At 49.9% G+C, this 281103-nt stretch overlaps 6 protein-coding genes and 2 pseudogenes across 25 annotated transcripts; 4 read left to right on the forward strand and 4 right to left on the reverse strand.

The window, feature by feature from the left end:
* Positions 1–4438: 4438 nt before the first annotated feature.
* LOC101696686 (protein sprouty homolog 4-like) lies at positions 4439–5351 on the reverse strand (annotated as a pseudogene).
* A 7659-nt stretch (positions 5352–13010) lies between these two features.
* Positions 13011–13602, forward strand: LOC101697048 (lipid droplet-associated hydrolase-like; annotated as a pseudogene).
* Positions 13603–16743: 3141 nt separating this feature from the next.
* Positions 16744–119356, forward strand: Gna12 (G protein subunit alpha 12). Its single transcript, XM_004840412.3, has 4 exons — positions 16744–17136; positions 59330–59545; positions 114293–114343; positions 116244–119356. The coding sequence occupies exons 1-4, from the start codon at positions 16843–16845 to the stop codon at positions 116811–116813; spliced, it is 1131 nt and encodes a 376-aa protein (XP_004840469.1). The 5' UTR covers positions 16744–16842; the 3' UTR covers positions 116814–119356.
* Positions 119357–122494: 3138 nt separating this feature from the next.
* Amz1 (archaelysin family metallopeptidase 1) lies at positions 122495–135459 on the reverse strand. Of its 3 annotated transcripts, XM_021254699.2 has the most exons (7): positions 135156–135459; positions 133954–134121; positions 130338–130466; positions 129967–130136; positions 129448–129624; positions 128585–128608; positions 122495–128225 (listed from the first exon to the last, which is right to left on the reverse strand). In XM_021254699.2, the coding sequence occupies exons 1-7, from the start codon at positions 135457–135459 to the stop codon at positions 127677–127679; spliced, it is 1521 nt and encodes a 506-aa protein (XP_021110358.1). In that variant the 3' UTR covers positions 122495–127676. The 3 variants fall into 3 exon arrangements, with proteins under 3 accessions (XP_021110358.1, XP_021110360.1, XP_087052627.1); XM_021254701.2 differs by lacking the exon at positions 128585–128608; XM_087196501.1 differs by lacking the exons at positions 128585–128608; positions 129967–130136 and having other exon boundaries at positions 127934–128225.
* A 78-nt stretch (positions 135460–135537) lies between these two features.
* Brat1 (BRCA1 associated ATM activator 1) lies at positions 135538–170782 on the reverse strand. Of its 8 annotated transcripts, none has more exons than XM_087196496.1 (16): positions 170669–170724; positions 170111–170497; positions 169653–169796; positions 166428–166588; positions 163954–164101; positions 163177–163549; positions 162770–162889; positions 161614–161705; positions 161324–161445; positions 161064–161250; positions 160820–160893; positions 160185–160287; positions 159971–160069; positions 159695–159870; positions 159215–159367; positions 135538–135669 (listed from the first exon to the last, which is right to left on the reverse strand). In XM_087196496.1, the coding sequence occupies exons 2-16, from the start codon at positions 170328–170330 to the stop codon at positions 135538–135540; spliced, it is 2304 nt and encodes a 767-aa protein (XP_087052622.1). In that variant the 5' UTR covers positions 170331–170497; positions 170669–170724. The 8 variants fall into 8 exon arrangements, 7 of the variants coding, with proteins under 7 accessions (XP_087052622.1, XP_087052623.1, XP_012926067.2 ...); XM_087196497.1 differs by lacking the exon at positions 135538–135669 and adding an exon at positions 149589–149607 and having other exon boundaries at positions 170669–170722; XR_015445508.1 differs by lacking the exon at positions 135538–135669 and adding an exon at positions 156826–157176 and having other exon boundaries at positions 158307–159367; positions 170669–170722.
* Positions 170783–171090: 308 nt separating this feature from the next.
* Positions 171091–222575, forward strand: Iqce (IQ motif containing E). Of its 8 annotated transcripts, XM_021254704.2 has the most exons (22): positions 171091–173453; positions 173544–173667; positions 181780–181827; positions 182970–183015; positions 185955–186086; positions 187617–187687; positions 191953–192066; positions 192165–192215; positions 194354–194424; positions 195663–195735; positions 195979–196043; positions 197806–197972; positions 199122–199177; positions 200203–200390; positions 202896–203000; positions 204454–204553; positions 209263–209427; positions 211734–211757; positions 217528–217649; positions 218038–218123; positions 219084–219164; positions 220740–222575. In XM_021254704.2, exons 5-22 carry the CDS (start codon positions 186023–186025, stop codon positions 220865–220867), a joined length of 1731 nt encoding a protein of 576 aa, XP_021110363.1. In that variant the 5' UTR covers positions 171091–173453; positions 173544–173667; positions 181780–181827; positions 182970–183015; positions 185955–186022; the 3' UTR covers positions 220868–222575. The 8 variants fall into 8 exon arrangements, 6 of the variants coding, with proteins under 6 accessions (XP_021110363.1, XP_012926069.1, XP_012926070.1 ...); XR_002393356.2 differs by lacking the exon at positions 173544–173667 and having other exon boundaries at positions 219084–219233; positions 220743–222575; XM_013070615.3 differs by lacking the exon at positions 173544–173667.
* An 11886-nt stretch (positions 222576–234461) lies between these two features.
* Positions 234462–263717, forward strand: Ttyh3 (tweety family member 3). 3 transcript variants are annotated; one of them, XM_004840418.4, is made up of 14 exons: positions 234462–234781; positions 249649–249818; positions 249918–250029; positions 250116–250336; positions 250632–250727; positions 251948–252020; positions 252281–252356; positions 253043–253098; positions 253807–253899; positions 255416–255508; positions 255809–255945; positions 257799–257972; positions 258480–258555; positions 260820–263717. In XM_004840418.4, the coding sequence occupies exons 1-14, from the start codon at positions 234659–234661 to the stop codon at positions 260892–260894; spliced, it is 1575 nt and encodes a 524-aa protein (XP_004840475.1). In that variant the 5' UTR covers positions 234462–234658; the 3' UTR covers positions 260895–263717. The 3 variants fall into 3 exon arrangements, with proteins under 3 accessions (XP_004840475.1, XP_021110365.1, XP_004840474.1); XM_021254706.2 differs by lacking the exon at positions 260820–263717 and adding an exon at positions 260720–260817; XM_004840417.4 differs by lacking the exon at positions 260820–263717 and adding an exon at positions 259248–259516.
* A 2543-nt stretch (positions 263718–266260) lies between these two features.
* On the reverse strand, positions 266261–277916 carry Lfng (LFNG O-fucosylpeptide 3-beta-N-acetylglucosaminyltransferase). 2 transcript variants are annotated; one of them, XM_021254708.2, is made up of 8 exons: positions 277451–277916; positions 273145–273193; positions 272682–272781; positions 272450–272603; positions 272275–272360; positions 271720–271885; positions 270990–271075; positions 266261–267735 (listed from the first exon to the last, which is right to left on the reverse strand). In XM_021254708.2, the coding sequence occupies exons 1-8, from the start codon at positions 277862–277864 to the stop codon at positions 267645–267647; spliced, it is 1146 nt and encodes a 381-aa protein (XP_021110367.1). In that variant the 5' UTR covers positions 277865–277916; the 3' UTR covers positions 266261–267644. The 2 variants fall into 2 exon arrangements, with proteins under 2 accessions (XP_021110367.1, XP_004840477.1); XM_004840420.3 differs by lacking the exon at positions 266261–267735 and adding an exon at positions 269755–270827.
* Between the last annotated feature and the right edge of the window lie 3187 nt (positions 277917–281103).

Here is a 281103-nt window from a genome sequence, read left to right on the forward strand (position 1 = left end):
GGCCTGAAGAGGAAGAGTGGACCTCTAGGCAAGTCATGTTTACTTTCTTTCTTTTTCTGCTAAGGAGCCAGAGAAAAACTGCTGAGGAACTGCTATACAACAGAGCTGGGAGGAGAAGGACGCTTCCTTCACCGCTTCCCTTTTCTGCTAAGCACACAAGGCACCAAGCAGAACTCCATGAGAAAGTTCTGCAGATATCCGTCTAGCAGGTTAAATGCAGCCAGAAGAGGGAGGAGAGGAAAAATGAAAAAAGAAAACCAAAACCCACAAAAAAAAATCTGTGTTTACGGCTATGTACACAACAGTCAGGGTTCAGAAGGCCATTTCCCAGGAAACAGGGTCTATGTTGGTTGAGGATGTGTGTGTGTGTATGTGTGTGTGTACATATGTGCACAGTTATGCACAGCTTTCCACAGGATGGGGGTGTAGACCAGGATCACCAAAGTGCAACTGGTCACTGCATCAAGCTTCCCATGGAGATTTCAGGCCGGTGCCCTGGAAAGAGTCCCAAGGCCTCACAAAGAGAGTACACGTGTGCACTATTGTTTTGGGGCCACTTCTGCATACCTCATCCGAGAAAATCACCTCCAGCTCCTTCAGCACACTTCTGATACATTCAATTAGTGCAAGTGGTTGGCTGCATGTGTTCATTTTCTACCATTCCCTCCACTGTGCAAGAACCATACCTCTGTCACACGTGGTAAGGGCAGATATATGAATTAGCCATAGAGAATGAAGATACAGTGCTTTGTGCTCACCTTTCTTAAGCCAGCAAATGTTACATAAATAAGGCAGAAAATAATAAGACCCTCCCTTCCTCCAATCAATGAATACCTATGGTTACAATGAACTTATTCTAAATCATAAGATGTTACTACTTTTTCCCAGGAAAGTGGGGGTGCCTTGGAAGCGTTATGTACAATGCCACTCACGGCTGTCTGCCACCTCATCTGCTTTCTGGAGGCAGCTGTTTCCACTAAACAAGCTGAAAACTCTCAGATGCTCTGCCTAATGCTCTTCCCAAGTCACCTGGGGCTTTTCTTCTGTCCCAGGCTACTTCCTGTCATGGAGGGAGGAGGAGACAAAATACCACACTGAGCAAAAACCCTGAACAGCTGGGGTCGGGGAGGACCAGACACACTACAGCTTTTTCATGTTTGACGTACTATCCACCCACTGGATGTGCTGTACTTTCTGAGTCCTTTAGCACCTTGAAAGAGTGGCTACATCTTTGGGGGCTGTCGGAAGAGGGGTGCACTGTGCACAAAAGCGCGAGTCAATACTAGTGGGCCCCTGGAGAATTTCTCTACCATCTCTGAGTTCTTCTGACTCCCTGCTTGGGCTTCCTAACCCTAAAATAGGCTCTCTTTTCACCACCTATTTAAATACAGCTACAGAGCATCGCATATTATACACAAAAGGCTATGTTTTGGGGGGATTTTTGCTTAAATTCTTTTATTGGTTCATTTTAGGTATACAATACGGTTACATTTATCATTGGGTGCTTGTACCTGTACATGATGTATCTTGGTTCTTATTTTTTCCCCATTACCTGTGCGCCCTTCACCTCTCCTCCCTTCCCTATTTACATAGACTTCATTTCCATTTTGTTTTCTTTTCTCATAATTTTTCTTTTCCATTCTTTCCTTTCCCCATCTCCTTCCACCACCCCTACCCCTTTAGACCTTTTCTTATTTAAAGTATCAATTATTAGTTATTAATCCTTTTAATCCTTATTTATACTTTCAGTTTCTCACACTAGAGAAACTATTTGGTATTTACACATGTGTGTCCTATTTATTTCACTTAAGAGTATGGCCTCAATGTGCGTCCACTTAGCTATAAATGTCTCTAGTTTCTCATTATTTACGGCTGGGTAGTACTCCATTTTATTAAAAAACCACATCTTCTTTATCCAGTTTCCAGTTGATGGGCACTTGGGCTGTTTCCAAGTTTTAGCTATTACAAACTGTGCCGCTATAAACATGGGTGCACATATATCACTGTGGTATGATTCTTTTAATTCTTTGGGGAAAATACCCAGCAGGGAAATAGCTGGGTCAAATGGGACTTCCAGTCCTAGTTCTTTGAGGTCTCTCCATACTGATTTCCACAGTGGTTGCACCAGTCTACACTCCCACCAGCAGTGGAGCAGGGTTCCTTTCTCCCCACACCCCCACCAGCATTTGTTATTGGTTGATTTCTTGATAGCAGCCATTCTTTGTGGGGTGAGGTGGAATCTCAGTGTTGTTTTCATCTGCATCTCTCGAATGACCAGTGATGTTGAACATTTTTTCATGTTTATTTGCTGCTTTTACTTCTTTAAGAAATGTCTGTTGATTTCAGATGCCCATTTTTAAATTGGGTCTTTGAATTTGGGGGTCTGATTTTTTTCAGTTCTTTATATATTCTAGATAGTAGCCCTTTGTCTGAGTTATAGCTGCTAAAAAATTTTTTCCTACATTGTAGGCTGTCTCTTAGCTGTGTTGGTAGTTTCTCTTGCAGTGCAGAAGCTTTTTAATAAGATGAGATCCCAGTTGTTGATTCTTTGTGTTAGTTCCCATGCTATTGAGGTTTTGTTCATGAAGTCTTTTCCTATGCTAATACCTTCAAGAGTTCTACCTAACTTATCTTCCAGCAAGTTTAGTGTTTCTGTCTTAATATTTAGATCTTTAATCCACTTCAATCTTAGTTTACTGCACGGTGATAGGTATGGGTCTAGTTTTAATCTCTGGCAGGTTGAAATCCAGTTTTTCCAACACCATTTATTAAATAGGCTATCTTTCCTCCAATGAGGGTGGTTGGCTCCTCTGTCAAAGATGAGGTGGCTGAGTGTGTCTGGAGTTGTTTCTGCATCTTCTAATCTGTTCCACTGATCCTCGGGTCTGTTTCTTTGCCAGTACCATGGTGTTTTTATCACAGTAGCTTTGTAGTATAGTTGCAGGTTGGGGATTGTGATACCCCTATCCATGTCTCTGTTGCCAAGAATTGCTTTTGCTATTCTAAATCTCTTCAGGTTCCAAATGAATTTTTGAATTTTTTTCTCTAGTTCTGTGAAGTATATTGTTGGAATTTCAATCAGCATTGCATTAAATCTATATAGCAGTTTTGGAAGTATGGCCATTTTCACTATATTGGTTCTTCCTACCCAGGAACAAGGGATGTCTTTCCATTTTCTTATATCCTCCTTGATCTCCTTTTTCAGGGTGCTGTAGTTTTCAGTGTAGAGGTCTTTTGCTTCCCAAAAGGCTATGTTAACAAGCAGCAGAATCTAAGGAGAGGAAACCCAACCCCAGGGAGGCTCAACTGTCATTCTGCCAATGGAAGGTGCTGCCTCTTCTCCTCTGTTAAAATCCTCATCTTGGTGGGCAGGGGAATTGTGCTCCTTGAGGGTGCTCACCCTAGATTTTGTTTTGTTTTGTTTTGTTTCGTTTTGCTTTGGTACCGGGGATCAAACTCAGGTCCTTGAGCTTGTGTACCAGGCGGCAAAACCACTGAGTTAAATCCCCGGCCCACCTTAGATTTTGAAACCAGACCTTCCTGGGGGTGGCCCAAAAGGAAGCAAATAGTTTTATTATTGTCTTATAAAACACCATTAGCATCTGGTTTAATTCTTCTATAAAATAATAAAATTATTAATAAGATAATTAAAATAATGATTCATCACGGCTGGATAGAGACCACAGCCTCAGACTCATTGGCGAAATATCTGGTCCCATACGCACTGCCCCAGGCTTCTCTACACGTCATGATTCTGAAAAGAATCTGAGGACACATAGCAGGCCGGTAAGTCCGTGACAGGAAAGAACCAGAGGACAGTGCAGGATGAGTGGGCAAGGCCGGGAGAGAGGAATAGGCTGTTCAGCGGCTCCTAAATCCGTCCTTCAGCTCCAAGAGGCTTCGGCTCCTTGGCTATCCTCTGTTCTCAGCAACTCCCAGGTAGCTACAGGGAGGATCCTAAAATGTTCTCCATCTTCCCTAAGGTGCTGGGGCAAACTGCCGTGGGGACAAAGGGGAAGAGAAGAAAGCAGAAGGCAGGTCTCCAAGGGTCCTCCCAGTTAAAAATTCCTCCCAGGCAGCCAGCTCCCAGGAGAGCCAGAGACAATGGCCAAGTGGGAGGCAGAGAGCAGGAGGAAGAGCGACCTGGAAAGCCACCAAGCAGGTGCAGCTTCTATATATGTGTCCACGTCTGTGGTCTGTCTTCCAGAAAAGAACCGCCCCCAGCCACACCCTGCCCATCTGCTTGACAAAAAGTCCCTGAATACCCCCAAAGTGTTTTTCCTCCTTTTGGGGAGTAGAGGGTGAACAGTGATGAACTATCTCTACCTGTTACTTCCTAATCTAGGGGAAGGGAGATGACAGACAAGCAAGATCAGCCTCAGGAGGCTGTCGGGGCCGCCCACATTTCTAGGGACAGCTCTGGGTCTTCAAGTCAGTGTCAGAAAGGCTTGTCGGGTCTGCTGCCTTTGGCGCCCCCAGTGGCTGCCTTGCAGATGACGTTCATGTGCTTGCTCTGGAAACCTGGACTGTGTAGCTGGTTGTAGCCACACTGGGCCAGATTCATGCAGCTGGTGTAGACAGGTAGTAAAGCAGGCAGGGCAGTGCCACGGAGAGGATGCCTGGGAAGGACCAGCGGGGGCAGCAGCTGGAACAGAAGCAGTGGTGGTCAGCAAAGGAGCCCCCATCGTCCTCGGTGCAGTGGTAGAAGACGCCCTGCACCTGGCACATGCATGTGCTGTAGTTGCCCAGGGTCTGGCCTGAGTAGAAGCACTCCTGGTTGCGGAGTCAGTAAGAGGACAATGTCCAGGGAACTCAACATCCCTTGCATTTGCATTTCTCCCACAGGCCTCACACAGCAAGAAGTCTTGTTCAGCTCTGGGGCCCTTGAGGTCCAGCAGCTTACAGTGGACCAGCTTAGGCTGGAGGCACACAGCCCTGGGTGAGGCCTGTGTGGCCACAGGCAGCGGGGCCATGTGACCCAGGAGCCAGTAGTCAGGAGGTGCTGTTGCTGCTGCTCACAGAGCTGGGGTGCCCACTAAAGAAGATCCAGTAGTGGGTGACGTCCTGGTCATAGTGGGCAGGTGTCAGGGCCAGATCTGGAGCCCTACCGGGAGCCACTTGGGGCCAGTGGGGGGCACCAGACCAGGGTGTTCTATATAGTCATTCTCCACGTGGCTGGTCTTCATCTGGCCGATGGGCAGGATGGAGGGTCGGTGCTGGAGCCAGCTGTGGAGCATCCAGCTGTCCAGAAGGGGCTGCACCCTGATGGATCTGGGAGTCAAAGGGGTGCTCTGTGGGAGTGGGGACTCCATGGGGCTGGAAGTCCTGGACTGCTCTGAGAAACAGGCTTCTAGGGGCCTCTGAGGAGCTGCAGAGTCACCACATTGCTCCTAGTCTGTGTAAATTCCTGAAACAGAGAGTCAGTCGCCATTGTATCGCAGACACCAGCCAGAGAAACTCGCAGGGTCCCCAGCATCCTCCAGCACCAACTAACTCCATGCTGTCAGCTCCGCTTGCTGCTTTGGCAGCAGTGTTGCAACCTGGGAACAGAGCTTTGACAAATGGGAAAGAGACCAAGGGTTGGAAGAAGCAGGGAATGACAGCGTCACTGGAGAACTCACACCCCACTCACTGGGAGCTCTGGGTGTTCATGTTAGGCAACAATGAATGCCTTCTTCTTTCTTAAGATTTATTTTGTGATCTTTAACTCTTTATTTTGGGTCTTTGCTCTGTTTTTATTAGTGTTCTTGTAACTTCCATTTCTTCATACATTTCCCCTGGGTTTTGAGATCTTTCTTTTACTTTATCATCTAGGTTTCTCTTTTTGTTTTAAACAGTTCTCAGTGGTTTCCAATCTGTTGTCTATTAATTTTTCTAATAATGATTTGCTGTTGCCCCGTACTGTCACCAGACAGGGTCCTAGGAGGTCCCCTTAAAGAGGGAGATGGGGACCTCAACTCAGTCTGGGCAAGTTCTTGACATTGTCACTGAAAAGCATTTCAGGATGAATCAGTGGGGCCAGGGATTTAGCTCATTGGTTCCGCCGCCTGCCTCGAAAGCACAAGGTCCCAAGTTTGATCCCCAGTACCAAAAAACACCAGGATGCATCAGTGAGAGGCAGAGGCTGATTTATTAGGCAGCGTTAAAGAGTAAGAGGAAATCAGGGAGGGACTTCAGCTTGAGGAGCTGGTGGGGATGCAGCTCTGAGGGAGATCAGGGTTGCCCATCAACAGAGGAATTAGACCAGTTTTTATGGGTTTCTCGGGTGGACTGGACTGCCTGATCATGAGCTCAGTTCTGGTTTTACAGGATGGCTTGGAAGGAATCCTTATTGCTTAATCCTGTCTCCACAAATGAGTGTTTCTGCTGGGAGCTGTCTCACTCTTCCTGAGGTTCTGCCGGAATCCAGGGTGGCCACAGGTTTACCACAACGACTGAAGCCTTCCGGGTCCTCACTGGTATTTGAACGTGCCTGTAAATCTCTTATCTTTGTATCCTGAGTTGTGAAATAGGGTGGAGGTAGGTCATGTAAGTTGGTGAGGACTAATCAACTTTCTTTTTCTAGCTTTTAGATAGATACTTTCTAAATGATTGCCATGCCTGTACACAGAGCTAACAGGGATCTGACACAAAGCTTCAAGGCAGTAGAGGAGACAGATGCCGAATAAAGGTCACGCTTTGTTTTTCTCCCCTCTCTCCATACTAGGGATTGAATTTAGGGCCTTTGTACTGACATGCATTCCCCAGCCCTTTTTATTTTGAGCCAGGGTCTTGTTAAGTCATTAAGCTGTTCAGGCAGGGCTCCAACTTGCCATCCTCCTGCCTCAGCCTTCCAGAGTGCTGGGATCACAGGAGTGCACCACCTCCCCCAGCTCTGTGTTTAGTTATTCTTTGGATATCTATAGGCCCAAGTGAACGGTCCCTATTTCTCTTGTTGTTGATGATGATGTTGTTGTTGTTGTCTTAGCAAAAACAGCTTGAAAGTCCCTGACTGCGTCAGAACAAAACACAAATCATGCTTTTAATGAGTAACAGGTTGAGGGCCTAGGAGTTTGTCTGTCCTCTGTCTCTGCGGTGGTGTCTGTCTGTGGAAGAACAGTGTCATTTTCTGCCATGAACACCCCCTGGTAAAATGGTGGTGGCAGTGCAGACCATGGTGACCATGGTGACAGTGGCCCTGACAGTGGTGGCAATGGGGAAAGGGTGTGAATTTTCCTTCTATTCACCACTATTTATCTTCTCTCTGGCACCTGAGTCCCCTTAAGTCTATTTTGATTTGGTTACTCATTACTCTTTGGCTTTCAGGGAAAATCTTTGAGGTCGAGAAAATCTTATGTAGTAGAGAAAGACACGGTAACTGACAAGTTGCCCCTCTGATGAAAACCAAGAGGGACCTCCTGGCCTTCGCAGTGGAGAAAATCTCCCCTCCCCCCAGGAAGCACTCACCTCTCCCCAGCCCAGGGAACCCTACTGGGCCCTCACTAGGAGGAGGAGGAGTGCGCGTGACCGCAGGGGACCACAGTCCACTGGAGAAACCCATATCCCAAGGATCTGAGCTCTGAGGCACTCCCTCTCACCCTGCTGGATGGACAGAGAATCCTATGGCTGCTCCCCTCTCTAGAGATTTCCAATGGACTCTCTATTTCTCAGGTCAGCTGCAGGCCCTGCTGTGGAACTCTTCCTCCTGGCTGTTTCTTAGCTTGTGTTCTCATTAAGAACACAAGTTGGGAGGAGCATTCAGGGCACCCCTCTTACCCCTACCAATTTTTAAATACACAGTGGCCTGAAGAGATCTTCTTGCCTCAGCCTCCCAAGTAGCTGGGACTACAGACTCCTGCCATTATGCCAGGCTCATTTTGTTTTTGGTTTTTGGTGCTAGCGATTGAACCCAGGGCCTTACGCGTGCTGCACAAGCTCTACCACTGAGCTACAACCCACAGCCTCCTGGGTTTTTAATTTCTAACATCATACAACGTATTGTCCTTGTAAATTATTTATCTTTATGCGTAATTATTAGTCTAAATTTGCAGTACTTGATTCCCAAAACTCCATGATAATAAAAAAAACCTTGTTACAAATTACTGAGTGCCTATTATGTGCCAGGCCTTGAGCTAGGGTATATCTGTCAGCTTATTTAATACTTACCAAGGCCCTATTTTTTTAATCCTGATTTTACAGATAAGGAAATTACGTCTCAGAGAAGTTAAGTGACTCATTCAACAGCACTAGTGGGTGGAGCCAAGTTTCCAGGCTTTCGAGCTTTCCCCCACCCCACACCATCCATGGAGAATACACAAGGTCAGGCTTCCTGTCCCGGGTATGCCGTTTTCCACCCACACTCCCCCCGATGAGCAGCATTAGCTACCTGGGACTCAGATTCTTCTGTTTCAGTCACCTTTGCCTCCCTCCTTCCCAGCACTGTAGAAAGGACAGATGGGATAACGTATGGGGAAGCACTTTAAAAATTATAACATGCTATATAAGTGTAAGAGATTATTATTGAGTGCACAGATAAGCTTGTTTATTTCAAGCACTTTTAGCCCCTTGACAAATGGGAAGGATGTGTCCAGAGACCTCATCAAATTCCCAAATTAGATACCGCTGACACCATATAATTTCTCCCATAAAATGCCATAATGTGTCACTAAAAAATGTAAGTGACCCTTTAAAATATTTAATGATTATATAAACACAGGCATCAGGCTATTTATAAAGTTATTTGTAAATGTTGTCTTGAGCACTTACTGAAACTGTTATGTGAATTATTTCTTAATTTTTTTTAACTGACTAAGGGACAAGCTCTGCTCTAAATTCTACGGTTTTCTCTTTATTTTAATTTCCCTATTTTCTGTCTTAGAAGCATCGCCTTCTTACACCTCTCCAATTTCTCTTCACTTCTGTCATAAAGGCTTTCTGTGGGAGGCCATTTTCACAAAGAAACAGACTTTCTTTTTAATCATTTGTCAAAGATTGTAAAGTACTGGATAATAAGTTGACTCAAAATGCTGCAAATTTGAGGAGAAAGAAAATATCAGAATGGTGATCGGTAGCAAAATTTAGCTTCTCTGAGATCTAGAATCCAGACAGTGGAAAGTAACAACTTGTTGAAGAAAAAAAAGAGAAGCATATTGCCAGGAATCAGGAAGGAAACTGACAGGAAAAACTAGAAGCTACAGAGGAGTCAGAAAGATGGTCCACAACACAAAGAAAAGAAGGAAACTTTTTTTTTTTACTTTCTCCCCAGCTCTTGTGACTCCTGGGGAGGGGAATCAGGTCCCCCAGAAGCAAGGTAAGCCCCCACGCCTGTGAGATCCCAAGAGAAAACACAGCAGAGCCTACTGCCTTTGTGAACTACAAAAATAGGGCAGGGGCTTTATTCTGAGGCTACTCCTTCCATACAGAGGGCAACAGCCAGAGAGGGATTCAAGCGTGGGCGCCTGCCATATTGCCAGAGAGTGCTTGGTCAGGTGACATTTCGGGAAGGGGTTGATTATTTAAATCTTGGACTCAGAACAACTAACAGACAACTTCACTTAGGGGGTTCCTAGTGTCACCCTCCCACAGTGACCGGATTAAGGACAGACATGGACAGGGAGTGGGCTAGAAAGAGATCCCTGAGAAGTTTAAACAGTCCAGGTAGGACACGGGCCCCATACCTTGCAGTGAGAAGCCAAGTCCAGGCTGAGTTGCACTCAAAAGCAGCTGGGTTTGAAAGTGCCTGCTGGCATTAAGGACTTAAGCCTATGCCCTGCTGCCAACATCCAATACAGATCTGAGGTCTGGCTGTGTTCCCTGTCCATCAACTTGAGCAAGGACACATCTCAGCGTGAACATTGCCACAGCTCTCACAAACCTACAGGCTGTTTATGACAAACCAATGGCCAACATCATATTAAATAGGAGAAAGTTGAAAGCTTTTCCTCTAAAATCAACAAGACAAAGATGTCCACTATCACCACTCCTGTTCAATATAGTTCTGGAAATATCAGCCAGAGCAATCAGGCAAGAGAAAGAAATAAAAGGGATATGTATAGGAAAGGGAGAATTCAGATTATCATTATTTGCTGATAACATGATCCGTTACATAGAAGACCCAAAAAATTTCACCAAAAGATTCCTAGAATTTATAACCAGATTCAGTAGCATAGCAGGATACAAAGTCAACCCATAAATATCAAGAGTGCTCCTGCACATGAATAATAAACTCACCAAGCAAGAAATTAGGGAAATAGTACCTTTCACAATGGCATCAAGGGCCAGGGATTTAGCTCAGTGGTTCCACCGCCTGCCTCTACAATGCAAGGTCCTGAGTTCCATCCCCAGTACCAAAAAGACAAAAACAAAACAAACAAACAAAAAACCACAATGGCATCAAGAAAAATTAAATACCTAGGAACGAACCTAACCAAGGAATGAAAGATGTCTACAACAAAAACTACAATACTCTGAAAAAGGAGATAAAAGAGGACTTCAGAAAATGGAAAGATACCCTCTATTCCTAGATAGACACAACCAATACAGTCAAAATGGTCATGTTAAAAATCTGATATACAGATTTAACACTGCCCCAATCAAAACACCAAAAGCATTCCTCATAGAACTAGAGAAAATAATTTTAAAATTCATATGGAACCAGAAGAGACCAAGAATAGCAAAAGCAATCTTGGGCAACAGGGCAAGGGAGGGGAAATCACAATTCTGGACTTCAAGTTATACTATGAAGTTACAGTGATTGAAAAAAAACAGCATGGTTTGGCAAACAAGCAAATAAAAAACAGACAATTCGATCAACAGAACAAAAGAGAGGATGTACAAACAACTGTAAGCACATTCAGCTACCTGATCTTTGACAAAGGGGCCAAAAACATACATTCTTTAACAAATGTACGGGGAAAACTGGCTATCCACATGCAGAAGAATGAATCTGGACCCATATCTCTCACCGTGCACCAAACCAAAATCAAAATGGGTCAAAGATCTAAATAATAAAAGAGAAACACTTTATTTATTTATTTATTTTTGGTACAGGGGATCGAACTTGGGTCCTTGCGCTTGCGCAGCAGGCGGCAAAACCACTGAGCTAAATCCCTGGCCCTAAAAGAAAAACACTTTATCTGCTAGAAGATAAAATAGGTAAAACTCTCAAAGACCTAGGCATAGGCGAGGACTTTTGAACAGAACACTAATTATACAAGAGATAACACCAAGAATCAACAAATGTGACCATATCAAATTTTAAAAACTTCCACCCACCAAAGGAAACAACCAACAGAGTGAAGAAACAACCTACAGAATGGGGAAAAAATAGCCAGGTATTCCTCAGATGGAGAACTAACATCTAGAATATATAAAGAACTTAGAAAATAGATCCCCCCCAAATAAAAGACTCCCCAATGGACAACTGAAATGAACAGACACTTCTCAGAAGAAGAAATACAAAGGGCCAATATATACATGAAAAAATGTTTAACATTTCTGGCCATTAGAGAAATGCAATTGAAAACAACATTGAGATTTCATCTTTTTCCAGAAAGAATGGCCATCATCAGGAAATCAGATAACAATAAATACTAGCAAGGCTTCAGGGAGTGGGGGAAAGACCTGTTCATTGTTGGTGGGAACGTACAACCACTATGGAAATCAGTATGGAGATGCCTCAAAAAAATTAAAACAAGAAATACCATTCAACTCAGGTATTCCTCTCCTAGGTATCGTCCCAAAAGAGTTAAAAGCATAATATTACATTGGTACATGCATAGCCATGTTTATAGCAGCACAATTCGCAATAGCTAAATCTTGAAAATAGCCTATATTTCCATCAGCAGATGAAAGGATAAAGAAAAGGTGGTATTTACATGCAGTATGACTCTGCCATAAAGAAGAATAAACTTGAGTCATCAGTGGAAAAATGGATGCACCTTGAGACCGTAATGTTAAGTGAAATAATACAAAAGCTCAAATACCACATGGTTTCTCTTATATGACAAACCCTATTTTATCTTCTAAACCCAAAATACAAATAGAGAGCAAAATAAAAGTGAGATAATGGGGGGGGGGAAGATGGAAGGAGGGGAAGGAGGGAAGGGGAAAATCCAGATGGAAGGGGAAGGAGGGAAAGGGGACATAAAAAGAAAAATTTTAAAAAACGTATGGAACACCTCAAATGTCCATCGACAACAGAAAAGGTAAATATATTCATACAATGGACACTGAGACTCAGCACTACAAAAAAACAAATCAATGACATAGCTGACAACCTGATAATTCTCACAACTATATTGAGTGCAATAAATCAGATGCAATGTTTCAAATTCATGCCATAATTGTAGCAAATATCAAATGCAACAAATCATGGGCATGCAACATGATTGTTGGGGAGTTTAGATCTCTGACTTAAATCCTTGAATTCTAGCCTGGGTGGTGGTATACACCTGTAATCTCAGCACTCTGAGATGCTGAGGTAGGTGGATTGCAAGCTCAAGCCTAGCCTGGGCAACTTAGTGAGAGACACTGTCTCAAAGTAAAATATAAAAAGACCTGAGGATGTAACTTGCTGTGAAGGCCCTGCGTTTCATCCCCAGTACTGAAAAGAAAAGAAAAAAAAATCCTTGACTATCACGGTTCTCTGATAGAAAATAAGGACTCCTTTAGTCTCTACTCCACCTGTGATTTGAGCAGTCTAGCTTCCTGTGGATGAATAAGCTTCTTAATGTGAAGCCTGAATCTTTCATACAGTATCTCCAGATTCCTCTCCAGAACTCCCCACTGCTGGTTGTTTTTGAGATTATTTAAACGTTGTTTATAGAGTTTAATAGAATCACTTCCACTAATTTTTTTTCTATTGACCATATCTCTCTCTAACTAGAAGCAGGATATAGTTAGTAAAAGAATAGAATTCCAGAATGCTAACAAATGAGGTCAACTGAGAGTCAACTTTCCTATGTGTGTAAGGAAGGGAATGGATGCAGCGCGTGGTGGAGGCAGGGAAGCCAGGCAGAGGAAGGGAAGAAATGGACTCAAAAATTGAGGAAGAAATTCTTGTTTATGAGAAATTCTTGCAGTGTGGTGGAGTTGAAACACAGGTTGTAAAGTGTGGTCCCTGGACTGACCTCTTTAATGATCAAAATGTCAACAGGCCTAAGATGCTTATTTTCATCATTACTGATCCAGATGCTCAAGAAATGAAGGACATCTAGGGACTGCGTGGTCAAATAGAACACAAAATAGCTTTTCTGAGAAGTCAGGTGCCAAAGGACATGAAGCTCATCCTTGTTGGCCATTCAGTAGGCAGCTATATGGTTCTTCAGATCTTGGAGTATGCCCCCGAGCTCCCAGTCATTCATACTTTTCTCCTGTTCCCAACAATTGAGCGAATGGCTGAGACACCCAAAGGCAGGATTGCCACTCCACTTTTGTGCTGGTTTCAATATGCTGTCTATGTTACTGACTACTTACTGCTTACACTGTGTCCTGACATTGTCAAGTCCTGGTTAGTCAGCATTGTCCTTTGAGTGATAAACCTTAAGACTGAGTCAACGCTGATGAATGTAATACAACTGTTCTGCCTCGCTAATGCTGCCTAACTTGGGGCCCAAGAAATGATGACCACTGTGAAGAAAGATTATGATATTATAAAGGAACATTTATCTAAGCTTACATTTTACTATGGAACTTCAGACTCTTGGTGTCCAGCAACACACTATGAGGACATAAAGAAAGATTTTCCAGGAGATATTCGACTCTGTGAGAAAAATATACCTCATGCCTTTGTCCTCCATTTTAGCCAAGACATCGATGACATGATGGCTACCTGGGTAAAAGATAACCTGTCTAAAATATAAATACTGATGCAGGAAACAAGCACCTGCAGCCAGTACCTGGGTCAGTAGGTGTACTGTGTTTAGTAGGTAACTTTAATTTTGATATTAGAAAAGAAAAATTGGGCCAGGGATTTAGCTCAGTGGTTCTGCCACCTGCCTCGCAAGCTCAAGGACCAGAGTTCGATCCCCGGTACCCGCTCCCCCCGCAAAAAAAACAGAAACGAAAAATTAAAAATCACTTGGCTAAAAAACTACCAGCTCCCCATGCTACAGGCTGCAATGAACAATTGGTGAACAATTGCATTTGTGATCTGAATAAAGACCTCTCCACAAGAAGCCCAGTGACACCATGCAGTGTGAGTTAGTCGGCAGGATCCTTGCACACAAAAGAAAATCGAAGTGATTTTAATTGAGGCTCCCTGGGGGATATGATGAAGTACTTACTAAAACATGTAAAAGAGATCGGTGAGTGTGAGGTGTGTGAGATCGCAACAAGGACACACTCATCGCCCAGGAGCAGGAAGTGATAAGTGGTGGGTATTGGTGGTGGACCTGAGTTTCCTTCGAGGATGAAAGATCAAAATCGTCCCAGACCAGCGCTGCACAGTCATGGCTGAGACCATCAGTGCGACTCTGTGACCTGCCTGCATTAGACCAAAAGTAAAGTTCTCCAGATGGCACTTGCCCACTCCCAGGGACAGAGTCACTGAGGACCCTGGTCTGCCCCTTGCCACAGGGTAGCAGCAGGCTGTGTGCAGACTGTAGCCTGCAGGCAGTGGGCTCCCTGCAAGCGCCTTTCCTCCAGTGCTAGCAAGGAGAGGCCCCAGCTGTCCCGGCTCAGATGGGACAGCATGCAATTGCTCCTTCTGACTCTTGCAGTGAACTCTTGAAGGATGGCTGTGAGCTAAGTACTACGCCAGCCATTGATGATAGTAATATTCTTAGCTACTTGTGATTCTTCTGAAAGTCTCTAGTAAATAATTTTGGAAAAGGTGTTTTAAGTTGCCAAGTAGAATATAAACATAATTTTTTCCTCCACTTGCCTTACCTTTATTTGTTGGAAAGAAATTATTTTGCCAATGCACCCAAGTGAGCCATGAGATCATGTGAATTTTCCTTCCCTGGACACATGGAGCCCTGTGAAGAGGCAGCACCTTCTCTGGCTAAGAGTGGGCTGGCAGTGCAGCTGCCTGCCCAGAACTGACTCAATCTTGAAATCTTAGGGGCCGGTAAGTCCCACCAGCTGCAGTGACGGTTGAGAATGCGTTGAAGCATTCCATTTTCTCCTACACGAGAGCCCCTGGATATTATCATTCCTCAGGGACAGTGCAGTGCTGCCCTTCCTCTCAGGGCCTAAAGCCCCTGATGGAAGATTCACCTCTGGTGTGCTGCCCTTTGGCGATGACCTCTCAAAGGTGAAAGGCTGAGCTCCAGAGGAGAAGTGCTGTCAGTCCACAGGGAAGGACCAGGCCAGAGGGACGGGGCTGCATGTGGTCCGGTGGACATCTGCATGGCGAGGCCTTCTGGAGAGCTGGCATTCGAACGAAGCCAGACTCGCGCTCTTCTGCTCGCATGGAGGAGCTGCCACCAGCACACAATTAGGCACAGAAGCGAGTACTGGTAAAATCACACCTACTGGAAGAAAGAATAACCCCCACAGCTGGTTTTTTTAGATGTTATTTTATAACATTCCTCTGTATTTAAAAAATCTGTATGTGGGAAAGTTTGTTTTTTAGAGTTTAAAAATGATACTAGCTCTTAGTTCCTGTCATCTAAACACCAAGTGAATTTTCGAAATGAAAAAAAAAAGAATAGAATTCCATCCCATCCTTTTATGACATTGGGTCAGTGGTTTTTCTGCTAGTCTTCATCATATTCACCTGTACCTGGGAGAAGGCGGGTCAGGGACTAGATAATCTTTTAAAACCTTGGTTCCCAAATCTAACCAATCTCCTGAAGATCTTGAGACACCCAAGCTCCTAGTTTTCTGATTCAATGGACTTATGAGGAGTTAAGAACTTCATAAAACCAGCTGACACTTATCAAGAATTTATTTTCGGCAAGGCACTGTGCTAAGTGTTTTACAAGTTCATGTTCTCAGTTTATATCTTCACAACCATGAGAGGTAATCACTAAAACGGGGTTAGGGCTTAAATTATGCAACCAGTACAACTAGTAACTTGTTGAGTGAAGAATTTAACTCAGCCCCAGCAACTCTAGACCCCATTCTCTCAATCGCAACGCTATGTAGAATTTTTCAGGGAGCTTCTAGTGATTTTGATGATTAACCAGATTTTATGAAAACCACCGGGAGGCCACGCAACTCTAAAAAGTACATTTGTTTGAAATGTATGGCCCATCCCCCCATTGTTTCTGGAAGGTAAATGGTTTAGGAACAGCTTTCTTCCTACATATAACAAGAGTAGTTGGACCTCTTATTGGTATTTCCAAAACTTTCTGGCCACGTCCCACTTTGGTCCGGGAGGCTGCCAGTCTTATTGGCTGACCCAACCTGGGAACTTAAGGGAGACTCTTTCTGTACACCTGGCACTTCTAGCCACGCCCCATCCCGCGAAACCCCCAATTCCAAGCCCTTCCACCATGATTGACATGTCCTTAGAGCAATTATAATCGGCAGTGGCCGGCGGCAGCTCCGCCTCCTCGCCGACCCCGCCTCCCTTTCATTCTGAAAGAAAGAACCTCGCCCCCGAGTCCAATGACAAACGCCGCCACCCCAAAAATCCCGCCTCTTTTGACGCCGACTCCGCCCCGAGAGCGCTAGGAGCGCCCGCCCCTCCGCCGCGATCTGAGCCAATAGAAGGGTTCTTTCGGCTTGATGGACGGACAGTAGTCCAATCTATGAAGCCTCGCGCGGTGCCGCTCCCCGCCCCTCCGCCGGCGAAGCTATTGCCCGGCGAGTGCGGACCTCGGGCGGCGGCGGTGGACGCGGACCGAGGGAGCGGCAGGCCGAGCGTCCATGGCGCGCGGGCCCCGGCGGGGCGCGGCTGCGGCCTGAGGGGCCATGTCCGGGGTGGTGCGGACCCTCAGCCGCTGCCTGCTGCCGGCTGAGGCCGGGGCCCGCGAGCGCAGGGCGGGCGACGCGGAGCGCGAGGCCCGGCGTCGCAGCCGAGACATCGACGCGCTGCTGGCCCGCGAGCGGCGCGCGGTCCGGCGCCTCGTCAAGATCCTGCTGCTAGGCGCGGGCGAGAGCGGCAAGTCCACCTTTCTCAAGCAGATGCGCATCATCCACGGCCGCGAGTTCGACCAGAAGGCGCTGCTAGAGTTCCGCGACACCATCTTCGACAACATCCTCAAGGTGATGCGGGGCCCCGCCCACCCGCCACACACCTGTGCCCAGGTGGGGCGCAGGTAGCAGGCCCCCGGCCGCCTTGTCCCCCCGGGTGACTGCGGCGCTGGCCTGGTTCGCCCCGTTGTCCCTTGCCTGGCGGCGGCCAGATGTCTATCCCCAGCGCAGTATCTAGGGGACAGCTTCAGGGTCACCTGGGATCCCCCGCCCCTGCACATCTTCTTTAGTCCCCCCCAAGGGCCTGGGGGCTTTGCCCTTTCTCGGACCCCTGAGGACATAGCTACTGGAAGCTGGCCAACTTCTGGGGACTTGGGGACTGAGGGAGGGGTTCTTGGTGCGAGAGAAGCCCCTCCCCCCCTGCTGGCTGGCATCCCCCGTTTCCCCTGCAGCTTCCTAGGGTGAGGACTCTGAACTTCCCCTGCCCACCATCAGGCTTTTAAGAACTCTGTAGGCTAGGGGGAACCAGCTGCCAGTCTTAATTTTTTTTGCTTTTTAGTAGGCAAATTTTAAACATACAAAAGTAGAAAAGATAGTGGGAAGAACTGTAAGGAACCCGTTTCCCAGCTTCACCACTAATCGATCAATTCTGTGCCAGTCTCCTCACCTATGCCCCGCCCCCTCAATCTTGGAGTAAACCCCAGATGTTGTATAGATGCTTTAGAAAACATTTTAGTATGTATTTCTAAAAGACAAGGCCTTATTTTACAAACATGACCACGGTACCACGAGCAACCTTAAAAAATAGTAATAACTCCTTAATGTCACCGAATATCTAGTCAGTGTCCAGATTTCCTCCATTGTTGCACAGTTGTTTTATGTGTTTGAACCGGATACAGATAATATCCTTACATTGTGACGAAGCTCCAGGTTCTGTTTCTTGTTCCTTTTATAGTCTTTGCCGTATTTGTGAAAGAAACACTGCAGTTGACAGAGTCTGGGGTCCTGACTCTTACCTCTGAGAGTTGTGGAAAGGGCTTCAAAGGAAATCTGAAGAAAACTGACGTAGGAAAAGGAGAGTCTGCCCTGCACCTAGATTGCATCATTTCCTCTTTGAGTTTCTTATCTCTACCCTTTTCTTACCCCCTCCTCACTTTTATGCCAGCCCATTTTGGGGAAGCCAACTTCCAGGCAGATCTGAGCAAAGCTGTATCAAAGCAGAGGTGGAGAGAAGTTTGACATACCAAAAAACCAGCCTAGAGACTAACTTATATGGTGCCTGAGGGATTTTAAATTTAGCAAAAGGGCCCTAGAAACCCATCTGGGAAATTTTCTTTCACTTTGTGGTGGTGGGGGGAGCGGGCAGGCCCTCTAGGCCTGGCCTTAGTGCTGAGATCCTGGGCTTTAACCTTCCAGGCCAGTATTCTCACTTTACATTTTTGTTTCTGAAATACTTCATTTTGATAAAAATACCTCGGTTGGGATTGTGATGGGAAGAAAATAATTTGAATGATAAGACATCCCTTTCCTTTTCACCTCTTTCAGAAGCCTCTCAGTGAGTGAAGTCTCTGGTCAAATACTTCATCAACTGTAAAGGGGAGGTGCCCAGTGCAGCTCACTAGAGATCTGCTGTGTGTTTCAGAATTCCCCCCATCTTCCGGGGTGAAGTGTGCCGATTGTCTCTCTGGGCCTGCTGTCTAATTTCTCTGTCAAAGAGCCTGATTTTATTTTCGTTGCCTTCCTAAACCTCAGAACTAGGCAGATTTGGCTGGCTATCTTCCAGTTTAAATTCTGGTTTCTTTCAACTTGGGAGGCAGAGAAAATATTTAGAAACAGATCTCGAATCTAAATTGGTATATTAAGTACATTAAAAAATGCAGTCTTTTTTCCTGATGCATATAAAACATTAACTTTTCTTGGCTTCCTTATCAACAGAAATAAGATATGTTAACTAATATTCTATTTTCCTTCCCAAATTTTACTAAGTGTAGTTCCTTATTAAACTCATTTTCTCCATTGTGAGCATTTTAATTAGAAATTCATCTTTCCATTTAAAACCAATTTTTTTTCTTTTTTTACACCTCCGTTTTTATTTGGCCAGATTACTTTGAAAAGGGACTTTCTTGTAGTGGCTTTAGTTATGGATTTGAATGATACTGTTCAGATTAATATTTACATAGAGATTTCATATTAACAGGCTTCTTTTAAAGTACTACGTGCTATGCATATTGGGTCAGAGACTTCCATATGTGGCATTTAATTTTTATAAGGCCCCAAGTGGTGGTGTCCCAGTTATTTAGTAAATGAAGGAATTGAGGATAAAGAATTTTCTACTCAAGATCAGTTGCCTGATTATCAGGTGGCAGAGCTGAGAACCAAACCTAGTCTTTTGTCTTTTTTTTAATTAAAATTTTAATTTTGAGATAATTGTAGAGTCCTGTGTGATTGTAAGAATAACACAGAGATCCTGTGTATGCTCTACCCACTTGTACTCTATGATAATATCTTGGAAAATTATAGTACAACTTATAAGCAGGATATTGACATTGATATATTGACAAGTTACAGAACAGTTCCGTCACTGAAAGAATCCTTCCATGTTGCCCTTTGATAGTCATTCCTTCCTCCTTCCCCTCCCTGACCCTGGTGGTGACTAATTTGTTCCCTAATTCTATAGTGTTATCATTTCAAGAATATCATATAAACAGAACCATAGAGAATGTGACCTCTTAGAATTGGCCTTTACCACTCAGCATAATTCCCTGGAGATTCACATCCAGGGGACTGTGAATATCAATAGTTCTTGCTTTTCCTTTGCTGAGTAGCATACCATTTAACCATTCACCTGTTGAAGGATGTCTTGATTGTTTCTAGTTTCTACCCATTATGAAATCTTCTTTAAACATTCATATACATGCTTTTATGTGTACCTAAGTTTTCATACATCTGGGATAAAGGTCCAAGAGTACACCTATTGTCTCATATGGTAGTTGCATGTTTAGTTTTATAAGAAATTGACAGACTGTTTGCCGAGGGGTGTGCCATTGTACATTGCCACCAGCAATGTATGAGAGATCCAGTTTCTCTGCATCCTTGCCAGCATTTGGTGGTGTCGCTATTTTTTTTTATTTCAGCCTTTCTGATAGATGAGTAATGATAATCTTCTTATGGTTTTAATTTCTATTTCCCTCATGCCTAATGATGTTAAACATATTTTTATGTGTTTATTTGCCATCCATTTACCCTCTTCAGTAAAATATTTATTTTTTTATAATATTCTTACAAGGTTGCTTGTTTTTTATTATTGAGTTTTGGGAATTCTTTATGTATTCTAGATACTAGTCCTTTGTCATGTTGGTTTGCACAGATTTTCTTTCAGTCTGTAGTTTGTAATACCATCCTCTTAACAGTATCTTTCACAGCAAAAGTTTTTAATTTCAGTGAGATCCAGTTTTAATTTTTCCTGCTATGGATGATTGCTTTTGGTATTAAGTCTGAGAATTCTGCTTAGCCTTAGATTCCACAGATTTTCTATTATTTTTTTTCTAAAAGTTTTATAGTTTTACATTCAAGTGCATGATCTATTTTTAGTTAATTTTCACAGTTGGGGTTTTTTTTGTGTTTTTTTTTTCTGTGACTATTCAGTTGTTCCAGTACCATTTGTTGAAAAGGCCATCCTGCCATTGAATTGCTTCTGTATGTCTGTCAATCAGTTGGGCATATTTGGTCTGTTTCTGAGTTCTCTACTCAGTTCCATTGATTTGTATGTCTGTCCTTGTGCTGATACTATTACAGTGTGTTGGTTACTGTAGCTGTATAAGTGAGTGTTAATATCAGATAGGGTGATTTCTCCCGCCATGTGTTTTTCAAGATTGCTTTAGTTATTCCAAGGCCTGTGCCTTTTTTCCACATAAATTTTAGAAATTGTCTTATTTATGCCTATATTTAAAAAAAAACTTGTAGGGATGTTGATAGTAATTGCATTAGATCTCTAGATCAAATTGGAAAAAATTAACATCTTTACTATGTTGAGTCAGCCAGTTAATGAACACACTTTATCTTCATTCATTTAAATCTTTGATCCATCTCTGCCTTTTCCACTTTTCAGGATGTTTTAAGTTTACCCCTAATTATTTACTTTTCTTTTAAAGCAGTTGTAAAAGATTTTGTGCCTTTACTTTCAGTTTTCACATGCCCACTTTTAGTGAAACAACATGATTCAGTTTTGCATCTGGTTTTGCTTCCTGTGACCCTTCTGAACACAGTGGTTGAGAGAGCTTTCCTGAGGATTCCTTGTGATATTCTACACAGATCAGCATGTTATCTACAAGTAGAGACAGTTCTGTTTTCTCTTTCCCAATAGGTATGTCTTCTATTTCTTTTTCTTGCCTCACTGCAGTGGCTGGAACTTCCAGTGTTATGCTGAGTAAGAGTAGGGAGAGTTTCGATGTCTTGTTATTTCCTGACATTGGTGATTTATGTCTTCTCTCTCCATTTTTTTGTCAGTCTTCCTAGAGGCTTACAAGTTTTATTAACTGTTTTTCCTAATCAAAACAACCAGCATTTTAATACCATTGATTTATTTTTCCCCATCTATAGTTTTACTGTTTTTATTTCTCTTCTTTACTATTTTTGTCCCATTTACTTTGGGTTTATTTTGTTCTTTTTTTTTTTTTTTCTTAGTTGCTTAGGTAGAGACTTGTATTACTAAGATTTTGGCTCTTTTCTAATATAAACAGTTTAAGAACTATAAATTTCCCTCTCTGCACTGCTTTAGCTGTGTCCATATATTTGGATATGTTGTACTTTCATTTGTATTCAGTTTTGTGTGCATTTTATTTCTTTTGAAATGTCTTCTTTGACTCGTGCATTATTTATAAGTATGTTGTGGTTTCCAAATGCTTAGAGATTTTCTTGTTTTTGTTATTGAATTCTAGTTTTGTTTTTTTGTTTTGTTTTGTTTTTGGTACCTGGGATTGAACTTGGGACGTTGCGCTTGCAAGGCAAGCGCCAGAACCACTGAACTAAATCCCCAGCCCCTATTGAATTCTAGTTTGACTCCATTATGGCTAGAGAACACACTTTGTATGGTTTTAGTTCTGTAAAATTTGTGTAGGTTTGCTTTATGGCCTAGTTTATATGGTCTGTTTGGTGTATGTTTTGTGGTCCTGTGTTGGTAGGTGTTCCGTAGACACTTCCAGAAGGTGTGTATTCTGTTGCTTGCTGGAGTGTTCTACCTTGCTAGTGGATGATCTTGGTTCACAGTGGTGTTGAACTCTGTATCCTTGCTGAGTTTCTGTTTAGAAATTTGGTCATTTGATGAGACTGGAGTATTGAATTCCCCAACTATAATTATGAATTTGTCTTATTTCTCCTTTAGCTGTCAGTTTTTGTTTCATGTATTTGGAGGTCCAGTTGTGTAGTACATAAACATATAGGATTATTATATCCACCTAGTAGACTGACCTTTTGTCGTTATGTAATGTCCCTCCTTGTCTTTATAGATGCACCTTAACTTACAGTGGGATAACTTCCTAGTAAACTCATCACAAGTTGAAAATATTGTAAGTCAAAAATGCATTTCATTTACACCTAACCTAACAAACACCCTTTCTGAGCAACACTGGAGGTGTAGAGGAGCAGTTTTTATCCTCATGATTGTGTGCAGCTGGGATCCTCAGCTCACTGCTACTGCCCATGATCAAAAAAGTATCTTAGTGCATTTCACTAGCCCTGGAAAAGACCAACATTCAGAATTTGAAATAGATTTCTACTGGGTATGTGTGGCTTTTGTACTTTGTAAAGTTGAAAAATCGTAACTTGAATCTTAGTCAGGGAGCTTTCTCTAGTAGTTTTCTTTATGCTGAAGTCTACTCTATCAGATATTTTAATGTAATCTGTTCTGTTTTCATTAATGCTGTCATGGTATCTGGTTTTTCCCATCCTTTACCTGTAACCTACCCATGAGGCTTAGAAGTGAGTTTCGCACAGACACATTGTTACCCACTGTGGCAATCTCAATTAATTTATATATTTAGATCATTTACATTTAAGATAAGTTCATTATTAATGTGTCAGGGCACATAATTTGTCCCTCCCCTTTTCTGGTTCTGTTCTTCCTTTTTTCTGGATTATTTAAAGCTGTTTTAGGATTGCATCTTATCAGTTGATTTTTTTTTCCAGTACTGAGGCTCGAACTCAGGACCTTGTGCTTGGAGGCAAGCACAGTGCCACTGAGCCAAATCCCCAGCCCCTTATCAGTTGATTTTGAAGTATAGCATTCTGAACCATTTCCTTGGTAGTTGTTCCAGGGTTACAGTATCCATGTGCAACTCATCCCAGTCTGCTGACATTGGTGTTTTACAACTTTTAAGTGAAGAGTAAAAGCTTTACTTCCATTCAGGTCACTTTGCTGTCTTAATTTTTTAAATACAAATGTCTTAGTAGTTCCTATTAGACTTTGAATGCTAGCTACATCAGGTTTTACTTCCGTCATGAAATATGACTTAAGAAACACATAAGAAGTAGGATATTCTATTTCTGTCCTCTTCTTACCTGTTACTGTGCCTCTGCCCCTCTTCTTACCCACCTGACCATCCTCTCTCTGAGGTGGGACTTGTGTTGTCACTGTTTTCTGTTTAGAGATTTCTAACCATTAAGAGTGGGTCTGCTTGCAACTCTTAGCTGTCTTTCATCAAAGAATGTCTTTATTTATCCTTCATTCTTGTAGGATATCTTTGCCAGCTATAGAATTCATAGTCAGCAGTTCTTTTAGTACTAGAAAAGTGTGTCACATTCTTATGGCCCCCATGGTTTCAGGTTGAGAAATTGAGGTTCCTCTATAAACTAATGTTTTATTTTTCTCAGCCTGCTTTTAAGACTTTTTCTTTGTCTTTATTTTCCAGAAGTTTAATTATTTGATTTATCTCTATGTATGTTTCCTTCAGGTTTTTTTTTTTACATTTGGGGTTTATTTGCGTTCTTGAATCTGTATATTTGTGTCTTTTGCCAAATTTGGGAAGTCTTTAGGCATGATTTATGTAAATACTTTGCATTCTCACTCACTCTCTGCTCTTCTCCTGGAGCTCTGACAACAGAGCTGTTTGCTTTTCAGCTATAAGACCTCCAGGTCCCTGAGCCTGTTGGTTTGTTGAGTGTGTTTGTAACAGCCCACTCTGGGCCTGGCTAGTCCCAGGAATGAGAGGAGGCAGTAGAGTGACAACCAGCTGGCCTCCCCTTTCCTCTGTGTCTGTGGTCCTGGCTGAGGTTGGAGGCTCAGTTTCCCTGCTGGGCCTGTAGACTCTCTTCAGTGAGGGAACTGGAGCATCCCCCACTGATTCAAGGCAGAGAGAGGGTGAGAGCTTAGATCCCTGCTTGGCCCTGCCACCTCTGCCTACTGGGTCACTTGGGACACCACCTGGTTCCTCAGGTCAGGAAGGAGTTGGGAAATCAGCTTCCCTCAACCTCAGCAGATGGCATATGTGGTTTTCTCTTGAAATTTGGCTGGAGGAGAATGGCATTGCTGCAAGGGTCTTCTACCTGAGTCCTTCTGGGTCTGTGGCCAGGAACAGTCCCATATTGAGCTCTTTTCATCTGTGCCTCTTGGTGTTTCAGCTTGGCTTCTGCAGTGGCGGGCAGGAAGCAGAGGTCACCCACAGTATTCACTTCCTTGTCCTTGCTCAAGTTATGAAGTCACTGGGACTTCTGCCTTCCTTCCACTTTGTTTTTCATGCTTGTTGTATTGTGTCCAAAGTTTGTTGTTTTTTTTTAAGAAATGGAGCTGCTCCATCTTGGTAGTCAGGAGTCTATCACTCTGGTCTTTTGGTTCCTGGTGCAGAGTGCTTCTTTCAGGTCACAGGTGAGCCTGGATTTGAACATAGGAATTTGACTTCTTTACTTCCAGTTATCCTCTTCAATTGATTGTTTGAATGTCCTAGTTGCATGTGCTTTGGCATGCTATAAATAATATTAGGAGGACTATGTGGTCTCTCTCTCTGTCTCTCTCCCCCTCTCTCCCTCCTTCTCCCCCACCCCTTTAACCCAGGGCCTTTGCTTTCCATTACATCCCCAGCCCTTTTTAAATTTGAGACAGCATCACACTAAGTTGCTCAGGCTGGGCTCAAATGTGGCGATCCTCCTGCCTTAGCCTCCCAGAGTGTTAGGACTACAGGTATACACCACCACACCTGGCTTCTTTTTATTTTTGTAATCTTAAAGGGATATTCTCTGACTTCCAGAGTGGGTTCTCCTTAAAGCTCGTGGATTTGGTGTTTTGGAAATTGTGTAATAATGCCTGTGATGACAGTGTACGCCTCGGCCTGGTGGACGCTCAGCCAAGCTTGGATTTGTCTCACAGAGGTTCCGCTCCCTGATCTGTATGTGATGCATTACATTGCAAGAACATTTTTAAATACTGAATTTCACATCCAGTTAGAAGGAAGCTGAAGGTTTTTTGCTACATGGATGGGAAATCATAACACCATGTATATACAATAATTGCATTCATATTTATTTAATCACTCCATTATAGACTGCTTTATGTGTAGATGTATTGCTGATTTTAGGAATATCTTGAAGAATTAGATTATTATACTGTGTGGTCTTTTATTGACACTGAAATAAAAGACTTAAAGTTCAACAAAATATGTAAGGCTTTGTGCTGGGTGCTGGTGAGGGAAGGGATAGTGAATACCCCCTATTCTCAACCCTTCCGGCATTCTTGAAGCTGGGAAGACAGTTGCACAAGCAACTGCAGTGGCAAGTAGGAACAGATGCCGTGTTAAAGGCCCCTGTGAAGGTACAAAGGTGTCTCGGGGAAGTTTACTTCTGGCTGGGGCATTAGAAGAGGCCTTGTCCAGGAAGTAGATTTGAGCTAGCCTTTGAAAGCTCTGTCAGATTTCAGCAGGTGCCGAGGATTTAGCTCAGTGTTGCCGCCTCCTGCCTCGAAAGTGCCAGGTCCTGAGTTCAATCCCCAGTACCAAAAAAAAAATAAAATTGAGTTCAGCATGTGAAGAAGAGCACACAAATGAGACCGTGTTGGGGCTCTACATTTGTCTGCCAACTAAGAAAATTCTAGTAGGGACAGATATTAAAAAGAATCAGCATCGTCCAAAGGAGTGATAGGGATGTGGTAGCTTGCTATAGAGACTATTATGGTCACAGCACTCTGGATAAAAGTGGTGGGCTTTTTCCCCAGGAAATTCATATACGTGTGTGTAGTTTCAAGGAGTTCCCTGGATGGAAAGAAGCACCACTCCTGTGCTATAGTGGGTTTGCGTGAGAGTAGAAGCATAAATCAGCTTCTGGGTTCTGGAGCACAGTTGGATTTTTATTGCCTTGTTGGCAAATTGCATTTAAGTAAGCAAATTTACTTTTACACTTGAACACACATGGTTGATCCTTTTATAATGCCCCCCCCCCAAAAAAGCATCATTCCATCAGTTGAAAGAAAATCCAGAGAGACTCCTTTAGCCATTTCTGGGGATGCAGAGCCATAAATAATGGGTCTTGCCCTCCAGCTTCAAGTTTACATGTTGGTTATTGCAACCAGATCTCGTAAGAGGAGCAGTCTTTGACCTCCCATCATCTGTCATGTGAGATTGGGAATACAGCTGTGCTTGATGCCAGGTAGTGCTCTGTTGACAGCTCATAATTTTTTTGTTATTACATACTTGAGAGTGGGTCCATGGATCATATCTTTTTTAAATGGAGCTGCACATTTAAACTTAAGGCTTATCTAGAGATGTAATTATAGGGTGGTCTTCAAGCCAAAGAAGCTAATGCTGTCTAATGGACCTGGTGTGTCACTTGCTTTCCCTGAAGGGCAATGCCACCTCCTAACAACAAGTGAGTTCATTTCATACTATAAGGATTATGGTTTGTGTTTAAACCAAAGAGGGGTCAGAGATGTAGCTCACCAGCACTGCACCTACCTGATAAGCATAAGGTCCTGAATTTGATCCCCAATTCAGGGGGTGGGGAGCACCCAAAGAATTGGATTCTTCAAATCACTGTGGGAAGGGCTGGAATCCCAGCACTCCAGAAGGTTGAGGGAGGATAGTCAGGTCCAGCCCACTGTGGGGAACTTAGTGACTTAGTGAGACCCTGTCTCAAAATTTAAAACAAAATTTTTTTAAAGGGCTGAGGAAGTAACTTGATGCAGAGAACCTGAGTTCAATCCCCGGTACCACAAGGGGAGGAGCCAGGACCGGAAAAGCCTCTACTTGACATCACCAAGTGTCCTTTTAGGAGTGAGCAGAGTGTGAATGATAGTTGCTGACTTGTGTGATAGTCTTTCTTTATGTTTCATTTGCCAATTAAGATCCTTGTCTTGGAGCTAGGGGTGTGGCTCAGGAGTAGAACAGGCATTTAGCATGTGCCAGGCCCGGGGTTCCATCCCCAGCATCACAAAAAAGAAAAAAAAAACCTAAATTATCTGCATCTACATTAGGATAAGTGTCCAGGCATGTCCAGGCTCATTGATATTATGGAAGAGAAGCTGATGCCTCTGTGGAGGTTCCATAGACCTACTATTTGGAACTTGAGCTTTGGGTGTGCAGTGTCCATAGGACAGTAAGAGGATGGTCCTTACCCTTGGGAGGGTTTGTGAGCAGATAGAAGTAGTCCGAGGGAATACAGATGATTGTTCCAGGTGTCCCGGTAAGATACTACTCCTGACTCCTGCCTTTCTACAGCAGCAGGCCTGCTTGGTTGTTCAGAGCAGGCACTTTGTGCCTTGCTATGGATACAGCTTGGGTGGAAGAGATGCAGTCCTTGTCTCATGGAGCTGTCTGCTATCAATGACGTATGTGATGAAATTTGTCCAGACCAAGTGAGCAGTGTGCTGGGGCTGTGACTCTGACTACTGAGGAATTTCTTATTAGGGTTTGGTGGTTAGCGTTGGTCACAGTGAGCACACCATCCCAGTCACTGACAAAGTATGAAGAGATGCAAATTGCATTGATCTTCAAGGTAGAATTGTTTGTCTTTGCAGACAAGACACACGGTGTGCCAAAAGAAGACTTGACATTAACTGAGAAAGGAAAGATAGTCATTATTTAAAGTCTCACCTTACTTATAACTGTCATCACAGGTACAGGGACCAGCCACTTCAGACATTTGTGTTTAGAGTTTCTATACTTGTTAACAAGACTTTAATCTGTGTTTTCCACTCATACTGTTTTAGGTTTCGTTTTCATTTTTTTGTTTTTAGAGACTGGGTCTCGCTATGTAATTCAGCCTGGCCTTGAACTCATTATGTAGCCCAGGCTGCCCTTGAATTTGTGGTGATCCTCCTGCCTCAGTCTCTCCAGTGCTGGGACTACAGGTGTGCGCCACCACGTCCAGCTCCTGCTCATACTGTTTTATATCTACAGTTCTTGGCACACACATGACTAATAACTTTATATTTTTGTGGACGCTTAACTTTTTTCAAGGAAATAAAGATCCCATAACTTCAGCTTTAGAATGGGGAGAGCAAATATTTTTCCCCAGGGTTCCAATGACTTGATGAGATAGATATAGGTCAAAAACTCTGTTAAAAGTGTGGAATGATACGGGCCAGCAGGAGAGGCTCCCGGGGAGATTAGCTGGCCAGAATTGAGAAACAGAACACTGGTCATTTACCTTCTTATCAGTACATATTTGGTACAACTATAATGAGATTGTTTTTAAACAAACATACCAGGGCTACCAGAACATACTAGTTAGAGCAGATGTCTCATTAAAAGAAATCATCTTGGGAAGCCAAGTCAGCAAGTACCTATGAAGTGCCTCTGCTCGGTGCTGCCAAAACTCCAAAGAAGAGCCAGCCAGCCAGCCCAGCACGGAAACCTCCTAGGTGTGGGGAGCGTCTAGCTTGGGGACACCTTCTCTGTGAGGGTGTTTGCTCCTTGAGCAACCCTGTCAGGGAAGGTTGGGGGTCCTCCAAGGACTAGGATCTCTACTTTCCCAGCTGGTATTCCCTGGTAGAGGGGTTGGCCCCTAATCATGGAGGAGGAGTGACTTGCTAGACTGGCCAGTCCAGGAAGGAGTGAGCAGCCCAATCATCACCCTCGCTGTGGAGCCACCTGTGCACAGGAGTGTGTGTTCTTCCTTCATGCCCCCAGGCGTAGGGCCCCCTTCCCCCTGTTTGTCCAGCTGTGCAAGGGAGAACAGGCCAACTTGGCTGCAAAGCTAAACCAAGCTCTTTAGCAAAAAAGCCAGGAGTTTGATCTCCATCTTTCTGACTCCTGTTTTAACTATCAAATTGGTTCTAATCTTGGGAGCAAAAGACAACAAATTGAATCTGATGCCATTCTGAACACCACAGCCAAGGCCAGAAAGGGAGGATTCTAGGGCTGGGTAGCACATCTCTTGAGCTCAGTCTGAATAGTCTCCTTAATGCCCTCCACCCTGGGAAATAGCAGGCCCAGGGATCTGGAACATAAAGCTCAGGGAAAGGGCAGGGGACTTCAAACCCAGAGGACCATGGCAGAGGCAGAAAATGTGCTGAACTCAAGCTCAGAGGCCTGCAGAGTGGGCTGGAGGTCTAGAACACCACTAGGATTTCAGAAGAAAACCCACTCAGTCCAGACCAGTTTTGAGCTTTACTCACCTCCTTCCTCAGACGTGGACTGAAAGTAGAGTCTGCTCTGACCTGAGAAGACAAGTAGTTGGAAATGGTGTCAGGGAAATGGGCCAGCATGCTTCTGAGGGAGTGGGCTGGCAGAGAGCTAAGCATGGGAAAGTTAAAAAGAAATTACCTGGGGCCCGATGTAGCTCAGTGGTGCCACCGCCTGCCTTGCAAGCACAAGATCCTGAGTTCGATCCCGGTACCAAAAAAAAAATGACCTGGCAGCTCTTAAGTACTAGAGCCAAAAGAGGGCGAAGGCGAAGGCAGGATAGCATGCAGAGGACAGATGGAAAACTCTATCTGGGAAAAAGGCAAACTGGAATAGAAGTAGATTGCCTGAGAGTGCTTTCTATCATACAAGAATAACAAACATATAGATAAGTCACAAACAGGAAGGAGCGAAAAGATACAGCCGAAGAGTAAATGAATGTGGAGAGAGGGGTGCATGTCCCGATTCCACTCACCACCCATGTCCACACAGTTGCAGAGTTAGGCATTTCTGGACACCTGCAACAGAAACCTCACTTCTGTCCAAAGAAGGCTTGGTACAGTCTTCCTTGGCAGAGGGAAATAGGGGTGTCTGCCAGTTCCAAGGCTACTTTCTCCTTCTCTTTCTGGAAATAAACTGCCCAAGGCAGCAATGTGGTTGTCAGGGCCAGAGGTGGTAGGTGGTGCCCTAGCCCATCTCTGCTGGCACTGCCGTGAATCCTCTGTACTTCATTGCAGAGAGCAGGCCATTCTGATGTGGGTGTGTCCACTAAAAAGGAGCCTATTCAAACAGAGGGAAGTTGATTTTGTTGGCCAGCTGCTAAACTGAGGGCCTCTAAAAGCAGGAGTGATGTGATCAGTTTTCTTTCCCTGCTGTTTATCCAGGTACCCACATGTAATGGGAGCGGAAGGCAACTCTGGTGGCACCAGCAACAGATTGGGTCAGCTGCTCTGGCCCTTCTCCTCCCTGCCTCCTCAGCACCTTGTTACAGTACTGAATAAGTTCCCATGTCTGGCTTCACAGTGTCCAACCCCCTTTTCATGTAATCCCTTGTTTGTTAACTGTAGCAGCCCCACAGTGACAGGGAGAGGCGAGGCAAGGGTCATGTTTCAGATGAGAAAATGGAGCTGGCAGCCCTTTGTAACACGTGACTGCCTTTTGGGAAGTTAGTGGCAGTGGGCGGTCAGGCCACTTGGGCTCAGTCTCCCTGAAATATGGGTGTTGCAGAGAGGATGATGGGGGCAGGAGTAGTTGTAGTTTCCCTGTTCTGTGAGGTAGTGGTAGCTGCAGGAACTCTAACATGGTGTGATTATTGCTACAAGTGAACACAGCACAGCTGTATCTCATAGAGGACAGTGCAGAACTCCAGGGGAATCACATGCAGTACAGTTGCTCACTCTCACCCATCACCCTAACACACACTCGCACATGCACACTCTCACATGACACTCATGCCTGCAGTACACCATAGGACAGTTCAAGTACTACAGTCCTGTAGTAAAGATGTATGTAACCATACGTAGAAAAGAAGCCTTTATTTCTGTGATACAATTATGGACTTGTCAATTCAAAAATATATTTTCTACAGTAAACAGTATTTTAGAAGCTGCATTGATAATAGCAGTTTTAAAACACGAATCCCTAGGAATAAGATTTAACTGTCCACTGGTGATTAAAGCCTTTTCTACCCATGTTAATTCCTCTGCAGTTACCCAGAAATTTTCATTTTGAATTGTAGGTGTTGTAACTTAATTTCTGGTTTGAATCTTCCTTTAGAATTTCTGTAATGTTGAATATTTTCAGAATGTGTAAATATTTGCCAAGCAGATCACAACATCTTCAACATTTTTTAAAATTGGAAACTTGTCTGAATTCTTGGTTGCCTGAGACTTGCCTGAGCTCACACACACACACACACACACCCCATCCCTCCCCTGCCCTATGTTTTCCCTATTAGTAACATCTTGCCTTTCATGTGATTTTTTTAATAAGTGTTAAACCAGTATTGATACATTATTACTAACTGAAGTTCCTAGTATACATTAGGATTTGCTCTTTGTGTCATGTATTTCTGTGGGGTTGTGTTTTGGTTTTGAGGGGGTTGTCTTTCTGTTTTTTTGAGACAGGATCTTGCTGTGTAGTTCAAGCTGACCTCATGGCAGTCTTCCTGCCTCAGCCTCTCAAGTGCTAGGATTACAGGTGTGAACCACCTGGCTTGTTCTGTAGCTTTTGACAAATGTGTCCATCGTTACAGTGTTCTGCAGATGTCTTCAAGCCACCATTCTGCTGATGCTTCACCTCTGCCCACTGCTCCGTGGGTGTCCTGAACACACCTGCTGTCCTCAGAAGCTTTCTCAGAACCCCATCCCCACCCCACCCCCAAGTACTGGTGATTGAACTGAGGGCCTTTGCGCTGACCTACTTCCCTGGCTCTTTTTTTCTTCTTTTTTTTTTTTTTAATTCTGAGACAGGCTCTTGCTAAGTAAGTTGCCTGCTCTGGGCTCAGACTTACTATCCTGCTGTCTCAGCCCCCCAGAGTGCTGGTATTAATGCACCACAGTGCCCAACTCTAAGACATTCTTCATAAAGCTGTTTTCCTGCTTGTGAAATTACAGTGGGCCCTAATCTCCCATCAGCTCAACTAATTTCTTTTCCTGTTTTTGTGTATCTTTTGTATATTGGGGCCTGTTATGGTTTAGATCCGAAATGGCCCACAAAGCTTCATGTGTCTGGAAGGTGATAGGATTATAGGGTGTTATGACTGACTGGCTGTTAGGAGATGGGGTCTGGCCATAAGGAGTGGGTCACTGTTGTCATGACGCAGAAGGGTTTATCTCCCTGCCCTTCTCCTCCCTTGACTCTGCTTCCTGGATGCCATGAGGTGAGCAGCTGTCCACTGCCAAACCCTTCCACCATGCCACTTCTACCTGGAGCAGGCTGTTCATGCAAGGACTGAAACTTCTAAAATGTAAGCCAAAGTAAACCTCTCCTCCTCTAAGGTGTCAGGTATTTTGTTCCAGCAGTGAGGAAAGTGACTAAGACATGCCCTTTCGCCATCAAATCACATGCTTTTGTATATCTTAGGGGTATAATGCTTATTGGACTAGAACTAGAAAAATTATCTTTGATGACATTAGGAATCCATCTGCAAACTCCACAGTCCTCATGCAGCCAGGAAGCAGAGAGCCAGGTCTAGTCATCTCTAAGCCAGAAATAACCACAGTTGCTGTACTGTCTGTCCTCTCAAGTGTGTTCCTCTCTAAGATAGCTCCTACTCACCAGTGCCTTCTTCCCTACGGTACACATTCTTCGCACCTTGGCTTCTTCGTGTTATCAGAGGAAAAGAGCTTCCTGCCACACTTCTGGGAGGATATAGAGAGCTGCTCTCTGCCCTGGAGCCTCACCTGGTAGATGACAGCAGCAAGTTTCTGCTTTCTGGCTGCTGTGTTGACCGGGGGACTCTGGCAAGAGATGAAGAAGAAGAGAGAAGTTTCTTTCAGCACTATTTCTTGTGGTCTCCCCTCTCTGTATTTCACTAATTTGAGTGTGGTGTTTCCTGTTGGGCACCACGTGATTTAGAGTGTGTAAACTGGCATAACCTCTCTTCTGAGGGCAATAGGAAGATCAATGGTGATTCCCAAGGCTGTTCTAGGATGAGGCCAGCCAAGCATCTGTCCCAGCAGATGGATGGCCAGAGAATAGGAGGAGCCTCCTTGTTGCACCTTAGTCCAGTCCTACAGCTTGACTGCTCCTGTGCATGTGTTCACCTGGCAGTCTTATTAAAATACAAATTCTAATTGTGCAATTGTGCAGGGCTGGGATGGGCCTGGGGTTTGGCATTTCTTTAAGCTTGAAGGTGGTGTCTTTGCTGCTGGACTACACTGAGTAGCAGGGAGGTTCACAATACTAAAACCCTGAAACAACCTGACTGCCGATAGCCGAAGAGACATGAGGTATGTGGCTGTTACTAAGGTGTTTAATCGCCTGATGTTTAGTGAGTACCTGCTCTCTGTCAGGTGCTTAGGATGCGTCACAGGAAAGAAACAAAAACAAACTGTTGCCTCAGAGTGCTTACATTCTTGTGCAGGACACAGACAGCACGATAAATAGGTAAATCTTGAAAATGTTAGAAAGTGAAGAGTGCCCCGAGCAAAAGAAAGAGCCAGGCCAGGGAGGGGTGACACTGGGGCAGGCAGGGAGGAAGAAGTGGGGAGGCACATGCGTGAGGAGAGTGCAGCTGAGTCCACGGCTGGGCAGGAGGGATCTGCAGGAACCAGCCTGGCCGGCATGGGAGGGGCAGAGACAGCTGTGGGTCATTGGAACGGCTTGGGCTCCTGCTTTGAGATGCATGGGAGCCCTTTGGAAGGTTCAGCAGCCAGGTGACACTCAGAGGGTGACTCTGGCTGCTGGCACTGCAGGGAAGCAGGGGTGGCACAAGGGCAGACATGGGAGGTGGTAGTCATGATCCAGGAGACCAGAGTGGAGGTAGGGAGAGGTCGTCAGGAGCCTGGAAGTGTTTGGAGGGTGGTGTTGAAAATCAGCTTTTTGAGACATGGAAACATGGTTGTGATAATTAACTAGAAAAGGAGTAAACTCTTGCATGTTAAAAAAAAAAAAGATTGCCAGATGCTGTGGCTCATACCTGTAATCCCAGCAGGTTCAAAAGTTCAAGACCAGCTTGGGAATGTAGTGACTTAAGACCCTGTCTCAAAAAAGAATTTAAAAAGAAAGTTGTAATGTACTTCAGTGCAAAGGCCCTGGGTTCAATTTCTAGTAGTGCAAAAAAAAAAAAAAAAAGTGTGATGGGTAGGGTATAATGACATTGAACAAAACAAGGAGTATTTGTCTCTAAAGGGGAATTATTTTTATTTTGGCTTTATTTTCTAGAAAGCACATTATTTTAGAAAATTTAAACTTTAGACTTCTATTTCTTTGCGTAATTTACTGCATGTTCTTTATGCCAAGATTATTCATTTGCATTGCATCTCATAGCTATCAGTATGGAGTTTGTGCTTCATTATGTCTACAGTATACCTTCTAAGTTTTGTTCAGTAGTCGTATTTGTCTAGCCAGCTAGAGTGCCAGCTCCTTTGAAGCTCAGAGTTGCATTCGACTTCTTTCTCCCGCTTGTGGCAGATCCTTCCTGAATGCTTTTTGAATTAATTGTTCTGATTTCATGTCATGCCTGGCCTCTTCCAAAACAGTTTTGTTTTTCTAAATCTGCAGTTATTATTAGCATAGCTGGAAGACCAAAGATGCTTGTCTTCATTTGGGGCCTCATTTTCTCCCCCTGTAAGTGCTGTTCTTACCATCTGGCCCAAGGGCTCTCCCACACACCATCCAAAATTATTAATTTGAAGCCAGTGTAGTGGCACAGGCCTCAAATCCCAGCACTGTAGGAGGCAGAGGCAGGAAGATCTCAAGTTTAAACCCAGCCTATATAATTTAGAAGCTTATGAGACCTTGACTCAAAATTTTTAAAAAAAAGTCTAGGTTACCTCAGTGTGAAAGTCCTGGATTTAATCCCCAGTACTGTTAAAACACAAACACACACACACACACACACCCCTACCTTAATTTGAGCTTCTAGAAGCTAGAGTGTCAGTGCATACCTTTTCCCTACTCTCTTTCAGTTAGATAAGTCCCTTTTCTATATAAACTTCCCTCTTATTTCTGCAGTTTAGAAAATGGGTCCCTTGGGCTTGTTTGTATATTGTGTGAAGTGGGGAGAAATGCACATCAGGACCAGGCAGCTCTGCCTGGCACCCAAAATGTGGAAAAGGTTCCTTCAACAAAGCCTGCCACACATGGCTCAGGCCCAACTTTTTTTGTTACAAATAATATCTGAATAGTTCCTGAGCATAACAGCTACTTTCCCAAGGCCATAATGGTGCCTCAACGTTCCTGAAAGACCTATTGTCTCTAATCTCTCAAACCACATTGAATTCCAGTCAGTGGGAGGTCACGGATGGACAGAGAAACTTCAATGACAAATCGTGGAGCATCTTTGCTGTTCATGTTCTGAGGAGTGGTTTTAGCAGACTGTGTTGGGATTGGAGGCTCGAGAAAGTTTATTTTGTTTGACTCCTTTGCAAGTCTGTCTTTGATCTTTATTAGGGTTTGAGAAAGGGCCTCACTTAAGTTACAGCTCAGACTCAGCTCATAAAAGGATGCCAAATTCCCACTCTTCGTTACTGGATAGTGTACAGATACTAGTTCCAACAGGTGGATTTTTGAATTCTGAAGAAATGGTTCCAGTGAAACCTGGGAGGTGAAACAGAAAAACCTGCAAAGGGAGCATTTTAAAGGAAGAAAAGCTTCCAGTAGTAGCTTCAAGATTGGCAGGTTTAAGTAAAAAGGTAAATTTTGTTTGTTCATTCGTTGCAGTGCTGGGGCTGGAACCCAGGCCTTCTTCATGCTAGTCAAGTGTACCCTGACCTGCACCCCTGGCACAGTAAAGTGGGAAGGCTGAATAAATACATCCCAGCATTTCTAGCTAGCTTTGTCAAGAAATGTTAGTGTTACTTCAAATCCTCTTTGTTTGTGTGCGTACTGTTTTACATTGCCCAAGGCAGTGCTGCCCTGAATCGAACTGTGTGACTTTATGGTGGCAGTGCATCCAGCATGTCAGTCCTGGGCCATCATGTGTAGGGCCTAGTCTGGGTCCCCTATATACCTGAGCCTGGTGCAGTGCTGGCACATAGCAGGCATTCAGATATTCATTGCACATCTAAATAAATATTTAGGGACTTTTTTCTGAGGGGACTTGGAAACTAAATTTTAATATTGACAGTCTTGTAAACAAAACTTTTGCCACATTTTAGTAACATAAGGGTCAGGATTCTCTGGGCAGGAATATGATGTAGCCTTGTATTTCCTGGCAGCTAGCCCTTTGCTGGCCAGCTTACCAAAGGAAGAAAATACCTGGTAGTATGTATTGCTCTTTTGCTGAAGTAGAGGGGACAATGGAGCAGAGTTGAGAGAATAGAATAACTGGAGGAATTTCTATTGTCCATTGGGAAAATTGTTCAGGGATGAATTGTCTTGTCTGGGGCCACCCAGTGAGTTGGGAGTTGCAGGCCCTGTTTCCTTATATAGCGTCATTCATAGAGTCTGGGCATTGCATGAGCAGAGGATAAAAGCCATCCTCTGCTCATTATTCTCTGGAATTTACAACACGTGGGTACAATTTCTCTGCCATCAGCTGGGGCCGACATCCATTTTCTCACACTCCCTATTTACACTGAAGAGAGTGCTGGTTGGTTCGTTCATTCCCATGGTCTTTCTGCAGGGCACCAAGAAGGGAACTGAGCCATGGAGGGCAGCCTGTCCCCAGTACTGAGAGAAGAGGGAGTTGTCTTAGGAAATCCAAGCCAGAGCAATTGTATTTCTCAGCTGGCTTTATAGAACAACTGTAATCTTAAGTGTTGTCACAAAAATTCCTAAGCCTAGAATAAGCAGTATATTAATTAGAAAGTCATCCATTAGCACCTCTCACTGAGCATTTGAGTAGAGTGGAGTGACGCTTTTAGCACTTTATCCGTGTTGATTAGAATGTGGTAGCAGTTTATAAGGTTATAAGGCACAGGCCACGTGGCTGATTGACTGAGAGACCCTAACGGAGTGATGAGAATGGCTCAGGAAACATGTAGCTTTCAGATTCTGGCATTTCCACACTCTGCTCCACATCACTGGGGGGACTGCAAGTTCAAGCCCAGCTTGGGCAACTTAGCAAGACCCTGTCTCAAAATAAAAAGACCCTGGGTTCAATTCCCAGTACTGCCAAAAAAACAAAAAGGTGCATATACCATACTGTTTATTCATTTCAAATCTACAGTTCAGTAGATTTTAGTGTATGACCATCACTACAGTCAATTTTAGGGCATTTTTATCACCCCAGAAAGAAATCCTGTACCACTGACACCCACCCCCTCCAGATTCCTTCCCTTCCCACAGGCAACCTACCTTTCTGTCTCCACTGATTGCTTTTTCTGCACATTTTAGGTAAGTGGAGCTACACCATATGTGGTCTTTTGTGATTGACTCCCTAGCATGATTCTCTTGAAGCTCTTCCACATTGTAGAATGATATCTTCATCCTTTTATATGGCCCAGTGGTTTTCCATTTTGATACTCTACATTTTGTTTATCCATTCCTCGGGCCATGGACATTTGGGTTGCTGCTTTATTCTAGAGATTGGGCTGTTTTGACTGTTGTGCATCTTACTTTCTACCATGTACACCTCCATGGCTGGGTCGTAACAGATTACCACAGACTTCGAGCCTTAACAGCACATGCTTGTTAGCTCATAGTTTCCTGGGTCAGAAGTGTGGGCACAGTGCGGCTCCATCACTCGCTCTGGGTCTCAGGGCCCTGGAATGAAAGTGTCAGCTGGACTGTGCTCCTTTATGCAGGCTCTGGGGAAGACTCAGCCTCCAAGTACATTCAGGCTGTGGCAGGTTTCAGTTCCTTGTGGTTGAGGACTGAGGTCCCCTCCTGCTGGCTGCGGGCCTGGGCCTCCCTCTGGTCTTGCGCACAGCCCCTGAATCTCAGCGTTCCCATTGCTAGGTGAATCTGGCCACCTTAGAATCTGTTTGACTTCATCCTCTTAGCTTATAAGGGTTCATGTGATGACATCAGGCCAGGAGATAATCCAGGGTAATTCCCTAGTTTTAGATCACCCCGTGGGCACCCTTAATTACATCTGCAAAATCCTTTCACCTCAATAGATGGCATTTGCTTGGATAACAAAGGTCATCTTTAAATTCCACCTACCCCAATATCTTGTGGCCACATGTGCCACTGTTGGTGAGGGGGCAGAATAAACAGCTGTGGACTGTTCAGAGAGAACACCCAGGCACCGAGAAAATAAAACTACAAGTGGTACTCGTGGAACATGTTTATAATCCCAACTACTTTGGAGACTGAGGCAAGATGATCACAAGTTTAAGCCCAGCCCGAGCAACCTGGCAAGACCCTTGCCTCAAAATAAAAATGTGGTTGATAATGTGGCCCAGTGGTAAAGCACTTGACAACCATGAGTTTGATCTCCAGTACAGGGGTGGGCAGGGGGTAGGGTGGAGCACAAGCGAGGTTGGTTTGATATACTTCTATTTTTTTGTTTTTGTTTTTGAATGAATGTTTTCCTTTTTTTTTTTTTTGAGATTAGGATCTCACTGTATAGCCCCAGCTGGCCTAGAAGTCATGATCTTCCTGCCTCCTGAGTGCTAGGATTTCAGGCATGTTTTTCTCATTAGAAACTACAGTCAATTTGTCTAGTCACTTGACCAGTGGTTCTCAATTGGGGAGTTCTGCACCCTGGGGAGCACTTGCCAATATCTGCAGACATTTTTGGTTGTGGGTGCTACCAGCATCCAGTGGGTAAAGCTGCTGCCAAATGTCCTACAAGCCCCCCCCCCCCCCCCCCCCCCCGCTCCAATCATCCAGCCCTAAGGCCAGTGGTACCTAGGGGAGAAGCCTTGCTCTGTGACATGAGCTGTTGTTAAATAACAGGATTTCTCTGTATATAAATAATTTTTTTTTCCCACCACTGGGGATTGAATCAAGACCTTCACACTGAGATGCATCCTAGCCTTTTTATAAATTTTGAGACATGTTCTTGCTAAGTTGCCCACACTGGGGCTCAAACTTGTGATCCTACTGCCTCAGCCTCCCCGAGTGCTGGTTTTATAGGGATGTGCCACCACTCCTGGCTGTAAATAATATTCTTAATGTGACTCCCCCAGAACCTGCCAAACCCTGACACTTCCTTTAGGGCATTTCAGTCATTCCATGCTCAGTGAATTGACTTATTACACTGAATTTTAGTGCCATTTGAATTGTTACGGGTAATTTCCTGGTGTTCTAGGGCATTTTAAACTTGTAACTCATGTAGTACACTTACAGAGACTTAAAAATGAAACTACCCAAAAAGGAAGGAAGAGAGAGAGATGCAGGGAAGGAAAGAGAAAAGGAAGAGGGGGGAAGGGAGGGAGGGAATGTCATAAATACTCCGAGTATTCGTTATCCACAATTTGTCATATTTACTGTAGATGTTTCTTCCCCTCTATTTGCTTCTGACATTTCTCTGTACTCCTTTCTCCTCCTGACTCCTGGTCCTGGCACCAGACTGCTTGAGCTGGAATTTTGACTTCACCCTCTGCAAGCTCTGTGGCCTCAGATGAGTGGCTTCATTCATTCGTCCCACCATTGCTGAGTGCACTGGGAAGACAGCAGTGGCCCAAATAGAGTCCTTGCTGTCATTGTACCTATGTCCTTGGGATGGGCAGGCTAGGGACAAAGAATTGTTAAATGTTAATATCAGGTGATAAGTGGTCTCAGGGAAAATAAGGCAAGCCAAGGGGAGTAAAAATTGTTTAGAGTGGGTGTGGTTTGTGCTGCTTTGGCAGGCTGGCTTCTGGCTCAGTGATACAGGAGCAAAGACGTCAGCCATGCTAACCATGTGGGTTGAGAGAGTTCCAGGCAGGGAGACAGGACTGAGACACCCCAGAGGCAGCCGTGAGAGGCCAGCATGGTGAAGAAGGGGCAGAGAGCTGGCCTGAGGCACGGGGAAGGGTGCAGGCCATGGTAAGAACTTTTATTTAAAGTGGAATATGACTAGAAGCCTTCAGCAAGCGTACGGAGAGAAATGCAATGATTTGACTTGTGCTTTCTAAAGGAGCACTTTGTTCAGGAGGCTGTGGGAGTGTGGCTGAGGGGGAAAGAGAGTCCATCCCTGAGAAGACACCAAGGTCCACACTCATCCTTGCTTGTCAGCCAGGTAGGAGCAGCATTCATGGTAAGTCACTAGCAGGCACCTCAGCTTCCACCCTTTCCCAAGCCTGGGTCTTGTCATTTGGGATCCAGGGATAATGGTGTTGCTCCCTCATGGTTGTCCTTGGAATAGAGTTAGTGCCTGTGGACTAGTGCCTGGCACAGCAAGGATCTGAGTATGTTGGCATCATTGTTATTCTTGCAACTGCTGCCATCCTTCCCAGCACCAGCCACTGTCACAAATTTGCTATTTGTTCAACCCATGTTCTTACACTTCTGTTGCCTGTATGTGTCTGTAATAAGTATGTGTTATTTTCTTTAAGAGTGTATACACATGGTATCTTGTTGAATATGCTGCTTGGGAACTGGTTTGTCCAACCTTCTCTTCAAGGCCATCCCTGGCAGCACGATGGACCCTCTCTGCACCTCCAGCCTCGATTTGCGTGCTGTGATGTGTGATCCAGTCCCCTGCTAATGCTCAGTTAGCTTGTTTGCCCTTTTCTCTGCAACAACAGTGCAGCACTGTATCCTCATCCATGGCCCTCAGTGCCCTGTGGCCAGGGTTTCTCTGGAACGTGGGCTTAGATGTGGGCCTGCGGGTCAGAGCTGTGGGCAGGCCCGCCACACCAGTCGCAGCCAGCAGTGCTGCTCCAGGAGTCTCGTTAACGCAACTATTCACTCACCTGGGAAACCACTTTACTTATTTTAGATTAATGAAAAATGCATTAGGTAGATTACTGAGACTTAGTAAATACATGTGCTACTGCAAGGGAGAGAGGAGCGTCATTTTACTCTGGGGTGGTGAGACTGACAGTCATGAAGATGACTGCAGTGGAAGAGATTATACTCACTGACCCCTGAAACAGGAGGGACACCACTCAGGCCTCCTGAGGAGGAGCTAGGGTGGGTGAGTCAGAGGCCAAGGGAACAGGGAAGCCATGGGCATGAAGACAGAGGCAGGGCCGGGCAAGCAGTTAGGAGACTGGGCAGTGTGCACCTTGGGAGTGGGCTTTGGGGTGACCCTGGTTTGGAGGTGAGTGCAGCAGAGTACCATCACCTCCTGCGGCACACAAGGCAGGAGGAGGAGGCAGCTCTGAGTGCAGGCTCCCCATTGGCTGATCCTGAACAGTTTCTCACAGAGGAGCTCTTCCTGTCCCTGGGGGGCCAGTGTCTCCAGGATTAGCAAGGCCCCAATAACAAAGCCCTGTAAGTGCAGAAAGTAGAAAACATGATGACTACAAGAAGGGATTCGAAGAGAAGCATTCTATGGACCTGGAACACTGAGAGAGACATGAGGTCAGTTTCTCCTCTGCTAGCCAGGTAGGTTTGGGGACAGCTCCTGGGGGCCTCAGAAGTGCTCAGCTTGGGCTCCAGCCTCACTGACCCTGATTCAATAGGTCTGGGGTACAGCCTAGAGGCAGGCAATTCTGAGGTACCACAAAGGCTGAGAAGCCTGAGCTGGAAAGGGGTCTGCCAACCTGCTTAGGTTTCTAGCAGAGGTGACTCACCTTGAGGGAAGAAGCCAAAGCCTGGGAGTCATCATTCTATCTCTGAAAAGGCCAGATAATGAAAATCACAGCCTTGCAGGCCAAGAGGAAATATCAAGGATACTATGTGTTATCTACGTGACAAGAGAGAAAACAAATTCCACAAATTCTCATTGATGAAATTCAAAATGTAGGGCCGGGGATTTAGTTCAGTGGTTTTGCCACCTGCTGCGCAAGCTCAAGGACCTGAGTTCAATCCCAGTACCAAAAAAAAAAAAAAAAGAAATTCAAAGTGTAATGATGACGATAGAGTACAGCTTTGTATAATACAAGTATTCCACTGAGACGCATGGGACTTCTTGGGGTTTTAGTTAATTAGAATGCAAAGTTGTTCCTAACCTTAAAGTCAGGTGCAAATATTCTTTTGTAAAAGCCTTTCCTAGCTCTTGGGCAAGACAAAAATAGAGATGCCAGGGGTAATGTTGAATGCCTGTAATCCTAACACTCAGGAGGCTGAGGCAGGATTGTGGAGAATTCGGGCAGTGTGGGCTATATAGTGAGTTCAAGGCCAGCGTGGAATACTTAGTGCAACTCTGTCTCATAGTAACAATACTACAAAGTGACAGGGTGGGTTTGTCCTGTCTGTCCCCTGGAGATAAGCCTAGGACAAGTGCCTGTCTTATGCTGGACTCAGGTCCAAGTCAACCCCCTTTCCCTCCCTCCCTGGCAGTTCTTGGCTGAGGGCAATATTGGATAGGGGGAAACTTTAATTCTATTCTTTGGTTTTGTGGTATTATAATAAAGACCCACTCATAAATCACTGAGGTTGATGTTTTCATCCTGAGTTTCAAACTGAATTATAGACTTTATAACGAAGTTCAGGTCTGAAGAAGACAGTCTCACGTGACCTCAGAGGGAAGGTAAAGACTAGGGCAGTGGATCTGTGGGTCAACATAAAAAAATGTCTTCAAGTCTTGACTCTCCTTAGATCTGCTGTGTGGTGACGACATGTGCAAGTAGACCCCTCCACTGTGTCACTGTCTGACCAACTGGGCCCCTCTAGGTGTCCCTTTCTTTGTCTTTCACACCTAGATGAACAAATAACCGAAAATGCTGAGCTCCCACACGGGCAGCTTCTGAGGCTACTTGGGCAAACTTTTAAAGATTTTTTTGATAAAATGACACTTTGACATTAAATTTACCCTATCCAAAAATCTTCTGTATTATTTTCAAACAGTAGTGAAGGAAAAATCAGAAAGACCCACATGGATCCTGGGTGCCACTCCACCCCACACTCTACTGCCTTGAGAATCTGCCCACCACTTGCATATCTTTAGTTTCAAAAATGCTAGGCTCAGGACCCTTGCCCATGGGGTGCCTCTTTCTAGGAAAGCTCCTGGTGCCAATGCCACCTTAGTGCTCTGAGAGAGCTAGACTACAGCTCCTGGGCTCCTTCCCTCAGTGGCCTGGCTCCCTGCAGAGCAGCCCTGGGCTGGGCCACACCTGTTGTTCACTGTGGCCTAGGTTCTGCCCCAGTGTGGGCATACACTTACTTCAGGGGTAAACCAAGTTGGATGGAAGGGGGTGCCTCAGGATAAGAGCAGTTCTTTGTCATCTACGTCCCCTACAGCATACCGGCTGTTACACACTACAAGATGATCCACGTGTCACAGGTACCGTAAGAGTGCAGCCAAGCAGATCAAATTGGAGGCCGCTTCAGACTTCAGCTGCTAGGCGGGGTGGGGCAGGCCACACGGGATTGTGTAAGGCTTGCGGGTGATTCGGGGCTCTTTCCAGAAAGTGTCAGGCACAAGCTGACACATTTTACAAGGCTGTTATATACAAGGAGATTACATCTTGAGGGAGGTGTGATGCAGTACTTTCTGGAGTTCCTTCCAAGCTCTGCTCTTCTATGAGATCTGTGCCATGAAAAATAAAATCAAACAGAAAAAGAAAACAAGGAGTTTTGTGGTGGCAGCTGTGGTTTTAAATAGGATGGTCAGGTAAGGCCCCTCTGAGAAGGCCTTTTGAGTAAACACTCATGGGTGAGAAAGAAATCTCCTAATAGTCTTGGTTTGTGACTTAGACTTTGAACGGAATCGAGAGGGGGATTTGTTCTGATGTATTTAATTGTCTCTGCTCCGTGTTGTTGGAACTCTTAAGATAAACACTGGCTCACGCTGCTCACAAACCTACCCTATGGAACATGGAATGGAAAGCACTGCACTTGGGGCACTCAAGTCCCGCACTGGCCCAGGTGGAGTCCCCTCAACTCCCAGACAGGGCATTGCTCTCACATCAGCCAGGCTTCTCCAGAGAAACAGCCAGGAGGATGTGTAGAGAACTGAAAGGAGATTTTGTATAAGCATTGGCTCTGTGATCACAGAGGCCAAGACATCCCAGGGTCTGTATCTGAGCTGGAGACTCAGGGAGGCTGGCCAGTCCAGAGGCCTGAGAGCCCAGGGAGCCCATGGTGGGGTTCTCAGCTGAGGGGAAAATTCTCAAGGTGCCCCAGCTCAGGCTGTGAGGCAAAAAAGTGGTGAATCCCTCCTCCCTCCTTACTCCATCCTTTAGTCTGTTCATCCTGTCAAGGGGACAGGGGCTGCTGACCCACATCTGGGGGCTACCTGCTTTACTGAGCCCAGGGATAAAGCCTGGAGCTAATCTCACCCCGGGACACCCAGAAACAACATGGCCCAGTCACGTGACCGAGCAGTGTTTCCTGCCTCTCCGTTCCCACCACCACCTCGAGCTGGGTGCTGCCTCATCTCCCACCTTATTTCTCTCATGGACCCCCACACACACACCAGGGTGTAAGGATGTCATAGTTTGCTTCCCTTGGGTGTCCCTCACTCCAGGGACAGTGATGTTGTTCCTCTGGGGAGGACCTGTTGAGAGGGAGGCTTCCCTGGACACCTCCGTGGGCCTTGTGAAATCTGTGCTATGGGCATGTGTTCATCCACTTTTTAAAGTAAACACAGCACTCTATTGAGAAAAGGCATTGTTTCATCAAAGCTTATAAAACTTTGTTTCATCCCAGGGCTAGAAAACAAGTTTAGCTTATTACTGAGGTAATGTGATTACATCTAAAAGATTACTGAGTTCCTTCAATTTTACATATTTTATATATGTATTTACCCTTAAACCCATCAAAAACTATACTGTGTTTGCCAGCTTTATTATTAGTTAGAGGTTGTTTTTCTGGACATTGAGACAGACTCTGAGGTTAGATGAAAGTCTTAAGCATTTGTCTGTGCATTGTTGGGCACAGTTATGGAAAGGGTCTCTGCCCAAGCAGGAGCATAAAGTCACCAGTGTCAGCAAGCCGCCAGGGTCTGTGGGCTCTGCCAGTGTCTTAGTAGCTTTAGGAGGAAAAGAAAGTAGGCTAAGAACAACATAGTCTAAATGATTTGTCATGATTTTGAGGAAAAGCAAATGAGAGTCCTTAAGGGAAGAATTCTTCCTTCCTTGAAGACTGAAATTAGTTTTCTCATAGAATTAATACCACAGCGATTCACTTGCTCACTTCTGCTTTTCTGGGGAAGAGTTGTTCTGGGTAGCACTGATGTCGAGTGCCTTCAGAAATTGGGGTGCAGCCTCTCAGGGCAGCTTGTAGGAACAGCACCTCTGCTTCTTTACCTAGTGCCTTGTGTGTCAATAACTGATGTCCTTCCACTTCACATGGAGGAGATCAGCACCTCTTGCCTGCCCAACCTGCCCTTAGTGTAAGGTGCATGCTGAGAAGTGGGCGCTGGTGACCAGTGTCGGCAGCTGACCAGTTTTCTGGGAGCCAGCAGAATCCCCATGGAGGGAGCCTGATCTCAACAGCGCTTGTGCCGCTGAGGTTGGGCTTCATTGCTGGGCACCACAGCCATGCTTGTCAGCTGGCTGGGCTCTAGGTCACGTTCTGTGCTAGCAATGTGCCCTCTCCATGGGGCCCACATCACTCTTTTTCAGTGCTTATTACCGCACTATCACCTAATTCAGTTGACCAGTGCATGCTCAGGTAAATTGATGTTACTCTTTGGTCTTGTGCAGGTGATTTTTTTTAGTCTACGTAGTAGACTAAATATTGAAGCTGGGCATGGTGGTTCATACCTGTAATCCCAGCTATCTGGAAGACTGAGGCAGGAGGATTACAAATTTGAGCCTAGCCTGGGCAACTTAACAAGACCTTATGTCCAAAACCAAAAAATTATTGAAAGTTATTTTAGTTGTTGTGACATATAAAATTTATCAGAGTAGCCAGGCATTGGTACATGTTATAGCCCCAGCCATTCAGGAGGCTGAAGTTATAGGACCACTTAAGTCCAGGAGTTCGAGGTCAGCCAGGGAACATAGTGAGATACTGTTTCTTAACAGAGGAAAAAAAAAAAGTCAACTGTGGAGTACAAAGAAGCAGATGTGTATTCCTGCACCTTGGGAGCCTGTTAGCACTTCTAGTTGTCCTGTGCTTTCTCTGGCAGTGCTGAGTTGCTCTGACCTCCTGGAAGTTGGTGTGACAATAGCCTGCTCACTTTCTGACTACAGCACGGGTAACATGCTCTGGGCCTGGTCATGGGCAGAGAGCCAGGTATGAGGAGATGCAGTGAGAAGCTAGCATTGCCTCTTTGAAGGCTGGGCCTTCTTCCTGGGTCTGAAGCAGCCGATGCCTAGCCAGGGTTCCTGTAAGCCTGTAAGTTTTCTTTCAGATTCTGATCTTTTGCTGTTAGAAAGTGAAATCCCCTCACTGCCTTCTCAAGAAACATCTGTTTCTTCGATTTCCCGGAAGTCCTGCCGAGTTGGAACTGTCGAGGGGGCTTACTTCCACACCTCTGTCATTGCCTGGATACCAGGACTGCTGGGATCCAACTTAGTATTGTAATCACCCAGAGCTGAGTTGCTCCTAAGGGGGGTCACACGGTTAGTAGCAGTAGTACTACTAATGCTACTCTCATCCTTTACCCATTTGTGGTGCAGTGGTCTGAATGTGTACCCCCCAAATTCATATGTTGACATTTTAACCCCAAGGTGACTATTAAAATATATGGGCCTTTGCCGGCGGGGGAGGGGGGCGGGGGTAGGTCATTCACCACTACCACCCCATAAGGAACCAGCAAGAACAACCATTGGTGACCCAGGGACCAGCACTTCTGAGTCGGCTTTAACCTTGGGTTTCCTGCCTCCAGAACTGAGAAATAAGCTTCTGTGGTTTATAAGCCACTCAGTCTACAGTGCTTTGCTGTAACAGCCCAAATGGACTAAGATGTGCAGTGAACCCTGGAAAAGCAAGCTAGATGTTCATAAAAGATCCCTGGCAGGACTGACCTCTTTCTAGGGTCCAGCCATTTCCTGCAAGCAGGAGCTGTGCATGTAGTGTGTGACAGCTGGGAGAAGCCAGCAGATAGCCAGGTTCGGTAATGCTGCTGAGGGAGGGTCTGCAGCTTATTAATCATTAAAGGCACCTGCACACTCTGAACAGAAGTAAAACCCAGATGTGAGGAAATAGCATCTCTGTAAATGCCATCAGTCACTTTGCAGTTTTAATATACCCACAGCAGTAAATTAAGCTGTCATCTCTCTAGTTGAACATTTCCTGTCAATTGGCTTTTTTCTTTTATCTTTGACATATGAAAAAGAGATATTTATAAAAGGAATTTACAGACCCATTATACAACAAAATTGTTTTTCAACTACAGGATAGGCCAGTGTCCATTTATTAAGCTAAGTCATGAGCTCATGTGATGGGATGTGCAGTGGGAAGTGAAGTGACTAGTGGTGTTTGGTTTGTGTCTTGTCGATCAGTGTTGGTACAAGGAAGATCAAGCTAATGTAAATAAAGCGTCACAGGCTCAGCTGCCCTCACTTGGTCCCTGTCCCCCAGGTGAGGAACCTTTCTTCCTCCCCATGCAGGTCATCTACTGGGTGTAGCAGGCCCTGGAACACAGGAGGGAACAGAACAGAGTCCTGTTCTCGTGGGGCGGACTTTTCAGGGAGGGCAGAGATAATGAACAAGAGTAAACTACGTGGGCCGGGGATTTAGCTCAGTGGTTCCCCCGCCTGCCTCACAAACGCAAGGTCCCAAGTTCGATCCCTGGTACCAAAAAAAAAAAAAAAAGTGCACTATGACATGTGTCACCTGAAGAGGAAAACAGTGCAGGAAGGTGTTGGGGAAGATGGGCATGGTGTGGGTGAAGGCTGTACCTTGGTATGCAGCGCAGGCAGGCCTTGCTGAGAAGCTGATACTCACAGGAAGTCTGAGGAGTGAGCCCCATGGGGGTGGGGGCAGATGGGCTCCTGTTGTCAGGAATGAGAAGTGCAAAGGCCCCGTCAGAGACAAGGAGGCAGAGGCAGGGTGCAGTAGAGGGAGTGGAGAGGAAGTAGCGGGCCAGGTCCTTCAGACCTTCCGGGGCCCTGTGAGGCTAGGCTTGTGCTCTGAGTGAGGTGGGGACTGGCGAGTTTTGAGAAAAGTGTCCTGGTTTGACAGACTGGCCTGCCCACTGGTGTGGAGAAAAGACTGGTGGAGGCGAGTGTACAAGCAAGGAGACCAGTTAGAAGGCTTGCCATATTCTAGGGCAAGAGGGTGCTGGCTGAGCCACAGCAACCTTGTGGGAGTGGTGGGAAGTAGATGTCAGCATCGCTGCCACGCAGATGCAAGGCAGGTGGGCACATCACTCCTGGGAGAGGCCTGCGGGAGCAGGAGCCTCCCCTGTCCAGGACAGGCCCTGACCCCCGATTCCAGGCCTGCAGTGGTATAATCTTGGTGTGCTGGGCACTGTCCTGCTGCTGCCAGGGAACAGCCCCCCTGGGAGGGCACATGGGGTCTCTTGCCCTGTGCCCTTAGCGATCTGCAGAGGCTTCTGAGGGAACTTATCCAGAGACACAGTGAGGGCAGGGCCCTGGACTGCCAGATCCAGCTCTGCCTAAGCCAGGTTAACCACCGACCTGGACTGCCGTCTGTAGTGTTGGAAGTCGCTGTACACAACAGTCACTCTATTTAAGGAAGGGAGTGGGATATGAGTGAGGAGAAAATATATTAACAGGTTCCTGAAATAGATACTGAAAATTGCAGAGACCAGCTCTGCTTTTTTGTAAGTGCTAATTAAGTGTAATTTAGATTTAGCTATCTAAACTGTTACCTACCTAGCCCATGGGGACAGATGCCCTCATCCTAGAATGAAGGGAACAGCCAACTGCTTTCACCTAATCCTTTACCCTAGTCTTTCCACCGGGCAGAGGAGTGGTCTGTCATGTTCCTAACAAGTTCCTCCCACCCCTTACTCGGTACTGGGAATTGAGCCCAGAGCCTTCACACAGAGCAACACTCCCAGTCCTTTTTAAAATCTTTTATTTTGAGACAAGGTCTCACTAAGCTTGCCCAGGCCGTCCTCTAAATTGTGATCCTCTTGCCTCAGCCTCCTGAGTCCCTGGGATTAGAGGCATACGCCTCCATATCTGGCCCTAGGTCTGAGGTTTGGTTTCATTTGGTTTGGTTTGCTTTTTAACACGTTTGGTAGCTGTTTTCTCTTGAGTCTGTGCCTAAGACTTGCCCCTTAATTGAAATTCCTCAGTGTGACAGTTGGGTGCTACTCTGCATAATGCTGATACTTCATTATTGACTCGTCTGAATGCATTTTTGGTACTGTTTATGTTAACCATTGAGTTTATTTTGTACAATGGTAATTTTACCTTCTTTAAACTTTTCTCCAGTTGGTCTTGTCAGCTTCAAAATTTCCCCCAGATAGGTTTGTGTGTGTGAGTGTGCAGTTGGTCAGTTGGTTTGTTTTGCAGTGCTGGGGCGGGCGGGACCTAAGGGCCTCAGGCTCTGCCTGAGCCGCACCCCAGCCCCCACCTAGTTCGTACTTGGAGAAAAGGAACAGATCAGTAAGCAAGCCGTCTTGTCACTTTGGCTGATTCCTTCTAACACTTTATTTTAATGCATCATTATATCAAAGGGATTTCTGTTCATATAGATAATAATTAATGGTAATTATCCCACCAAATTCAAGGCACTCCTGATTTTGAAACATCAAAGATCTTAGGCTAAATGTTTTAAATTAGCCTTTGCCTTGATATAAAAATTTTATTAGACGTGTAGACTGAGCTTAGTTCTGGAATTGGAAGCAGGAGACCTTAGAAATCTAACATGCTTGTGAAATTAAGCACTTTGAGGACTAAGTAGTAACTTTATTATTTTATCCTTTATTAAATGATTTTTATTAATAATAGGAATTAGAAGAAATGTATATAAAAGCTTATTTGAAGTATAGAAACCAGTATCTATTGTTTCTGGGTTGTTTTTATTTTAGGTTGTTGAAATACATTTGCTAAACTTGGGGCTGGGATTTAGCTCAGTGGCACCGCTCCTGCCTCAATCCCCAGTACCAAAAGAAAAAAGGAAAAAGAAACATTTGCTAAACTTACCGCATTTTCATTTCAATTAGTGTGATTACTCTCAGCTACAATTTGAGGCTGCGTGGATGTTACTGGAGGGAGGACAAGTTTCGTGAAGTGAATAGATCAATTAAACAATTTAAGGGAAGCTAAAGGAAAATGAAAAGTTAAAAGTGTAAGTGTGTGAGTTGGTACAGCCTTTCTGGAGAGCAGCTTAGAGCTGTGCATCAAAAGCCTCACAAGCATGTGCATACTTCTGATGCACCAAGTCCGTAATTCAACCTCTGTTAGTTTAGGATAGGTGTGCAGATATAGTACATCTAACCAAGGAGTTCTTACATGATTGTTTGTACTTTCCATTTGTGGAAATGAGTGCTGTTTAAAAGAAGAGGGTTTGTGTAAGTAACTACAGTATGGCCCACATGTTGACCTACTGTGCAGCAGTTTGAAATGTTCAGTGACACAGGATAATGGTGGTGATATTTTGCTAGAAATACTCTTCAAGGACTGTAAAATGTTTATGTATATTCACAAAGACAAAAACAGAGTTTCTGTGCAGCATGAGACCATGAACATCCCAAGATGTGAATAAGTTATTTCTAAGCAGCGATGTTTTTGATGGCTCAGGTTTCTTCTTTCTGCATTTCTGTACTTCTTCTACTTTCTATACTAAAAATGTCATTTGCATAATCAGAAAGAGATAGATTGCATTTGCAGAAATGTTCGCACAGAGCAGTGTTGTCCAATAAAAAATGTCAACCACAAACATGAACTACACGTGCCCTTTAACACATTCCTGCCGGCCTGAGCCACTGGCGGCACAGGCATGACTGTCCATTCAAGTGACCTGAACCACCAGTGGGTAGACATTTAACATCAAATGATGGAATTCAAATAAGAGCCACCTGGCAGTAAGACATAACGAATTACGGCCTCATCGTGAACATGTTTTCTACTTGCCACATCAAGAAGAAACAGATAAAAATTGATTTTAATAATGTATTTTACTTAAATTAGAATATGCAAAATACTACAATTCCAACATGTAATCATATTAACAAAAAGATGTTTCATTTATTTTTCATGCTGTCATTTGAAACCCAACATGTATCTGTAATGTGTCTCAGTTCAGACTGGTCACTTTCCACCAGTCAGCATCCACTGTGGTTAGGACAGAGCTGCCATGGGATATTCCAGCTCTGTGCTGCTGAGTATGGTGGAGATGCAGGTCATTTCCTATGGTTTGGAGAGTAGATGAAACTTATATCTGAACTCATGGAATGTTCTGCTTTAGCCAGGCCTACAGCATGTCTCAGTTACTTTTCTCTCATTGCTGAGACAAAAATACCCAACACCTACAAGTTAAAGGAAGAAACATTTATTTGGCTCACAATTCGTAGAGGTTTCAGTCCATAGTCAGCTGGCTCCAAGGCAGGGTAGCATGGCAGAGGGGCATCACAGAGGAGAAATAGTCCATGGCAAGCAGGCCAGCAAGAGCACATTAGCCCTCTTTCTGTCCCTTATATTCTACACAGGCTACCTGCCCTAGGGCAGGTGTAGCACTCACACCCTTAATCCTAGTTTAAACTGTGCCAAACCAACCAGTGGACTGATTTAGTAATCACACACCCTTGATCCCAGGCACCTCTGAAAAGCCATGACTGTATGAGACTTTGGGGGGGACATCTAGACATAAGCCATAGCACATAGCACAGCATATCCCATACTTTAGATTTTAATTACTGTCTCATAAAAACTAGTCTGGAGAATACTAGAAATGTTGGGTCAGCCAAGGTCAACTTGGCTCTGGTTCTAGTCTTGGCGCCTGCTGGTAGCTGTGTAAGATCAGGAGGCCAGCAGGACACCTTCTGCCATCTGCCGCTTTCTGTGCCCATGTCCTCAGATGTACCCATCACAGCATGGAATATAGCTTTTAAGATTCTAGCTTGAAATCACTGAATCATGCTTCTTGGCTGTATGGCTTTGAGTTTCAGTTTTCTCATCTGTAAAGTGAGCATAACACTGTTCTCACAGAGTTGTAAAGAACCAACAAACCAATGAATTTTCTGCACGTCATGCAGTGTGGTCCCCATAGCAAGTACTGGGTGTCACAAAGGTCCTGTGTCTCTACAGCTTCTCTGAAGCAGCCTTTTCATTGTCAGACTAACGTGAGTTTACATCTGCATCTGCTTGTGCCTTTGACATCTCTGTCAGTATTTAAAGGCTTTATGGGAAAGCTTTTCAGTCACTTTTGATCCCAGGTGCCTGAATTTACTACAAGTAGGCCCAGACTGCAAGCTTCGTCAGGTCTGCATAAATCACAGGCTGTCTCTCCACAGGGAGTGTAGACTGTTCACCTTCTGTGCCTTCAGTGGCAGAGAGGGTATGGTGGCACTGTGGGGCCAGACCTCACCTTACAGTCCAGCATGACCCTGACAATGGGAACACAATTGGGTTCTCTCAAAACCAGCCTTGTAGTGCTGCCCCCAGAGGACTGAGATTTCACAATTTCTCACACCTCCTTACACAGCTTCTTTCTACTCTGTTGTCAGTTTGTCACAAAACCCAGCTCACTGGGTTGGGACTTTTGACTCTCGGACAGTACTGTTCAATTTGAAGCAAGAGGCAGGAAAAAAGGCCAGGCTCAAAGCGGGTTCAACTACAAGGGTCTGGCCCAGTAGCTGTCAGGCTTCTCTGCACACAAAAAAATCACATTTCGGAACCCAGTATATTCCTGTGTGAGAGCACATAGACACATGTACCTGCTCATCCAGATTTAGTTCTCCTTATATATAGATATCTCTTTTACCTAAAACAAAAATCCTATGAGGCACCTACCTATACTATTTATAATTTATTTAGGATTTACATTTATACTTTATTTTTTTAAATACCTACTAGATTATTCACATTGTACTTCCTGACTTGAATCTGAAAACACTGAATTGGCACTTTAAGCTATATTACCCACCTTTGCAGGTTCCCCCCACAACCACCTTTGAGTGATATTTAGTATTCTCAGACTTCTCTAGTGTTTTGTGTACTTTACAGGAAGGCTTCCTTTCCCCTCATACCAATGTTTGTCTATTTTTTATTTCTCTTTCTTTATTTTTTCTTTTTTTTTTCCTGTGAAATATTTAAGGCTTCTAGCCTGCTACCTGGAAGAACAGAAGAGCAGAAGACGTGGCCAGCATGTGGCTCCAGGAGGCAACCCCAGAGGTCTTCAGCTCTCAGGTTCTGAGATACAGCAAGGCTTCTCCACATTCCAGCTCTGGAGAGCTAAGGAAATCTGAGCTGGTGCCGAGTTCTTTTTCTTTCATCCTTTGACTCTCAGGAAAACCTTTCCTAGGCAGCCTGAAAAGGCTAACGGTGACAGCTTGTTTCTCATGTACACTTCCTAAACCAGAATGTTTCTCGCAGTTTCATCGATTTCCTGGGATTTTTACCTGGGATTTCCCACTGTCCCATTAAATTAAGTTTGTCAAACGCTCACCAATATAAGGGTCACCCTCCCCAGCCCCACCACCTCTGGATTAGCCCTGAGGCCTGCTGGTTGTCAGCTGCTCCCTGTCGTGCATGGCTGGTACATTAGGTCCTCTGGATTTGACCTCTTGGCGCCCCGGGTGTGGGCACGTGGTGTCCTTCTGTGGCTGTCCCACTTTAGGGGGCCCCTTCCTCTTGGGCCCTGCACGAGTCACCCCTCAGAGGCAGAGCTCTGACTTGCTTTACCCCTTTTCCACACACTGTCCTGGTTCTTCAGGAGAAGTTCAGATTTCTTAGCTCGCCCCAGTCTGTCTTTAACCAGCTCCTCTTAGCAGCTGTGATATTTCTGGGCTTCCCTGGCATTGCTCTGGCCTTCCACTGTGGCCTCTGTCTCTGGAGTCCATAGCTGATGCGCCTGTGGCACATCTGCTGGGCTCTGTCCCAACGCTGAGAACAGGAGCCATGCTTACCACCTCTTGGATTTTTTTCCTATTACTTGGTACTTTCCTTTGCCCCCAGCCAGGCCCTTGGTGTAGCTGCCGGTAAAACTCTGTGGGTGGCTTTCCTAGTAAAATAATATGTATGCCTGTTCTATACAACGATGTGTTTGTCTAAAACACCCACGGAGAGTTATGGAGGGCTCAGGAGACTGTTCCAGGACCCTGTCCAGCTTCCCACTGTAACTGGTGGGACCTTGGGGACAGGCTCGTCTGCCTCCCCTTGCTTTCTCACTGTCTGACCTTTGGATGAGGAGGTACCCTGCACTTCAAGTGCAAAGAGAAGCTAAGAGGGGCTGTCTGTCTTTGCTTGCTGGATTCATTAATTTAAAGAAATGTATCCTGTTTACATTTCTGGCAACATTTCTTTGATTTGGATGGTGGCCAAAGGCCAACAATTTGGCTGAGTGGGTTTTTTAAAAACAGCCTTCCAAATACACATGTGTTGTATGAGTGCACATTCAAAACCAGAAAGTGTCTTCCATCTAACTGTTTCATCCTGTAGGAAAGCTAATCCTATTTACTAGCGTTTATGTCTAATTTAGCTTTAGTATTTACTATGGAAAGGTTTTAGTGAGGAATGACTGCTTTAAAAAGATTTGGTTTGATCAGGGCATAAACTGACAAAGTCTCTTTGGAAATGAGAAAACAGGAGTTGCAGTTTTTGGTCTTCATCCAGTAAAACAAAAAAAACCCCCAGATCTACATCCCCAGCAGGCAGGGAATCTAGCCCTTGACTCAACGTTTAAATTGCTAGATTAATAAATCGTCTTTAAAAAGCTCCTTGAACAGTTTAAAGTGTTACATTGTGTTGAGATGAAGTCATCAAACTGCTTCAGACTGTAGCTATTTATATTTGCACAACCGAATAAAATGTATGGTTATCAAAAAATTAAGCCTTCTGTAACACTGCCAGCAAGGAAACGTCAGTTGTCTTCTGGCCATTTTTCCCCCTTTTAGGTGTATATGAATTTCAGGATTTTCTCGGCTTTCATATTTTAGGAAATTGGCCTTTTATTAGAAAAGATAGGGTAAGATGTCTTACTATGCTACACCTCCTATGCTGATATCTTACTTCTCAGACTCTAGCAGCTCTCATTAGTTCTGTAGAAGTAAACACAGTGTTGCCAGTGACCTTAAGCTGCAGAGTGAGCTCACATCTCTCTCTAAAAAGGAAGAAAAGTGGACTTGGAACTTCAATGGATATCACAAAGTAGAAAACTTACCTGAAACTCAGTTTCAGATTGCCAGGACAAAATTGGTAAGGAGCAGTTTTTGACTTGAATAATTTAAATGGGCAAAAGAGAAACATCTTTTTGTCGCTCTTGATCCCTTTTTCTTGCAAATGAAGAGGAAGATACTGACCACGGGCCCCTGCTAACTGTTTTAATTCAGAGTTGATCTCAGTTTTGCCAACTGCCTTGGATTTGGGAAAAGAGAACAAGAAGTCTTTTCCTTGTGGCTGGACCCATGAGTTGGGACCCCTCCAGCTTGCTGGGTGGCGCTGTGCAGAGGGAGGCAAGGCCAGCTGCTGTCGGGCAGGCTAGCTTTGTGCGTGTGTGCATTCGTGTGTGTGTGTGTGTGTGTGTGTGTGTGTATGTGTGTGTGTGCTTTAAGCCAAACTCAGGTTCATCCCCAGTCACTGGGGAAGGCCTGGTGTGTGCACTGTTGGAAACAGTCTCACTAAATGACCTTCAGGCTTCTGAGTCTGGTTTGGCCCCTTGCCTTTGTCTCTGATATATAAAAATTATACTCCTCAGGGGTCGTGGGTTTAACTGGGGTGAGGTCACACTCCTCGTGAAGCTAAACTCTTTAGTGTTTAAATATGGCACCTAAAAAGGTACCTTGTGGGTCAGAGGCCATTTTCTACATTGAGTTGCAGGCCTGGCAGATAGGTTGGTTATCTGGACAAAGCAGACCTGCTTGCCACCCAGCAAGGCCTTCTCCTTCCCCTAACACTCTCTTCCTCAGGCTGTTTCTCCATCCCCTTGACCTTGGTTGGAGGCTGGAGTCCTGCCCCAGCTCCCTCACCACGCTTGGGGCTGGATACCCAGATGACAGGGACTCTTCTGATGGGGACAAAAAGGCCAAGACTCTCTGAGACCTCCCCAAGCACATCTGTGCTACCTTCTACGTGTCCCGATGATCTTTGCTGTGCAGCATGTGGAGAATAGGAATCATCTTTGTGACCTTGGGTTCTCAAACCTTTGGCCTTTCATTCTTTGGGAAGGCAGGAGATTGCAGTAAAATCTAAGAGAATGGGAGATGGGAAAGCCAGAGGCAGCGGTGAGAGTGAGGAGCAGGGAGGAGAACGTGGAGGACATGTCTGCAGTCCTCGGGACAGGTTCTGACCCACTGTTCTTGCTCATTCACACGAACGCGCACTGGCAGGAGGTTAGCCAGAGAGCCAGCTCCTCTTGGGATCCCAGCAAGCCTCACCTTTTCCCACTTTCTCTTTCCTTTGACATCTGATGCCCCTCCATTTCCAAGCCGTATAGTGGGAACACGTTGCCACGATTGTTAGGTAACTTTTTGAAAGCTTTTTATTTTGAAATAATTATAGGTTAATAAGAAGTTGCAAAGATAGCATGGAGAGGGGCCACCCAGTTTTCCCAGTTGTTATGATATGCACAGTTGGAGTATGACATCAAAGCCAGGAAATGACATTGATGCAGTACATGTGGTAGGACAGTGCTGTCTCCTCTGTCTGGTTTGTGTGACCATCACAGTCAAAACCACAGACATGTCCTCCAGCCCCTTTCAGTCAGTCCCACTTCTTTCCGTCACTGACCCCTAGCAACTGCTGATCTGCTGTCCATCTCTATAATAATGTCATTTTGAGAATATTATAAACAGAATCATAGGTTGTCACCTTTTGAGGTTGATTTCTTTCATTTAGCCCAGTGTCCTCCAGGTCTATCCAGGTTGCTGCGTGTCAGTAGTTCATTCATTTTTTTTTTTTTTTTTTTTTGTAACTACTGAACTACACCTCCAGCCTCATTTGCCCCTTTTATTGTAGAGCAGTATTTTATGGTATGAATATACTACCGTTTGTTCCCCAGCTTGGGGCTCTTTGCATCTAGCTGTTGTGGACATCACTAGAGAGGTTGTGTATAGACTTTGGTTATCATTTCTTTTTTTCTTTTCTTTTTTTTTTTTTTTTTTTTGGTACCGGGGATCAAACTCAGGACCTTGCACTTTCGAGGCAGGTGGCGGCACCACTGAGCTAAATCCCCAGCCCTGGTTATCATTTCTTTGAAACAAGTGCCTGGGAGTGAAGTTGCCTGCTTGTATGGTGAGTGTACATTTAGCTCTGCACAAGTTTCCACCACCACCAGCAATGTGTGAAAGCCTCAGCTTCCCTGTATCCTCACTGCCTCTCAGGGATGCTGTGGTCTTTTCTTCCAGTGTGTGTGAGACCATCCTTTACCTGCTGATCTGTTTTTGTGTAGGTCCTCCAGTGACATTCTCAGCATGTCCACGGGCCATTTTCTATCTGGATTGCTTGTTTTTTGTAACTGTTGAATTTAGAGTGTTCTTCACATATTCAGTACATGAGTCCTTTGTCAGATATGAGGTTGGCAAATACTTTCTTCCATTGTGTGTGGATTCACAGAAGCGGACATGGTCACCGAGCCCTGCAGCGGGCACTCTGAGGAGCACCTTTATCCAGACAGGCACTGTGGTTCAAGGAGCAGGCCACACTGACACATCTGCTCTGCCCCAGTCATTGGCAGCAAAGCCTTTTAGAATAAGTGTCAATTGAAAGCATCAGACTGTCCACTTTACAGGGGTGAATTGGCTGGTATGGGAGCTATCTTATAGTAAGGCCAATATTAAAAGAAAGAAAGGAGGGGTGAAAAAGAATTAAGATGTGTTATGCACATGTACCAATTCCACACAAGGAATGTAATCATTATGTACTGCAAACGTGTACCAATAAAAATAAAATATTTATTAGGAAAAAGAGCTGGGCATGGTGGCACATGCTTCTAGTCCCAACACTTGGGAGGCTGAGGCAGGAGGATCGCTGTGAGTTTGAGGCCAACCTGAGCTATCTAGCAAGACCTCGTCTCCAAAAAAAAAGAGTAAGTACCAGGTGGGAGTGATGGCTCTGGAGGACCGGCCTGCTAGGGTACCCCGAGGCAGGGGCTTTCCTTGCACGCACCTCACTGCCTCCTCCCACCTCCACTGCTCTATGAGTGCTGAGCAAGCGGGGGCCCAGTGACCCTGGAGGACTCAGGTGCCTTCAGAGACACTTTGGTTACTTTGAAAGCACTGCTAGCATAGGACAAAGTAGACCTGCTTGCTGCCTGGCAAGGCAGTTTCCTTTCCCTAACACTTATTTAGGCAGTTTCTCCATCCTTTCGACCTGTCTGTGAGGTTAGAAAAGGGGGGATGCCAACTTTATTTTTAACAGTGAGGAAAGAAGCAAAAGAAAGGAAAATGGTTTCTCATGCCACAGACAGTGGCAGCATTAGGCTGAGGACAGGCTCCCTTGCCATGTGGGCTAGCTTGACTCCTGTCCCGTTTCTGTCTGGTCCTGTCTTGTGGCTGTGATGCCTGTGCACACATTTTCCCATGTATTTTAAGTGGGCACAATCAGCTGTGTCCTCTAGGAGCTACAAGGTTCAGGGGCGATGGCAGAAACAGTGCTAGTCATTGTTGTAAATGTTCTCAGACCATTGTCCTTTTTACAGTGCGGCTGATTTTCCAATGAAACTTGCTGTTTTGTGCTTCCTCCCCCCTCAGCTGGCCTCTTTCCAGTGCTTTTTATACAAGGAGAGGGAAAGGCCAGCCTCTGTGCATGTGTGCGTGTGTGTATGCGTGTGTGTGTCTGTCTGTCTGTCTGTCTGTCTCCATAAGAGCTTGGTCCTAGGAGTTTAGACATTCGTGCCATGACAAAACAAACCATGAGATGAGCTCTGGTTGCAAACTTGACAGTTTGAGAGTGTTCTGCTTTATGACACCCAGGGCTCGTATGGAGGTTCTCGTTCAAGATTTAGTCTCAGAGCACAATTAAATCTTTTTCCCTTCTCTTATTTCCTAGGGCTCCAGGGTGCTTGTTGATGCACGAGACAAGCTTGGCATTCCTTGGCAGCACTCTGAAAATGAAAAGCATGGGATGTTCCTGATGGCCTTCGAGAACAAAGCAGGGCTTCCCGTGGAACCCGCCACCTTCCAGCTCTACGTGCCGGCTCTGAGCGCGCTCTGGGGGGACTCTGGGATCCGGGAGGCTTTCAGCCGAAGGAGCGAGTTCCAGCTGGTGAGTGAGTTCCTGCTTTTACCTCTATTTTTTTTTTTTTTTTGAGACAGGCTCTCACTAAGTTGCCCAGGCTTGGCTCAAACTTACCTCCACCTCCCACAGTACAACCTGAGATTATAGATGTGCAACCATGCCCAGCTTACCTGATATTTTACGTGTTAGTAGAATTTCCTTAAAAATTGTAAAACCATCGGCAAGCTGTACATTGCTATAGATCCTAATATTCAACAACAAAAACACACAAGGAACCCAATTAAGCTATCTGAATGGTTCAAGAGGAAACAGTTCACTCTAGCCAAACGCTTTTGTTCAAGGAAAAAGAAAAGTTTTTAAAATATGAAAGATTGGTGCAACTGGGAATCTCGTCCATAGCAGGAAATGAGTTTCTCCTGCACACAGCTCTCCACCTGGGGGTGTGGGGACAGCAGACCCTGAGCATTTCCTGGTCAAGCTTGGAAGCATCTGGCCCTTTGCTACTCTGTTCCCTTCAGATCTGATTCTCCTGCTTTAAGGTCTGAAGTTGTGAAAGGGCTAGCTAGTCATTTTAGTCATCTAGACCGGGTTAGCATAAGTATTATCAGAAAGTGTGAGTGTTTTGCCTGTCTGCCTTTTGGTTTTGCCTGACTACTTTTAGCATGGACAGAGTGCCGAGAGATGTACTGATCTTCCCCTGACCAGATCAGGTGTGCACGGCTGACCCTTGTGCACACCCAGTGTATTTGGGCTCCGGAAGCACTGCTGGGGCCTCTTCATGTCTTTGTCCTAAGTGCCCAGATCCCAAATCTCACATCATTTGTCCCTGGCTTTCCCTTTCTGGTTTTACTGTAATATATATTTATTTTTAAGCAACAGAGCCTTGCTTTTTACAGATTTTCACACTCTAAGTGAATGGTTTCCTCCTGTACCTAGTCTTCTGGGCTTGCCTTTGTCACTTGGCAATTTTAGATTTACTCACCTGGTTTTCCGTTTTCCCTGCTACCTAATGTTCCATCCTGTGAATACGCTGGGTCTGCTCGCTCCCACTGGCACAGTCCTAGAGTGTTTCCTGTTTTGCTGTTGCAGATAAACTCCTACAATCTTTGTCTTCTCCAGATGTACTTGATCAAGGGTTCCTGTAGGAAGTACACTGTGGAATATAATTGCCAGGTTACAAGCATGTTTATCTCCAAATAGACACAATATAACCAACTTCCCAAAATGGCAGTACCAGTTACACCCCACCAGCATGGGAATTCCAGTTGTTCCACATACAGGCCAATATTTCATGTTAACAGACTTGAATTTTTAATTGTATCTCATTATGGTTTCGTGGAAGTTGCCCTGAGTTTACTAGCTCTACATGTTTTCCCTTCTGGGATACCTGCTGTGTCCTTCACCCATTTTTTCCCTCCTGAGTTGGTTTTATTTTCTTGAGCACCCATGAGGCTCTGCAGATAGTCTGCTGATCACCCTCTCAGTTCAGTTTCCACATATGCATCAGCTCATTTCCTGCAATGCTAACATCTTACCAACCTCAGTACCGTGATCAGAACAAGGAAATTACAGGCACTGTGCAATTAATCAACTATAGACTTTATTTAAACTTAACTTGTTTTTCCTCTGATGTCCCTCTTTCACCCAGGGAGCAGCCCTGAATTCCCCACTGTGGTGGGTGTCTGTCCCCTTGGTCCCTTCGATTTGTGACAGCTCCTTGGTCTCTCCTTGGCTTTTCTGACCTGGACATATACAGACCACTTGCCAGTTATCTTGCAGATGTCCTTGTCTAGATCTTTCTGGTGTTTTCTCATCACTAGAGTGAGGCAATACATTCTTTGGCAAGAAAAGCACAGAAGTGACACTGTCCCAAATCCAGAGCACCCCGTCAGGTCTACATGGTGTGGACAAGTCCAGCTACTGTGAAGTGAGCCTCAGTGGTCAAGGCAGCACCTGCCAGCCATCTCCCCTGGAAAGCTGTTATTTTTCCCTATATAATGGTCGAAGTTTTGAGATACTTTGACACTATGCCTGTATCCTGTTTCTCCTTAAGATTTTGCCCACTGATTTTATTTTTACTGCATTTTTTGTTTTTGTTTTTGTTTTTGTTTGTTACCGGGGATTGAACTTGGGTCCTTGCGCTTGCACAGCAGGCGGCCAAACCACTGAGCTAAATCCCTAGCCCTTTTTACTGCATTTTTATTGGTACATTTTAGATACATAATGATCACATTCATCATGGGGAATTTGTACCTGTGCATGATATATCTTGCTGCTTCTTTTTTCCCCATCTCCTCCCCTCCTTTCAACCCCCTCTTCCCTTCCTTCTTTATAAAAGCTTTGCTTCCATTTTTTCCTTCTATTTGGGTTTTTTTTCTTCTCCCTTCCTTCCTTTCTCCCTTCTTCGTCCCCCCTCCCTTGTTCCACTTCTCATTTGAATATTTTCTTCCCAATATCTATTATACATTTTGATCCTTATTTCCACTTTTGGTTTCTCACATCAGAGACAATGTGGTATTTAAACATGTGTCTGATTTATTTCACTTAGGAGTAAGGTCTCGAGGTCCATCCATTTGGCTAGAAATGTCTCAAGTTTATCCTTCTTTATGGCATAGTAGTACTCCATTGTATAAAAAACACATCTTCTTTATCCACTCACTGAATGATGGAAATTTGAGCTGTTTCCAAGAGTTAGCTGTTATACACTGTGCTGCTATAAACGTGGGTGTGCATATATTGCTATGATATGATGCTTTTAATTCTTTCGGGAAGAAAAGGAAAATAGTCTGGGTTAAGTGGGACCTCTAGTTTTAGGGGATTTTTTTTTTTTGTACCAGGGATCAAACTCAGGACCTTAGGCTTGCAAGGCAGGTGAAGCACCACTGAGCTAAATGCCCAGCCCTAGTTTTAGGGGATTTTTTATGTTTTATTTTAAATTTTATTTTATTGGTACATTTTAGGTGTACAATATAATGACATTCATCATTGGAAATTTGCACCTTTACATAATCTGTCATGGTTCTTATATTTCCCCCTTCCCCTGCCCTCCCTTCAACCCCTCCAATCCCCCCTATTTACAAAGACTTTGTTTCCATTTTTTCATTTTCTCATATTAATTCCATTCCCTTCTTTCCTTTCCCCTACCCCTTCCACTTCCCCTTCCCCTTTGCCCCTTTTCTTCCTATTTCACATTACCTGTTATACCTTTTAGTCCTTATTTACACTTTCAGATTCTCACACTAGAGAAACTATTTGGTATTTACACATGTATGTCCTGTTTATTTCACTTAAGAGTATCACCTCAATGTGCATCCATTTAGCTATAAATGTCTCTAATTTCTTATTTTTGATGGCTGAGTAGTACTCTCGTTTCATTTTAAAAACCACATTTTCTTTATCCAGTCTCCAGTTGATGGGCAATTCCGCTGCTTCCAAGTTTTAGCTATTACAAACTATGCTGCTATGAACATGGGTGCACATATATCACTGTGGTACAACTCCTTTAATTCTTTGGGGAAGATAACCAGCAAAGGAATAGCTGGGTCAAATGGGACTTCCAGTCCTAGTTCTTTGAGGTATCTCCATACTGATTTCCACAGTGGTTGCACCAGTCTACACTCCCACCAGCAGTGGAGCAGGGTTCCTCTTTCCCCACAGCCCCACCAGCATTTGTTATTGGTTGATTTCATGATAGCAGCCATTCTTTCTGGGGTGAGGTGGAATCTCATTGTTGTTTTCATTTGCATCTCTCGAATGACCAGTGATGTTGAACATTGTTTCATATGTTTATTTGCTATTTCTACTTTGTTGTCTGAGAAATGTCTGTTCATTTCAGATGCCCATTTTTGGATTGGGTCTTTAAATTTGGGAGGTCTGATTTTTTAAGTTCTTTATAGATTTGAGATAGTAGACCTTTGTCTGATGAACAGCAGGTGAAAATTTTTTCCCACATTGTGGGTTGTCTCTTCACTCTGTTGGTGGTTTCTCTTGCTGTGCAGAAGCTCTTTAATAAGAAGAGATCCCACTTGTTGATTGTTTGTGCTAGTTCACAGGCAACTGAGGTTTTGTTCATAAAATCTTTTCCTACACCAATGTCTTCAAGAGTTCTACCTAACCTCTGTTCCAGCCAGTTCAGTGTTTCTGTTTTAATATTTAAATCTTTAACCCATTTCAATTTTAGTTTAGCGCATGGTGAGAGATATAGGTCTAGTTTTTATCTTTGGCAAGTAGAAACTCAATTTTACCAGCACCATTTTTTTTTTTGGTATGGGGGATCAAACTCGGAACCTTGCACTTGCGCAGCAGGCGGCGAAACCACTGAGCTAAATCCCCGGCCGTCAGCACCAGTTATTAAAGAGGCTATCTTTCCTCCAGTGAGGGTGTTTGGCTCCTTTGTCGAAGATGAGATGGCTGAGTGTGTCTGGAGTTGTTTCTGCATCTTCTATTCTGTTCCACTGGTCCTCCAGTCTGTTTCTTTGCCAGTACCATGCTGTTTTTATCACAGTAGCTTTGTAGTTTTAAGTTGGGAATTGTAATGCCCCCTGCTATGTCTCTGTTACCTAGAATTGCTTTTGTTATTCTGGGTCTCTTCTTGTTCTGAATGAATTTTTGGATTGTTTTCTCAAGGTCTGTGAAGTATGCTGCTAGGATTTCAATTGGGATTGCATTGAATCTATATAGCAGTTTTGGAAGTATGGCCATTTTCACTGTGTTGATCCTTCCTACCCAGGAGCACAGGATGTCTTTCCATTTTCTGATATCCCCTTCAATCTCTCTTTTCAGAATCCTATAGTTTTCAGAGAAGAGGTCTTTGATTTCTTTTGTTAGGTTGATTCCTAGGTATTTCAATTTCTTGGATGCTATTGTGAAAGAAATTGATTGCCCTATTTCTCTCACAGTGAGTCTGTCATTGGTGTAGAGGAAAGCTATTGATTTTTGTGTGTTGACCTTGTATCCAGCTACTTGACTGAATTTGGTTATTAAGCCTAGAAGACTTTTGGTGGAGTTCATGGGGTCTTCTATATAAAGTATCATGTCACCTGCAAATAATGACAATTTGATGTCTTCATTTCCTATCTTTATTCCTTTTATTTCTTTCTCTTGTCTAATTGCCGTGCCTAATGTTTCCAAAACTATATTGAACAGGAGTGGTGATAGTGGACATCCTTGTCTTGTTCCTGATTTTAGTGTGAAGGATTTCAGTTTTTGACCATTTAGTATATTGGCTGTTGGTTGTTCATAGATGGCTTTTATCAGATTGAGGCAGAGACTGTCTATTCAAATTTTTTGTAGGGTTTTTATCATAAATATGTGTTAGATTTTGTCAAATGCTTTTTCTGCATCTATGGAGATGATCATATGGTTTTTGTCCTTGGCTCTATTGATATAGTGTATTACATTGATTGATTTGCATGTGTTGAACCATCCCTGCATCCCTGGGATGAATCCCACTTGGTCAGGGTGTATGATCTTCTTGATGATCTTCTGCATTCTATTCGCCAGTATCTTATTAAGGATTTTTGCACCTGTGTTCATTAGTGAGATTGGCCTATAGTTCTCTTTTTCAGTTGGGTCTTTCTCTGGTTTGGGGATCAAGGTGATGCTTGCTTCCAGGAATGAATTCAGGAGTATTGGTTCCCTATCCATTTCATTGAAGAGTTTAAACGGTAGTGGCAGTACTTCCTCTCTAAATGTCTTGTAGAATTCAGCAGTGAAGCCATCAGGACCCAGGCTTTTCTTTTCTTTTCTTTTCTTTTCTTTTATTTATTTATTTTGGTTTTTTTGGTAACGAGGATCGAACTCAGGTCCTTGCGCTTGCGCAGCAGGCAGCGAAACCACTGAGCTAAATCCCCGGCCCCTCTTTTCTTTTAGTTGATAAGTTTTTAATTACCTTTTCAATTTCATTGATTGATACTAGGCTGTTTAGAATTTTTAGCTCATCTTCGTTCGTCTTTGGTAATTCGTAAGTATCTAGGAATCTGTCCGTCTCTTCTGTGTTTTCCATCTTATTGGCGTATAGGTTCTCGAAGTAGGTATTGATCCTTTGTATTTCTGCTGGGTCTGTTGTAATTTCATCCTTTTCATTCCTCATTGCATGGATTTGGGCCTTTTCTTTCCTTTTTTGATAAGGTTAGCTAAGGGTTTGTCAATTTTGTTTATTTTTTCGAAGAACCAGCTCTTGGCTTCATTGATTTTTTTTGTATCGTTCTCTTAGTCTCCATTGCATTGATTTCTCTTCTGATCTTTATAATTTCCCCCCTTGTATGAGTTTTGGGTTTGTCTTGCTCTTCTTTTTCTAGAACTTTGAGGTTCAGTATCAGGTTGTTTAATTGGGCTCGCTCTGTTTTCCTAATGTGAGTATTCACTGCTATAAATTTCCCTCATAAGACTGCTTTCATTGTGTCCCATAGATTCCAATATGTTGTATTGTCATTGTGATTTAATTGAAGGAACTGTCTGATTTATCCTTTAATTTCCTGTGTGACCCATTGGTTATTCAGAAGTGTGTTGTTGAATTTCCACGTGTTTATGAAATTGTTGCAGTTTCTTTTGCTATTGATCTCCAATTTCATTGGACTATGGTCTGATAATATACAGGGGATAACTTCATTTCCTTTGCACCTACTTAAATATGTTTTATGAGTGAGTATGTGGTCTATTTTGGAGAATGACCTGTGTGCAGCTGAAAAGAATGTGTATTCTGATTTTGTGGGGTGGAGCCCTCTGTAGACATCTGTTAAGTTCATTTGTTCAAGAGTTTGATTGAGTTCTAGTATTTTGTTGCTTATTTTTTGTCTAGTTGATCTATCCATTTGTGACAGTGGGGTATTGACGTCCCCCACTACTGTTGTATTAGGGCTTATATGGTTTTTCATGTCCGTTAGTATTTGTTTTATATAGTTGGGCACACTAGTGTTTGGTGCATAGATATTTATGACTGTCATCTCTTCCTCTTGGATTGTTCCCTTTACAAGGATGTAGTGTCCTTCTTTGTCTCTCTTAATCAGTGTTGGTTTGAAATCCACTTGGTCTACAAAGAGGATAGCTACTCCTGCTTTTTTTCGGGTTCCTCTCGCATGGAGTATTGTTTTCCACCCTTTAACTTTCAGTCTATGCATTTCTTTTTGAATTGTATTTCTTGTATGCAGCATATTGTTGGATCTTGACCCCTTCTGCCAGTCTATTTTTTTTTGATTGGTGAGTTGAGACCATTAACATTGACGGTTATAACTGATACGTATTGACGTATCATTGTCATGACTTTTTCTTTCTGATGGATTCTTCCTCTTTGCATTTAATTTCTTGTTGTGCCCAGTGGATTCATTCTGCTGGGCTTCCTGGGGTTGTGATCCTCATTGTCTTTTCCTAAGATATTGTCTGAAATATTTTGGAGTACTGGTTTGGTATTCATGAAGTTCCTAAGTTGCTCTTTGTCATGAAAGTATCTTATTTCTCTGTTAATTTTGAAAGACAGTTCAGCAGGGTACATCAATCTGAGTTGGAGGCTGTTTTCCTTTAGGGCTTGAAATACATCACTCCAAGCTCTTCTTTCCTTGAGGGTTTGCATTGAGAAGTCTGCTGTGATTCTGATGGGCTTTTCTTTGTATGTGATTTGTTTCTTTTCTCTCACTGCTTGTAGAATTTTGTTCTTCTGTTACGTTTCTGGAATCCTAACTATTATATGCCTATGCGTAGATTTTTTTTTCATCAAGGCTAGTTGGAGTCCTATATGCCTCACTTATCTGTATGTCAAGTTCTTTTCCCCTTCTTGGGAAGTTTTCTGCCCTCACTTCTGTGACCAGCTTTTTTATGTCATCTGCCCTCTTTCCTGTTTCTTCATTGTCTCTGATTAGTCTTATGTTATTCTTCTTTGCATCATCTAGCAGCTGCTGGATTGCTTTCTTGTGGTCCCTCACAATTTTGAAGCAATTTTTCTTTTCCTGGTCACTAATTGCAATCTTATCTTCTGTATCTGAAATTCTGTCCTCACATTGGTGCATTCTGCTGCATAGACTTTCAGTGGAGTTTTTAATCTCCTGGAAATCTGTTTGCATCTGTTTTATGGATTCCATTTGTTTCCTATGTTGAGATTCCATCATGTTCCTGAGCTCCTCTCTAGATTTATTAATCATGTCTTGCACTATGGCACAATCTCTGCTGTTACCTGAGAAATTTTTTCTGATTTCATTTTTTCCAGGACCTCTTTTGTTACCAGTTCAGCGAGTCCAGGTGGTTGAGTATCAGAGTGTTGCATCTCATTTCCCTTTGGGATTGCTGTAGGTGATCAGGAAGTCTGGTTTTGCGGCTTGTTTACGTGTCTTCTCATTTGAACGGGGTGTGTGGGGGGGGGTGCTGCTGGCACCCACGCGGCTGACCTCTTCTGCGCTAGGAACGTTGGAAACCTCCTCCTCTGTGCTCCCTAGTTTTAGTTTTTTGAGGAATCTCCACGCTTATTTCCACAGTAGCTGCACCAGTCTACATTCCCACCAACAGTGGAAAAGGGTTCCTTTTTCCCCACAGCCCCACCAGCATTTGTTATTGGTTGATTTCATGATAATAGCCATTCTTTCTGGAGTGAGGTGGAATCTCAGCATTGTTTTAATTTGTATCTGTCCACTGACTCGTGATGTTGAACATTTTTTTCATATATTTATTTGCCATTTCTGCTTCTTCATCTGAAAAGTGTCTATTCATTTCCAGTGCCCATTTTTGGATTAGGTCTTTAAATTTGGGAGGTCTTCTTCTCTGAAAACTATGGCACTCTGAAAAGAGAGATTAAAAATGATATCAGAAAATGGACAGATATCCTCTGCTCCTGGGTAGGAAGGATTAATATAGTGAAAATGGCCATACTTCCAAAACTGCTATATAGATTTAATGCAATTCCAATTGAGATCCCAGCAGCATACTTCATAGACATCAAGAAAACAATCCAAAAATTCATTTGGAGCAAGAAGAGACCCAGAATAGCAAAAGCAATTCTAGGTAACAGAGACATGGCAGGGGGTATCACAATCCCCAACCTGCAACTCTACTACAAAGCTACTGTGATAAAAACAGCATGGTACTGGCAAAGAAACAGACTGGAGGACCAGTGGAACAGATTAGAAGATGCAGAAACAACGCCAGACACACTCAGCCATCTCATCTTCGACAAAGGAGCCAAACACCCTCACTGGAGGAAAGATAGCCTCTTTAATAAATGGTGCTGGAAAAATTGGGCTTCAACTTGCCAAAGATTAAAACTAGACCTATATCTCTCACCATGCACTAAACTAAAATCAAAATGGATTAAAGATCTAAATATTAAAATAGAAACTCTGAACCAGTTGGAACAGAGGTTAGGTAGAACTCTTGAAGACATCGGTGTAGGAAAAGATTTTATGAACAAAACCTCAGTTGCCTGTGAACTAGCACAAACAATCAACAAATGGGATCTCTTCTTATTAAAAAGCTTCTGCACAGCAAGAGAAACCACCAGCAGTGTGAAGAGACAACCCACAATGTGGGAAAAAAATCTTCACCTGCTCTTCCTCAGACAAAGGTCTACTATCTCGAATCTATAAAGAACTTAAAAAATCAGACCTCCCAAATTTAAAGACCCAATCCAAAAACGGGCATCTGAAATGAACAGACATTTCTCAGACAAAGAAGTAGAAATAGCAAATAAATACATGATAAAATGTTCAGCATCACTGGTCATTTGAGAGATGCAAATGAAAACAACGCTGAGATTCCACTTCACTCCAGAAAGAATGGCTGCTATCATGAAATCAACCAATAACAAATGCTGGTGGGGCTGTGGGGAAAGAGGAACCCTGCTCCACTGCTGGTGGGAGTGTAGACTGGTGCAACCACTGTGGAAATCAGTATGGAGATACCTCATACAACTAGGACTGGAAGTCCCATTTGACCCCACTATTCCACTGCTGGGGATCTTCCCCAAAGAATTAAAAGAATCATACCACAGTGATGTATGTGTGCCCATGTTCATAGCAGCACAGTTTGTAATAGCTAAAACTTGGAAACAGCCCAAATGCCCATCAACTGGAGACTGGATAAAGAAAATGTGGTTTTTTAATAAAATGGAGTACTACTCAGCCATAAAAAATGAGAAATTAGAGACATTTATAGCTAAATGGATGCACATTGAGGCAATACTCTTATGTGAGATAAATAGGACACACATGTGTAAATACCGAGTAGTTTCTCTGGTGTGAGAAACTGAAAGTGTAAGTAAGGACTAAATGTATAATAGGTAATGTGAAATAGGAAGAAAAGGGGCAAAGGGGGAGGAAGTGGGAGGGCTAGGGGAAAGGATAGAAGGGAATGGGATTAATATGAGGAAATGGAAAAATAGGAACAAAATCTTTGTAAGTAGGGAGGACTGGAGGGGTTGAAGGGAGGGCTGGGCAAGGGTGAAAAATAAGAACCAAGAGAGACTATGTAAAGGTGCAAATTTCCAATGATGAATGTCATTATATTGTATACCTAAAATGTACCAAATGATTAGAATGAATAATCGATAATGTAAAATAGGAAGAAAAGGTCCAAAGGGGTAGGGGTAGTGGGAGGGGCAGGGGAAAGGAAAGAAAGGAAAGGAAAAAATGCTGAGAAATGGAAAAAATGGAAATAAAGTCTTTGTAAATAGGGAAGGGTGGAGGGCGTGAAGGGAGGGCTAGGAATGGGGACAAAATAAGAACCAAGATGCATTATATAAAGGTACAATTCCCAATGAGAAATGTAATTGTGTTGTATACCTACAATGTACCAATAAAAGAATTTAATACAAAAAAAAAATTTGGGAGGTCTGATTTTTTTTGAGTACTTTATATATTTTAGATATTAGTCCTTTGTCTAAGGACCAGCTGGCAAAAATTTTTTCCTACTCTGTGGATTGTCTCTTCATTCTGTTGGTGGTTTCTTTTTTTTGATTTTTTGTTTTGTTTTGTTTTTGTTGGTGGTTTCTTTTTGCTGTGCAAATCTTTTTAATAAGATGAGATCCCAGCTGTTGATTATTTGTTATATTTCCTGTGCGATTGGAGTTTTGTTCATAAAATCTTTGCTAACATCAGTGTCTTCAAGAGTTCTACCTCTTCTATCTTCCAGCAGATTTAGTGATTCTGTTTTAATATTTAGGTCTTTGATCCATTTTGATTTGAGTTTAGTGCATAGTGAAAGATATGGGTCTAGTTTTAATCTTTGGCCTGTGAAAGCCAGTCTTTCCAGCACCATTTATTAAAGAGGGTCTCTTTCTTCCAGTGAAGGCGTTTGGCTCCTTTTTCAAAGATAAGGTGGCTGAGTGTTTTTGGAGTTGTGTCTGCATCTTCTAATCTGTGCCATTGATCCTCAGGTCTTTCTTTACTAGTACCATGCTGTTTTTATCACAGTAGCTTTATAGTATAATTTCAAGTCAGGGATTATGATACCTCTTGCCTTGCCTTTGTTGCCCATAATTGCTTTTCTATTCTAGGTCTCTTCTGGTTCCAAATGAATTTTAGGATTGTTTTCTCTTAATTCTGTGAGATATGCTCTTAGTATTTTGATTGGGTTTGCATTAAATCTATATAACAATTTTGGAAGTATGGCCATTTTCACTATATTGGTTCTTCCTACTCTAGAACAAGGGATATCCTTCCATTTTGTGATATCTTTTTCTCTTTTTTAAGAGTACTGTAGTTTTCAATCTAAAGGTCTTTTACTTCCTTTGTTAGATTGATTCCTAGGTATTTCTTTTTTTGGATGCTATTGTAAAAGGGATTGTTTCTCTAATTTCTCTCCCCCATGAGTTTGTTATTCATGTACAGGAAGGCTATCGATTTTTGAGTGTTGACTTTGTATCCAGCTACACCACTGAATTTAGTTATCAAATCTAGAAGTCTTTGGTGGAATTTTTGGAGTCTTCTATGTAGAGTATCATATCATCTCCAAATAATGATAATTTAACTTCTTCCTTTTCTAGCCTTATTCCTTTTATTTCTTTGTCTTATCTAACTCCACTGGCTAATGTTTCCAGAACTATATTGTATAAGAGTGGTGATAGGGCCAGGGTTTTAACTCAGTGGTTCCGCTGCCTGCCTTGCAAGGACAAGGACCTGAGTTCGATCTCCGGTACAAAAAAAAAGAAAATAGTGGTGATAATGGATATCCTTGTCTTGTTCTTGATTTTAAGAGAGAAAGCATTCGCATTTTGTCCATTTGGTGTGATGTTGGCTGTTGATTTGTCATAGATGGATTTCATCAGATTGACATAAAGACCATCTGTTCCAATTTTCTGTAAAATTTTTATCCTGAATGGGTGTTGGACTTTATCAAATGCTTTTTCTGCATTTATTGAGATGATCATATGGTTTTTGTCCTTGGCTCTGTTAATGTAGTGTATTACATTTATTGATTTGCGTATATTGAACCATCCCTGCATCCCTGTGATGAATCCTGGTTGATCATGGTGTATAATCTTCTTGATGGTTTGCTGCATTCTGTTTGCCACTATCTTATTAAAGATTTTTGTGTCTGTGTTCATTAAGGATACTGACCTGTAGTTCTGTTTTTTGGTTGGATCCATTTCTGGTTTTAGTATCAAGGTAATGCTTGCTTCCAGGAATGAATTTTGGAGTGTTGCTTCCCTTTTGGTTTCATTAAAGAGTTTGAGAAGTAGCAGCATTAGGTCTTTTTTAAATGTCTTGTAGAATTCAGTAGTGAATCCATCACGACCTGGGCTTTTCTTTGTCAGTAGGTTTTCAATTACATCTTTAATTTCATTGATTGATAATGGTTTATTTAGAATTTTTATATCTTCTTGATTCAGCTTTGGTAATTCATATGTATCTAAGCATCTGTTTCTTCTGTGTTTTCCATCTTATTAGAATACAGGTTCTCAAAGTAGGTATTGATGATCCTCTGGATTTCTGCAGGATCTGTTGTGATTTCACCTTTTTCATTCCTAATTGCATAGATTTGAGTCTTTTCTTTCTTTCTTTTTTTTTTTTGATAAGATTGGCTAAGGGTTTGTCAATTTTATTTAATCTTTCAAAGGACCACCTCTTCAACCCATTGATTCTTTGTACTGTTTAATACTCTCCATTGCATTATTTTCTGCTCTGATCTTTATAATTTCCTCCCTTGTACCAGCATGGGGCTTGACTTGCTCTTCTTTTTCTAGAAGCTTGAGGTTCAACATTATTTGACCTCGCTGTGTTTTTCTGATAATGGGGATTCACCGCTATATATTTCCCTGTAGGACTGCTTTCATTGTGTCTCATAAGTTCCAGTATGTTATAATGGCATTATTGTTTAATTGTAGAAACTGTCTGATTTCTTCTTTAATTTCATCAGTGACCCATTGGTTGTTCAGAAGGATATTTTTTAATTTCCATACATTATGAAGTTTTTGTGGTTTCTTTTGCCATTGATTTACAATTTCATTGCACTGTGGTCTGGTGATATGCATGGGATAATTTTAGTTCCTTTGCATTTACTTAAGCATGTTCTGTGAGCTAGTATATGGTCTGTTCTGGAGAATGTCCCTTGTGCAGCTGAGAAGAATATATTCTGATATTGTGAAGTGGAACACTCTGTAGATACCTACTAAGTCCATTTGTTTAAAAGTTTAGTTGAGTTCTGATATTTCCCTGTTGATTGTTTTCTCTAGTTGATCTATTTGTGTCAGTGGAGTATAAGTTCCCTCATTACAATTGTATTAGTGCCTATTTGATTTTTCATGCCTGTTAATATTTGTTTTATATAGTTGGTATGCTGATATTTAGTGATATATTTATGATTTTTATCCCTTCCTCTTGGATTGTCCCCTTTACAAAGATGTAGTGACCTTTGTTGTCTCTCTTAATCAGTCTTGGCTTGAAATCCACTTTGTCTGCAATTGAACAGCTACCACTGCTTTTTTCCAGTTTCCTGTCACATAGAATATTGTTTTTCATCCTTTGACTTTCAGTCTATGAATTTCTTTTTGAATTAAATGTGTTTCTTGAATACAGCATATTGTTGGATCTTGCTTCTTGATCCATTCTGCCAGTCTGTTTCTTTTGATTGGTCAGTTGAGACCATTTACATTGATAGTTGTAACTGATATGTATTGACTTATCCTTGTCATGTTATTTTCCTGTTATTGGTTCCCTTTTTTTCCCCCTCTTCTGTTTAATTACTTGCCTTGCCTGCTGGACTCATTCTGTTGGGATTCATAGAGTTGTAGTCCTCATTATTCTTTTTAGAATGCCCTTCAGAACATTTTGGAATGGTGGTTTGATATTTATGAATTTCTTCAGATATTCTTTATCATGAAAGTATCTTATTTCTCCATCAATTTTGAAAGATAGTTTTTCAGATACATCAGTCTGGGTTGGAGGTTGTTTTCTTTTAGGTCTTGAAATACTTCACTCCAAGCGCTCTTGACTTGAGGGTTTGTGTTGAAAAGTCTGCTGTGATTCTGATGGGCTTTCCTTTATAGGTGATTTGTTTCTTTTCTCTAATAGCTTTTGATACTCTGTTCTTGAGTTGAATTTCTGGAGTCTTGACTATTATATTCCTTGGTGTAGTTTTTTTATCATCCCTAATTGGAATTCTGTATGCCTCACTTACCTGTATGTCAAATTCTTTTTTCATTCTTGGGAAGTTTCCTGCCATTACTTCTGTGAACAGGTTTTTTATGTTGTTTGAGCTCTCACCTGCTTTTTCATTGACTCCAGTCTTTTGTTATTCTTCTTTGCATCATCTAGCAGCTATTGGATTGATTTTTCATGGTCCCTTGCTATTTTTAAGAAATCTTTGATGATGGCTAACCACAATCCTGTCTTCTATATCAGATAATTTTGTCCTCACATTGGCTCATTCTGCTGCCTATACTTTCAGTAGAATTTTTAATCTGGATATCTGTTTGAATCTGTTTCATGGATCCATTTCTTTCCTATGTTGGGCATTCATGCTTTCCATCATTTTCCTAAGCACCTCAATTTTTTTATCTGTATCTGCTCTAGAGTCAGTAACCATGTCTTTCATTATGGTCATCATCTCTGTAGTTATCTGAGAAATTATTTCCAATTTGATTTTTTTTTCTAGAGCCTCATTCATCTGTTTTGTTACTTCTGCTGTTACCACTTCAGAGAGTTCAGGTAGGTGGCTTTCGAATTATTCCGCCTCATTGACCACCAGGTTTGCCTTTGGTGAGCTGGAAGTCTGGGGTTGCTTCTTACTTAAATGGCTTCTAATTTTCTTTCTTTCTTTCTTTCTTTCTTTCTTTCTTTCTTTCTTTCTTTCTTTCTAGCTTAATTCCTGAATTGATGCTTGTAAGTTGCTTATAGCATGTAGCTTTATCGCTAGTGGGGGTTTTTTGCTAGTATTTAGAACTCTTAGGAAATGACTACTTCTCAGAGATGTCTTCCAGTTGTTGCTGGCTTTTCTGTTTTGAGTCTGTTGCAAGATTCTACCTTTTCAATTTATTGAGGATGAGAAGTTGCTGCCTATTTGGCCTAGTCCCTGGTCCTTTGGCACTGGCCTGTAGTATTGTTTATGACCCTTAGGCAATCTCAGTCTTGGCATACTAGGAAAAACAACTGCTTAAAACAATCATGTCACCTTGGCTGAAGTAGTACAATCAGCAATAACAATAGCATCAAACACAGCTTAGATGGCTGCCTGCCTCCCAAGCGCAAGGTCCTGAGTTTGATCCCTGGTACCAAAAAAAAAAAAAAAAAAACACAGCCTAGAAAATGACAAACTGTGGTAACTGTTAATTTGCTGTCTTTAACTGTATGAACTCTATCTGTGGTTATATAGCAAAATCTAAAACAAACCAGAAAATTATATACAGTAAAAATGCCCTTAATATGGCAATTTTACCCTAAAGGGAGAAAATTTTAAAAAGAGTTAGGGGATAAAAATAGAGAAATAGAAGAAGAGGAGGAAATTAGAAGCAAGGCTGGAGGGAAAAGGATTACGTGAACTTTAAGAAACTGGTGAAAAAGACAGGGAAAGAGAAGGAAGAAATAAAAACAAAGAGAACAATAACAGCAAAAACTAGAAACAATATTTACATTCATAGAAAAACAATCAAGAAAAAAAACAAAATAAAAACAAAAAGGAGAAAAGAAAGAAGAAAGAAAAATATCCACTTCAGAACATGTCTCTGCCGTCACTGGTAGACAGACGGGGCAGATGGAGCCCAGATCCATGTTGATTAATCTCAGCAAGCCAGCTGTAGGTTTACGGCAGGGTACTGAATATTCCCAGGAGGCCTGCACCTTTAGTTCCACTGAAGTTCAGGCTGGTTTCTGGCAGTAAGGATGGAACCTGATTTGTTCAGCCTGAAATACGCCATATGCCTCCTGACAGCTTGAACTCAGCTCCTTGACCTCCTGCCGATTTGAACTTGGCTCCACCTCACCCCAACACTGGGAGCCACTAGATGGAGCCAGGCTGCAGCTGCTCTGAGTTCTGAGCTCAGTTGGCCCCTCTCCAAGATGGCTACCAGCCAGTCACCTCTTCTGGGGGATGTCTGAACCCAAATATCTTACCAGCCTCTACAGTCTGCTGCATCCACTGCTCCATTTCACTGGTGCGTTTCTCCTTGGAGGTTCCTGGGGTCAAAAGTCATTATTATACATCTACAGGTTTAAGCTGCCCCTCCCATACAGTGAGTCAGGGCTCAGGGAGAAAGTGCCACTTGCCACCTTCTTCTGCATCGAAGTCTCCCTCTTCGCTTTCCCTATGGGTTTCAATTCTCACTTCAGATCTTTGTTGGGTCCTGGGGACCCACTTCCCTCCTTCTCTTCCTCATGTTGCTATATTCCAGCATCTGGACACCAAATCTTACAGAGGCTATTTCTCTGCTGTTCACCACTCCACTATCTTCCCAGAATTCTCTTGCCCACGAATCTTAATGTCCATTTCAGGATCTTAAAGATTACAGTTTTAGCACACCTGTAATCTCAGCAGTTGGGAGGCTGAGGCAGGAGAATCACAGATTCAAGGCCAGCCTGAACTACATAGCAAGACCCTATGTCAAAAAAAGACATTTTACTAACCCTTTTTCATTTGCACATTCAGTAGTTAAAAGGAAGGAGTAAACAGAAGTTGTTGACATAGAAAGAAAAATTGTCTGCTTAAGGGCAGGAATGTAAGAAGTGACTGGGAGAATGCATGTTAGAATCTAAGTGTAGACTTGGGTTAAGTCTTTTTCCCCATAAACTCTCTTTAGAACTGGAATTGGAATGGAAATTGCTACTATCGATTGAGTATTTACCAAAGAAGGAAACAAGCATCCAGTGCTGACTATTTACAACTGATGTGTAATGAATGAGTGCTCATTTCCTGTAGGATATTAGTATGCTGGGGTGGCTTTATCAAACTTATCATGTGCCTTATTCCATTGAGCACAGTGTTTTAGGGCTGGGAGGTAACCCGAGCTTAGAAAATCAAGCCTCTGATTGTTTCTGCCTTGGAAATAAGCCCAGAGAGGTTAAGGCTTGGCCAAAGCCATGTCTTCTGGTAATCACTGTGAGAAATTTGTGCCTCAGTCCAGTCTGCTTATTTCTCCCTGTATTCAACCATGTCTTCAATACTTATGGAGCACCTACTGTGTGTTAGACACTGTGCTGTATGCTAGGAATACAGCAGCGAGTAAGACCAAACATGTGTCTGTGCCCAGAGAGCTTTGAATCTAGATACAGGCTTGACATACAATCAGGCTGCCAAGATGGGTCCACAGTTCTCTCTTTCATCCTGCACTTCAGACAGCAAGACTTTTAAAATCTGTGGCTACCAGAAAAGTACACTGCTCGAGTCATTTATATATTTTTAAAGGTAATAGGACCAAAAGCAAGTGTGATCGTGTTAAATTCTTGTCTGTTTGGTTGTGGGTACAGGAGTGTATATTATTCCTACACTTAATACGTTTTTGTATTTTTCAAAAGTATAGCATTTTTTTATTAAAGTAGCCAGACAGTAGGCCCTAATAATTGCCGCGGTCAGGACACACCATCACCATGAAATGTCAAGAGCATAATCATTTTCATTCCTGTGCTCTGCAGTTGCCCTGGCTTCTCTCCTCTGAATCTTTTTCTTGGTGTCACAAATAAGCATTGCCCTGGAATTGCCTTGCTTCTTTTCCATCCCAGCTGGCAGAACTCAAGCCTTTGATTGCTGAGAGTGCTGTGGGCCAGGTGGCCACCCTCCCTGTCCCTCTGATGCTTTGGACTTTCCTCCATTCCAGCCGGAGACAGAGACAAAAGCAGGAAAAAAGGCTGGGTCTGGTGACCACCTTGTGATGGCCTTTCTCCCCTGAGACAAAGAGGAGACACCTCGCTGGCTTCCTCCCCATCTCTCAGTACTGCACACTCACTGTCATCCATTGCCTTCAAGGCCAGCCTGGACTACAGGGTTGATGTCTTGTCTGTGGCCCAGTGACAGAGGAAGGAAAGTGACCTTGCCACATCAGACTTCAGCTCTTAAAACCCACCAAAAGAAGACACAGCAGGCACTCAACAGAGAGGTTTTTGTCATAACTACTACAAATACTATCTTTTTATGTCCTTTTTTTAAATAAAAGTGAATTTAGAATTTTTTAAGCATAGCATGCAGATTATCACCAATGTGCTTACAATACAGTATATGGATGATATTACCATGAATTATGTGCATTCTGTTTTACATTTTAGTTTGGGGATCTAGTGAATTAGAGTGGTCTGATCTCGTGTGCCGGTTCTGTGGTGTCCAGGTGCCCATGACAGTGACTTTGCACATTGTGGTTCACCCTGCCGGGCCATGTGCTAGCTGTTCTTCCAGTGGGTCTTTCCTGGATGACAGGAACTGTATGCTAAGTCCTAGTTCCTCACAGAGCTGTGTCTCATAACACAGACAGATATGCAAGCAAATAATTGCAATAAAATGTAATGGAAAATACAACTAACAAATATGCAGGCTACATCAGACACAAAGAGAAAAACGGCAATTCTGCCTAGCGGGAAGGGGATGGGAGATGTTCTTGGAGATTCTTCTAAAGGTTGGCAGGGATGAGCCAGGGGGATAGATAGTTGGGATGGGGAGATAGAGAGAGACAGAGATGGGGCCTGGGAAGACTGTTTTCAGTGGCAGAAGCTCCACCCTTAGGGGCCAGGCAGGTTGTGAGGGCTCATACCTTGCTGGCATGCTTGGGGACCCCAACTCTACTTGCTGGGAACAGACAAAGTCCGAGATGGAGAATGAGGTGGGATGGAGAGAGACATTCAAGCTACATGGCCTACCCATGCCTCTCAGCTGGCTCTCTTTGGGCTAGATGTCTCCTGTGCCTGCAGAAGGGTAGCAGCAGCCCAAGAGCTCATAAGGGGACAAAGAAGAGCAAAGAGAGCCAGGCATATAGCCAGGCAATGCTGTGCATGTGTCGCTTAAGCATGGGAGAGCCCTGCCTTGGGACTGGGCACCAAGAGAGAGGGCCAGGGTGGGAAGGGAGATTTCCCTGTGACCATTTGGCCTGAGCCCTGTGGACTTGGCTGCAGGCAGTGAGGCGCCAATGAGGTATAGAGAGCAGAAAGTAACAGATGTGAGTTGCAGTATTTCTGGGAACCTCTGCAAGTAGTGTAAAAGCCTGATAGGGGGACAGGGCTGGCACCAGGGTGCAGTGGTTTTGATGCTTAGCTTCATGTCTTATGGCTTGCCTTGGCTGGTGGTCTCTAACTAGTTTTTGGCATAACCTTTTGCTTCTTACCTAGTTAATTGTGATATCACCATACTTTCCTTCACACCTGCCACGTGAGCAGCTTGGGAAATCACTAGGTACAGGATAAATCTCCCAGAGAATGGGTATTGTCTTTCATGATGTGCTCTTGAAATTGTGACCAGTTAACTAAATGGAACATCCACCTTGTTGCCATGGACTGGTTGTGCCTGTGAATGCTCCGAGGATAGAACATTTACCCCAGGAGTTTGGGACACCTGTGACCACAGGTCCCTGAGAGCTAAGCACCTGCTTGGTCTGGAGCTGGGGAGCCTCACTCAGGTAAAGGTGCCATATATGGACTGGCTGATCTCCTCTGTGCTCTCCTCACATACTTCTTGCTCCCTACTTCTCAGTCCTTAAGTCATCTGACTACAAATGTGTCTGATATCCTCTCAGTTCTTATTCCAGAGTGGCAGGACTTTGTGCCTTCTTGATATGTCTTCCCTTCAGCATTGGAAAATGCAGGTAGTAGCTCCCCTAGGATCCAGGTCATTAGCACTACTTTCTTCCTTCTCCAGCATTCACTCAATGTCTTGGACTTTTTAGGGGCCAAGGGCCATAGAAACATGGCTTGAAGTTCTCAGGCTTAGAATGCTTTCTGGTAAAGCTCTGGAATAAGGAGTGTCGATCTGTGCTGTATGACAGTTGTGTCTTTTCAGAAGAGAATCACCTGTCAAGGTGGTTTGACAAGCCCAAGTCAATATGCCTTTGGAAACTTGCTATCCTTTTGCTGATATTATTTTAAATGACTTTTAAAATGCTGGTCCTGAGATTTTTTAGAAAGCTTTTGAGACACTAGAGGTCTGGGCTAATGGAAGAGGAGGTTTGTAGCTAGAGTAACTTAGAATGTTCTGGGGCCACAGGCAACAAAGTACCTTATACAGAAAGGTGTGTTTGTGCATTTTCCCTGAGTACCTTTCCTCCTAGGAGAGACTTTCAATGTGGTGACTTGGTGGTCACTGTCGGATACTCAGGAAAGAGTGTTGTTGCACTTGGTCCATTAGGAATAAGACTTAAAACACCAGCAGTACCTGTCAAAAGGCAGGTTACTTTCCATGTTCTCTGGGGACAGCAAAAGTACTTGTTCTCCATGTGTCCCTGTGGGATCTGTGAGTCTAGCTGTGTCTCTGCTCATGTGTTTTACTGAGGCCCAGCTAGAAGCAGTTGCAATCCTTTGTGGTGTACTTCTTTGCCTTTTCCTTATTCTACTCTCTGCTACAGACTTAATTTTTTTTCTCTCCAGACTTGATGTTTTTTAAAAGTTCTTGTTGCAATCCAAGATTTTAGACTAGAGGAAGAAAGTAAAAACAAGAGTACTGATGAGGACAATGCCCAAGCTTCTGGTGTTGCTTCTACACTGAAATGATTGAAACATTTCGAAGATTCTGCTTTGTAACTGTGTGAGTCTTCTGCTGTTTGCAGCAGACACAAGTCTCCCCAGTACTTGTGCTGCTCCTGCTATTCAGTTTGGTTGCATGTACTAAAACCCAAATCAGCAGTGAGACCCAAACATAGTCATCTTTAACCTCTCAGAAGCCCTGGTGTAGAAAGTCCAGGCATGATACGGGGTCTGTGTCCAGCCTTTTCCATTGTCCTGTGTCACGGCTCCTATTCTCAGTTCTAACTGTCAGACTCCATTCCAGACCAACAGAGTGGGGTGGAAAGAAGAGTCCTCCCTTTCCTCTCAGGGTGGCTTCCAGAAGCACAATCCAATGCAAATTATAAAGTGGAAGGACCACCCAGTGTGTGGCAGGGCACCCCAGCCCTCCTTGTTTGGCTTGTCCTAACCAAGTCACTTTCTGGAAAGCTCCAAAGGGATGTCTGGATGAAGGAAGATGAGTATTCCAGTGAGAGGAGAGGCAGGTGCAAAGCCCCTGAGGCAAGAGTGGCCTATGTCCCAGAGTGAAGAGAGGCTGGGTTAAGACAAAGCCTCTGGAGCAGACAGGTGAGAGGTGACAGATCCCCAGCAGCTCCACATTGTGAAAGGTTTATGACACATACTGGAAAGATAGATCAGAAATGTCTGAGGAGCTGGGGATTTAGCTCAGTGGCACAGTGCCTGCCTGGTGAGGTCCTGAGTTTGATGCCCAGTACCAAAGAAAAAGAAAAAAGAAATGTCAGAGAATAATTTTTAGAGAAAGTGGAGTTTTCAGATACTCAAGTATCTGAAATGACTGTATGAGTTTGAGTTTGGTACTGTGGATGTATGTGACAGCTTTGCACTGTCCAGATTAAATTAACTGTCTCGGTGTGACTTGTGGTAGAAACTTGGTGTTTGATTCAGGAGTTGAAAAGCTAAGCAAACCCTGTCTAATAGGAAACCATTTGAGGCCTGAGAGGAGAGGAAATGTGCCTGATGTGACAAATGAATGGCCTGTCCCAGATGAGAGTGTGAGACTGAGAGGTGACTAAGCAGGACTGTGCTGCCCCAGCTCTCCCTGGGAGCAGACGGGCATCATCTCTCGGGTGCCCCTCACCAAAGGCCAGGGAGAGGAAGCCTTCCTATGCTGGGGCGACTGTCCCCTTACCTCATTAACCCTAAATTGTGTACACGAAGACCTTTAGAAACCCAGGTCCTGTGGACACATTGCTTCCCAGCTGTGCCTTTGGAGGGTTTGCCAGCCTGTAACACAGTGGCCCTGGGGTGGCAATGTGATGTGTAGTGGAATTGAGAATGAATACTATCCATGATAACAAGACCAGAAATCCTAAAAGAAAAGAATAATGAGTTTGATTACATGAACATCTGTAATTTTTGTGTATCAAAGTCAGCATGAAGAAAATTACAAATGACAAATTAGGTGGAAAATTGCGACATAAAAAGAAGTGGGTTTTTACATTTTTATTTTAAGAAAGCATGTAAAACAACCACAGGAATGACCAAGGTCTTTCATTTCTTTTTTCTTTCTCTTTTTTTTTTTCTTTTTCCTGCACTGATGTTCAAACCCAGGACTGCACCACCACTGGGCTACATCCCCAGCTCTTTTTTGAGATAGGGTCTTGCTAAACTGCCTATGCAGGACTCATATTTGCAATCCTCCTCCTCAGCCTTCCAGAGTGCTGGAATTACAGATATGCACCACCACACCCAGCTGAGCAAGCTCTTATGAAGTAGTAAATGAGGGATTTATCCCCAGTAGAAGATTGAGTGAAGGAAGAAATAAAGATCACTAACCTAACTCCTAATCATGGGAATACCAATTAAAGCAATAACTCTTTGTTGGTTAGATTGGTGGTGACCTTGGAGAATAGTACCAGGCAGGTTGAGCTGCAGGAGATAGGTACTATCCTACCTAAGTGCTAGGTGTATAAAGTGATGAAGGTTCCCTGTTTGGGTCAAAACAACATGTTCCTCTGATAGTAATTCATCCATCATTCAAGGATTTTATCCTAAAGCAATAATTGTAAGATTTCCAGCTTCTATCTGTAGCAGAGTGGCTATCCAAAGACCTGCTGAAAATAACTTAAAATGCTAGATAAAACATTAAAAATAACTACAAAAGCCTCTAAGCACCAGCAGGATTATAAGGGGTGAGAGCCCTGAGAGACAGTGGAGCCCTGGCAGCTGTGGACATCAAAACTCTGAACCTGGGGCCAAGATTTAGCTCAGTGGTGCTGCTGCCTGCCTCGCACGCACAAAGTCCCAAGTTCCATCCCCAGTTCTGGGTAAAAAAAAAAAAAAAAGCTTAAACTCTGAACCTGAGCTCTGGCTTTTTATAATATTTGGGGGGTCTCAAAAGGGGATACAAATTTAAGATTTGTCACAATTAGGGGATCGGGCCAGAGACTCCCCTATAGTGAGGTGGGACCTCAGAGGGCAAAACTGAGCCAAAAGTGAACCTACAAAAGAAGAGAGCTGGGGTGGGGATTTAGCTCAGTGGTTCCGCTGCCTGCCTCACAAGCTCAAGGTACTGAGTTCTATCCCCAGTACCAAAAAAAAAAAAAGTAGAGAACCAGTGTGAAAAGACCAAATAAAAGCCACCACAGGCTGGCTGCTCCAGGGACTTGTCATACAGATTCGTGAGAGCAGTGTAGGCAACCCCTGTGCCGCGGATTTAAGGTGACACCAGACGGGAACTACACGCTGTACCTGGTAGGAGCAAATGGAAGCCCTCTCTTTAAAAATTCACACTTTAGGATCCGAGGATTTAGTTCAGTGGTTCCGCTGTCCGCCCTGCAAGCGTAAGGACCCGAGTTTGATCCCCAGTACCAAAAAAAAAAAAAATCACACTTTAACCCCAAATCTGCAAGATTCCCCACAGATGTTCTTAAGGGCCACTCATATCGCAGAGATGGCCAGACTCACAAGGAAACCAGGCAGTGCCAGCATCCAAAGGACAGAGCAGAATTGTGTGCAGCCTTCAGAGAGCAGGCCTGAGACACAGTTGCACTGAATGTGCCCTTTTTTTTCATAATTTTGAGACAAGGCCTCACTGAGTCCCTAAATTCCCTGGGCTTGCACTCCTCCTGCCTCAGCTGCCCAGACTTACTGTGTTTAAAGAAATAAAAGTTAGAAACTATCTGTGAGAAAAATGACACTGTTAAAAGTGATGTTTTAAAAATCTTAAAAGCAGTTACAGAAAAATGTAGAGATGGACTTTATGGACTTTCAAGGAGTGAGAGTTTGACTGTTTTCTTCCCAAAATCTGCACAGAAATCAGAGTATAATGACCCTAGAGGTGGCATCTGTGAGAGAGCGGCACCCCCACTCTAGAGCTGTATAAAATGAGAGCAGAGACAAGGCATTTTCACACCATGTTGGAGAGAGGTGCCCAGTACCAAATCCTTCAAGTCAGAGAAAGTGATTGTGGAAAAAAGATTTGAAAACTGAGAAAAGAATGACAACTACTTGATTTTTTCATGTTGTTCCTACTTTTTTTTTAAAATAACTTTATTATCAAACACACACACATACAAAAAATTTAAACCATTCAAAGAAGAACAATGCAAGGGGGAAAAATCTTCAATAATATTCAAATACAGTAGAACTCAACCAAAACAAAACTGAAAAGCACTTAAACATTTTTCCATATAACTTAAAAAAGCGTCTCAAGCACCAAGACGACACCGGAGGATGTGATTTGTTTCAGAAAGATCCCCAAAACCAACATTGAACAAATAATGATCTGGAAAAAACTCCAGTTAGCAGACTCCACATAAGCCAAGCTTCTCCCTAATTTAAATTTCGATACAGTCATATGACACGCGACAGAAACACAATCCGAGAAATATGTTGTTAGGCGATTTCATCCATGTGTATCCCTAATTACACTTTCAGTTTCTCACACTAGAAAAACTATTCGGTATTTACACATATGTGTCCTATTTATTTCACTTAAGAGGATGGCCTCAATATGCATCCATTTAGCTATAAATGTCTCTAGTTTCTGGTTCTTTATGGCTGAGTAGTACTGCATTTTATAAAAAAAACCACATCTTCTTTATCCAGTTTCCAGTTGATGGGCACTTGGGCTATTTCCAAGCTTTAGCTATTACAAACTGTGCTGCTGTAAACACAGGTGAACATATATCACTGTGGTATGATTCTTTTAATTCTTTTGGGAAGCTACCCAGCAGGGGGATAGCTGGGTCGAATGGGACCTCTAACCCTAGTTCTTTAAGGTGTCTCCACACTGACTTCCACAGTGGTTGCACCAGTCTGCACTCCCACCAACAATGGAGAAGGGTTCCTTTCTCCCCACACCCCCGCCAGCATTTGTTATTGGTTGATTTCTTAATAGCAGCCATTCTTTCTGGGGTGAGGTGGAATCTCAGTGTTGTTTTCATCTGCATCTCTCAAATGACCAGTGATGTTGAGCATTTTTTCATATATTTATTTGCTGCTTTTACTTCTTTGTCTGAGAAATGTCTGTTGATTTCAGATGCCCATTTTTGAATTGGGTCTTTGAATTTGGGGGGGTCTGATTTTTTTCAGTTCTTTATATGTTGTTCCTACTTTTGATGTCATATCTAAGAATTCACTGCGAAGTCTGAAGTCACTAAAATTTTTTCCTGTTTTCTTCTCAGATTTAGGTTATTATTTTATGTTTAGGTTGTTGATGCCTTTTGTGTTAGAGTGAGGTGGGGTCCACATCCATTCTTTTCCATGTGGACAGTGAATTGTTCCAGCACAATTTCTTCACCTCAGTCCTTCATATGACCATATGCAGTGTGATCAAAATACACAGTCAATTTTTAAATTTTTAAAATGCATTACAGTAAAAGTCACATTGCCATAAATTCCCCTCAAAATCCTCCCCCTAGCTCTGAACACACTTATTCCATCATTCTTGCCACTCTGAAGCAGTTCATCAGTGTCTTTATGAGGTGTGATCAGAAATACAGGAAATGCTGCTGAGTTCCAACCCAACAGAAAGGTAAGCTCATAAAAGCATTATGGTGCATCCTCATCCCCAGTTCACCAGATCTGTCACACTCGACTTAAGGCTTTTCCCTAAAGTCAAAATGACTTGAAAGAGAAACATTTTATATCAATTCAGGACATCAAGGCAGCTGTGACAGTGCAACTAAACACACTCACAAAAGAGCACTTCCAGAGCTGCTTCAGAAAGTGGCAAGAATGATGGGATAAGTGTATTCCAAAGCAAAGGGGAGCGTTTTGAGGAGGATTCGTGGCTATATGTCCTTTACTATAATAATTTTTTTTAATTTAAATGTTCGCCATTTTTTTTATCCTGCCTTGTAGATATTTGGGTTTGTTTCTGGGCTCTGAGTTCTATCCCCTAGTCAGTACATCTATCCTGATGCATTGCCCTTCTAATGTGGTACTCAGCTGTCTTGAGGTTTAAAATCCGGAAGTTTGAGTCTTCAGTTTGTTTTCTTTTTCTCATTGTGGTTTTGATTTGCATTCCCCTGAGGCCCAGTGACGACACAAATTTTGAAGAAGAATCAAGTGGGAGGGCTGCCTTGTCAGAGAGGTCAGCAAACTATGGCCTGTGGACTAAATGTCTTGTGACTCATTTTCTTTCGACTCTCCTTTTTTTTTTTTTTTTTAACATTTTTAAAGGCTTGGGAAAAAATATGCAATAAGAGGCAACTACTTGTGGCCTGAAGAATCTAAAATAATTACCCACTGGCTCCTTACCAAAAAAGTTTGCAAACTCTTTTTTGATCAGATAGTAAGCTTTATTTTTTAAACGGCTTTAATAAGCAGTGTAGTGGGGTATAGAGTCACAATAAGGGAAATGAAACAGTGCAACATCCATATAGAGACCCCTGAAACGACCCACACACCTACCCAATTTTAAGTGGATCAGAGATTAAATATGAAGAGCAGAACTATCTTTTAGGAAGTAACATTGAAGAAGCTTCATGATTTGGTGTAAGAAAGGATTTCCTCGGGCACTAAAAGTGCACACCCAAGAGAAAGTTAATCATTTAAGTACAGTCCGTTCAGAACTTGTGTGCCCCAGAAGGCACCTCCAGCTGGGGAGAGGGAAGTTTGCATCAGTAGCAACCTTTGGGACGTAAGCACCCAGACAATTTCAGGAGGTCCCACAACCTACAAGAAACAGGCAGTTCGGGCCGGGGATTTAGCTCCGTGGTTTTGCCGCCTGCTGGGCAAGTGCAAGGACCCGAGTTCCATCCCCGGTACCAAAAAAAAACAAAGAGGTGGTTCAACAGGAAACAGGACAGGCACTTGGGAGAGGGAGAAATTGTATCATTAGGCACTCACCAGTCTTGCAGTATTGAGATATCTGCCAATCCCCCGAAGTGGCAAGGACTTGGAGTGACAGGAGCTGTGTGACCAAAGTGAAGATGTGTGTTCTGTGACTCAGCGTCCCCAGGTACGTGTACGCACATGCATGTGTGTATGTGTGTCAGCATTCACAGCAAGGTCATTCATGCAGGGAATAGTCCATGTGTCCCTTAGCAGTGAGGCAGGCAAAGAAATCAGCTTTAATTCTTTTTTTTTCTTTTTTGTACTGGGGATCAAACTCGGGTCCTTGCACTTGGAAGGCAGGCGGCGGAACCACTGAGCTAAATCCCCGGCCCTAGCTTTGATTCTTGAGTGCAGTAGTGAAAATGAACAGAGTACAGCTGCTCTTCCACAGTGTGGTAAGTCCCACAGATGCATCAGTGCTGATCCAGGACATCAGACACAAAAGAAATACACACCTACATACATGCCTTCCTGTGAATTACATTAAAAACACCACACCACCAAGGAATACATACATATATGATAAAGCTAAGTAAAGACGTATCAACATCAACACAACAGTCACTTCTAGAAGACAGAGTGAGTGCTCTTTGTTTTGTTTTTTGCAGTGCTGGGATGGAACCTAGGGCCTCACACATGCTGAGCAGGCACTGTACCACTGAGCTGCACCCCACTTGGCAGAGTGAGCTGCACCCCACTTGGCAGCTCCTGGGGTGCTGGTCATGGCCACCTTCTTGACAGTGGTGTTGCTGTCTTATCAATTAAATTGCACACTTATCTTTTTTTAAGGCAGAAAAGTTTAATTTGGCTAACATTTATCTTTTATGTACTTTTCCTATATTATTATAATTCACAGCAGCAAGAATTTTAAAGGCAGTATAACTACATAAATATTCAAACATTAGTTGTATTGCTTATAAAGGCAAAAACAATAACAGAAAGGAAGTAGCCTACATATTCACCAGTAGGAATAGGTTTACTAGAATAGAATACTGACCACATGATGGGTTAGAAAAGCTGAGAGAGCTCGGTATGTGACATGGGCTGAAGTCCCTGGTACAGTAAGTGAGAAAGCGGGGTCAGAAGCAAAAGATATCTATATCCTGTTTCTGTTTAGGAAAAAAAATAGTATATACACCCAAGTGCACAGAAACTTAAAACTTCTTGTGAGTGTATCCATGAGCCACTCAGCTGGCCTTTCTTTTTTATTTTATGTGTTTTTACAATGGCAAAAACAAGCATTTTCTAATTTTTTTTTCTTTTTTGAGTCAGGGCCTCTGCTGCCCAGGCTGATCTCAAACCCCTGGGTTCAAGTGATCCTCCTGAATCACTCTCCAGGTAGCTGGGACTACAGGCACACACGGCCATACCTAGCTCTAAAGTATTTTTAATTGTGCTGAAAACATATTTCTTATCATCAAAAAAGGCCATGAAAACATTTTTAGAATGAATTATAAAAATTAGTGTCCAGGGCCTGAGATTTAGCTCAGTGGCGCTGTGCCTGCCTCTCAAGCACAAGGTCCTGAGTTCGATCCCCGGGACCAAAAAAGAAACACATGAAAATTAGTGTCCAGAGAAAACCATTGTATAAATCATATATGTTATGACACCAGCTCCTATTTGACAGCAAGTTAGCAACCTCCAGTCACTGGAGCCCCGGGCTGTCAGTCCCCACTTCTGCCTGTCATTGCAGGCTGGTGGCATTTGACACTGAAGCTGCCGAAGGAACCCTGACTCCCCTCCTTTCTTGTCACTGAGCACCAGGGCCCAGGGCCCCCCAGCAGGTCCCTGAACAGAGCTGCGCTGCAGCCCATGTGAGTGGGAGACTTGGAGGTCTGAGTCTCAGAGAGGAGACTGTAATGTGAGGGAGGGGAAATGAGCTCCTCCTAGGAGGCTGGGTTCCTCCAGCCAAGGAGGAGGTCCTGCACAAGCTATTCTGAAAATACTGCACTTGAGCCAAATGAAATGATTGATTTATTAACTTCTGGTGGCTTTTTTCTTTCTTCTTTTTTTAGTACGAAAAGATTGGGGTGAACTATGCCTCTTTAAGCCTCTTGCCACTAGACCTCTCCAGCTGAGCAGGGTGAACAGTTGAGCAGGTGCGCCCCAGAGTCTTCAGAGAGCACAGGGCAGGGTGGCCTTGCTGAGCCCTGGCTGTGAGGGAGTCCTTGTGGCTAAGAAGACAGTTGTGATTTGCCCTTTAATAAATAGGTCAAGGGCTGTAAGTACACAACAGCTTTGCCAGGAACCCCTCAAAAGCTTTTGTCAACTTTTCCATTTCATTGCTTGAGTTCAGGGTTTAGAAATAGATCTGGGTTCCTTATGAGCCTTTCAGATTCCACAGTAGTACTACGTTCACATGTTTTCTGTCTTAGTTTAGGCTGCTATATCAGAATACCACAGGCTGGGGGGGCTTGAGCCAGACATTTGCTTTTCATAGCCCTGGAGGCTGCAGGTCCAAGCCCCAGTGCTGCAGGTCAGGCTCCTGCTGTAGACTCTCCTCTGGGCTCACAGCCTCTGCCCTCTTGTCACAAGTGGAGGAAAAAAGGAGGGAGATCTGGTGGTCTTTTCTTTCAGGGGCACCAGTCCATGGTGGGGCCCACTGTCCTGGCTGATCCAACCCTAATCACCTCCCCAGACCTGTCTCCTAATACCACCTCAGTGGGGCCTAGGGTTCAGCCCGGAAATTTGGGGAGGACACTGACTCAGTCTGTACCAGGGCTATGATGTTGCAAAACACATCTTTGTCCTCCAGAGACACTTGGCTCACCCCTGAGGCATTTAGTTAACTGAGCTAAGAGACAAGGTCTCCTCTTGTTTTCAGTTCTTTCTGAGGTGCTAATGTACTATAGGAGGAACTGTTAGCTCTCCATAGCCAGTGCATTTTATCCTCAGCTACTCTTCCTTTCTCTTGCTTGTCCTCAAACTTTTCCACCTTTTGGACACTGAGATGGGCCATGATGCTTGTCCAGGTCCAGGCAGCATTATAATCAGCAGGTGCCCCCTTCAGTCCACCCACATACAGGTGAGGTAAAGTGACATGGGAAGACAATTATTCCAGTATTGCCAGACAGGGTGAAACCCAACCACTGCCATCGAGTCCTTAGGAATTAATGACATAGGGTTTTAAAACACACAGTCTAGCTTAGGAATCGTCCCTGCGCCCAGTATTTGTAGCCCCTGGTCTTGTGACCTCCACCTCAGGTAGGGGAAACTGAGGCAGTAAGAGGAAGGAAAAAGTATGATCATTAAACCAGCAGGCTCCCACTCGTCCACAGATCCACCAAGAAACTGGCACTGTCTGGTGGCGGTCCTGCTCTGGCCCCACTCACACTCAGTGAGTACCTGAGTGAATGGTGTGAGCCAGGGCCTCCTTCAAACAGCTGGTGCTGCAATCGCCTGACCCACTTCTCTCTGGCTGTTACTCCAAGGAGGGTCTCTGCTGTTATCAGACAGAAGGGACTCCACAATGTGTCCTTAGGCTGAAGAAATAACACTCAGCCGTCCAAATGCATGCACCATCATTTTGGTACCTTTTATAGCATCCTGAGTGTTGTACCCACCATGAGGCAAGCAAAGCTCAGTCCAGAGTCAGTGTCCACTGCTGCCGAGACCCATCTGTAGCCCCCAGCCTCAAGTGCCACCTGTGGTCAAGGCCACCTGCATTCTGTCTCACCAGCAAACAGAGCAGCTGCTCTCCAGTTGAGCTGCACAGGCCTTTCAGAGTGTGAGTCTGGGCCCTCTGCTCCTGATGCTCTAGTTCAGGGATTCCTGGGTGGGGGCTCAACCATCTCTGGGGGATGCTCCTCTGTGGTTCCACTCCCCAGCCTGTTGGAGGACCATGGATGAACTCCTGGGTCCCTTGCATCCTGTCATGACTTGGAAGCCTGGTACCCTCTGCCTTAGTTACTAGGCAGGGTTAATGGTATCTGTCCTTCCTAAGAAAACCCAGCAGTTTGGAACAGTCTGTTCAAGTCTGACACAAGGCATTAGTGTCCAGGATTCTTCAGACACACATAGGCCGGGCAGTTCTGTCTTGCCACTGTGTTTATTAATAGAGCTGGCAGAGAGCTGCTCCCAGTGCTGCCCAAGACACTGGGCACTGTGGTTCTGCTGAGCCCTGAGCACTAAGCCAGGGGGAGGCAGAATCAAGCTTTACTTTCACAGTGTTTTTTTCTCCTCTCTGTTACTCTTTTCCACTTTAAATCTCCCAGAATGTCTTTAGACCCCACGTTTAAATCTTTGTCTCTCAAGGCAATTCAGTAGCTCTACATCATTCCAGCCCACTTGGTGGTAATATTTAACCCTGCAGCTGTGAAATAAAAACCAGTATACCAACACCAGAAAAGGGATAACTCAACCAAGAATTTTGCAGTAAAAGCCAGACACCAAGAAACTGGTTGCAGCAGCACTTGCAGAGAGATGTGGGCTGTCACTCCATGTTAACATATTGAAGGTACCTGAGCTCTGTGCCTCTGGTTCTTTTCTTTGATTTTAATAATTTGGCTTACTGTCTCTATTCCCTGCCCATTAGCTCTGGCAAGAACTCATGAGCCCTTGCTGCTAACTAGGTCCATAATCCTACACTCCCAAAACATTGCTCCAACCCTGCATGATGTGTTAGCACTTAAATGCAGCACCACTGTTCCTTTGGTGTCCAGCAAAGAACAAATGACTTTACTAGTTCTGATTTGCAGTGATCCTGAGTGTAGAAATAGAATTACATGCACACAACCCCATTGGCTCTGGGAAAGTGCTGGTAGACCAGCTTACCAGCTACCGCAAGCCCAGCTGAACTGGGTCAGACTTGAGCTGGTTGTACCTGATAATGGTTCTAGAGGGGCCAAGGAGCCACAGGGTATCTAAATTTAAATTTGCTTGGCCTGGTGGTAGATATACAGTTCTTGTAATTCTAGCACTCTCAGAGGCTGAGACAGGAAGATCATAAATTTGAGCCCACCCTGCAGACTTAGTGAGACCCTGTCTCAAAGGATGTAGCTCAGTGGTAGAGTGCCCCAGGTGTGCTCCTCAGTACCACAAAAATAGTAGTAACAACTTATGTGATCATATAATGTGATAGCCAAATCATAGCATCTTTGTAAGTGAAAAGGAATCTACTAAATAATTTTGCCAAGAGAATAGGCTCAACCAGGTCTCCATTTAAGTACTTATCCTATTTGTAGTATCAGGGCAGTGAATGTCAGTGAACTCATGTATTTTAGATTTATTTGTGGCTATCAGTGCACTTTAATGATGTTTGGAACATATTTTATATTTTCCACACAAAACTAGGCCAGCATATAGCTTGAATTGAATCTTACCTCTGCATTTACCGTGATCTGTTTTTATTGTGACTTTTATCTAATTTTTTACTTTGTAAAAGTAAAGTAAGGGCTGGAGTTATAGCTTGGTGGTAGAGTACTTGCCTACCATGCAGGAGGCCCTGGGTTCAATCCCCAGCACCACAAAATAAATAACTAAATAAAAACAAAAGTCTAAACAGATAAAAGTAAAGTAAGTATGAAAAAGTACTACCCCTTCAACCTTCAGGATGAAAAAAAACCTAGACTTGAAATGTAATAAAATTCTACTTTTTACCCATCAAATTTGGGGGATAATATCCAGTGTAATGAGGCTAAGAGGAAATAGATATCTTGAACTCTTGTTCATTGGGTTATAAGTTGGAACAACCATTTCTAGAGGTGATTTGTACAGACTACAGATATTCCTTGTGTAACAACTGAGTTAAGTTCCACAACTCAGCCGTTAATTGAATTGATCGCTTAATGAGCAATTGTACGTAGTATATACATTACAATATTCAGAGCAAAGAAATGGTGAAACTCCAACTTGATGGCGTTGCTTTTATTTGTACAACTCTTACACGCAGTACTGTAATATATAACAATATACGACTACTGTACTATACAGTATAATTAGCAAAAAATACAATACTGTATAAAGAAGGTATACCGTACAAAAAAGAGACATTGAGGCTCTACAAACAAGATAAACAGAACTGTACCATACCCCCAAAAAAGAAAAGACATCCCAAGTCCAAACAGCGCACCTAGGTCACAAGTCCAAACAGTCATTAAACCAGTAGGGCTTTAAACAAGGAATATCTATATTAAAGATAAATTGTCATGTGCATACTTGGACCCAGCAGTTCTGTGTACAAGTTTCTAGCTTAGAGACGTATGTCTCAGAGCACTGTGAGTGGTGTTCATGACAACAGCAGAAATACTGTGTATAGGACTGGGGGGTGCAGGTTAGTGGTGAAGCATTTGCCTAGCATGTACAATACCTGAGGTTTCATTCCCAGCACTGGAAAAGAGAGGGAGGAAGGAAGGGTGAGGAAAAGATTTGGGTGTGTTATTGTGGACATATTAGCATATTTGATTTTTGAAGTGCTAGCCCAGACCTTGGCTGGTGATGTTTTGACCTATATAATATATATACCATATTACTTTTCCAAAACCTGAAATTTTCTGAGTCCCAAAATATATCTAGTGGGGATTTCAAAGTAAGGGAATGTAATAAAAATAAAGAAGTGAAAAATAAAGTGTGAAACAAGCCAGCTAAGAGCTGATTTTAATTGTTACATAGGTTGGGAGATGTTTGTTCTCGGGCATGTGAGAAGCTTACATAAAGAGTATTTGTGTCATCATTGTTTATAATAACAAAACAATGGAACTACATTTGTATTGGTCAGCTTTGGGGACAAAAAATGCTTGATGTATATAACTTAAAGGAGAAAATGGTTTATTTAGCTTATGGTTTCAGTCCCTGGCCAGCCACCCAGGACCATCTGGTGGTTGGAAAGCAGAGCACAGGGTAGAGACCCAATGAGAGATCTGCCCTCCAAGGCTCGCCCCAGTGACCCACCTCCTGATAGCACAGTCAGCTGTGAACATCAGTGGGTTCGTCCCTGGTGCGTGCTGCACTTCCATGATCTAGGCACCTCTCTGGGAGTCTCTTAATCTAACCATGCTAACAGTCAGGGTTAACTGGGCTAGCAGTTACTCAGTGGAAAGCTGTATACCTATTTTTTAAGAAAGTATTGACCCTTATCTTGCACTATATGCAAAAATTTACTCAAGATGAATTAAAGACCTAAAATAAGACCTAAAAAAACTATGAAACACCTAGGAGAAAACATAGGGGGAAAGTGTCATTGTATTGATCTTGGCAGTGCTTTCTTAGATAGGACACCAAAAGCACAGGCAGCAAAAGAAAAAAGAAATAGATAACTGGGAGACTACATCAAATTTTAAAACTCTTGAGTATCAAAGAATTCAGTCAACAGAGTGAAAAGGTGAACTCTGTCATAGGTGAAAATATTTGCAAATCCTATATGAGACAAGTGATTAATTCTAGAATATACACAGCTTTCTACAAATCAAAATCAAAAAATAAAATTACCCACTTTAAAAATGGACAATGGACATCAATAGACATTTCTCCAAAGATGGTATACAGCTGGTCAACATGCCTATGAATAGATGTCCAACATCACAAGTCAACAGAGAAATACAAATTACAACTACCTGAGATACTACCCCATACCCATTAGGATGGCTGCCTAAAGAATAATAGAAAATAACAAGCGTTGGTGAAGGTATGCAGAAATGGGGACTCTTGTGTACTGTTAGTGGAAATGTAAATGGTGTGACCACTGTGGAAAAACTAGAACTACCTTATTACCCAGCAACTCCACTCATGGGTATATGTCCAGAAGAACTGAAAACAGAGTCTCAGAGGTGTTTGTGTATGCATTTTCATAGCAGCATTATTCACAATAGCCAAAAGGTAGAAGCAACCCAGATTTCCATCCACAGAAGAATGGATAAACAAAATGTGGTCTATATAAAAAACAGAATTTTGGGCCAGGGATTTAGCTCAGTGGTTCTGCTACCTGCCTCACAAGCACAGGTCCAGAGTTTGATCCCCGGTACCAAAAAAAGAAACAAAACAATTTTATTCAGGCTTAAAAAGGAAAGTACTGCTGGGCATGGTGGTGCACTCCTGTAATCCCAGCACTCAGGAGGCCGAGGCAGGAGTTCAAGGACAGCCTGGGCTACATAGTGAACTTGAAGCCAACCTAAAGTATGCAGTGAGACTGTGTCTCAAAAAAAAAAAAAAAAAAAAAAAATGGAAAATACTGACATACACTGCAGTAAGGATGAACTTGACATGATGCTAAATGAAATAAGCTTGAAGATAATTACAGTTGTGCCTTTGTTTACAAACTTAATTCTTTCCACGATCTGGTCACAGAATTCATTCCATGATTCTGGCATGAACCAAGGTACCACAGTACTAGTCAGTATTTCTGAGGACGAGGGATTTAGCTCAGTGGATCTGCCACCTGCCTCGCAAGCACAAGGTCCCAAGTTCAATTCCCAGTACCAAAAAAAAAGGAAGTATTTGTGGCACATACTTGTGATCCCAGCACTATGGAAGGCTGAGGCAGGAGCCTAGCCTGGCAACTTAGTGACTTAGCAAGACCCTTTAAATTTTAAAAATTAAAAATGTAAATAAAGTAAAAAGGACTAGGGAGAGACCCTGAGTTCAATACCCAGAAGCACAAACAAAACAGAAAAGACAAATACTATATGATTGCACCTGACATGTGTCTAAAATAGCCAAATTTATGGAGATAGAAAATAGAACGGTGATTACCAAGAGTGAGGGGAAAGGTGGAAAAGAGGGGTTTTGTTTGATGGGTATAGCGTTTAGGATTTACAAGATTGAAAGACTCTGGAGATGTTTCCCAACAAGATGGATGTACTGTACTGAGCCATACACTTAAAAATGGTGAGGATGCTAATGTGATTTTTTTTTTACCACAATAAAAACAGGTAGATGTGTACAAGTGCATGGTGATACAGAACAGAACATACAAGATACACTGTTGTGGTGGAAACAGGATACAGAAGTCCTTCCTTGTTGCTGATTTTCCTCACGTTGAATTTAATATTTGAGTCAGAAGTGGAGTCTCAAGTTCACAGAGCAGGCACTGTCCTCTGCCCATTCAGTCATGTGACAGATCTTATTGTAGTGGTTTTTGCTGTCAGCCTGGCAAAACTGATGAATTATTTTTTTCCCTTAAATTTTAACGCAAGTGATTATAAATATCAGGAACTAAAACTTCAGAGAATTATTTGTGTCCCAACCCATAGAATTATGCTTCTTTCCTTTAAAGAAAGTTTTTCATTTTCCTCATGACACAGAGAGCAACCAGATTATTAATTTTCTGCCATATGAAATGCAGTCCACCTACCTCAACACTGTCCTCAGCCTGGACAGAGGTATTTAAGAGAAATATTGCTTCCTTAAGTGCTGGAGGATTTCATTCACTAAGAGGATTGAGCCTCAATGTCTGCATTCCCTGCAGGACCTGCTGGCACAACCTGGGAGGAACAGGAGGAGGTTCTGAGCCACCCCCGTGCCCAGCTGGGGCCAAAGCCACTACAGTTTGCTAGAAACAAGGCCAAGGTCAAGTGTGCTCCCAGCTCTGGGGGCAAGCCCAGGCTTTGATTAAAAAAATAATTCATTGGGCCTGGGGATTTAGCTCAGTGGTGCCGCCGCCTACCTCGAAAGCGCAAGGTCCTGAGTTGGATCCCCAGTACCAAAAGAAAAAATAGAATAATTCATGTATTTGCTAGAAACCACACCTCCTGCCCAGAAGCCAGCAGAAGCGTGCAGTGTGACATCACGGCTGAGTGTGAGTCATAGTAATCGTGAGCATGGTTTGGCATGGGGAGGGTTCAGACAATTGAACAGATCAACTTCAGACAGAATGTCAATTGTGAGCTGGTCAGAAAAGTCTCTGGAGCCTCCCGTGTGCTGCTCAGTGGATAACACTGGGCCCAGACTTAATGGGAGCTCTGCTGTTCTCCCTCTGGGGAGAGCTCTGAGTGTGCTCTTGTGAGTCTGTGCATACAGCTTTCCCCGAGAGCAGGCATACAGGAGCCATTCACATAAGTCCTTGGCAGAGCACACATGCCCCAAGGGCCGATGTTTGGTGACCTCGCTGCAGAGGCCTTGCCAGGATGCCCCAGGCAGCTGTATCCCCAGGCCTGCGAGGGAGAAGGCCGAGACTGGGGGAGCTTTGCTGTGGGGAAACCACTTTGAGAAGAACCTTGGTTTCCCTGCCTCTCTCTGACTTTCTCCTGTTAGGGGAGAGAGGATTTTAACTGGCTCTGACTTTGTCTGTTAATAGTCATCTTCAGCTCGTATTTATGCTTGTTTTCATGAACATACAACATCTCCAATTATAATTTAATTTTTTGAGATAATTTCAAACCTAGAGAACTAAGCATACTCTGGAGCGTTCCAGTCTGCTCTGCTCCACCCGTTTGCTTTCTCTTCCTCCCTCCTTTTCCCCCTACTCACTCTCTCTCTTCTGAATGATGTCTTTTTACCAATCCCAACTCCCCACCCCTCAGAGCTGTAAGATACGAACATCCTGATAAACTTCCAGCTAGGTGCCAAAGTGTCCAACTATAGACATTGATACCCCCACACATACACTTTAAATCACATTATTAAAAAGGGCTTTTTTCTTCTTTTCTAACTTTTAAGGAGTAGAGTAGTTCTCGTCTTTTTCCCCCCCCATACCAGGGATCGAACTCAGGACCTTGCACTTGCAAGGTAGGCATGGCACCACTGAGCTACATCCTCAGCCCTCTAGTCTTATATTACAAAGGATTGCTGCCTGCCTCGCAAGCACAAAGTCCAGAGTTCATTGCCCAGTACAAAAACAAAAAACAAAACAGGATTTTGACAATAAACAAATTTGATAAAAATGGGTAGAATGGAGCAAAATAGGTTTCTGGTTAGACTTGCCTGGCCTGCCTTGTCACTGGGCCTCTAGGACAGAAGCGCACATCCTACAGCCCAGCTACCTCTTCAGGAAGCAGTGGGCATCTCTGCGATCCCGTGCTGTGGGGTGGCACCAAGCTGACAGTGTGCCACCGCCTCCACTCCCAGGAGCTCACAGGACCTTTGAAGGGAGCCTGCCTGAGCCTGTAGTTCCATTTAGGAACCTTACTCGGTTTCCTTTTAATTGACACTTGGGGTCTGTCTAACTTCCTTCTGCAATTTTGTTAAATAGCTGTGGTTTAATAAAGATGAAAACAGCCAGTAAGAGACTTTATAATTGGAGCTTTCCTGTGCTGAGAGCTTCAAGCCTCTGAAATAGATCTTAGACCTGAACGGTGTTGAGTGACTTAGGAGAGTTACTCGATGGGAGATGATTAAACTCAGTATGAGCAAAACAGAAGCATTCTTAAGTAAATAACTGGGTTTTGTGGAAATTTTGTATGCAGTTTTTTAAAAGTGTAAATTCAATGACTTTCAGTAAATTTACCAAGTTGTGCAAACATCACCATAAACCCATTTTTAAAACACTTCCATCAACCCAGTGAGGTCCCTCCTGCCTAGCCGCATTTAGCACCTCCCAGCCCCAGACAGCCAGCCCCTCAGCCACCTCTGTCTCTGGACTTTCTGTAAGTGGACTTATCGATAGGTGACCTTCTTGTCTGGGTTCTTTCATTTGGCATAGTATATTTGAGGGTTACTCATACCCTTCATCATGTATCAGGATTTGTTCATTTTTATTGCTGAATAGTATTCCAATGTGTGAAGAAACCACATTTTTTAAAAAATCTATTCACCAGTTGTGGGATGGGCATTTGAATGGTTCCCACTTTTGACTATTAAAAACAATGCTGCTATGGACATTCCTGTGGAACTTTTTTAAATAAAAAGTATTATTTTAATGGTACTTATAGAGCTGAAGTTTTTCTCTTTTGGGGTGATTTTTTTCCGGGGGGTGATTTTTGTAATAAATAGTGTTTATTTTTCTCCTTTCCTTCTCATCCAGCATTGTGTGAGAATCACGTTCTCTTGATAATGGTATGTTCATAGGCAGTTTCCTAAAGTTCGGTCTTTGGGAAGGACAGTGTGTCTCCCATGTAAACATAGTGTGGCATTAGAAAGTCTGTGAGCAGCAAGCAGTGACTCAGCAGTGTTCCTGTGTGCCTCTTCCTCACGGTATTGTTCCTTTCAGATTCAGCAGCATTTATTTTGTTTTGTTTTGTAATCTGTTCTTTGGCTTCTCGATGAATGTTCTCTTTTAAAGGAAATTTCATTGACTAATTTTAGTGTAAATGTGATAAAATAGCCTATCTTCCCTGACCAGCTAGTAACAGAGCTTTAAGAAACAAAATTTTGTGAAGTAACCCTAAATTCACTTCCATTTACCAAGCTTAAAAAAATTCAGGAGCATCAAGCAAAATTTTCTGAGAAGGTGGAAAACATGTTGTTTTGAGAAGCAATTTATTGACACCTTTCAAATGTCCCCTTTGTCCAGGAGGCCCCTGCTGCTCTGGCTGTGGGCGGCTGACGTCTCACTTGGCGCTGTCCCTGAGCAAACCCCCAGTGTTGCTTCAAGGAGGGTCCCCAGAGTAGCCAGGGCCATTCCCTGCAGGGCTCACACCAGGTGCCACTTCGCTCGCAGAGGCCCAAGGCCCATCTTTGCAAGGCTGGCTCTGACTCTCAGGGATGGAAACCACTGGGTATATATTCCACATCCACTTCCAAACACAGAGAAAAAGACGGGGAGTGATCAGGAAGCTTGTTTACCAGTTGAGCTTTGATCTCTGAATGGATTGGCAAATCAGTGTCACATATGTAACTTCATCCAGACTCTGATCTGCTGCCTGAGCTGTTCTTGTTTTGAAGTTGTCTCCTTTGGGGACAAACTAGGGCCTCAAAGAATTTTTGTTCAGCCTGATTTGTTTTGTAAGGTAATTCTTTTTAAGGCTGGAGTTTACTAATGTGATTTTTTAGGTTAATTAAGAGCAGTTAAAGTGCCAAATGTTGAATATGATGGCATGGTCCATCTAATAATAAATAACACAGGCACCAGAGATACCCGTGTCCAGAGTCTCCTTTTTGATGTCTGTCATTGGGAAGTATAAATGTTTTCATCATAGCTCTCCAGACATTTTAGATCTTGAAGTAATTTCTTTTTGTGTTGAGCTAGCTTTAGCTCCTGGGTCCACTTCCGGCTCAAACACTCCTTGCTGCACATACACATGTCAGAGCGCTGCCTTCATCCCAGGCCTTGGATTGAGGGAGTTCGGGCAGCTGTTTCGAAGAGGGCCTGACTCCCAGCCAGTCAGTGGGGAGGAGTTCATACAGGCTAGGCGCACTGCTTCCATGTCTGCCTCTCATACCCTTCCTTCTATGGGCCATGAGGATGTAAGTTTTTCCATGAGTTTCCTTTGTCAGCAGCAAATCTGAGAAATGATTTGGGGAGGAGAGAGGAAGAGATTTCTGAGGCCGTTCGTTGGAGCTCTGGCCCCTGGCCTGCGGTCTGGGCTCAGAGTGTTGGGGAGGGTGGGCGTGCTGAGTCAGTGTCCTGCGGCCTGCAGGCCTGTCGGCCATTGCGCCAGCCAGGAGGGACAGCACAAGGGTTCTTTATGAGGAGCAGGGCCCTGGGCAGCTTCAGGAGAGTCTGGGCATCCCTGCCCTCAGCCTCGCCCTGCCACTGCTACAGCCCAATGCCGCTGGGCAGAGCTCGCCACCTCCTGCTTCAGAGAGCGCAGAGTGGTCCTGTGTCGCAGCGACTCAGTGTCTGGCAGAGAAAGCCGCTTCAAGCAGCCTGTGGTGGGGAGGATGAGGCAGCTGAGCATCCCATGGGGTAGTGCTGTGACCGCTTCCCCTTGGCGTGCTTCCAGCTGAGCAGAGTGACTTCCGTGTGCCTTGTCCTCTCCTTGTCTCACAGCTCTCTGTGCCCTGTCTGCAGCACTCGGCCTTATCAGGAGTGCAGCTGCTGCCCTTGCTCAGATTCTGTAGTTTAATTCTTAGGGAGTAAACTGCACCTCATGTCTCAGCCTGGTGTGGGGTGTAGTTTGCTTGTCTTCCTCCCCACCTCCCACCCACTGCTCAGTACTGGAGATTGAACTCAGGGCCTTTGCACTGAACTACCTCCCCAGCCATTTTTTTTAATTTATTTTGAGACAGGGTCTCACTAAATTGCCCAGGCTGAGCTCAAACTTGTAATCCTCCTGCCTCAGCCTCCCAGAGTACCAGGATTACAGGCCTGCCCCACTGTGCCCAGCTGTGTGTGTGTACTGATGGTTACACTGTCTCCCTCTCAAGCTTTTGCACAGTGTAGCTAAGAATTTGGACTTACAGAGCTTTTTGCCCTTGGCCAAGTTAACTTCTATGCTTTGGTTTCTTCAAGAAAATGAGAGTTGTACTGTGTTGAGATTAAATGAGATGCAGTCTGTCAGATGCAGTCACGCAGTGTCTGGAGCAGGAGCCATTGTTCGATTAACCAGCTGAGCTGTGACTTTGCTGAGACCTGGCCACATGCGCTACCTGTAACCTGCAGTGCCTGAGGCCCCCGAGCCTCTCCTGACAAGGAAACCCATGTTGGCCTCCTCACCCTAAGAACCAGAACCTGCTGGTGCTCTAAATCCACAAGTCTTGTTTTCAGGAGTTGCTCCTCTACTTTGCTTTTTTGTGGAGCGCCTGGAGCTAGGGGTGGGTTGTGGTCAGGTGTGGACTCACCACAGCATCGGTAAAAGCACTCTCTCCACAGGACCAGGCTGTGCACTGATTACCACACTTTGTTGACAAGACAGATGGAAAACTGCACTAGATGGACTGAGCTCTAGTGATCTGAAGAGCTGCTTGGTGCTAACTGCTACCAAGAGTGTAAACACTTATTGGTTGCTGTCTGCGCTTTATTTTTCGTTTGAGACAGTCTTGTTACATTTTGCCCAGCTGGTATCGAACTCACGGGCTCAAGCAGTCCTCCTGCCTCAGCCTTTCAGGTAGCACTCGCCTTTTTATTACAGTGGTGCTGAGGATCCTTTCATTTTCTAGAAGTCCATTTTGGCAACTATTTATTGCAATGGTTTTTTGTGGGGTGTTTTTTTTTTTCAGTAAATTCAAGTATACAATCAAAATACAAACTGCTGCAAGTTTTAAACCAAATGAGATTTAATTTGAGTTTAGGGCTGAAAGGCAGGTTTTGGAAACATATTCTCTGTGAGATGGAATTGTTTCTGTCCTTAGAAATTAAGTAGCTGAGCCGGAAGTGGGGGTACACACCTGTAATCCCAGCACTCAGAAGGCTGAGGCAGGAGGATCACTGTGAGTGTGAGGCCAGCCTGGGCTACATAGTGAGTTCAGGGCCAACTCAAACTTCAAAGCAAGACCCTGTCTCAGAAAACCAAACAAACAAACAAAACAAAATTAAGTAGATGAAATGGCAGTGGGAGAGCAGTGGCATAGTTCCAGCAGAATGGAGAAGGATGTTTCCCTAAACTTTCTCTTTCCAGTTGACCTGACATCAGGTTTTAAAAAATAAAAATAAAAAGTTTGCCAGGTTTTCCTCCTCTCTGTACTTCCTTCTGTAATGCCTCAAATCCTGTCATCAAACCAACCATCATGAAACCACATGCCAAAGGTCTGGCGGCAGTGACATGCTGCTGCTATGTAAGGCCTGCCTGGTGTGATTCCCACCATCACATAGCCTGAAGACAGCTCTCAGTTAGGGGTGCTGCTCTGCCTTCACAGAGAAGGAAATTGAGGCCCCTAGAGGTGACCTGCCATCCCTAGGCTCGAAGTACAGAGCTAGGGTTGTTTGGGGTCTGAGATCACCAGGCATCCCAAGAGAAGCCATGGCATTTACAGGCTGGTGGAGGCAGGAGAAGTTAGGTCCCATTGTACTGCACCCGGTCCAGAGAAAGTTGTGACAAGGACCTGCAGCTGCCTGAGCCACATCTAAAGAGTAAAGTGGAGTCTGGTGCCTCTTTGGGGCAGAACTCGGCCTTGTCCCTGGAGGAAAGATTAGCAATGGCTGTAGCTAAACTTAGCTCCCTGGATTAGCTGCCTGTAGCAGGAAGTGAGGATGGATTTGGAAGGAGGGGGCTGGGAAGACTTAAAAAGACAGCAGCAGGGTTTTGGTGGTTTGGTTGGGGGCGTGAGCCCTTCACAGGCTCTTCTTTAGCGCTGTCAGAGACCACAGACCTGACATCATGCCATTGTCCTTATGCCCTCGGAAGAGAATAAACTGTGCCCTGTGCCAAGTAGGTGCAAGGGTATTTTCAGCTCCTTTGATTTGCCCTGTGGTTCACAGTGGGCTTCCTGGAATTCTGGCCTGACTGTGGGCTTGGTGGAGAACAGGCATAGGTAGGGTTGGACAGCAGCCTGCTAGGAAATGATCTCGGTAAACGTGACCTCCCTCCCACTTGGAGAGCCTGAGCAGTTTGCAGTCTGCTCTCTGAAGTCATCCCTCCGCATTCTGTCCTCCTTCCCTGAGGTGGAGACAGGAGTAATAGGAAAACAGCTGCCAGGCAGCAGACACACACCTCAACACGCTCACTTTGCTTTCCTCCATGTACCCTATTTGTATATTGGCAACAGAGGTCCTTGTATTTTTGTTTTGTTTTTCACCTTTAGTTCCTCAATCTTAAGGTACTAGATAGCTTTCCGTTGTTTAAAAAAAATATATCCTCCTTCTGTGTTCATGGTCATTTGACAAAGCTGCTAGTTGCTCCTGGCCTTAGCAGTGAACTGCAGAGGAGCTGAGCTTTCTAGGGGCCTCACTGAACATGGGGCTTGAAGAGAGGCAGAGGATGGTGTTTTAGTGTGTGTGACCTCTGAGAAGCTGCTTGGAGGGAGCTGTGTGGCCTTAGGATCAGTTTTTAATCCTCTTCACTGTGTGTTCGTCTCTTTGCTTCTTTTAAAATCATGAATCCTATAATCTTATGTCCTGTATGATTGCAGGGAAATCTGAAAACATGTGTGCATGTAAAATAGCAAGCCAAACACATCAGGATGTACCACTCAGGCTGAAAACAAAAGTGGGAACTGGTGGGGCCTTATGCGGACCTTTGCCACCACCTGGGACCACCGTTCTGGTTGCTGGAGGACGATTCCTTGTACTGTAGCTTTGCCACCTGTTTATCCCTAAACAGTAAACTAAGGAACCGTGTATCACTTGCTGCTCAGGCACAGTCCTCACCACCATCTGTAAGGCGGGGTAACCATGATACCTGCCTATATGTTGTGAGGAACAATAAATAATGTGAGGCACTTAGGAACCACTATGTGTGTGTATTCACTTTTATGACTAGCATTGTGTTTAGTTTTGCTTTTTCTTTTTTAATTTGTGGTACTGGGGATTGAACCCAGGGCCTTCACACCTAGTTACATCCCAGGCCTTTCTGTTGTTCATTTGGCCTTGGAAGTGGCTGCGTTGCCCAGGCTAGGCTCAAACTTGCAGTCTTTTTGCCTCAGCCTCACAGAGTGCTTGGCTTACAGCCACTTGCCACTACACCCTATTCTGTTTTTTAAGTTCTTGTAAGTAAAGAATGGTGTAAAATTTCTGCTACATTTCTGTTACATTTTGAGACTCTGTGTGTGTGTGTGTGTGTGTGTGTGTGTGTGTGTACACGGCAGGGACGTGCTCACATTCACCCTTTGCTTGTGGTCTCTGGTGTGGAGGGGTTGCAGCTGAATGTAGAGGTGCACAGTGTTGGCTTCCACTTTGTGCTAAGCAATCCTGCCTTAAGGCAGCCATCCACATGTGCTATCTCTCCAGAGCAGGGGTCTCTAGGTGTGCTCTGGGGCCCCTGAGACCCTTTCAAGAACTCTAAAAGGTTAAAATAGTTTTCACAATAATACTAAGATGTTTGCCTCTTACCTTCTTTTACTGTGAACATCGTCACTGAAAGGCTGGCTAGATACAGGCTTGGATATTCTTGGTGTTTGAAATGCTCAGTTTTCATCTCTAGTATGATAATTTTTGCTAGTTTGAGAGCTATTTTTTGGTTTTCCTGTCTTTGTTTTATTTGGGAACAAGGTAGTAAAACTACAGGGGCTTTCCATAAAGAGCTGGAGAGGCCAGGGCTGGGGATTTAGCTCAGTGGTTCCACCACCTGCCTCACAAGCTCAAGGATCCGAGTTCGATCCCTGGTACCAAAATAAAAAAAGAGCTGGAGAGGCCAGGTGCTGACTCATCCCATGCCTTTGAAGCTAACTAATAACTAATTCTGGGGTTAAGAGAGGCTTCTCAGGTGGCTATTGGGTTTTCAGTGTTTGGAGTCTGTTAATCAGGACCTGGGGTGGGAGCCATTCATTATCATTGCTATTCTGGTGTGGAGCAAGCTTTCCTAGATAGGCCCAAGACCCTCCACAGAAGTCAGGAAATTGCTCAGCTGTCAAAAGACAAAAATATCTAAGCTAGCAGTAAGAGTCAGCTCTGAAAAAAATCACATTTCCACTTACTCAGCAGATGGTACCTTTGAAGTGCAGGGGACTCCCAGGGTTGAGGGTGCACACAAGAGTGTGACACTATCTCCTGCGGTTCGTGATTTTTCACCCTAAGAAACTACTAGTTTTCTGTTGCTGCATACTTGATGTGTCCGTCACCATGTGTGATCAAGAGCCTGGTGCCGGGGGTTGGCTGGGCCCTCTGCTCTGAGGGTGTCACAGGCCCAATATGGTATCATCTACGGCCACATTCTCATCTCGGCGTTACTGTCCTCTCCGTGCTCACTGACTGACAGAATTCATTTTCTTGTGGTTCTATGATTGATGTCCCTGTTCCTTTGTAGCTGCCAGCAAAGACCACTCTGGGCTCTAAAGGCTGCCTTCAGATCCTTGGCATCTGCCCTCCTCTCACAGGATGGCTTTCTGCTTTCTTGCAAGCCACCAAGAAAGGCCTTCTTAAGAATTGCACAATTAGATCAGGCCCACCAAGATTACCTCCCAGGACTGGCTTGAAGCAGCCCAGCTGCAGGAAGATGTCCCACAATACCTACACGGTCCTCCCACACAAGGAAGGAACGGTACCAGGGTGTGTGTCACTGAGGCTCTTCATGGCATTCTGGCAGCAGAGAAATTTTTTCCTTACTGAAAATCACAAAGGTGTTCTGTTAGAAAGTCTGTAGTTCGTTTGTACCTTTAGATCTGGGCCCCAGCTTGAATTCGTTCTGTGTATGATGCGGTCAGGGTCAATGTTCTCTTGTTGTTTTGCCCCCACAGATCTCCAGTTTCTCAGCACTATTTCCTTTCTGTGTTGAGTTGCCCTGACAACTTTTCAAAACTCAGTCGGCCGTAGATGTGTGAGGCACTTTCTGGCCTATTGCTCCTATTCAGTTGATTCGTATGTCTTTTCTTCTGCCAGTACCAAACTCTGTCGCTTCTCGACAAGTCTTAAAATCAGGTCTAATAAAAAGTTTGTTCTTCCTTTGTAGAATTGTTTGTGTTATTCTGCATCATTTTACAAGATACATTTTAACCCAAGCTTGTCAGAACACTTATCAATATTTTCCTTGGGGTTGTAGTGAGTCTATAAATCGACTTCAGAAGGGTTGATCCCTTCCACTGGTTCATGAGCATGGCATATCACATCAGTTATTTAGGTTTTGAATTTTTTGTGTAAGTGCCCAATAGTTTCAGTGGAGGTTTTTCACATTTTAAAAAATCCTGTGTTAGCTAATGCAGTAAGGCCTCAGCCTATAGGAAATGTAAGGCACAGATTTGAAAAGGAGAAGTGAAACTGTTCCTGTGAGCAGATGAGGTGGAAAACCCCAAGGAGCCCGCCAAGAAAGCTGTAGACCAGTAAGTTAATTTAGCAAGGTTATTAAAGGGGATATGAGATCTTGTCTTACTTAGTTTTCTAGTTGCTGAGACAAAATACCCAACACCCAAAGTAAAAGGAGGAAAGGGTTTATTTTTGCTCATAGTTTGTAGAAGCTTCAGTTCATAGTTGGCTGGCTCCAAGGCAGGACGGCATGACAGAGGGACATCTCAGAGGAGAAACAGTTTGTGGCGAGGCAGCCAGAAGGCAGCAAGCAGCAGCAGCAAGCCTGGCTTCCCTCTCTCCCTTTATATTCAGTCCAAATGATGGATGCCATCTACATCAGGGTAGGGCTTCCATTGTCCACACGCAGAAATATGCTAAAGCCATTTAGTTATCAAAACCCTTAATCCTAGTATCACACACCCTAGATTCAGCCAGCTCCAAAAAGCCCCACATAAGAGCACGAGAGGCTTTGATGGGACATCTAGATACAAGCCATAACAATCCACCCTGGCCCCCAAAAGACTACTGCACATCCCTTAAGAGTTGCCGAAGTCCTGAGAGTTTCAGCACTGCTGAAAAGTCCAAGTCCCAAGTCTCCTCTGAGATTGAAGGCAAACTCCTAGCTGCAGGCCCCTGTACACATGGAAAGAAAGTTAAACGTGTCCAGCATATAATGGCACAAAATAAGGATTCCCATTCCAAAAGGTACAAATAGGGGAGTAGAAAGGAATGGAAGCAAATCAAGTCCAAAATCCAGCAGGGCAAACATTAGATCCCATAGTTCCAGGTCCAGTGTCCCTGGCAATCTGTGGGCAATCTGTGGCAAATTGTGAACTCCAAATGGCTTGAGTGGCTCCCCTCCTATGGCATTGCTGGTGGTTGTAGCTCCCACAGCTTCTCTCTTGGCCCAGTTCTGCTCACTCCTTGCAGTTTTCCTCAGATGATCTGCATTCCTGGCCTCTCCAACCTTCTGGGGTCTCCACTGCACCTTTGGCTTCACACTCACAGCTTCACACACTGGCCCCTCAGGGGCACACTGGCTGGCCCCTGAGGCCTTTTTCTGAAATCTGGATGGAAGCCTTCCTGATCCCATGACTGTTGCATTCTGCATGCACCTAAAACCAGCACCACAGGGATGACGCCAGAGTCTGCCACCAGCTGGAGCAGCAGCCAGGCTTCCTTCTCTCTTGGCTGTAGGGATTGAGGTCCTGGATTGCTGAGTGCTATGAACCAAATCTGGAGGAACAAATTCTCTAGGCCACCACCATTCTGGAACATCATGCTCTGGGGCTCTCATCTCAAAGCAAAGTCTTTCACCTTTGCAATTTTGAAGCTATAAAGAGTGGAATCCTGCTGGTTGTTACGATATCCTCAGGCCATCTTTTCTATTGTCCTGTTTCTTCTTAGCAACCAAGTTCTTCTCTGCTCCCTCTTTGCAGTGTGCAACTTTACTAGACCTTTCTTTCTGGCCAAACTCAAAAACTTTTTAAATCATTCTGCTAGGCCATTTGCTCTTGATTCTCAACATACATCTGGCTAAAAGCCCCCAGCAGTAACCATGCCACTGCCTAAACATTAGACTGGCTTGAAATTTCTTCTGCCAGATTAATTGGTCCACCAGCCTTAATCTCAGTCTCAAGCACAGTCTCTAGTTAAGAGCAGAATGCAGACAAATTTTCTGCCAAAGCATAGCACACATGGTCTGGAGTCCAACAGCCAGTGCAGTCCTTGTTTCTTACTGAAATGTCCTGAGCCTGGTCTTTACCAGATGCATTTCTATCAGCATTCTGGTCTTCTGAGCACTGACTAGAATCTCCCATCAAGTTCAGCTTACAGCATCCTAGGACTGCTTCAGCTGGCGACTCCAAACCTTTCTAAACTCTTCCCCCAAACCAGTTCCAAATGCTCCTAAACCACATGGTCAGGTACAGACATAGCAATGACCCTACTTCTCTGATAATAAAATCTGTCTTAGTTACTTTTATAGTTGCTGAGACAAAATACAGTGGTACATCAATTTACAAACTTAATTCTTTCCATGATTCTGATTGTAGAATTCATTCAGCGATTCTGGTTGCCCCACTTATGACTAGTACATGAGGCACCGGGGGGACATCTAGATACAAGCCATAGCAGATCTATATACAAAAAATAATTTTTATGTCTATATACTACTAAACATATGGAAACAAATTTTAAATTCCACAGCACTAAAAGTTGCTTAAAAAATGAAATACGTTGGTGTAAATGTAAGAAAACATGTACAAGACTTGTGTGATGAAAACTATTAAACACTGACTAAAGAAATCAGAGACAGGAAAGTGATCTGGGGAAGGGACAGTAAAAATGACCAAGGTTCAGTATGTGTATGTACCAATTCCCCAAGTTGAATATAATTACTGTGTATCACAAATATGCACTTAATTTTTAAAAATTTAAATCAGATGATCTACCTGATGGGGAGGTAAATAATACTCTTTTTTTTTTTTTTTTTTTTTTTTTTTTTTGGTACCAGGGATTGAACTTGGGTCCTTGCACTTGCAGAGCAGGCGGCCAAACCACTGAGCTAAATCCCCGGCCCCACAAATAATACTCCTAATAAAACTCTTTCTTTTTTTCTTTTTCTTTTTCTTTTTCTTTTTTTTTTTTGGTACCAGGGATTGAACTCAGGACTTTGCGCTTACAAGGCAGGCACAGTGCCACTGAGCTAAATCCCCGGCCCCAATAAAACTTTTTCTTAAAAAAAAAATCAGATGATCTACATGATGAGGAAAAACACGGTGCTTTGTTCATGGATTGGAAAACTTGGTGTTGTAAAGAGGTCACTTCTTCCCAAACTGGTGTGCAGATTCAACTGTTCCTACCAAAATCTCTCCAGGTCTGTAGATACAGACATGACTATGCTAAAATTTGCCTAGAAAGGCACTGGTATAGCCACACCAAAAAAAAAATGAAAAGAGGAGAACAGTGGGAGGGAGCCCTCTTCTGAGGGTAGAGCTACTGTGGAGTTGCAGCACTAGGGCCTGTGTGGGCTGGCAAAGGGGTGGCCATGTGAGTCCATGAAACAGACGCATGCACAGCTGCTTGCTGTGCCAGCTGGGTTCTAATGGAGGGGCATAGCAGTCCCAAACAAGGGTGCCTTTCAACAGATGGTGCTGCAACCAGTGGCATCTGTAAGCAAGAAAACTGACCCGTGGCCTAAATCTCACACCTTATATACAAACTGACTAAAATTGACTCACAGAGTTTAATGTAGAAGTCTGAAACTCTGGGAAGATAACATAGTAGAAACTCCTTGGGACCCAGAACTTGGTGAAGAGTTCTCAGACATGACACCTAAAATGTGGCTGGTAAGAGAAAAAGAAATCTTTAAGAAATAGTTTTGGTTTCATCACAATTTGACACTTTTGCTCTGTAAAAGATCCTGACATGAAAAGAAAACATATAGACTGAAAAGACCCATGCCTACCCTCAAAACTGTACTAACCCAGTATGCAGAGCATTACCCCAGTAGAAAACAAGAGGCCCTGGTGATGGGACGGCCCTGGGTCCTGATTGCAGGGCTGCAGTGCTGGGTCTCGACACACATTACACCAATGTCAGCTCCCTGGTTCTGCCAGGCATGGTGACAAAGAATGTATAAGGGAGGAGGTGCCTAAGGGTGTAGCTCAGTGAGGGAGCACTTGTCTAGCATGCCTGAGGCACTGGGTTCCACCCTCAGTGTGTGTGTTACACACACACACACACACACACACGTGCACAGTTTCTAGTTTTGATATTGTACTGTATGTTTATGAGGTGTAACCCTGGGAAAAACAGGTGACAAGTACATGAAACCATTGTGTATGATCTTTGGGACTTCCTGTGCATCTATAAATATTTCAGAATACATAGTGTGTAGCAAATAAAAAAGTTACCCCTAGGGCCGGGGGTTTAGCTCAGTGGCACCACCCCTGCCTCATAAGTGAAAGGTCCTGAATTCAATCCCTGGTAGCAAAAAAAAAAAAGTTACCCCTAAACATTTTGTTTCTTAGTGGTGTTATAAATGGAATTGCTTCTTTTTTTATTGTTTCTACTACTAGTATATAAAAATACTCCTGATTTTTGTACATTGACCTTGTATCTTCTGAATTTGCTAAACTCACTTACTGGTTCTATCACTAGCTCTTTTATAGATTTCTCAGGATTTTTTATTTGAGCAGTTATGAAGCCTACAAATTCAGTTTCATCTCTTGCTTCCCAGTCTTCCCCCCCACCGCTCCTTGATTGCTTTGTGTGTGTGCCAACCTGCTGTCTCACAGCTCTGCACCTGTGGGCGCCCTTGCAGTGTTGGCCAGAGCTGTACAGTGGGCACCCCTGTGTTCCCCAGCATTAGAGGAAGGCATTCCGCACCTCACCATTCATGACATGCTAACTGGAGGTCTTGTGCAGCTGTCCTTCACCAGCCTATTTGTAGTGCACAATGGGAGTTTTTAACCTTGAATGTATGTCAATGTTTTCAAGTGCCTTTTTTATGCATTAAACTGTTCGTATGTCCTTTCTTCCTTATTTTGTTAGAATAGTGTTCATATTCTATGTTACTGATGTACTCTCCTTTATATTGTTGCATTGCATTTGCTGAGGTTTTGCTTAAGATTATGCTCAAAAGGGATATTGGGATCCAATTTACCTTTTTCAGTAGTGTCAGTTTGGTATCAGGGTTATGCTGGCCTAATAAAATGTGGTGAGAATTCTCTTCCTCTGTGATTTTTTGGGAAACAATTTGCATAAGATTAGCGTTATTTCTTCTTTGAATATTTGATAGGATTCACCAGGAAACTATCTAGGCCTGAAGTTTTCCTTTTGGGAAGATTATTTTTTATTAATTTTACTGGTACATTTTAGGTATACAATATAATGACATTCATCATTGGAAATTTGCACCTTTACATAATCTCTCTTGGTTCTTATTTTCCCCCTTCCCCTGTCCTCCTTCGTCTCATGAGTATCTGCTCCTAACTTGTCATCTCTCCCTTTGGCTCACCTTTGCTTTACCTTGCTCTGCTTTAAGCCCTTGAGGTAAAACCTTCAGATCCTTTATCTTTCCTAACAAGAACATTTGAAAGTACAGATTTCCTCTCTAAAGACTACAGTAGCCACAGCTCAGGAATTTTGATGTTACTATTTTCATTAAGCTCGAAGTATTTTCTATTTTACTTTGTGATTCCCTCTTGATGTATACATTGCAGGGTGCTTCTGTTTTGTAGTTCCTGGCTCTCCTGCGTACATTTCCATCTGTCTGGGCATGTTGTCGCCTCCACCATTAGCATTCTTGACATACTCCTCAGTTATTTCAAATTCCCAATCTGATCATTCTAAACCTCTGCCATATGTGAATCTTGTTCTGACGCTTGCTTTGTCTCTTCAAGCTATAGTGAGTTTTGTTGTTGTTTTTCTTTTGTCTTCTAATATGGCTCTGGTATTTCTTGAAAGCTGCATAGAACATATCAGTTGCTGGCTCTGTCTATACTCTCTGCTCCTACTAAGCTTCAGTTCTCTGTGTTTGCCTGCCTGTCTTTCCAGTTTGGGAGCAACAGTTTGCCCTGTGACCTCAGTTCTCTGATGTGTTTAAGTAGTCGATTTTCCTTTTTGCTTGTTTGTTTGTTTTCTTGTTGTGAAGGAGGGTGTGATGAGTCACTTTTCCATCACTGGAACAAAATACCTGACACCCCCAACTTAAGGAGGAGAGGTTTATTTGGCTCTAGTTTCAGAGGTTTCAGTCCATGGTTGGCTGGTTCTAAAACAGAATAACCTTAAATAACTTATGTGCATTCAAAGAAATAAAACAAACTGAGAGAGTGGGCCATTTTGGTGGAGAAAGACAAACATTTTTCTGTATTAACATTGATATGTTTCAAAGTATAGTTAGAAGACACTGATTTCAAACTCAGTAGGGATATTTAAATGCAAACTGTGGAAATACTCTTACTATCTAAATACTTTGTATTTACCTTTATCCTTGATTATGTCCTCTGAGGCCCTTTTTGTTTTACTTGTGCCCAAGTCTCGTCATATCTTGTGGTGGCAAGAACATTGGCTACGGCATCTGCATTGCTATGACTTGTAATGTCCAACCAGCTAAAACCCCTGCCGGGAGAGCTGCTGTCCCTGTGAGCCTGCCTGCAGGACATTCTGGAGGGCATGTGAGGGACATGTCATGATGCTTGCTGAGCTCTCCTGACCATCCCCAGGCCCAGAGTGAAAGGCAGGAGTTGGAAGAGCAAGGCATCTTGGGGAAGGAAGACTTCCTGAGTCAGATGCGCTGCATCCAACCACCACCCCCGCCCACCAGCTGCTTCCTGCCTATGTGGGGGACAGGCAGTGGTGCCAAGGTGGAAGGCTTGGAGCCACTGGCGGGAAGGGCCAAGCTCTTTCACTGTCTATGTGATGGTTCCTCACGTGGAAGGGTTTGTGCAGAGGGAAAGAGCGGCGTGGGGTCAGTTGGCCATACTGCGGAGCCTGGGCAGGTAAGGACTCCATCGTGCACCCCGTGCCTTTACCCACTGCAGGGCAGGGCCCCACCAAAGCAGCCCGTGCTCCAGCACATCGACATGAGGAAGAAACCACCTTGCTGATTAGCATCCGTGCTGGAAGGGGAGAAATGTCTGTGTGTTCTCATCCCCTAGACAGAATCATCCCCAGGGCCTTCATTCCACAGTGGGAAGGCTGACCCTTCACTCAAGGAAATTGCTCTCCAGTCCTTCCTTTGGGCCATCTGGGGCAGAGAGGAGGGAAAGACAGTCTCACCCGGGGCTAGTAGTTCCTGTCACTCCTTGTCCTTTTTCTTGTGAAATCACAAGCTGTGATCTGGTGCCCTTCCAACAATCTTCTTAGAAATCTGTGTGTGTGTGTGGCCTGGCCTCTGTCCATGTGCATGAGAAGATGCAGTGTGACTTGTTCTACAAACCCCTGTGATGATCACACTCAAGACCAGCCTCATTAGGATCCATCTTTCAGAGTAAGGTCCCAGGGCGGCCTCTTGAAGAGAGCACCCTTGTCCTGTGTGGGAGTTGCTGTCCAGCACCCTGCTTTCCATGGAGAGCTTTTGCTTGCCTGGCACACCTGCCTGCCCTACACTTGGCCCCATGTAAGTCCACATTTGAGGCCCTCAACTCCTCACACCCCATGAGTGCACGAAGTCATTCATTTCCTCAAGCAGGCTCATGCGTGACCCTGAAGGTGCCTCTCTGGCTGTGGAATGTGGCTCTGTGTGTGTCAGTGTTTAGTCCAGGAGAAAGACTGGTCAGACCACCACAAACATGCAAATGAAAGATCCTCCTCATTCTATACTGTAAATCAGACCATCGTAAGTATGTGAAGTCATAATGGAGTACCTCTAGAAACTGGGAAATAGGTGGTTTTTGCCACTTCTCTTCAGGATCTCCTATCTTTAAAGCCAATGTCCAGGGTCCTGGTTCTGGCCCTGTTCTGCCCTGGTGCCCAGCACCCACCAGGCATCAGGTTGTATGTGGCAAGGCAACTTTGAGAAAGATAGTCAGATTTTGAGTCTCGAGGTTGGAGCTAGAGAAACAGCATTGTTTTTAAAACTGTGTTTTTAATTTTAAAAATTAAAGTGCACTCTGTCTTTTTACTTTGCTTTCCTGTTTGCACAGCAAAATAACTTTGCTGTTGCCCTACTCAGTCCTTTTAATCAGGTCCCTTAATCCATACTGAGTGTCGAATGTTTATCCTCTGTGACAGGGTGAATCAGTGAAGTACTTCCTGGATAATTTGGACCGGATCGGCCAACTGGTGAGTAACACACCCCATCCCCCTGTCTGACATCCAGGGTTAGAAAACCTTTCTGTTGATACCAAAGCAAGCAATAAGAGCTGTGGCTATGCTAATGGGACAGTGTGTTTATTCCAGCTCCCCTGAACAGTACCGTAATGTCATGCTCTTGCTTGGATCTCTATTTTGTCCAAGGTGGAAGGAAAGAAATTGTGCTATACGAGTTCAATCCCCGGTACCAAAAAAAAAGAAATTGTGCTATGATGCTGGACATGGTGGGGCACACCTGTAATCCCAGCACTTAGGAGGCTGGGGCAGGAAGATCACTGTGAGTTCAAGGCCAGCCTGGGCTATATAGTGAGTTCAAGACCAGCCTGAACTACATTGTGAAACCCTGCATCAAAAAAAAAAAAAAACCAAGAAAAAAAAGAAAGAAATTGCTCTGTGAGAAGGACTTACCCCAAATCACTGTGAGGGGACAGAGGAGTCCTTCCATCAATGGAGGGTTTCCTGTAACTTGTTCCTAATGGAAAAGTCAAGCAAATCCAAAAACAAGTAGTATAGTGCATCCCAAGTGAGGGTCACTTGTGCCCTGCTGACCCCCAAGGGCAGATCCAGCATCACACCCTTTCAACACTGGAGTTCTAGAGCATATCGCTCACTAAAAGATGAGACTCTAGGGCTGGGGATTTAGCTCAGTGGTTCCGGCGCCTGCCTTGCAGGCACAAGGACCTGAGTTCGATCCCCGGTACCAAAAAAAATAAAGATGAGACTCTAAAAGTCACAGCCACAATACCCCTGAGCTCCTGAAAAACTAGCAACAGTTCCTTCCTGTCAACCAATATCTGGTTCTGAGACTTTTCCCAGCTGCCTTATTAATGTTTTCCTGGTGATGTTGCTGCCTTTTTTTTTTAAGAAAAACAATTTGAATCAGCATCCTAGTAGGGACCATTTATCACAATTGATCAGTGTCACTTAAATTTCTTTTAATCTATTTTCTCCTCCCACCTTTTTTTCCTCTTCATTTATTGACTGAAGTAACTAGATCACTCATCCTATGGGGTATCTTAGTCTAGATCTTGCTGACCTGCCCTACAGTGTGGTTGACATTGCTCCTCTGTCCCCTTTATGCCCTGTGAACTGGCAGCCAGCCTTCCAGTTTGAGTTTAGGGTTAGGAATTTGGGGGAGACTACTTTGTGAGTGGCTTTGTGCACCGGGACCTAAAGGACACAACAATGCATGACTAGAGTGGCTGGAGAGTTGCCGCCATTGTGTTTGTGCTGCTAAAGACTAAAGAGTTTTCCGAGGGGCTTTCTGGGAGGAGCTTGATGGCAGAGGGTGTGCTCAGCATGCACAGGGCCCTGGGTTCTGTCCCCAGCACCAAAGAAAAAAATTTTTTCTAAGAATAGCATGTTAGTTATACTGAACATTAAATATAAATTGCATCGCAGAACAGCCTATAATAAGGTTTTAGAATGCATATGCTCGGGCCAGGGATTTAGCTCAGTGGTTCTGCCACCTGCCCCGCAAGCACAAGGACCCGGGTTCGATCCCTGGTACCAAAAAAAAAATAATGCATATGCTTTAGAAATGAGAAAAGTAAAATGTAGCTGTGGTGCAGAAACAAACCGAAAAAGACAGTGAATTTCTTCTGGAAAAGAAAATGGGTGAAATTTTACACCAGAGCCCGGAAGTGAGGATTCCGGTCATTCTTCCTTAGACTGAAATGCACTTAATCCTTTCTTCACTTTGCTTCACTGTAAATTTATAGTTCTATAAATGAAATTTGCTTTTAGTGTTTGCTTAAATATATTGCAAGTTGGTGTAACTTTTCCCTCCATTCTGTCTTTTTGCTTTTTGTTCTTTCTCTCTCCTGTTCTCTCTTCCCCTCCTGAATGCCCTGCATCCCATATTTTACAGAATTACTTCCCTAGTAAGCAAGATATCCTGCTAGCCAGGAAGGCCACCAAGGGAATTGTGGAACATGACTTCATCATTAAAAAAATCCCTTTTAAGATGGTGGACGTAGGTGGCCAGCGGTCTCAGCGCCAGAAGTGGTTCCAGTGCTTTGACGGGATCACATCGATCCTGTTCATGGTGTCCTCAAGTGAGTTTGACCAGGTCCTCATGGAGGACAGGTGCACCAACCGGCTGGTAGAGTCAATGAACATCTTTGAGACCATCGTCAACAACAAGCTGTTCTTCAACGTCTCCATCATCCTGTTCCTCAATAAGATGGACCTCCTGGTGGAGAAGGTGAAGACAGTCAGCATCAAGAAGCACTTCCCAGACTTCAAGGGCGACCCACACCGGCTGGAGGACGTCCAGCGCTACCTGGTCCAGTGTTTCGACAGAAAGAGACGAAACCGCAGTAAGCCCCTGTTCCACCACTTCACCACTGCCATCGACACCGAGAACATCCGCTTCGTGTTCCACGCCGTGAAGGACACAATCCTGCAGGAGAACCTGAAGGACATCATGCTGCAGTGAAGGAGAAAGCCTCTCGTCTCATGGCATCCCTGAGCAGCCCCGTGGCTGCCGGCCGGGTCTCACAGGGGGTGTGTCTCTGTGGCATTCTCAGATCCACATCACTGGACACCTGGCCCCACAATGCTGGACAGCAGCCTAGCCAGCAAGCGTCAGGAAAAGGACATGGGGACTGTGATGTTAGCTACTGAATCTGGGGGACTAGTGAAACTACTGAAATCCCAAGTGATCACTTTGGTGTTAATCTGTAATCCCTGATAACACAGCTTCCTTCTTTTACAGAAACCCTATGCCTTTCCTGACACAATATAATCAAAGGTCGTGTGTGTGCACACACACTCACTCTCTAATGACAGAAATGCAGACCCAGCTGGCCTCGCAGATGGCTTTCCTCTAACTTGCAATCTCCGCAGAGACAGACTAACCCGAAAGCTTTGCCTTGCAGTATTTTGTAGAGATGCATGGCAATGCTGCTAAGCTCAGAGCTCAAGATGGCCCTGCAGTCCTGGCTCAGGGTCTGAGCACCACCTCCCAAAGTGAACACACTGCCTTCACAACTATGCCAATGTCCTAGGTGTGTGAGGTGCCCTGAGGGGCTGTGCCAGGGCACTCTGCTCCCACTGTGAAAGACGAGGTTGGGGGCTGTGGCCCTGCCTTAATGCCCTGGCAACAGGCCTGGTCTCGTCGGCTTGCCCAGCGACACAGCGCAGAGTGCGGGTGGCCACCCGCCACGGCTCTTGCTGTCTGGGTCACACAGTGGTGCTTTTCACCTCCTTACCCTCCCCCACACCTGATGGCAAAGATACATAAACCAAGTGGCCTTGCAGATGGCTTCTTAGTCTGACAAGTCGTCTCCTGACAGGACAGTTGGCAGCATGTAGCACCCCTTCTTTGGGAAATAGTGGAGAGCGTCATCTCCTGTTCCTGGGCTTCCAGAAGCTGACAGGAGCACTCACAGAGCTTTTGTGAGTGCCCTGGCTGCTCCAGAGTCTGTCACAGCTGACTTCTCAGAAAGCCCTGGAAACCCAGGGGAGCTTGTGCTCAGCACAGCCCTCGGTCTCATTCCTGGCAGGACTCTCGCTTGTGTTGCTGCAGGGTGGGAGGCTGGCGGGCAGATGTGAGCCGGTGCCGTGGCAGCCTGTCCACTTACCTGCCCGGTGTGTCCCTGTGCTTATGAACACACTGCACTCCAAACCGGCCCTCCGTTACTCTCCCAAGAGTCTTGTCTGGGAGTAGAAGGAAGGCTTTTCTCAAAGAGAGAAGTTGGCAACAGATGCTGCAGCTCACTAGCCCGTTGAGGGCCCAGTCCCAAGGCCACGCTGCTCCTGACCTTGTGTCCCATATGCTTCTTGCTCTTGGCTCTTTTCAGCAAGCAGATAAATAGGAGTCTGTGGCTGACACTAGACCAAAGAGGGAGAGAAGCTTGCTTCTGAGTCATCCTGTGATCACAGTGCTTTCATTAGGGGACAGCAGGAAACCTTTCAGTGTTCAAGCGTTTGTGTCAGTGTTTGCTGGGGTTTTGCCTCTTTTCTTTGGCTGAAGAGAAGTTGCTGTTTTTGTACTCCTTCGTGTACAGATCTTCAAGGCTGAGGGGTGACACCAGGGCTAATGCTATGTCTAAGGGAATGAGTGGCCTTGGTAGGGCCTATTAGGGCAGGCGTATTTGGGCACAGTGAAGGGTGGCCTGTCTACAGTTCTCTGTATCTCACACATCTCTTAGGCTTCGTGCTGTTCCTCCCTCATGCTGGGGCACGCTCCCTGGCTCTGTTGGAGGCCACTGTGGCTGGTGCCCCAAGCCAGCCTCTGCAGGAGAGCTTTCCCTCTCCCAGCCTGACGTACACACAGTCACTTTCAAGCCCAGAAGCACAGGGGTGATGAGGTATGGTAACTTCTGTTTAACTCAACAGAGAGCTAGCTAGCTGAGCTAGCTGAGCCTGCACAGCCTCTTCCTAACACAGGGGATTAGAGCATCCATCTGGAAGGACACCCTACTCGGAACTCTGTGAGGTGTCCAAATTGGAGAAGAGCCCTGTTCGAAGGCTAAACTGAGATCATTTACAACTTTTCTACACATAGATCTTAGTCATTTTTGTCTCCAAAACCTTAGGCTTGTTTGTATTTTTTTATTTTAATTTCACTGTTACCCTTGACTGTTGTCTTTTTTATTGCAGATGTTGGAGAAGCGGGAGGTAGTCATACCTCATCTATTACTGCAGAAATGTAACAATAAACTTTCTCAAAATAAGACTCTTCCTCATAGTTATACTGTTTCTATTAAAGAACACAGTGTAGATCTTTACTGATATCTATTTTTAACTCTTCTATTTGTAAAGAAATCGAAGATTTTGAGTCATAGCCCAATTTATAGAGTTCTGTAGAATTCTTATTCTTGTAATTTTCCTACTTCTTTGATAAAAAATGAGTACAGTTATTTTAACTCCATGATCAAAAAAATATATTGAGGGCCGGGGATTTAGCTCAGTGGTGTAGCGCCTGCCTGGCAAGCGCGAAGCTCTGGGTTCGATTCCTGGTACCAAAAAAGAAAAGTGAAAATATAAATATATATATATATATATATATATATATTGAAATAAGCTGTTCAGCTGTGAGTGACAGACTTGGGGGTCCTGGGACCCATTTCCTCACCTGGCCTTACAGGATGAAGGCACCCTGGGGTGGCCATTCAGACCCAGCCGCTCACAGCTTTGACTCTGCACCTGCGTTAGCAGTGGACAGGAAGGTCTGGCTTGAAGATTTGAGCCCCTTTGGTCTCTGATGCTGATTAAAATGAAGCCTTAGATTTCTTTGTTTAATATAAAATATCGCTCAGTGTTCACAGTGAACACCGATTCTTTGTTTCTCAGTAGAAACTCCAGCCCTAGTTTCCTTTGAAGAAGGTCCACTCATGTCCATCGCAGCTTCCGTTTCCACACACCAGAAAAGCCGGTGTGTGAGGCAGCCTCAGAAATCCTATCTGGAACGAAGACCATCACCTCCGAAGTGCCTGAAAGCAGCATGTAGCACAGACGTGAATGCACACTCGTGTGTGAGAGCGCTGAGGGAGGATCCAGCAACTGACTGGAGACCAGCAGGGCCCAGGAAATGGGGCAGGCCCTGTGCTCACAACTCCTGGGGGTAGGTGACGGCTCCAGCCAGAGAACAGAGCCCAGAGGCCCTCCAGTCATCAGCACAGCTGCTACCCAGCTCCTCACTTTCCCAGCAAGCAGGCTTCTAGGACGGAGACTGCGTGTCACTCGGTCCCTTGTCTGTGCGGCCAGCAGGGCTTGTGCTATCCAGTGGGAAAAGCAGAAAACCCCAGGAACCATGCCCACAAGGCCAAGGGCCCAGCGCTTTGGGTCTCAGTGCCTCCATTTGTGAAAGTCGGACAGAATGGTGATTCTCAGATCAGGGGACACATTTGGCTCCCCTGAGCAGCTTCTGCCCCTCTCAGGATCTCTCAGACCTAACCCTCATCTGTGTGTCCCGGAAGATGAGTGCAGGGTAGAGGGCCTCAAGAGTAGACTGTCCTCAAAGTGTCCCCCAAGTGGGTGGAGTCCTGAATTTAGCATGGTGACCGAGGTCACTCACCAGAGAGCGAGCCCCTGGCTGTGAACAATAGCAAGCTCGGGAGGAGAGAAGCCCCTGCCTGCCAACAAGGTGTTCCTGTGCCTGAGTGGGCATCTGTACAGATGCCTGGGGCCAGCTTCTCCAGGGAGCTTTGGGGGCGGGGCCCGTGTTCCTGTCACCCTGGCCCTGGGGGGTCCCGGGCCTGGCCCAGTCTGAGAGCCAAGGTTGGGGCTCCAGCCAGCAGCCCACACACTTGCATAAAGAAAGTGCTGGAAGAGAGTCCACCCAGCCGACGGGGCTGACATGGTCTCTGGCTCCAGCCCCGACATGAGGCCTTGCACTGGGCCCTGGGGAGAAGGGGTCTGATCCATAGGTAAAAAGCTGTTGGGTGCAGCTCAGATGGGCCAGGAGCTGATACTGCTGCATGAACCGTGTTTCAGGGCAGGTGACACGCCAGCTAGTGCCCATATCCAGGGAGGGTGAAGGTCTTGAATCTGGGAGGTAACCCCAGCTGGGGCAGCACCACTTCTGCCTGAGCAGCCCAGATTTCCAGACTGTTCACATGCTGTCCTGAGGAGGGACATCAGAGCGTTGGAGACCTGTGGTCTGTCCCATTCAGAGCTCTCTAGAACCTGAAGCCTGGTTGTTCTCAGGATGTTAGAGGAGGGGGTCTGACCTCCAAACTGCAGCACTGATGTCTCTGTCGGTGACCACTGACTTCCAACTACAAGCAGGTCACCAGTGGCCTGAAGCCCCTCATCCCCTCCTGCTCACTACCCTGAATGCCTCACACCCAGAACAAGCAGACAGCTCTGCCCACCTGCAGGCTGCGGCCATCCCACTCTGTGAGCCCCCAGGACGGCTATACTTCGTATCTCCGATATTGCCCACACCTTGCTGAACGGTCCCTTAGCAAGCTAAGCAGTTCCCACACGTGAAATTCCTGTGCAACAGAACCACTCCCAAAGCTGAAGAAGAGGAGCAGAGGCCACCAAAATAGCCCGGCAGGATGGGTGTCCTCAGGAGTTGGTGTCTGTCCGTACATCACAAGGGGTAGGAAATGGGAGCACTGAGAATAGACAGGTTTCCTGCCCAGAACGGAGGGCACGGGCGACCACAGGGCCTTCCCCAGTGCACTGAGATGAAGGTTGCCCTGGCATCTAACCTTGCCCTTCAGCTTCCTGTGTGATGGAACCCGCAGGCCTCACATCTGCAGGACAGTCATCTGGCCTGTTCCTCACTTCCCAGAGATGAGGACCTAACCTCAGCTCCACCCTGCAGCCACCATCCTCAGCTGGTCTGCAAGCTCACCACGGTCTGAGAGCTCTGAGGTGCGTGCCATGTATCCTGCCCAACTGGGGTCCCCTCCACCCCAATCCACAGCTTCAGAGTAACTCTGGAGGTCTCTGCCTCAGTGAGGTTGGTGCACAGCAAAGGCAGACTTGGAAACAGACATCAAGAACCGAACCAGACTTGCGCCTGAGACCAGTAATGTCAAGTCTCAGGCTTCCCTGCTCTCCTCAGCCATCAGGACGATGCTGTTTTTCCAGGTTCACCTTCAGATCAGTGAACAGAACTTCTCACCAGCTTTTGTGAGCTGGGCTGCAGTGCAAGTGTGAGTTGCCCACAGGGTCTGGAAACATGAAGGTAGCGCTGCATCAACTCTGCCAGTCCCAGGAACCTCACAGAATTACCTTTGACCTCTTACGCAGATTGACTTAAAACAGTCTCAGCATCCATTAATGCCACTACAACCAACAAAAACCCATCACCATGGTCCTGTCTGTCCCCACTGTTAATGTGCTGGCCCCACTCAGCACCACCCGGTCCTGCATCACCGTGTGCCTAACCTGTCACCCAGGGAGCCCAGCCCATATACTGAATGCAGCTGAGGGCCTGTAGAAGGGAGGAGGTGCAGATGGCTTTGTCCCTGAAGCTCCCCTGGCCTGGCAGAGGTCTTAAACACCAAGAGGCACGATGCTCTGCCACAGGGGCACCGGGGAGTGGCCATCAAAACTACCTAAGCAGGACCACTGCACTGGAACTGCTTTCCGCTTACATGTACTGGGTCTAGGCTAAGATGTATGTGACAAAGTGTACAGAGTATGTCTTGCAGCCATGGTGGTTGGTTCAACATGTTTTGTATATATGATTTTTACAAATTATTAAAATTTGCCTTAAATTACATCTGTCTTCCTGGCATGTTGTCTCCCACTGGAACCTTCCTGAACATGGTCACCACCCGCCACCTCTGAGCAGAAGTGTGGGTAACAGTGGATCCTTGAACACGTTCACCGTTGCATCCACAGGCCTCCAGGGCAGAATCTCACCTTCCACGTGGTGCCTCTCCAGAAGCAGGGGCCTCCTTGTGGTCCACGTGGATGTAGGATGTGGGTCTAGTACCCGGGCCACCAGGCAGGAGAGGGATAAGTGGTGGCCGGGCGCATGGCCCTGGCCTCATTCCCTTCATTCGCCTCGGCAGTGATGGCAATTTTGTGAACAGCTGAACAGGAACCTCAACACCCACACAGGTCAAGTTCAGATGATGAGTTGTCCTGTTTTCACTTAGACTCTGAGACTGGTGTCCTCCTCTTCCAAGGTCTTTTTCTGTTTGGTTTTTGGAGACAGGGTTTACCTATGTTGTTCAGGCTGACCTTAAACTCATGGCAGTCCTCCTGCCTCAGCCTCCTAAGTGCTGAGATGACAGGTATGCACCACCGCAACTGGCTCAAGGCCTTATTTCAGTTTCATAGTATTTATGAATTGAGAGGGAAAAGGTAACCTGTAGGCATGGAAAATCTGAGTAACACAGAAATGTATTCTGTACATCAAAGATAGCAGCAATCGGGCTGGGGATTTAGCTCAGTGGCACAGTGCCTGCCTCGCAAAAAAAAAAAAAAAAGATACCAGCAATCTCAGTACGTGGACGGGGCAGTTAACACTGCCGCCGAGTTAGGCATGCTCATACCTCATGTGGCCAGGCAGAGCTGTTCGCACAGCTAAGAGCCCTGTCCTAGAGCCGATGCTGCTGCCTCGAGGGAATCTGGGGTCCTACAGTGGGGCCCTCCCCTGGCAGTCCCCCTTTGCCTTTTGTAGACATGGCTCCTGCTTAGGGTACATGACAAGCTTTGGGCTGTGGTCTCAAGACCCCCATGTAGAGCAATGCTTCTGGGGGAGGTGGGCACAACAGCAGAAGGAGAAAGTGATTGGCCTTCAGACTGCCACCCGCACCAGCCCGGGCGGCCTTCACTGTCACATCAGAGGAGGTAGGGTGGCGGCTGGGACGCTGCTGCCCTGTGGGCCTTTAGGGGATCCCCTGAAGGCCTGGTGAGTTATCAAGGGACCCCCATGTGTCACTGGGGGGACTGGAAGTGGCTGAGGCCTGGTATCATCTCACGAAGTCACCCTTTCACCGCTGCCCCTCCCTGCACCTTCTCCTGCTATCCCCTGGAAGCGCGACTTGGAATACAGCTGGCATTGGCCACAGCCTGCCTGCCATGACTGTGACCCTCTCTGAACGCTGTTTTCTACATACTCAAGCCCTGTGCCAGAGAGAAGCCTGGGTAAGGGCCATGAGGGCTTGACAAGCCCAGGCGACACAGGCCTGGTTCTGTGTGACAGTGGTGTCACCAGCATGCTGGGGGATGACATTGGGATGGTCTCACTTCGGGGAGCTGGCTGGTCTCGGGTCTGGTTAGTGGAGGCCAAGGCCAGTTTAGAGCAGGTCTGAGGTTGGATTGGCCTGGCTGCTGAAAGCCCCTGAGGAGCAATCCCTTCATAGTGCCTGCAGTGGACATTTCTCAGAAGTTGTTGGCTTACGCTCATTTTTGTTTGCCTCTTACCCTCAGTTACTTTGGGTTCTCACCCGCGGGAGGATGTTGTGAATACTGGAAAAGGAAAGGGCCATCACCACTTGCAGCTCTTTGCATCTATTCTACCCGCTTTCAAAGCCAGGTCTTTACAGGGAAGCGGGGCGTTTCCTCAGTTACTCGTGCTTGTGGACCTTTGACAGCCTATTGTCCCAAATAGATCTGCTGTTTCCTTGAGACTAGGTCCCTGTGTGCAGTTGCCCCCACAGGGACCAAGCTAACGGGCTCAAGAGGGGTCCACAGCCCCAGGAGTCCCCAGGAAGCAGCGGCGTCCTGCCCACCTGTCACGGCATGGGGAGCCCTGTGGAAGGCGGCCTCTGATCACCGGGTGTGGGTGCTGCCTCTGGGGGCCCTGCTGCTCCATCTCCATGGGAAGGAACCATTCCTGTCGGGGACTCATCTTCGTACCAACAAGTCCACGAAGCCCCAGCACCTCTGGGCTCAGATTTGGTTGTCATCCTCACCTGGTGCTAGGTGCCCACTGCACACTCCTCATTTCTCCATGGGTCTGGAGGTGTAGCAGCCGCCACACTTCCCTGTGATCTTGGGAGCCAGGGTGGACTCAGAGGGGGCAAATGGAGCCTGTGGGGCTCTAGAGGTGAGCGCTCCTGTCTGCACCAGCTTCTGCAGGCACGAAATGGGCTGATGACATCTGCCTGGTGCTGTTGTTTTGAGAACTGACAGTGATGGGTGTAAAGTACTCCCAGCACTCAGGAGGCCTCGCTCTTCTGTCCTTCCCGAGCAGCCATGGGGCCAGCAGCCAGTCTCAGAGGCACAGTCCTGCCCGCCTGTTGGGTCTGGAGGGCACCTCATCTTGGCACTGTGCACAGACTTTCTGTCCCCAGCACATGCCAGCAGCCCCTGGGAACTTGGTGGGATCTAAATCTGGACCCGCAGCTTCACCATTAGCAGCTTGGCTAAGCCTCTGTGTGTGTGTGTGTGTGTGTCAGAGCTCTGCCTTGATGCCTTGATGTCTCCAGACAGGACTCACACAGCAGCACCCCACCTTGCCCTGGAGATGCATGCAGAGCTGGCTCAGCCTCCTGCCCCATGCGTCTCTGCCCTAGGAGCAGAGCACTCTCCCCCGCTCCTCCCACAGCAAGGCTGGGCTCCAGGTGTGGGGCTGCCAGGTGCAGGACCCATACTCACCCATCACAGCCTGAGAAAGGAGCTCAGAAGGACCACCAAGCCCATGGGGTCTCAGCTGACTTGGAAATGAGGAAGCAATTAAGCCTACTATGTGGTCACTTTTATTTTTTTCCCCCTTAGCAATCCTGGGATGGAACCCAGCGGGCTCATGCATGTTAGGCAAGCATTCTGCCACTGAGCTACAGCTCCAACCTAATTTTGCCCAGTTTTTAAAGAAATTTTTATACTCAGAGGCTAAAGCAGGAGGATCGCAGGCTCAAGCCCACCTGAGCAACTTAGTGAGACCTTGACTCAAACATTTTTTAAAGGGATGGGGATGCAGCTCAGTGTGAAGGCCCTGGATTTAGTCCCCAGTACCACAAAAAAAGAAAAGAAAGAAAAAGAAAAAGGGAGACATTGAAGGCTCCCATGGCCCCGTGCTCTCAGAGGCCATCTTCTGTAAACCTCTCAGTACGCACACAGCGGGGCCTGTGCAAATCGGGAGCCGCGGCTTTACTGAGGCAGCCCACTCACTGTCACCTCTACGACCCTCCTCCCATGGCAGTCATCCCCATTTGCCCTTTACCTGGGGCTGACCGGTGAGGAGAGAGGAACATGGATCGACCCTAAAGCTGAACTTTCAGAGTTCACACGTCTTTGAAAAGGCTGTGGGTACGAGTTTTGCTCTGAGTGCCTCCACCGCCGTGCCTCCATCTCCTGCTCTGTGGGGACATGTGACAGGTGGGCGCCAAAGGCCTCGCTCAGGTGCAGGTGGACAGCACTGAGGACTAGAGCCACCTACCCGGCCCCACGAGCTCTCACCAGCTCTGCTTTATCTGATTTCAGCAATTCTCCTTTCACCAAGGACAGAAGGACACTGAAAACGGGCAGGCTGGGGCACTGGGCTGAAAGCCACACCGGGCCCCTCAGAGGGCTCAGTGACTGGCCAGATGGGGGGAGGAGTGGCAACCCGGAACTCCAGGCTGAGTCAGGAGGGCCATGCTGTGTGTGGGGTAAGGAGCCCTGAGCCCGGAGCTGAGGCCCGCGGTCCCAGCTGTGCTTGCGGCCACCCCCCCACCCCCCACCCCCGCTCGGCCCGAACTGGATTTCTGGGCAATGGCTGTCGTTTGTTGGCAGCCACAGGCACCTGGGCCAGGCCTTCCACTCCTGCTGCCATGTCGCCTGCTCCTGGTGTCCCCTGGGGCTCCTAACCTGTCACATGCTCCCCTTCACCCTGTCCAGTGGCCTCCTGACTGTGTGGCAGTCTCTTTGGAGCCAAAACAGCAGAGGCCTGACGGGCCTGACACCCCCTGCTGCTCAGCTGTGAGTCTGCCTCCTCTTCCTCTGCCCAGGCTGAACCTGGGGACCAGGATGGCACCATCAGGCCCTGAGACTGGTTCATAGGAAGGCATCAGTTTCCCTCCTCTGCGTGGCCCTGCTAATCTTATATTTGTACTGTGGGCTGTTTCTCTTAGAAGCTGCAAAGCTGTCTGAGCCCCCCAGCCAGCAAATGCACAGGCTGCTGCTCTCGGCTCTTTTCAGGTGGGAATGCCTAGGATTCTGCCACAGAAGCATCTCTCCCTGTGACTCTGACACTGCGGCCGGGACACCAGTGATGACTGGTCACTTCAGGAACACAATCGAGTGTGTGCACACAAAAGAGCTTCAAAATATGTGACACAAAAGTGAAGGGAGGCAGACAGCTCCATAACTGTGATGGATTTTAACACCCCTGTCTCAGGAATTGATAGAACCAGACCACAAAATAAAATATCTGTAAAGACAGATAAACTGGACACCCATCCCTGCCTGGTATTGGCCTAACTGGTATCAATGGTGCAGCTGCCTCAGAAAACTTGCCCCAAAATGTCACTGTAGTCTGTTTCCACCACTGCCAGTGATAGCATGCAGTGGCCTCCAGGGACAATGAAGGCCTCTCCCTTCCTGTGCTCAACCCTAAGAACTAGATGCTCTCCTTTCCAACAGCAGCTATCAGAGAAACTGCAGCCCCAGCAAATACTGAGTCCACCCATGCAGCAGTGCCTTGAAGTTCCACAGAGGGGCAACACAGAAACAAACCATCGCTTCCCCCAGGAAGTGGGTGCACAGCTGCCAAGCCCCTAGACGGCCACTGGGGCCCTGGCTGGAGAGACCAGCAGGTCCCCCAGCCAGCAGGGGGAAGGGCCCCCAGCCACAGGTACCCATGGCCAGGGTGGACGCAGGGACCCAAAGAACCTACAGGAGGCACCCTGCTTGGCCTCTAGAAGGGAGTGTGTTCAGCCCTGCAGGGCACCTTGCCTCGCTACTTCTCCTGCCCATCCCAGTGACAGGGGGAGGAATCCACCTTGGAGAGCCTGCGCATGCCCAGGCGCCGTCTCAGGGAGGAGAGCTTGTCCCCTAGGACCTTCCGCAGCCCTGCACTATCCCTGCTGCAGGGTCGGTCCTGCCTGATGGCCGGGAGCCGCCCCGTGAACATCTCCCATGGCTCCAGGGCATCCACCGCCCTGTCTACCTGCGCCAGCTCCTCCTCAGCCACCTCCCGCTCCAGGGCCTCAATGCATGTGGCCAGCCACCGTCCGTGCTCCTCCATGGCCTCCACAGGGCCCCCAAGCCTTGGCAGCACCTCTGCGGCTGCCAGGGAACTCAGCTCATCCTCCGGCCCCTCGGGGAAGGTGCGACTCCAGGCATCGGGCGTGCCAGGCTCGGACAGGCTGGTGCCAGGCTCTGAGTCACTCTCACAGCACATGCCTGAGTCGGCGCTGACGGGCAGGGTGGTCTCGGACACCGACGGCTCCCCGGCCTCCAGGCTGGGCCATGTCCCCACTACTGCCTGGGTCCAGGTGTGGAGTCTCTGAGAGGGAGAGACATACCTGAGTCCTCTGCTTGGGCACTCGTCGGGGCCCCAGCTGTCCTCAGCTACCCTGCGGCCAGCACCTCGGGGGCGGGGCTCCCGTTGTGCCTAAGCTGGACAGTCACTCCCACATAAGTTCCCACCCACAGGTGGGCAGTCCCGAGACCGCCCAGCAGTGACCCTGGACACTGGAAGATGCTACAGAGCAGAGCCTTTTCTAGCCAGGCCCCTGTTGGCTCCAGTCATTGGGCCGCCCCAGGCCTCACATTGCTCCTACCCATCTCCCCAGCCTGTCCCCAGGGAGCTGTGGCCACCAAGGACCCCAGAGAGTGTGGGTGCAAACGAGGTACCATGCCTACCCCGAGGGTCCTGAATGACCAGGGCTATTCATCAGGGTCCAGGCAGGCAGGCGGCAGGAAAGGTAAAAATGCTCACATTGGATAACTGAACGGGACCACAAACGATGGACATAAAATGACAAGTCTCAATCCCCTGCAGGCCAGAGCTGCCCCTCACCCATTACACAGCTTCATGAAGACGGTGGCCTGTGCAGAGTGTCACCACGTGGCAAGGGTCACACCAGCTGCCCCTCTGAGGAGACCACTGAGTCACTGAGACACAGGCTCCCCAGCCCCCAAGCCTCTGCTCTGGTGGGGGGGGGAGCTTCCCAGAGCTGTTGTCCACACCTGAGGGGCCTGGAAACGTTTGGTTTCCCAAGAGGCAAGTCTCCGCCTTCACTGAAGCCAAAGGTGGAGTTAAAGAAAGGTAAACACCATTCGCTTTGCACTCTGAACTCAGCAGTTTCTGAGTGTGCAAACAAATCTTCCTGCAGCGGTAAGGAATGGGCCATGTGGCCAGGCTGCCTGCAGAGAGCAGCACCCCCTCACCAAGTGCCTGTCCCTCTGGACTTGGCGGGGGGGGTCTCCCTCCCCGGTGACTGTGCTTCCTCTGGGCAGCAGTGACCCATACCCCAAGGAAAGTGACTCCGGAGAAGATAAAGGCAGGGCAGGAAGCAGCACAGGTGCCCAGTAAGTGCCAGGCTCCAACTGGCTGAGATAGGAAACAGCCCCTCATCCCTACCCAACACAGCCACAGTCCTGGGCGTACCCCACATGCCAGACCCCTGCTAAGGATCCAACCTACCGCCAGAGAGACCAGTGAGGGCCTGCTCCTCTCCACTGACCTGAGTAACTCCGCAGGCAGCAGCACGCACCACGCTCACCTTGTACCTGTCCAGGAGCTGGAAGCCCAGGACATGCTGCAGCTTTCGCAGGCAGATGGGGCAGAGGTCCAGGGGCCAGCGCAGGACTTCCTCCAGGCTGAGTGCCCCCTGCATGAGGCAGCGCAGCCAGCGGCAGTTCCCCAGGCCCAGCAGGTGGCAGAGCTCGTGACAGGTGACCTGGGGGAGGGCACACCACCTTGCCTGGGCCTCCACCCGTGACCCTGCAGACAATCTGGGCAGCTCTCAAGAAGCCCAAGCCCAGGCTAAGGCAAGACTGTGGGCAGTGGTCCAAGCACCCCTCCCGGGTGGCACAAAGGGCCTGGGAGCCAGATAGACATGGAGTCAGAGCACAACCTGTGGCCTCACAGCCGTGTGGCTTTGGGAAAAATACCTGGCATCTCTGAGCCTGTTTCCTCGCTCTGTAAAGTGAGGACCATCCGCTTCGTGGTGAGGACTGACCAGGCAGGGAGCTTTGCGGGATCTGCTTACCCACCCATGCCCTCCCAGGCCCATGCCCACCTTGCAGCACTGTACCACCCCCAGGGCGCTGAAGCACAGCCTCTGGCCGCTGTCCTGCGTCAGGCGCTCAGAGCCGTCCACTGCCGCCTCCAGTGGGGCCGGATAGGGGGCACTGGACCCTGCCTGTGGCAACTCCCCCACAAACCGGGCAAAGCTGCAGATGCCCACCTCTGGAAAGAGGGGAAGAGGGGCTCAGGGGCAGCCTCAGCCTTGGGAGCCCACAGTCCCCCCACCCCATCCTCTCCAACCACAGCCGAGGATGAGCCAAGCCTGGGGAGCAGCCCTCACCCAGGACTGTGGGCCTCGAGGCTGCTTCCGTGTGTGTCCCCTCCCTAGGTCCTGGCCTCCCCGTGAGGCCCCTCCCCACTCACTGTGCCCAGGAAGGAAGGTGCTGAAGGTGAAGCTCCAGGCCTCGCAGGGATACAGGTCGGACAGTGTGAGGCCCAGCACGCAGAGCGCATCATCCGGCTTGTTGTTTTTCAAGAAGGACAGGATGCCGTCTGCAGGGAGGGCGGGAGCTGCGAGGCAGGAGGCAGCTCTGGGAAGGCAAACCTGTCGCCTTCCCCTCCCTCTGCCTGGGACCCTTCCCTAGGATGGGCACAAGCTCACCTTCTTGGGTGTGTGAGACCTCAAAGCAGCTACACACTGAGAGTCAGGGGAATGTGGGTCCCCTTGACAGTGACATCTCAACTATTTCCTCCAGGGTCACTGCCAAGCTGGACCGGCAGGACGGAGACAACCATTGGCATTCACAACCCAGTGCAGTTGCTGGAAAGGCAGCCAGGCCAATGAGACAGCGTCAGGGAAGTGCCACCACAGCCACAGGAAGGGACAGCTGCCACGGCTGCTGACCAGTGGCTCCAGAGAAGCTCACGTCCCAGTCCCAGGCGCTGTGACTGTGCATGTGTTAAATCACATGGAAAAAGGGACTGGAGGTGTGGAGAGAGATGTGCAGCTGGGGATCCCTCTGCTCTATCTGAGGGGCCCTCATAACCGAGGGAAGAGGGGGCAGGGAGGGACCAGGGTCAGAGAGGGGTGTGCGGTCCCAGCAAACCCAGGGGATGGTCTCAATGACCGCAGAGGGGCAAAGCATCTACCAGGGAGCTGTACCCAAAAAGAAGCAGGGTGGTGGCTGCAGAGGCCTCACCACAGGGGCTAAGGCAGAAGGTGGACTACACAGGGTCGGTGAGTCCCAGTAAGGGGTACAGGGAAGCCCAAGTCAGAGCTGGGCGGAAGGAAGGGACAAAATCATCCATGGATGGTGTTTCCCTGGCATAAAGGACAGGAAGGAAGAGAAGGGGAAGCAGGCAGGGCCCTCGGGTCATGGTCCTGCGTTCCTGTGAGGGTGGAGGGTGGAAGGACACAGGGTGACAGTGCTGAGCCCCGAAGCCCGGCCTGGGACAGACAAAGAGATAAGAGGCAGAGCGGGTGGGACTATGGGGTTCCGCAGTACTAGAGGAGTTCACGGTCAGGGACCGAGCAGGAGAGGCCAGAGGCCATGTTTATGGTCCAGACTGTTGGTGACACCCAAGGGTACTGCTGTCCAATGGAAACTGCCCAAGCTACACAAGTAACTCTGATATCTAAACTATTAACCTGTAATCAGAATTTTAAGGTTGGGAGTTTTTACATTGTTTTTCCTTCTAAGTCTTCAAATCTGGTCTATGTTTTACATTTGTTGCACATCTCAGCTTGGCCACATTTTACACGTCCAGTGGCCACCACCCTGGACAGCTCGGGTCTAGGGCATGACCTTGGGAGATGAGTGGCCGAGATCTTGAAGAGGGGCCAAGGAATTTTTGCTGTGAACATGACAATGATGATGATAATGATTGAAAGACTCAAATGTGTCCCCCCAAAAGAAGCCCTAACCCTTTCCTACCTATGAATGTGACATTATTTAGAAATAGGTTCTTGCAGATGTCACCAAGAGCTCACTAGTATGGGACTGAAACCCAGCATGACTACTGTCCTAAAAAGAAGGAAGAGCCATGGGAAAAGGCCAGGGAAGAGATGGGAGGAGATTGAGCCTTGCATCTGCAATCCACGGATGCCAAGGAACTTGGACAGGTCCCGTCCTGGAGCTTTCAGAGGGCACAGGCCCCTGACACCTTGCTGTCAGCCTCCACGAGACAAGAGCTTCACACTGTGGGAGCCCCTCAGTCCCTGGCACTTTATCAGAAGTAGACACAGAGCTCTGAGCCAGGCTCAGCTCAGCACCACCACAGGCTCTGCCTAGTCACAACTGTCCTGAGCCCACACCCTGCCCATGGCTGCTTCTGTCAGAGCCCCCAGTGTCCAGGCAGCCCCTAAAGTGTGGGAGCGATGGTGTCAGGGGTCCCTGAGGTATCATAGTCTCTGGACAGGCAGGACAGAAGGTCATCCCTGTGTCTCCCAGGGCCAGCAGTTAGGTGACATAAGCACAGGCGCGACCAGCCTTCCCGTGGTACGGAGGAGAGCGCTGGGAGAGCAGGCTCTGTTCGGGGCTAGAGCCAGGTTGGGCCATGCTGTCCCTGGGTCCCTTCCAGGCCCTGCAGGGTGTGGGCTGTGCCCAGCAAGCAGGCCTGCTCAGTGGCCGCCTGCGAAGCCAGACACTGGGGGAGGGCATCACACCCCAGCCTGGGAGTCCTGTCAACCCGAACGCAAGGCAGGCTGGGGAACCACAGCAGGGCTGCCCCTGCCCTCAACATCAACGAGGAGGGCTGAGTGCAGGACAGTGAGGAAAGCCCGTGACTAAGGCTAACAGGGAGGAACGTTACCACTCAGTTACACCCCACACACCTTAAATCAAGCAGAGACCTGCCAGGGAACTGAACAGGAGAGCCCTGGACTAAATGCAACGGAGCTGGGCCATTCCCAAGCAGAGAGCAGGCAGGGAGACCCTCATGTTATCCCTAAAATGCCACACCCTGGGGTGGATGCAGACAATGCCCCTGGGGGACACAGAGTCACCCAGGACAGTGTAGCGTCTTTGTCCCAGCCAGGGCCTGGCAGAGGGAAAAGAAAATTCCATCTGAGCCCGGCATGGTGGCACACGTCTGTGATCCCAGCACTCAGGAGGCTGAGGCGGGAGGATCACCATGCATTCAAGGCCAGCTTGGGGAACACTGTAAGTTCAGGGCCAGCCTGAACTACAAAGGGAGACCCTGCCTCAAAACACCAGAAAGAGAAAATCCCATCTGCAGAAAAAGCTCATCCCAGGCAGAAATCATCCTAACAGGTACACTGAGTTTTCAAATAAGACGTCAATAAATAATGGAAAATAGCACAAGTAAACAACTGAGGCAAAACAGCAGGAATAACAAACATTGTCCACAGCAGGGCCCAGGACAGGGCCGCTGGGTACAGGCAGAATGGTGACGCTGCTGAGCTGAGAAAGGATCTGAGGGAAGCCGCAAAACTGAGACACATGGCAGAGAGGAGGAACTCCGTATGCGGTTAAGAGCATGACAGATGCAGCCCCGGTCAGTCCTCATAGGTGGAGAACCAGCAGAACCCCAAAAGCTCAGAGAAGATGGCCAGGGAAGAGGGCAGCCGGGCTCCTACGCGTGCAGTGAGCCCCAGGCAGAGATCGGGCACAGGCTGGGCAGCATCCGAATGGCTGAGTTTCCCAGAACTGTGGCCAATCGAGTTCCAACCCACTGATCCCAGGCCCCACATCAGCCCCTTCTCAGGGACCTCCCTGCGCTCACACCCAGAGTCCTGTGCGAGGTTGCCTCTCAGCTGGCCCCATCCCAGCGGCCAGTGACCCCAAGGATGGTGGGGCAGGGTCAGCAATTCCCTGGACAGACACACAGACCTTTGCAAACAAGAGGCTGGAGAGCTGCCCAGCGCCCTCCAGCAGCTGCTTCACCTGCCATGCCCACTGCACACTGTTCCAGCTGGCCCTGGGCTGTGAAGTCCACAGACACTTCAAGCTGGGCACCGACCTTGTTTCCCTCACCTCTTCCTTCCCTCCTCCACTGCACCTGCCCTGGCCTTACTCACCTGTATTCAGCTGCAGCCCATCTGAGTCCCTGCGGGGACGTGAGGAGCAGCTGATGGATTCAGCAGCCACGGAGGGCAGGCACTTGACTCTCAGGCCAAGGAAGAAGGCCTCGGCGCAGCTCCGCAGGTAGTCCAGCAGGGGGAAGCCCACTGGTGCCTCGCTCAGATCTGGAGGCAGAATGGCCAGCCCTGCTCAGTGAAGCGCTGACTTAAAGGGCAGCCAGCAGAGGGCGGCAGCAGCTCGTGTGCTCCATGCAGGCTGCAAAAGACCAGCTTGGCTGGAGCAGAAGGGCTGGCACCAATGTGGGCAAGGGAGGGACTAAGCCAGACGGCACACTAGGAGGACAAGGACACAGACCAGGGTGAAGACCAACGTCCTCGTCCTGACCTGTCACCTGCCCCTATCCCAAACCCCGCACTTAAGTGAGGCACTGCTTGTCACCCAGCAGAGTGAGAAGACCAGAGCTGTCTGCAGGGAACGTGGTGAGAAGGGACTGGTCCCAGAGAGGTCTGAGCAGAGCCCACGAGCTGCAGGGTGACAGAGCATGAGACTCTCAGTGCCCACAGCGCTGTCCCCCACGGCAGGGAGGGGCCGCTGTGGATCCCAGGGGGAAACAACCTGCCTCGGGCAAGGCCAACACACCTGGCCTCCGCTCCCAAGCCCGGCGCCGTATTACCTGCAGACCCTCCCCACCACACTGGGCCACCTGTGTGCTGAGGTCCCAGAGGCCAGTCTCCCTCACCACCCCCAGCGCCTGGCCTAGCTGTTCTCACAGCCCTCGGCCCCCAGTGTCCCCAGCCTCTGCCAGATAAAAAGCCCTAGGCTACACCAGCCACACTCAGCCTAGCATCTCCCGGGATAGCAGCATTCAAATCCTGCCTCTTCCAATGCTGGTCAGTTGACCTCCTCCAGCCTCAGTTTCCCCACCTGTGAAATGAGCTGATCTAACAACCCAAACGGAAGTTATTTTGTACAGCATGGGCCCTGGGGTGGTGCTGGTTTCAGCAGATGTGGCTGGGACCATGCACACCTGGGCCACGAAGCACCTGCAGGTCAAACCCTCCTGTAGCCTCTGACCGTGTCAGAGGCGGGTGGGGCAAGCCAAGGGCACCAGGCCTCCCTGCCCACCCCAAATCCTGAGCCACCCATCCCACTGCAGCCCCACAGGGGGCAGTGCCAGGCTGGTCCTGGCCCTCTGTACCTATGGGCTGCAGGTAAATGTGCTTCCGTGGCAGACTCTGTGTGCGGTGTGGCAGGGCAGCGTGGAAGCTGGCGAAGTCCTCAGGGGCCTCGGGGCGGCTCAGGAGCCAGTCGAAGGCTGAGTAGATGAGCAGTGGGTGGAAGAGGGTCCTGTGTGGGTTGTAGGCCTCAGCCAGGAACAGCCGCTCAGCCAGGGAGAAGGCACCAGTGTAGCACTGCTGCAGCCCTGTGTCGCTGGAGACCAGGGCGTCCCGCAGCATGCGAGGCCCGAAGCTGAACTCCTGGGCCGGCCTACAGGGCAGCATGGCAGGCAGGTGGGGCCTAGCCACTCCCAGGAGCCCCTGTCGCTGACCATGAGCTGCCCAGGGGACAGTCACGGTCTCCTATGGAACTGTCCCTTGGGCTGACAGGCAGGGCTGCAGGGGCCACCAGTGGGCACATGGGGCATGGCTCTGTCTGGCGCTGCACCTCCTGAGCACGTTGAGGGAAGGCATGGGCACCTCCAGGCCTAGCACCTGTGGAGTAGACAGAGGTGCCACTGTCACTGCTGGGCATGTGCAGGCCTGTGGTCTCCACAGGAGAACAGGGTAGCTTTCCCAGGGCCTGGCATCTATGCCCCAGGACCTGACACTGCCCGCAGCCCAGGCAGAGAAACTACTTCCCCTTCTCTAGCAGGCTGAGTCCTTAATCCAGAATTGAGCAGGGGAGCCTGTTCTGCCCCAGACAGGCAGGTGTTTCCACAGGTCCCTGCAAGGCCACCAACTCTCCCCTGAGCCCTCGGGAGGAAGGGACATGACAAGACACCTCCACCAGTTGCCCCGGGCCCCTGAAAAGCCAGAGGAGTCCCTCCAGACAGGACACCAGAGATGGCTCTCCACTTCATGATTACAAAGTGGACCCCTTCACAGGGCCTACAACCTCAGCTTCCCACGGGAGCCCTATGTGCCCCCAGGGGGGATAAGTGGGGGAGGAAAGCCACCCAACAGCCCCCAGACCCAGAAGCTCCAGGCCACATGAGTGCCAGGGGCCAGAGATACAAATGAAGTAGGCAAGGCTGGCCCGGGTGTGACGGAGAGAAGCAGGGAGAGGCTTGGAACCAGCGGGACAGCCAGGTGGGGCGAGGGGACCAGGCAGATGGGCGCTGTGACCATCGTGCTGCAAATCGGACCAAGGACTGGGGTGGCACTGTGCTCACCCGAAACACACCTGAGAAGCCTCGGGCAGTGCCTGGCTCTGCCCTTGAGTGCTTAGGCCTGCCCTTATGTCCTGTGCAGATGATAACATGGCTGGGGGGCAGCTTGGGGCGCCATCAAGGAGCAGAGATAAAGGAAGGGGCAGTGCTGGGGGGAAACAGGAGTGGAGGGGCAAAGAAAAGACAGAGGGGCGGGAGACGAACCAGGGCTGAGCTGACACAGGGGCCGGGGCGCTCATCCCAGGAAGCCCAGCCCAGCCTGCACAACCTCCTCACAGGGCGCGAGTTCTGGGCCCTCACAGCCCCTCGGGGAAACCAGCAGTGGGGAGAATGGAGAGCTTCATGAGCTCTTCAGCCAACCCTAATTTAAAACACGAATCTGCAAAATAAGCTTACAGAGTACAGCGGAGATATATGGTGTGTAAACAGTCCCGGTAAAAGACACATGGCCACGAATCCCCTCAAAGTCCTCTCCCTCGCTGCAAACACACCACATTGTTCTTGCCACTTTCTGAGCAGTTCTGGAAGTCCTCTTTCGTGAGTCTTTACAGGGTGTGATTAAAAATATTGTCAATAGGGCCAGGGATTTAGCTCAGTGGCATCGCGCCTGCCTTGAAAGTGCAAGGTCCTCAGTTCGATCCCTGGTACCAAAAAATATATATATATATAGTCAACACTGCTGCTGGGTGCCATCCAATGGAAAGCAGGCTGGTAAAAATATGACACTGTGTCTTCATCCACCTTATGCACTGGATCTGGCACTGTGGGACTCTGGATCTTCCCCAAAGTCAAAATAATGACGAAAGAGGGCCGGGATGTAGCTCAGTGGTTCCAGCTCCTGCCTCACAGGCGCAAGGTCCCGAGTTCGATCCCAGGTACCAAAAAAAAAAAATGACCACAAAAGGGGAACATTTTGAATCAACTGAAGACATCAAGGCAGCCACAACAGTGCAACTAAAGACATAAAAGAGGACTCTAGAACTGTTTTGGAAAGTGGCAAGAGCGATGGATAAGTGTGCTCAAAGTGATGGGTTGGATTCTGAAGGGGACCCATGGCAATGTGTCTTTTACTGTAATTTTTTAAAATTAAATATTCATCATATTTTTCAATCACACCTCATATACTCAAGTACATGTGACTGTAACATGTCCATATATAAACCTATATTTTTTTTTCCAAAACACAGTGCTGGTGTAGGAGGAGGGAAGGAGTTGGCCTTGAATTTTCATCGCCATCCCTCCCACCCAGAAAATTTATGCTTTCTCTTTCTATATATATATTTTTTTATTACAAATAAAAATTTGCAATATTTGCACATTTTTAAACAACTCTCATGTTTTTGCTTAGTATGTTATGGGCATTTTCCCAAAGGCTTAAGCAATCTATAAAAACACCATTGTCACCAGGCGTAGTGGTGCATGCTTGTAATCCCAGCATTCGAAAGGCTGAGGCAGGCGTATCGCCATGAGTTTGAGACCAGCCTGACCTACAGAGTTAGTCCAAGGCCAGCCTGAACTACACTGTGAGACCCTGTCTCAAAACAAAATAATCCATTGTCAATGACTGCCCTGAAATGCCATGACACATGTCTTTGTACACAAGGTTTTTTTCCATGTCCTCTGAACAGATCCCCAGAAGGGGAAAGACCAAGTGCAGCTGTTTAGTGCATCTTGCTTTGTAACACCAAACCACTTCCAGGAAAGGTCACGCCCACCCATGTACAGTCCAGCAGCAAATAAGAACCACCAAGCTCACCAAACCTGCTATGCCCCAGGCAGGGTTCACCATATTCACACGAGAACACAGGGGTACACCTTTCAAGAGGACGAAATCGAGGTGCAGGAGACCAAGCCACACCACACATGAGAATCACAGGAGGGGCACACACTTGTAACCCCAGCACTCTGGGAGGCTGAGGTGGGAGGATCGGAAGTTTGAGCCCAACTTGGGCAATTTAATGATTTAGCAAGGTCCTGTCTCAAAATGTAAAAGGGGCTGGGAATGTAACTCAGTGCTAAGGCCCTAGGTTCAATCCCCAGTACCAGAAACAATCAGGTGGGAGCAGAACACACCAATTTCCCAGCACCATGATGCCTACTGCTGGGGATACTTTGGGTCTTCACAGATGGAGCTTGTGCCCGAGGGCCACCACCGGACTCCAGGGAAGTTCCTGCTCCAGCTCCCATCTGGGGCACTTCTGCTACAGGATGTACAACCTGATTCTGATGTGGGGGTGCCCCACCTGACCCTCAGATGAGGAAGAGGGTGACCCTCCCCGCAGTGGAAAAGCCTATGGGTGGGGCTTTCCAGACAGCCATGGATGGGGGAAGAGCAGTGAGGAACGGATCCAAGGAGGTCCCTCCCCACACACAGAGACCACAGCCGAATTTCCAAAGGAGGCTGGGCAGGGTCCCAGCGTGAGAGGGCCCATGGGTTTGTCTGCTCAGTTCATTCATTCATTGGGCCTGTAGTTTCTGCGTGCAGGTTTGAGGGAGAAACAACCAACAGGAGGGAAATGGAAGAAGGGGAGAAGTCCCTGCCTACATCTGCGAGTTGGAAACCTAGCAAGCTGGTGACTGGAAGTCAGGATCTACTGAACAAAAAGAAATGTGCAAATCAGAAAGTGCTAGGTTCCAGTGGAAAGGAAAGAGGCAGGGTGGTCATGGCCAGAGGGTGTGGGAGTCACCTGAGCAGACTCAGGAGGCCGGGAGGAAGCTAATGGCCCAGCGGAGGAAGGACCCAAAAGACCCGCCCCTGTAGACAGCCAGGGGATACCAGGGACACGGGGGTATCTGGAGGACACTGTGGCTGGGATGCCTGAGGGGAAAGAGCCAGGACCTGGTGAGGGAGCTCTGGCCATTTTAGGAGCACCGGCCTCACGCTGTGTGAGATGGAGAAGCTGCTGGGAAGCCTGGCCTTCCCCTCCCTGGGGCAACGCCCTAGCCAGCTCCAGGGCTGGTCAGTGGGCTGTGAGGTCAGAAAACCCTTGAACCCCAAACACCCTCAACACCAGCTGGGGCTCTGACATGAACTTGGCCCTCTGACCACTAACCCCACTGTGCCTCAGTTTCCTCCCAGCAAACACAGACAGGCACCTCCTGCCTTCCCTGCTCAGAGCCCAGCCAAGCCCAGTGGGAGAGAGGAGGTGCCCAGGCATGAGGCTGGCAAGATGTCTCCAGCACCTGCCTCCTCCTGCCTCGAACAGGCTTATTTTGGTCTCCAGACATAGGTCACAGGACTCGATTCCAAGCACCTCACTCACCCCAGACCTTCTGCCCACAGACACCCCCAGCAGAAGGCAGGCAAGGCCTTGCTGCTCAGTCACCTCTGAATGACTCCTCAGTGCTGCAGCCAGCCCAGAGCCAGCTTTCTGGACTGGGGAAGTGCAGCCCCAGCTGCCCCCTGCCCAAGTGATTTGTGCCACAGCTTCCCAGAGGAAGGGAAATGAGACATAGTGGACATTTGCAGATGGTCTGAACAGCCCTGAATGATGCCCTTCTTCCACATCCGCTGCCCTGTAGTGTCCCCAAGGGCACTTTTTGATCTGACCTCTATGGCAGCCCAGACACAGATTACCAGTAATCGCCCACCTCATAATTTAGAAGCCTCCAATCCCAGCTACTCAGGAGGCTGAGGCAGGAGGACTGCTAGTTCCAGCCCACACTGGAACAATTTAGTGAGCCTAGCGAGACTCTGTCTCAAAATAAAATAAAAAGGGTAAGGGGTGTAGCTCAGTACTGGGTTCAATCCAAAGTGCAAAGAAAAAAGACTGAGGCTCAGAGAGGGGAAGCAACCTGCCCAGCGTCGGCACAGTTCACGAAGATCCTGACTCCCAACTCAGTGCTCTCCCTCAGGTTCCCCTTGCGGAACTTCTACCCATAGGGTCTTCCCACCCCCATTACCACCCACAGGTCCCAGTCAGGGCCTTCACTGCCAGCAAACACCCCTACCCCAGGCAAAGCCTCAGGAATTGAGAAATGCGTTCTTTTTACCAAAAGTTCGCTGGCCTAGCAGTGTCTGTGCCAAGTGTGAACGGGACCCAAACAGCAGACTCAGTTCATCTCAGCTGTTTGAAGCCCAAACCCCAGGGTCACAGGAAGGGCCCCGGTGGGCGCAAGGAGGTGCCATCCAGGTCAGACTCACATTGTCCGAATCAGCCAGAGACCTCAGCCACGCATCGGTGCAGCTGGGCAGGTCCTGGCAATGAAGTGCTCCATGTTCTGGTTTAGGGCCCCTCTTAAAGCAGTGGGGACCTTCCATTTAAGCTGGTTTTATCTATCAATATTCTCCATGAATATTGAGAAATGCAGGAGACTTCCGGGAAGATGGTGGAGTGGTGAGCAGCAGAGAAAGAGCCTCTTCAAGATTTGGTGTCCTAACACTGGAATATAGCAGTCCGAGGAGGAGATGGAGGAGGGAAGTGGATCCCCAGGACCCAGGAAGAATCTGAGGTGAGAACTGAAGTCTACAGGGAGAGTGAACAGAGAGACTTTAACAAAGAGGAGGGAGGTACCAAGCAGAGCTCCCTCTCAGAGCGCGGACTCTTGGCAAGGGAATGGCAGCCCGAACCTGCAGAGGCACAGTGACTACTGGCGATCCCAGAGGCCTCCACGGAGAAACGCACCAGTGGAACAGAGCAGTGGATACAGCAGACTGCAGCAGCTGGGGTTCAGACCTCACCCAGGAGAGGGTGATTGGCCTTGGCTGGTAGCCATCTAGGAGAGGGGCAGCTGAGCTCGGAACTCAGAACAGCTGCAGGCCGACTCCATCTAGTGGCTCCCGGTGCCTCAGTGGGTGTTGAGTTCAAGTCAGCAGGAGATCGGGGAACAAATTTCAAGTGGGCAGGAGACATATAAACTGTTGTAGGCTCAAGGTATCCAGTTCCAGCCTCATAGCCCAAAGCCAACCTGAACTTCAGAGGAACTAAAGACGCAGGCTGGCTGGGACTATCCACTACCCCACGTGAACCTGCAGCTGGCTTGCTGGGAATAATCAATCTGGCTCTGGACTCTGCCCACACTGCCTACCAGTGACAGCAGAGACACACCTTGAATTGAACATTTTGGGTTTGTTTTTTTTTTCTTTTTTCTTTCTGTTTTCCTCCTTTGTAGTTGTTTTGTTTTTTTCCTGATTGAACATGCTTTCTAGGTTTTTGTTGCTGTTCTGTTCTTTTTTTTTTCTCCTTTTCTTTCTCACCTGTCTGCTTCACCAGTTTCCTAATGTCTGTCCTCCAGCCTTGCTTCTGATCTCTTCCTCTTCTATTTCTGTTTTTTACCCTCTAACCCTTTTAAATCTTCTCCTCTAAGGGTAAAATTGTCATATTAAGGGCTACAGTTTGTCATTTTCTGGGCTGTATTTGATGCTATTGTTATTGTTGATTGTACTATTTTAGCCAAGGTGACATAATTGTGCTAATCAATTGTTCCTCCTGGTATACCAAGACAGATTGCCTAAGGGTCTTAAAAAAAAAACAAACAACTATTGGCCAATGCCAAAGAACTGGCAGCTGGTCCAAGTAGGCAGAAACTTCTCATCCCCAATAAACTGAGGTAGAATCCTGCAACAGATTCAAAACCCAAAAGCCAGCTACATAGAAGATGCTTCTGAGAAGTAGCCATTTCCTAAGGGTTCTGAATACTGGCGATAAAGCTACTCGCCATAAGCAATTTATAAGCATCAAACAAGGAATCAAACTTTTTAAAACATAGAAATGAGAAGACACTTAAACAAGGTGTAACTCCCACAGATTTTCAGCTCACCAAAAGCAAACCCTGGGGACAATGAGGTAGAACAATCCCAAACTTACCCACCTGGACTCTCTGAAGTGGAACAGCAGACGTAAGAAAGCAGATGAACGAAGCTCTAGAGAAATACAGGCAGCCCAAGACCATAAAGACCCCGATACCTGCCCCTGGAAAACACCACAGTAGCTCTGGAGGGAAAGGAAGTGACAAGTGACCAAGTAGTGACACCGTGGGAATTGTAACCTCGTGCAGGGTCTCAAGAATGAGGGCTGCGGGCCGGGGATTTAGCTCAGTGGTTTCGCTGCCTGCTGCGCAAGCACAAGGACCTGAGTTCGATCCCCGGTACCAAAAAAAAAAAAAAAGAATGAGGGCTGAAGTTTCCGGCTGAGCCGCCCTCCCTGGGATGGCTCTTCGAAGCACCATGGCGGCCACTGGGCTTGGAGAGGCGGTGCCCAGCTCCACATGATCAGGTGGAGCTCAGGGGGACATAAGAGGCAGGTCTGAAAGCAGCCACCTCCCAACACAGCCCAGGGGATGGCTGACAGGCTATTAAGTCAGGTGGGAGAGTGCACAAGTCTCCTGTCTCTCTGTCCCTGGGGTCCCCTACACAGATGTCTGCCTAGATCGCATTTCTTCTGGAGAAGCCTGGGTGGCCACTCCTGTGTTCCTGGGTCATTAGGGGGAGCCCCTGCCATGGACTCACAGTCCCCCGAAGGGCCAGGAGCTACAGTTAGTAGTGTGGGGCAGCTCCTGGCCGCCTCTGCCACCCACCAATCCATCATCAACTGTGGTCACTGCTCTGAAAGAAACCTCCAAATCTGGGGCCTTGGCTGTGGTCTGGGGCCTGCCAGTCTGCCACCTGCCCCTAATTAGCCTCACGACGGAGCCGCTGTGCCCCAGCCCTGGATGCTCTGCCCACATCACTCAAGCCTCTGGATCTTGCAGAGACAAAGGTGCCTCTGTTTCAGATAGGGAAACAGGCTCAGAGACCTTAAATGACTTGGCCATGGTCACACACAGCTTGGAGGCAGCGGTGCCTGGTTTCCATGCCACGCCCCACTCTGGAACCCCAACTCCTAGCACACTGAGGGGATTCTATACTCTAACGACAAGCAGGGCTGTAACTTGTCCCGTTCCTAAGCAGTGACTTTCCTGCCCACCACCCCTGGCCAGAGTCCCCTCCCACCTCCTTGCCTGGGGAGGGTGCATCCTTGTCCTGGCTCTTCCTTCCCGGAGGGTCTGCCACTCGGACAAGGGCAGCCTGATCTGCTGGGTGACAGAGGTCAGCGGCCCAGCACCAGACACTTGTCCTCCCCCACCTGCCCAGACAGAGGCCAGCCCTGGGCAAGAATCATATTCTTCTGGTTCTCAATGCGCTTGCTAATGCCAGGCAGCCGCAGCCACGTGCTATCCATCACTAGCTCCGGGTTTGCAGTGGTCAGGTTTCCACTGGCAGGGAGGAGACCCTGAGGGCTCAGACCACACCAGCAAAGTTCCCCAGCGGACCTTGGTTTTCCTCTTGCTCCCTCACTGGAGAACCCCGAATCCATCCCAGTTCCCTTCCCGGGCAGGGAAGGGTGTGCACCCCTGGTTCAAACCCGGGATGGTGCTGAAGTTTGGCTCAGTCTCTCCGCTGCTCTGCTGTTTCTGCTGATGGACGTGGTGTCCTATTTTCCCCAGGTGAGGCTACTTGGCCTCAGAGACACTCCCTCCCCACACACAGGCTGCGGAGGACCCCTGTGGCCTGAGGTTCTCTGCACCCCCTCCCGGAGATCCCGCGATCCCTCAGGGCTTCCGCTCCGCTCTCCCTTTGGGACCCCAGCTCCCCCATGGCCAGCCGGCTGGAGCATGCTCTCCGCGTCAGTCCCCACCCCTTCACGGTCCCCTCCTTGTCCCACGAGCCCCTACCTCGAACCCTGCACTCCCCAAGGCCACCCGAGAGGACAGCGCCGGGCTGGAAAGACCCAAGAGGTCCTGGGTGACGTCAGCCCAAGGGGCAGGGACAAGGCGGGACTGAGAAAAGTGCCTGAGAGGAAAGGAGGAAGAGGAGGACAATGTATGAGGAGCCACATCTCGGGGGACACCCAACGTTCCCAGAAATGCCCTTAGGGAGGCCTGAGATCTTAAAGCCAAGCAGGTGAATGAAGGGTAGCCCAGCTGCCTGTGTTCGCTCCCGGCTGAGACAGGAGAGCCTGCTGGAGCACTTGCGTGATGACCACCAAACCCCCTTGCTGCCCACCTGGAGAGGGACAGAGAGCTGAGGAGCCTCCCCAGGAGGAAAGTCCACGTGGCAGCACTGGGAGGGGGACAGAGCCACCCAGGGCCACTGTCACCAAACCTAAGCCAATGCTATTGTGCCATTGGGTGGGGGGCAGTTAATTTGGGCAGCAAGCAGCACTGGTTCTGTGCCAGGTTAGGAACAGGGAGGGGTGGAGATGGGGGGTCTACACTGCCCCCAAGGTGCCTGATGTGGGGTTTGTGCTCAGAGGGAGCTCCCTCCATGTGCCCCTGTGGCTCTGGGAGGTGGAAGTCACCCCCTGACGGCCCCCACCGGCCACTGCTGGCTAACAGGAGGTCTCTGCCCCCTTCCTGGCATCACCACCTAGGGTGAGGCAGACTGGGGGTGCTGGCCAGAGTAGGGAGCTCAGTGCTCGGGACACAGGAAGAGGACCAGGCATCTCAGCTGGCCAGCAGTCTCTTCTTAGTGCCCACAGCTGGCAGCGCTGGGGCCAGGCATCCCCAAGGCTGGCTAGGAGTGTGGCCCTGGACCCCTGCGAGTCGCCCCCAGCTGTGGCGCAGCCTGTGCCCAGCCATGGAGCAAAGGTGGCATCTGCCTCCAGCAAGGCCCATAGGCCTTTCCCTAAGTGCCCTTTAGGATGAAGCTTCCTCTGGGCCCTGGATCACCCACCCACCCTGCCTTGTTCTGCAGAACCGCCTCTGCCATGCCTGACGGGTGCATCACTGCCATCCTCCAGCCACTGGAAAGAGCTTTCCTAAAGCCTTAAAAAATGAGAACAGTAAATCTCCATTGTAGACAATTCTGGAAACTTCAGAAAAATAGAAAAGCTAAAGACTCCATCATCCACCCTCTCCTAACTTCAGCCACTTTCCTGATTTCTTGCCAGACAGCTAGCCAATGTTTTTCCCTCCACATTCAAAATTCTTTTTCCTGGACTGAGGATAGAACCCATAACCTCGTGCATGGGAGGCAAGGGCTCTTCCACTGAGGCACACCCCACTCCTTACAGACAGTACTTATTTATTTATTTTTGGGTTTTTTTGCAATATTGAGGCTTGAACCCAGAACTTCACACTGAACTACATCCCAGGGATCAAACTCAGGACCTTGCACTTGCCAGGCAGTCGAGGCGCCACTGAGCTAAATCCCCGGCCCTCCTTTCTTCTCTTTTTTTAAATTTTGAGTCAAAGTCTCACTGTATTGCCAAGCTGCCCAACTGAGGCTTGAATTGCAATCCTCCTGCCTCCGTCTCTCAGAGTGCTGGGATTACAGATGTGTTGCTGCACCACTAATCCCTTAGGTTCGTAAGGGACTCCCCCAACATACTCCACTTTGCCGACAGCTGAGTCACTCAAAGGCCTCCCTGTCAGTGGCTGCCAGCCACAGCACCTTTATCCTGATGGTCCACACCGCCACGACCTGCTGCGTGGCTGAGTCACTTGCTGCCTTGGGACATCTGGGTTTTCCCAGTTTCCCTCTGTGGAGCCCACGGGGATGAGGAATCTGTCTCCACAGATATCTGCACAGGTACCTGAGCTGCAGTGTATCCCCTTGGGATAAATTCCCACACAGATTCTGACTCAATGTGCTCCAACACTTCTGACACGTGTGTTTCCCCGTGCATTTCTGCTTGGGACAGGAAACTCAGAACTCTGGAAAAGATCCATGCTGTGTCCTGATGGTCACGGAGAGAGTGTAGGTCACCTGTCCCTTACCTCCACCCACCACTGCTCCAGCGGGGAAGGCTGGAGCCGCTGAGAGTCCCCATGTGTCAGGCCCCCAGCTGCCCCACTGACCCTGCAGGGTTCCTGGTAACCAGGAAAGCACCCCCACAGTGGGGGCGTCCAGATGGACCCTCAGGCTAACGGACCCCCAGGCTAATGCCCTCTCCTGCACACGGGACACACTGGCCTCCACCCTGCTGGACTCCAGACCTCTCCAGTGGATGCCACAGTCCATTCCAGAAATAGGCCTCGATGTGGGGACCCTGTCCCTTCAGCCAGATGGACAAGGAGGGTCCTCACCTCACCTGCATCACCATCCTCTGACCCTGCACCCCTGGGCTCCCAGACACCTCAGTGCTCCAGAAGCTGCTTCACCTCACCATGCCTCGATGTCCCCCACAGTGGGTTGAAGAGCAGCCCCCAAAGGTGTGCCCACCTGCACCCTCAGAATGGGATCCTACTTGGAGAAAGGGTCTCTGCAGATAGCGCAAGGGCCTCAAGATGAGTTCAGAGTGAGCCACAATTCCGCGTGTGTCTCCAGAAGAGACAGGAAGTAGGAATGACAGCACCTCAAGGGAAAAGAAGAGGAAGGACCCTGCCCTGGAGCCCCCAGAGGGAGCAGCCCCGTGGACACCATCCTGTCAGACTTCTGGCCTCCAGAGTGTCAAGCTTGTGCTGCTAGGGGCCAGTGTGCTTCTGGTGAAGCATTCTGGCAGCCACAGGGAACTCACCCAGTTTGGAAAAGATGAACATGGTTCACACCGATGGGTGTAATGATTAGGAACAATCTCACGCACATTCCCGGCACACGGTCCCTGGTGTTGGGCATTCATTCATTTAGCAGACACTGTGTGAAGCGCTGGGCCCCAGGACAGAGCTTGGCCTCTCTGTGTGGCTCAGACCCGGCTTCCCTCCAGTGCCAGCCTCAGTGCCAGCAGACAAGAGTGAGGAGCGAGGAGGATGGGACTGAGATGGAGGGTGGGCTTGTGCCACAGGCAGAGGGGCCTCGGGGCTGATGGAGGCCCCAGGGGTGTCTGCACCCAGCCTGAGGCGCCTGGGAGCGGCGGGGTGGGTGATGTTCAGACAGGAGTGCATGAGGGGCAAGGCCAAAGCCCAGCACCGCTCTGCAGGACTTAGGACCTACTCCTAGAGGGTAAGGTGCAGTCAAGCCCTCCTCCAAGCTCCTGGCCCATGCCTCAGTTTCTCCAGGGCCCCCCGCTCCCCCAGCTTGAGCAGCTGCCCCTGCAATACAACAGCAAGCTAAGGCGCCTGCCATCTGCCTGGTGCTTCCTGAGCGGCAGGTTTCCAGGGACTCTGACTCTCCAGGTCCTCGGCCCCACCCTGCCCTGGGGAGCCAAGGGCCCTTCTCAGGCCTGGGGGAGGTGGGGTGCTCCTCCTGCTGCAGTAAAGGGGCCATAAGGCTTCCTGACACCCCGGCCAGTCCTGGGCTGGGCCCTGCACTGCTCCTGCGGTCTGAGCCACCTGGGCTTGGCATTCGCCCCAGTCCCCCAGCTCTGAGTGCCCTTGTTCCCTCCAGAGAGCAGGTGGGGCCAGGGCTGGGGGCTCAGGGCACATCCCCCCTCCAGCACACACAGTGAAGGCCTCGTGTGGCTCGAGCGGCAGAGGGGTCGCCCCGCCCCCAGGCTCCAGGGCTGTACTGCGGGAGGGGAGGCTGGGCAGGGCGGGCACTGTCTGCAGTCTTGGTCCCTGCGCCCTGCCTGTCTCCCCGTTTCACCTCTGTACATTGTGTTCTCCCCTCCCCCTCCCCATCGGCTTCTCTCTGTGTCTCTGTGTCTGCCGTCTCTCTGTCCCCATCCCTGTCTGCCGTCTCTCTGTCCCCATCCCTGTCTGCCGTCTCTCTGTCCCCATCCCTGTCTGCCGTCTCTCTGTCCCCATCCCTGTCTGCCGTCTCTCTGTCCCCATCCCTGTCTGCCGTCTCTCTGTCCCCATCCCTGTCTGCCGTCTCTCTGTCCCCATCCCTGTCTGCCGTCTCTCTGTCCCCATCCCTGTCTGCCGTCTCTCTGTCCCCATCCCTGTCTGCCGTCTCTCTGGGGAGGGGTCTCTGTCTCTCGTCTGTCTCTCCTGGTGTCTCACTCATGTCTCACTGTCACCCTCCCTCCCTCCCTCCGCCCAGGTGGGTTCCTGCGGTCAGAGCCACGCGAATTCCTGTCACTTCTTCCCCTGGGAGAGATCTCCTGGGACGAAGGTGTCCTGGGGGCAGCGCCCTAGGCCCGCCCCACAGCCTGCCATGCCTGTCAGGGTTCACCTTGGCTCTGGGCTACGGGGAGACAATCCCGCAGGCCCTGCACCAGGACCTGACACAATGAATGTGGTCCTTGGTGCCCAGAGCCAGGCACACTGGCTGCCCAGGCAGGACAGGGTGTGGTGGGCAGACTTGGGTCCCACCCACCTGAGCCGGCTGCTAAGTCCAGGCAGCCTCCCCTCCCAGACCCACCCCTCAGCTCCCCAAGGGGCAGCGGGGCTGATGGACTTGCACAAGGAGGAGGGGCACCGAGGGAGGAGCACTGGCAGCCCCAGGCACGCGCCAAGCTCTCCGCTTAGAGCAGCAGCTCTGCCTGGCACACACATGGCTTTCATCCTTGTCATCCCCATGACCTCAAAGGCTCTGTGTGTGGTGATCTGCCCAGGGTGCCCACCAGGGCCGCACCCAGGTCCTGGGAGTCCCCTCCCCTGTGGTCAGCAGGCAGGGGAGCCCAGGGAGGAGGCAGAGCGCAGAACAGCAAGCCTAGGGCACAGACTCCCAGGGCAGGGGCTACCTGTGAGAAGCTCAGGTGCAGCCACACCCAGCCTAGCCCGCGGGCCACAGCTTTGTGGGCACACAAGGTCACAGAAGTCACAGAACTCCTGGCCCAGCAGCTTTGTCCAAGTCCTCAGGACTGGGGTGGGACAGGCTGCAGGGGGTCTTGGGGGCGCCAGAGCCAGATGAAGTGGCCGGGACACCCCGAGCCAGCGCCTTGGAGCTCCACACGAGTGCGGGGTAAGGGGACATGAAGAGGCCCTCCCGCAACCCAGCCAGGGGCCTGGAGAGAGGCCCTGGGGCCAGGGGCTCCCAAACCTTCCTCTGTCCCCGTCCTGGCCCGCTCTGCTCCGTACCCACACGCCCAGTCACCAGGGAGCATCCTGCCCCTCCAGCTCTTTGGAGTGCCCCTCCCCAGCCCCACTGCGTCCTCCCAGGGCCCAGCCAATAGTGACCCGCCAAGGCCCCCGGCCTACAGAGCAAGCCTGCCCACTCGCCCGCACTCCCAGCCTTACCAGCTGCTGGCCCAGGGCACCCTAGCCTAGCTGGGCTCCCTCGGTGGGCCAAGGCCCCTGACCTTGATCCCGCGCAGTCTGGCTTCGCCCCGCACCTTGGGGCCCTGGACTCCTGCCCACTGCCAGGACCACTCCCACCTGCGGTCAGGCTGCAGGTCCCGCTGCCTCCTCCCAGCAGCCCTCCCACCTTCCGTCTCCACTCAGTTACCTGGTCAGCGGCTGCATGTGGCAGGGGCCTGGGAGGGACGGTGGCCGCCTCATCCCTTCTCGTCAGCACCTACTGGGAGCCCAGACCACAGTGAGCACCCAGCTGTGGCAGCATCACTCACACATTCCCATCTCTGCACACACCCAGCACACACGCACGTGAGCACAGCTCCCTCCATTTACACACACATGCACACACGCACATACACATACCTGCACATGCATGCACACACACACACACACAGAGAAACGCATGCCCCTGCCACCCCTGCCCACCCTCGCTGCCCCAAGTCCTCACTTGCTACACACATGTCACAGCCGGGCGTGCCTGTTCACGCCCTCCTGAAGCGTCACTCCAACGGGCACCCAGAGCTCACAAGCTGCTGTTGGCCGCCTCTGCCTGCCAGCATTTGCCAAGCAGTTTCCATGGCGACACATCTTGGCTCTGACAGGAACTGATGAGTGTGGGGAAGAGGGTCCCCTCAGAGGGGGCAGGGTGGGAGGTTTCTCCATCCTCAGCTCCTGGCACACACAGGGGGGATGCCCCAAATGGAGACACCCTCCACCCCAAACTAGGCTTGCACTCCAAGAAGGAGGCTCTGGGACTGTTCCTCTGGGCTGCCTGGTAGAGAAGCTGACTTAGGTCATTCAGTCATTCAACAAACCTCCTGGGATAGCCACTCTGGGCTGATGGCTGAGGCTGCAAAGCTGCTTAGGACACATGCTCATAAAGGGCTCCAGTCCTGCAGGTGAACCAATGATTTCACCACCCCACTGGAGGCCCTGTCTTGGGGAGGACATCAATGGCCCCCTGAGCACCACCACCCCCTCCTCAGAGCTGGATCTATGAGGTGATGGTGCTGGCTCCCCTCTGTGGCAGGCCAATCGCTAAGTGACCCCAATTCTCTACCCCTTGACTCACCAGCTCTTCCCAAAGGTAGAGTACTTGGCCAGTGAAAGTTGCAGAAACCAAGTTCGGCCAGTCCTGAGATTGGGCTTTGAGAGATATTCATGCCTCTACCTGCCATCTTGGACTCTGGCTACAGCAGGGAAGTGAGCCCAGGTGCCCTGCTAGATGGGGAGGGCAGTAGGGCTGTCCTCACTGAGGCCACTGGGGACCAGCCACCCTCCACCAATCCACCAGCCAAGGTCAGCCACACCCACCCCAGGGCTGTGGATGCCTGGTAGGCCCATCAACCCTTTGGAAATGATAAGGCTGTTGTTCTAGGTGTCCTGTTTGGGGCTAGTTTGTTGTGCAGCACTAGTTAACTGATACATGCTCATCCTAGGGTCCAGGCTAGCAGCCACTCAACTCACACAGTCAGCACTTGCTGAATACTTTAACAGCTCCCCAGGGATGCTGAGAGCCAGGACAGACTGAGGGCTTGTGTCTGGCCCTGCTGGCTGCCAGTGCCACAGCCCAGACCAGAGGGCCTGGTGGAAGAGTTTATGGGAGGGGGCTTCCCATTTCAAGCCCATGGCATTAGCTGCTACAGCAGAAGCCCAAGTCTCTACTCCCTCCCTTGCCTTAATTTCTCTACCTGTGAAATGGACCCATGTGCCTGTCCTGCGTCCTGGGGCCAACTAGTTAGTAAGGTAATGCCCATGTTGGTATACACAGGTCTCATATGGGCTGGCCTGCACTAGACATCAGCACAGAAATGCCACATACAGCCCCCTGTGGCCTTTAGGACACTGACACCGAGGAGGGTCACTGTCCCAGCCTACAGATGGGGCAGGTGAAGGCCTGGGACCTGTGGGAGCAGGTGTGGCCATAAGTACCTGGCTGGGTCTGAGCCTCCATTGTGTCAGTGTTTTTCCCTGAGGACCCGTGTTTGAAGTGTGTTACTTCAAACAGCACTTGGTAGGCAGCAAGTAGTGTGTGTCAGTCAGCTTTCCTGTCCCAGAGATACAGTACTTAACACCACAACTTAAAGGAGGAGAGTTTTAATTTGGCTCATGGTTTCAAAAGATTCAGTCCATGGTTGGGTGGCTCCAAAACAGAACCATCATGGTGGAAGGGTGTGGGGGTGGAAGGCTGCTCAGTGTATGGTGGCTGGGAAGAGTGCCAGAGAGGAAGAAGTGAGGGATCAGGTATAGTCCCCAAGGCTACACCCCCATGACCCACCCAGACACCCATAACTATGCTCTGCTAAGCGCCTGGATGGCTCCCGATCCAATCAAGTTGACAAAATGAAGCTTCAGCCCCACATGGTTTGAGTGTCTTTTCTCTCCTCTGAGGACCAGGTTCAGTGCTACTGCCTGTGGGCACCTGGACAGTAGGGTCCCCTTTCTCTCGAAGTTCCCCTAGGCCTAGAGCTGACCTCGGCTGTACCACACCTTCCTGGAGGGCCTTGCATCTGAGAGATCTAATGTCCCCTGAGTTGGCCTGGCACTGACCCACTGTCTTGTCAGCCTTTCAGAGTTCCTAAGGTGATGGTTATTAAATATTTTATCTAGGTTTTGAGGGTTTTTTTGTTTTGTTTTGCTTTTTGCTAGGATTGAACCTGGGGCCTATGCATGCCAGGCAAGCACTCTGCCACTGAGCTATATCCCCAGCATTTTTCATTGTTTGCAGGGAGATGGTTGCTCTAGACAAACCAGCCTGTTTTTCACTGGAAAGTGAAATCTGCATAGCAACAGTGCTGACATCAGCTGCTGCATCTTGATTGGGCATACCAGCCAATGTCTATCCTGATTGGTCAGCGTCCTTTTGCCCGGAGAGGGTTGGCCAATACCAGCAAACTTGGGCTCTGGTTCAGTGGCCTCCAGAGGGAGGAGGAAGAAAAATCCAGGCCAGACCTACCCTCCTCCCCACTTTAGACGGCAAACCTAAGGGGCCATCCTCCTAGCCTAGCCATGAACCCAAATTTACCCATACCCCCATCCTGCCACAAACTTCAGGGGACTAGAGGAAAGACTGGTTGTGATGCTAAGAGGAGCAAAACAAAAGTGGGGAAAAATGATTCCTAAGAAATCAGAGACTTGGGGATGGAAAGCACTCCATGCAGTCTGGGTTTGGAGAGCTTCCTAGGAGTAATGCCCTGACCTGACTCCTTCCTAGTCGGGTTCACCACATCTGAGACCTTGAAGAACCCCACAGGACACTTCAGTGGAGCAGCACACAGTTAAAGACAACCAAGAAGCTGGGCACAATGGCACACACCTGTAAGCCCATCACTATGGGAGGCCGAGACAGGAGGCTCGAACCTGCAATCCTCCTTGAATTTGATCCTTGAACTTGAATCCTTGCAAGTTAAGTCCTGCCTGAACAACTGAGTGAGACTATCTCAAAATAAAATGGGCTGGGGAGGTAGCTGTGAAGACCCTGGGTTCAATTCCCAGGAGATAGATAGGTAGGTATCTCAAGGACCCAAAGAAACTGCACCACAAGGCAGCAGACTCTGGGGGACGAGTCCCACTGGTCAATCTCAGGCACTTGTCATGACAACCCCGGAATCATGTATTTGGGCAGGACCATATGACCATATAGTGTCTGTTCATTTCAATTGGCCTTTTTTGTTTTTTTGTTTTAAGCAAAACATTTATTGGTACATTTTATTTTATTTATTTTTTTGGCGGAGGGGGTACCAGGGATCAAACTCGGGTCCTTGCACTTGCGCAGCAGGCGGCGAAACCACTGAGCTAAATCCCTGGCCCATATTGGTACATTTTAGATACGCATAATGATCACATTCATCAAAGGGAATTTGTACCTGTACATGATACATCTTACTGCTTCTCCCATTCCCTTCACTCTTCAACCCCTCTTCCCCTATTTGTTTTCTTTCTATTTTTTCTTCTATTCTTTTTTTCTTGTCCCTTCTTTCCTGTTTCTATTTTTTCCTTCCATTCTTTTTTTTTGTTCCTTCTTTCCTTTTCCCCTCCACTCCTTGTTCCCCTTCTTATATGAACATTTTCTTCTCATTTCTCTATCTATTATACACTTTGGTTTTTATTTCCACTTTGTTTCTCAGACCAGAGAGACAATGTGGTATTTAACTTGTGTGTCTGATTTATTTCACTTAGGAGTATGGCCTCAAGGTGCATCCATTTAGCTAGAAATGTCTCAAGTTCATCCTTCTTTATGGCAGAGTTGTATTCCAATGTATAGAAAACCCATATCTTCTTTATTCATTTGTCAGTTGATGGGCATCTGGACTGTTTCCAAGATTTAGCTAATACAAACTGTGCTGCCATAAACATGAATGTGCATACACTGCTGTGGTAGGATGCTTTTAATTCTTCTGGGAGGATACCAAAAAGGGGAATAGCTGGGTCAAATGGGACCTCTAGTTTTAGTTTTTTGTGGAATCTCCACACTGATTTCCACAGTGGTTGCACCAGTCTACACTACCGCCAACAGTGGAGAAGGGTTCCTTTTTCCCTCTAGATTTAATAACCAAATTCACTAGCATAGCTGGATGTAAAGTCAACACTCAAAAATCAACAGCATTCCTGGACACAAATAACAAATGCACTGAGAGAGAAATTAGGGAAACAACACCTTTCACAATAGCATCCAAAAAATGAAATACCTCAGAGGAAGTAAAAGACCTTTACATGGAAAACTACAGTACTCTCAAAAAAAGAGATTGAAAATAGTATCAGAAAATGGAAAGATATCACTTTTTCTTGGGTAGGAAGAACCAATACAGTGAACATGGCCATACTTCCAAGATTGTTATACAGCTATAATGCAATCCCAATCAAAATTCCAATAGCATATCTCACAGAATTACAGAAAACAATCCTGAAATTCATTTGGAACCAGAGACATAGAATAACAACAGCAACTCTGGGCAACAAAAGGAAGGCAGGGGGCATCACAATCCCTGACTCGAAATTATACTACAAAGCTACTGTGCTATAAACAGTATGGTACTGGCAAAAAAATCAAACAACAACAACAACAACAGACCTGAGGATCAATGGAACAGATTAGAAGATGCAGAAACAATGCCACACACACTCAGCCACCTTATCTTTGACAAGCCAAATAGCGTCACTGGAAGAAAGAGAGCCTCTTTAATAAATGGTGCTGGAAAGACTGACTTTCCACAGGCCAAAGATTAAAACTAGACCCATATCTTTCACCATGCACTAAATTCAAGTCAAAATGGATCAAAGACCTAAATATTAAAACAAAAACACTAAATCTGCTGGAAGATAGAATAGGTAGAACTCTTGAAGACACTGGTGTATGCAAAGACTTTATGAACAACACCCCAATCACACAGGAAATATCACAAAGAATCAACAACTTATTACAAAGCTTTTGCATAGCAAAAGAAATCATTAACATAGTGAAGAGACAAACCATAGTGTTGGAAAAGATTTTTGCCAACTGTTCCTCAAAGGACTAATATCTAGAATATATAAAGAACTTCAAAAAAAAAATCAGACCTCCCAAGTTTAAAGACCCAATCAAAAAATGACCATCTAAAATGAATAGACACTTCTCAGAAGTACAAACAGCAAATAAACATATGAAAAAATGTTCAACATCACTGGTCATTGAAGAGATGCAAATTAAAACAATCTCACTCCAGAAAGAATGGCTGTTATCAAGAGATCAGCTAAGAACAGCAGGGGAAACAGCAATCGATTGGCCTTTTTTTGATTGGGTCTTTTATGAGTGTGGCTAGTTTGAGTTCTTTATATATTATAAATATTAATCCTCTGTCAATTCTGTTGGTTGTCTCTTCATTCTGTTGCTTCCTTTGCTGTGCAGAAGCTTTTTGATATAAGTCCATTCATTGATTCTTGATGTTATTTCTTGTACAACTGATGTTCTCTTCAGAAGGTCCTCGCCTATGCCTACGTCTTTGAGTTTTACCTATCTCATTTTTCCAGCAGATTACAGTGTTTGTTTTACTATGTCTTTAATTTTAGGACATGGTGAGAGATACGGGTCTAGATTCAGTCTTCTGCCTTTGGATAGCCATTTTTCCCAGCACTTATTTGCTAAAGAGGCTGCCTTTGCTTTATCCTGTATTGGATGGTTGAATATGCCTGGGGCTGTTTCTGAATGTTCTATTCTGTTCCACTGATCCACATTGTTTCTGTGTCAGTAGCATGCTGTTTTTATCACTGTAGCTTTGAAATATAACTTGAAATCTAGGACTGTCATGCTTCCTGTTTTGCTCTTATTGCCCAGGATTGCATTTGCTATTGTAGGTCTCCTCTGATTCCATATGAACTTTAGAACTGGTTTTTCTAATTCCATAAGGAATGCTGTTGGTATTTTGATTGGGATTGCATGAAATTTATCTATCAGTTCTGGTGGCATGGCCATTTTCACAATATTAGTTCCGCCTATCCAGGAATAGCAGAATCTTTTCTCTTTCTGATGTCCTATATCCTTTTTCAGGCTACCAGTTTTTGCTATAAAGGTCTCTCACTTTCTTTGGCAGGCTGATTCCTAAATATTTCATTTTTCTTGAAACTATTGTTTTCTTAATTTCTCAGTGGATTCATTATTGCTGTACAGGAACACTATTGGTTTTGATTTTGTATCCTGCTCGCTGTGGCTTTGCTAATTAGTGATGTTGAGCATCCTTTCATATATCAATGTCGTGTTTGGCAAAAAAAAGTCTGCTTATTTTTTAATCAGGTTATTCTATTTCTTCTTGCTACTGAGTTGTGTGAATTCCTTATACACTCGAATATTAAAACCTTATTGGACCTATGGTTTGCAAATAAGCTCTCCTATTCCATTGACAGTATCTTCATTTTGTTGATTGTTTCCTTAGCAATACAGGTGCTGTTTAGGTTGATGTAGTTCCACTGACAGGTTTTGTTTTTGCATTTGATGTCATGTCCAAAAAATGCAGTGCCAACACCAAAGTCAAGGAACTTTTTTCCTCTGCTTTCTCCCTCTCTGTCTGTCTGTCTCTCTCTCTCTGTGTCCCCCCCGCCGCCCCGTAGTACTGGGGATTGAACCCAGGTCCTTATCATTGAGCTATATACCAGACCTTTTTCATTTTTTGAGACAGGGTCTTGCTAAGTCACTAAGTTGTCCAGTCCAGGATTCAACTTGGAAATTTCCTACCTCAGCTTCCCAGAGTGCTGGAATTACAGGCATGTGCTACCACATCTGGCTCCTTGTGTTTTCTTTTAGTTTTATGGTTCCCAACTTACTTTATGAGGCCATCATTAGCCTCATACCAAGCTAGATAAGGACAGCACAAAAAAGAAAATTATAGACCAATATCCCTGATGAACACAGATATAAAAGTCTGCAACTAAATATGAACCAACATAATTCAGCAGTACATTAAAAGGATCATTCACCATAATCAAGTCGAATTTATTTCTGGGATGCAATGACAGTTCAATACATACAAATCAATAAATGTGACACACATGAGCTGAAAAGAAAAACAAAAATCACACAATGCTCTCAACAGATGCAGAAAAAGCACTGAACCCCCTTCAAAAAGCACTGAACTCCCTTCACAATAAAAACACTCAACAAACTAGGTATAAAAGCGATTGACTCAGTGTCCTCATGGCCAAGCCCATGGCTAACATCATGCTTGACAAAAGAGAGCCAAAGCTTCTCACACGAGGTCAGGACCAAGACGGTGCCTCTCACACCACTTCTGCACCACCACGGTGGAGGTCATGGCGAGAGTGACTAAGAAAATGGAACAAAAAGCATCAAACCAGAAAGGAGGGAGAAAGAAAATCTGTTCACAGGGGACATGATTTTCTATACAGAAGACTTTGAAGACTCTGCCAAAAGACTGATGGCTAAATGAACTCAGTAAATTTTCAGGACACCAAAAATCGATGTAGAAAGATAAGAAGCATCTCTATGCACTAATGACAAACTTTGTGAGAAAGGAATGAAGGAAATAATCCCATTTTCACCAAGAGATAGAGGGAAGGGCGAGTAAAAAGAATTAAGATGTGTAAGGTACACATATCAAATCCCCACAGTAAGTGAAATCATTATGTACTGCAAACATGTACCAATAAAAACTGAAATAATAATAAAAATATGTAATCAAGAAAAACTGGGCTGGGGATTTAGCTCAGTGCTTCCGCCACCTGCCTTGCAGGTGCAAGGTCCTGAGTTCGATCCCCAGTACCAAGAGAAAAATTATCCCATTTATAATAGAATAAAAAAGAACACGGTGGTGCATGTCTGTAACCCCAGCTACTCAGGCAGCTGAGGCAGGAAGATCCCAAGTTTGACCCCAGCCTGGCCAACTTAGGAAGATCCTGTTTTAAAATAAAAAGGGATGGGGCCGGGGATTTAGCTCAGTGGTTTCACCGCCTGCTGTGCAGGTGCAAGAGACCTGAGTTCGATCCCCAGTCCCCAAAAAAAAAAAAAAAAAGGCTGAGGATGTATCTAGTGGTAGAGCACCCCTGGTTTCAATCCCCAGTAACACACACACACACACACACACACACACACACACACACACACACACAAAGGAAAACAGAATAAAGTAAAGAATAAACTTAAGAAGGTGAAAGTCCTGCACACTGAAAATGCTAATACATGGATGAAGGAAACCAAAATGACCCAAATATATTAAAAATGTCCTGAGTTCTAGGGTTGAGACTAGCAATGGTGTCAAAATGGCCATACTCCCCAAAGTCTCCTACAGATTCAATGTCATTTCTACCAAAATCTCAAACCGTATATTACAACAGCAATAGAAAGAGCAATCCCAAAGTTCATATGGCACTACAAAAGACCCCGAGTAATAAACCAATGCTGAGGAAGAAAAGCAGAAGCTGTAGGCATCACACTACCTGATGTTACTGTCTACTGCAGAGCTAGAGCAACTCCATCAGTGTGGCATGAAGACAGACTCACCCAGCAGGGGGCGGGCAGAGCCCAGGAAGGAGCCCTCTCCCAGGGGTCACGGATCCACCAAGGCACAGAGAGCACACAGGGGGGTGGGGAGGCGGGCTCCTCTGTGAATGGCAAGGGGGACACCTGACAGCCACGTGCAGAAGAACAGAACCAGAGCCTGGGCTTAACCCAAAGGCAAAATTGACCTGGAATGTTTTATGTAGAAAATGAGCTATTTCTTTTAATAATTCATCAAAATGTGGGGTTTTCTAATCTGGTACTTGTGCAGCCAGTCCTGCTTGGAGCCCACAGGCACGTGGCCTCAGTAGCAGTCGGCCACATTCTCCTCCAGCAGGGCCACTGTGGCCAGGACATCTTGCAAGAGCGACTGGGGGCTCTTTTCCACGTGGTCGCTGCTCTCAGCCAGCCTGCTCTGGAGGCCCTCCAGGTCCATGGACCTCAAGGCAGCCAGCACCACCTCGGGCTCTAGGCTCCCCAGGGGCTGGCCCTGCTCACCCACCTGCCACCTCTCCAGGGTGGCCTCCACAGAGGCCACATCAGAGCTGTCCCCAGCCTCCTGCAGGCCACTGCAGGGAGCACTCTTGTTCCTCAGAAAGAGGAGGAGGTCACAAGCCTTTTGTGCCACAGGTCGATCACAGTCAAACAAAGCACGAAAGGCAAAGTCAAAGATCTGCATCTGGCAGAGAGTCCTCAGCACCTCAGGGAGTGGGCTGGGTGGGGTGACCTTGGGGAGGGCCACGGCATAGGGACAGGAGGGGTTGGGCTGCCCCAGTGTCTGGGCCAGGAACACCTGCACCAGCTCCAGGCCCTGGGCCCGGACTTCCCAGTCCAGGTCCCGGCTCACCATCTGGAGCACAGTGGCCACAAACCACTCCGTGTCCTGGACCACATCGGCATGGCTGTTCCTCAGCCACTCAGTGAAGACCCGGGTGACTGCCCTTCGCGGGAACCCCTCCGAGTCCACGGACAGGATATGCAGGAGCTCCCCAACCAGGCCCTGTGGGACCAAAAGTGGGGAAGTTTGGTGGCCAGGGAGCAAGCAGCTCAGGGACATGAGCACCCAGGACCAGGGCAGCAGCTGGGGCCGCGTGCTGCTCAGCTCCGTCATGCCTGTGCTGGGGCACACGCAGCCCTCAGCCCTGTGCTCACACCCCTGCGAATGGGTTCACCAAGTCCCTAGCACTTCAGAGGTTACTTCTGCCAGCACTGGCCCAGACTAATCCCAAAGTAGCTGCTCGGGGCCTGGCTGGCCACTCACCCAGCGCACAAGCCACACCCAGCCTCCCAGGGTAGGCACATGGCTGAGGACCCCACCCCCTCTTACCTGCTGGACCTCTGGATGCCCAGGGCTATCGGAGGCAGCCTGGAGGCCTTGGCTGGAAAGCTGCCCCATGGCGGTCACTGCGCTTGCACGGACGTAGCTCTCAGGGTCTCGCAGGAGTTGCCAGGCGAGCTTGGGTACATCAGAAGCAAGGAGCACCTCCCTGAAGTTGGCCTCCCCTGGGCATCAAAGGGCAAAGGAGCTGTGGCCACTGCTGCTAGGGCAGCCCAGGTGGCCCAGGGACCCAGGGCCAGCAAGACCCTCACCCTTGGCACTCACCTCCCCAGCACATACTCAGGTGCGTCAGGAACTCTAGCGCCGAGTCCCTCACCTCCCAGCAGGGGCTGCACAGGTGCTTCTGCAGCACAGGGAATAGCTCTGGGCCAGGAGAGGGTGGTCAAAGTGGCCTCTGGGTCACCACCCCCCACCCTCAGCCCCAGTTGCCTCCACCCTGAGGTTCCACTCAGGGCACCCCCCAAGGGGCCAGGGTTACCTCTGAGGAACAGTGGGGTGTGTGGGCCGAGGTCGGAACAGCCAGGGGGCGTGCGTGAGTCCAGGAGCCAGTGGAGTACGGCCTGGAAGGCCTTCTTCAGAACCTGCAGCAGGTGGGTGGGCAGATGGGCTGTAGAGCAGGAGGGTAGGAGGGTGAGCCCTTACCTGCCCTGGCGCTTGCCCCAGGAGACAGCAGGGGAGAGCTCTGGCCAGGAGCCCTGCCCGCCCTGCACCAAGACACCACAAGCTCTCTGGGGCACCTCTTCCTTAAGGCTCAAGAATCCCGCAAGCCCTTCACCCAGGCCCACTGTCTGCCCTGTGGCATGTGGCATGTGGCACTAAGTCTGTAACCACTGAAACAGGCACATTTCTAGGAACTTGGGTCCCAAGCATAGTGGCCACCCTGGCTCAGTTCTGGGATTCCCTGTAGGATGAGTGGACTCAGCCTGCTTCCCTGTAGGGTGCCTGGCTCACCAGGGAACGGCAAGTCCCCTCACACACAGCCCCTGTGGACCCAGGCATCTGCCTGCCTTCCACTTTAAGCGGCAGTGCTGGGTCCACAGGACCCATGTCCAAGAGGCCCATGTCAGAAGGGGACCAGCTATGGCTCCCAGAGCCCAGATCCTGTCCCTGTACCGTCGGGCTGGAGGCGGGGCTCTTGAGGGTCTCCAAGAGGATGGCAAACACCTGTGGCACCAGCTCCCAGCTGCCTGAGACACACATAAACGGATGAGTCACCCCAGGAGCTCCCTCCCAGCAGGAACTGTGCATCCAGCCTCAAGGAGCAGGGAAGGCGGCTGAGCACAAGGCCTCAGAGTTCCTGGAAACCTCTACATAGAGAGGGAAGGGGCTCAGCCCACCCAACCCCACAGTCACTCACTTGTGCCCAGGGTCAGTGTCCCTAGGAAGCCAAGGGCTGCTCGCTGGACCCGAATGCAGCCTGCCAGGGTCCCACAGAGGCGGCACCCCTCACTGGAGCTGGGGGCTGCTGAGCCATCGCAGAGCCGCAAGATGATCACCACAGCTTCCACCAGGAGTGTCTGGGGCCAAGGCAAGGGGTGCTGGGGCTGCAGGAGGACAGGAGGGTCATCAGAGGTCACAGTCCCGCTGCCCATCTGCCACAAGCAGGGACACACCTACCAGTGGCTGCAGCTCCTCCAGGTGGGCCAGGGTCTGGCACAGAAGCCCCACACAGGCCGACTTAGAAGACAGTAGAGTGTCCACCGTCATGGAGCAACCTTGGGTAGTCTCATCCAGCAGGCCTGCAGCAAAACAGGAACAGCTCCCTTGCGGTAGTCACTGACCCAATCACAGACCAGGTCCCAAGTTCAGGGCTGTGGCACCTCCACCCCAGCGCCCTTCACTCTCAGCAGGAGGTGGGAGCAAAGCTGAGAGATCCGGGTTCTACCTTCCCACACTACTCAGTGTACCTGGGGGTCCAGGGGCCTGAGCAGTGGCTCTCAGGATACAGGCGAGGGGCTGGAGAAGGACCCCGAAGGCTTGGGATCTCAGTGCCTGTGGACTGTGGACACAGGACACACGTGAAGGCTGCTGCACTGGGCTGAGGCAGGCTGGCTGTGTCCCTAACACCCCTATCAAGTTGGGCAAATCCGCACAAAGCCAGGGGCTGGGCACCTCCTGAGAAGCAGCTTCTATGCAGGGTATCTTGCTGGGTGGAGAATAAGCCTGACGAAGGCTTAGGGCTCAGCCATGGTGTCCAGCCACCGGGGTTCTGGGGCTCAGGAAGAGATAGTCACACCCTCCCAGAAGGGCCATGCCTGCTCAGGGTAACAGGGAATTCCGAGTTCCCAAGAGCATGCCCAGGCATGCTCCATCTTGCCATCTGTGCACAGTGATCTGAGATGACCTTTCTTTTGTGGTACTAGGGAATGAAGCCAGGACCTCTGCACCAACCTATATCTCTACCTATCTTTCAGTTCTTATTTTGAGATAGAGCCTTGGTAAGTTGTTTAGGCTGGGATTACAAGCATGCAACAACATACTCAGCTCTGAGATGTCCTTTCTTATGCTCTGTAGATGGGCCCACCCTAGGGTCTAGGCCTTGGGGTTGGAGGGGCAATTATCCTAGCACAGAGCACTAAGGGCAGGATGCTTGGTCCCTTGTTCCCCTTGTCCACTCTCTCTGAGCATGTGGAGGGCAAGAGCCCAGAGGCAGGCTGGTGACACACTCACAGCCCCTCTGGAGAGCTGCTCAGGCCACTTCTCCTCCCCAAATGTATGCCAACCCAGGACCCTGGAAGGCCTTCCACATCCTTCCTCTCTCCAACCCTCAGCGCACCTCCTGTATATGGATACTCATGAGGCTCCAGGACCTATGGCCATGGTCACCAAGAAGGGTTCAAGGGCTGAGAGCAGATTCTGGTTTCTGCTTATCCCCTCAACCAGAGAAGCTCTAGGAATAAGCTTTTAAAATAATTCTTCTGTCATTAAGAAAGCCAGTCTGCACCAACACCTGGCCCTGCCCATTGCACTGCCCAGCCTTGCTGGCCTTCTCTCCCAGAAGTCCCCTGACCATAAGTACCACACTCCCAGAGCCCCACCTGAGACAAAGCTGCCCAATCATACCAGTGCTGAAGTTTCAAGGTCCCTAAGGCCAGAGGCCCAGTTTGCATGGGGCTCAGGCAGCTCAGCATCCGGGCTATAGTCTCCCACAGGGTACAGTCTGCAGAAGCAAACACAGGAGAACTGCAGGAAGGACCCGAGAGAGAAAAATCACTCTGCTATCCCACAAAGGCCCCACAGTGACAAGTGGGGACTGCCACGGCCCCTGCTGGAGATGCCCAGCCCTGTGGATGGCCTTCGCCAGGGCAAGGGGTCCTCCTCAGGAACACTGCCATCATGGCAGCATTTTCAGGGGCTGATTCCATCTCTGTCTGCCATGAGGAGTGCCCAGGCGTGACCACTGCTCTGAGACTTCCTGGGGGAATCACCACCCACCTGGGCCCCCCCCAACCATGTCCCAGGGACCTGACCGGGCCACGCTGAGGAGGAGGTCCACCAGCGAGTGTGTGGCTGGGACGGGTTCACTGTCCAACAGGTGGGCCACCAGGGGACTCAGCTGCCCCCAGAGGACCTCTGTCCAGGGGCTGTGGCAGCGCCCAAAGGTGGTGGTGAGGACGTTCAGGGCCTGAGTGATTTGCAGGGCAGTTGTGGAGCACAAGGACGCTTCTACATGGGCCACAATCTTCTGGGCACATGCGGGCCAGGCACTGCCCTTCAGGCTAGGGGACCCCTCGGCCTTGTCTTGCATGGACAAAGCTAGGACATGCACCAGGAGCTGACTGGCAGCAGAGGCCACAAACAGGCTGGAATCTCCCTGCAGGGAGAAGAGGGCATCAACCGCACCTGTGGACCAAAGGGGGACAGGTAAAATGGGGGTCAACCTACAGAGTGGGGGGCACAGGACCACTTTAATCATACCCCTCAGCATCTCAGAGAAAGAGGTGGAGAGATGTGAACAGCAGTAGGTACCACAGGGCCCCCAACCAGCCCATTCAGAAGCAGCCAGACCTGGGGATAAGTGTTCAGCCCATGGAACCTCCTGATTCTTTCTAACAAATTTAAAAGACTGACTCCCCATGGCTAGTGTGTGAGCAACTTAGTGAGTCCCCCAGCTCCCAGGGCCTGGCCTATTAGCCAGGGACATGACCACCACAGCATCCCTGGGCCATGACTGCCAGCCCTGCAGCTGAGGACCAGGTTCTGCAGGTGCAGAGACTCCCCTGGGTCCCATGGCATGAGGCACTCACCGCTGTCCCCCAGGAAGTGCAGGCCCCCGGGGTGCTGTGCCAGGGATTTCAGGCCCTGGATCCAGCCGCTGCGCACAGTGGGGACGCTCCAGACAGCCCAGCTGAGGGGTCCCGCCTCCCCAAAGAGCCCCAGCAGCAACTGCCCCTGCTGGGAAGCAAAGAAAAGTGGCATCTGAGGTTGCTGGGATATGGGGCAGATGGGAAACAGGTCTGTTTCTGGGGACACAGCTGTGCTTTGAGCAGGGGTAGCTCTCAGAGCCAGTGGGTAGGGCCCGGCACTGCCAGATCTGCCTTGCAGGGCAAGAGCTTCCGAGAAGAAACTGGGTTTCAGGGAAGGTCCATCACTCCTGTGGCTGTACTTTAAGACTCCAGCCCCACAACCTCACCTTCACATGTCCACACGCCCTGTGCCCCTCAGGGTGCTCGACCTTCATGCTTGCCCACAGCCTCTGAGCTGAGCCTGCACACACCTCCTTTACAGGAGTGTCCCCCACCTTGACAATTTCAGACCTTCTGGACACCCCACACTCCAAGTGAATCAGCTAAGCCCGACCGTGCAAGCATGGGCCATCCCCGCAGCTATTCCATCTACACAGCCCAGGCTCCCAGCCACTTCCCCCACAAGGTCCCTGCGGAGCCACCATTTGCCAAGGACCTTGCTAGGTGTCATCACACTGTCCTGCCTGTGTTAGTAGATGTTAACAGCCCTGTGCTACCCCTGATCCTGACTGGCTGATGGAGCCCTCAACTGGCTCAGTCATTCCCTGCACCTTGGCAGGCCCGACTAACTTCAGAAATGGCAGCCAGGACTGTGCCCAGTGTGGGCCAGGCCTCAGGTATCCCATCAGGTACAGCCTCACCTCCTGGGGCAGGAAATCTGTTCCCTACTGCAGGCTCCAGGGGAACATCAGCGTCTCAGGATGTGGGCTCTCTCTGCAAAGCAGCTCCTGCCTCACGTCCCTCTTGGTCCTTTCCTCTAAGTTCCACCCTGGTGGGACTTAAGTTGCATGGTGCAACTTAACGGTATAAGACGTGCCCACACCCTGACCCCACTTCAGCCTGAGATCCCCACCCCAGGCGAAGGGGTGCTGCTGTTGGCTGCTCAAACAGGAGCCCTTTCCTTGAAGTCCCACCCTTCCTGGGTGCAACTCCTGGCTCGGCTACCTGCCTTGGGTCCCAGGCAATACAGAGTCGGGTGGTGCTGAGCAGCTGCCAAAGGCCTCAGGCTATCAGACCACCAGGCCAGGGTGGATGGCAAGGGCACCCGAGGCCTGCCCTGTGCCGCAGGACCAGGAGGGGACTGTGTGCCTCATCCTCACACACAGGGGACCTGCTACCCTCAAGGGCAGTCAAGCCCCAAGCACCATCAGCCTCAGGAGGAGACAGAAAGAGAAACAGGAAACTAAGGAAGGGGAAAACAGAGTGCTGGTGGTGGGGGGTGTGGCCCCATGGTGGTGTGATTCCCCACCTCGCCCTGGGCTCCATTCTTAGCACCACAAAAACAAAAGAACATCCTCAACTGAAAATTCACTCTTGGGAACACATTGTTGGGACAGTTTGACTCTTCAGTTCCAGCATGGGTTCCCCAACTCTGTGGTGGCCCCAGACTGGCCCCTGGATGTTTCCTCCTCAAGTGGAAGACCTTGGACTGGCAGATGAGTCACAGAAGTCACTCTATAAACCCTGCAGTGCTCTGTATGGACAGACTCAGACCACAAGCAAGGGCAGCAGCAGAGTTGTGCCCTGATGTGCATTTCATGACAGCAGGGGTGCTCAGAATATTTTGAAGAGTCCATCCCATATCAAGATGGGGCCTGGCTCTTAAAGTCTGAGGCTGCTGAATGGAGGTCACCCAGGAACCCATCTAATGGTGGGGGAAAGTGCACCCCACCACTTCCCTCTCCCCATATGACTCCAATACAGCACGCATCCCCAGGGCTCCTGGCACAGAGAATGCAATGTCTTCACACTGCCTCGAGGGGCTCCAAGGAGCCAGAAGGAGCCACTACTCTGGGCTGGCAAGGGCCAGGAGGTTCTGTTGGTCATCACCCCATGGCAAACAGCCAAGAGCCCTCCCACCCAGGCCTTCAGGCCCAAGGACCCCCACGGCAGCCTCTGACACAGGGCTCCTTCTCTGCCATGGGAAGAAACTGAGGTTCAGGACGAAGACCACGACACAGGACAGATCTGAGAACCATCCCAGTTCTGCCCAATTGCTAACAAGTCCCGCCTGAGCCACGACACAGGACAGATCTGAGAACCATCCCAGTTCTGCCCAATTGCTAACAAGTCCCGCCTGAGCCACAACATCACTCCTGGTGGATGTTTCAGAGGGGGGTTAAACAGGGTGAACACCTGGCAGTACTTGCCAGACCCCAGAGCAGGACCCTTCTGAGCTCCAGGGACAGGGATGGCTCCAATGCCTCAGGAATCTACCTCGCAGGGCACAGGCAGGTGGGCGGGTTTGGGCTCACCTGAAGGTACTCAAAGCAGTCTTCCTGGGCTGCAAACATTCCGGCGAGGCGCAGGGAAAAGGAGAGGACCCTGGGGCTCACATCCTGTGGCTTCAGGTCCAGCACATGAGACAGCAGGTCCACCAGGCAAGGGTTCTCCTGCAGCAGCAGCAGGCTGGACCCTGCAGGGACAGCCCAGCCCAGAGGACTGTCACAGGGGTGACCAGGCACTCATGAACCCATCTAACAGTGGGGAAATGTGCACCCCACCACTGCACTCTCTCCATGTGACTCCAACACAGCACTGCATCCCCAGGGTGACCTCAGGGGCCCTGTCCCTCAGGGTGCTGGACTCCACAGTCCAACTGGGAAGAATATTTGCAACAAGTGAATAATCCTGACTTTAATCCATGGCGGGGGGTGGGGGGTGGTAGAAAGCCAAGAGCAGAGCCACAGGTAAAGGCCATGCAGAAGAAGCACAGCACTCCACAACCCTGGGAAAGTGTTTGGTCCCACTGACTATGAAAGTGTAGGAACAGCAGTGACACCCATAATCCCAGTACTGAGTGAGGCTGAGCCAGGAGAATCAAAAGTTTGATCCCAGCCTTAGTGAGATCCTATCCCAAATAAAAAATAAAAGGAATGGGGATGTGGCCCAGTGCAAGGACCTGGGATCAATCCCCAAATAGCAACACCATTTTCACCTTAGGCACTTGGCCCCAGAATACATGGTTCAGTTTTCCCTGAAGCAGGGAGGCAGGGAGTGTCCCCAGGGGAGGTCCTCATGGGAAGGATGAGCAGATAAATGTGGTCAGTCAGTGGGAAGACAGCAGGGTGAAGGGGAGGGAGTCAGAAACAGAACCAATAAACACGTGTGTGAGCCTAAGGGAAAAAAGAGCAAAAACTAAAGGACTCTAAAATTAAAGTCTGAAAACTAGACCTGCATGTTGTATTTTTTAAAAAACTAAAAATAAAGGCTGGGGATTTAGCTCAGTGGTTTGTCACCTGCCTCACAGTGCAAGGTCCTGAGTTCAATCCCCAGTACCAAAAGAACCCTAAAAATAAATCATTGTTGAAGACTCCTGAAATAAGACTGAATGAAAGTCTTAGACAGTGATGATGGGAAGGATCGGGGAGCCAAAGCCAAAGGGCTTTCAGATCTTCAATTTTTGGAGGTTGAGAGATTCCAGTCAATTTCAGATTCTTTAAAATGAAAAACTAGTTTAAGTGTTAAGTAAGTGTGTAAGGGTGACCAATGGAGAACATAAACAGGATGTGTAAATTTCCAAACCAGAAAAGAAAGAGAAGCTTTATCTTTTTGCCACAGGCAGAAGAGGAGCTGAGATGGGTGGCAGAGGGCCAAATGTAAAAGAACGTGATAAATTAAGTTCAAATGCAACCTCAGCAAACAAAACGTTAAATTTACCTGTTGGAGAGTTAAACACTTTTATCTAGCCAATGAAATAAGTGAGAATCCAACAATAAAAAGACTAAAAAACTTGGCCAGATACAAAGGAACATGCCTATAATCCAAGTACTCTGGGAGGCTGAGGCAGGAGGACCACAAGTTCAAGCCCGGCTTGGGCAAGTTAGTAACTTGGTGAGATAAAAAATTTTAAAATGGCTGGGAATCTAGCTCAGTGCAAAGGCCTTAGGTTCAGGTCTCAGTACCAAAGGTCCAAAAAAAAAACCCCGCAAACCAGGCCAGGGATTTAGCTCAGTGGTGCCGAGGCTGCCTCCCAAGCACAAGGTCCTGAGTTCGATATCCCCCCCACCTGTACTGCCAAAAAAAAAAAAAAAAGCCAGTGATGTAGCCCACTGCAAAGGCCCTATGCTCAACTGTTAGTACTGAGGGGGAAAAAATCTTTTTTTGTTGTTTTTTGAGACAGGGTCTCGCTATGTCATTCAAACTGGTCTTCAACTTGCTATGCAGCCCAGGCTGGCCTTGAACTGACAATGATCCTCCTACCTCAGCCTCCCGAGTGCTGGGATTACAGGCGTGTGCCACCATGCCTGGCTAAGGGGGGGGAAAAACCCTTTCGGATGCACCTCAAGTAATGCTTTTATAGAGATCTGTAGCCTTAAATACAAAAACAAGAAAGATATATTCAACTCAAAAGAGAGCAAAATAGCAGAATAAATCAAAGGAAGTAATGAAAGCATAAATAAATATCATAAAATCTACGTAGGGCAACTATCAGTAAACATTTAGGTGTAAGAATATGCACAAGGAAAGCCATTACAGCCCTATTTATAGTAACAAAATATTCCCAACTCTTGTTTTTTTCAGTACCAGGGATTGAACTCAGGACCTTGTGCTTGCAAGGCAGGTGCAGCACCACTGAGCTAAATCCCTGGCCCTATAATAACAAAATATCTAATGACAAATGAAATCATGGGCTGCTTAGATAGCAAATAAAATGGAGTGAATAAAATCAATGTGTTCCATGGGGAAAGCATCCACTCTATTGGTAAGTGAGAAAAAGCAAGACTCTAAAGTTGTATTTGTGGTATGACTTTATATTTATAAGAAAAAAGTGGAGGGCAGGGGATTTAGCTCAGTGGTTTCGTCGCCTGCTACGCAAGCACAAGGACCCAAGTTCAATCTCTGGCACCAAAAAAAAAAAAAAAAGAAAGAAAAGAAAAACATGGACTTACAGAAAAAAGGCTGGAAGAAAATAAAAATGATGGCGGTATAATTCCCCTCTTTACTCTTTTGCGTTGAATGTGCTCTCCTGTTGGGTGTGGTGGTGCATGCCTATAATTCTAGCACTCTGGGAGGCTGAGGCAGGAGGATTCCAAGTTCAAGCCCAGCCTGGGCAACTTAGTGACTGAGACCCTATCTCAAAATAAAAAATAAACAATGGGCTGAGGATATAGTTCAACATGAAGATCTCAGATACAATATCCAGTATTGCAAACAAACAAACAAAAACCAGAAATATGTACTTCTTTCATAATCAGAAAGAAACCAAATCTGACTCAAGACAGACAACAGCTCATCTGGGCTCTCTGCAGCTACCACATGGCGGGGAGAAGGAAGGAAGACTGAATGGCAGCTGGACTCCACTAACAGTTCCAGGTCACTGCCTCCAGCCTTGGCCTGCTTATCCCCATAAGCCACGGTCTCTAGGAAGTGAGGGGAAGATTCTAGATGGACAGGAGAGCCCTGAGCACCTTGTCCATCGCTCTGCACACATCCTCTGACCTCTGGACAACAGACAAGAGCAGCATTGTGGTCCTTACCAGCCTCAGTCACCGTTTTAAACCAATCCAGCAGCTTTTCCAAACAGGTGTCATCTGCCACCGCCTGCCTGGGATCCACCAGCACAGAACAGAAAGCTGGGAGAAGGCGGGAGCACTCGGGGTCCATGATGAGCCCAGGGTTTTCTAAACAGGAAACATGAGGGAAACTCATGCCTGGCTGCAGACCCCAGGTTCCCTAATCACAGGCAGCTCATGGCGCCTGCTAGGCCTGGAAACAAGCCCTCAGCCTGGAGCTCCGAGCTGTCTGGATGGACCCAAAGCTCAGTGGTGTGTGTGTGTGTGTGTGTGTGTGTGTGTGTGTGTGTGTGTGTGTGTGTGTGTGTGTGTGTGTGTGTGTGTGTGTGTGTGTGCGCGCGCGCGCGCGCGCGTGCAGAGATGAAGGGCACACAGGACCCCGAGTACTGGTGGCCCGGCTCTGAGAGGCCGGCAAAACCCACCATTCCTTTGGCATTCAGCATCTGTGGAACCTCGGCTTTGGCACAGTGGGTTGGGGAACACAGGTAAGGGCTGATTTTGCTGCAGGTGGCCCGGAGTCGGGGCTGGGAGCTTTCGGTCAGCCTGTGTGCCCAGCCCCAGGGTCTGTTCGCGCAGGGTGAGCAGGGGCTGCAGTAGACAATCAGGTAGCCAGCAGTGGTTCCCCAGGACCAGGCTGTCCATCAGTCCCGTGTCCGACCCAGAACGTGGGGAGGCCGTTTGTCGCTCTGCGGGTTCTGTCCTGCCTGGGGCATCCGTGTGCCTGTTCCCAGAAAGGCTCCGCCCAGGTAAGAGTAGCCCTCCGGCGACTCCGCCTTAGTTTGTGGCTGGAGGCCCGCCCCGCGCCAGGCCTGAGGGTACACAAGGGGCCAGACGTGCCGGCCGCGGTCGGCGACGGGGACCTAACCTAGGCCTGCCACGCTCCGCCCGCCGCCCGCCTGCCTGTCCTCCCGGCCGAGCCCGGACTTCACCAGCCCACGGCAGCCACCTAGACCACCACTCGCGGCCAACGCACTCCTCACCTGCGCGGCCCAATGCGTCCGCCACAGGTCCCGCACCGCACCGCCTCAAGCCCCGCCCCACGTCGTCTCTGGCCTCCTTCCCTGTCTCAAACCCCGCCCACCTCTACCCCGCCCCAAAGCCTCTTGAGGCCCCGCCCAACCCACTCAGAATGTGCCACCGCCGGGCCCAGGGAGGAAGAGGGCAAGGATGTTGGGTGTCGGGAACCGTGATAGTTTACTTAGAGGACACTCAGGTCGCCTAGAGAGTTAAGACTTGGAAAAAAGAGCTGAAGCTCTGTGGAACTGGGAAAAGTGACACCACATCAGTCGCTCGGACCGATCACTCCCCACAGGACTCTCAGTGGTACATGCCCAAGCAGCCAACCGGAAGAGCGTCCCGAAGGCGGAGCTCCTAAAGGAAGAGGCGGGGATATGCTCGGGGGCGGGGCCTCTTCGGCCCAGACCGAGAGGGGGGAAGGCCTTTGGCCTCAGCACCTCAAAACTAAGCTTTCAGCTTTGTGCCAAAGGCTCTCAAAGCCCGCAGATAAATAAGGCTCATTTTTCTATAGCATCAGTTTTACGGTTTTACAGCAAGACTTCGAAGCAAATACCAATTTTATATAGAAAGGAGAATTTCTGTGGATATTAAGATGGAAATAACATCGATGAGGGAACCACTTTGCACAACTTCGTTCCCTAACCGTGTGGGCCCTCTCCCAGGCAGGTATGACTCCTTAACTGAAAAGGATTGAAACGTAGACAGATGCCCTGAACTTTTTGATTCATGGTAGGATGAGATGGTAGTGAATGCTAATATTAACCTGATTGGGTAGCCGTGGAGAAAGTAAAACAAAATAACTCTGCTAAATGCTGAACTTCAAATATGTGTATGTGATTCTAGTGCAGTTCTGGGAGGGCGGGTGCTATTCCTATGCCCTCAGATGAGGAAACAGGCAGAGAAGCTCATTCATACGGGTTCATAGCTAATGAGTTGGCACAGCTTGGCTTTGAACACAGACAGTTGCCACGGTTATGAATACTGTACTATATTCGTCCACGATTTTTTAGCTGAAACTTTGGGGACTAGTATCTTCCAGAATTCTGAATTTTTCAGATTTTAGGCATTACATGATATACATACAACGAATAGGAGATTACAATCCCAGCAGAGTCTGACGCAGCACTGCCTGCTACATTAACAGTTCTACAGTAAAACATTAATATGTACTCCAAAAGGAATAAGTAGATGCAGCTGGGAGTTTTTCCTACAAGAGTTGAAGTTAAGACCAATTTTTCCATCAAATTGAGGTAGGATAGAAGAAATAAAAGATAGGTAAAAAGCAGACAAGGAAATTATAACTAAAAATTGTACGTTTAAGAAGACTGCAGCTTTTGGGCCTCAGTCGAAGTTATCTAAGGCGATCCAAATCAGTGTTCCTTCCCTGTGTTAAATTTAGGCTCCTTTCCTACCAGACCCATCATACCCAAAGTTTCTCAGGAATACTGACAGTGCATAAATTTGCTTAACTGAAAAAATAAAGAGCAGAAACCCGATCTAAGATAAAGGAGCAGGTTGAGAGAATCCAAAGAATATTTACCTATTTTTTTTTTTTTTTTTGTAAAGCTGGACTGATACCTGTAAAATGGGCTTCACTTTGTGGGGGGCTTTTCTCGGGATTCCTACCCCCTCAATAAGTGCCTCTCTCTCAAGGGCCTGCACTCTTATTTCTTTGTGTATTTTTAATTTTTTTCCTAATGAAACTAATAAAAACCTTCCTGTGCCTTTGATTAGTCCTGAAACTTATTTATCCGCGAGGGGAGTCAGCGAACTTGCAAACTTATCCTACAAAATGGGTGGGTTACCTGTTTCAGGAACTGCCTCGGACCCTGTCTGGTGACAAAATGAATTGTGAAAGATTTTTAGAAGTTTAAAAAACTCAAAATCATAGACAGTGCCGGGCATGGTAGTACACTCCTGTAATCCCAGCACTTGAGGCCAACCTAGACTACATAGCGAGTCTGTCCCCCCAAAAATAAAGTCACAAGCAGACACTCTTCATTATTAAGAGAAAGACAGCGAACCCCTGGGGGTGGAGGCAACAGAGCTACGGTGTGTGTCGTGGAGGATACAAGCTTTTAAGCAGGTGAGTGGACTGGTTAGATTTGCCTTTTCTAAATAACTCTGGCAGCAAGCGATTTTTTTTCCTTTAAGAATGCATCAGTGGGGGCCGGGGATTTAGCTCAGTGGTTTCGTCGCCTGCTGAGCAAGCGCAAGGACCCGAGTTCGATCCTCGGTACCAAAAAAAAAAAAAAAAAAAAAAAAAAAGAATGCATCAGTGGTCCAGGGATTTAGCTCAGTGGTGCCGCCGCCTGCCTCGCAAGCGAAAGCTCCTGAGTTCAATGCCCAATACAAAAAATAAAATAAAATAAAAAAGAATGCATCAGAGAAGGTCTGGCTAAGAACGCAAACTTCTGCCTGTAACTGCGGCAGTGACCCGGGAGACAATGCAAGCTGTCAGCGCAGCGACTTCCGGGTCAGCCCCACCTCGGGCCACCGCAACACACGGAACGTTTGCAATAGGCCCTTGGCACTACACACTCGCTCCGCGCACGCCCGGGTCAGGCGGCGTAGGGGGCCGGGGACACATCCGGGCGCCCTGGGCCGCGGCGCGGTTGCCATGACAACGGGAAGTCTTGCGCCAAGGCTTGGGGAGGCCTAGCTGACTGCGGACCTAGACGGCCGAGCCCGGCGCTGCGGCGGCCCGGCAGCACCGTAGCCATGAGCCTGGGAACGGCCTCAGAGACGGTAAGACGCTGCGACCTCCCTCGCGCTCCACGGGCACGGGCGGCGGGAGGCCGAGACGCGGCGACGCCTGCCCGATTGTTGCCCCACAAGGCCGCCAGGATGTCGGCCGCCGTCGCGCACAGGCCTCCAGCTCCCGCCTGCGCTCGCGAAGCCGCCGCTTCCTGGAAGCCCTCCGGGGCTGCGCCTCCCGAGAACCTGTCGCCGCGTCCCGTCGGTGAGGAGCGAGGGCCCCTGCTCCCTGTAGAGGGCCTCTCGGAGGCGGGGTTCCTCTCTGCCCCCCACCCGGGCCGTGGGCGGACAGCAGGGTGCTAGTCTCTTCGTAGAGAAGGCCTCCTGTGTGATGGAGACTGAATGAGAACGAGTTGCTTTCCCGTGGGGGAGGACAAAGCAACAGGCGGGTAATAAAGGTCAAGGCAGAAAGTGGAATGTGATCCAGGAGGGCTGCTGTAGATCTGGGGCCCGGACACCCTCTTTGAGATGTTGCTCCTTTCGAAGCTTACAGATACCAAAAGCTACAGCTGGGAAAGGCCTGGGGTATGGGAGCGGCAGGTGCAAAGGCCCTGGGGTGGAACAGTGTGGTATGCACCAGTGATTGCTGGCATTAGGCTGGGTTAGGGGAGTGAATGGAAGGTAGGCATAGGCTTGGTGGTGCTGAAGCACCTTGAGTTTATTTTTCCTTGGGGGTGCAAGATAATCCAGAGGAAGATTCCACACTGGCCACGACTCAGTGGTCTGTGCCAAGCCCACCCAGGATGGGGCTCTGTCCTGCTGGCCAACTTGGAGCAACTGCAGTCCATACTTCTCCCTCAAGGCACCCCACTCCCATTTCTTCTGCAGGACCTGCCTGTCTATACCTGCCCTGAGTTACTATCCCTTCACCCACCTTCCCTTCTCCCCCACCGAATCCAGGGCCTTGTGCATGCTAGGCAAGTGAGCCACCTCAGCCCTCCTTCTACTTTAAGAACTGCTTGTGTTCTGATTATGAAAGTAATCCATGCCCATTATAGGAAATTTGAAAAACTATCCGTAATCTGGCTACCTACAGAAAATCAGCTAACATTTGCTGAATTTCCTTCTAATATTTTTCTGCACATCTTTTCCCCCATACATTTTTAAAACCAAGATCATGTTTATATTGTCTTGTAATCTTTGCCGTTTACTTTTATGTTAGCACTTTCCATATCCACATATTTTTTAAAACATGATTTAAAAAATTCTAACCCTATTTTATTTATCCTTTTCCCAGTTTTTACTCTTTTGAGTTTTTTCTTTTAGAAACAATGTTGCTATAATTGTGTGTATATGATAAACATGTCAGGCCCTGTCCTAGGTTCTGAGGACACAAAAACAACTTAGGACCTGGTGCCTCCCTGGTGCCTCTAGGGATTCAGTCCCATGGAAGACTCAGCCTTGCCCAGGCTGCCTGGCTCGTGGGTCTTTTGCTGAGCTTGGATCTGTTTCCCTAAACCTGAAAGAACTTCCTGAGGGAAGAGGCTGCCAAGTCCATCTCCTTCCCAACCCTGGGAGCAGAGCACCTCTGGGCATGCTTGTGAGGCTTTGGGAGCCCCTCCCAAGTGCAGGGTGCTCCTCAGCCTGACTGCAAGCAGCCCCAGGGCTGCATGCATTCTAGTGGGGAGTAGCACAGGGAGGGTCACAGGTGATGTGAGAGCCACACTTGTGAAGGGCTGATGGTGCCCAGGAGACATGAGCAGAGCACTCAGGGGCTTTCATGTCTGCCTGACTCTGTGACACCTGCTTCACTCCCGGACCTCTCCGTGGCCAAGACCAAATCTCACACCATGTGGCACAAGAGGCCTTGGCATCTGCCATCCACACAAGGGAGGCTGGCAGAGGTCCTGTGCCCCTGGAGTTTGGGCAGATCCTTGGCTCTGAACTGTGCCAGAAAACCCTGCTTCACTGTGAACACCATCAGCTGTCTGTGTTTTCCCTTTCAGAAACTCCAGCAGATAGAGTTCTCAGTCAGAACTTGAGAACTAAAACTGGGGGATGTGTCAGAGCCAAGCAGGCAGGCCTGTGGGGTTTGGCCTCCCAGGAAATCGTGAGGTTACCACTCTCCTCTGTAGATGAAAGAGTACTGGTGGTGATGTTCATCGCTCTCCCACCTACATGAAATTGAGATTTCCAGATTCACCCATGACTGTCAGTCTCCTGTTTCATGCACAAACTGTATTTGTTTACTACTGCTCTGAGCAATGACCCTTTGGCAGCAGAGCCAGGCCCCTGTGCGTGATGTAACTTTTCACATTTTCTTTTATCATGTGAGTCTTTAATTCATTGGAAAATGTTTTGGTATCCCAGACAGACAGCCAGTTGTCTTAACTTCATGTATTCCACATGAAGTAGAATACATATACTCATTCTTTTTCTAAAACTTCTTTGAAAAAATTTTTTCTTGGGTGGTGCTGGGATTGGAACCCAGGGCCTCACACATGCTGGATAGGTGCTGTATCACTGAGCTACATTCCCAGATGTAAAACATCTTTTACCAGAATACGACTCTCATGCTGTAAAATGGACTCATTTAAAGTGTACAGCTCAGTAGCTTTAGTATAGTCATTTAATATGTTAGTCATTTGTATATCTTCTTTGGAGAGATATACAGATTTTTTGCCCATTTTAAAAATTGGGTTGTGGGCTACGGATGTAGCTCAGTGGTAGAACACTTGCTTAGCATTTGTGGGGCCTGGGTTTACTCCCTAGCACTGAAAATAATGGGTTTTTCTTTTTATTATTGAGTTGTAATTATGAGTTCTTTATATATTCTGCATAGTAGTCTGTTACCAGACATATCATTTGCAAATAATCTCTGCCATTCTGTGGCTTGTCTTTTACTTTCTTGCTGACCTCATGACTTAGTTACTTTCTCATTCCTGGGACAAAATACCAACACCTATAAGTTAAAGAAGAAGAGGTTTATTTCAGCTCACAGTCTATAGAGGTTTCAGTCCTTAGTCAGCTGGCTCCAAGGCAAGGCAGCATGGCAGAGAAGAAAGCTCATGATAAGGCAGACAGGAAGCAGTGAGAATTCCTTCTTTCCGTTTTTATTCAGTCCAGGATGCAAGCCTATTGGTTGGTGCCATCCACACCCAGGGTGGATTTCCCCTCTTCAGTAAATCCATCAACCACACTCAGAGCTATGCTAAACCAATCAGTGGGCTAATCCAGTATCACACCCATGATCTCATCACTCCCAGAAGCTCCACCTATGAGCGCAAGAGGCTTTAGGGGCCATAACACCTCATTTATTAGTTTTTGTGTTTTTTGTGGTAAACTGGTACTCTTTATAGAACAAAAAGTTCTTAATTATGATGCAGCTTTGATACAGTTTAGTTTACCTATTTTTTTCTTTCATTTTTTTTTCTCATTTATTTATTCATTTTTGAGACAGGGTCTCGCCATGTAGTTCAGGCTGGCCTTGAATTCACTATGTAGTCTAGGCTGGGCTCAAACTTGCAGCGACCCTCCTGCCTCAGCCTCCCAAGTGCTGAAAGTACAGGGATGCACCACCATGCCCAGCTTCTTTCAATCTTTTAGAGTTACAGTGATACCTCAGTTCTTGAATTTAATTCCAGAATCATGGAAAGAATTAAGTGCATGGACCAAGGCACCACTGTATATCTAAAAAACCATTCCTCGATCCAAGGTCATAGAGATTTCTGCGTTTTCTGCTAAGAGTTTTATGGTTTTAGGTCTTACTTAGTCCGTGGTGCGTTTTGAGTTATTTCTTTTGTGTATATTGTTAGGAAGAGATTCTTTTGCATGTGGATGTCCATTAGTCTCAGCACTGACTATCCCAGCACTACTCTTGTTTCTCCTAATACAGTCTTGGCACCCTTTTCAAAAGTCTATTCTTACATTAGTGACATTCAGGGTTTTTTTTGGTACCAGGGATCAAACTCGGGACCTTCCACTTGGGAGGCAGGCCGCGGCACCACTGAGCTAAATCCCCAGCCCATGTCATTCGGTCTTGATTATTATAATTCTGTAGTACGTATAAAATTGGGAAGTATGAGTCCTGAAACTTTTATGAGATCTTTCTTTGGTATTCTGCGTGTCTTGCATTTCCGAATGAGTATTATGAGCTGCTTATCAATTTCTTTTCTTTTTGTTTCTTTTTTCATTGGGGGGTGGTCTCCCTGTGCCCAGGCTGATCTCAAATCGTGGGCTCAACTGATCCTCCCACGTTAGCCTCCTGAGTAGCTAAGACTATAGGTATGCACCACTGTGCCCAGATTTCCTTGTAGATTTCAAAAACCAATAAGTGACGTTTGATAGGGACAGCGTTGGATCTTTACATTAATTTGGGCAGTATTGCCATCTTAAAATAATAGACAGTCTTCCAGTCCATCACCGTGGGATAGCTTCCCATTTGTGTCACTATCTAACTTCCTTCAGCCATGTTTTGTATTTTTTAGTGTACAAAACTGGCTTTCTTCTTCTCTTTTGGTTCCAGTAGACTGAACCCAGGGACTTGTGTTTTTTTAATTGGTATAATAATTGTGCATATTTATGGGGTACTGTGTGATATTTTGACATATGTATAAGGATCAAAACACAGTAATTAGCATACCCAGTGTCTCATATATTTATCATTTCTTTGTGTTAGGAAAGTTCAAATTTCCCTCTTACTGCTATTTTGAAATATACAGTAAATTATTGTTAGCTATAGTCATACTACTATGCTGCGGTAGCATTTAATCTTTCTGTCTAACAGTATTCTTGCACCTTAACCAGTATTTCTCTGTTTCCACCCGCAGCCTTGGGTAACCACTAATCTACTTTCTGCTTCTGTTTAGATCAACTTCTTAGCTTCTGCATATGAGTGAGAACACACAGCCTTTGCCCTCCCATGCCTGGCCTATTTTGCTTCACATAATGTCCTCCATAATGACAAGACTTCACTCTTTCTTATGGCTGAAAATATTCCATTGTGTATATTTAGCACATTTTTTAATCCTGTGAATGGGATTTTCTTAATTTCATTTTAGATTTTTCATTGGCAACAGATACAACTACAATTAATATTTCATATGACTGTTGTTTCTTATAAACTTGCTGAACTCATTTATTATCCCCACCCCCCACCCCCCATACTGGGGATTGTATCCCCAGCCCTTTTTTATTTTTTCTTTTGAGACAGGATCTCATTAAGTTGCCCAGGTTGGGCTTAAGCTCACAATCCTCCTGCCTCAGCCTCCCAGAATACTGGAATCATAGGCATACACCACTATGGCCAGCACATTTATTAGTTTTGATAGTTTTTTAGTGGATTCTCTATATGTAAGAGCATCAGATAATGTTCATTTATTTTTCTTGGATTGTCCTGGCTAGAAGGGCAGTACCATTTGAATTGAAGTAATGAGAAAGGATATTGTCTTTTTTTTCATATTAAGAGGAAAATATTCAAAATCTTTCTTCTTTAAGTATGATGTTGCTCTGGGTTTTTGTAGATGCCATTTATTAGGTGAGAAAATTCTCTTCAAGTTTTTTCAGTATTTTTATCACGAATGTGTGTCAAATTCATTTTCTACAGCTTTTTGTTGTTGTTACTGGGAATTGAACTCAGGACCTCATGCTTGCCAAGCAGGTGCTGTGCTGCTGAGCTAAATCCCTAGCCCTTAATGATTACTCATGTGATACATGCTATACAGAAGCACAGGTGCTACGAGATCTGTATTTTTTGGGGGGGTACTGGGGAATGAACTCAGGACCTTGCACTTGTGAGGCAGCCAGAGGTGGTTCCACTGAGCTAAATCCCCAGCCCCATGGCTTCTGAGATAATGATATGGTTTTTGTCTTTCTGAGATAATGATGCGTTTTTAGTCAAGATGGTGTTTTACATTGATTTTGGTGTGTGTTAAACCAACCTTTTGCTCATTTGTGGGATAAATCATTCTTAGTCATGGTATCCGATCCCCTCCTTGGTATAATCCTTTTTTTAATGTTGCCAAATTCCATTTGCTAGTATTTTGTTGAGGGATATGTATTCAAAAAGAATATTGATCTGTAGTTTTCTTTTCTTGCAGTCTCTTTATCTGGTCTGGTGTCAGGGTAATGCTGGCTTCATGTAGTGATTTGGAAGGTTTTCCCTGCTTTTCTAATTTGTGAAGGATTGGTGTCAATTTACCTTTGAGTATTTGGTGGCATTCATTGGTAGGACCATGTGGCCCTGGGCTTTTCCTTATTTCCATGCAGTCAGTAGTATTGTCCCCTCTTGTTCCATTATTTTGATAATTTAGTGTCTTAACTCTTTCTTTCATGATCAGTCTTGATAAATGCTTGTCAGTTTTTTTGATCTTTTCAAAGAACTGGTTTTTGGTTCTGTTGATTTTTTTTTTCCAGCCCATTTAGTCTCTACCCTTTATTATTTCCTCTTTCTACTTGCTGTGAGTTTACTTTTCGCTTTGTACTTTCTGAGGGTGAAAACTTACTCACCTGAGATCTTTTCTGGGTAGGTGTTTGCAACTACAAATTGTAGTTTTGTAGTTGGACACAGCTTTCATCCTGAGGTGAGAGATGAGGTGGGAGGTGAGAGGTGAGGTTGTTGACTTGACGTGACTTCTTAAATGTGAACATTTACAGATGTGTGTTTCCCTTTGGGCCCTGCTTTTCACCTGAGTATTTTCTAATTTACCCCCTTGGTTGTATAGGAATGTGTTGTTTAATTCTGACATTTTTGAATTTATAATTTTTTTCTCTTGTCAATTTGTCCTTACCACTGTGGTCAGAGAACATACGTCAGCATGATTTCTTATTTTGAGACAAGGTCTTGCTAAATCCCTAAGTTGTCCAGGACAAGCCCAAATTTGCAGTCTTCCTCCCTTAACCTCCCAGAGTGCTGGTGATGGTGCTGTATAATAGGACAGGCCCTTGCCATCATTTTTTTTTCCCCCAGAATGTTTTGTTTTAGAAATGTAAGTTTGTGTTGCTGGGCTCCTGCCCAATGTACCAAAATGGTTTGTGACTGTCTGAATTGTGTGACCTTTCAGGAATGTCCTATTAGACATTCACAAGAAGGTTCAGTTAAACTCCGCCCCTTTACTTCAGGGATGTTCTGTAGCTCCGACCCCCTGCTTCATTGAGCATGCTCACACAGCATGTGTTTCAGGAATGTTCTGTAACTCCACCCCTTTACTTCATGAATGTTCTGTAACTCTGCAGCGCTGCTTCATTGAGCATGCTCGCCTACCCTATATATCCCTGTATACGGAGGCTTTCATTTCTGGTAAGACACTCAGACTCCTCTGAGCCCGGCATAATAAAGGTTTTCCTCCACCTCTTCTACTGACCAAGAGCTGTGACCCAGAGCTGCCACACTGAGCTGTAACACTTGCCCATAACACTGAGCTGCTCTGCACTGCCACAACACTGGAATTACAGGTTTTGCCGCAAGGCCTGGCTTTCCCTTGGTACTTTTATAATTTCCACTGTTAATGGTCCCTATCTTAAGTCACCGTGTTGACACACTGTCATTTAATTAGTTAGGCACGGCCTCCTGCGGCTTTCTGAACACCTTGATGGTGGCTGCTCTGCCTTCTTGCCTGCACCCTCTGCCATAGCAGTTGTGGCTCCAAATAAAGAGCCTTGTCTAACTGCCAGCATTATAAATCACTATTCTGAAAGAAGTTTTAAACATATTCTGCTGTCATCACTCTTTTTAGGACTTCAACCTGAGTTAACACAGACAGCTTCCTTTCTTTGGGACACGCCCTTCCAGGGCCTGGGGTCTGGCCCTGGTGTTAGATGGTGGGGCTTTCCTTGTACCCCCACAGCCAGGGCAAAGTCACCGCAGTAAGAAGACAGGAAGCTTTTTAAGCCCACTGTCTCCTCATAGAATAACAGGTGTGCTAATAAGGAGTTGGTTGTTTTGTTTCTTTCTTTTTTGTTGTTTTTTGCAATGCTTGGGCTGGAACCTAGGGCTTGCCGCATGCTAAACACATGTTGTACACTGAGCCACACCCCTGGCCCCTGGAGTATGTTTTCTAGAATAAGACTGCCCTGTTCTCACAGGAGCCAGATCCATCGTGCTGTGATGCAAAGTGCCTAAGCATCAGAACATTTAAACAGGATGAACAGTGAAATGTTTAGTCTAGAGCTCTTTCTTTACAGAAGGCACACAGCACTTCTGCAGCACGCCGCGTGGGTCTGAGGACAGGAGCCCCACGAGGAGGCCTTGCTGTCTGTCTCCTCCTCTCTGGGAGCCTGGGTGTCTGGAGATTCCTGTGTGCAGCCTGCTGGGTTCTGTTTCATTATTGCACAGGCTGAGCACTGCCTTACAGTGACAGCATTTCCTCTCTTCCTGCAGGGAGATGACAGTCTGTCTGCAATCACCTTTGACTCTGACTTGGAGCTGGTGAGTATAATAGGGGCCTGCAGCTCCTGCTGGATGCTCCTTGGTGTTGGAAAGTTTCAGTCCCTTAATTGGATTTGGAAATTTGTGATTATAATTTTAAAACTTTTTTCCAGCAATCCTGAGCAAAGTTCATGGAGGCAGATGACTAATTCCTATCCCATGTCCGGTGCTGGCCCGCACCTGTCCCCAGCCCTGACATGGGAGAGAAGGGAAAGTCAGGGAGGCGGACAGGGCCAAGCACAGCCTGGCCTGGCAGCAGGTCTGGGAGTGTTGGGAGCTGGCCAGGAGGTCTGGTGGGGAGTGAGGAGTCTCCAGGGCAGCCCTCTGGGTTGGCTGCAAGCTGTGCTGGGTGGCAGAGGAAGCCAGCCAATTGCTCTTTCAGTGAACAAGCAAAAACAATGGAGTCTCACTGCGGACCCAGCACTGGCACAACTTGGATCCACCTTGGATAGCCCCTGTTCTCCTGTCTCCAGAGAGGGACCTCTCTCTGCTAAGTGACCTCACTGAGGACGCAGGCACAAATGCTGCCTTGAGAAGCAGTAGCCCAAACCAATCCCAGGCAGAAGCTGGCCCACTTGGGACAGAGGGTTCATTGTCCCCACCAGATGGAAAGAAGGGAAAACGGCCATGACCCCACCACCTCCCTGCCTAGTGTGAGGCAGACAGGGAAAATAGGTTAGTCATTTCCCCATGCCTCAGGACTAGTTAGTGGCAGAAGCAGATTTTCACCCAGTTCTACCTATGGCATCAGGCTTGTCACAAAAGAGTCCTTCACGCAGGCTCATTCCTTGCTGGACTCTTCCTTCAGGGGTTTTGCAGGTGCCGTACTTACATGGTTGGCCAAGACAGAACTGTGCCCCAACACTCCAGAGAAGCACTGAGAGAAGACCCACATTCATGTGGGATCCTCCTTCCGAGACCCAGGGCCTGGGCCCTGGTGTCCTGTGCTTAGTTGGAACTGCCCGTATCCGTGAGAGCACTGTGGTGCCCTGGGTCTGCCCTGCAGACCGGGCGCAGGTCTCAGCGAGCTCAGCTGTCCCTCATCCCCTCTCTGAACACAGCCAGGCTGCATACTGGGGACACAGTGGGACTCGTGGGGAAGGAACCTCAGCCTGCTTCACACCCCTTCTTCTTCCTTTCAGAAGACAAAGCGGAAAGGTTTGCACAGACCTCTTCCCACATCACCGAGTAAGTACAACCAAGTCTCCCATCCTCTGATGTCCACGCTCTCACCGTGGAGAGTTTCCAAGAGCTGCCCTTTTCTGCCGTCCTGGAGCCAGTGAAAGCCTTTTCCTCCAGTGCAGGTGCGGTTGGTGAGGCATGGTGATAGCAGGACCACTTCTGTTTGCCCTGTCCGAGGGCATTCTTGGGCTTTCCTGTGGAGAGGCCCTATTCAGGGGACACTGCCCTGCTCGGCCTCTCCTGAGATACAGTGCTTCCTGGCCTATTTGGAGCCCTGTGCTGAGAGGGCTGGGCGTTCCAAGGCAGGGACTTTGTGTTCCTTTTGGGATCTCTCAGGTTCATTCTGCTGCCATGATTCTTTTCTGCATCCTCAGCAGGATGAGGGAAGCTTAGTCCTGCACTCGGATGGCCAGGAGGCAGCGCCCATGAGATGAGGCTGCCAAGATGGGGTTGGTCCAGATGCCAGCAAGGCCTCTTGATCTGTCTCTGCTGTCACCTTCTCTGAGCACAGCCAGTCTCACCTGCATGAATGTGTTTATGGCAGCGTGAAATCCTAGACGGGCTCCCTTTTGCTCCCAAGGGCCTGGCCTTCCCTGACCTTGCCCTCTGTGTGTGTGTGTATGTATTTTACATATATGTGTCATGTACTTCAGACATACTTATTGTGTACATGATACATCGAGAGAATACAAATGAGCTTTTGTACTGGCCCCAGAGCACAGCATGTACATTCCTGTGAAGATTTCATGGTACGTATTGTGAATAATGCACACCTTTGAAAGAAACCAAGGGCTACTGTAGCTCAGAGTAGCACACTTGCCCAGTATGCAGCAGGCCCTGGGTTCAATGCCCAGTACACAAAAGAATAAAAGGAAAAGGAAAGTTGAGTTCTTATTGAATGCCAAGCATTCCAAGTGTTGGATAGTCAGTCAAATTGTTTTCCTCTTGAGTTTTGTAAACATCAAAATTGTTTTTCCTGGGATTTAGACCAGCCAGAGCCTGAGCCTGGGCAGTGTCAGTGTCAGGGCTGCACTTGACCTGCAGTGTGTCCTCCCCAGCTCTCTCCCCACAGCGCAGGAGCCTGCTCTGCTCACAGGACCCACGCCCCTCCCCTCACCCCAGGGCTCCTTGTCGAGAGACTTCTCAGCCCTTCACACCAATGGCCACATCCCAGCACGCTGCCCCTGCCTCCCAGATGAGTCACAACCTCTTGAGACTTGTTCAGGAACTGTTTTTCCGGTCTGGATGTCAAGTGTGGTGGCATCAGGGCCCACATCTGTCCCGTGTACTCAACAGCTGTCTCAGATACCTGATCAGTTCATGCAGAGGTTTGCAGTTTCCGGAGTTCTGAAGCTCTTTGTCCTCCCAGCCACCCTGGGCATCCTGCTTTTTCCATTGGATTCGTCAAGCAGCATCAAACACCATAGTGTTTCCACTGTCCTGTTTTCATTTTCATTCCTTGCCCTGGCTTTTCTCTGCATGCATACATTTTCCTGAGGAATCCCTGCAGCTCATCAATAATTCTATACACATTACAAGAGAAGTGTGATTTATGGGCTCTTTTCCTTTTCTTCTGTACTGGGGATTGGACCCAGGGCCTTTGCATGAGCTACATCCCCAGCCCTTAATTTATTTTGAGGCAGGGTCTTTGCTCCAACTTGTGATCCTCCTGCCTCAGCCTCCCAGAGTGCTGGGGTGACAGGTGTGTGCCACCATGTCTAGCTCATGGTCTCTTTTTCTGATCACTGATTTACTTTTTCGGGGGGTACTGGGGATCAAACTTGGGACCTTGCACTTGCAAGGCAGGCAGCGGAACCACTGAGCTAGATCCCCGGCCCCTGATTTACGTTTAAACACTGAGAGTTTGCAAGGCCTGCGGGTTGCCTGGAGTCCTGGGGTGAGTGCAAGTGCAGCCAGGGCCCATGTGGCATCATTCCCTCCTTCTGAGTGAAATGGGACACTTCCCATAATTTGTGACACCAGGGGAAAAACTTAGCAATTTAAAAAATGTGAACATTAGATAAATTTTCTGGACCTTCTAGAGATATACATTTCATTGCTGTCTAAAATAAGTAAGAATATTTCATGGGCACCTTCATTTTCTGCATTAATTTGTCATAGCTTATATAATTGAGGAGATGAAATCCCAGATAAAAAGAATTTTAAAACTTTCCTTCATTTTAATGACAAAGTCAAGAATGCTCTGGAAAATATAATTTTTATCATTTTTTCTAGATATTTTACATATTAAATTTTGAACATTAGTTGGGCAAAGTGGCACATGCCTGTAATCTCTCCACCCAAGAGGCTGAGGCAGGAGCATCCCTGTGAATTCGAGGCTAGCCTACACTGCAAAGTGAGACCCTATGTCAACAACACAAAAAACAAAAAAATTTTTTTGAACATTATTGCTATGTTACTGTGTAGCACCATGAAAAATATTGACATTAAAGGATGCAAAATTATACCTTTGCTGTGAGTGTGACTGTAAAGATAGATACATATCTGAAAAAACAGGAGGGGACATCAAATATTATATTTGTAGAATTATTATACTTTTTTAATTTCCATTTCTTTAGGGTAAAAATTAAAAGAGAAATGTAAATGTGTGCGTGTTCACATACTTAGTTGATGTGTGTGTGTAAAAGAATCGTAAAGCTGAGCTCAGTGGCTTGCACCAGTGGTCCTGTCTGCTCGCCATGCTGAGGCAGGAAGATCCTTCGAGCCCAGGAGCTCATGGCCAGCCTAACGAATACAGCAAGACCCAATCCAAAACATTTTTTCAAGTTAACTGAATAAAATATCTGTACTTAAGAAATTTTGCCAGAATGTTTTTACCCAGCGTCCTCATAGCCTTTGAATAGTTTACCATTTTTGTCTCTAAAGCAGTCTGTTGAGGGGACGTTGTCGTTTTGCAACTCAGAAACCCTGTGTTGGATTTTTAGAGTCACCTTATTACTCTAAGCCAAGGAAAGTGGCATCGTGGAATCGATCTGTGAGGACCTCAGGGAGCATGCCGCTGAGCAGCAGGATGTCCTTAACCCCACAGAAGCTGTGGCTGGAAACTTCAAAGCAAGGTGTGTGGCTGCCCTGCGGGCTCCCTCCCCTCCAGAGCAGAGTGGCGGGAATGCCAGGCTGGGCTGGAGGTGACAGAGGTTCCAACATTGCCTGTTTGAGCGATGTTGTCTTTAATCTTCTTAAAGTCTCTGACTGCATGTGTCAGTCTTCGAGCCCCAGGTAGGTGTGTTCGCCCTGGTTCCGCTCCGTGACACTGGAACTGCCCTCGGCTCAGGCTGTCTTGGCGCTACAGTAGACGGTGTGTTGGAGCAGCGCCTGCAGGAGCCATCTGTTAAGTTTTTAGGAGTGCCGTGTCCTAAAACTCCTCAGTGTCACACTAGCACCTGATGTGGGGAATGGTGGGAACTGTTAGACTGCAGAAATGGGCAGATGTTACAAATCAGGGCTTCACTGATGTATTTTTGAGAGGCAGGGGGGAGGTATTCACTAGCACACTGGTGGCTGACTGCTGGTGTCTCAGGAAGGCTGAGGAGGGGCAGCGCCTCCCAGTGTGTTTGTGGTGCCACCATATTCAATCCATGTACATTCAAGCTGGGAAGCCTGCCCAGCCCCTCAATCTCCACCCTACCCTAGAGCAGGCAGGGGCCACCCCCAGCAGCACCCCAACCTTCTGACAGGCTGTGAGGATGGAGAGGTTCAGCCTCAGCCGTCCCACCAGCCAGGATGAGCGTGCTGATGTGACCAGATGGAAGAACTCTGGATGGAACTGTCCTTTGCCAGAGTGAGGTTGCTGGCTTTGTGTGTAAGCTCTGTCCCTGGGACATTTTGGAATGTCTTGACAGAGTCTTGTGAAGGTCATTCTGCCCACCTGGGAAGTGACCCTTACAGCCAGGCTTCCACTGTGCCAGGCTTCCTGAACCTTATCATATGCAAATTTATTGTATAAACAATATTAGAAACAAATACAAATTGCAGAAATAATACAAACCCTTAGTCCCACCAAAGGAACTGGTATGTTTTACGTTTCTGTCCATATGTTCTACTGGCCTCTCTCGTGGACCTCTCCAAAGAAGGGTAGTTTCTGGGGCAGTCATCTCACACTGTTCCTCCTGAGCTGATTTTACTGGTTAGGAGTTGTAGTTTAGGCTTATATAGTTTGGATTCCTAACATTACTAGGTGTTACATTAAAACCACAGTAAAACTGTCCTTTGTTGGAATGGCTGTTGATGCCATGTGGATTTGTTGTCTTTGGCTTTTGTTTTATTTGCTGTGTGAAATCTAAGCATATCACGTTTCTTGAGATTCCTTCTTTAGTCCCTTTACCATAGTTAAATTCTGTGCTTACATCTTTATTTTTCTTTGCTTCATCTTTCTATATATTACCTTTTTTTTTTTTTTTTTTGTCTGTTTCCCTGCTTTTTGGTGCAAGTATCATGATCAGGGTAAAAATTTTGAAAGAAATTTTTCCTCTTTTATTCTCTTTTTAAAAAAGGATAATTTTATTAACTTCCAGGTTTTATTTAAGGCATAGCCAAGAGCACTTTTTCTTTTCAGTGGTCTCCTAAGAGGTTTGTATATTGTCCTCTAGGTCATGTCCCTGGGACCTCTGTCTACAGAGAGAAAGAAGACATGTACGATGAGATTATTGAGTTGAAGAAGGTAATGTTCTACCTGCTTGTGGTTGACTTAGGAGTAGTTCCTTCCACAGCAGTGGGTTGCAGATCGGTATGAGGGTGGCAGTACCTGTCTGTAACAGTGGACCATACATGGGTATCAGTTCTGGGACACATCTGTATGGAATGTCTTGGGCATTGTCACAGCAGCGTCTGCACCCTGGCACCATGCCTTAGGAGCCGGCCACCCTAGCTGCATAAAAGCCTGTTGCACCAGCTCCACAAAAGGCAACAGAGTTTTAGGTAGCACTGACTATATGCAATCTCCAAAGTTTAGATTCTGTGCTCTCCTCTAGTAGGATGGAGAAGGCTGGGTAAGGATCAAGTCACTTCAGAGTCCCCACACCCTGGCATTTGGTGTCATGATAAGGGCTTTGGTACAGGGTCATAGCCTTCCATTCATGAGACTATATTAGTGCTGTCGCAACATTCCACAGGCCTGTCTCTGTCCAGCTCTACAGAAGCTCTGTGAGATGCAAGGCCAATTGGTACAGCTGTCATCTGTACTTGAGATTTAAAAGAGAGGTTAGTTGTCCAAGGTTTAACCAATAGCAGAACCAGGATTCGGTCACTGCCTCTGAAGGCCAGTGCTCTCTCCCAGAGACACAGGTGTGAATGGCATTGAGAAACATCACCAGCACCACCACTGTTATCACACTCATTTGTTCTCTTTTCTTTTTTTTTTTTTTTTTCTGTACTGGGAATTGAACCCAGAGCCTTCACACTGAACTACAATATATCCCCAGCCCTTTTCTTTAAATTTTTTTTTTTTTGATATGGGGGATCAAACTCAGGACTTTGTGCTTACAAGGCAGGCGCAGTGTCACTGAGCTAAATCCCTGGCCCAAACATTATTTACCACAATTTTTCTTTGTACTGGGGATTGAACTCAGGACCTTGTGCTTGCAAGGCAGGCGGTGGAACCACTGAGCTAAATCCCCAGCCTCCTTTTCTTTAAATTTTGAGACAAGGTCTCACTAAGTTGCCTAGTCTGGGCTCGAACTTATAATTCTCCAGCCTCAGCCTCCAGAGTGCTGCTGGGATTATAGATGTGCACCACCAAGCCAGTTTCACAGTGGTTCCTCATGTACATATATGTATTTGTCCCCCAGGAGAAATTATCTGGGTTCCTGTCCCTCTAGTGTTAGTCTGCTTTAGACCTGCCATTCACCCAGTTGATCTGGGTCTGCAGGACTGTTCATGCAGGCAACATAAACTAAGCAGGGCATTGACAGCCAGTGGGCTTGGGCTTGGCAAGGAAACGGGAGGCACCTGAGCTGAGCAGCACAGCCCAGGCAGGCTGTTGTGAGAAGACTGTTCTGCCCATGAGAGCCGTCCACCCGCAAGAGGACTGCCAGGGAGGACACACATGCCCTGTCCTCGGTGTTTCCAGCCGAGGGCAGGCTGTTTGTTGGGGCATTGTAGAAACCATTCCCTTTTGGTCAAAGATTGTACTAAATAGACCCTGAGAGCCCCCAAAACTGACTCATCACTGGAATACTACTCCTGGGAGGAATCCTCCAGAAATAGATCTCAGGGAAAATGGTACTGACCCTTTGTACTTGCTACTATGGGTCTCTGGGCAAAATCAGCCTGGATTCCAAATTCAGACAGAAGAGGCTGGGTTTTCAGTACTCCATTCTTGGGGATCTTGAACATTGGCATTGTTTTATATGCAAGCAGGGCCTCAGTTTCCTGTTTAAAATTAGGGATGAGGTTGCGGGTGCACTCAGTAATAAGAGCGCTTGCCTAACATGTGTGAGCCCCTGGGGTCAATTCCTAGCAAAAAAACCCCGAAAAATCATGCCAATTTGATAGGCCTATTGTGAGGAAGCAATAAAACAAATCCATGAAAGTGTTTCTGCATAGTATCTGATATACAATGATTAGCTCACCCTTTTCTCTCTTTTTTTTTTTTGAGACAGAGTCTCATTATGTAGCCCAGGCTGGTCTCAAATTTGTGGTGATTTTCTTGCCTCAGCCTCCCAAGTGCTACAATTTCAGACATGAGCCACAATCATTGACAATACTGGCCAGTTTTTTAAAACTTACTTGAAAAACAGTCCTCATTTAACGACTTACCTATTTGACAACTTTCGGACTTATAACCTGCATTTGAACTTAACAGTGCAGGAACATGAGCAGCAGTGCGGCCTTATGGTGGCTTCTTCTACAGTATAGTACCATAATTTTTGCTGATTGTACTGCACAGTTTTATATTCTGTTACACTATATATTAGAATACTGCGTGTAACAGTTAAGCAAATAAAAGCAAAGTCATAGGTTGGAGTTTCCTGTGACGGTTTCTTTGTTCTGAATATTGTAATGTACATGCTATCTACAATTCCTCATGTAGCGAGCAATCCAATTAATGATTAGTCGCAGGATCATGATTTGGTTGTTAAATGAAGAATGTCTGTAATTAGATTCAAGAACATAGTGAAGGTAGTATAGAGGGGTCCTGGGTACCCTTCACCCCATCTCCTAGCCTACACAATGTCATCAGAAAACTGTCCTTGGTACAGTGTGTGGATGTGGATCTGTGTCACAGCACAGGTGTGACTCCCACGTCACCATTCAGTGGGAACCCAGCTGCCCAGCACCCTACAGGGGTCCCTTGCACCCCTCCCCTTCTCACTGTCCCTGCCCTGGGCACCGTGCTCCGTGTCTTGTCTCTGTGACTGGCCTCTAAAGTACAGCTGGGATCACAAAGTGTTCAGCCTTTCCAGACTGCTGTCCCCTCAGTGCAGCCCTGGAGAACCCTGGAGGTGCTGGTGGGCCAGTGTCCCTTCCCACTTGGTGCGACCCTAGCTGCGACCCTAGCTGCGCCCTTCCATCGTGATAGGCATGATAGACTCTGACATGATTTTCTTTTTTTTTTTTTGGTACCGGAGATCAAACTCGGGTCCTTGTGTTTGCGAGGCAGGCGGTGGAACCACAGGGCTAAATCCTCAGCCCCTAGGCTTTGACATTTTTATATATTATATTGTCATTTTCACTCAGGTCAGTTTATTTTTTAAGAATTTCTCTTACAACTCCCCGAGATGTGCTTGGATTGTTTGGAGTTACATGGTTTAGTTTCCAGTATTTGAAGGGTTCCTGTGGATTTTCTGTTGCAGTTTTCAGTTTGAGTCTGTCGTGGCCACAGAACACGTTGTTTCATTCTTCTGCCCATACCAAGGCTCCCTCCTGGTTCCAGTGTGGCCCAGCTGTTGCCAAGTGCTGGATCCCTGTTGGTGGCCCCAGCTGTGGACAGTGCTGGGAGTATTCTTCTGGCCTTGCTAATGCTACCCCATGTTTTGTCACCTGTGGAGAGAGGGTATTGAGGCTCCACTGCCACCATGGGTTTGTCCATTTCCCTCAGAGAGTATCAGGCTCTGCCCCACAGGCTGCTGGGTTCCAAGAGGCTTAGAGGGGCTCTGTCTACTGGGCAGATGGACTTTTTTTTTTTAAGTGGTAATGGGGATTGTGCTCAAGGCCTTCACACTGAGCTACATCTCCCGCAATTTTTATTTTGAGAAGGGACCTTGCTAAATGGCTAAGTTCCCCAGGCTGAGCTCAAACTTGTAATCCTCCTGTCTCAGCCTTCCAGTGTGCTAGGATTATGGGTGTAGCCCACCATGCCTTGCTGTGGATGAACTTTTTGAAAGCATTATATAATGTCCCTTCTCTGGTACCTTTCTATTCTCCAAAGTCTACTTCATCTGATGGTAACATAGCCATTCCCACTTTTTTAAAATTAATGTTTACATGGTATATCCTTTCCTGTTTGGTTCCTTTCAACGTACCTTCTAAGTTTCTTATAGATAGCACATATCTACTTTGCCATTTTTTAATTGGTTTAAATCATTTATAGATAACATAATTATTGATATGTTAGGATATGTCTCCCATTTTCTGTTCTTTCTGTATCACAAGTCTGCTTTATTTTTCTACCTCACGCATTTTTTAGAAGTCTATATTGGCTTAGTTGAAGTGTCTTTCAATGTGTCTCTTTGTACAAAAGGTGATCAAAAGAATCAAGAATGGTAATATTAAGACACAAAAGAGCACTTCCAGAGCTGCTTCAGAAAGTGGCAAGAATGATGGGATACATGTAGTTAAAGGGGAGGATTTTGAGGGGGATTAATGGCAGTGTGTCTTTCACTATGATAATTTCTTAAATTTAAACATTGACCATATTTTTCAATCATATCTCGTATGTTGTGGTTACATGCATGGATATGGGTGAGTGGTTCTTTTCTTCTCCAGTTATTACACACTCAGAAAAGAGACGTGGATCTAATGAGAACAAAACTCCGGCGCATGGAAGAGGAAAATAACAGAAAGGACCGGCAGATAGAACAGCTCTTGGATCCAGGCCGAGTAAGCTGCTAGCGCAAGTGGGCTCTGGCCCATGGGCTCCATGGTGGCAGGGAGCAGGCTGAACCACATGCCCCTCATGTCTTGATCTGCTCCCACAGGGCCTGGATTTTGTTCGCACACTAGCAGAGAAAAGCCCCGACACCGGCTGGGTGAGTAGTCTCTGGCCCCAGAGATCACTCCTTAGATTGCACTCAGAGACAGCCACATACTGGAGAGATGCCACCTTCCCAGCAGGCCAGAAAGCAAACTAGAGCAAGCACTCACAATGGGTATCTTCTCCTCCATGTCCCAAAACATACCTGTGCTTACATACAAGGGTTTCTGAGCCAAAGCACAGAAACCAAGCTGCAGTAGAACAGAGTCCTTAAGATGGATACAAACACCTCTCATGTGTTACATAATAATAATCCAAAGCAAACTGAATGAAACAGAATGAGGGGAGGTGGAGCCTTTGTTTGGTTAATGTTACCACAGTAAACTAGCATTTGGAGAAAATGTATCAGGAAGCTAAAATTGGAACGGATACAATTTTGAGGTCATTGAATACAAAGAAACAATGATGTGATTAATGGATTTGGTAATGTAAAGTTAAAATTTGTGTAAAAACCCAAAAAACTAATGTGGAAACAGTCAGTGTATTGTGAGTAGAAGGATATTGACCAGTACATTGTTTTCTATCCAGAATATGCAAAAAGCTCTATGTAAATCTCTAAGAAACAAAGTATGCCCTGAAATGTAATATGTATGTCACATAGAAATACCGTCTACTTAACATAAATGATTAAAGCCCAGTTCTGCACCTAGGATAACACAGATCAATACTTAATTCACAAATGCTTGTGAGTGAATTAATGTGTTTCACAAGAAAATTTTTTTTTTTTTTTGTACTGGGGATTGAACTTGGGACCTTGCACTCGAGAGGCAGGCGGCGGCACCACTGACCTAAATCCCCAGCCCAAGAAAATACATTTTTTAGATAATTGCAAATTATTACATATTTATTCTGCACATGTACATGATCTCATTTGATTTCTTTTCTTTTTGAGACAGAGTCTCACAATGCAGTTTAGGCTGGCCTTGAACTCACTATGTAGCCCTGGCTGGACTTGAACTCATGACAGTCCTCCTGTCTCAGCCTCCTGAGTGCTGGGATTATAGGTATGCGCCACCACACCCGGCCTCATTTGATTTCTTATAACAGAGGGACTCCAGTTTCCATTTTTTAAAATCAGGACACTGAGGCAAACAGTTTTCCTGAACTGGGTCCCCAGCTGCTGGCTCTCAGCCCTAGGAGGCAGGAATGGTATCGCTCAGCCCTGTCATCCCTCTAGCACCACATCCTTGAGAAAAGAAATTATTTTAAATTACTCTGAATAAAGCCTCATACCATAGAGTGACACATGATCAAAGCCAGTGTTGGCCGGGCTGAGCATCACATCTGCTTAGTGACCTATAGTCGTCCTGCCGCTGTCCAGCACAGCTTTCTGTTAGGACTGTCAGGAGCATAATCCAGTGAGAAAAGCTGTTTGCACAGGATGTTTCTCTCTGCCAATGTTAGGGGGAAATTTGAGGAGAAAATGTATTCACATCTTACTAAATTAAAATCTAGATGGACGTGGTGGCACATGCACTCTGGGGGGCAGGAAGGTCACGAGTTTGCATCCAGCCTAAGCAATTTAGCAACTGAGACCTTCAAAATGAAAAGTAAGAAAGGGCTGGGATGTAGCTCAGTACTACCAAAAAAATTATATATTCAAAAGAGAAGGATATTCTTTAAGGAACATTAGGGTGTGTGTGATCTCCCAAAAGGATAAAGGAAGGAATGAGCCCGGGAGCGGTCCTTCCTTCCCAGAGAGGTGGGCTCGGGCAGCCCCTCCAGGCCTCTGCTCTGTCAGCCCTGAAACCCCAGCTGAAGACTGACCAAGTTGTCCTGGGCAACCCTGGTCAGTGGTTTTTATTTTTAAGGTTGTCGTGGCTTCCTTTATTTAAAACAAGTGACAGCAGGTCCTTCCTGTTCTTCCGAATGCCTCGTGCCTTGGAGTACTGTTGGTCACTGCCCTCCTGCCCCAGTTGGGTATCCTGACTCCCTTCCCCCTCACTCAGCCTCATGCCGTTAGTGAGTAAGTCCCAGCCCCTCAATCATCCCTGGACTGTAGCCTGGAAGAGAAGGCAGCAGATGGCTAAGGAGGGAAGGATGGGATCTGTGGAGGAGGGGCCCACAGGGAGGAAGCGCAGAGGGCTGTGGGTCCTGGACAGAGGTGGCTGAGGTGGTGGCCTTCTGTGGTAGGTCATCAATGGGCTGAGACAGAGGATCTTCCGGCTAGAGCAGCAGTGCAAGGAGAAGGACAGTGCCATCAAGTACGGAGCCGCTGCCGGGGCCTCAGAGGGAGGGTTTCGGGCCCAGGCCAACTGGAACCAGCTGCTCCTCCAAATTAACATTTCCCTTTCTGGCTGGTGCTTGTCCTGCGTCTGCTTCTCCTATGCCAACCTCTGTCCATAGTGTCCCCGTTCCCACCCATAGTGAAGGGAAGTATTACTACCTGTCTGCCTCTGTGTGTGTGTGTGTGTGTGTCTGTGTGTCTGTCTGTCTGTGTCTCTGTCTCTCTCCTTTCTTTTTAATTTGCACTTCCTCTAAATGTCATTAGGGAATAGTATTTCCCTTCAGCTTTTTCTTGTTGTATTTAAGGAATCCTTTTCCCCTTAGTATTCTGTGGGCCACTTTGTATTTCCAATGTGAATTTTCTAGGTCTTGATGCAAGCCCTTGCTGCCCAGACATTGCCCTTGGCTGTCTCTCATATGGCATATTTTACCTGTCTCTGTACCTGTCTTGTTATTGCAAAGGGATAGTCTTTTTTGGCCTAACTTAAGTTTATTTAAGGAAAACCTGTCTATACTTCATATCTCCTACACCAGTTTCCCCACCCATTTGTTTCTTGGTGAAATTTGGCAACTTTAAATATTTGTGGTTATTTGCTAATTCATCTAGTGTGTCAGAGTGGTGAGCTGTTCTTCCTTCTCAGTGCCTTTTGCCTGAAGCCTGTGATATGCAGAGAACAAGGTGACAAGGTGACAGTTTGAGGAGAGACAGTGATTCTCTTCATGAACTAGTTATTCTCCCCACCTACTCTCCAAAGATGATGTGTTCTCCCCAAGCCCTGAGGTCAGGCTGTACCATTAATCCAAGTTTGTTGGGTTTTTTTGTTTTGTTTTGGTTTTTTGGTACCGGGATCAAACTCTGGACCTTGCCTTTGAGAGGCAGGCGGGGGAACCACTGAGCTAAATCCCCACCCCGTTGTTAATCCAAGTTTTTTAAAGTTGGGTCTTCTTTGGAGATTAATATCTTTATGGAGGCTTGGGAAGCAGCTGTTCTCACCCAGGAGGGACACTTTCTGGTGTGAGGAATCCCCCCATCGGTCTGGAAACAAGCCATTTCATTCAAGACCAAAGCCAACAGAGGGCTGACTCAGACCAGCCCTTTCCCACCTGGTTGTCTTCCAAAGCCATCCCTGCTTGGCTGTTCTGGGAATCCCGCTTTCCACAGCTCTCCCCGGGGCACACTGGCATTGCCCTGCTCACTCTGAATCTGCATCCCCAGCAAACTGCAGACGGACATGAAGACCACCAACCTGGAGGAGATGAGGATCGCCATGGAGATCTACTACGAGGAGGTGCGTGTGGAGGGGCAGGTGGCCAGGGCACAAGAGTCAAGCCTGCTGCTGTCTGGGGATGAACTGAGGGTGGTGAGCTCATACCCGTGCTCCTGGTGCAGGTCGATTCTGAGTCCTGCTGTGGGACAGGGATCGGAACTCTGCCCGCAGCTCGCAGGACAAGACCACCGCTGCATTCATTTGTATGTTTAACACTTTCTTTTTTGTTTGTTTGTTTAACGCTTTCTAATTTGGTACTTGTAGATCCATCGTCTCCAGATGCTCTTGGCAAGTTCTGAAGCCACAGGAAAGAAGTATGCTCCTGTTTGGTATCGTGTTGTCCTTGTGTTACTGAGCGACTCTGAAATTGGGGTACCTTCATTCCACTCGGGAAGGGCATCCCCTGTCCTCACATGGCAGCAGAGCCAGCCGCACACCTGTGTGCCCATGGGTGGAGTCTTGTCTGCACTCATGTTCACCCTGAGCCCTCACTCACTGCTGTGTGCGTTGTTACCCTTGCTGCACAGCACTTTCCAGCTCAGGACTGGAAATGCTGGCTTTCAGCCCAAATCTGCCTTACCAGGAAAATGTGTATTACAAATCCACTTTGCTACTTAAACTTTTCCCAAACAAGTTTATTAGGGGCATCAAGGTTCTCCCTATCACATGGATTTCCTCATCCTTTTCCGAACAGTGTAATGAAACAGGCTTTCATTAAATTAAGGGAGGATGGCCCCTATCATAGCCATGGCCATGCCTCTGGTCTTTGGAGCAGGCTGCTGGCACTTGCAGTCCACGCTGCCTGGCACGGTCTTCCTTTTTCCCTTTACCCCTCATGGCTTAAAACAGGTTGAAAGGGCCAGATAGTAAATATGGTTAGGCCTCGTGTTTCCTTGAATGAAGAATTTAAATGAAGGCTGCAAGAGCAGAGGTGCCAGGTCCTAGGGTCTTCTGTCTGAGCAACTCAGTGGATAGAATTGGCATTTCCTGAGGGTAGGGAGGAGGGTTGGGGCAACCTGGGTTATGTGGAGGAGTAGGTAGGCAGAGACCTGGACTGCAGAGCTGGGTCATCTGTGGGCAATGGGTCCACTATTCCCAGGGAGTGTGGACCTAGGCCCCCCAAGCCTCTGACCCTGTTTTCACTAATCAGACAACATCCAGCTCTATGTGTGTTTCTGTTTAAAGACACTGAAGGTAGATGGTTGATTCATTAACATTGAACTCATGGCCAGCAGCTCTGTATCGCATGCCTGAGTCGATCTCACCTGACACGTGCATTCTCCACGGGGCACATCACAGCATGGGGACACCACACAGTGCTTCAGCTCCACACTGGCCCCCTTAAACTGTGACGTCACCAACACATGGGAAATAGGGTCTTTTTGCACTAAGTAGACTACGGAAAGGACACGTGTTTAGAGTCTGAGCGCTCAAGCCAGAAGACAGCATGGCCATGTGTGGCCTAAGCGGGCAGTATGCACGTGGAGTCTCAGATTTCCACCCTGAACGCATTTGCACATGTGCGGTTTCCCTTGACACCCACGAGTATTGATTTGGGTTTACAGATAAATCTTAAAGAGTGGGCAAATTGCCAAATACATTCGGTTCTCCAGATAATGAAGACTCCTGTATTTTAGACTTTATGGGATAAGAGGCAAAGTCAAGAATTTTAAGGGCCGGGGATTTAACTCAGTGGTTTCGTTGCCTGCTGTGCAAGCGCAAGGACCCGAGTTCGATCCCCGGTACCAAAAACAAAAAAAAGGCAAAGTCAAAGCTTTTACACCAATATTTGCATAATGAAATAGTAATAAGTTTGCATAAAATTTTAATGGTAGCATCTAAAATATGATACTAATAGCTGAGTGCTACATTTTTTTTTTAGTACTACATTTTATTATACAGGTTTCTAATGATAAGAATAGAATCCTATTATAGATTAACTTTTGCTGACTTCGGGTTCAGAGTTAGTGTTTCCCTACTATACATCTGCAAAAATCGCCCTGCACTCAGCCAGATTCGCCTGCACCTCGGTTGAGACATTCAGTGAGCCGGTATAGAAATCTCTAGCTCAGCCCTCTTGGTTGTTCCCAGGCCTCCTCTGGTGGAGAAGAAGGTGGGTGTGAGGAGGCAGAAGAAGATGAGCAGCGCCCTCCTGAACCTGTCCCGGAGCGTTCAGGAGCTGACCGAAGAGAACCAGAGCTTGAAGGAGGACCTGGACCGTGTGCTCAGCAACTCCCTGACCATCACCAGAGTGAAGGGTATCTGCCTCAGAAAAACTCAGGCAGGGAAGGTGCAGGGTGGTGCCCCAGGGGAGTCCTGGGCAGGCCCTGCCAGCCAGTGCAGTAGGTGTGTCAGCTGTCCTTCCTCCCTGCAGCTGCAAAGCCCTGAGTTCTCGTGCCTCACAGCCAATGTGTCCCATTAGGAAATAGTCCATTAGCTCTGAAGTGCAGCAACCATTGCTGCCCACAGATCAGTTCTAGGCCCTGAGCTTTAGCAAGGAGTGAAAGTGCGGGCATGCCTGGGGTGCACTGCTGTAGGGTGAGAGGAGAGGATTAGTAAGCCCCCCAGGGAGAGGTGGGGGAGGGCAGGTAGCAGTGGGGTTCTGCCACAGACAGGGCTGGGGGAGGCCTCCCTGAATCAGTGACAGCTGGACATGACCCACAATAGGCCAAGGGCAGCCTGTGGGCAGCTGGGGGCATTAGAGTGGCAGCGAGTGTAGAAGCCCAGAGCAGAGGCCGGGGTGGCACTGGCTAGGGGGTGGCTGAGCAGGGCTCTGGTTCCTTGGGGACGGCCTGGGCAGAAAGGGAGCACTGTTCTGATGAGGGTGAGGGTGGGGAGGAAGAGCAGGGCAGCCTGGGCCAGTGGAGGGGTGAGCAGGCAGAGACCCGGGCTGCATGGCTGGACATGCTAGAATCCAGTGAGGTGCTGGGATGTGTGACTAGAGAGAGGAGCGGGGAGTCCAAGCCCAGGGGCATCCAGAGGGTTGAGGGGTAAATGTGAGCCCACAAAGCGGAGTGGGCAGTGGCCAGGAAAGGATCGTGAGAGCCAAGCAGAGGCCTGAAATTAATAAATAGGACTGATAAACAGGCTGTGGGTTTGGCAAAGTGAAAGTCATCTCTGACATTGACAGCAATAGAATTATGTTCTGGAGGGGTCAAAACCTGATGGCCGTGGAATCAGGAAGGGGTGTCACCCTAAGATATCACCATCAGTAAGTTCACATCCAAGGAGAATAGAGAAATCACCTGCTGCAGAAACCCCTTGGGTGTCAAGGATCTGCCCAGCATGCCCTTGTGGCCTTGCTGACAGTCTGCAAGGGGACGCCATCAGGCCAGTCCTGAGAAGGGTGGTCTGGGCTGCAGGGTATCCTCCAGATGGGCACTGTGCAGACCTGTTGCTTCCCTTAGGTTACGTGGACTGGAGCAAGCCCCGGCTGCTGAGACGCATTGCGGAGCTAGAAAAGGTGAGTGGGCGTCTGTGTCACCTGTCACTCAGGACCTAGCTGTCTGATCTGGTAGGGGACACACTCAGAGTGACATGGGTACTCCGAACAGGTAGATAGCAGCTGTCCAGCAGATGACACAAAGTGCACCCCTAGAAGAGTAGGCTCCCTCCAGGTCTGGACAAGACCCAAGGGGTGCGCCGTTGACAACCTCCACTTTACAGATAACCAGGCCTGAGTCACACAGCACACATCTTTGGACTTCTGCATGCAACTGTGGGTGCCTGTGCATGACTCTGAATATTCCACTGCCCAGACTCCTCCCCAGACTCCTCCCCACTCATGTAATGTGGAATTCACAGGAAGCTGTCCTCCCACTGTGCTGACCCGACCATTTGAAGAGTTAAGAGTTTCCTCCCTTCCCCAGTTGGAATGGGACCTCTGGTCCTGCTGGAACCAGTCCTTCTTATTGGAGTAACAAGCTAGACGGCCTCTCTTTTAGCAAAGCAGAGCAAGCCCTAGGAAGTGTATTTTAAATAAGTTCACTTATTTACAAAGTAAAAAACAAAAGAAGTTTCTGTACTCAGCAAGTATTTGACAAGCAAAGCTTGCTAGATGCTACAGGAAGCTAGAGCGGATCCCGAACTATCCTGAGGCAGCTGCTCCAGCCGGTCACTTTGCTGGCAGAATGGGAACAATTTAAGGTAGAAAGCATAAATAAAGGTTGGAAGTTTCAGACGCTGTAGGGAACTGAGGGCAAATGAGCACACAGGTCAGCAGTGCATGCACCCGCCGGGCCCTGTGCTCACCTCCTGCTGCATTGCTGGCTCCTCCACCCTACTCTGCTCCTGGGCCTGGGTCTCACTCTCACTTCCGATTCCACACTGCTGGAACTTGTGCCCGTGCAGTAGATGGTGCCAGCTTACTCGGGTTATATGGCAAGCTCTCAAGATAGTAGACTAGTTTTCCATGATCTCTCTTCTGGGTTTCACAAATAGAATGTAAAACCAAGAATAACATCTAACAAATGCCGGTGTTGCCTCCAGAAATTAAGTTCAATGACGAGCTCAAAATCGCACGCTTCAGAGCTGGTCAAATTGAATCCTGATGGCGCAGCTCCCAAGCAGCTGGGATGGGATGGGCAGGAGGAGCAGGAGCAGGAGCACCTTCAGGGGACAGTGAAGAACCTGAGGGGAGAGCGGAGCGAGCTACAGGCCCAGCTGCTGGAAAAAGAGTAGGTACCTAGATGCTGGTGTGTCCAGGGCGGAACTGCTGTCCCGGATGTGAGGAAATGCTCTATGCATAGTAATTACTGCATAAATGCTTTATAGGACTCTATGAGATGTAATTGAAAAATACAATGTGTGTTTAAATTTTTTAAAAAATGTATTACCGGGCTGGGGATTTAGCTCAGTGGTTCTGCTGCCTGCCTCACAAGCGGGAGGCCCCGAGTTCAATTCCTGGTACCAAAAAAAAAAAGTTATTACTGTTAAAGACACATTGCCATGAATCCCTCTCAAAATATTTTCCCTCTCTTTATTTTTTTTATTTTTTTGGTATTGGGGATCGAACTCGGGTCCTTGCACTTGTGCAGCAGGTGGCGAAACCACTGAGCTAAATCCCCGGCCTTTCTCCCTCTCTTTGAACTCACTTATCCCATCATTCTTGCCACTTTCTGAAGCAGTTCTGTAAGATCTCTTTCATAAGTGTCTAGTTATGGCGGCCTTGATGTCTTGAATTGATTCAAGATGTTTACCTTTTGATCATGTTGATCTGGGGAAAGTTGCCCAGTGCCAGATCTGGTAAATAAGGTAGATGAGATGAAGGTGCACTGTCATGTTTTTTTGGGGTTTTTTTTTGGTACCGGGGATCGAACTCGGGTCCTTCCGCTTGCAAGGCAGGCAGCAGAACCACTGAGCTAAATCCCCAGCCCATGCACTGTCATGTTTTTATGACCCTGCCTTTCCATCAGATGGCACTCGGCCGCAGTATTGACTATATTTTTGATCACATCTCTTAAAGACACTCATGAAAGAAGACTTCCAGAACCGCTTCAGAAAGTGGCAAGAACAATGGAATAAGTATGTTCAAAGCAAGGGAGAAGACTTGGAGGGGGATTAATGACAATGTGTCTTTTACTATAACAAATATTTTTACAATTTAAACATTCACTATTTTTTTATTGCTTCTTATACACTTGTTAGATTTATGTTGTGGAATAAAAGCTGCCATAGTGGTAAAAAGATAAACTAAGTGGCCGTATTCCATCATTAAAAGAAAGGCAGTAGGGCCGGGGATTTAGCTCAGTGGTTCCACCGCCTGCCTTGCAAGCACAAGGACCCAAGTTCGATTCCTGGTACCAAAAAAAAAAAAGAAAGAAAGAAAGGTGGTATGTGGGAGAGTATCATGAAAATCTGTACATGGACTTCCAGAGGAATTTCCAGATTGTTTCTTTTTTTTTTTTTTTGCTACCAGGGGTCAAACTCGGGACCTTGTGCTTGCAAGGCAGGCGGTGGAACCACTGAGCTAAATCCCCGGGCCACCAAATTGTTTCTTAAGGGGGCTCTACTGCCATGACTGTCTAAAATCAATTTGATCTTAGGCAGAGTGGTCTTATCATTCAGTACTATATTGATGGCATATGATCTGTATGTCAAATGAGACATAAATGGTGTGAAATGCCTGTGTGACCGTGAGCTGGAGGCAGAGCCTCATTGCATGTTAGTTAGCAACTTAGCACACGGCCTGGTGCCTGCTTGCTTATGGCTTCTCTGGTCCCAGCTCTGTCATAAGCTAACCCACCCATCCTCTGGGATGGTGTTTAACCTCAATTCTGCAGGACCACAGTGACCTTGCTTCTCAGAGTGGTCTGCAAAGGCAGGAGCAGCAGCCCACCAGGCACTGATTGGGGACAGGACCGCAGGTGCTGTCAGACTTTCTGAACTGCCCGCTGCGTCCCATGTCCCCAGCTGATGTCCATGCACATTGGTGTCTGAGGACTCCTGGCTGCCTCCCATTCCACGGAATTCTCTGTAGCCTCTGTCCCCAGCAGGAGCAAGTCCTTCCACACTCTTGTCCCCAACCTGCAGGGGCAGTCTCCAGTGCAGTCATGTGAACTGATAGGTTCTTTGTAAAAATTACTGTTTCATGAAGTTTTTAAAATCAAGATAGTCACTTTGAAACATGAACAACTCCTGGGATTATTTATTAAGCTATCACATGACCTAATAACTACAACATATGAAGTCCTCACTGTGTGACAGGCACTCTGCTACTCATTTCAGGGAATATCTAATTTCCTGTGGACATTTGCAGGACTTTGAAAAGCTGGGCCACACACACAGTAGGCAGTGGATCTGCATTTGTGGCCACTGTGCCATGCATGGTACATGAGGACTCAGCAGGAACTGCCTGGGCAGCATTCCTAGCTCAGGCTCAGCATGGGCAGCACCCCAGCCTGGGCTCATAGGCTGCACCTGCATGTGACTGTTACTGTGTGACTGTCATTGTGTCTGGGGTTCGCTGCTTTATACCCCCATGGTCCTCAGCCCTGACAGGTCCTTGTGCACAGTGTTGTCTGCGTTCCCTGTCAGGACCTCAGGGCTGCTCATGTGACCTGCTCACCCCCTGTCCACTGTCCTGAGGAAGGAAGTCAAGCGCTGTTGTGTTCTGAAGAGTCTTCCTGCCCTGACAGTCTCTGGTTCTAATGGTGCGGAAATGTCTGGTTCTGTGCATTCAGTAAGGAACTGAGGCAGCTGCTGCAGGTCAAGGCCGAGCTGGAGAAGAAGCTGGAGAGTACAAGGGAAGCTCAGAAGGAGCAGCAGGAACGAGAGCAGGCCTTGAAGTGAGTACCGAGCAGAAGAGGAGCCACACAACCCAAACCCTCCCAGCCACCCTTCCCATGGGTCCCTGGCACAACTGCAAGAGAGGGTATGATGGAGGCCCCGCCTCTCCCTGAGATCTTTCAGTGGGTTCTTCTGCCTCTGGGGTACAAAGCCAAACCCTGGAGAAAGCTCTTCTGTATAAGCCAGTGTTTACCTCTGTGGTATTGTGGCCACCTGCCCTACCTGTGGCCCATGCTCCTGCTCTGCCTTGCACTCCCCTTGGCAGACTTCACACCTCTACTCCTTCGTGATAGCAATGGTCACCAGAGCCAGGAAGGGCAGTGCCCCGTGTCCATCCACTAGGGAATGGATGACCAGCCTGAGGTCACCCACACAAAGGACAAGGAAGGCACCCCTGTACTCAGGGAAAGAGGTCAGGTGGCCACACACAGCCTCAGCCCGTGTGCGGGACACATGCAGAGCAGGCAGATCCAGGGGCTGGCTGGGGGACAAGTGCTAGGAGTGTTCAGGGATTCGCATCACTGTGAATATACTAAAGACCACCTGATTATACATTTTACTTCTTTTTTTTTTTTTTTGGTACCGGGGATTGAACTTGGGTCCTTGCGCTTGCGCAGCAGGCGGCGAAACCCACTGAGCTAAATCCCAGGCCCATGATTATACATTTTAAACAGCGTTTTTGTTTTTGTCTTTTTGTGGTATTAGGAATCAAAGCCAGGGCCTTGTGCATGCTAGGCAAATGGTCTAGTCCTGAAACACACCCCCAACTTAAGATAATTTTAGCTCACCTCACATTTTAAAACATGAAAAGAAATCTGAGCAGAAATATTTAGCACTCAAAATAATTAGTAAGATACAGATGACTGGAATGAATAGAAAACATTTTATTTTCATTTTCTGGAGAACCGTGACTAAATTTTATCAGAGGCTCTCGTTAAAGTAAATCAGAAATGTCAGCTATGTAGAAATAAATGATTTTTACATTGGAATCCTTGGTAAGGCCACGTGCTACAATTCCTTCCACTCCCATAGAGGGCTGAGGCGTGACGGGCCGGGGGGCATGTGCCCAGCAGACAGAGGGCCTGAGTTCCATCCCAGCGGCAGAAAACCCCCACGTGATACCACCATCACTTGTGCAATGGCTTTTTCTGTTTGGCTGGGGTTTTTTAGTGTCAGGAATCGAACCCAAGACCTTGCACATGCTATGTACAGTGATTATTTTTCAGGCTAACAATGTGTCCAGCATGGTGCTGGCCCTGCAATTTTTAGTCCCGCTTTTGGGGGCACATTACAGAACACCATCCTACAGCAGGTTACTGGTGCTTCTGCCAGGGAGGTGGCCCTCTAGAGCTTATCCAGCATCCGTCTGCATGGGGGTGTGTATCCCACCTTGCAATGGCCATTCCTCGCCCGGTGACAAGCAAGGTGTCATCTTTTCCCTTCCCATTTTAGAGAGGAAATCCAAACACTTACCAGCAAGTGGCAAGAGCTGGAAGAATACAAGAAGGAGGAGAAGAGCGCAGGCAGTCATCCCCTAGAGGTGACACACGAGGTATGTGGCCCTGCTGCCTCACCTGCCATTGGGCGTGGTTCTCTTCCTGACCTGAAGGTGACAGCCCAGTTTCCTGTCATCAGCACGGTACATTTCCATGACTCACGTGCGATATGTGGAAGTCTGGAGCTGTTGACTAGCTTCCTAGATGGTGTCAGGTGGGACATCTCCCCCAGCTCTCTGCCCTGGAGAACAGAGTGACCAGTGGTGAAGGAGTGGAAACCCACAGAGGCCCTGCAGCCACCCTGGGTAGACGGGTGCTCTTGGGTGGACCAGGGTGGTCTCCTCCAGGCTTGTCCTCAAGCTGTAGCTTGTGTGGCGTGGAGAGACTGTTTGGTTAGGACCTGGTAGCTGCCCTCCTCCTCTGTGTAGGTAGAAGCTATGGGAGGCGGCTGTCACTGAGGTGTTAGGCCTTGTGGCTGTGAAGGTCCATGGCCTGCTACCCACCCTACCCCACCCCCGGCGTCCCTGATGACCCAGTGTTACCTACACTTGGACTTCTCTTCAATACCTCCTTGCTAATCTCTCTTCTAATGAATGGAGTGTTTAGATGGCAGGTATGATCTGACATCTGTGCAAATGAAGGCGAATAACTGGGCTTGTTAAATTCTATAGCCACTGTTTGCCCCAAGAGGGCTGTCATGAGCGTGCTGTAGATGAGACCAGTGAGGCCTGGAGGGGTCACCGAGCACCCATGACGTGATGACTGGCCCCTCATAGCAGCTCTCGTGGCCTCTTCCCCAAGACCACCTCCTGCCACCATGGTCTGAGCAGACCTGGACTGAGCCTAACGTGATGTGTTGCTTCAGAGAAGTACTTGGCATTCAGCAGCAGGGGAGGACAGTGGAGGTTACCCCTTGGCCTCCAGAAAGTAGGCCCTTGGGCTTCAGGGCCAAGTTCCCTGCCAGAGCTTGATATAAGAGGGTTTTGTTTTAAATCTGGACTTGTTTTAAATTCCTCTTCCAAGACTGGCTTACTTAGCTAGATCCTAATTTGAAAGTCTCTTCGTTCAACTCTTGCAGAAGAGCAAAAGGAAAACGGAAGGTTTCCTGTCACATCAGGGACAGCATTAGATTCTCGTAGGAGTAAGAACCCTACAGTCAACTGCAAGGGATCTAGGTTGTGTGCTCCTTATGAGGAACTCATATAATAATAAAGGAAATAAGGTGTACAGTGTAATAATAGAAATAAAATGCACAATAAATGTAATATGCTTGAATCATCCCAAACCAACCCCCTGCCCCCACCCCTTCCGTGGAAAAATTGTCTTCTATGAAACCAATCCCTGGTGCCAAAAAGGTTGGGGACCACTTCTATAAATGACACAGAATGACAGTCCCCACTCCAAGGAATCTGCCACTCTCCATGTGACATCACTTTTCACCCTGCTTATCCGGATGTGCTCACTGCCACCCCAAGGACATGGCCAGGCAAGCAGCTCCTGGGCCCTCGATCTTGTCCGCTAATGTGCCTTTGGCATGGTGGGTGACAAGCAGGCTTAAGTGTTCCCTCTGGGTCCACATCACTTTCAGAGCATTAGTGAAAGATTTTTTTCTCAAGTTTGATACTCACAGGGACTGGGTAGTTCACAGGGCTTCCTGGCTTGTTGCCTAGCTGCTTCTGAAATCCTGACCCCTAACTAGTGCTCAGCAATAAAAATACCTACTGCCCCTTGGGGGTACCTTCTGCAGACACCTTCTGCTTATTTTTAAAACTTTCCACTCAAAAAGTCATATCCTCAGAGGAAAAAAATGTTTCCACACACATCAGAATTGAGAAGACTTTGTGGCACCTGCCTGGCTGGTGAGGACTCCTGCCTGTCCTTGGCCCATTCAGAGGGGTTTTGCAGACCCACAGAAGGAGCAAGGAGAGCAAATTTGTCCTGTTGTGTTACCATCTTGGTGTGAAAACAGAAAAGATTGTTGCAGCACTTACTTCCTCTCCATCCCCAGGTTGCGTGCAGACGAGATGCAGGGGTGACCCCCAGAGTGGGCTGTGTCCCCTGCTGACGCGTGGGACCACCTCAGAAGGGTCAGCTCATGGGCTGCTGGGTCGCTCTGGTTCTTTGGGGATCTTTGCTACAGTGTCGGCTGCTTTCAGTGTGAAATTGAGTAATTTGGGGGTTACATCTCCACTACCCCAATTCAGGCCATGTCAGGAAGACCTCAAGAAGTCACTTTCTCCAGGAACTGTGTACCTCAGCCATTGCTCCACTTCTCTCACCAAGGCTACAGGAGATTTTGCTCAATATTTTTATTTTGGCATCTTCTTTATATAAGGCCTTGGGATTCTGTGTCCCAGTCCATGATGGGAACACAGACCAGGACCACACACAGCGCCTTGTCCTCTGCAGAGTCCTCCGTGGGAGGTTACCACAGTCTTGTCTGAGAAATAGCTACAAATTCAGGAGCAGTCGTGCCATGTGACTCAGTGACCTGTGGTTGTGTCCCTGCTGTGAAGGGCTGGACAGCCAGTGCTGAGAGCAATGACATGGAAAGGTGGAAATAATCCCCTCACCCCACTCCCCAAACATCAATCCCATTTTAGTTTTTTTAAATGTATATCTAGAAATAGCTCTGAAAGTGACGGCCTCATGGGGCAACGGTAGCACATCTGACACCAGATCAGAAATGTGTCTGAAAGTACTGCTAAAATAACAGCTTTTTCCCTATGTCAGGACCATAAGTACTTTTTTAACCTTTCAATATTGTCTGAATTTTTCTCATGTCAAGCATATTCTAGCTTGATTTTTTTTTTGCCATCTTAAAAACATAGCCACTTTAGAGAGAAAGAAGAGTGGGGTGAACTGGGAAGACTCAGCATTGTCCTGAGTGGGAGCGTCAGCTCTCAGTGGTCATGTGGGATTGATTCATTGTGAGCTAGAGGATGTGTGAGATCCTGTGTGAAACTTGTGAGACCCTGTCTAAAGTAAAAAGAAAACAAATTTTAAAAGGCTGGGGGTGTAGCTTGGTGGTAGAGTAGTCGCCTAGCGTGCTTTCTATGTCCCGGAATTTATATGCGTATCAAAGTTAGATTTTGTTTTAACTGTCTTGCAGCAGTTGTTGGAGTCAGTGCTCCTCTATCTTCTAAGTGTCTGACTTTACCTTTTTTGGTCACAAAAGCATAGGCCTGATGTGACAGATTCCCATCTCACTTTAGTGGAATGAAGGTCTGAAAATGTGTTAGCCTTGAGCCACAGTGTGAGGCCCTTCTGTGGTGACGGACTCAGGATGAGGTGGCTTCGAGGCAGCATGTGGACACAGGTCACTTAGGGATCACAGGGGAGCCCAGATGACAGCCGACCATGCTGAGTGTACCCAGAATGTGTCCAGTCAGGGTAAGACCGAGGTGCAGAGACACAAGTATAACCAGGGGCACACCCGTCCTCACACACCATCAGAAACGGGCAGCTGAGGTGGGAGTGCGGGAAGAGCAAGGCCAGGGATTTTGCTGTGGACAGGCCCAGCCAAGGCAGGGTATGTGGCTGAGTGGGCAACAGACTGACTGATCTAAACAGTTCTGCTGGGCTCTGCGCCAGGTACCTGGCCCTGGGTGACAGAGGGCAGGGGACACTAGCTTGGTGGTTGTGGATTACAGAATTGCTGGGCGGGGTAGAACTGGGCTTGGTGGATTTGTATGGGGTGGGCAGGGTCTTCCCACCTCTAAGAAGTGGGCAGCCCTGGGAGGGACCATCTCCCCAGGACCAGCAAAGCCCCAGATGTCAGAGCATCCTCAAGTGCAGGAAAAACGTGGTGTCTGCACTGACTGACCCACTCTTCCAGGCAAGCTGCCCCCCTGTGACATGCTGCTTATGGTGTGGGCTGCTGCTGGTTTCACACCCCCACCCCCAGACTTTCTCCAGTGACATGCATCCCTACTGAGCTTGCCAGTGGTTTTATTAAAAAATGTCCTTGTAGGTAATAAATTTGGACTCATAAGTTGTAGAAATCAATGGTATTTCAATGGTTACAATAGCAATTCCTGCTTTTTTTTTTTCTTTCTACCTTATAAACCAAGCTAAAGCCAGGCATGGTAGTACATGCCTGTAATGTTAGCATTTGGGAGGTTGAGGCAGGAGGATTGCCATGAGTTTGAGGCCAGCCTGGACTACATGGTGAGTTCAGGGTTAGCCTGAACTGCATGTGAGACCTTGTCGCAAAAACAAACTACCTAATCTAGACATGGTGGCACATCCCTGTAACTGCAACTATTCAGGAGGCTGAGGCCGGAGGATCTAAAGTTCAAGGCCAGCCCGGGCAATTTGTGAGATGCTGTCTAAACTAAAAAGAAAAAAAAATTAAAAGAGCTGGGGGTATAGCTGGGTGGTAAAGTAATTCCCTACCATGCCCAGAGCCCTAGGTTCAGAATAATAGTGCATTAAAAAAAAGAAAAAAAAGGCTGGAACTATTTTGCCTTTCATCCTAGAAATCCCACTTTCATGATACTATATTAAACTTTTAATAGACCCAAGAAAAGAGCACAGGAGACAGGCAGGTCTTGAGTGTCGTGTTGGGACGAGGGTGCCTGTGGACACCATAGTGCAGGAGATTGCTGCCCGTGCTGGGAGGTTCTGGGCTGCTTACTGCAGCTCCAGCCAAATGGCAAGGTGGCCAAGCATGCAGGTGCACACTGTCCTCTGACAGGTGTGGCCAGTGCATCCCATTGCCTGACCCCAGTCTCTGCCCCCTCACACCTGCCTTTTCCTCCAGGCCCAAGGAGCACCCTGCAACCGCCCTCCAGGCAGCACAGCCTTGCAGCGGGATTCCAATTCTGAGGAGGAAGGCAGCTCCTCCTGGCCCTCCACCAGCACTGACAGGAGGAGAGAGGCGGCTGCTAGGACCCTGCAGGCCTGGTGGAAGGCCCGGGCATGCATGGTGAGTTTCCCAAGGAGGCCAGCGCCCGCCCTGGCCATGTGTCCACTGAGAAAGCAGTTGCCATCTGTGTGTCCAACACCAACGTTTGCCTTCTGTGTGCCAGTTCCAGTCCCAGGCCATTGCTGAGGCATGTGGCATGGTCAATGCTGACAGGGAAGCAAAGGGGAGCACAAAAGGGCACCTTTGCATCTTGAAGTCCTTCTGAGCAGCCTGGCCCATCCCTTGGGCCCTGTAGTGAGTGGCTCACAAGCCTGGGTGGGTGGTGAAGAAGCTGACTACAGCCCTGAGCACAGGTGCACAGGATCACTCAGCTTCCTTGCCACTACACTCAGGAACTTGGAATCGCTGATGGCTAGCCCTTTTCCAGGGCTCCCAGGAACAGCCACTCACAAGAGGGGCCTATCTGGTGGAAAGAGTTGGGTGGAAAGGTCTACTTGATGGGTCTCTGGCTGTGACTCTACACTAGGCCCTTCTGTGGGTGAGTGAGGTGACAGAGGGACAGGATTTCCTTCCTGAGCTCCTGAGGTGGCTCTCCTATGGGATGTGTGCTGCAGTGTCCTTAGATGAGCCAAATGCTCTGAAAGATCTACTCAGTATTTAAATGGTCACCACCTTTTCCCCCTAGTTGAAAACAAAAACGGTAGCATTCTCTGCTTGTCTGCATTCTGTAAGAGCTCAGCTCCAGCAGGTTGCTGTGGGGGGAGGGGGGTGTAGTTAAATCATTGCTTCTGAGCCAGGCAGGCATGGTGGCATAGGTCTGTAATCTCAGCACTGAGGGAAGCTAAGGCACAGGGATATCAAGTTCAAGTCCTGCCCAAGCATCTTAACAATTTAGCAAGACCCTGTCTCGAAAAATAAAAAGGGCTAGGGTTGTAGCTCAGTGGTAAGTGCTCCTGGGTTTGATCCCTAGTACTGTCCCCCAAAATCATTGATTCTTCCTAGATTTTATTATAAAAATTTTCAAAATTTATGGAAAAGTTGAAAGAATTTAGTATATTCAGCAATATGTTCTACTTGCCCTTATCTCAATTCAACAGTAGTACTTAAGGGGGCGGGGATTTAGCTCAGTGGCGCTGCGCCTGCCTCCCAAGCACAAGGTCCTGAGTTTGATCCCCAGTACCCGCCCCCGAAAAAAAAACCCACAAAAAACAAAAACAATAGTACTTAACCATATTTCTTGGAAGAAAAAGGACATTAACCTGCTGAGATTGGATTGGGGTCCTCATCACCAAAGCCTTGAGCTCACTGGTTGAGTATCCTTACTGTGGTTCCAGCAGCCCCAACCCTCTTTTTCTTTTTAAAGACATTTTCTTTTTGAAGAGAGTAGGCTGGCACTTTATAGGATAGTCCTTACAGATGTTTCCTTATGGTGTCATTTATCTTGCTCTTCTATCCCTTCCATTTCCTATAAATGAGAAATTAGGTCTCTAGGTTTGATTCCACTCAGGTTTAAGGTTTCTAGCATGAGCACCTTGTAGGTGAGGCTAAGTTTATCACATTGCCTCAAGACACAAATGAGGTCAGTACTCTAACACTGGGAGGCTGAAGGGTCATACATTTAAGTCCAGCTTGGGTAACTTAATGAGACCATCTCAAAACTAAATAAATAAAGGTATAGGGTTCAATTCTCAGTATCAAAAAGAAAGAGACCAGTAGCCCCACAAGTGTTTCTAAGTGTCACTGTCAGGGTAAGGAGGTGGCTGCGCACTCACATTTTTAAAGAGAGTCACGCAACCTGCAGAGGGCAAGTCCTGTCCCTCTACCCCTTACCTTCCAGCTCAGCATCCTGGGGCCCCTGACCTCCTCCTTATTCCAGATACAGAAGGGCAGAAGGGCGGCTTTTCCCCAGTTCCATTCTTCTACATAATACCACATTCCCTCTGTAAAACCATTTTCTCATCAGTGAACATAAGCTCAGGTCCGTCTTATGACACAGGGCAGTGCTTAGTTACTTCCCTGGTTTCAGGGTAAGGAATTGTTCTGATAGTCACTTTCAGCAGAGCAAGTGAGTCATATATTTGTTCTCTCTCTCTGAAGGTTACTACGGACTCAATATTTTTAAATGTGTCTTTATTCTTTTTAGTGTTCAGATATTCTGAATCTGGCCATGGGAGCCCTCTGACCTGGCACAAAAGGGTGTGGAGCAGCCCTGTGCCTCCCTCTTGCCAACCCCTGGGCCACTGGGTCTGTGAAAGAGCGACTTGGCTGTCTGCACTGTCTCCTGTCAGGGCAAGATCAAGGAATGAAAAGTACTGTGAAGAATTCATTCCTGTCATATTAATTCATTTTTTATTTCTTTATTTCAGAAAAAAAAGGCTGTCCTGGATGAGGTAAGCAAGGTTAATTTCACCAATTTCCAAATCTCTGTTTTGACTGAGTAAAGAAACTGTTGGCATACTTAAAGACACATTATTAACCCCTGATTTTCAGGACATCAAAGCAAACCCCAACATTAAGTTTAAAATGCATAAATAAGAGAAGCATCAAATAAATATTAGAATAACTTTGCACTTCGAACATTCATTTTATTCATTCTTTCAACACTTGTGCACCCATGTCGGTTCTGTGTCAAGCAGTCTGATCGGCTGAAAGACAAGGTGCTGACCGCCATGTGAGGGCCAGGTAGAGCTCAGGTGGTGCTGGAGTAGGCCGTCTGTGCTGGAGGGCGGGGTCCCTGTGAGAAAGGCGACCCCCAGGAGGAGTGCAGGCTGTGTGGCCGGTGGGAGCCGGGGTAAGGGCAGAGAGGGAGGTGCAGCGCTGGTGGCTGGGGCATCGAGGGCAGCTGAGGACAGCCTGCTCCCGAGCCATGGCCCTTTGTCAGTGAGCTATAAAAACTAAAACCCATGTCTTCTTCAAGTCGTGGGCCCCTCGCCACTTTAACACTTTTCTTGGCCCCCCAGGCTGCAGCAACTTTGGAAGACAACAGTCTCTAGCGCTGGGTACCAGCTTCCTCCTTCCTGGGAGCTCCTTCCCGCTCTGTCTTCCCAGTGCTCTGCCTCAGGGGCTATGCTGGGCCCTCACCCTCAGCTTGGCAAGCTCCCTGGCAGTGCAGACCCTGGGCAAGCTAATAAGGACAGCAGGACACGGTTACAGACTTGTAGTAAGGCAGATGTGGAAGAGCATGGCCCCAGGCTGTGGGTATTGGCAGTGCACACTCATGTCACGGTAGTGAGCTCCTCTGCCAGCCAGACCTGCTACCCCACCCTCATGCCAGTCCCTCCTTCTGCCGCACTTGTCCTCCACCTCCACGTCAGGAGCTGCCTCAGCTCCCTCTCCCTGCTTCGTGTCTCAGCCCCTTGCCAGCCACCCTGGGGGCACCTCTCTCCTTCCCCAGCTGTAGTGGCCATTTCTGATAGCACTCTCTGACCTTTCCCTTCTTTCCTGTTGCTTCCCCTGGACCACATCCTGCCATGTCCCCCTTGTGCCTCATTCCCAACCAGCCCAATCTCATCCTGCCTTCTCCCGGCCTCCCGAATGTGACCAGAATATTGTGAGACCCTGGGCACAGTGGCCTTCAGCACTGCCCAGGGCCCACTCGCCAGTTGACCACCCAATTCAGTGACAGTTACGTTGGCCCTAACTCTCTGCCAGTCTCGGCCCCACCACCACTGACCAGTGTGCTTTTTACTCCTCTGAGGGACAGAGTGGTCAGCTGACCTCCAGGTGTACAGCGAGCCAGCTCCCCCGGGGACAGCCACAGTCCCGAGACAGGGTGGCAACAGTAGCAGGCCCCGGCGCTGTGCGGAGAGTGGAGCCTCTGTTCTCCTGGTAGCCCTGTGACACGAGCGCTGCTGGGGAACACAGAGTGACCGCTCCTCAGAAAGTTGGACCCCGGGTCGCCCTGTGACCCCACTGCCCCTCCCCACTGTGCGCACCCAGCGGCGCTGAGACAGTTGCTCAAGCCTGGCCTGGAGAGTGTGGTCTGTCCACAGAGCAGGATGCTGCTCAGACGGAAGGAGGGCAGCATGGGTAGGTGACCCCTGGGACATCAGTGGGTCTGTGGTTGCCAGGAGTGGGGACCATGGGGACGGTGTGTGGCGGTGAAGGGCAGGGATTCTGTTTGGGCCGATGGAAAGCTCTGGAATGACGGTGGCCACGCCTGTACAGCACAGCCCAGGGGTCAGTGCCACCAGACCACACTGTAAATTAGCTAAAAGGGTAAACTTGATGTGTATTTTGCCACAGTTTAAAAAGACCTTTAAAATGTAGAAGAGAGAGAGACCTTCCTCACCACCCTTGTCCAGCAGCCTAGTATGTGATGTCCCTGTGCCTCTGGAGAACAGTCAGCCCTGAGCACTGAATGGTTTCTTGGCTCGGAGTCTCCACCTTCTCCAGACTGTCTGGCTGCCCCAGGACCCACCCTGGAACTCTCCTTCAGTGGCCCGGAGGGCAGCAGACAGTGTGAGCTCCCCACCACTGTCAGGACAGAGGCCACATTGCCATGAGGGGTGAGACACGACCGCAGGCTGCGCAGCCACTGCTTCCCCTCACAACACTGCTGTGGTTCCAGGGCCTTGCTAGAGGCAGACTCCTCCTCTGCCCCTCACTACCCTGTTCAGGCTCTAGCGACCTCAGCCAGCCGCCCCACACTCCTGTTTCCCGCTGCCTTGTGCTGATTGTGCAAAGTCAACTCAGACCAAACACATCCAGAGGAGAAGTTGGGGTTTTTTTCAGGGTCTTGCTGGCCTTAAGCTCACTGTGTAGTCCAGGCTGGCCTCGAACTCGTGATCCTCCTGCCTTAGCTTCCCAATTCCTGGGATCAGGTGTGCAGCACCACACCCGGCTCCAGAAGTTGGGCTTTCCACCCTGTACCTGCTCCTCAATGGTAGTGCCTACCATCTATCCACTTGCCCGGGACAAAAGTGTTGAAATCTTGCTTTTTCCCCAACATCCCACCACCAACCCAGCCAAATCTGTGAGCTGCTTTGAAACATGCCCACAGTTCACCCTCATCTCTGTAGTCTGACTTTTCCCTGACCTGGACCCCATCACTTCCTGCCTAGACCGTGATAGTAATCTGCCCACCCTGTGCAGCCAGCAGGAAGACGTTTTCAACATTAGATACCCCCACCGTGTAGTGTCCTCCTGTCACCTGAGAGTAAGTCCAGAGTCACTCCTGCCCTGTGTCCTGGCTCCCGTGCCACCCTCCAACTCTGGTGTCTTGGTGGCTCTCCTAGGATGCTGGCATGTCTGGTCCCCTCCCTGGAATGTCGCTTCTTCAGAGCACCCTTCCGAGGGTCCATGCCCTGGGCTTGCTTCACAGCATGCACGCTGTGCTGTGTCACTGCCGCTGCTGCCGTCTCTCCCAGTGAGATGCAGGTTTCCTACAGGCTGGGACCACCTCTTCCCCACTGTGCCCCTCTTTGGTAGAATAGTGCCTGGCCTATGGTGCGATGCGGTGTGGGGTTCTCCTACCCTGTGCTGGGGTTTAACTCAGAGCCTTCATGCTGAGCTGCATCCCAGCCCTCTCCTTTTGTTTGTTATTTCGAGACCAGGACTTGCTAGGTTGCCCAGGCTGGGCTGGAACTTGTGGCTCTCCTGCCTGAGCCCCCCTCCCTCTCCTACAGGTGTCTGCCACCACAGCACCTGGGCAGTGTTTTCTGAGGAATGAGTGAGGGAAGGAGTGTGGGGCTGTCCAGGGTGCTAGGCAGACTGCATATGCTTTCCTCAGCGTGCTTTTGCCTTCCTTCCCTCAGCCTCACTTTCTGCTTCTCTAAAGTAAAGGTGCTACTAAGGCCCCCTCCCTCCCTCCCTCCCTCCCTCCCTCCCTTCCTTCCTTTCATCCTTTCCTTCTCTTTCTCTTTTTTTCTTCCTTTCCTTTCCTTTCCTTCCTTTTAAGACAGGGTCTTGCTAAGTAGTTCAAGCTACCTTGAACTCACTGTGTAACTCAGGGTGGCCTCAAACTCTCCATGATCCTTCTGCCTCAGCTTTCCAAGAGCTGGGATTACAGGCATGAGCCACCAGGCCTGGCTGAGGCCCCTTCATAGGGCTGAATCTGAGGGCACACGACTGGGGCGTGGAGGATGCTTCCTGAGAGCTTTGGCTGGATTAATTTCAGCTTATACAGCACCTTTGCTATAGACCTCCCAGGCTAGGCTAAGTGCTGCCAGTGCCTGTCGTAGGTTCTCATCCCTGTAACTGGCATCTCGCCTTCCTTTGCTGCGTTTCTTACCCTGTGTAGATGATACTTCCTTTACCTTCCCACCAAGAAAAACATTGGCTGGCAGTTACAACTGAACTGTCTATACCTCAGAATCTAGTCGCATCAGGGCTCAGTGTGCTTGCCATTCTCATAGAGTTTTCAGTTGGCAAGTCCTCCCAAGCTGTGATGGTTTTAACTTGGGCACCAAGCAGGATCATTCAGAAAGAGAGTGCTTCAAGCTGGGCATGGTGGTGCACACTCTGGGAGACTGAGGCAGGAGGATCACAGATTCTAGGCCAGCCTGGGCACTTTAGTGGGACCGTGTCTCAAAAGGTTAGGACTAGGCTGAGAGCCGGGCTTGGTGACATGTCCCTGTAGTCCTAGCACTCCAGAGGGAGAGGCAGGAGGATTGCCATTGAGTTCAAGACCAGCCTGAACTACATAGCAGGATCCTGTCTCAGAGAGAGAGAGAGAGAGAGAGAGAGAGAGAGAGAGAGAGAGAGAGAGAGAGAGAAAGGCTGGGACTGTAGCTCGGCACACACCCCTGCATTCAGCCCTAATACCATTTAAAAAGGGCGAGAATGCTTCTGCTCAAATACAGAGCATCACTTTCAGACCTTAGAGTGTCCTGGCACATTTCTCAAGAGAAGCATAGAAGATTAAGGTCAAAGGATATACGATTCCTTTAGATCGCTCTAGAGACCTTACTACAGTATCACTCACGATTTTAGGAGACGCATATGACGGAAAGTAGATGAAACAGAATAAACAACCCTAGCATAAAACACACCTCTGTGTGAAGTGTGGGCTGGTATTAGCTCAGTGTAGTTGTGTATGGCCTCTTGATTCATTTTCATCCCAAGAATCCACTTGCTGGGCTTCAGGCATCTGCCTTTTTCTGTGTCGAGGCCCGACACCTTCTCACCCTGGGTAGTTCTGTGGTGGGAGAGAGAAGGCTTTGAGATGCTGCTGCTGATGGCTGTGCAACAGGACGGAACGGCTATTCTCTGCCCGTGCAGCTTTCCCCTGGACTCCTCAGTCGCTACACAGTGTCTTCCAGGGAAGCTAACAGCTGCCTTCCTCTCCTCTTTCCTTTCCTGCCAGGTGGCCATTGTGCTCCAGGCAGCTTTCAGGGGCCATCTAACTCGAGCCAAGCTGTTACCAAGCAGAGCATGTGGTCCAGAACTGCCCAGCTGGCCAGGCTGTCCTGACCGCACACCCATCCAGGGCTGCACATGGGCCTCATGGTCTGTCCTCCATGGCTGCTTCTCTTGGCTCCACCCATCAGGAAGAGTGCAGGGCCCTCAGTCTTCCACTTCTGCTGCAGAACTGGCTGGGCTTAGCCTCAGAGCCGGATGCTTTGAGGTCTGGAGAGTCAAACAGCACTTCTGTCTCACAGTGAAGACAAGCTGAGAGCTGATAAAGATTGACATTGCCGTGAAGGTTCCATCCTCAGTAAATCATGTGAGATGGTTAAGAGTGCCCAGAGTATGCCAGACATGGTGGCTCCTGCCTATAATCGCAGCACTCAAGGAGACTGAGGCAGGAGAATTGCAAGCTTGAGCCCAGCCTGGGCAGTTTAGCAGTTTATTCAGATTCTGTCTCAAAATGAAAAGGGCTGGAGATGTAGCTCAGTTCAAAGGCCTTGAATTCAATCCCCATTACTGCAAAAAAAATAAATAAAGCCTCTCCAGAGTTTAAAACCTAAGACCCACTGGGAATGGTGACACAAGCCTACAATCCCAACCTGAGGCAGGAGGAACTCCGCAAGTTCAAGGCCAACCTGTCTCAAAAAATAAATAAATAAAACAAGACCCTGCAGTCAGGAGGCTGCTAACCACACAGCAGTAATGGGGTGCACCTGAAAGGCAGCAGCTCATCCTGACCCTTGATGGTCTGAGGGAGGCACTGTGGGCCACAGGTGCCCAACGGCTCTCTCCCTCATCCTCACACCACAGGGCTCCTCCACACCGCGAGTGCTGAGTCCCGTCACCCAGCCTGAGGGCAGTCCAGAGCAGGAGGAGGCCATCACCATCATCCAGTCTGTCCTCCGGGCACACCTGGCCAGGGCCAGGCACAGGTGAGTGTCACGCTGGTCCTCCCTCTTGCCATGCTCTGCTGTCTGTCTGCCTGGCAGGAAGTGGCAGCCACCTGTCTCATTGTCTGCAGTTCTGAGGAGAGCCAGGCCAAATTGGAGCCCTGGTCCTGACTCCACCTGATAAGGGGCACTCACCTGTGTGGGCTGTGACCATGTCCACTGGGAACCAGAGGCAGAGGACAGGAAGATGGCTAAGCTGCTCATAAAAGCATGACCCAGCCACAGCATGTGCCCCAAATAAATAAACAGAGGACATGTCTGAGGCCCTTCAGAGTCCCCCCACCTTGGGCCCTGGGCCAATCAGTGACACAGCAGGCCTGCAGATCCTGTCCTGTGCCACCAGATGAGCTAGAGCTTTTCTCTTTTCCAGCATCGCCAGCAGAACCACTGGCATCACGTCCAGCAGAGCGGCTGCAGCCGAAACCTCCTCCCCAACCCGCCTCGAAGCTTCTCCTGGTAATTTCATGCACCTGATTCTCACACAAGGTGCAGCTGGCCCTCTAATGGTTAAGCCCAAAATGCACCCACCTTCCAGACCGCCTGGGGCCATGTAAGGATGCAAGGGAAGTTTGTAACACTGTTGGTGCACCCAAGCGTGCCACATGTCACCCAGAAAGACCCTCGGCCCAGTTTCCTCTCGGCCTGGTGACCAGGAGCTCCCTGAGCTTACGGACAGCCCTGCCCATCCACAGTTCCCTGTGAGCCACCCATGAGCTTCCCAGCTCTGTGTCTTTGTTCTCAACTGCATCTAGAGCTAGCAGATTCCCTCCCTTGGCCCAGTGTTTCTCTGTTTCAGTAAAACATTGATTCTCTGCTTCCCCAAAGCCCAAAGCACTGACTCAAAGAACCCTTGGGGCAGGGATGCAGGCCTGGCTGTGAGCTCTGGTCCTTGCCCCGCCCACACGGAGGGTGACCCTACAGGCTGCCCTCCTCTGGTGTCTCCTCTCGCTCAGAAGTAGCTTTTGGCACCCAGTGGATGTGCTTCAGAGTCCTCCTGCCTCACTAAAGCAGAAGCACCTGCAGCAGCCACTGCTGGCTGTGATGTCACTGCAGAGCTGAGGCTGAGGCAGGGTGTGGGTGGAGCCTGAGGACGGTCATTAAAGAAACGCAGTCCATGGGCCAGGGATTTAGCTCAGTGGTTTTGCCACCTGCTGCGCAAGCACAAGAACCCGAGTTCGACCCCCAGTACCAAAAAACCCCACCACCACCAACAACAACAAAAGAAACGCAGTCCACATTGACTTGTGCATGTGGCCCCCAGGTGCTGTGTCACCTGACATCCTCCACAGGGACATTTCCCAGGTCTCCGGGGACCCAGGGAAGGACAGGCAAGGGCGGTGGGTGGCAGGTGTGTGACAGTCTGGGACTGACAAATGCCTTATGCGCAGTGTGGGTCCAATGTGCATGTCCCTCCAGGTAAGGAGGACAGCAAGGCCAGCGATGGGATGGCTGCAGAGGACGAGGCAGGGGAGCCGGCCAGCCTGCAGCCCCACTGTGGTAAGTGGCAGAGGTGATACCTTCGCAGTGATCACCCTTCACTGTTGACAGAAGAGTCGACCATCAAGGGTAAGCCCTGACTCAGCTTGGCCAGACCTGGTAGCCCGCACCTCCCTCGGCCTGGCGGTCTCTCTCTGGGTTGGGCACTAGGGGCCACTTACACCCTCCTACTCAAGTTAAGAATGTCACACCATGTTTGGCCTGGAAAATCACATCCAAAATTGCATCCTATCTACTTCAGCCACTTTATACCTAGCTTTGTCAGAGCTAGCTTTGATATCCTCTCCAAAATCTCCATCTGCAAAGCTCAAGGAAAAAGCTCAGCCACCCCAGGGTTTGGAGGAAGGATGTACAGATACTGAAGCCTGAAAATCTGGCAGCTGCTATAACCTCCAGCCTAGAAGGCTTTAACTGGTTCTCCAAAAAACTATGCTGATTCCTCCAGACCTGGTGTTTGGTAACCTTTGGATTATTTGATCAGGGCTACAGTGTCTTAAGCCGCCTTTTCCTCCTCTTGCTAAGTGTGACTTTGAAGCCTCAGATTCACCCCGCTGTCCACATCTGGTGTCAGAGTTGCTGTGGGCATCAGCATGTGCCAACTTGAAGTCACCCGTCTATGTGAAACATGTCAGTCAAGCTCTTGTTTTTGAGTTGTGCTTTTAAAAAGAAAAAAATGAAAATAACCTTGAACATTTTTAATTTCCTAAGGTTCCACTTTCATATTAATTTTTTTTGAAAGTTGCAACCAAAGAGCTGAGGCAGCTATATTGACTACTGTGTGGCTGAATTGTAATTTCCTTCTCTTTCAAGAGCTAAGGTCTGGGTGGCTCTGGCTCTGCCCAGAAGCCATGGGTAAGCTGCTGGGCAGGAACTGCCCTTCCTCAGGCCCACCCTGCCCCAAGGGCCCACTGGGGTTGTTCATCGGGCTGGAGGTGGCGCCTTATTCCAGTGTAGAGTGAAGCGTTCAAATGTGTATGAAGAAAGTGAGCTGGGTGTGTTCACACAGGCCTGTGGTCCCTGCACCCTAGAGACTGAAGCAAGAGGATGGCAAGTTTGAGCCCAGCCTGGGCAACTTAACAACTTAGTGCAACCCTATCTCAAACTAAAAAATAAGAAGGGAAAAAAAAAAATAAGAAGGGCTGGGGATGCAGCTTAGGGCAAATTCTAGGTTCAATACCTAGTGCTGCAAAAAGAAAAAGAAAATAGTGACCACAGGGAAGGCTCACCACAGTCAACACCTGGGAGCCGCTGTGCCTGGTCCAGCCCCCTTCCCTGCCATGGCATGCAGCCTGGGAGCCTGTCCTCTGCCCAGGCCTGGCTCTGACACACAGGTGGCTGTGGCCTTGTCTGCACTAGTGCCCGCCACTGGCCCAGGTCCAGATTCCTTTCATTTTAGGAAATGGCCAAACTCTTCCTAGCTGGGAGATCCAGGAGGGCTTTCTGGCAGGGTGTGTGTTGGTTCTGAAGGTTGCCCCTGGGCTCAGTCCTGGGTGAAACGTTGGCCTTCCCTTTGGGAGCTGCTGATGGTGTATGTCCATGCTGCCAGCCCTGACCAACATCTCTGGTTTATTTCAGCAGAACCCTGTCCCTCGGGGCTGCAGCCCACAGTGGCCCTGCCTGTGGATGATGTCTACTCCGATGACTCTGATGAGATTGTCATCATGCCAGCACTGCCCACGAAGAAGAGCCCCTCCCCATTCTAGGCCCCTAGTTGCTGTCGCCAAGTGTTGGTCACCAGGGGAAAGGACAGAGCCACTCTAGAGGACATGGTAACCAAACCAGAATCCTCAGGTCTGAACGCCTTGGCTTGGCTTGGCTTGTCCATCTGATGAGCCCTGGTGGCCTTTATTTCACCCTCTGGGGGAGGCCACTCTCTTGGATCACTCTGTCCTATCGTCTCCAGTCCACGTGGCTTTCAGGGACAACAAACACATCTGCCATGACCCAGGGGCAGCCAGAGAGCTCTACAAAGACACATGATCTTTCGGCAATGTACCATCTTCCCTTGGCCTTCACCTGTGGAGAGCTGCCTGTTCAGGAGCCAGCGGAGCACTGAGTCCTCACGCTGTGACACCAGAGCTAGCCAGGGCTGAGCTCACCCAGTGGCCTAGCAGAAGCACACCGTGTCCCCACAGCTGCCCTTCCCAGGGTGGGGTCCGGTGGGATTGGTCACTGGAGGGGTGAACACTGCAAAGCCCCGGCAGTGACCACAGAACAGTGGCACATGGTTCCCTGGGGCAGCGCAGGTGCCACAGCCTCCGGGTCAACCCAGGTAGGGCTGGGAGCTGGTTGAGGAGGCCGGCCCGAGTCTCAGGGTGGGGCTGGGTTCCACTGTGGGTCAAGGGACAAGTCTGCCACCTCAGTGGGCCAGGGTCCCCGTGGCCATGCTGGTCCCTTCAGTAGCCGCATCACAGGCAATGGCTTTGCAGCACCTTTGAAGACCCACAGCTTTGGCCTGTCCCTTGTCCTGTCATGAGGTGAACCCCAGATAGGCCAAGATGAAGGGCTCCAGCTTGAGCAGAGTTTCAGGGGTGTCCAGGCACAAGAGCAACCTAAGTATCCTTGGTAGAATCCTGTGGGGGCCAGCCTCAGCCCGGCACTTGGGGTGCAGGACTTCTCCCCAGCATCAGCCGCTGTCCAAGGAGAGATCACACGTTAGGAAGCTGTACCCCTGCGGGACACTTCAGCCCCTCCAGAGCACCCTCCCCTCAGCACCCCTAAGCCTCTTCGTGGCAGCCTTCCCATGTGCAGCGAGGGGTGGCCTGAGCTGGCATACTGGTTCCTGCCCAGCCCCATGGTGGGCAGAGTAACTGTAGGCCCCTGCCAGGCTTGATTTCCATACTCGGTCTGTGGCCACCCCATCGATTTTCTCCTCCCCACTGAACTGACTGGGTCGTGCGAATCTGGGGTCCCTCTGTGGACCTGCCTTCCTTTCACCCCAAGCGTCTGCTCCCGGTGATACCTGCCATCCGTCAGGACTGCCCACTAAATCAAGGATGGCACAGTTGCCCCCTGTCCCTGCACATTGGCCAGGGCAGAGTCCTCGATTCTGTGTCTCACCACGAGCAGAAGGCATTTCTCTGTTAAAGTTCACCCCTCAGAACTGCAGCCTGAGTTGAGGGAAGATGGGGTGGGAGCATTCCTGCCTCAGGCCAGGGAAGCACATCAGCCTTAGGAGAGGGGACAGGGGACAAAGCAGGACTCCAGCTTGGGCAGTGTCTGCACATCGAGGCCATCCTATGCACAGCCTGGGCCTGACCAATAGGCAGAGCTGAGGACAAGATCCATATTGGCCCCTGGACTTGAGTTTTCCAAGAAAATACTCCAAGAATTTTAAATATGTACATTTTTCTGCCTGCCTCTTTTGATGGGACATTGCTCATCTATTAAAAGCAAACATTCCATCTTGAAGTTATCTCAGTGAATGACAGTGCTTCAAGCCTGTGTCTTTAGCTGATGTCCAGGGTCCAGGACTGGTCACTCAGTGCCTTCTGCCAGGACAGCATGCCGCAAAGCAACCGGTGCCCAGGGCCTGGAGGGTTAGGGGTCTGTGTGTGAGCACAGGGAACAGGGGATTCTTTGGCAGGAGGGGAAGGGGACTGGGATGGGCCTACACTTTCTTTCTGTACTGGTACTGCTCAGTAAGACAGGTCAGGTCCCACACACCCCCAACCCAGGCCTGGCCCACTGGGGCCTTGGATCTCCCGGATTGGGGCTGGGCCTCCTGGGGCCTGTGGGCAGGGCCTGGAAGGTAGCAAGCAGACATCCCTAGGAAAATGGAGGGGACCTCACCTTCACAGGTGCAGTCCTAAGGCAGGCTTAGGTGTGTGCAGCTCTGGTGGGGGTGTCTCGTGTCACACATCACTCACTGCTCTGATCTCGCTGCAACGCCTCCACATCACCCTGAACTTGAAGAACAATAGGGAAACCTCTCCCTCTGGTACAGGTTGGAAAGTAGTCCAACTTTGTTGTTTTCATGGGACAGGGGGTTAAACCCAGGGCCTTCACACTGAACTACATCTCTAGCCCTTTTTTTATTTTTTATGTGATACAGGGTCTCACTAAGTTGCTACACTGTCCAGGCTGGGCTTGAACTTGCCATCCTACTCCCTCAGCCTCCCAGGGTGCTGGGATTACGGGTGTGTGCCACCATGCTTGCCTCATCCCAGGCCCTTTAAACAAGCGCTAACAAAGATGTGAAAATCTGCCAGCCCTGGCTGCACTGCCTGGCAGCATCCACACCTGTGGCCCTTGCACTGCCAGTGTGGACTCCAGGAGAGCTGGCAGGCTACCGGCCCCTTGGCCAATGTGTGCTCCATGGGGGCCCCAACGGGAGTCCTCTGTGCATCCCCCAAGATGCTCAGGAGGTTGGCTGCTCAGGACCCACCTCCTGCAGGTCCAGCACGCTGTTCTTCCCCCAGGACAGGGAGGGAGCAGACACCACAGCCTCGGGAGCAGGGAGGCTGCTGCGTCACTCCTAAGGAGGCTAGGTGACCACAAAGATGCACCCAGGCAGGGCTGTAGCCCTCTGCAGCCCTTGGGATGTGTCAGCCCACCAGATGGAGCTGTGGAGGAAGTGCAGGGAGGGGGCTGAGACAACCAGGCAGCCCTGAAACTGGCAAAAAAAGCAGAAGTGAAGTATGTGCTTGCGTGGGCCACAGGCAGGTGGTTTCCACAGGAGCTCTGCAGCGAGTTCCTGGCGGGGAGGGGTGATCCCAGAGCAAGGTGTTGGGAGAGGACTTCAGCGCTATCCCACAGGGAGGAGGGACCAGAGGAAGCCACCATTGCTACCATCCCCCCAGGCTCTGGGTGGACGACCTGACAAATTAATGGCAGTGCCAGCTAGGGCTAAGTTCCCAGGGCCCGGTGCTTGGACAAAGTAGATTGATATATTAGGAGCTTTTTGTGGGTTGGTTTGGCTGTATTAGAAGGGACATTGGTTGAATGACCCTGCCCACTTGTGCTGGCTGGGTTCTGTCTGATGAATGTCTATTTTTGTCTCCTGACAAGGGAAATGAGGACTGTGCCCACAATCTCTTGGATGAACCAAAACCTTCCCTTCAAAAAGACCAGTGACATTATTAAAGACAGCCCAGCCAGCCCAGATCTACCAAGATCAGTACAGCAGAGCTTTGCTTCACTTTAAAGCTATAAATACCTTTTATGGAAAGCACTATAACCTTTAAAATCTAAATAAAAATTCCATTACAACCTCTCTAAACTAATTCCAAATTCCTCCTCTAACGTTGAAAGCTGTGTTCACTCTCGAGTGGCTCAGAGAATCACAGAGGACCAGAGACTTGGCTCAAACCCTGCCATGGGCCTAAGTTGGCTGTGTCTCCAGGCTCCTACCTCCCCAGATTCCCAGGGGCTGCCAGCAGTCCCAGCACTGTGCCCACCACCTGTCGAGTGCAGACCAGGTCTGGGGAACAACCTTAAAAGCAAGAGAAGTTACATCTGGATGCTGAAATGTGAAACTCTCAAGATGGCTCAGGAGGCCAGGTAGGATGGTGCACACCTGTAATCCCACTACTCTGGCAGTCTGAGGCAGAAAGATCACAAGTTCAAGAAAGATCACAAGCCTAGCCTGGACAACTTGGTGACTTAGTGAGACCCTGTCTCAAAAATTTTTTTAAAAAGGGTTTTTTTCAATGGATAAGGATGTAGCTCAGTGTAAAGGCCCTGGGTTTAACCCCTAATACTGAGAGTGGGGTGGGAAAGTTGGGGTGGGAAAGTTGGGGTGGGTTGCTCAGCTGGCCTTTGGTATTTTATATTTCCATCTTGTACCTAATTCACACAGGCATCTTCTGAAGGAACAAGACTCTCATTCCTGTGCTGCTTGTTCCTGGCCTTTGTGAAGGCCCAGTTGTCCTGCACGTATTTGGGTTGTTCATCAGTCCTTTGTTTCCAGGACTGTCAGGTGTGCTCTTGCTGTCGCTGCTGCCCCCCTGGCTGGGGCCCCATTCCCAGGCATCTTGCCTCAGCCCTAGCATGGCGTGGGGGACTGAGCTGCCATCTGCCACACGTAGCTCCGGAGGCATCGTGAACACCTCACCCCTCTGAATTTCTGTTCCTTAGTAGGGGGGAGGACTTGAGCATCAGGAAACAAAAATGTGTGTGTGTGAGGAAGTTTCTCCAACTGCTGTTTAATTTTTGTTTCAGGAGCAGGAAAGGAATAGTTACTTAGGAACCAAACACAGAGGTATGATGAGAGAGAGGGGAGAAAAACCAGGACCTGGTATCTGGGTTTTGTTGCACAGACCAGGTGCCCAGTGGCTTCCCTTCCATGCAGCTGCCTTCCCTGAGCCCCCTATTCCCGCTGACTCTGGTTTGCCTGAACCCCAGTGGTGCCTTGTATGTTGGCTGCGTTACCCCGATCACCCACGAGCCCCATGGCAAATGGATCTATGTGAAAACATCTCACAGAGGAGCTGCCACAGCCTGGAGGGCCCTGTGAGAACCAAGCACTGACACTTCACGCCAGCCACAAGCCCACAGCCCACAGCTCCAGGCCGTGATCCCCCAAAGGGCTCAGGCTAGGAGCGGAGCAAAGGTCGCCTCCAGGGACTTCTCAGCTAGGGCTGGCAGGAGAAGGAGAGGTAAGGTCCACCCTCACCCTCAGGGCTGGGGATCTAAGGGAAGGGCGCGGGTGGGCGCGGGTGTGACTATGCAAACCCATTCCCACATGAGCCTTGCCCATCACTCCCACTAGTGCTCTTGGGAATTCTCCAGCTTAGTCCGGAGGTAGCATGCCTGTTTTTCTTTTCTTTCTTTCTTTTTTTTTTTTTTTCCAGTCCTGGGGATTGAGACCAGTGCCTTCACACTGAGCCACATCCCCTTATTTAGAAACAGGATCTTGGGCCGGGGATTTAGCTCAGCGGTTTCGCCGCCTGCTGCGCAAGCTCAAGTACCTGAATTCGATCTCCGGTACCAAAAAGAAAAAGAAACAGGATCTTGAAAAATCATTAAGTTGCCCAGACTGGGTTTGAACTTGAAATCCTTCTGCCTCAGCCTCCCAGAGTGCTGGGATTACAGGCATGCACCACCACACCTGGCTGAGCGTGCCTTAAACACTGAAATACCCCCAGTTCCCACAAAGACACTTAAAAATTCTTCCAGGTCCAGGGGACATAAAAAAAAAAAATGCAACCCCCACCCCCGAGGTTCTTTTGGGCACTGCTGTTGGATTTGGAACCTCAACAATGAGGTTGGGGACAGGTTGGCCTGTCCGCGTGGGTGCCAACTAATGGCCTTTGGCAAGCTCCTTCAGCCCTGGGGGTAGCCCTATTAGTGGGTGCCTGCCGAGCAGCCGGGGCCAGGTTTCCATGGTGCCTCATCCTTTTCTGAATGAGGAGACCCGGGGCCCCTGAGCGACTTGCAAATTAAGGCCTGAACAGCAGCCGGGATTCAAAGGAAGGGTCCCCCATGTGCCAAGGCTCTGAGGCCTCATTCACGGGGCCCAGCCTGGGGGCTTTCTTCCTCCCAGGCCTTCCCTTCCCAGGCCCAGCCTCCAAGGGATGAAAGCTGAGAGTTTGTGTGGGCGGGGAGGGGGCACAGCTCGCAGAAACTGCACAAAGGCTTCCCGGCTCCGCTCAGGCAGCCTCCTGCCCTCGCCTCCCAGCTGCCTCCTCCCTCTGCAGCTTCTGCTGCCACTGGTTTTCTGCTGCCCTTTCCTCCTGGTCATTTGCCTCTCTGCTTTTTGGATTTTCTTCCCATCTCTGGCACTCAGCCCCTTCTCTGATTTATTAATGGGATGTCCCCAGGTCCCCAACGCCCTAAACTGCCTGTCCCTCTAAATAGCTGTTGGACATCGGTGGCTACATCTTGGATACCTAGTCCCAGCTCTGACTTACCTTTGCCCCATCCCTGCTCCCTGTCCAGTGAATTTCATCACGAGCCATACAGTGGTCCCCACCAGAGACCTGGGGGTCACCCCTATTTCTCCCCAGCCTTCTCACAGCTACCAGGTCTCAGGGGTTGTCTCCTCAGCAGCCTTCAACTCTGCTGCCACATCCACAGCAAGGTGAGAGACCTGACCAGCCAGCCCGGACCAGTTACCAGTTCTGACCCCAAGTGGGGCCTCCTCCTGACTGCTGCTAGCTGCCTCATCTTCCCTCCTCCTAAGGCCAACAGCTCCCTCCTTGTCCTGCCTCTGTGGGTGCTCCCACTCTGACTGCTCATTCACATACTCAGCGGGCGCCTTCCCATTGGCCCTTTCTTTTTTAGAATGATACTTTTATTTTTTTTAGAGAGATATTTAAAATATTATTTTTTAAAAAGAAAATTGTAGGGCCAGGGATTTAGCTCAGTGGTTCTGCCACCTGCCTCGCAGGCGCGAAGTCCCAAGTTCCATCCCCGGTACCAAAAATAAATAAATAAATAAAATAAAAAGAAAATTGTAGAGCCAGGAGCAGTGGCATATGCCTATAATCTCAGCACTTCTGGAGGCTAAGACAGAAGGACTGCATGTTTTAAGTCCAGCCTGGGGAACTTAGTGAGACTCTGTCTCAAAATGAAAAATAAAAAGGGCTGGGGATGTAGCTCAGTGTGAAGGCCCTGGGTTCAATTCTCAGTATCACCAAAAAACAAAACACAAAACGTGAAGACTCTTGGGCCCCCCTGGGGACACCTTGTCTGGCTGTACCCGGTGCCAGGCTGGTTGAGGGAAGGGCTCTAGCCTCAGATCAGATGAAGACTGGGATTTTTCTACCTGGGCTCAGAACAGGAAGTGCCTTCCTCAAGATCCCCAGGAGATCAGGTCAAGGTCCGTGGAAGCAGGGCCAGTAAGGGTTGCCCCTCTAGTCTTAAGCAGCTCCACACCCCTCCTGGCTTCTCCAGGAAGGAATCTAGCCATGCTGTCCCCACAGGCACCTCCCTGACTTCCCAGGGCCTCAGGACTAAAGTCCAAAGTCACCTAGGAAGAGCACGGCCCAGGCATCTCCCCAGGGTGCTCCTGCCTCTCTCAGGTGGCCCAGGCAGGCACCATCAGGTGAGGAGCTGGCAGCAACACTTGTGTTATAAGGCAGGCATGTGGGTTTCTAGATGGGCATCGTCTCACTCGAATGCTTATCACAGATCCTACCCAGCCACTGGCTCACAGCCACCCAGAGACAGCCAGTGTGCCTACAGATAAAAAAACCAAGGCTTGTCCCATCGGGCTGGGGCTGGATTCTGCTGTCTGTGGATCCAGGGGCCCGCTTCCCCTCAACATCCCAGGGCCCCACAGCCCCATAGGCTCCTGTCACTGGGGCTTCTGCAGCTTCCATCACACCCGTTCTGCATCTCCTGGCCAGTCACAGCTGTCACAGTAGAGGGGCAGTGGGAACTGCTGCTTCCCCACACCAGACCTTCTCTCCTTCCACCCTTCTTGGCCTGCAGCCCAGCTGTCCCCTCCCTGGGAAGGCCTGGGACGCCTGAGCTCTCCTCTGTGGGGGCCTGGAGTGAGCACTTGGGGGCAGGTGGTCGGCATTCACACAGTCCCTTGTTAGCCTGGGAGCCATTGTCCTCTCCTACCCTGGCTTCCCCCTTCTAAATGTAAATCCCACTGGCACCCCGGCCAGCAGCCCCTCCTGTTCCCTCAGCTCCCGGGGCTCAGCCAAACTCCCCAGGAGAGGATGCAGTCCCCTGTCCCACCTCTGCCTCCCTCCTGACCCCGGTGCACCCCCCCACACACACACTGTGTCACCACAAGGTCCTTTTGCATCATCCCTCAGCTGTAGGAGCAGCCCCCAGAGGCCCCCGCAGCCTTTAAACTCAGGGCTCTCACAGCGTGCTCAAGAACTCCCCTCCACCCTAGTAAACAAGAGAAAGAGCAGCCCGTGGAAAGCACAGGCAATATAAAACCATGATAAACTCGGCCAAGGATGTAAGACACTGCTGAGGAATTAGAGACGAATAACTCAGAGTCAGAAAACAGTATGGAAAGGATAGAAGATATCTTGGCACAAGTGTAGCATTGTGCTAAAGAACTTAGTCATAAACGTAATAATGCAGAATTCAGAGATTTAAAACCAGTTTGAGCCCAACAGTCCAACAATTCCTTCAGTTCCTTTTTCCTCTATTAAATTCAAATAAAATTCAAATCAAATGAAATGTAATTTTTTAGTATATGTGCTGCTGAAGCAAACCCTCAAATGTAGTATTTTTATAATAGTACATATCTGACTCTATTTACACTGCAGTACAATTGTTTTTGCCGAGTATTGATCTGCCTATCCTCCTTTCCTCCCTTCCTTCCCTCCCATCCATCCATCTGCCCACCCAGTCATCCTTCCATTCATCATCTTCTATCCATCAATCCAGGCAGCCATCCATCCATCCATGATACATCTACCCTTCTTGCATCTATTCATATGCCAATACAGGGAGGTGTCAGCCATGCTGTTCATCTAATATCAACAATAGTTATTTCTAGATTGGCAATGGGGAAACATGCCTGTCATCCCAGCATTCAGGAGATTGAAGCAGGCATATCGAAATTCAGGGCTAGCATGGGCTACAGATTGAGTTCAAGGCCAGCCTGGATTACTTAGTAAAACCTTGTCTCAAAAAACAGACAATAATAACAAAACAATAGTTATTTCTTTCTTTCTTTTTCTTTCTTTTTTTTTTTAGTACCGGGGATGGAACTCAGGACCTTCCGCTTGTGAGGCAGGTGGTGGCACCACTGAGCTAAATCCCCAGCCCCTACAATAATTGTTTCTAAGTAGAGGGATTGTGGGCAATCTGTGGCTACTCTACACTTTCTTTTTTTTTTTTCCAATACAAGGATGCAACCCATGGCCTGCACTGAGCTACTGCCTAGGCAGGACTTGAATTTGTAATCTTCCTGCCTCAGCCTCCAGAAGTGCTAGGATTACAAGTGCATGCCACTGCACCCAGCTCTATAATTTTTAAAAAATATATTAAATATATGGAGTCACCTTGTGTCGATTTCTCCGTGTCTTTGGGCTGGGCAGTGTGACTGGCTCCAGCCAATGGACCAACAGCACCAACCTCCAACCATGATGAGGCTAATCTTACTCTGTCCCAGCCCCAGCTGCCCAAAAAAGGTGTGCAAGAGGACTCGGAACACATAGCAGATGAGTCACCCAGCTGAGCCCCAACAAATTCGTTTAAAACCATTTTGTTTTAAGCTGGGCATGGTGCCACATGCCTGTAATCCTAGCACTTGGGAGGCTGAGGCAGGAGAGTCGCTGCAAGTTCAGTTCAGGCCAGCCTGGGCTACATAGTGACTTCAAGGCCAGCCTGAACTTCATATCGAGACCCTGTCTCAAAAGACCAGAACAAAAAACCACTGCTTTGGGGTGGTTAATTTGCAGCAATGGGTAATGAATACATCAACCTTTTTAAAATACATCATTTGGGAGGGCCAGGGATTTAGCTCAGTGGTTTCGCCACCTGCTGCGCAAGCGCAAGGTCTTGAGTTCGATCCCCGATACCAAAAAAAAAAATCACTTAGGATATACACAGTGGCACACACTATAAAAGCAGCTACTGAGAAAGCTGAGGCAGGAGAACTGAAAGTTCAAGGTCACCCTGAGCAATTTAATGAAACCTTGTCTCAAAAGAAATAGAAGGTGAGGAGGCGGGGATGTAGCTCAGTGGGAGAGCACTTGTCTAGCATGTGTGGGGCCCCAGGTTTGGTCCCCAGTACTGCAAAAAAAGGGGGGGCTTCCTTCTTGCCAGTGTATCTAATTTCTGAGTCTGTTTCCTCCTCTGGAAAATGAGATCCTTTGACCTGTTGGAGGACTAAGTGGGACTCCAGCTGGGACGAGAGACCACTGTGGGCTGGCTGGCCTCCATGGCTAGTCAAAGCTAACCTGGAGTCTGAAGACACCAAATGCAATTTCAAGGGTCCCAACACCCCTCAGGATTGAAGATGTGCTCTAAGGGCCTACAGAATCCCCATGGTACAGCCAGTGCAGAGGAAGGGGGCAGAGCGAAGTTGGCTGGGGCAGGGATAGTGGGGAAGTCTGGCAGGAATCCACAGCTGCACTTCTGTTGACCTTGGGATAGGTCACCCTGCCGGCATCAACACGTGACAATAAGGTACAGCCAACAGGGGATGTTCCCCCAAGTGTCAGTGTCCTGGGTTTTTTTTTGGGGGGGTCTGTCCTATAGGATGACTGATCCATGGACGATCCATGGTTGACTGATGCACATGACCCAAAGCCCCCACCCCACATACCATACTCGTCTTTTGGACATGGCCAGCACCCCCAGACAGACACTCCGATCAGGTCCAACATGGATAAGCTCCCTGAGGTGAGGGCACAGGAAAGACCTCCCTTTGGGCCATGCCAACCTCTCTGCTATACAAGGTGCCTGCTAAAATGGGTAATACTGTCCCACCTCGCTCACCTTGGACCCTAGGAAGCTGCCTGGCCTGCAGCCTTCAGTTTCCCTTTCTATAAAGCGGGTCAGGAGTGTCTGTCTCCTTCCTGGGGCTACAGCACTATTCCACGGATGGAAGCCAAGGCTTGTGCTCATTCGAGCCACGTTCCTTCAAGTTCCCTTTAGGTGACACAGCTCCCAAAGGGGCTGCAGGGTGGGGCAAAGCCTGATGTATATCCCAGCACAACACTCACCCTCACGAGGGGGCAGCAGGCTGAGTGGCAGCTGGGGCAGGGGTGTGGTGACTCTCACACCCATAGGGCACTGCTATCACTCCTTCTGGTGGAGGCCCAGGGTCTTTGCTGGCCATCGCTGTTCATACCAACCCTCAGCAGCCTCCCTTGGGCTGCTGCCTTGGATTGGCGCTGGGCTCAGGGGAAGTTCTGAATGTGACACTCAGAGGGAGCCCCGAGGCTGGGGACAGTGTTCTTGGCTCAGAGGCCCTGAAGATTTCCTGGTTTCCACTGGCTTTCTGGAGAGATGAGGCTGTTGGCCAGGTGACTCCAGGGGAACAAGAGATGCTCACGTCATCTCTGGCCGTTGCTGTGTTTGGCTGACTTTGAGGCCTCTCGGGGACCCTGCTGGCAGGCATCTCTCCCAGCCTGCATAGCCACAGAGCTGAATTCCTCATGGCCAGATCGGAAGCCATGCTCCTATGGCTTTTCTGTGGCTCGGTAGCAGCAGCCCGGTGTCGGTGAAGAGCTGGGCACTGGGCTGTGTGGCCCAAGTGTCATCCAGACCCATCTCAACTGGTGCCAGGGGAGCTGGCCCTCCAGCTCTCTCCTCTCCCTGCCAATTCTTGTGAGCACTGTTTCCACAAAAAATGTGAACCTCGCTGGATGGGGTCCAAGCACGAGGAGTTCCATTGTTCTGCCTTCAGCCCCAGCATCTGGGGGCCTGGCCCAGTCTGGGCACGTGCAGCTGCCTTGGCCTTTCTCCCAGTGGCTATGGGTCTTGGGACAGCTATTCAGCAGCCACTTCCTGGCTGGGGGGACAACCCCTGGGAACTCCTTACCTGGACTGCCCCTCCCTCTGCTCCAGATGCTTCTGCCAAATGTTTCCAACAGCTCAGGCCTTGCAGATTTTCTCATCCCTGTGTTCCCCTCACTAGCCCTTACTTCACTCAGAGGAAGGAAGGAGGGAGGGAGGAGGAAGACAGGAAGGAGGGAGAGGAAAAAGGAGAGGCTGCAGAATGAGCCCTGATTCCTTGATTGGGTGATGATTCCCAGGGCCTCCCAAACAGTGTATTAGTGTATTAGTCAAATTCCTATCACTAGAACAAAATACTCAATACTCACAATTTAACAGAAGAGAGGTCTATTTGGTTTACGGTTTCAGTGGGTTCAGTCCATGGTTGGCTGGCTCCAAGGCAGAAGGGACATGGTGGAAGGGAATGGAGGAAGAGAGGTGCTCACCATGGAGCCCTTGAAGCAGAGAGAAAAGAGAAGAGCCAGAAACAAGAATACAGTTTTCCAGATCATGACCCAGTGAACCACCTCCAACCAAGCCCTACCTCCTATTAGCACAATCAGCTCTGAATTCATCAAAGGATGAATGTGCTGATGGGCACAGCACCTCCATGATCCAACCACCTTCCCAAAGCTCCACCTCTGAACACGAGAGTTTTGAGGAACATTCTAGCTCGAAACCGTAACACTGGACCTCATCTGAAGAATGGGCTAGTCTAGACCCTAGCCACAGCTGTGCCAGGACAGTGGGGCAGAACAACTCCTCCTCTGGGCAGTGAATGCTGGCCAGAGCGGGGCAAGGTGGGGTGCCTGCCTTCCTGCCCTCTTCCCCAGGGGCACGCTCTCCTTTAACCCTTGCTGTACTGGAGCTGTGTGTGTGTGAGAGCACATATGTGCTGTGGATTGAACCCAGGACCTTCCTATTGAGCTACATCCCCAGCCCTTCTTATCTCTTTTGAGGCAGGGTTTTGGTGAGTCAGTAAATTGCCCAGGCTAGGCTCAAACCTGCCATTTCCTGCTTCAGCCTCCTAGAGTGCAGGGTTTAAAGATGTGTGGCACCACACCTGAGTCTTGTCTCCACTCGAGGACTACCCTATAGGAAGCACGGTCCTGTCACTGTAGGCCTTCCCTAGCAGGTGCTTGGATTACCAGGCACCGCCTTTGTTTCAGGTCTTTGCTTCATGGCCTTACACACATGCTTCTGTAGCTTAGGTACGAAGTCTTACTTTCCGCACTCTACACTCACTGTATCCTTACTATTCCTTCTCACGCATGAGGATACTGATGCACAGAGAGGTTAAGTAACTTGTCCAAGATCACACAGCCACGGATGACCGAGCCAGCCTCTGAATCTAGATCATGTCCATCCTACATACAGTCTCGAGGGGCGCTGTGGACGTGGACTGGGCTGACAGCTGTTGGAAGGCCGGCCCGCTGCCCACAGGCTAGACCCCCCGCAGTAAATGTGCAATGGTCCAACCAACCAGTGAACACGTAGGATGTAGCGCAGCCGAGCGCGCAGCCAGGGTTCGGCCTCCGGGCCAATAGGGAAACCCCACACGGATGTAGGAGTGGAGGGTCTCAGGCCTTCCGGGCTGCCATACCCTTCTCCAGGAGGGGAAGGGAGTGGGCGGGGCTGCTACTGGGGAGCCAATAAAGAGTCGGGGGCAAGATCTGCATCTGGAGGGCGTGGCCACTCGTATAGAGGGAGGGTGGGGCGGGGTTATAGGGACAAAGGACCAATGGAAATGCAGGAAAGGGTGAGAGGTCGCGCTGAAGGGCGGAACCGATGAGAAACCAGCCAATGGTAACTAGAAAGCACGGTGGGAGGGCGGGGGAGAGGGTGGGGCGAGCCCTGCTGGTGGCAGGCCAATGGAGGTTCGGGGGCGGGGCTGTGGACGGGCGGGGGCGCGGAGGGGGCGGTGGCGGCGGCGGCGAACAAAGAGGCGGCAGGAGCGAGTGGCCGACCGGAGCCGAGCGCAGCCGAGCCGGGCCGAGCCGGGCCGAGCCGGGCCGGGCCGGGCCCAGGAGCGCGCAGAGGCGATGCGGGCGTCCAGGCAGGGGTCGGCGGGTCCCTGAGCCCCGCTCCCGGGCTGTGAGGGAGTCCGTGTGGCGGAGGCACCGGCCACCATGGCCGGGGTCAGCTACGCGGCGCCCTGGTGGGTGAACCTCTTGCATCGGCTGCCCCACTTTGACCTGCATTGGGAGGCCACCAGCAGCCGGTTCCGGCCCGAGGACGCCGACTACCAGCAGGTGACGCGCGCCCCTGGCTTCTGGATCAGGCTCCGGGTCACAGCCCCCTCCCCTGGGGCCTCGAGACCCCCAACCCTTTCCTTCTGGAGGGTCCCCTCTGGGCCCCGGGCCCCCTCCTTGAGGGTCCTGCAGATTCTGGCTTCCCCTCCTGTGTTACCAGGGTCTCTGCTGGGTCAGTAGAGTCGCCTTCCTCACCCTCATGTCCCCCATTTCCATCCTGGGCGGGGGCGGCCTGACGCTACTCTCCAGCAGAGCCCCCTACCCAGGGCCCCCGGAACAGAGCCCTGGCCAGGCGGGAGGGGATTCCTCGCTCCCTCCTGCCCCAGCTGGGGAATCCTGCCACAGGCTATTGGCTGGTGAGTACCTTGGGCAGAGGCCAGCCCTCTGTGGCTGGTAATGACCCCCTGCTCTGTGGTCAGGCTGTGGAGTGTACATGCTGTCGTCGGTGGCTGTGGGACACCAGCCTGGTGAACCCTGCGGGAGGGAGGCCCTGCAATGTGGGCCTCAATCTGGAGGCTGGGAGAGGCTGAGCCGGGGCAGACGTAGAGGCGGTGGGGGGCCCTTGGCTGCCCTTTCTTTCCCTGTGGAGCCCTAGGCCTGGCATTAGGCCAAGTCTGGGCCCCACCCCCACCCCTGGCTGTCGTTTGAGTGTAGGGCAGGGGACCGGGCTGGGGGCATTTCCTTCCTCTGTGGAGATCAGGATTCCGGACCTGGGTGACTGGTCACCCTGAGAGCACCCTGGCGTTTGTCTCTGGGGATCACAGTGGACCCTGGGTGTCGTGGGAATCCAGTGTTTGGGGGCGAGTAGAATCTCCCTACTCAGCTGTGTTCTCCCGGCCTCCCTTACCCAAACGACAACTGACAACCGGAAGCAGAGGTTGAGGGCACCACGGGAAGTTTGCTGCCCTGTTCCCGTGCTTACCTGACCCCAAATCTGCCCGCTGATGGTGTTTCTAAGCAGACTAGAGAGGGGGTGAGGGATTGGCTCAGGGGTACCCAGAGATGGCCTGTAAAGGTTTGGTGTGAACCCGTGGCCTGGGAGCTATTGGGAGGAAGGACACGCACTTCATGCTCCCCGGGACCGTGGCGGTGGGATGGCTTTGTCACTCTCCTCCCCAGGCGACTGCTGCTTCAGCAGCATGTGCTTTGCTTGGAAAGTTCTCTGCCCCAAGGGTTGGGCGCATTTGTCAGTTCTGAAAGGCTGGAGGCCCCTGGGGCATCCTGGTGGCTGTTTTCTGCCCCGAGGCGTGCTGGTGGCTGTTTCCTGCAGCCATGGGTGCTGCATGCCCGGGCTGCAACCACTGTTGAATTTGCTCCCACCCCTGGATTCCTGCACTTGTGGCAAGGAGGGAGTGAGGGGCAATGATGCCTGCAGCTCACAGGGGCCCTGGTTTCTGCCCCCTTCTCTGCCCTACTCCCTGCTCTGCTGTGGGAGGGCTCTGACTCACTTCTCTCTGAGGAGCAGAATTAGCCACTGAATAATTCACGGTGTGGAAACCAGTCTGTCTCCATCCCCCGCCGCCTCCACTCTGTTCGGGGCTGTGGACATGCGTCCTGCCCTCTGTGTGCTGGTGCTTTTAGGCAGGCTCTTGATCTTTCTGAGCTTTGCTGCCTCTTGAAATGAGGGCTGCTGTGCCTTCTTTGCAGGGGTGCGGCAGGCGTGGGCAGGAGGAGCTCCCTTCCGGGTGGGTGAGCAGTGGTTGGTTGTAGGCCCCATCCTGCCTCTCTCGAGAGGTGTTGCTAGCTGTGGGTGGGGGTGGCTGCTGTGTCCCATTCAGGATAGTGACACTTACCCATTCTGACCTTAAATGTCTGTGCCCTGCTGGGGAGGAGGGCTTCCAGAGAGAAGGTGTGGCCAGAGGCTAGGGGTTATGGCAAGGGCAGACCAGCCTCAATCCTTTGCTATTCCCTGCTCTCACAGGCCACTGGCAGGGGCCCTGGCGAAGACCCCAAGCAGACCCCCAAGTCCACTTCGAAGCCTGGGTGAGACTGCCACTCCCAGCTCTCTTTCGGACAGCTCGGTTGTCTCTCCTTTGCAGATTCAAAAGTTGAGGCCCAGAGAGAGGGCCTGGCCCAGCCTGACCCAGGAAGCAAGGGGGAGGCCAATGTCCCTGCCCCATTGGCAGCCAGTCAGCCTGGGGTCCCACTGCAGGGGGGTGGGGTGGGGGACTGTGGAATTAGGAACTGATGGGGCTATTATGAGGGTGGTGGGGACCTGTTGGAACCTGGGCCTTTACCAGGGGAAGGGGGTTGGGGTTGGCTTCCACCAACATTAAGATCTCTTGGAACAAAGGATCTTGGGATACCATATTTGCACGGCCTTCGTCCCAGGAGAGTAACCCCTCTGGGTTCCTCTGAGAGCCTGTGATGTTGCTGAGTAGATTTTATGGGTGTGATGGCATCTATGGGCAGGGGCTAGAAGGGGCTTCTGGGGTCTGCTCTATGTGGCTCCCCAACTTGGGCTGCCCCCAGGGGCTGCTGCCTGGGTTCCCCTGGAATTGGGCCATTCCCAGCTGCTCATACTGCCTCAGTGGCTGATGGGGCCTGCTCAGGTCTCTTGAGGTGGGTTGTGGCTCTTGGTGCACAGGGAGGCCCTGAAGACCTAAAGGGATGGAACCTGATATAGCCGGGTGGCCTGTCCTCTAGGTGAAAGTCTTGATTGTCCAGGCAGGGGCCTGTCCTATCTGTCTGCAGTCCTCAGGTATGAGTAGCTGGACCTTTGCTTGGGGTGGAATACGGGTGCTGGGGTAGGGCATGTTGGGCCTGCATCTCAGCTCTGTCATTCCTACCGTGTGACCTTGGGTGGTCCACCCAGCTCTCTGGGCCTCCGTGTGGGACTAGGGTCTGCTTCCTCATCTCTTGCCAGCCTTTGTGACCCAGCATGACCTCATGTCCTTAGGCAGGGATCAAGTTTGTGTTGACTGCTGCCCATCTTTCTCCCTCTGGCTCTCTGTCTCCACCACTTCAGGGCAGGCTGGAAGCTGAAAGGACTGTTAAGGCCAGCGGTGGTACATAGGGGGTGTTAGCTGCCTGGGCGCCCAGAGGTCCAGGGCTTGCTGCCTCCTCCCTGACTCCGTGTCCATCCCCTGGCCTGCAGTGGCTCAGTGGCATACTGGCCTTCCAGATAGACCTTAGCACTTGCTTCAGGCTCACCCAGAGGGTGGCCATTTCCTGTTAGAGCCCTGAGTGTTCAGATGTTTCAGTCAAGACCCTAACAAAAAGATGGAGGTAGTGTGGCCAGAGCTAAGGAAGAAGGTTGCAGGCCACAGAAATAGAACATGCCAAGCCCCTAAGGCAGGGAAGCCTGAGCCTCAGGCCAGACCAAGGAGAAGCCCTCTGGTCTGCATGGTCAGGGGGACAGGGTGTCCCAGGGAGTGCTGGGTGTCGCACTGTGCTGGAGGTGTGTGAGCTCACACTGTGTGGTTTGAACAGCCCTCAGGGCCAGTGGTCTCCTTACAGAGCTTAGAGCCAGCTCATAAGAGCATAGCCCTCGGTTTACAAGGTCAGCTGCTTGCCTGGCTGCAGACCTGTGGCAAAGCGGCCTTATCCTCTGGGCAGGGCTGGACTCATTGTCATTTCCCCACAACTCAGGAAATGAGCTCTGGTTAGAAAGGCGGTGTTATCGCCTGTCTTTCGGTTTAGAGGCAATGCAGGTTCGAAGGACATGCTGGGAAAAGAAGCTCATGATGACACCCCCCCAGCTGGATTGTGTCCTGGCGAATGTCTGTATGGAGCGGAAGCCACTTTACACCAGAGTGGAGCTGTATACCTTCTTGTACATGAGGTACACCATGTATCTTTTTTTTTTTTTTTTTTTTTTTGGTACCAGAGATCGAACTCTGGACCTTGTGCTTGCTAGGCAGGCGCCAGAACCACTGAGCTAAATCCCTGGCCCCATCAGGTATCTTTGATGTGTCCGTGGCCTTGCTTCTGGGTGCTTTCTCAGTGCCCCACAGTGCTGAGAAGGATTCTGTGGTTGCAAGTGATGGAAGTGTGCTAGACACAGTGCCCTGGGGGCTGGGTGGAAGCCTCTAGAGCCAGCCCTGTGAGGGTGCGAGATGATGGGCCGGGCTTAGGGGTGCAGAGTGCAGGGGGCCTACTTCTGGGCCAGTTGGCTCAGGGTGTTTGCATCGTGGTCAGTGCTGAGTCCCAGGGAAAGATTCAATGGGCACCACCCGGGTCAGTGTCACCTTGTGGCCAGGGGCCATCCAGTCCACTCCCTCAGGGGTTGGCTACCACCCAATAGGGAAGAAATGCCATGTTCTCCCTTCCTGTAGGAACCAGTGGCTCCTGGTTTTGGAGACTCCAATGTGCATGGCCAATGCTGTGCTTGGGAGTTTGTGGGAATCTGACCGATTCCCATCCGAGTGGGGCCCTGGACCCCTCAGGAAGCTGTGGAGATGGATCTTCAAGAAGGCTTTTGCTGAGTGTGTAGGGTCATTCTTCCCCAGGGTGCTGGCTCCTTGAGGGCCACTCCAGTCTGTATGCAGGGGCCCATATCCACCTCTGGGCTCCCATGGGCTTCCCGGGCCAGCCTCCACAAGTCCAGGACACAAGACCCTCTGGCTGTAGCTACTGCTCACGTTCTGGGGGAGCAGGTGTTCTGTGGCTTTGACCCTCAGTGCACAGCTGCCCTGCCCAAGGGACTCATGCTGTGTGTTTCTATAGCACTTTTTGGGAGTAGCCACGGTGGCCCTGGGAGCTGGACACCATTTTCCCTGCATGGGCAGAGGTGGGGCCCCTGGGCTGGAGACAGGCCAGTGCTCCTGTTTCAGCCCAACTCCTTCCCTCCCTGTGGACACAGCTTTAGGGGTCGGGGCCGTACTCCTCCCCCAGAGGCAGTTCTTGGAGAAGAGGAACTGATGCTGCAGCCTGGGGTTAGGGGTCAGGGACATGGGAAGTGCCTGGGGTTGGGGCATGTGCCAGCGGGTGGTGAGGGCTGCAGCAGGACTGTGAAGGGTGGGGCTGCCTTTCCTGGGATCTCTGGGGAGCTGTCCTACCCCTACCTGACCTGGGTGCACGTGGCCCTCAGGGACATCTCACAGCCTTGTGGAAGGCTGAGGACACAGAGGCTGGCTGCTGCAGCCAGCCTGATGAGGCTTTGATGGGCACCCTGGGCACTGTATCACCCCAAGCTGACAACCCCTCCCACTGCTAGAGGCAGTCCTGTGGCCGAGGCGCCCTCAGCCCTTAGCTGGCACGTCCTGCCCCAGAGAGGTTAGCATAGGCCCGGGTCCTTAAGGAAAAGGGCATATATGCCATGGGAGCCAGGCCCCAGGGAAGAGGCCAGCAGCTCAGGCCTGTGTGGTAAGCTTGTTTCTTTTGCGTCTGAGGAGGGTGCTTGGCACAGTGCACCCCTGCACCAGCTGCTCCGTCTCCTGTGCTCTGGGCTGGGTTCCTGGCCATCGTGGTCCTCAGTGTATCCAGCTCTGATCCCAAGTTGGTTTGGGCCATGCCCTCCTGGGCCCCTCTCCTTGGTAGGTGGCCTGGCTCTGTCTCTGGGCTCCAGGCTGCTCCAGTGGGCAGCCAGGCCTGTCCAGCGGTTCCTGGCTGGGTCGGACCTGTGGCTAAGTCCCCAGGTGACCAAGTAGAGGCGCGTGCACACTAGCTTGGTGAGAGCTGGGAGCTTTCTGGCGTTACTCTGAAGGCTGTGTCCGAACATGGGGTTCGAGGCAGCTGTGTCCCCTGTGGCAGGGCAACTGTCCTGCCCTGCTCCTTGCTGTCTGTGCCCTCCTCAAGGGTTGGGCCGCAGGGATTCTGGGGCCCAGCCTGCGAGGGGACAGAGAGAGCTGCTCTCTGAAGCCCAAGCCCAGTCCTGCCTTGGTGCCCTCCTTCTAGGTGACTCCAGGAAAGTGACAAGCACAGCTGCAAGTCCCTGGACATTGGGCCTCAGGGTGGATGGACTGGGACGGAGCTGGGGCCTTGCTCCCCTCCTTCCTGCACAGCCGTAGCCAGCTGCACTTTCTCCAGGCACGAGCTCACTGTCATGGAATTTGTGAAACCCAAGCCAGGCCCGGTGGAAAAATCTGTTTTTAATTTCTGGCCGCCGTGGCTGAAAAGCACCACCGAGTGTGGTAGGGGTGGGGGCTGCACTGTGCAGCCAGCTTGACGCCTGCACAGCCTGCTCAGGGGAGGGGTGGCCTCTCTGCAGGCCACTGGACATTGCTTCCAGCCTGTGGGGTGCAGGCTTCTTTCTGTTCAGGCTCAGGTGCCCAGGCTGCACTGTGGGAACTAGCCACACCTGTGGCATCTGGGGACCTAGAGCAAAGGTGTGAAGCTGGCCTGTGGTGGGCACTGCTTAGGTACAGGGCTGGCCAGGGGAAGCCAGAGCGCAGCAGAGTGGGGAGTCCCTCCTGCTGAGCAACCCTAATGGGCTGTGCAGAGCTCACACACAGGGGCAGGGGCTTAACCTTGGTGGCCCCTCCCCCTGGACTCAACACACTGGTGTCTTTTTAGATGGTGCTGGGGCCAGAGCCCCTTATGCAGCCTCTCAGATGCCCCAAACCTGGTCTTATCCTCTGGCAGCCCTAGGGCTGCCCTGGGAAGCTCCTCATGACAGGGAAGGGTCCCGCTGCCCTTTGCACTGCTCACAGCTCCTGTCGGAGCCCCAGTCTGGTCCACCAGAGCCCTACCTCTGCCACCTGACTCCGCCTGGCCTCAGTGGGAACTGCTGTCTATGAGCCCTTCCCTCCCAGGGCACTGGCCAGGAATGCCAAAGTCCACTAGCTGTGTATGTGACCCCCTCCCAGGGCCTATTCCTGTCAGCACTGTTGGGGACTTGGCAACTCCCCAGTGACCCAGGAGAAATCAACCTGGGACCAGGCACACAGCTGAAGGGCCAGTGCAGAGCAGGCATGTGGCCAAACTCATGCTGTTTGGTGAGCCTGCAATGAGGCCCTTTGTATGAGGACGCTCGAACCCTCTGGCAGGCAGGTGTAACTGTGTGATCCTGAGTCCTGCTCCAGGAGGGCAAGTCTGTCCTTATGGGCCTCAGCCCTACTCCAGGGAAGCACGTGTGACTTTGTATGGGAGCTTCCCTGCCCATGTGCTCCCCCAAGTCAGGCCTTAGAGCGCCATGTTTGCCCACCTGGAGCTGCCTGTGCTGCCGGGGGAAGGTATGCCTTGCTCCACGGTCTCCAGGTCCACACTGGCACTGAGCCTGGCTTGTGTCTGAAGGTGCGCAGGTGCACATGTCCAGAGGTAGAAGGACCTGTGTCCACTGGGGCTGGGTGTGCAGCAGCACGAGCAGACTGTCAGGGGGTCTGGGCAGGATGCTGGCTCACCATGCCTTCTGCGCTTGCCTGTTCCATACATTCTGTGGAGTCTCCCGCTGCCCAGCCTTTTTGCTTTTCTTTTTTTTTTTTTGGTACTGGGGATCGAACTCGGGTCCTTGCGCTTGCAAGGCAGGTGATGGAACCACTGGGCTACATCCCCAGCCCATGCCCAGCCTTTTTATAAGCCTTTGGTGACACGTATCGGCCCCCTTCTCATGGAGCAGGGCTGATCAGGGCCACCGGCCAGGGCTCAGAACCCTTGGAGGGCAGGCTGCCAAGCAGGATTTGGGTCCCAGTCTCTCACCTGAGGTCTCTCACCCTGGAGAGATTGCCTGTGCTGAATGTTGGGGGCATTAGGGCCTTCCTGAAGGGCTCAGGGTTCCAGACCCAGGGCAGCGTATGCTTAGGTCTGGAGGTCAGAGAGCCCCAGGCCCGGCCCCAACCCATGCACTTCTGGTCAGTCTGTGCCTCAGGGCTTGTTGGGTCCTCCATAGGCCTGACTGTCTCAGAGCCAGCTGCTCTGCTCTAGGATGCAGTGAGACTTCAGACCCCATGCTTTCCAGCCTGTTGGGTGTTTCCAGAGTGGGCGGGGGTTTAGAGGGCTCGGGGGCACTGGGGAAGAGTCAGGACACAGGGCAGGGGCAGCCTCCTCAGTAGCCACAGTCCACGGCTTTGGGGCTGCACAATCTCCAGAAGAATGAGGTGGTCCAGCCTGAGGAGTAGGAACCCCAGATTCAGAGACGGGGGAGCAGAGACCCCAGTGAGGGTGGGTTGGCCTGCAGCCCCCTCTATGCATGGCTGAGTCCCTGCTGAGTCCCCTCTGTAGAGCACAGTGTCCTTCCTGCAGCCCATGCTGTGGCTGAGGGCTCAGTTCAGTGCTGAGTGTCTGCCTCGCTTGACCGAGTCCTTACATCACTTCTGCCATGGGTGGAAAATTCCATGTGGTCAAAGCCCAGATGCTGATCAGACATTTCCCATTCTCATCCTGAATGGGCCAGGGACAGCGGCAGCTGGGCTGCCACCAAATGCTGTTGGCCTGGTGCCCTCGTGGACACCTTTCCTCTGTGAATCAGGCCATAGAGTTGGGGCAGAGGTCATGCTGGCCAGAGTGCTGTCCCCCGAGACAAGCGAGTCAAGGCAGCTGCAGTGCTGAGTACCCTGATGCCCAGCCTTGTGCACAACCAGGTGGGGACAGCTCTGCTGGAATGCAGGGTGAACTGAGCGCCTGGGCGACCATGCTATCTGGCCTTTGGTGCCATCTCCTTTGGTCTTGGAGCCAACCCTGCAGCCTGTCCCCTGACCCCAGTTTCTAACCACTGAGCTTACCTCACAGCTAGCCCTGCCAGAGGGAAACTGCCTGACCCTCTAGGAGTTTGGGGTCCGGAGATGGGGTGGGCTCTGTCTTGAGCATCTGTTGCCCAGGCTCTGCACTGCGTCCTAGGGGCAGACTAGAAGCTAGGCTCTGAGGCAGGTATCCTTCTCCCCTCCCTGCCCAGTTGATGAACCTGGTGGAGCCTTCCCAGCACCACACACAGGGATGTGCAGGCAGACCCCCAGGGCATAGAAGGTGCAGGTAGTCCCTGTCATGACAGTCAGAAAGGGCTTCCTGGAACAAAGCCAAGATGGGAAGAGAAGGGATACCAGGTGTGGTCACGGGCTGCCCTAAGGGTAGAGCAATGGGCATGTCAGGCACCTGGTCTGCCTGTCATGGCCTCTAGGCCCTGAGTAACTGCATCCTTGAGTCACCCCCTCCCAGCCCCAGGACACATTCCTATCCTCAAGGACCTGGCCCTGGGGTTACTTGGGTGCTGGTCCTACCCTTGACCTTGACTGGGAGTTGTCCCACCCAGGGATCTGTGGCCAGGTCTGTGCTCCGCTGCCAGGTGCCCCAGTGGATGCCCAGGGGCTTGGGAGCCCCCCAGCGCACGCGCATGTGTGTATGTGTGTGTGTGTGTGTGTGTGTGTGTGTACATGCCTGCCTGCTCTTATGCATGGAAGTGGTTGTTAACATTTGTGCATGAGTGTGGATGTATGCTTGCACTTTGTACATTCAAGGTGCTGGGTCCTCGTCTTTCCTCGGACACTTGGCTGTAGAGCTGGACCTGGAAGCAGCTCCCCACCCCCAGAGCAGCTGACTTTTCCCAGGGTTTCCCTGAGTAGGCTCTGCTCAGAGCATCACCCCTGATGCTCACTCATCCTCAAAGCAGCCTTACTGGACAGCAGTGTTGCTGTCTCCCACACATCGACCCTGGCCACTGTGTAAAGTACAGACTTCAGGACGCTCTTCCTCCTGGTCTTTTTTTTTTTTTTTTCCTTTGGCAGTGGTGGGGCTGAACGACCTCCCTAGCCTTTTTTATTTTATTTTTTTAAAAATTTTAAGACACTGTCCCATTGAGTTGCCCAGATCGAGCTCAAACTTGATGATCCTCCAGTCTTAGCCTCCCAGAGTGCTAGGATTACAAGCACACGCCATCATCCCTGGCTTCCCTGATCTGTTGTTTTCATGGCCCCTCTCACCTGCACAGTGCCAATGAGGCCTCACTGCCCCAGGACAGGGCCACTGTCTGCTGGATACCCCCCTTGGCCACCTTGTGCCTGGCGCCCTGGGCTGCCTTGCAGCACCCTGGCTGCTGGGCATCAGCTGTCTGCATGGGGCAATGCCCTCTAGAAACAGGCTCGCCTCTCCCTAGGTCCCCATCAGCCTGATGCTTATCTTTCTGTATCTGTTTCTCCATCTGGCCAGTGGGCGTATGTGTGGTCCTGGCGCCACTGAGGATGTGATCGAGGCCTGTGGACTCTTTGATGTGTCCTCTGGTTGGACAGGCCAGCCTGGGTGGCTGCAGGAGCCAGTGACTAGGGACCTGTTTTCCTTCTGTCTGCAACATGTCTGGGGTTAAGCCCTTATCTCCTCACTCCCCAGCCTTCTCTCTCCTCAGAAGGGTTTCGCTTAGGGGACACGTGTTCCAGGGCCCCTCCTAGAGGTGCATCCCTCAGTGAGCAGGGCCAGGCAAGCAGGTGAGCTAGGGCCACCCCAGCCAAGGCCCTAGAGGCCTGTGAGTTAGAACAGAGCGAGGGCCTGATGGAGGGGGCTGGCTGGCTCAGGGCCGAGATGGGGCTGGCTAGTGCAGTCCCCCAAATCATGGGAAGCCCAGGGTGGCCCTGTTTATGCATGTGCAGAGCCATGGACGTGGGGCTTTTGGAGCCTGGCCACTGAGAGCATTTCGCTGCCCTCACAGCTCTTTTCTGTCCTTTGCTTCTCACTTATCGGGAAGGGATCCCCCCAGGGCCTGTGGTTGCCAGCTGGTATGGTTGGCACCTCTGGTCTGTGCCCAGCTGCATGCGGCTGAGTGTGGATCTGGGAAGTGAGAGGACATTGCTGTTACAGGCTCTAATGTATACAGCCGACCGTGTGCTGGGCTTGGTACGAGATGGCTGTGGTGTTGCCGGGGTACAAGGGCTGTGACTGGCTCCGGCCGTTCCCCCAGGGACTCCTGCTGCGGCCTGCTCTGCCTCAATCCCCTGTGCCTTGCCTGGGTCAGTCTCCTGGGCTTTGGAACTAGCCTCGTCCCTACCCAGCCTGTAAGTGCAGGGCAGTGGGAGACAGCTCCAGGCTGAAGCCATGGGCAGGTGCCCACCTCCAGGCCCTCGCAGTGCCCAGAATGCTCCTTGCTGGACAGCCACTGGGCCTGGGCAGTGGAGGGGTGAGGGATGTAGTCTGTGACTGCAGCCTCGTGGGCTCGGCAGTTTCTGTGGTTCTTCTCCAGTGTAGGGTGCAGCCCCCACCCTGGCACAGGAAACATGAGTGCTTCTAGCCACATGGCCAGTAGGGGTGCATTTGTTTTTTTGTTTTGTGTTGTTTTCTGGTATAAAGGAGTAGATTATTTTTTTGGAACTGGGGATCGAACTCAGGTCCTTGTGCTTGCACAGCAGGCGGCGAAACCACTGAGCTAAATCCCTGGCCCTAGATTTTATTTTTTTGCATTAAAAGGTTTATTTGACAAAAATATAAAGTAGTATTATCATGAATGGAGAGAGAACCCTGGTTAGTGAAGTATAAAGCTTATACACTTTTTAAAAGGTATCAGATGCTCCAAACATCACAAAATGCAGAAATAGAACCACAGTGGTTTTTTGTTTGTTGTGGTTTGGTTTGGTTTTGTTTTTTGGTACCAGGGATCAAACTCATGACTGTGCGCATGCAAGGCAGGCGCGGTGCCACTGAGCTAAATCCCTGGCTCCACAGTGTTTTGATTAATGAACTCAAAACTCCTTTAGGAAACTTTCTCTCCACCCCTATTATATCTTTTATTTTGCTCTTTATTTATGTTTGGCTTTCTCATATAAGAGAAAACATGCAGTATTTAAGCTTGTGTGTCTGATTTATTTCACTTAACATTATGGTCTCAAGATCCATCCGTTTTCCTACAAATAACTCAAGTTTATCCTTTTTTAAAAAATAGTTAAGAGACTTTATTCTACTAGCCATAATTACAGTGCTTGTCAAAATTAAAACTGAAAACAAGTATGCAAAATGCTTGATTACTAATGGTGTACTGAAAGCAGTAAGAGGTTCTATGATAACAAATAAACCAGTTCTGAAGCTTCTCCAAGATAGATTTCATAGCTCTAGCTTCTTCAGTGTTTATCAAAATACAAAAGAGAAAAGTGCAGGTCATCTTTTTCAATGGCAAATGGCACTCCTGCAGGCTGAGGGAGGAAGCTACTTCAGATGGAGTCAGGGTGCATTCCAGGACCAAGGTCTGGAGTGGACTGACTGACCTAGCGGGCACGCGCTCCCACCAGAGACCCGGATGTTGGCTAGTGTGTCCGAACGGGCACTGGGAGCATGGGCTGCCACTCCAGCTGCACACTGATGAAAGATGAGGGTGAGGCTTGGCCCTTTCCCTGTCATGGCCCTCCTGGCCTGCCCCAGGGTGAGTGTGGGCAAATGAGGACAAGCACAGTGCTCTAGAAAGCAGGTGCCCCAAAGACGGGTGGGTCACGGGGCCTCTACTATGACTAGGCAGTGGATGGCGTTTTTTTCATCACCATCTCTCAAGTTCCCAGAGGAACAGCTGACCCAATGAACTAGCATCTGGGCCAAACTACAGAGCCTACCCTAGGCATGGTCTCTATACTGTGTGTTCAGGTGGTCTCCTTGTATTTCTGACTTTTTTTTAAATGCGCTGAGTTCGGATTTAAAACTAATCACCAAATGGATCCAGACACCAATCTACAACCCAGTGGCTCCTGGAAGCAGGTGCCCACCTGCCCAAATCCCTTCTCCGTACTGATAAGTAATTCTTTTTTTACAATAAAAAAGCTGAGTAATATTGCATAGGAATACCAGAAGCTGCCTCAGTGGAAACAAACTATTTAGACTGAATCAAAAGGGGGCTGCTGGCTGCATCTGCACATAGGCAACACAACACAGCGCGTGCACATGGTGCCCAGCATATGGAGACAGCTTCTGGCACTCGGGACCGCGAGCCCCACGTTTGCGGTATGACAGGAAAGTGCAGGCAGAGAGAAGGAGGTGAAGTGGAGGGGGCTCTGGTTCACTTCTGGCTCTGGAGCTGACTAGACAGTCAGGCCACCCCTTCGTAGCCTGTTCCTGCTGGTGGCACAGGTGCTCTGAGTGGACCAGTTCCTGGGGTGTAGCGGGTGCAGCCCCAGCTTGTGTGTGACTTCAGCTGCATTCATCGTGCCGAGGAGGTCCTGCTGGACAAACACCAGGTGGATGGCATCCTGGGGCTCTTCCTCAGCCTCATGAGCTCCTCATGGCCTCACCCGTACCCACTCTGTCATTGCTGGCCACCACAAAGCTCAAGCCTTGGGTGTCTGCAAGTCGTGGGGGCCACAGTGGCCAGATGTTGCCCCGGCCACCCACATCCCACACAGCGAGGCTGATGTTCTTGTATTCAGCGCGCTCCACGTCGAGACCTACGGTAGGAATGGTGATCACAGTTTCACCGAGCTATTAGGAATTGTGCTGTGTGGTCACAGGTGTGCATGGGTCACTGTGATATGATGCCCCTTACTCTTTTGGGAAGATACCTAGAAAGGTCATGGCTGGGTCAAATGTATTTCTACTTTTAGTTTTTGAGGAATCTCCACGCTGATTTCTGAAGTGGTTGTACTGGTTTACACTCCCACTGACGGTGTAGAAGTTTCCTTTTTCCTCACAGCCTCTCCAGCATTTGTTATTGGATTGCTTGATGGTGGCCATCCTCTGTGGAGTGAGATGGAATCGCAGTGTTTTAATGTGCATTTCTCTAATGGTCAGCAGTGTTGAACATTTTTTCATGTTATTCATTGGCCATTTGTACTTCTTCTTCTGAGAAGCGTCCATTATTTTCTCTCACTAGTAGAGGTGCATCTGAACAAGGAGTTTCTGGGCCTGCCCCTTGTTCTGGTCCTTCTCTGAAGCTCTTTTCCTGGTGAAAGCACATGGCCAGGTGAACAGAAGAGTGAGGTGTCAGGGGAAGGAGGGGCTAGCGCTTGCTTCAGCAACAGACAGCTCTGGGGCTGGGGTCTGTCACCCTCCTTCCCCGTGACAGGTGCTTGGGACGCACATCACTGCATCGAGTAAACTGTTTCCTGTGGGGACGCCTTGCCTTGGGATAGGAGGGCTCTGCCGCCCCCAGGCCAGCCGGCAGAGCTGAATGTCGAGTGGGGGTTGCTATAGGCAGCTGGTGTGGGTGCCACCCCGAGGGACGTGTGTGGAGGGGCAGCTTCCATCTCATCCCGCCTGGTGCAGCTCCCCCATGCAGTGCCCACTGCCGGTCCCAAGGACAGCTCCTCGGGGCCCCATCTGGGCAGTGGTCCCTCACAGCCCCTAGACTAGTTAGTGTGAGCTGGGACAGTGCCTCTGCAGTGCTCACCCCACAGACTTCTGTTGTGGCCCCCGGCAGGCCCTGTTTCCTAACAACCCCTAAATCTCAGCACTGTTGGGGAGCAGCGTCAAAATGGCAAAATGCTCCACTGTCAGTGAGGACACGGGGAGGCAGCAGCATTTCCACCTCCTCGCATCCCGCGTAGGACTGAGGCCTGGCAGGGGCACTGCCCTGGAGCAGCCTGATGGCAGGGGCAGCAGCAGTGCTTACAGCCCGCCCCCAGTCCTGCTCTCCGCCCGGCCCTACACTTGTCAGGACTGCACTAAGCCTTGTGCCCCTGTCTTCACCCCTTTTACAGTAGAGAAGACAGGCCCAGGCAAATCAGGGCACCTCCTCGGCCACAGCCCCTCCAGCCCACGAGTCCCTCTGCGTCACTACATGTTCTTAAGTACCGCTCACCCGAGCCTCTTCTTGGGGCCTAGTTTGGCAACTGCCCTTCCCTAGACCCTGGGCCCAGCATGTGAGAGGTCCCCCCGGGGGAGGGGGCAGGGCCTGGCTGTGCCTGCCCAGCCTCTCCAAGTGGGGTCGGGGTCAGGTCCTGCAGTCCGGGGTTCCCGGTGCCCTCTGAAGCGTCAGTCACTTAGGTGTTGGGCACCTCTATCTTTGTCCTGCAAGCCTGGGACAGAGCCACCTCCCCGGACTGGGGAGGATGCAGTGGGTACCGGCCACAATCGCTAGCAGCCTCCCCTACCCCCAGGCGCTGCTGCTGTTGGGGGCGGCTGCCCTGGCCTGCCTCGCCCTGGACCTCCTCTTCCTGCTCTTCTATTCCTTCTGGCTGTGTTGCCGGCAGCGCAAGACCGACGAGCACCTGGATGCAGACTGCTGCTGCACTGCCTGGTGCGTCATCATCGCCACGCTGGTTTGCAGGTGAGGCGGCAGTCAGGGGGTGGGGGATGGGGTGGGGAGGGGCCACCAGGTGGGTGGAGCCAAGAATGGTGCCCCGCCTCACAGCCTGGTCTTCTCCAGCGCCGGCATCGCAGTGGGATTCTACGGCAATGGGGAGACCAGTGATGGCATCCACCGGGCTACCTACTCGCTCCGCCATGCCAACCGCACGGTGGCTGGGGTGCAGGACCGCGTGAGTGGCCACGGGCTGTGGGTGGGCTGTGGGGGGTGGGTTGGCCTGCTTCCTAGGGCCTCAGCTCCGTCTTGTCCTGGCGGCAGGTGTGGGACACAGGAGTGGCCCTGAACCGCACGGCAGAGCCCAGTGTTCAGAGCCTGGAGCGACAGCTGGCTGGGAAACCAGAGCCCCTACGGGCTGTCCAGAGGCTGCAGGGCCTTCTGGAGACCCTGCTGGGCTATGCCGAGGCCATCCCCTTCTGGAGGAACCCGGGCGTGTCCCTGGAGATGCTGGCTGAGCAGCTGGACCTCTGCGACTGGTACAGGTGTGGTCCAGTGCTGTGTCCTAGGGCACCCGGGGCAGTCATGGCCTTCTTGGGCCCACCCTGTTCTCAGCACCTAGCACCCGAGGCCTCATAGGTGAGGGCAGGGCAGCTGGAGATCCCCAGCAGTGGCAGGAATCTGCCAAGGGGACATTTTCCCCAAGAACCCATACCTGTCCCCAAGTCTGCAGCTACCGGTGGGGACCAGGCTATTTGCCCCACTCTGACTGCCCCTTCTGCCCCTCTCCCTGGATCCCATCCCCATTCATGGCTGGCTCACACCCACCTGTGCCCACAGGTGGCTGGGCTACCTGGGGTTGCTGCTGCTTGACGTCATCATCTGCCTCTTGGTGCTGGTGGGCCTCATCCGCAGCTCCAAGGGCATCCTGGTTGGGTGAGTCTGGGTGGTGGGGTGCACCTGTGGGAGGGACAGGGTGAGCACCTGGAGCACCATCTCTCCATCAGCCTTGGGGTCTGTGGCAGGACCCAGAGGCCCTTGCCCGTGGTCTGCCCGAGGTGGGTTTCTGGTACAGAGCCTGCTCCGAGATGCCCGCACCCTGAGCCTGGCTCAGGCTCAGGTTGCCTCAGGAAGATCTGCACATGGGAGACCTGGAGCCACCTGCCCAGGGCCCCAAGTTCTAGGGAAACCCGGAGGTCAGGCTGGAACTCCGTGTACCCTCCGTTCTTGGATGTGGAGGCACTGTGGTTGGCTTTGTTACTCACCAGGCTGGCGGCCTTAGGCAGGTGTTGCATCAGCTCCCGTCTCTGTCCCCTTGTCCCAAAAAATGGGAAGAGTGACAGCTTGCTCTCAGGGGCCCTGAGGTGGTGTCACTGCCCCTCCCCGAACAACGGCATAGCCACATCCCAGCACCTGCATGCACCTTGTGCAGGGAGAGTCCAAAGGACTGAGCAGCACTCCCAGGCCTCAGAGGGACGAATAAGTAAAACAAAGATCACAGGTGATGAAAATTAGAGAGAAGCAAAGCCTGGTCAGGTAGCAGGGCAGTGTGTGCACTGCACCCAGGGTTCATGAGGGAGCGGGTGGAGGAGCAGAGGCTCAGGGGAGCAAGAGGTGCACACAACACACAGGCCTGCAGGATTGGGAGTGGGCACAGGGTGTGGGGCCAGAAGAGGTCGGTGAGGGAGCCCCAGCCATGCAGGCACGAGCCCATCCGCCCAGGGCACTGGAAGCCTGCCCATGGGGATGGAGCATGGGAGGGCCTGGTCTGGCCAAGGCTAGCAGGCCCCTTAGACTGCTCTGTGAGGCAGAAACAGGTAAGGGTATAGTCACTGAAAGAATGTTTGCTTGGCCTGTGCAATGCCTTGGATTCCATTCCCAGCACTGTGAAGAAAAAAAAAGACAGCACACTGCTGTCCGATAAAGAGAGGGCTCTGGGGACAGGAAAGGCCAAGCCTGGGGAGCCTCCTGTCCTCTAGCCAAGCCAGGAGGGGAACTTATCCAGACCCTGGACCTTGGGTGGCTCTGGCTGAGGCCAGGCCCTTGTGGCCAGATGTCCAGATATACCTGGGTTCTGTCCTCCAGGCTGTAGCCCAGTGGGTGGCCGGTCCTAGCCCCCAGCCTGAGGGCTGCTGACCGACTTTCTTTGTCCCAAGGGTCTGCTTACTGGGGGTCCTGGCCCTGGTCATCAGCTGGGGTGCGCTGGGCTTAGAACTAGCTGTGTCTGTGGTGAGTAGCAGGGGACCAGTAGTCCTCATTTGCTGGGCCTGGGTGGGAGGTGAAGGAAGCCAACAGTCTGCCCCTCCCACCTCGTCCCAGGTCACCGGGTCCTTGACACGGGCACACAGCATGTCCATGTCCCCTGAATCATACTCCACCTTCCTGAGGCAAAAGTGGACCCGGGTCAGCTTCTGCCCACTGAGGGCCCAGGGCACCACCTCCCCTGAGGCCCAGCAATCTGACCCTGTTCCTTGCCTGCACCCACCCAGGGTTCCAGCGACTTCTGTGTGGACCCCGATACCTATGTGACCAAGATGGTGGAGGAGCACTCGGTGCTGAATGGGGGTGAGTCTGCGGCCCTGTCAGAGTTGGTCCCCTGGTGGGGCTGAGCTGGGAAAGCCAGGTGAGCAAGGCTGGGGGGTCCCTGCCTTCATGGACCTTGGTCTTGGAGAAGCAGGTCCTAGGCCAGGAAGCTAGGGAGCCAACAGGACCACCTTGACCATTTTTCCAAGGCTATGGGGCCAGTGATGACTGGGGTGGGCAGGTGGCCCAGTAGGGGGTGGGGGAGAGGACCTGGGGAAGGCTGTTGAACTCCTGCAGACAGGGGTGGCTTGAACAAGCAGGGTGGGGTGTGGACAGGGGTGTGCTTTGGGGGTGGGGCTGGTGACTTCCTGATGAGCTATACAGCTTCTGTGTCTGGCCTGACCGGCCCTGGGTTCCTGGAGGCTCATTGGGAGCACAGAGCCCAGGGCTGAGTGCGGGTGCTGTCACTGCACCAGGGGCCCCAGCCTGAGTAGACCAGGGGCTCCGGTCCAGGGCAGGGTCTCCCTGGAGGCCTATACCTTTACCTACAGTCAACTATATACACGGGAGCATATGCACATATGTGCCTGCTCACATTTGCAGCATGTGTAGATGTACACACAGAGCACACATGCAGACACACTTGAGGATGCACTATGCATACACATAGATACCGTACGCAGACACACAGGGCTGCCACCTCAGCCCACTCTGCCCTCTCTCCGCAGACATTCTGCAGTACTACCTGGCCTGTTCACCCTATGCTGCCAACCCCTTCCAGCAGGTGAGAGCCAGCCCTGTCCTGGGAGGCCAGACCAGGTGCAGGGGTGGGGAGAGCCCAGGGTGTGGTGTCTGTAGAGAGGCTGAGGAGGCCCTGTTCTGGCTCTGTAGCATGCACATCCACAGCCTACAGGCACTGTGGAGACTGAGCAGAGGCAGCCAGGTGAATGGCATGTTGACATCACTTGCCGCCCTGGGGCTGCCACACTAGCGCCCTAGCACGAGCCTTTTGTCGAGACCTGCCTAATGCCACCATAGCCCTGGTCTCCTTTCCCTCCTTGGGCTGTCCGGGGCAGCCCCTAGTGGGCACAGGTCAGGTGGCCCATTGGGCAAGTGTGGGAGAAGCCTTGGGGACACCTTTTCAGAATGCTGTCCATTTGGGCATCCTGATGGTGAGATTTTAAGGGGTCAGCAGCACTAGCTGCACAAACCCTTTACCTGCTGCCAGTCTCGTACTGACGGCATGACTGTGCGTCCTGAGCACTGTCTGCCTTGAGGATGCCCTGCTTTGTTCTCTGGAGTGGCCGCAGGGTTCCATCACCACCTTGGGCTGTGTTGTCCCTGGGTGTGGAGGCAGCTGGGAGGCAGGGAGAGTCCTGGAGCCTGCAGAGTAGAGGCAGCACAGCCAGCCACCTGGGAACTTGCAGGCGGCCTGGGTGGGGGTGGGGGGTGGGCTGTTCACTGCTGGAACTCATGCCTCTCTGTGGAGCAGAAGCTGTCAGGCAGCCACAAGGCTCTGGTGGAGATGCAGGACATTGTGGCCGAACTTCTGAGGACGGTCCCACGGGAGCACCCCGCCACCAAGGTGAGGGGCTGCAGGGCCCAAGGAAGCCTCTGATAGGAGTCTGGGGGTTCCTGTTCCCCACCCCTTTTCAAATAGAATCTTCTTTTTTCCTCTCCTCCTTCCACCTTTGTTCCTTTTCCCTGGGGATTTTTGATAGACTTTAAAAACATAATTTTGTTCTTTATTTTCAAAGTAATATAAACTCTTAAAAGAAATGAGGGACTAGGGACATAGCACAGTGGTAGCATGTGCAAGGTCACACCCCAGCACCATAGAGGGGTGCTGGAATGACATTTACACCTCATAGTCCTAGAGGCTGGAAGAAGGCTGGTCCTGCCTGAGGCTGCCCTTCTTGGCTCGTAGACCCTGTCTTCTCCCTGTGTCGTCCCAGGGTCATCCCTTTCTTTGTGTCTACCTCCTGATCGCCTTTGTATGACACCAGGCATATTGGGTTAGGCGTGGCCCTGGTGACCTCAACTGTCTATGGCCCTGTCTCTGACCACAGTGATCCGAGGTTCCAGGTGGGGGCATCGGCACAGGAGTTTTAGGAGACACAATGCAGCCCCCAGCAGTAGGTTCTCTTCTCTTGAAATCAATTTCAGGATCCCAGAGGGTCCTTAGTAGAGGTGTTACAGCTGCAGTCCCAGCACTCTGGGAGGCTGAAGGAGAAGGATCACAAATTCTAGCCCAGCCTAGGCAATTTAGTGCCTTAGCAAGACCCTATCTCAAAATAAAAACTGGAGTGGGGATGTAGCTCAGTGTGAGGGCCCTGGGTTCAATCCCCAGGATTGCAAAAAAAAAAAAGAAGGAAAGAAAAACCTGTGACAGGAGGCAGTGCTAGGTGATCTAGAGGAGCCACAGTCTGCCCCCCGGTTCTCTGCATGGTCATTTCTCCGTGCATGGGACAGGGCTAGAGGTGTCTGTAAACATGAAACACACGGAACCCTGTCATGGGTGCGTAACAGGGTCAGGCTGTCTCTGCGCAGTTGTGTGTACTGTTTTATCACTTAAGATAGTGTGAGGATTTGCCCTTGTCTTCCACTGTTCTTAAATAGGACTTTTTTTTTCAGCACTGGGGATTGAACCCAGAGCCTTTGCACTGAGCTACATCCCCAGCCCTTTTTCCTCTAAGCCCACAGTGGGCTTGAACATGCAGTTTTCCTGCCTCAGCTTTCCAAGTAGCTGGGATTAAGGCCTGCCACCAGGCCTAGCTACATAAAGTTGGATTTTTGTTAGCATAGCCCATGACATGCAGTGGCTGTCTGTTCACCTGTGATAATAAGGGAGCCCTGTCTTCATGTAGTGATGACCACAGTGGGCAGGCATCCATGTGTCCCCTGTCCCTGCAAGTCCAGGGTAGACTCCAAGGTCACCCTTCCTAAAGGCTGGAGTCCTCAGTGCTGTGCCAAGGTGGATGGTCAAAGGTAGTTTAAGGGGCAGTTGTGGGGTGGAGGAGACTTGGAACTCTCGTGGGAGGCGTGGCTGGCCTGAGTCTCCCCACAGTGCAGTGTTGACCTTGAGTTTCCCTTGCTCCCAGGACCCCCTGCTCCATGTCCAGGAGGTGCTGAACGGCACAGAGGTGAATCTGCAGCACCTCACTGCCCTGGTGGACTGCCGAAGCCTGCACCTGGTGAGGGCCGCGGGGCCAGAGGGTGTGGCAGAGGAGGTCAGGAGTCAGAGCAGCCTTGTGGGGTTGGAGAGGAGCTGCAGGGCAGGGCAAGAGTTAGGGAAGCTCGGGGCTGAGGGTAGAGGGGAGCTGTGGAGAGCAGGGGTGACCATTGAGAGAAAGAGACTCATTAGTTGATGGGGGCCTCAGCCCAGCCTGGTGTCAGGGCATCCGGGCTGCTGTAGCTGAGCCTCGCCTGGGCTGTCCGCCTCAGACTTTGTGTCCTCGACTCCCTCCCGCTGTGTCTCATCTCTGCTGGCTCAGGACTATGTGCAGGCACTGACGGGCTTCTGCTACGACGGCATCGAAGGCCTTATCTACCTGGCCCTCTTCTCCTTCGTCACAGCCCTCATGTTCAGCTCCATTGTCTGCAGTGTCCCACACGCCTGGCAGCAGAAGAGGTGAGGGCAGCCGAGGTCCTGGAATGTGACCCCGGTTACACAGCACACGGGCTGTCTTAGGGGTGGGCCCACGTAGATGTCCAGCTCATGATCTTCGGCTCTAGCTGAGCACCTCCATTTCGCAGGAGAAAACCTGAGAGCTCGGCCAAGGAGGGGGACCAGAGTCTCCTGTGCCCTTGGCTTGGCCCTGTCCCCCCATGCTGAGGAGTGGCCTCATAGGTTGCTGTTCTAAGGCTGGGTCCTCAGGGTACAGGGTTGCAGAACTGTGGGTGGACCCCAGCTATGTGACCTCCAGAAGCGGGAGTCCGGGTGGTCATTGCCTGTGCTGGGTGACCAGGCTGGATCGGATTCAGCTCCCACAGACCCACTCTGTCCTTATCTTTGAAGTGGGGTTCCTGGCAGCCTCTGCCTCATGTTGCTCATGTAGTACTGGGCCGAGTGGGGTGGAGAGTGTCAGGCTGCTACCCTTGCAGAAGCTCCACGGTCCATCTCTCAGACCTCCCGCCTCTTCTCCCATTTGAAATATGTCCACTTCTTGGTGCCCAGCTTGGATGGCTCAGCTCTGATTTATTCCCTTTGCCTGGATTTCTGTTATTTTCCCTTGTGATGATGACGTTGTTGGGCTGGTGATTTAGTTCAGTGTTTTCGCCACCTGCTGCACAAGCCCAAGGACCTGAGTTCGATCCCCGGTACCAAAAAAAAAAAAGAGTGCACTGATGATGATGTTGCTGATGGTGATAGGCAGCTGCAGTGCTGGTGGCGGTGGCGACAGTGGTGGTGATGGTGCTGAAGTGACGATGGTGGGTTTAGTGGTGAGGGTGGCGGTGCTGGCGGTGGCAGTGGCAGTGACCTGGCAGCGGCAGCGATGGTGCTGGTGATGGAGGCAATGCTGTGCAGTGGTGATCATGGCCATGGTGGCTGTGGCAGTAAAAACAGTAGCTCTAGTGCAGTGGCTGAGAACATAGCACTTGAGCCACATGGCGGTGTTCAGCTCCTAATGCCATCCTTGGAGTGACGGGCAGGTTTTGGGACTGTTCCTTAAGTACTCTGGGCCTCAGTGTCCCTTGCAGTGAAAAAGGAGTTGTAGGGGCTGGGAATGTAGCTCAGTGGTGCCACCCCTGCCTGGCAAGCACAAGCTCCATTGTAAAAAGACACACTTCAAGAGTCAGGAGATGCTGGATGAGCCGCTGTGTGTGTGGACCCTGCCCTGGGCTTAGCTGGTGGTCACCAGTCAGCAGCTCCCTCTTCTGAAATGCTCACCATCCAGCAGCCTACTCCTGTGTCTCACCTGGGATAGGCAGGCCGTTAAGGAGCTCCAGAGCAGCAGAGGTCTGGTGCAGGCACCTTGGTCTCACCCTACAACCACTGTGTGGAGCGCAAGACAGAAAGCCAGAGGGCAGCCAGAAAGGAATACCAGCTTAGGCCACCTAGTGGTGCACATCGGCCCTGAAGAGCCAAAAGAGAGCACCCATCCTTCTGTGCTCCCCAGGAGGGGACTGTACCCTTTTTTTTCTTGGTACCAGGGATCCACCTCGGGTCCTTGTGCTTGCACAACAGGCGGCGAAACCACTGAGCTAAATCCCCGGCCTGCACCCTTCTTCTAATAAGCAGACAGCCACTGCTGCTTCCTGTGCAGGCTGTGGACAGAGCCTGGCATGCAGGTGACTGTGTGGTTTCTTTGTACCCAGCCAACCTCAGAGGACAAGGCTAGGGCTCAGGCCTGGGTGAGCAGCTGCAGTCCACAGCGTGCATGTGGCCCAGCAGAACTGGAAACTGGTCTGCACCAGAGCCACCTGCAGGCCTCATGCTGGTTCCCTCCTGCTGTCCTGAGTGTCACATGTTCCTTCCTGCAGGGGCCCAGATGAGGACGGGGAAGAGGAGGCTGCCCCAGGGCCTCGCCAGGTGCACGACAGCCTTTACCGTGTGCATATGCCCAGTTTGTATAGTTGTGGTAGCAGCTATGGCAGCGAGACCAGCATTCCAGCTGCGGCCCACACGGTCAGCAACGCCCCAGTCACCGAGTACATGTGAGTCACAGTGGGATGAGGCCAGCCCCAGGGGACGGGCAGAGCCAAGGCCTGCTAGCTCAAGGAGCCCCTGGGCAGAGCAGCAGCTGCGGTGGTCCAGCCTGGAGCTCCCAGGCCAGAGGGAAGGGTGGTGGTGCAGGCCGGGCCCACAGGAGGGAGAAGGGGCTGCATCACAGGTAGCCCCCGGACTCTGGGGAGCAGCCTGGTATGGAGAACCTCCTGCCCCTGGGCCAACCTGGTAGAGGGACAGTGGGGGCCACACGATCAGATGGAAGGCCTGACTACATGGTGGGGAGCAGCCTGGTGGGAGGTGGGCTCCAGCCAGGCAGAGGTGACAGGTGGGCGCATGAAATCCCCAGTGAGAACACAGGAGCCCGCCCTGTGGAGGTCAGCATCGAAGATGGGTGCTGGGCAGAGCCTCCTGGGCACAGGGTCTGCCTGGATCAGAGATGAGCCCTCTTGACAGAGCTGGGGCCACTGGCCCTTATAGCTTCTCTCCCCCCTCAGGAGCCAGAATGCCAATTTCCAGAATCCCCGCTGTGAGAACACCCCCCTCATCGGGCGCGAGTCCCCGCCGCCCTCAGTAAGTCTCAGGGAAGGAGGTGGGGCGGGAGGGACCCTTGGCACCCAGGGCCTGCGCTGCTGCAGCACCTTCATGCTGTGGCCTGCCTCTGGTGGGCAACATGGGCCATGCAGGGGCTCGCCAGCCAGGGCCTCTCCAATGGATGCTAGGATGGAGGTGCCCTGGGGTGAGTGGGCAGCCCATGGCCCTGTCTTGGGTAGGTGAGCAGACAGAAGGGTGTGACTTTCACTCTTATGAGGGGGTCTGGCACCTCTCTCCCGCCTCCCCAGAACCGGCCTTTCCTCCTTTCTTTCTTTCCTTCCTTCCTCCTCCTCCCAAGCCTCCACCTGTGTCTCAGTCTCTGGCCTCGAGGGTGAGACATGGACAAGAAGGGACAGGGTGGGTTTGGCATCAGAGAGGAGCTGGTGCTGAGCTACAAGCCCCGGGCTTCCTGGAAGGGCTGGGCTGTGGGGACAGGCCAAGGGGCTGAGGCCGCCTTGCTTGGTAAATCCTGCCGCTGTCCTGTCATCCCCTAGCAGAGCCGGGCTTGGGCGGCCCAGGACCTGACGGAGTCTGTAAGGCCCAGAGGCCGTCCCGGGCTGCCGACCCCGAGGCCCAGCAGCTGCACAGCCTGCTCGGGGCTGGCTGCACCTGGCGTTGAGGACACCCCTCTCTCTCTCTCTCCTGCACCCCTCCCACCTGGGTCCTCCTAGCGCTATCTGGCTGCCCTGGACTCTGGCAGCCACACAGGCTGGCAGTTTAAGCCCTTGGACAGTGCCCGAACGCTGTGGTAGCTGTGCCCTCAGAGTGACAGGTACTGACTGGGCCGGTCCCCGCCCCGCACGGCACTGGCCTGCTCCTCCATGCCTCCTGCCCTCCTCCCACTACCAGCTTCCACCAGTGGTGGCCTCGGGCCCTGTCCCAGGACCGTGCTGGGTGCACTGCCTAGCCAGAGGCTTCTTACTGGTCCCCAGCCCACCTGTCAGCAGGGGCAGCGAGCCCGATCCCACTTCCCCAGCCCCTAGGGACTCTGCCTCCAGCACAAGGGGCGCAGCCCTTCTTGCCCCCTCCCAGGCTGGCAGCCCTTGCCTGTGTGTGTGGCCCCTGTGGTGCCCCTGCATGCCAGCCGGCACAGGTGTGTGTACTGGGCCCCACTGACCCCTATGGCGGTGCAGGCACCTGAAGGAGCTCCTTCAGGGTCTGGCTGCTCCCTGCGTCTCTGCTGCATGTCCACGGAATGACATGGCTCCTGGTGCTGCTGCTCCTCCTCCTGCCCACTCCATGGCCACTTCACAGCTGTTTGCAACCTTCTAGGCATTCTGGGAGGGCCTCGGGAACCCCAGGAGCACTGTCCCTCTGGATCTGGGGGCTGTGGGGACCAGCGTGGAGACCCTGGGCTTGCAGGAGCCCACCTGGGGCCAGTGGGATCAGCCTGTCAGGCATCTGTGCCACTGGCAACCTTGGGCATGTGACCCGTTTGCACACTGCCTGGCCTTACCACTTGCTTTGTCTGTGTGCTCCCTGTGAGCACACACACACACCACACTTCCTTGCACACATGTTCACTGCTCAAAGCCTTCATAATCACAGTTGGGTGAGGGTGTGGTAAAGAGGCCTGGGTCCTCAGCTGGGCCAGACGGGCTGGGGCCACCTCACCCGTCACCTGTCCCTGAATCTGAGACCCAGGAGAACTCCTCAGTGGGTCCCCTCCCTGAGCCTGAGCAAGTGGGAGCATCACTGCAGTTGGGTGTAGTGGGGCAGCGTGGCTGTGACCCTGAGTGGCAGGGCGGAGGGTGAGGCGACCTCACCCCTACGGGCTCCTTGGTTGTGGCCTGTGGCATGGCCTGGCTCCGGGCAGAGCTTTGAGGCAAAGGCCTGGGCCTTAGCCCTCTGGGCAGGCAGCCTGCGTGTGGCCTCCAGGTTCTGGCTATGCGGGGTACAGTTAAGGCTCTTAGGGGTGTTAGGGCTCTGCCTGATGGATGCCCAAATGCCAGCCAGGAGGAGCGGAAAAAACTGAACTGCTCATCTAATCCAAGAGGGCTGTGGAGCCGAGGCCGCCTCCCTCAGCCGCACCCAGTCCTCCCTCCCCTCAGCTCGGGGCCTGGCCCTCTGCCCCTTCGGAGCCCCTCCCTCTGGGGCTCTGCCAGCTGCACCCTGTGCTGTATTACTCTGTTTGCTTACCGAGGACTGGTTCTGGCTCACCCCACCGAGGACCACCCTGAGGAGGCCGCTGCTGGCCTGGCCCTGCCCGGCGCCCTGCTGACCTCCCTCCCTCTGTCCTCCAGTACTCCTCCAGCATGAGAGCCAAATACCTCGCCACGAGCCAGCCTCGCCCTGACGCCAGCGGCAGCGGGCACTAGACCGCACCGACCAGCCACCTGGCCCACGTGCCAATCGTCCCCCCGGGCCAGCACTGCTGCTCCTACCCTGTGGCTGCCTGCTAGGCCCTCCGAACGCCAGCCTGGTCCTATGCAGCCCCTTCCTCTCCTCCCCTGCCAGGGGTGTCGAGATGCCCATCCCAGCCCGGTCGTACATCTGGACAGACACTGCCACGCCTGAGCCGCGCCAGGCCGTCTGCTGCCCACCTCACTGTCCCCTCAGACCGACTGAACCCCTCTCTGTGCCAGGAGCTCCTGTCCTGGTGTGCTCGCTCCGCAGGTGGCCCTCCTGACTGTCTGCCGTGCTGCTCAGCCCAGCTCCCCGACCACCCCTTCCTTCCCTTCCGTAGTGCTGAGCTCTTCCTGGCGCCTCCCCCCAGGCTTCTGTGGATCACTCTTAGTTCACAGGCCGCGCAGCAGCCCCTCTGCCTGGCATTGCGGCTACTGAGGGATGGGTGGTCTACACATGGGGCCCTCCAGGAGCCTGGCCCTGTGGCTTCTGGCTGCAGCCCTCTCATCCACACGGCTGCCCTGGCCCCAACCCCGCCCTCCTGCCACTGCCCGCAGCTTCTTTCCAAGGAGAGCTCTCTTCTGCCTCCTGCCCAGCATTGCTTTCTCCCCCAGTGCCACCCCTCCCCAAAGCACCCAGCCCTCCATGGACAGCAGGTGCCACACAGAGCCCGGGTCACTCGCTGGCCTCCCAGTGCTGGCCACCTTCTTGGTGCCAACCCCCCCCCCCAGACTTGGCAGCTTCATCTGGTTTGTTTTTTGCACTAACCACATTTGTCATCTCTAGGGCAGGCTGGGGCAGCAAGCTGAGCAGTACTGCCGCCCCGGCCCTCCCTTGGTTCCATTTCTACCCAGGACAGATGCTGTGTCCCTGGAGCCCAGCCTCAGGGGCTGGAACCAAGCCAGCTGTGAATGTGCACCCAGTCCCTGCTGCCCTTCTTGGGACTAACCACTAACCTCACTCCCAGCCTCCATGGGTGCCCCTGGCCAGCCCAGAGCCAACAAGAGTGACCCAAGTCCAGCCTGGAGCCAAGGCCCAGGATGGCCAGCGGGAGCCAGGGCTGAAGTAGCAGTTTCTTCATGGGGTGCTGCTGGGGACAGGCTACAGACCGACAGGCAGCTCAGAGCCTGGAGACCCCTCCCATGCCTGGCCAGGTGCCACCCCAGGAGGACCTGTCCCCAGGGCCATGGGCTCAGGTTGCCATGACTTAAGTCTCCCTACCTGTGAAGTGGGAACAAGACTTCCCGATGGTGCTTTTGGCTTTGGTATATGATGTTTGCTGTGCTTCCGGGGGGGTGGGGGTGTAGAACCAGCCCCCAAATTAGGACTTTGAGGTTCTGCCCCTTCTGGCCCAGCCAGTCGACATGGTGTGTCCTGGTGTGGGCTCTGGCCCTGTGCAGCCAGAGGCAGCCAGAGGGCCACTGGGCAATGTGGCAGGGCCAAACAGACCCATCGCTTTCCCTCCTGGAGCAGTAGGCAGCTGCCTGCCCAGAACCACCCACCCCTCCTGGGGTGACCATCCTGCCCTTCCCCTGAAGCCCTTCTTCATGCTGGTGTCTGGGACCAAAAGGGGATGAGCAGGGGAGTTAGCAGACCTATGGCCCCCAGCCTGGACATCAGAGTCCCCAGTGTTGACAGAACCTCAGTGGAGGGGACTGTCTTGCTCTAGGTGAGCCATGGAGGCCGGCACAGCCAGCCTGCCGCAGGTGCATTCCTGGCCATGGGTCCGGAGGGCAGTGCCTGTCATGTGCCCCGGGACCGCTCAGAAGCACAAGCGCTGCCGGCGGCCGAGAGCCACCCACAAGGTGAATGTACATAGCATGAGAGGCAGGCACTGCCCAGACGTGGCTGTGAACCTGTGCTATCTCGTGAGTCCTGCCATCGTGTGTGTGTGTGTGTGTGTGTGTGTGTGTGTGTATGTGTGTGCGCACACTCATGCGTGCCCTGTCTGTGACTCTTCACCCACCGAGGCTGAAGAAAGAAAAGGGGAAGCCAAGGGGGCTTCATTCCCAGACCTCAGTGGCTCCTGCCCTTGGTTTTCTTTCTGTTTTGAGTTCTTGGTGCCCCTTTCCATACCACCCTTCCTAGCCACATCTCCACACCTCCTAGGGTGCCAGGCCGGGGGCACCTGCCCCTCCCACGCTGCCCTCCTGGGCTCTGGAGCATGGATGAGAGCTTGACCACATGGGGAGTAGGAGGCCATAGGGGCTTGGCCACCACCTGACCACAGGACACTTCCAGGCCCTTGGGAGGGTCCATGGGGTTCTGCTGTGGGTGTCCAGCCCTCAGCCTCCCAAGCAAGGTGAGGTTGGGTGGTGGGAGGGCCTGGCTGGGAGCACCCCTGCCCCTTCTTCCTGACACCCACCCCATCTCACTATGCAATTCCAGGTCCCCACCACTGCCTCCCTTCCCAGGCCCTAGCTCTGCCCAGCCCAGAGAGGGATCAGTTGGCAGCCCCTGGGGCCCAGCGACCAGGGCCTTTTGTGTGGGATTCTTTGTTTAGCCATGATGCTTGTGATCTCCCCTATTTGTTATATATATGATTTTCTCCCCCCACCCCGAATCTTGCCCCGTGTGCATTAACACCAGAGCTGCACCGGGCCGCACCCCTCAGCCTCTGTAAGCCTGTGGCTGTGTGTCCTGTCGCTGTTTTTGTTTTCTAAAACTAGGTTTTGGGTTTGATTTTTATTTCTTTGGGGACTTACTTTTCTTGCCAAAAGCAAAATCTCGATGTAATTTCTGTGGTTTCTATTCAGCTTGGGTTTCATGTTTTAAAATAAACACATTTTAAAGAACAGATGACTTTTCCTGAGTTAATCGGGAAGGTCCCCAGCCCTAGGTCACTTGTAGGGTGAGGCAGGTGACTCCAATGGGTGGAGACAGACCAGCAGGACTGAGAGGTTCAGGGAAGGGACCTGATGAGCTCTGGAAGACATCAGGACTGGGTAAGGGCAGGACCTCAGTGAATGTGGGGGGCTCACTGGGCAGGTGGGGCCTTGTGGGCCTGCAGCTGGCTGCAGAGTTTGCAGATGGCATGGTAGTGTGATCATAGAAGGGGAGAGAGCCTGGCTCTGCAGTCCTGCTGCCTGGCATGAGGAGGGGAGGGCCAGGAGTCTGAGAAAGGTCTCCAGCAGAGGTGCCTGCCCTGGCCCACTGTGGGCACAGTGGAGGGGCTGAGGGCCAGAATGGAGCGGGGGGGGGGGTCCCTGCTCGTCTCGCTTCATCCTTCCAGAAGTGGCACCACAGTGCCTCAGTGAACCCTTCACCCCTGGGGTGGAGGTTTCCTAAGAGAAGGGGGTTCCAGTGGGTGAGGTGGCTCCCCGAGGCCTCACAGCACAGCCCTGCGGGTGGTAGCACCCACCTCACAGGCAGACCTCAGGCCCATGAACCCGGCAGGGCCTTTGGTCAGCAGTGTCTGGGGCTATGGAACATACCAGGGGCCCTGGCTCCCAGCTTGGGCTCATGTTGACACCAGGGCAAGGTCACCAGCAGCCTCCATCAGTGCTTTCAAGATTGCACATGTCTAATCCCAGCCCTGTGAATTTGAGGCCAGCCTGAACTACATGGTGAGACCTTGTCTCAAAAAAAAAAAAAAAAGGAAGATTCAAGAGAGGGGTGTAGGGTGGGTGTGCTCCATGCTCTGGAGAAGAGCATGTTGGGCTCCAAAAGCACAGACACTGGCAGCTCCAGGTGAGAGAGAATGACCTGGGTACCCTGGGCACCTGGAGTCTAGGAGCCCAAAAGACAGGAGCCGTGGGGTTGGAGTGGCAGCCAGGGGTCATGAAGAATGACCTCAGATACACGACACTTTGGGACCTCAGCACCCCATGGGTATCAGAGAGGGTAAAACCCAGCATCCTGACTGGGTGTTGTGGTGCACGGCTGTAATCGCAGCACTCTGGGAGGCTGGGGCCGGAGGATTGTAATGAAGCAGAAGCCGCAGAGCAGTCAGGAGGCTCCTGCTGTAGCGCAGAGAGCTGATGGCAGCAAGTTATGGGCAGGGCTGGGAGGAAGAAAGGTATTGCTCACTGCACTTCCTGGCAAGCCAGCTATGGATGTGGGTTTGGGTCTAGCAGCTGGCATGTTTGGGAGCAAGGGAGGTTAGAGGTCCAGTTATGCACACATCCAGCCTGAGGTCTTTTTGACATGGACAGTGCAGGGCTGGGGCCTTAGGGAAGAGCTCCCACGGAGTCTGGAGGAAGTTCGGAGGTGCAGGTATGGGTACCACAGGAGGTCAGAGCATCAAGGGAATAAAGCACCACGTCAAATGGGACGGCAGATTCAGTGACTGGATGCTGAGCCATCCGACCAGACAGGGCTGATGAAGCCCAGAGAGGGTGCTGGGTAGCACTTCGGGAGAGGGACAGCTGGAGGACAGGACCAACCAGCCATTTGAGGAAGTAAACTGCAAAACAGAAAGACTGGGGTGGGGCAGAGAGGTGCTCCTCGTGCCTGTGTGAAGTGGGGAATGACAGCACAGTGGTAGGGCTAATGGGGCCCAGAGAAGAAAGTGACTGTTGGCGGACGGGAGAAAAATAATTGGTAGATGTTTTCCTTTCCAGCACTGGGATTTGAACTCAGGGCCTTTAACACTGAACTACATCCCTACCCACCCCAAACTTTTTTTTTTTGGTACCAGGGATCCAACTCCAGACCTTCTGCTGGGGAGGCAGGTGGTGGCACCCCTGAGCTAAATCCCTGGCCCCAACCCACCCCCAACGTTTGACTCAAGGTCTTGCTAAATTGCCCAGGCTCGCCTCAAACTTTCAGTCCTTCTACCTCACCTGCTGGGATTACAGGTGTCTGCCCCTAAGCCCGACTAGGACTTCCTGAGCAGCCAAGAGGGCTGGGAGCTATGGCCTAGGAAGGGCTGGCTGCAGACACACCGGGCCAGGCCTGGGGTGGGCGTTGAGGTGGGTTGGCAGGCTGCTGTGAAAAGGAAGCAAGGTGGTTAGAGGGAGGCTGGGGAGGGATGGGCTTGCAGGAGGGGTTGGGGGGGCACTGAGGTTGAGATGAGATCAAGCCCTCGACGCCTGACGGTGAGAGTATAGCCAGCTGAGAAGAAACCCTGGAGGGTCTGTGGGAATGGAAGAACCCCTAAGGTCACGACACACGTGGGAGGGCTGGACAGAAGGTGGAGGCAGAGCAGACGAGGGAGGCAGGGAGGGTAGAGGCTGTGGCGGGCGCTGTGGGAGGCCACGCCGACAAGGACAGAGCAGCTACACCCAGGTCTCTAAGGATGGATGGGACAAGAAGGGCAGGAAACAGCACCCGCGCCGGGACTCGAAATACCCTCCTGAGCGAGGGGCCTGTGAATACCCATGCGGGAAGCAGGTGATGCCCTCTGGAAGCAGAGATTTATTGCTTTGGAGGGGCTCCATAGGAGTATCTGGAAACCGAAGAGGCGCTCCAGAAGTTAGGTGCGGAACCGGCAAGTGCCAGCAGGGGGCGGTGAGTCTTCGGCGGCAATGGCGGGAGCCCTAGTGGGCGGACTCCACTGGGGCTCCTGCCCCCGAGTCGGGGACGCGCAACCCCACAGGTACCAAAGGAGCTGTGCGGCTCAGCTGGCAGGCAAGAGCCTGCTGGAGAGAAGCGGCGCGGTCCCCCCGAGGACGTCTTGCCAGACACCTCTGGTTTGGGCCTGCAGGAGGGGCCTGGGGCTTCCTGAGGTCGCTGGTTCTGCCCCGATGCTTGACGTTCCCCATTTTGCGTGAGTTAAATGCTGGTGAATATGCCCCGCGTCGTTGGTGAGGGTGTGCAGTGAGCTTCGAAGCGCAAGCACAGCTGCAATGGTCACTCCCTTCCTCCGCTTGGCTTACATGCCTCTGTCCAGGCGTGATTCTCAGGGAGAGCAGGATTCAGCCTGGGAGTCGCCAGCAGCTGTTGCCGCCAGAGGGCGCCCAAAGACTGTGTCTGGTTTTATTGGGGATGTAGCGGCAGGGAACTGGGTGCTTAGGATACACGGGGTAATAGCCACAACTGTGGGGCCCCATTCTTCGTGGCAACATCTGGGAAACCTCTAGGGGTCAAGATGAGGGCCCTCCTGGTCCCCAGATCCCTCCTAAGTTTGTCCCAAGTGGCTTTCTGGGGTGCCTGGTCCTGGGCTCAGAAAGCAGAGTTGGGAGGAGGCACCTCCTAGAACGTCCAATAAGGCTGCGGCTGGGGTGGCGACAGGCCTCTAGTGGCAGGTCTGGCAATTTGTCTCACTGGCATAGGAGAGGTCCAGGACCTGGCCCCTGCTACCCTCTTTACAGGTCCAGAAAAGGGGCTTGGAGAAGCCACCCAGCAGGTCGGACTCGCCACCTGCTTGCTCCTGGGGGTGGATCAGGTGTGGTGGGGAGGGTCTGGGGTCCCGATCCCGTTGCCCACCCTGCCTCCCGGCTTTCCGGGCCTCTACCCAGTGCCCCCCCCCACACACACACACCTTTCCCTGGTCTGTGTCAAGCTGGAACGGCTAGCTCTCATTTTACAGAGCTTTCCCACTGCAGCCAAGAGGAGCCTCTTCCAGGACGTCAGTTTTGGGGACCCCTGTGGAAGTCAGTTTGAACAGAGCAGGGACCGGCTCACACTGGCAACCTCTCCGGAAGGGGCTCAGCCCTGTCCAGCCCCTGCGCCCCTCCCCCTCCCCCAACCCACCCGGAAAGCGGAAGCTGAGGTTGGGGCTGAGTCTCGCCCCTTGCTGAGCACCCGGCAGCCTGCACGTGGCTTTACTTTTGAAAGTTTCACAAACGGTGGGCAGTTCTGGAAGGGGCCAGCCAGGGTGAGAGTTGGCAGGATGTCAGTCTGCTGGGGGCAGCCATCCTCGGAACCTGCCTGTAGGGAGAGGAGTCCCCTCTCTGCCCTGGGTGACCCGAGAGCCCCCACCTCATAGCCTGAAGGGTTAGGAGGAACCAGGCACCTGTCCTGCAGCCCCTCCTAACCTGCTTCCCCTTCTGACCGAGCAACTTTGCTGCTCAGCTTCTCCTTGGGACAGGAAAGGCCCGAGGCTGCTGGCCTGTGTCCCTCCCAGGACCCCTCCCCATGAGCTACCCATTTCTGATGAAGACGTCCAGACTGGGGAGGGCAGGGCAGGGGATATCTCCCCACCGCCTGTACCACTGTTCTCTCCCCATTTGGGAACATCTGAGCAGCAGTGCTGACAGCCCGCCTGGCCCAGCTATACAGGCCACTATGCCCGCCACACTTTGCTCCCCCATCCCCCTTCCTGTTTGTGGCTTTCAGGGAGGCTGATGGCAGCTGCTGAGACAGTGTGGGGGGCCAGGCGGAGAGCACCCCACCTCTGACTCACCCAGACAGGAAGGAGGCCTCTGGGCTGTGCCCACAGCCTGTTCCGCTATGACACCCCCAAGTGTCAACTTCCTGGTCCAGAAGACAGTCCAGTACCATCCGAGTACATGGCCATCATCTCTACCAGGCCCTGCACACTGCTGGTACCAGGACAGCCGCAGCCAAGTCTGTCCCCCACCCACAACGGGCCAGGACACATGGAGGCAAGAGGCTGTGCTTCCTCTGCCCTGGCCTGGCCACTGCCCACCCCCAGTGCCATGGTCTTTGGAAAGCACACCCTGCTGATGACTCAGGCCTCTCCACAGCCAGGCCCCAGCCCAGGACAGCCACCAGCAGAGGCTAAGAAAGGGGCCCATTTGGGGGTGACCCCTGGGCACCGGAACAGGCTGGAGAGGATCTCTGGTGCGTCAGGGTGAGGGAGGTACCTTTCACTGAAGGTTTTTTTTTTTTTTTTGGTACCGAGGATCAAACTCGGGACCTTGTGCTTTCGAGGCAGGCACTGGAACCACTGAGCTTAATCTCCGGCCCTGAGGTACCTTTCTCAAAGAGCTCTTCCTGGAACAGTGAGCCAAGAAGCTCAGTAAAAAGGAGGGCCTGAGCCCCAGCTCAGGCCAGAGCAGGCACCTGTGGGAGGGTGGGGGAGCAGCTCAGTCTGGACAGGAGGAAGTGAGGCAGCAGGAACGGGTGTGAGGGGAACTCCCCAGCTAGAGGCTAGGTGGCCCTCACGCTGGATTGGAGGAAGAAAGGCCCCCACAGAGCTGCTGTCCTTAGAGGAGAGGAGTCAGACCCGTCTAGTTCCTGGGGCCTGCAGGGGGGGGCAGGTCTAGCTGGGCAGTGGCCACTTGGGCACTGCCATCCTGGGAGGGCCCTCCAAGCTCCCATGCCAAGAGGAGAGGCTGGGTCCAAATGTCAGCAGCCCCAATGCCCGACCCTGGATACTATCGGTTCTGGGCCTCGGTTTTCCCATCTGCAGAATGGGCTCTGGACTTGTGATGGGGATGAAACTAGGCAGGGAGGTGCCAAGCCCAGCCATAGTAGGCACTGATCCTCTTGCAGGAGGGAATGAACTTCAGAGCCCAAGGCTGGCCTCTTGGCTGGGTCTGCAGGCCCCTGCTTCTTCTGGTCCACCAGCAACCCCCTGCACTTGGCTGGCCACTCCTTTCAGGCTCCGGCCAGCAGATGTTTTGATCTGAAGTTTCCTTCCAAAATTGGTGCTTGTACGGTCTTTTTGTTTTGTTTTGGGTACTGGGGATTGAACCCAGGAACTTCGCACTGAGCTACATCCTCAGACCTTTTTATTTTTTGGGACAGGGTCTCGATAGATTATCCAGGCTGGGCTTGAAATCGCACCCCCCACCCTGCCTCATCCTCCCAGAGAGCTGGGATTACAGGGGTACACCACTGTGCCTGGCTGGCTTGTAGGGTTTTCTTCTTGCCTACTCCCGCAGAGCAAACCAAGTCTTCCCCCTCACCCCTCGACCCCCTGGAACCAACATGATGAACCTGAACTTGGTCCCAACTTCCAGCCAGGACCAGGACCTCGGGTTGCTGCAAAGAGCACCTTTATTCACAGCAAAAGGGCATCACCATAGCAACAGCACTCCAATTCCCTGAGAGCTTCTCCCTTATCATCCACTTTCCTAGCTATGTCTTTGCAAAGAGAACACAGAACACAGGACATACCCCTCAGGCCAGAAGCCACATGAGCCTGGTGGCCTGGGGACAACGAGGGAGTGGATTCCAGATACTGGAACACATAAATACAGAGCGAGTTAGACGTTCCCAGTCAGCTTTACAAAAGAGGACCCCAAGTTTGGTGTCTGCTTTTTCTGATCCACAGAAAACATAAAATAAGACCCTCCTCACCCACCCTGGAAAAGAGCACACAACCCCCCCCCCCTTTACCCACCCCCTTTCAAAACAGCACAGTAAAAAATACTGTCACAGTATTTACAGACACACCCACTGTGGGCGACATTCTCTCTACTTTGGAGAGGAGATAAAATGCTCATCTCTGACTCCCCCAATCTGGGGAGACAAAGGCAGGATCTCAGGGGGCTGGAAGGACCCCCACCCCCGACCTAGGAGGGCTGTTCACTAGCTGCACAGCCACTGGGGGAGTCCTGGGGTCACTGGGATGGGGCAGTGGCTGCTGTTACTCAGAGCCACACATAGTGCCAGAGGTCCCAGGAGGAGAGGTGCAGGCCTCTCACCCCCAGAGCAGCTTCCCCTGCTCAAAGGATGGCTCAGGACCAGGGCCTGTGCTCAGCAGGGAGGGGAACCCACATCCCTGCACAGAGACCCTGAGCAAGAGATCCAAAATCCTAAGAACACAGTGCTGCCCACAGAGGGACCACAGGGTGTGGGGTCCTCCTGCCAGCTCAAGGAGCGGAACTGCCCAGCAGCCCACTTCCTGGTGGGCACGTGACACACACGCACAGGGATGGGGCCCTGGGGGAGCTTTGAAGGCCAAGGCCAGGGCGGCACAACAGGGGTCCCTGGGCCCTTTGGATACCAGGGGCACCCAGGGACAGGGGTCTCGGCCATGGTGCTAGAAGATGGCGGTGTGAGGACACCAGGGTGTGTCCGGGTACAGGTGGCAGTGGATGGAGCGGAACCTGCAGGGACAGAGTGGAGGGCTGGTCCGTGCACGGCAGGGTGCCAAGTGCCTCTTGCAGGCCTGCAGCACCCAAGGAGGCCCCAGCCCAGCCCCCAGCAAAGGAGTCTTCTGGGGCTCCTCTGTACAGTCATGTTGTAAAGACACCAGCCAGAGTCCTCACCTGGACGGGTCAGCCTCCACTGAGAAGGGGCCCTTCACATGGACCGCGTTCCGCTTGTTCTCAAACATGCCGTAGCTCAGGGTCACCTGGGGGGACAGGAGCCGCATGATGGCAGAGGGGTCCGGCCGTCCCTGGGCCCTGGACGGGTGACTCCCTCTGACTGAGGACACCTGCCCTAACAGCCCAGGACGAAGTCCTGAGTTGGGGCTGCAGCTGTGAACGGGGGGGAGTATCCAATATTCTGAACAGGAGCACACAGCAGGTGGGTTCCCCAGAAGGCGAAGGACGGAAGGATGGCTACTCAGTGGGAACTGAGCCCGAACTGGTGGGAGACCCTGGTGCCCAGTAGCAGCTGACAGTGGGGCTCTTCCTGACCTCCCCCCTTGATTTTTTTTTTTTTTGGTGGTACTGGGGATTGAACTCAGGACCTTATCCCTGAGCTACATACTCAGCCCTTTTTAATTTTTATTTTGAGACAGAGTCTTCCTAAGTCACTAAGTTGCCCAGGCTGGGCTCAAACTTGTGATCCATACACTCCTGCTTCAGCCTCTCAGACTGCTGGGATTATAATCACACACCACCCCACCTAGCTTAACCTGTTCTGTAAGACAGTGATCCAACCGCCTCTTCTCCTCTTGGGTCTGTGCCCTCATCCCTCAGCTCCGAGGCCCTCCTGGTTATGCTCAGCCCTTCCTGCATTCAGTCCTGGCCGGGGCCAGGGACGGCGCACCTGCTCATGGAGCTCGGAGGCAGGCACCTGCTGCAGGTTCTCCAGGTGTGAGTGGAAGAGGCCACTGCGGATGAGGGGTACGCCTAGCAGAGCTTCCACAATGTAGCCCACAGTGCAGTCGTCTGGCAGCCGGATGCGCTCCGCAGTGCTCATGAAGTGGCCACCACTGCAGGAGGAAAGAGCGGGGACAGTGAGCAGGGGCAGCACCTGCAGGGGGGCTGGGCAGGACGCCTCAGACTGGGCTTTGAGGCAGGCACAGGTCAAGAACACCCTGTGTCCCCTGCCCCAGCGCCACTTCCTCCTCCACACTAGTTCTGCTGCTCCCTGGTTGTGTGTGTGTGTGTGTGTTTCCAACACAGGAAGGGGGCCTGGCCAACGGTATGTGGGGTGCTCCTGCCCCTGGTGCCTGCTCTGAGCGGGACAGCTGTGGAGGAAGTGGCTGTGGGTGTAGCTGCCTCTGAAGCCCAGGGAGGGAGGTGATATAAGCTCGAACCCCATTGCAGGGACTAAGCCAGGCCTGCAGTGGACGTGGGACCCCGAGACCCATGCACTCACCTGGCCCACGGGCTCATCTTCAGTGCCAGCCCTCGGCTGATGCAGAAGCCAGCCCCACCGGTGGCAAACCAGAAGTGGACAGGACGCTGGGGACAGGGAGACGGAGACGTGGTGAGGCCGTAGGGCAGGACAGCCACGCCCCACACTGCCCCCACCCCTGGCTCATAGAACTCACCACCCTGTTCTCGCTGATGCGCTCGGTAGCCTGGATGGGCCTGTCCAGGCTGGGCTTGCCGATGTAGATGTCCTGGGTGTGCGGGTAGCTGGCCAGCAGCCGAAGCAGGGCCCGCAGGTTGACGTAGTTGTCATCGTCCACGTGGCAGAACCATCTGAGGGCAAGGCGGGCCGTGAGGGGGGCGGAGCAGGGGACGCGGGCGGGCGGAGGACGGGGGTCCGGGCCACCTCACCTCCTCCCAGACTCAACGAAGTGGTCGTACTCCACAGCCATCTTGCAGGACAGCGCCTGGCGGCTGTGGGCAGCTGAGCAGTTGGTGTTGACCACGTTGCCTGCGGGAGGGGCGGGGCCTGTGAGGGCCCGGGCACCCGCAGGCTCCCCCAGGTGCCCCCTCCCTCCCCCAGCCGCCCCTCCCCAGGGCGCCCCGCCCCTGCCCATTCAGCCAGCTTTTTCCCAGCACCCGCCACCTGTTGCTGCTGGCCAGGCTCAAAGGGACTTCAGGGGCTGAAAGGGCCTCATTTGCATGAGAATTGGGGGCCCAAGTGGTGGGGCGGAGCGTTGAGCAAACCCTTGAGTAAACTGCCCTCCTAGTCCCTCGGCCCCTGACCTCTCGGCCCCTGTAGGAGAGGAGGGAGGGACGTGTGTGCGGAAGGAGGGCACCCCTCTGCCCCAGGCCCCCCGAGCTCAGGGCTCACCCGTGTGCCTGGCCAGCAGTTTGTCCTCCCCGTCGGTGAAGATGAAAGTCTGGAAGGAGAGACAGGACCCTGAGCCGCCGCGTGGCGTCTGGACCCTGGGCCACAGCGAGGTGGTGGGTGAGGCGGGGGCTGGGTCTGCTGGAGTCTGGCAGCTGCAGCTGTGGATCTCCCTCCCCCCCCCCACCGGTGGGAAACGGGGCTCAAGTACCCAGGGTAAGTGGTGGCTGCGTGGGGCCTCACTCACCAACCTCGACGCCCAAGGTCACCTAGGCAGCTGGGAGGCCCGAGCCAGGTGGGGCGCCCCGCCCATCCCCCAGGTAAAGGCTCCTGGGCAGCCCTCCCCGGCACCTGGTGGCACACACCCTTATTGACAGTGCTGTGGGCTTCAGAGCCACAGGAGGGGCAGGGGACAGGTAGGGGGACCGGGCAAGAGCTTGGGGAAGCCAAGACGCAGTCACTTGGGTCGGGGACAAAGGCCTCTGCTGGGAGGCTGCCAAGCCCCAGCAGACAAAGAGCGGGAGGGAGGATGAATCACCAGGCATTGTCCGCTGGCTTGGTCCTGGGCCGGTGGCGAGGGGAGCCGACGGCCTTAACTCTGCGGAGTTAAGCAGGAGTGGCCAGGCTGTCATTACCATACAGCTGGCCTGGTTAACTGCTCCAGGCTGGGCAAGAGGTCCTCAGGCAGGGGTGTGGCCCCCAGCGCCGCAGCCCTTTGACTTGGCTGTTGGGCTGGTCACCCTCGGCCGAAGCTGTCCCCCAAGTTCTGTGAGGCGGTACTGCTCAGTGTGGTGGTGTCTGGACCAAGCGCTCAGGTCCCCAGTGCCCGATGAGGGGCCCCAGACCCCTCCTGCTGTTCAGGCCAGGGAACCGCTCCCTGCCAGAGTGCCATGCCCTGCCCAAGGCCACAGCAAAGCTCCACCTGCGCCGGCACTGGGCCACCCTGCCACCCGCCACCCCGCCAGGATCCCTCAGTGGAAGAGGAGGAGCCCTCTGGGTGGGGCGAGGAGCTGCTGGTGCCCGCCTGGGCCCGTCGGCACACGGGGAGGAATGTGCCTTCCCCCGCCAGCCCGGCCCGCCCAGCGCGTGCCACCCGCCGTGCCCCCCACAGGACTGAGCTCGACCCTGGGGCAGGTGGGGGTGCTCTGAGCAGGCAGTGGGGGGCCCCACACCCACCAGGCCTTAGTTTCCTTCTGTGCACACACAGGTCCAAGGGAGGCTCCAGTGCCTTCGGGCCTGGGGCGCATCACACCCCTGGCCACGGTCAGGGACCCCCACAGGCCAGAAAGCAGCACCCCCACAAGGGGACAGTCTCAGCTCATCGCCCAGCAGGACCCCAGGCCTGGACACACCTCGGGTGAAGCTCCTCGGGCTACAAGTCACAGGCCCCAAGCTTGAGGATGTGCTGGTGCCGTCTACACCTTCTCCACAAACCCACCCTCCCCTTCCAGGGCCCAGCAGACACCCAGGGCGGGCACAGACTCGCACTCAGCCCCCAACCCACGCCCCAGCACCCCAGCCCAGGAATGCCGTGGGAGGCGGAGCGGGCCGGCCCGTGCAGACGCTCCGCTGCACTGCTGGATTAAAAGGAAAATGCTTTCTTAATGAGATCAAGTGAGGCCTGTTCTCCCGCGCTTTGGTGGTATCCTAAAAACTCAGCCCAGGGCTATGGGAGATTAAAGTCACTTTTGTTCAGCTCCCGCTTGGAGGGGCAGGGCTGTGGGGTGCAGGGGTGCCTAACCTCCATCTCCCGAACACAGAGCCACCAGCAGAAAAAGCAGGGGCTGCAGCTGCAGGCCACCCCCTCCTCCTTCACTCAGACTCAGTTTCTTCCTCTGTTGAATGGGCTCAGCAGTGCTCACCCACGTGGAGCAGAGCCCTGGGGACAGACTGCCCTTTCCCTAGCCGTCACCATCACCACCCCGAGTGTACAAGTGGGGAAAAACTGAGGCCATGGTGACCCTTGGGGCAGAAGTGGTCCCTTCCTGGGACCTACACCCACCTTCCCGAAGGGGGAGGACCTGGGTAGTGAGGGCAGCAGGGCTGGCCGAGGCCTGGTGGGGGGACACCCACAGGAAGCGGCATTGTTCCTGGAGCCTCGATTCAAAGAAACACAGGATGCCAAGTTCTCCCCCGACCATTGTGGCTGCTGTGGTGGCAGCCGCTGCTGCCTGGCGTGCTCCTAGGTGGGGGAGGAGCAGTAGGCTCGACCCTTCACCCTGACCTCAAGGCCCTGGACCAGCTCCCACCCCACCTCTCCAGTGGTTGGAAGCTTCCTGCACAGCCCTTGCTCACGGCCCAGATGCCCAGATTGCCCTTCCATGGCACTCCTGACTCAGTCGGGCACAGAGGGCACCTCCCCCAGGAAGCCTTCCCACCCCTTCCTGAAGGCAGATGCCCATGGGCTTTCACAGCCTCTCCAGCGTCCCCCACGGAGACCAGGTCTGAGTCGTACTGCCCAGGCTTGGCAAGCAGGCCCTGTACCACAAGTTCCAGAGGCTCCTGCCTGCAGCACACAAGGGAGGCTGTGCTTGCCGTGTGCATCTGAGCTGATAGTGGGAGCAGATTCAACCTCTCCTGATGGGGCAACCCTTCAACAGCATCATCAGGGCCCAGAGCAGTGATGGCCCCGACTCTGAGTGCCCACTGGGTGTGCCTGAGGCCTCCAGGTCTCGCCAGCACTTGCTTTATTGGTACCAGGGATCCAACTTGGGACCTTGCACTTTCAGAAGGCAGGTGGCGGAACCACTGAGCTGAATCCCCCTGCCAGCACTTTCTTACAACAACCTGTTGGGCAGACACCGTATCCCCCATTGTAGAGGTGAAAAGGCCGTCAGAGAGGCCCTAGGTTTGCCCAAGGTTACCCAGCCCAGCTTGAGACTCACAACTAAGACCCTCTGACCATATGGTCTCAATGGAAAAAGCCCAGAACTCCATGACAAGAGGTGCTCATGGCTGGTTGGTGGCAGCCCAGAGGGGGCTGAACACTTCCCTAGGTCACACAGCAGGAAGGCCAAGTGCTGGGAAAGGGGGCATCCCTGGCTCAGGGATGGTGCCCCACAAGAGTTGTCAGTCAGGGGTGTGTGGTGGGGGGCCCAGGCTCCCTCATCGCCAGGCAACCTGAGTGGCCAGCACGGCAGCAGCGGTTCCCATGGAGCACAGAACTGCACACAAGAGGCCTGATGCCTTTCTTGCTGGAGAAAAGGGGCTTTGTTACCTTGCCCAAGGGGCCAGCGTGGGAGCCGCCCAGCGCTGGGAATCCTAACGGCCCGGGTCGCCAGACAAAACCCATGCTCCCCCTCCAACCCGCCACCCCTCTCCTGCTGGCCTGCTGAGCCCCTGGGAAAGGGACGCCTGGTTCCCGGGGGGCTGCATGGGGTTTCCAGGACCCCCCAACCAGGACCAGATAGGACCCTGCTCCCCAGCCCCATTCCGAGATCAGCAGGGCCTTGTACCTCAAACCTCACTTTGGCCCAAACAGTTCAATGCGCCCAGAAGCGCTGGGTCTCCGGGGCTGGAACAGGGGTCTTCACTGAGCTTCCATCCTCACCCGATACCCCCGAGCCTCCCACCTGGGCCTGCTTCCCCACTGCCCCTGCAGGCTCCACCCTCTGCCCCTTCCCGCTCCAGCCCAACTGCTGCTGTAGCCTCCGGGGAGATTTCAAAGTGGGGTGTGTCTTTATTACCTCCAGGAACACGGTGCCCACATGGGAGAGGAAAGCGCAAAAATCGGGGCCTCAGGGTCTCCAGTGTGAGGGGACAGGATCTCCACAGACCCCAAAACCCATCTTCTTTTGAGATGTACTTCCCAGGGCCCACCAGCCAACAGTGACTGGCCCCCACACTACAGCACACTGAAATGAGTACGGGCCTGTGCCCAGAGGTCCTATGGCCTCCCCTCACGTTCAAGGCGTGGTGCGCTCCTCCCCAGGAAAGGGTCGGGGTGGGCGGGGGTGTCTCCCAATGGGCTGGAGCAGAACATGATTGGGGAGGTTTGGGGAAAATTAGGGCCCATTACTCGCTGCAGTTTGGAGAGCAACATCACAAGTACCAACTCCAAGCTCTAAGGCTGCTGTAGGGTCGGTGCAGCCCCCAGAGTTCTGCAGTCTACCAAGGGTGGGCTCCCACACTCCCACAACTGCACCGACAGTAGCCCCCAGGAAGTAAACAGGGCTCAAAGGGGCTGGATCGCTGTAACCGGCCCCTAGGTGGGTAACAGGGATGCAGCTGATCCCCAGAGGACATTGGCCCCCGCTGGACAAGGCGGCGCGCCCCAACCCACTTGTCCGCCCCAACCGCCAGGACTCACCATCTCCTTGTGGCGCGAGATCCAGGTCTCCAGCAACAGGTCGAGGCGCGCGCGGTGAAACTTCCTGGTGGTCTTGACCGCGATGAAGACATCGCGGGGCGCCAGAGGCTCGGCCGGGGCGCGCGGGTGACCATAGGAGGGACGGGGAGCGCCAGCGGGCGGCAGGCCTGCATCCCTGCGCGCGCGGGTTAGCAGGCTGAAGTACTCGGACAGGCTGTGCACCTCACGGGCGAGTGTTTCGGGCGCTGCCGCTGCCTCCAAACCAGGCGCTGGAGCCACCAGGCTGTGTAGCGCACGCCGGCCGCCCTCGGCGGGCACCCGAGGCGGTGGCGGATCAGCCGTGAGCACCAGAAGGCAAGCGAGCAGCGCGCCCGCCAGCCCCAGCAGTAGGCGCCGGCCGCAGCGCTTGAGCATGATGGGCGCGGCCCACAGAGCCCACCGCTCAACGTCCGGTCTGGCGCCGTCTAACCGCGAGCCTCCGGAGCCCGGAGCTCTTAAACGCCGGCTCCCGGTCACGCCCCCCGCGCGCCGATTGGCTCTGGTCCTCCCGGGGGCGGGGAAGCGCCCACGTGGGGCCGCGGTGGGGGGCTGGGAACTGCAACCACCCTAAACCCCCCGGCACACGTGCACGCCCCGCCCTGCCCGGGTCGTCCCCGCGGGCCTCCGGGAAGCTTGGGGCTCGGGTCGGGCCCGCGCCGGATGCGCCAAAAGGGGACACCTAGGCTGGCCAGCGCCGGCTCCGGCTGCACTCGGCGCGCGGCACGCGCAAGGGCGCGCCCTCCGCGCTGCGGCCAGGGTGCCGGGACTCGGCTCCGGCTCGGGCGCTCCGCAGGGGATATCCTGCCTTTCCTCCCGAGCCCTGCTTCCTCCTCTGGGGACCAAGGCGACGGAACAGACAGAAGCGGCCCCAGGATCGTCCATCTAGGCAGTCTTTCTAATGACCTGGCGGGAGGCTAGGCACCTAAATGTGGGAAGGCGAGGTTCCAGCGAGAACACCTGCACCGAACTCCACCCTTCGCCCAGCTAACTTCGCCGAGTGCCTGGGTGTGGGGGTGGGGGGTCCTCCCGAAGTTCTTACGCGCGCGCCCCGTGGAGAGGAGAAACTAAGGCCGACCCTTCCCTCACGGATGAAAGGCTGCCTTCTGCCCCGTTTGGTCCCTCCGCGCTCCGGCCAGATGTGACCCAGCTGTTCGCCGCCCCGCCCTGCCTCCCCAGCACACGGCCCCCACCCCCGGCCCTTCCCACGGGCCCAGGCCGACCCCCTGCACGAGCGGGGGCGGCAGGAATGTGCGCCTGGAGCTTGGGTGAGGGGCTACGGGCCGGAAGTGGCCCGGGCGCCCCGGAGCGGGCGTAGGGTCCGAGCCCCCCCCCCCGCCCGTAGCGTGTTCTGGGGGGCGTAGCTGGGGATGGCTCTCCAGTCGGCTGCGCCCCCACCAAGGAGGCCCTGTGCGCCCACCCCACCGTGCCTTCCCCGAGCTGAGCCCCCACCCATTCTGCCCACTGGCCACTTTATGTCCGCAGCGCTCGTCCCTTTTCCCGGTTATGGGCCCTCCCCTGAAGGTCAGAGGGGAGGGACGGGCCGAGACTTTGTGGAACCCCGACCTAGGAGGCCTGGGACCGGTCCTGGGCCATAGTAGGGCTCTAGGAAGGCTTCCTGAATAGACGTCTGCCCTGCCCCTCACCCCCACTGAGAGGCTCTGGCCCATTTGCTCTGTGGGCCCCCAGCCCCCTCTGTGTTGGGGTAGGGTGGGGGCAGTGGTTCCCAGGCCCCTTCCTGCCAGCCCCAGGTAATTAGCAGACACCACCTCGGGCAGGCAGATGCCTGTGAGCAGATGGTGCTATCTGTGCCCAAGTGACAAGTCTCCCATGGCCTCACCTCCCGCTGTAAACTCCTCCCCATCAGACCGTTCCCAGCCCCGGAGTCTCCGGGGAACTTCGGTGCCTTGGGGAAGGTGAGGAGAAAGAAAAGGAGACCCCCCCCCCCAGGAGCCAGCCCCGTGCCAGCCTCGGTCTGAGCCTCAGGGTCTCCTCCGTGTCCTCGCCCCCACCCCCAATCCCCACCTGTCTGCTTCCCAATCATTTGGGGGCTGAGCCTCCTCTACCCAGCCGTGTCTCCCCTGCACCCGGATCTCCCTGTCCCGAGCCTGCCCGCCCATTTATTCTCGGTGCAGTAACCAAGCAGCTCTGATTATATCCAGCCCTCTCCCACACGCTGTGCACAGAAAGGTCAAGTCCTCCATGGTTCCCCCTTACCAGTGGATTCAAAGTCCTGACCTGGTGTCCACACGCCTCCTGGGAGTCCCAGCCCTGTTTCTTGCTGCTTCTGCAACCTTCCTCATTTCCCAACAGCCCAAGCATGCTTGGCCCTGAAATCTGTGCCTTTGCCCAAGTCAAGGGCAAGAATAGTAGGCACCCCTGGGGGCCCAACTGCCAAGAGGGAACAGGGAGCAGCCATTCTACCCACAACCACCTGTCAGAGTCCTTCAAATCAGGGGCTGGGACACACTCAAGTCCTCCGACCTCAGGCCCTCATCTCCTGGCTTCCTGGCCACTGTGGCTTTTGAATGCCAACCATGGGGAGCAATGTGCCCATTGTACAGAAAGCAAACTGAGGCTCGGAGCAGGAGTATCTGTACCGAGGGGATTGACCCAAGTATCCCTGTAGCCAGGCATGGGGCGGGGGGGGGGGGCCAGCTGTGGTCGCCGTTCTGGGAACAGCAGGACAAAGACTACAGCTTTCTTGTGGGGGCTGCCCGCCTTGGCAAGAGTGATTCAATTTCTTTGCTGTCAGGAGAATGGAATTTCGTGGTGACTCCTTGAGGTCTGAAAACTGGAGGGGGTGGCCAGCCATCTGCCCCCAGCCCTTGCCCAGGCCCAGCTCCAGCCTGAGCCCCTCCCCTTCCCCCCAGATCCCAAGACTTTCTCCAGAAGCTGCTCTCCAGGGAGGTGCTTAGCCCAGGGCCGGAAATGGGGATCTAGGAGGGGGCTAAAGAGGGAAGGTCAGGTTGGCTGGGAAGCCCTGTGGGAACCTGGGGTCCTGGAAGGGGACTGGGGGAGGATGGTCCCAAGGCTCAGCCCCAGGCAGGATTCCAGGAGCATAGCCAGGCTTCTTGCCTACCCACCCACAGTGGCCACCTTTCAGCTGACCTTGGGCTATGACCTTGCTCCTCTCCTCTGAGCCTCAGTTTCCCCAACTGTAATATGATGACCTTTTTTTTCAATGCTAGGAATTGAACCCAGGGCCTTGCTCATGGTAAGCAAGTTCAATACCACTGAGCTACATTCTCCGCCCTTGTTCATTTTGAAGGTACTCGTGGGTAATGAATCCCACAGAGTAGCAGCCCAGGGCCTTCTGGCCAGAGACCTGCATTCCCACTTCCCGGGCCTCTGGTCACTCTGCACAGCCTGCCAGTCGGGATCCTGGCAGCCACCTGGGCCTGCAGCTTTCCTGAGGCCCTCAGCCCCTCTACCAGGCTCAGAGCAGTGTTGTGTGACCCCTGAGCTCAGGCAGGCTTGGCCTGGGGTCTCCTGTCGGAGTCAGTCCCACTGGCCTTGGGCCTCAGGACTGGCTTTAGGCTGCCATCTTCCCCTGGTGGTGTCTTGGGGCTGCTGTCAGCTGCTCTCCAGAGGGGCCTTGGGAAGATTTGTGGAGA

This window comes from Heterocephalus glaber, unplaced genomic scaffold (genome assembly GCF_053883595.1).
Source record: "Heterocephalus glaber isolate CG9 unplaced genomic scaffold, H.glaber_assembly_v1.0 deba00001610, whole genome shotgun sequence".
Taxonomy (NCBI): Eukaryota; Metazoa; Chordata; class Mammalia; order Rodentia; family Bathyergidae; genus Heterocephalus; species Heterocephalus glaber.

Excerpts from the sequence above, each read along its gene's own strand:
- Amz1 (XM_021254699.2), bottom strand. The coding sequence starts at position 135,459 with ATGCTGCCCTGTAGGCCGGCCCAGGAGTTCAGCTTCGGGCCTCGCATG. Across the intron at positions 130,137-130,337 it reads CACCTTCCTTCCTGGGCACA|AGGTGGGCATCTGCAGCTTT; the intron begins GTGAGTGGGGAG and ends CCCTCTTTCCAG. Across the intron at positions 128,226-128,584 it reads GGTCATTCAGGACCCTCGGG|AGACTCCACACCTGGACCCA; the intron begins GTAGGCATGGTA and ends TCTCCCTCTCAG.
- Ttyh3 (XM_004840417.4), top strand. The coding sequence starts at position 234,659 with ATGGCCGGGGTCAGCTACGCGGCGCCCTGGTGGGTGAACCTCTTGCAT. Across the intron at positions 252,021-252,280 it reads TAGAACTAGCTGTGTCTGTG|GGTTCCAGCGACTTCTGTGT; the intron begins GTGAGTAGCAGG and ends GCACCCACCCAG. Across the intron at positions 257,973-258,479 it reads GCCCCAGTCACCGAGTACAT|GAGCCAGAATGCCAATTTCC; the intron begins GTGAGTCACAGT and ends CTCCCCCCTCAG.
- Brat1 (XM_087196495.1), bottom strand. The coding sequence starts at position 170,330 with ATGGACAGCCTGGTCCTGGGGAACCACTGCTGGCTACCTGATTGTCTA. Across the intron at positions 161,706-162,769 it reads ACCTTGAAACTTCAGCACTG|TCCACAGGCACTGAGATCCC; the intron begins GTATGATTGGGC and ends CTGTGTCCACAG. Across the intron at positions 160,070-160,184 it reads CACCCCACTGTTCCTCAGAG|AGCTATTCCCTGTGCTGCAG; the intron begins GTAACCCTGGCC and ends CTCCTGGCCCAG.
- Lfng (XM_021254708.2), bottom strand. The coding sequence starts at position 277,864 with ATGCTCAAGCGCTGCGGCCGGCGCCTACTGCTGGGGCTGGCGGGCGCG. Across the intron at positions 271,886-272,274 it reads AAGATGAGCCCGTGGGCCAG|TGGTGGCCACTTCATGAGCA; the intron begins GTGAGTGCATGG and ends TTCCTCCTGCAG. Across the intron at positions 267,736-270,989 it reads GTGGAGGCTGACCCGTCCAG|GCAGGTTCCGAGGATGGCTG; the intron begins GTGAGGACTCTG and ends CTCTCCCTACAG.
- Iqce (XM_013070615.3), top strand. The coding sequence starts at position 173,427 with ATGAGCCTGGGAACGGCCTCAGAGACG. Across the intron at positions 187,688-191,952 it reads AGATTATTGAGTTGAAGAAG|TTATTACACACTCAGAAAAG; the intron begins GTAATGTTCTAC and ends TTTCTTCTCCAG. Across the intron at positions 209,428-211,733 it reads GGAAGGCCCGGGCATGCATG|AAAAAAAAGGCTGTCCTGGA; the intron begins GTGAGTTTCCCA and ends TCTTTATTTCAG.
- Gna12 (XM_004840412.3), top strand. The coding sequence starts at position 16,843 with ATGTCCGGGGTGGTGCGGACCCTCAGCCGCTGCCTGCTGCCGGCTGAG. Across the intron at positions 59,546-114,292 it reads GAAGGAGCGAGTTCCAGCTG|GGTGAATCAGTGAAGTACTT; the intron begins GTGAGTGAGTTC and ends CCTCTGTGACAG. Across the intron at positions 114,344-116,243 it reads TGGACCGGATCGGCCAACTG|AATTACTTCCCTAGTAAGCA; the intron begins GTGAGTAACACA and ends CATATTTTACAG.